The 238,721-nt window shown below is 37.9% G+C and overlaps 4 protein-coding genes and 1 long non-coding RNA gene across 5 annotated transcripts; all 5 read right to left on the bottom strand.

Annotated features, from left to right (window-relative positions):
- Nucleotides 1-4,123: 4,123 nt before the first annotated feature.
- LOC131565693 (lipoxygenase homology domain-containing protein 1-like) lies at nucleotides 4,124-120,709 on the bottom strand. Its single transcript, XM_058816717.1, is given in 36 exon segments — nucleotides 4,124-4,193; nucleotides 6,849-6,924; nucleotides 9,775-9,853; nucleotides 11,316-11,601; nucleotides 11,817-11,895; nucleotides 13,925-14,000; nucleotides 14,190-14,344; nucleotides 17,937-18,159; nucleotides 18,714-18,892; nucleotides 19,195-19,254; nucleotides 20,842-21,049; nucleotides 33,732-33,880; nucleotides 35,486-35,612; nucleotides 38,120-38,361; nucleotides 44,106-44,358; nucleotides 48,769-48,908; nucleotides 51,882-52,014; nucleotides 55,577-55,663; nucleotides 56,198-56,379; nucleotides 56,861-56,992; nucleotides 58,542-58,620; nucleotides 61,346-61,497; nucleotides 66,637-66,847; nucleotides 68,365-68,555; nucleotides 69,853-70,066; nucleotides 71,949-72,103; nucleotides 73,418-73,637; nucleotides 79,895-80,064; nucleotides 86,174-86,229; nucleotides 88,333-88,414; nucleotides 91,818-91,896; nucleotides 92,549-92,703; nucleotides 106,387-106,612; nucleotides 116,291-116,454; nucleotides 120,501-120,553; nucleotides 120,555-120,709. Coding segments are annotated over 36 exon segments (5,298 nt in total).
- Nucleotides 120,710-161,286: 40,577 nt separating this feature from the next.
- Nucleotides 161,287-171,908, bottom strand: RP1 (RP1 axonemal microtubule associated). Its single transcript, XM_058816706.1, has 3 exons — nucleotides 171,270-171,908; nucleotides 169,734-169,905; nucleotides 161,287-166,932 (listed from the first exon to the last, which is right to left on the bottom strand). Exons 1-3 carry the CDS (start codon nucleotides 171,906-171,908, stop codon nucleotides 161,372-161,374), a joined length of 6,372 nt encoding a protein of 2,123 aa, XP_058672689.1. The 3' UTR covers nucleotides 161,287-161,371.
- A 35,026-nt stretch (nucleotides 171,909-206,934) lies between these two features.
- LOC131567962 (uncharacterized) lies at nucleotides 206,935-215,292 on the bottom strand. The gene is made up of 3 exons (XR_009275685.1): nucleotides 215,132-215,292; nucleotides 214,978-215,018; nucleotides 206,935-207,450 (listed from the first exon to the last, which is right to left on the bottom strand). It is a non-coding gene; the product is annotated as an uncharacterized LOC131567962 (long non-coding RNA).
- Nucleotides 215,293-226,168: 10,876 nt separating this feature from the next.
- Nucleotides 226,169-228,042, bottom strand: LOC131564303 (transcription factor SOX-17-like). The gene is made up of 2 exons (XM_058814688.1): nucleotides 227,671-228,042; nucleotides 226,169-227,396 (listed from the first exon to the last, which is right to left on the bottom strand). The coding sequence occupies exons 1-2, from the start codon at nucleotides 227,963-227,965 to the stop codon at nucleotides 226,495-226,497; spliced, it is 1,197 nt and encodes a 398-aa protein (XP_058670671.1). The 5' UTR covers nucleotides 227,966-228,042; the 3' UTR covers nucleotides 226,169-226,494.
- Nucleotides 228,043-235,385: 7,343 nt separating this feature from the next.
- LOC131563842 (transcription factor SOX-17-like) lies at nucleotides 235,386-237,306 on the bottom strand. Its single transcript, XM_058814019.1, has 2 exons — nucleotides 236,935-237,306; nucleotides 235,386-236,660 (listed from the first exon to the last, which is right to left on the bottom strand). The coding sequence occupies exons 1-2, from the start codon at nucleotides 237,227-237,229 to the stop codon at nucleotides 235,762-235,764; spliced, it is 1,194 nt and encodes a 397-aa protein (XP_058670002.1). The 5' UTR covers nucleotides 237,230-237,306; the 3' UTR covers nucleotides 235,386-235,761.
- Nucleotides 237,307-238,721: the final 1,415 nt, after the last annotated feature.

The following is a 238,721-nucleotide window of genomic DNA, read 5'->3' as shown; positions in this document are numbered from 1 at the left end:
CAAATTAACATAAGGAAAAATCAGAAATATATTTGTAAATCATTACACCGTTTAGAAAATTAATAATAAAATACTATATATTTTTAGAAGTATAAACATCAATTGGTTTCTGTCTTTAGCTTTAAATTATTTTTTTTACACACACCACATGAGATCTCAAAGGAAGAGACCCAGTGCTGTGGGGTTCTTAAGTGTGCACTTAAATTAAGGTGGAATTTAAATCAGAGCAGTGGGAATGATTATTATATCCTTATTGTTTAGGCAAACACATTTTAGGTACATACTTAAATTTCATGGTGAATTGTGTAATTTGTTTTATTATCTTTCCAGATGTCTAAACATGAGAAATATATGAATAGATTCAACTGTACACTCCGGATAGATAGATGCATAGATGGATGGATGGGTGGATAGATAGATAGATAGATAGATACATAGATAGATAGATAGATAGATAGTTTGATTGATTCCTGGTTTAAACAGACAGAATAGCCATGCTTTGAAGACAGTATATGGATTTTTAAATTATCTATGGAAGAAGAAATTATTTATTGGGATTTTTTAAAGATTTTACTCAGAATTTCTTAAATTGACATTTATTATTTAGAAATGGATGTCAGTCACTTTTCAAGTTGCTTCATAGCTTGTATTTAAATTTATAATCAAAGATAGACATAAATATATAAGGAATGATAGCAGAAGACAGAGATATAGAAAGATAGTAAGGAAGCAAGCTTGCAATCTTCTACAGTGCTGACAACTCTTTTGCTGCTATTGTGCATGCAAAAAACCACCAAATGCCATGCAAATCACATTTTATGATAAATGGGAAAAGCATTTCTAGAGTGCCTAAGGAAACATTAACATGCCTTCTGACACTGTAAGATGTAAATAAGAATTTTCAAAATTTTGAAAAGAAAAAAGTCCCATTTTCTTTCCCCTTCTTGATTCGCTGTTTAAAATTAATTTCAGTCAAGCAAAAGAAAAGTGTTTAGCCACAGCACAGGAAGTTATGACACTACTTTGCGCTGCTAAGAACAGAGGATTTTATTAACTTTTCCAGTCTACTGCCTTTCTTCATGGAGAAGTGCAAAGAACCATTTCAGGCTGCTTTGTGAGCAGAGGTTGTTTATGTTTGCAAAGACATTTATAAATACTAACAATGAAGGACTAGATGACATTCATCCAAGATGTCTAAAGGAACTCAGAGGAGCACTTGGTACTTCCTTTTTTCTTACTCTCATGCCATTTCCACAACTGACAAACTACAGGATGGATAGATGCAATACAACTGCTCATATGTACTTAAAAGCAAGGAATCCTCTCTTATGTATGATGAGTTTCAGAAAAACAGTACTTGGAGTTGCTGGGAATATTAAATGGTCCAGTGAGCCAGTTAGAACATGATTATATTTTTTTCAAACCCTTATCAGCAGCAAAAGAAACTGAGATACTTAAGGGCTTAAAAGGGCAGAAATGTATCATCGAGATCAACCTAATAATAGACATATAACAGCACACCAGGAGAGGTGGATGAGGAAAAAAGATGGAGTTAACTGGACTCTAATGGACATTTTTTGAGTTGATTTGAGTCTATGATATGGTCTACAGGGTAAATATTTTAGCACCCAACTTCAGGCTTTGTCTGCAGTGCATAATCAAATGTTTAATAATAATAGCAGCAAAATCTTTTAGCCTGCCTTCTTCCACAGATCTTTAGTCAGGTTGCAACACAGAGAGGCAGTAGAAGTCAAACCCTTCTCTCCACTACAGCCTTGCCTGCTCCAGCTGATTGAGTTACCCCACTGCTCCTTCCAAAACTCCTCTGTGTGTCAAATTCCTGGATTACTGGTTGACCCACACAGTCTCTTTTCCATGCTACATCTCTGTTCCCCATGGAAGCATCAGCAGTGTTAGTATCTGCCCAGGCTCTCCATAGGCAGGGCAGGGTGTTGGGAGGAAAAAGCAGGGCAGCACCCTTGCTGTGGAGGAACAGCAGAGTGCACGCAAAGAGGCACCTTTGTAATGTCCCTGCCTTTGGCCAAAAAATCATCCCACTGGCAAGGGACTGAGATTAAGTGACTTCTGTGCCAAACACAGCACACATCATGTGGAAGAAGCACATTTGGGATTTGGCACTGGTCACGAGCTAAATATGCTAACTGGCATGTCTTCCAAGCAAGACCTGAGCTTGTGGGTGTTATATGGTATTTCACATTTTCTTATTAAAGTGTAATGCCCTGGTATTGTGTGCTGCAAGCACCCATGATGCTCTTGAAATGAAACCCTCTGCAGTGCTGGTCCCATTATTGAAAGGGTTAGAGAGTTGTGTACATGGCTCTGGATCCAGGGAAGCAAATCCAAAACCTGATTTGGACACTGTATAGGTAGAGAAAATAATTTTCAAGAATGGAAGGCAGATCACAAGAAGGGTATCCACTCTTAGTAAAGAAAAACAGATTAGGAAGGCATTATTTACACTTGATAAATCAGAAAGGCATCAAAGGGAGCTAGTATTACAAACTATTAATGAAACACATAATAATGAAACAAATCACATAATAGATCACAACGAAGTGATTCAGTGTAATGAATACTGATACCAAGTAAGTGAACTGTGGGCTCTGGGGATACAATTTCAAATCTGTTCCAGTGAGTGTGGTAGGACTGTGAGCAGGAAAAAAAAAGGGAGAAGAGTTTGAGTGTTCCATTGCTCACATTGACCACATCCACACCTTACAATAGTTGTCCTTTTGATGACATAGGTAGATAAAAATTATATTTAAATATATATTACCTACCAAGGCCAAATATAGGCATTTATTATTTCTTCTTGTGTCAAGGTAACAATGGGATCTCATCAGATGTCAGCCAACTGTCCTAATTTCACAGAATAGTGTGAGTAAATAAACATAAAACATATTTAAAAAGACAGCCAGACAATATTTTATCAACACAGCTTACAAAGTCATTTATTTCTTATAATTATAGAAAGCCCATTGCTGCTCAGAACATAGCAACCTTGTCTTGAGGGTGAAACAAGTCTAAAATTCAAATCTTCAGTAAGATTTTGGATTTTGGAGGTACAATAGGTGAAGTCTTTGATTAAGAGAGGGATGCCTTACATAGCTTGTATAAAATATTTGCATTTTGATCACATACATGAAACCTCAGGTGGTGTGCAAGTCCTGATTACATTTCAGACTTGTCGGTATCCTAAATCCTTCCGAAGTCAATTCTGGTGATATCAAAGCCTACCAAATCAAACATTAACTTTTGAATTTACAGCTAAATAATTTTTTTTTTTACTGTGCATTTGCAAAAAAAAAATTTGGTCTTTTTTTTTGTTTGTTTTTCTTTGTCATGAAGGCGTTCGCACATGTGGCACTGGAAAGCTGGTTTGATAGCTAGAGAGGCACTGCAAAAATCATCAAGCTGAGCAGGGAGCTGCCTCAGCCTGCCTCAGCTATTGCAGTGCTGCTGATAACAGCCTCTCTTAAGAGACCCTTCGGATCTAAAGGTTCTCAGCTGAGGTTCTGGCTCAGCTACAGGATTTTACAATCAAATGCCAGCGAGAGGCTTGCCCACACAGGGTGAACTTCTGAATAACAAGATCTTTATTACTCTCTGTTATGGACTTAAGAGAAGCCAAGTAAGGCTTCAGTAAGGCTGAAGAGTTTTGCAGTTTGTTTGGAAAATGATTTTGAAAATATCTAAATTTTAATAAATTATGAAAATGAAAAAATATCATCAAATGAATACATACTGACAGATTTGAAATGAGCTAAATTTAGCTTTCCCACAGATCGCTACTGAAGCACAAATATTTGAGTATGTTACTACATATGTAACTACATACTACAATTATGATTGCTCAGTTCAAGTCCACAGAGCTGTGTTACAGATTTAAGTTTCTGATATCTAAATTTCTGTCATGCAAAGATTTTGAGCATCTATAATAAGATCAGAATTCTGTGTTCACATTAGACATATTTAATTTACTGTGATGTTTCTAATACATTGTTTTGACTTTTCTTCACAATAATTACAATGCCTTCAGAATTATAAAAGACATGTAAATCAAATCAGCATGGATTTGGAGAAGCATCACACTCTGAAAGAATCAGAAATCAAGCAGCTGTGGATAAAGCTGCACTATGGTGAGGCCATCATTTTCATCTTCAGAAAGCCACCTTAAGGGAAAAACAAAAACCTGTCATAGACACAGCATATATAAAACTTAAGAAAGACAATTTGTGAGAGCCTGGTTCTGCACCTTTGATTTTCTAGGATAGTTTTTACATTGGTTTTTAGAGAAGAAAAAGCCAACTTGAAGAAAATAGTGACTTTTAAAATTTTTGTTTTCACATAGCATTCACATATGTGTAATTTTAAAGTGTAATTAACTTTATTAATATATTTATTACATATAAATTAATTTTATTTTTGGCCATATAGGTAACTAGTAAACTGCTCTAAAGAATGACAATAAAATCAGGATAATTCAGAGTAGAGAAACATGTTCTGTGACAGCAAGTTATTCTCCTTGTAATTAATTCTAGAAACTCTGTCTTTTCCATATCTCTTTGTTGCTTCACAAAATACTGAGTTGCATGATGGGCCCAATCCTAGCTCTGTAAGAGCCTATGGAGCTTTTACTGTTGATTATATGAGAAACAGGCCTGAGTCCAAAGTTTGGGTAGACTGATTTTAACTGGAACCAAAAATTAATACAGTGGTATTAATTTCCAAAGAGAGTTAAAAATCTTCTGTACTTTGAAAGGTGTATGACAGTCTGCCTGATTTGATATCTACATGTGTGGGAGAGATTCCCAGACAATAAGTACAGCATCAAAGTAGCTCACATCTGAAGCTGCACCATTCAGCAGCTGGGAGATATGGCTGAAGATAAACAGGTCCAGGCTGATTTAGGCAGCTAAAATTGCATGTGGAAGTCACAGAGCCTGGAAATGTGTGATGTGTAAGCTAGACAACAGGCATTTAATGAGTTAGCAAAGGATTCAGGTTTCTCAGTGATTAATGTCTTTTAGAGATGTTTTTTGCTTTGGAGGAGTCCTTTTTATGTGAGAGAATGAGCCCATTCCCCATTCCCTCCGTAGGCCATGAGATGAGGAGTTCCATGAGGAGCTCCATGTCTCAGCTGGAAGAGGACCATGAACTTAGAGTTCCCTCTATCTGAGAAGCCCTTGGGTCTCTGAGTACCCTGGGGTTAACCTCTAATCTCTTCTACTGAATAACTTCCAGTTTTAGTAGGGTTTATATACTTCAGAGTAGGCACATAGTCCACCAAGCCTCAGTTAAATGTTCTTGTCAGGTGCATGTAGAATCAATCTGTGCCAGTCACTCGCCCACATCAATGATGTGATTCCAGTTCTTGTGCCAGTCTCTTATATACCTTTGCACTTTTACTATAAGATTCTAAATAAAATTGAAAAAAACAAATATCTGGAAAAAAATGTTTGCTGCAGTCTATCTCCTGCAAGAATCTTCCTATGATTGGTGTGGTCTGAAAACTCTTACAAGCAGAAGGGGTGAAGTGGCATGAAATCCCGAAAATCCTGTCATGGATTGTGTTGCACATCTGAATGATATTGTGGGTTAAGAGCTTTGCTTAATGCCCACTAACTTAGATTTAGGTATCTAGTAGATTAGAGAGTGTCTGAGCACGCCTTTGGAGGAAGTTGAAGCAAGGGAAGTTTATTGTTGTTGGAAGAAGTTTGAGGTTGTTGAGGTCAATAACAACCTCACTCTTGTGATTTAGACTGTAGTGACCAACTGAGTATCAAAGAACTTCAAAAGTTACCTTTTTTTGGTACAGGGGCTGGGATTTGGCTTCCATTAATTGTCAAGTTTACAGAAATATTTAAGAAAAGGATAAAATTAAATATTCTTGGCTACCATTTCTGTTTTCAGATTACCAGGTAACATTCTCTTTCTAGATACAGGGAACTTGTAAATTTTTACACTTCTGTGTTCTCCAGATGCATTTAAAAACTAATTTCCACTTGGAAGGACATGAATATGTTTCCATCAGTTATTTATTCTGAAATTCTTCAAGCCATGAATGATATATTGTAGTGAACAGTCACTCTAAATGCACTCCTTCAATTTAATTTCCAGTTTTTGAAACTGTGTAGTTTCAGTTGATGCAGGCTCATGTGCACCCTGTTTTTGTACAACAGTAGCCCTTTACCCAAGCAAGCCAGTACCTAAATACATTTCTAAATTTAGATCATTACACTTCTACATAACATTATATAAAGCTTTTTTTTTATCTTTATCCCATTTGCTGAATGTCTTGGGCCTATACTAAGCAAACATTGAAACAAAAGGATTCTAATGCTTTAATTTTGCCTTTACTTAATAAAATATACTACTTCTTCCACGAGTTTTGAATCTATGTTGCCATGTTCCACTGTCTTCCTTTCTGGTTCCCTTCCATGCCTGTTTGCTTACACCTGATATGTTTGCCAGAGCTATTTATGTGCTAATGCTTGTGTAGTGGTTCACCAGACACCTTCTATCCCTTGAATTCAAAATGTGTCTGAATACTTTCTCTTGGCAAAGGCATTAAATTATGTCTCTCCCTCCTACAATCACCCAGTTTTAATTGAGTGGAAAAATCTAGTGTCTTCCCCTAGCAATTCTCCTGACAATTTAGTTTCAAGTTGGCCAGGGGGTTCAAAAGTCATTGGGGATGGACTGATAAAAACACAACATTGTTAAAAAAAAATCATTACTGTCTTAGAAAACCAGACAGAAGCAACTGAGAGACTTGTGAAAAAGAAAACAGCATGTACAGAGGGATGATGGACTGATCTACTGACCTGTTACAGTTGAAGCAATGCACTGAATTCCTAGCTGCATCTGTGATTTCCACTTTGTCTAGAAACCAGCCACTTGCTGTAGAAGGAAAAAAAAAAAGAAAAGAGCAAATTTAATATAAACAAAACACAAATACAGCATAAGAAAGGTTTCTAATTTCATTTCCCAAACCCCATGTGGTTCAGTACTTCCAAGTATATTCAACATCAATAATAAAACTGAAACACCAATGATTCAAATTACTACCAACTTCTCTCAGTTTTACAGGGAAGATCTTTGATGTTTTTGACAGAAAATGTAATGGGAGATTTTTGTTACGACTTAACTTATTTTTCCAGATTGGATAGAACAGGCAGTAAGACAAATGAAACAGAGTGCATGGTAATATTGAATACACTCTTGAAAACCCATTCTGCCCTTTCAGGTACTTGGAAATACACTCAGAATGCACCCCTAGTGGGCATTCTACTACTCTTTTCTAACTATTTTATTGATATGGATGTCAACTAAGTGATGAAACTGAATGCTTCTCATATCCCTATTTTTCCAGTAGTCATGACTCAGAATAGCAGCTTCATTTAAGCCAACACTTATACTTGTTTCAGCTTTAAGAAGATACTAAATATTCTACTTTAATCCCCTGTTTTGCTGTGTGAAGAAATACCTTCATTGCTGTGATATAGAATTTTATTTCATAGAACATCAAAATATTAATATTTTAAAACCAAAACTTTTATATATATACATAAAAAATATTGTATATGTTTTATATATACAATGTCTGTGCTGATATCTTTAGTTGTCTTTGCCAAGGAAAATACTTAATGAAAACATTTTAAAACTAATTAGTATCATACTGCTAGTACCTGACAACATTTTGATAGTCTTTACATGTCCTAGAGATAAAGAACTAGATCCTATCTAATTACTTTGGTTTTCAAATATTTGCATGAAGTACTAAGTAGGCAAAAACCAGTAAAATATTTTTATTCTAAATGCTAAATTTTAATTGTACATGCTAAAAATGTAATATTAAAATTTTTGCAAATTGTGTCAGTTTGGATAAAATGTAAAGGTACAGCGATGTTTCCTTTTATTCAATGACATTTTCAAAAAAATAGCTGGGTTAAGTAGGCCATGAAGGTGTCTAGGTATTCCACCTTCAATTTGCAAGATCCATTTATTGATATTCTGAAGTACTTTTGAAACTCTTTTAATGAAACCTTGGGAATGGTTTAGTATATCATAGACTCTACTTGGAATAGATGACCTTTCATGAAATCTCTAAATCAGAGTCAAGATGATCAGCAATAAAATTTTACAACCTCTCAAATTTACACGACACTTTACAAAAGAATAGAAAGGCAAGTTTGCTCTCTTGAAAAGATTAAAATCTAACACTTCATCCTTTATTGACAAAACTCCAACAGACCTCACTGAAATCTCCAGGTATGGAGAAATCTAGAGGTAGCCAGGATATGTTAGCAAACAGATGAAACATCCCAAAGAGTTACTGTAACATTTTAGGAAGCTTGTGGGGATAATAGCTGATGCAACAAATGACACTTGGAGGGAATTTCAAAGAAATATTTAGAGGAAGGTTGTCATGTCTAAGATGAGTCAACACATCCCAGCTGTGTTAGAAAGGCACTATTAGCAGCTATGTGATGTTGATCAGAACATAGAGAGGGGAAATAATAATGTTGTTGATAGATCAGGACTCAGGAAATAAAAGTTTAATCTATAATTTCGCCTGTAGACTTCTGTGCAACTCTCAGTACTAAAAGTTGGCCATTGTGGAGTTCCCTTCCCAGATCAGATCTAAGCTGGACTGTGTGCATGCATAGCAGTTATCACAAATAAGATGAAAGTCAGCAGGAAAATCTTGTTTATTATAGATCTTTCAACAGGTTTGGTGTTTTTTCTGTTTTCAACACCGTGAAATAAACAACATGACTGGGTGGTTAGGAAAATAAAAAAGCTGTTCAACTTTCTCCAAATAGGAAATGCTATTTGCAGAATTTTTCTTGGTATATCCTAGAAATTATAAACCTTTAGGCACTTTGTTATGCCTCATAAACTTAGATTAATCAAATTTTATTAAGCCTAAACCTATTTCTTTGAGATGGGTTAAGCAAACTTCACCTGACCAGAGTATCTTAATACAATCAGACCTTTTTGATTCAACTTATACATTCCCGGCATATTCTGTTTATGTGTTTGTATATCTCTATATGTCTGATATCCGCATATCCCTACAGGTTTTCAGCACTATTAAATGTAAGCTCAAAAGATTATATGCCCTAGTCTCCTGTTTTATTTTTCTGTAAAATTCAGAGTCTAGAGGTTACTGTTCACAGAAACTTTTTCCATTATCATGGGTGGCCATGTTCTATAGCCACAACCTAACTTAACATCAGAGGAGGACCTGGTGCACATTGGTGTTCTCAGACTTTCACAAGAGGAGATCTGTGGCTGTGAGAGGGAGCTACAGCATGCTTTGACCAGAGTGCCCAAACTTGCTCAAATCATGGAAAGTTTAGCCTGCAGTTTGAAAATTCAATCATGTCTTGAACTGATTGAATTCAAGACAATCAATTTTCTTATTGACAATCCATTTTCTGATTGTCCACAAGACAATCATTGTCTTATTTAAGACATCTAATCAGGGGTTTGGCTGACCAATGTTTGAAAGATAAAACTATCTGAGGTTTATTTTAACTAGATCACTGCTAGAAAAAGAATCGTAGTATAGTCAAGGGAAATGTGATAGAGAGGGTGAAAACAGGGGCAGCAAGCTGACCTCATTTGTACACAGGTTTGTATTAGCTAGCTGTAGCAGTGGTGTGACTTCAAGCACCTTTCCAAATGTCAGGCAGATCCTTAAGCAGAAGATGTTTGCAAGGCTACTGAACACAGAATACTTACCAAATCCTTTCCCATCGTGGCCAATTTCAATTGAACGTAGGCTGCCTAAGATTTTTGTCTTAATCTTGAAGGTATCAACCTTTAATATTAAAATACAGTTATTAAAAATATGATACTAATGGTTGGAAGCTTACATATTTGTCTAGGTCAGTTCTGAGACCAATTCAAGTATAATAGTAGAAGTTCAGAATAAGTGAACCACCAATGTGGTTTATTTTCCCTACTGATGATGTGTGGCATACGTCCTCTACTATTAGGTCTCAGTTTCAACACAAAATATTCACTTTTCAACTTATAGTATAACAATCCCTACCTCTTTCTTGACTTTCACCTACTGTGAAAACATTTTTGGTCTCATGAATCCTCCACTGCTAGAGTTCTTTAAAATATTTTTAGTATACGATACATAAATAAATGTTCAGGAACATAAAAGTTAAAGGCTTTTGCTACATTAACCATTATTCCTCTCAAATATTATATGATTTAATATAAAATATTACATTATTTCATATTGCAGATTTTTAAAAAGAAATTGTGTTTTCCTAAGACCTTTGACATCACTGGCTACCCATTGACTTAGCTGGATTGCTAACAGGATTTCTACATATCTACTGTTCTTTTTTGAAGGGTAACGACACCTCCTGTGAAGTACCAAGCAAAACTCAAGACACTTTTTTACTTGCTCCTTGCTCATCTAGGTAGCCAGATTTATTATTCTCCTCAGTACGGAAGAAAATTCATGGGTAAATATCTTTATCTCAGAGATAACTTGGCTGAAGAAACTTCGACTAATTCCAGGCAAAAAGATGATTAATATTGCTGGAAATAATGAGGTAGATCTCTTAAGGGATATATTTTCACTAGAGTTCTAGTTATTTAGTCATTACCTTTCAATAACTCCACAAGAGAAAGTTACAGAGAATATATATATTTCTTTTTTACTTAAGGGTAACCATCATTGTAATCCACTGCACAAGTGGTGAGCAAACAGAGCAATGTCTTTGACAGAATAATATGTTTATTAAATTAGGAAAACATCCAGACAAGGCACTAGGACATCATGCAGAGAATCTGCATTCTTATGCAAATATCTGTATCTAAACTAAGGGTCTCTGAAAAATAGCCTAAAGCAGGATGGATCTCAGAATCAGGCTGATGTCTATGGTTCCATTTCACCTGGTTTTAGGCTTATACATCCAGGGATGCTCGCAGCACCAGTTTCCATGTCAAAGTAAAATGATGGGATGTAAGAGACTGCTGTGTTCTCATGCAGGATATTCAAGGTGTGTGCAAGAGCACAGGGTAGTGCACACAAGTGCGCAGGCCACTCATGCTGTACATTTCAGAATGAGGAAATACAGAGCTGGGCACGGAAGGGGAGGCAGTGTGAAGATGTATTTGGGAGTAAGGGCGAGCTGAGACTCATGTAGTGATGTGGAAAACAGAATAAATGCCTCAAGTTTTCTAAAGAACTTGCATAGATTTAATGTTTACTTTTTCAGTACAGAAATGGACACAACCTATAAGGTCTGTGTACTTACCTTTCCTCTTTCAAAGGGGTTTTGATGCTCCAGTGACTGAGAGAGTTGAAATACCTCAGATTTGTCCTCATTCCCAAATAAAATGATATGCACATTGGCATCAGTCCCTGCTCCCCTTTTGTCACCTGTGTACACTTTAATAGTATACTCTGTCAAATTTTTTACTTTGCTTCCTTCTTTATCCAAGTTGTTTTCTATGTCATTCTTTTGTTTCTCTCCTCTAAAAACAAAAGATCTTGGGATTTCTCTCTGTATTTTGGGCTTATTTGCATTCACATAAAATTCTCTGAAAAACAGAACCACATTTGTTTCTTTGTAAGTAAATAATATGTTAAATGAAAAAAATCCTATAATTTATGCGGAACAGTTAAAGATGGGCATATTTTAAAAATATCTATTGAGAGAATCACTCTATGGCATTTACTTTAATTCAGTGTCTGCTCGGTGTTTTCAACTATTATGCTATTAAAAAACATTACTAGCTTTACAAAATATACTCACGCATTCACTTCAAATACATAGATAGGATGCTCCTTTGCAGCTTCTTGCACATGCAATTTTTTAATGTCCAGTTTGCAGTCTGCAAAGAGGGAAAGAACATAGTGAAAATGTTCTATTGCATGACAAGAAATTAGGTAGGATGTTGTTGGTGTAATGATGGCATTCTTACTATATGGAAACTTCATTTTTTTCATTAATTTAGGAATGCCAGCAACTGAGATGAAAGTGCTGTAGCGACTACAAAATTCTTTATTTTGTTCCTGTTTGTGAACCTCAACTTAGAAACTTAGGAGTAAGCATTTTCTTTTTCTTAGTGAAGCAAAGGAGTGTTGTCCTCACTGTCCTTGGATGGGCATGCAGAAAAGCTTCAGCATGACTCAGGCAGGCACATTTGAGAAGGAAGAGCAGAAACACATGTCTGTTGCTTCCTCCTCAGTGACTGCTTGACAAGAGGAATGGAGCTCTATTCCACATGCAGCACAAAGCAGATCTCATTAGGTGGCAGGTGGGAAGTGAGTTCAGCAGCTCCCTGTATCCCCCTGCTGTTTGGGAAACTGCTCTCTGACTTATGCTCCTTGTTGAATTTTCTGCTGGGGGCTTCAGCTGCATGGCCTGAGTGTCTTGCCACTACTCAGTCTACGGCAAAATAAGAGACAATGAAGACTATTCATTTTCCCTTCTATTATTTGTTGCTTCAGTCCTGTTCATTACATCAGTAGGAATCTGGGGAGGAATCCAAGACATTGTGTTACACTCATGGCCTGCCAAGATAAGTGCATAGAGAGAGTCAGAAGATTCAGGAAGGGACCATGAACCCTCTGATCTTAAAAATTTGCTCTCATAAGGAACGAAAGCATAAATGCACTGGAGAACACTGCCCTGACTGATCAGTCCTGCAGGGTACATCTGATTTTGAAGAGATTTTATGGGATTTGGGATTTTTGGTTCAAAGTCTTGGTCCAAAATAGTCTCAGTTTGAACAAGTCTAGTTACAGTATGGACACCCTTACTCATCTGAAGTGTTTTATCATCTAAGTAACTCCTTGGAAGAAATATCTGTTAAGCATCATCTCAATCCTGTCTTCATAACACACACTGAGCCATTGAGCCCAATGTCCCCTCTTTGTGAATTGTGTTTTCAAACCTGAACGGAAAAGTCTCTCCTGTCACGTTCTCCCTGGTGCCCTTTGGCTACACACAGTTGCCACATTCAGTGACTGTCACTCAGACAGATGGCTGCAGTTACCTTCCACAACTGAGGCTGTGGGAAACAAGAGCAGAGAGCTGCAGCATGGCAGGGCTGTCCCTGTGCTTCCCTTCCCCTCTGGAGTAACTGCAGCCCCACACCGTGTCCCCCTGGGGGTGACCTGTGCTGGGCACAGGATGTGTGACCAGCCAAGAGTTTGTGCCCAAATGTCACCTCACATACTTGGTTGAAACTGGGTGCTGTGCCTAAAAGGTTTTTATGAGGAGCCTCCGGATGAGCAAACAAAAAAAAAAAAGATAAAGTGCAAACACAGAACCCTTGCTTCCCAATTACATAGCAATCGGCAATTACATAGCAAATTTCATTAAGGGATTTAAAAAACCTTTATAATTAATTCTTCGAATTAGTAGCATGATAGCCATCCTACAGATAAAGCTGAGAGATGTTGAGATCAAGACAATTTCAAGAAGGTTCAGTGACAAAACTTGCTGACTGCCAAACAGAGGTAAAAATTCCCTCTGATTGTCACAGGGAGAAAACTGAACTGGGGGTGGAAACAGTGAAAATAATTGAATCACAGAAGGAAAATTAAACAATACCAATTTCTTACTTGAATAATAATTATTCTACTAGATAACTTATTAGTAGAGCATGTATTAAGTGCAGAATATAATTATATTCATCATCATTTACTTTCTTGATGCAGTAACGTTATAACCTTTAGATCCCAGGATTTTAATTTGTCAAAATGTAGAATTTTGCTTTATGAAACCCTTCCCTTTAGAAAAAATAGCCAAAAGGATTTAACTAGGATTTAACTCTGGCAGTGACTTTGTTGCCTTTAACAGGATGCTAGCTGTGTGATTTACAGGACTGAGTTTAGAAAGTAAAAGCATTTTACCTGTTTTACTGCTGATCAAAAGAACAATTTTTTCCAGTTCTCCCAAGTCAACAGCATCCACCATAACTGCAAATGACTAAAATAAAATTATTCAGTATTGTATTATAAAACCATGTTTCTTAACTGTAAATGACTAAAATAAAATTATTCAGTATTTTATTATAAAACCATGTTTCTCAACTGTACGGGGAAATTTGAAAATAATATGTAGGAAGTACAAGAATGTATAAAAGGGTAAATTTTAAAATACTTTAAGACAGAGTACCTCATTTTTCTCTTCCTCCTGTACATTCTGCAATGACTGGAGAAGGGATCTGTCTCCTGTGTCACCATGAGTACCATAGATACATGCAGTCATATGCACTAAATTTCTCTCATTCAAAATATTTCTTGAAAATACTGTTAGATGATATGTAACCACTGCAATATCAAGTAAAAAGAGATCTTGTTAAGACTGTGCCACAACCTTGCCCAGCAATTTGACAACATGGCATTCTACAGTCAGATGTAATTAAAATTCAAGCACTTGAAAATAATAGCAAACCCCAAAATTTTTGCATTTTCTTCATAATTGTTTTGCCACCATCTCCCAGATCTGAAATTTGAGAAGGGAGGCTGGACCATCCCAAAACAAAAATGAAAGGATTGCATTTGGGAGGTTTAATTCTTGGATCGCTGTGTCAAAGAGCAGCAAGAGTGGACCGGCCCCACAAGAGCGGACAAGGTAGAAGCTGAGCACAGCCCCAGCTGAGGCATTGCCCTCTCTGACCACGTTCTGCAGCATCTGCATGAGGCAGGCAGAGATGTCCAGAGTCCCAGATGCAGCAAACAGTGAAAAAGACCTGGGATACATCCTGGGATTGAGCTGGGGGCAGAAGGAGAAAGGGCCAGAGAAGGAATGCGAATAAGGCTACAACATAAGTCCAAGGTCTGTACAGGAGAGGGGGGCAGACAGAGAACCAGAGAAAGATGCACATGACATGAGGCTCAGGCATGATCTGACTGGGGCATCTTCTGCCTGTGACGGTGTTCACAGGGGTTCCTGGATGAGGGAAGAGACGAAGGATCTGACTCTATGTTTTAGAAGGCTTGATTTATTATTTTATGATATATATTACATTAAACTATACTAAAAGAATAGAAGAAAAAGTTTCATCAGAAGGCTAGCTAAGAATAGAACAGCAAAGAATGATAACAAAAGCTTCTGTCTCAGACAGAGAGTCCAAGCCATCTGACTCTAATTGGCCATTAATTAGAAACATCTAAGATGGGCCAATCAAAGATCTACTTGTTGCATTCTACAGCAACAGATAATCAATGTTTACATTTTGTTTCTGAAACCTCTCAGCTTCTCAAGAAGAAAAATCTTTAAAAAAGAATTTTTCATAAAGTATGTCTGCGACACTCTGCCCATCATGGCTGGAGGTTCCAGGGGAGTCCAAGGCAAGCCAGGTCTGTGACTCGTGGTGGCCCTGGTGCACTGGAGCCAGGTGGAGAGGCTGCATTCATGAACTTTGGATCAGATCATACAGGGGATAGCGCTGGGAGAGTCCATTGTACAGAGGAGGGCAAGTGAGGGAAATTAATGTAGGCGAGGGTAGGAGGGCTAAAATACTTAAATAATGTCTTTGTTTGGGTAGTGTGACCAGATCACAAGTGTAGCCACCAGCTTTTATCTCTTTAGTGTACTGAATAAATTGGAAAGGGAAAGATTAAAGGAATCTCTGAAAAGAAATTACATACAACAAGGGTAACATATATGAATGTTACAACTCCATTAATTTTATAAAATTCTAATTATTTCATAAGATTGGGATGAATTACAGCTCTCTTGTAAAGTTCTGGGAATAATCAGCTTGAAAATAGCATAATAAGGGGTTTTTTTACCTTTTCAATATTTAACTGTTTTGCCTTAAAAACTACAGTAGTGCAAAATTGACCTTCTGAACAGTCCTGTGTGTGAGAGGAGAGAGACAGCACCATGTCATCCCTGGGGATTCCTGAGGTGTAAGCATCTCAAAGGAAGGTACAGTAAAAGGAAAGTACTTATGTATATACCCAGCTGGAGGCCTCTGCTCATTAATGCACCCAAAGGCACAAGTGTGCACAAGTGCGGATCTCAGGGGTCTGCACTCTATCAACTGCATTTTGATGGCTTCAATTAGCCATTAGCAAATGCTTCATCACAATTCCAAGCAAGCTTTTTTTAAAAAAGGAAAATATAACAGATAAAATACTAAGGCACTCTATAAATGACAGAGCTGTATCTGAAATTTAATATCACATGGCTTCTGGTTATGGTGAGTGTGATTAGCTGCTTTCCATTCCAATTAATACAATACTGGTTTTGCTTTTAGCTGATAAAAGGGAGAAAATAAATTAGGTTTAGAAAGCTGTCAAAAAGCATATCTGGTTTCCACAATAAATTGCAAGTAAATTTGTCTCTAAAGATCACTTTGAACTCCACGTGTACCACCTGCTGTGGAGCTGCTTAAAGCTCTCTTGGACATAAATGGCAAAGATTTGAGGGAATCACTATCCTAGTTTTTTTTTTTTCTTCACTGGTTACAAATCCCTCCTTGAAAATATCTAAAGCATGGGTGGAAAGAAATAAAAACTACAGAAATTAATTATTTCATTTGTTTGTTCTTTTAACTAAACCTATGGATAATATAACACCTATTCGTTGCTTGTGATGGTTTTTGTCTGTTGATTTTAGAATAGTTGCAAAGAACAAAAATATTACCAAAAAAAAAAAAAAAAAGGGAAGAATGAGGAAATTACTTTTTCAACGAAGAGGTCAGTGACAGAGACAGAGCCAAGGTCATGAGGACTCCAGTCTCATCCCCCTTTTATCACCCATGCTGCATCTTTCTCTCCTCATTTCTGTGGACTTGTACCTGTATCCTGAATACTTCTGCATGTGACAGTGATCACTCCTTTGCAAGGGGTGCACTCATGTGCTTTATGTTAATCTGAAGGTCCTCTTTGTTTCAATCTTGTGTGTAGGAGATGAAAACCATTGAGTCCTGTTCTGTACCCATACTGTGTAAGTGGACAAGTGAAAATAACACCTTTAAGCAATAGAAAACTAAAGCCTAGACACAAGTTTTAGATTTTCAATTGCTTCCAAAATATGCAAAATAACCCCAAACTTCAGGCTCTGTTACTTCTACTGAGATTATTCACATACTTATTTTTGGGTGCATTCAGAGACCTCACTGAAACTGGGCCATAAATTGCAATCCAAAGTGTCTTGGGGTAGTTAATTTTACATCTACTTCAGCCCATTTTAGATGACCTGACTTATTTCTTACCCAAATAATTAATTTGTATAAGACTCAGGGACAAATTATTTAAATATTAAGTATCATTATTTGGTCTGTTAATTAAGTTAGTATTTGTTCCATCATATGGTAGCATTCAGTAAGCATCACATTAGGGAATAGGGTGGATTTTAGGTGAAAGGATTTCTTTTATTTTACTTAACCAAGGTGACAAATGTAAGAATTGTTGAGCTAATTTTAGGAGGCATAAATATTTGGAGTATATAAAGGTAATAAAGCTGAAGCTTATATGTAGTTTTGAGCTGTTATTTACTGAGAATATTTGTTTAGAATGTGCAAACAAACAACAAAATCACTTAATAGTAAATGAACTATAAAAAAATCATGTTGGTAATGTCAGCAATATGAGCAGCTGAGGACTAAACAAAAGAGAATAAAAATATTACAATAGTTCAAGAAAAGAATATTTCTTATAAACTGCACTTTATAGCATATTATAATGCTTCTGTGCCATCAAGTGAATATTGTATTTCCCCCTTCATAGTACAGAAATTAAGCTGAGTGGGTAATATTTTCCTTCATACCTTTTAACTTCTTATCCAATCTCTATGAATCGTTAAATAAAGACAATAAAAATTTCTGTTTTGATAAAGGTTTCCACTGTAATACCAGGACACGTTAACCTGCTGAACCACTCTGCTGCTTTGGAGTAGATTTATACCTACCAGAAAGTGCTTCTTTTAATGGCCACTGTATAGGGAATTCAACCCATCTGTCTCCATTAGGAGAAAGAGGAAGTGTTTTATTTATGGTGAGACTAAAGGTATCCAGGGTTGATGTGTTCTGTATTTTAAAGTGATGAAGAGACAACTGGGATATGTTGTTTTCCAAACTCTGGAGACCAAGCCTCACTTTATAAAGCATTCCCAAATCAGATCGCAAACGTATCTAGGAATCAAGAAAACAAGGAGTTAGCATCCAAACAGAGGTGTGCAGATAAATGCATAGGTAGTTTACAGGAAGAGAGGAAGCTGGCTCTAAAGCAGTCAGCACAGTCCTGCACCCATTTGCATCAGGCTTGGTGCTAAAAGTGCCATTCACTTCAAAAGCAGCAGAACCAGGTTGACTGTAGGCACTTAAGGACATTTTAGCTTTATCCTCTAGGGGCACTTGTTGTAATTGTTCTATCAAATTCAAATTACATACACCACTGATTTCTAATGTGAATAAGTAATGTTAATGTCATTTAAAATGATATGCATTATTAACTATGACTGTTTGTTGGGGAAAAAAAGAATGTGCTTGATCATCATGAACTTGAGAAAGCCAGAAATTAAAAATAAAATATGGTATGTGACTGAAAACTTCAGCTCTGATTTTCTTGAATGTTTAAACAATAATACAAACACTAAAAACAATATCTACAGCACTACATTCTTATTTCTCTTTAAAATGAATCTCAAAGGATATTTAAATATAGGCAAATCTATATATTATTTTACATCATATGTTATTTGGTTCTCAGTCTGATGTTCCACTTTGTTTTCCATGGAAACTGGATTTGACTTGCCGTTGCTTCCATAAAAAACCATAACCATCTTGGATATATTTTCTGACAACTTTTCAAATTCTGATTTTGTTTCTTCTTGATGCTTTGTGAAATAAATCCTCCATCTGCCTTCTGAACAAATAAAATAAGGAAAATAAAAAGGAAGAAATATTAAGGACGTTTCTGTTTTCATATATTAACAAAGCTATCTGATATAAAATTTCTAAGACATGCCTTGCTCTACATGGGAAACATTATTTTATAAGCATGTTACCTGGGTATTGAGCAGCTCCCTAAGTTCATTGCCATGTTTTACGAAGGGGTAATTATTGTCAGTACTAGTAAGTATAACGACATATTGTGATGAAAATATTCTCACATTATTATTTCAAAACTGATTAATAAAACAGTCAATGTAACGACAGAAGCTATACCTGAATTCATTTGGTCTCTTTCTAAAGGCCAGGCAGATGTACTCCTCCTCTCCTGAACTTCTAATTAAAAAAAAAGATAAAATTAATACTTTTGTAGAACAGTATCTATATGATAATAAAGGTCTGTATTCATGTCTAGTGAGGCAATTGACTGAGTATTATATCATTTAGATTAAAGATTTAACTAGGAAATGTACAGTGTGATTTTCTATTTAATATCATGCTAAATATCATCCCATTAAATAAACTGTCTCTGGGGCTGGCTTTTTACTAGGAAATGGTAGTAACATGAAGATGCAAGTATTTTTCATTTTAAAGTATTTCCCTTTCATTTGTACAATTTATGCTCTGGATGACTGAGCACTAATTGGATGTCTTTAATGCCCATTCTAGAGGCTGATGTTCCTCCCACAGATATGAGTCTCCACTGATTTCAATGGGATTTGGTATAGATCAAAGCTGCCTGCAAACATTAGGTACTGACCTGTACTGAAAATGAGAAGACTTCTTTTGAGTTCATAACCAAGACTGGATTTTCCAATTATTGTATAAAGAAACTCACATTTATCCAAATCAATGAAGGAACATTTGTCCAAATCAGTGAAGTTTAGTAGAAACAGAACTAAATATTACCTTTTCTTTTTTTTTTTTTTTTGAGATGTCCCAACATACAAACTAAACCAAAGCTGAAATTATTTGTATTTGCACACGAACAGTTTCCTCCTTTTTTTCCTGGTTTCAAATGATCAAAAGTTAGAGATCATACAGCAGAGGAAATCAATTGAACTAGAATCTTCTTCCATCTCAAGAAACTATTGCTGGACAAGTGCCAGCAAATGCCCAAGGAGTTAGGAAGAATAAATCTAGAACACATTTTGCAATCCAAGGACTCATCTATGCTGTCAGTTAGCTTCTCTGAGAGGCAGGAGAATAAATACATCTGTCTTAGAGGTACATTCTGGGTTTTGGTGCCTACTGATCTGGTTGGTGTGTGTTGTGGTTCCTCCCAGCTTGCGCACCAGATTGTGTTGAAATCCACGCTTGGACTGAAGCCATGACACAGGGAGGGAAGGAGGGTGTACATTCCTTTCCTGTCATGACAAAGAGCCACAGGCAGTGGGCTCAAAACTGCTCCTCTGCGGCCTGACTACTCTCATGGTGTCAGTCAAAAGCATCTCCAGATTGTGGCAAAAGTTGTCCAAACATTGTAGCATAAATAATGTAAATTAGTCATCTTGAATACAATGGAGACATTCTCTCCACTGCTTAAACAGCGTTTTCCCTGCTTTTTACCTCGTTTTCACTCTGCCTAGCAGGTAATTGGTATTAGAAGCTTAAAAATAGTTTGCAGGTGTAGAAGTAAGACTTGGAGAGGTAGGAATTTGTAAAAAAGGAATGGGACAAATTTCTTGGCATTTACACCATTGAAAATCTGGAGTAGCAAAGCAGAAATTATCCTCTGGCAAATTGTGGTTATTAAATGGTATTAAAACACAAAGTGTTCAGACACACTAATTCCCTGTATAATGACAATGTTCTACTGGAATATTTTAAATCACAACTTGTTTGTAGAAGCAAATTGTATAGCTGCATTCCTCAGTTTGGATTGAATTTCTTAGCAGATGATAGTTTGAAGGTAGTGTTGACCTGTGACATCCAGAGTTACTGAGGCAGATCTTTTTCCATCACATCTGTCTTTAAGCCACGTTTGAGCCATAAACAGTGTTTCTGTCCCTGAAGATGCTGACTCTTTCACAATAATCTTCTCCAGAAGCCAGTCAGAGCCTCTCCCTTTTTCAACGACCATCCTTTGAAGAATACCAATATCTACTGCCTCCACTTGAAAAATATCCACCTGAAAAATTCAGAATCAGAAGTCATATGGAAACAGAATCATGTAACTAAATTATCAGTGTAGTTTGAACAATGAAAGTGAGAAGAAAATCAGGATTTTTTTATTAACTTTATAAATAGTAACAGAACCAGAAATGACAAGTTTGACTATGCTAAATGCCTGCAGTAAGAAGTATTTCTTCCCTTTGTGGTTCTGCAATTTACAGCTAAACCCCCTCTTTGCCCACACAGATTATCAGCTGCCTATGCTTGCTTAATGAGAAATTTTCCTTCCCAAAATTGATGTTTAATGATCTACAGGGAATATATTTTAAAAATATCTTACTCTCAACAAAATAGACCCCAACGGCTATTTCAGGAATGAAATACTGGGAATGAGAAGGGTAGAAACAAGCATCACAGAAGGAATCTCTAAAGAAAGAATGACAAACTTGGTTCCAGATTTGGATTAGTGTGTAGGATTAGTTTCAATATAAGTAATTGAATGGAAAGAAAAATATTCAAAAAAACTATGTTGAAATAAGTTCTGCTATTCTCTATCAGTTAAAAAACCCACAATAATTTTACAATGTTTAGAACACTGAAGTAAGATTCCTAAAGAGAATTGTGATTTATCAGATATTCAGTACTTCCACAATATCCGATTCTGGCTTTTTGTGAGTGTTACACTTATTTCCTGTTTCCTCAGCTGAAAAACAGACATTAAATTCTTGTCACAGAGACTTTCCACATTTTTTGCTTTATAGATTTATGAATTATCATCTAATTTCTACTGGGGTTGATAACTGTTAAAATCTAGTGTTATCTGTGATAAAATTTCCAGCATGATTTAAAGATGCAAAGATGGTTTTGAAGGGAATAGGTAACAATAATGATGAAAACACTTGAGTCCTGAGAAGTCTTGAAGTCTTCCCAAAGTAATTCACACTGAAGTTGCTTTGCCAGAGCAACCCTTAAAGGTTTATGAGATAGAAAGTAACAGTTCTCTTGCTCCACCTCCATTCTTTCCTGGACAAGTCTTCCAGCTGAATAACTGATGAAAGATTTGTCACAAAGATGAGCCCAATCAGCTTGCAACTTAATGAGACACAGTATAAACTGAAATATTGAACTTAAAATTGCGGATTAGATATGACCATCCACTTTAAAAGAACCCCCAGAAACAGAAAAATTTTAAATTTGTTCAATTTTTTTTTCTCGTTTTTCATCAATATCTATACATGAGATATCTGTAATATATGTATAAATGTGTGTTTGTGAACCACACCTTTAGCAGTGTATTAAAAATAATAATCAACCTGTTACTGATTACTCTAGAACTTGTAGACAGAAAGGTCATGTTGGTCAAAAACTGCTACAATGTACCATCTAATCAACACATCTGCATTATCACTCTTAAGCCATCATGTGAAATGGGAAGATGAGACAATGATACGAAGGAAAAAATCTGAAAGAGGCTTTTGAATAGCTATACTTGCTCATAAGGAATCAACGTTATCAGCGGCTTAGTGAATCTAACAGCAGAGCAAATACATTGGAACAGCTGAAATTCTAGGAGTGCAGAACTGCAGGAAAAGAGGCTCCTCTTCATGTTTTCCTTAGCTAAATCAAAAAGTTAAGGTTTAGTGTCAACACAATAATTTTATTTTATTACCTATTGGACTAATTTGATGATTGAATACCATTAACTTGAACAACTAATTTACATTAATTGTGATATTAATTTGATCACTCTTTTATTCCAGCTTTAATTGGATTGGTAAAGTTACACCATCATGTCTGAATAAAATGAATTTGTTGCACTTATTAAATGAAATGTATTAAAAATACATGCAGTCAGGAGATGACTGAGAAACACAGACTGGAGTAAGAAACATATCCTGTGTCACTCAGTAAAAAAAAAAAAAAAAAAAATTAAGTTCACAAAATGTGAAAATTTATCCTAAAGATGCTGCTAATTCTTGCAAATGATAATGCTTATAATAATATGATTGTATATGCATGATTGTTGAGGTTTAACCCCAGGCAATATCCAAGCCCTACAGAGCTGCTCACTCACCCCCTCACCAGCAAGATCAAGGAGAGAGTCAGAATGGCAAAAGCTAGAAAATTTGTGGGTTGAGATAAAGTTTAATAGAGAAAGCAATAGCCATGCACACAAGCAGAGCAAAACAAGGAATTGATTCAGTGCTTCCCATGGGCAGGCAGGTGTTCAGCCATCTCCAGAAGAGCAGGGCCCCAGAACTTGCAGAGGTTACTTAGGAAGACAAATGCCATCACTCCAACAGTCCCACTTCCTCCTTGTTCCCTGCCTTTCTATGCTGGACATGATGCCCCGTGGTCTGGAATGTCCCTCTGGTCAGCTGGGGTCACCTGTCCTGGCTGTGTCTCCTCCCACCCTCCCAAGCACCCCCAGCCCCCTCACCAGTGTGGCAGCACCAAAAGCAGGAAAGGCCTTGGCTCTGTGCAAGCCCTGCTCAGTGATAACAAAAAACATCTCTGTGTTATCAGCTCTGTGTTCAGCACAAATCCAAAACAGAGCCACGCACCAGCAACTGGGAAGAAAATTATTTCTACCACAGCTGAAACAAGCACAATTATTTTATTGGAAACACATGAGAAAGCTCTTGTCAGATACTTGTTAGAATAATTTCTTTTTAAGAGAAAAGAGTTTTCCAGAGAATGACTAATTTACTGGCATGGTCATCATCATCTCCAAAATATTCTGTTGTCAGTGATCCACTCTCGGAAAGGAGAGTTAGGAATATTGGAAAACTACACACAATAATCTGCTTCTTCTAGTCTTGTGCTGTCCCCAGAATAGTTGGGTCTGACTTGCATCAAGTTTTATGCTTAACAAACTTTTAGTACTTATTAATTTAGTGACTTAATAAATCAGGGAGAGCACGTGCTGTGGGTTATCTATGACCTGGAGGATCCAGCCACAGATAAAAGCAAGTTTAGTTAACACATAAAATGTTTTCTAATTCCTTTTTCCTATGAAAATAAGTACATTTTGATGGAAAAAACATTTGTGAAAAGCTTGGTGTTTGGTTTCTGTTAGACACAGTATCATTTGTCAATGTGCCATTTTAACGAGCTTACTTAAGAGAATGTAAAATTTCAAAACTCCATGGACAAATCTGCAGACTATTCAAACATCTAATAAACTGCAAGTTAAGGAACTATTAAATAGACTGGAAATTGTGTCATCTGGGGTAAACTAACCTCACAGACAAGATAACATTTTCACTTTATGTGTACATTTGAAAATCTACACAGTGTAATGAGCTTTATTTTAGTCAAGAGACCAAAAAAGAACAGAGAAAGAGCAGCAACTATAATTGTTAGAGCTAAAAACAATTGGCTAGAGATAATTTATTTGCTAAATTTAATTCACTTTTCTCCTCTCAAGCTGTCTGCAAACAGAGAGATTATGACATATATTTCATTCTAATTTTATGAAATTCAATTATTATTAATAAATTAGCTAATATTTTTGTATATTCATCTGAGACCATGGATTAGGCATAAAATTTTCTAAATGCTCAAGTTGTTGACAGGTCTTGTACATCACATGATATTCTACCTTTTATTTGACTTACAAATGGGGACCTTTGAAATGACTGGAGGGTTAATTCTTCTGCAGAAAGAGAAAGAGAGAGGAAGAAAACGCACAGAACAGAAGCAAACCTATAGAATATGAAATTTATCTTCATCATGTTCCCCTGGGGAAAAAATGTTAATTGTTTTTTAGTTACTACTAACAAATTAGGTTTGAACTGAAAAGTCACCTTAAATATTGATAATAATACATATTGGCTAATTCAGCAGACCTTATATTGAATTTTCTCAGAACAGCATTAAAGCAATTTGTATGTATGTACAGCCCACTAAATTTTCATAATTAACGTTGCCTGGAGAAAGAAAGATATTTTCCCACTCTGAGCAGCTAGGACTGACAATGGTAGAGCCATACATCCTCTGTGACCCAGAAGAGCTGCCCTGCAAAACCAGAACTGGTACTTTTCATACCTCTTGGCTAAGAAAATAAGGACTAAAAATTCCTTTATAACAATAATTCCAGAAATCCTTTAAGAATATTTAAAGTTTGGGGTTTTTTTTCTTAACTTCCTTTCAGATTTTTCTTCAAATGTTTCTTTTTTTTCCAAAGACTCACATTTTGAGCCTTTTCTTTGAATCTATGACCCAGTTTATTATGACTTTATTCAGTACTCTTCTGTGACAGTGCTGGCAACATATCACTGTCTGCAGCAGCTGCAATAGCTCTTGTAACAGAAGAAGCATTTGAACAGTCACTGTGCAATATTTACCTTTATAAATGCCAATCATTTTACAGGCTTGGTACTGAGACTTGATGGTTGGTTAATGATGATATTCCCAGAAGAACTGAAAATGGCAAGTCAAGACACACCATATGCTTCATTTCATCAACCTGTATGCACAAGTGGTTTCCCATACTGCTAATGTTAGTATCATTTTAATAGGCTTTTATTGGAAAAGGAGTCAGAGTGTCTAGATAAAGGACCTTTTCTATTAAGCTTAGCAAACCTATTGATTTGCTGCCTGATTATTTTGATCTTACTTGTTAATCTGGAGAAACTCCACTGAAAACAAAGCAGTTTTAACACAGGTAAGCAAAATAAAGGCCCCCTGCAACAATGAGCCCAATCAGAAACAGTGTGTAAACGTTCCTGGAAAGGGAGAAAAAAGAGAAAAATTACTTTTGCCCCTTCAGATTGTGGTCCTGTGGGCTCTTCCAGTTGTGCTGAACAGAACCTTGTCACATCACTACCTTCTCTTAGATGGACATTACCACCTTTTTAGTTGGGCTAGGTAACAACAAAATCAGCACCAGCAAAGTTTTATCAAGATAGACCAAGTGAAAAAGCCCAAATCACTAATGATATGAACTGCTTAAACTAAATAAACATTGGACAGTGCAAATGTCACTGTGCCAGCAGACTTCAGAGGTGGAAATATTGGGCGGTAAGTAGCACTGGTAGCAGTACTGCCTTGGCTCAGCTCAGTGGAAGGATGGACAGTGCCTCTGACTGTGCCCTCACCGCCCTGTAGTGTTCTGTATGCTTCTTTAAAAATGCTTATTTAAAAACAGGGATTTTCATGCATCTGAAAAAGCCAACACTGAATTTCCTTCTAGACTCACATTTCTGCAAGCATGATTTTGTATCATGTTAAATTCTCAGCTATAAATTAATTGAAAATTTTTATCTCTGCATGAAAAAATTAACATAGATTATAATGAATGAATCATTTGAGGTTTCTGATAACCCACATTTATCATAGTTTATCAGTCTTCAACAAGATTGGTGAAGAATCAGTGAAAGAATAGGGGTTGTAAAAAAGCCCAAATATATTTGCCCTGCACTGATCTTATGTTCATAATCCTAGTATAGCTGGAAAGAATTTTGAAACAAGATTTCTATGCACAAAACAGCAGCAGGAGTAAGAAAAAATAGGGGCATTTTATATTGATCAGTCGCTATGAACATCCTGCCAACTAGGTAAAGACATTTCAATCAGACTTTAAAATGTATTTAATAAAATGCAAAAGGACTGCTACATAGGTCAGTGTCATCAGCCACATCCAAAGCTGTAATCATAAATTATATCAAACAAAAGAGATTTAAAAATCAAGCAAAACCAGCAACAAAACATAAACAAACATAAGGCAGCCATCACTTTGGACAGATTCAATCCCATCTGATGCAGCTTGATTGTTGGATTGATTGAATAACAGTCTAAGTTTGAGATCTGGTTTAACAGGCAAAGAAAATAGGATGAATGTAATTTCCTTCAACTTCAGAAATGCATATTATTGTATGATATTTTGATTAAGACACTATAATCAAATATTATAATGGGATAATAAAAGTCTAACTTGTATGTCTCCAAGTGTAGCTGTAACAAGAATATTTTCAATCACATCTCAATGCAGTGAAGCCAGTTAATAAGCTTATGCTCTTTAGTATTTCCATGATTCATCTGGAAGAAAACAAGATTTCAGAGATTATGCAAATACAATCCCCAGTTATGACACTTGAAGAAGTAGGGTGCTAAATTGAAGAGTGCTCTGAAAAGATTTGTGAGAGTTAATAAATCACTGGAAACCTTCATTTCAGTGAATCAAGCAGAATAATCTATTGAACTTGTCAAAGGCATACTGATTTTCTTATTGTCATAAATACTGTCAAGGGCTGTAGAAATTTGGTGTAAGAGAGTTGTCCAAACTAGCAGTCAAAAGTGTGACAAAATTCAATTCCAAGTTAAATTTTGACAAATTTAGCCAGAAAACAGTGTGAATCTCTACTATTTAAAAGAAAAAGCAAGTATCCTTAAGCTTTGAAACAGCTTTCCAGCTAGATTTAAACTTCATCACTGGTAGCTATTCATTTGGAGTTAGATATATTTTCTAAACATTTTTACTTGAACTGAATTTAATTTAGTTCTTGCTGCATTGAGGAAAATGATGGAATATTTTATTTCCTGAAAAAAACATACTTGTTTTAAGATTTTTAATAAATCAAGCTAATAAATTTAGCTGCATTTTATTTTAAAATTACCTTGTTTATCAAAACCCTGAAATGAACAGGGCATAAAATTCACTTACCCAACTTGGCCTATCTAAAATAAGTCTATATAATAAGACAATTTCCTTCAAAGAAAACAGCAGGTGCTCTCTGAGGTTAACTAATTTCAATTTAAGATAAATGTCCAAATGAAGAGAGAAGGTAACCATCACTCCCTTTCTGCAGCAGATGCTTAGGCCATCTTGTTAGAACAAATGTGTAGAATACAGGCAAATGAAACTGAGATGCATTTCAGCTTTAGAAATGTCACTTACGTGATTTATTTTTAAGATCTATATAGACAGAATGAAGTACTCCCCTCTTGCAGGTAATTTTAGCATTAATTAATTTTGACCGGTTTTTAATTTTTTTCAACAAAGTTTTACATATTTTTTGCCCTGCAGGAATATATCAGGAAACTGAAATTAATTATTCACTCAGCTCTAAACATCGGCCAGTGCTGTATTGACAAGATGGGTGATTGGAATGGGATGTTCTGACGCTGTACCTTATAAATCTCTCACTGACTGTAACCACTGACTGGAAGTGCCATCCTGGAGGTATCAATGAGAACTGCACTTAACTCAGGTGTTTGCCACTGTCTCCTATGATTTTATAAAGCTTTAAAAATGTTCTTTCTTTCTGCGTTTCTCCTGGCAGTTTCTGACAACCTTCACTGGCTTTTTCTTCACTGTGATGGCATTCCATATTTTCCTAGTTCCCATCTGATTAATCCTTCTGCTCAATGGATTTAAAGATGGTGTAGCAAAGAGTAGCAGTCAAGTGGCCAAGGTGAGCTGCTGTGGTGCTGGCACAATCAGCAGCTGAATGCTGCAGTGTGGTACAGGGGGAATATTCCCAAAAGAACCTCAGGATAGCAGAGAGAGCCCCCCAGGAACCCACAGCCCAAGGCACAGCAGGTGACAGGACACAGGGCCAGAACCAATGGTGGCCAAGCTCCCCCCATGTACAGAAGAAGCCCTGAGGGAGTGCAAGCAACCATGAGTGCCACAAACAGAGCTGGCAAAGACTGAGGGAAAGGTTAAGGTACTTACTGCCATCTTTGCCTCAGTCTCTAATAGTAAGATCAGTTGATCTTCCAGCCCCCTGAGATGTGAAACTGAGACAGGGAGCAGAATGAAGCCCCTACAATCCAAGGGGAAAGGACCAGCAACCTGCTACAGCACAGAGACACACATATGGGGCTGGATGGGATTCACCTAAGGGTACCTAGGGAGCTAGCAGAAGTGCTCCCCAAACCTCTTTCCATCATTTACAGGCAGTCCCAGCTAACTGGACAGGCCCCATTTGACTGGAAATTGGCAAATGTAGCATGAATCTACAAGAAGGGTTGGAAGGAGGATCCAGGGAACTACAGGCCTGACCTATGTGCCAGGGAAGGTCATGGCACAGATCACCTCAAGTACCATCACACAGCATTCACACACTGGCTCAGCCATCATGGCCTTATGAAAGGCAGGTCCTGCCTGACCAACCTGGTCTTCTGTGACAGAGTGACCTCTGTAGTGAATGAAGGAAAGGCTGTCAAATTTGGTAAGCTGGACTTTAAGAAAGCCTTTGATACAATTTCCCACAACACTGTCCTGGAGAAAGTGTCTGCTCATGGCTTCAATGAGTGCAGTCTTCTCTGGGTAAAATCTGACTGGATGGCCAGGCCCAGAGAGTGGTGGTGAATGGAGCTAAATCCAGCAGGTGGCTGGTCACTACTGGTGCTCCCCAGGGCTCAGCACTGGCTCCAGTCCTGTTTAATGTCCTTATTGATAATTTGGAGGAGGGGATCAAGGGCACCCTCAGTCAGTTTGCAGACACCACCAAGTTGGGTGAGGATCTTGATCTGCGGGAGGGCAGAAATCCTCTGCAAAGGGATCTGGACAGGCTGGATCCAAGGGCCAAGGGCAACTGCATGATGTACAGCGAGACCAAGTGCCAGGTCTTGCACTTGGGCCTCAAAACCCCATGCAATGCTACAGGACTGGGCAAGAGTGGCTGGAAAACCACCAAGGACCTAGAGACTCTGGTTGACAGCTGCTGAACACGAGCCAGTGTGTGCCCAGGTGGCCAAGGCAGCCAAAGGTATCCTGGCATGTATCAGAGATAGGGTGGCCTGCAGGACCAGGGCAATGATTGTCCCCCTGTACTCCGCACTGATGAGGCCACACCTTGAATTCTGTGTTCAGTTTTGGGCCCTTCTCTACAAGAAAGACATTGAGGTGCTGGAGTGTGTCCAGAGAATGGCAACGAAACTGGTGAAGGGTCTGGAGCAGAAATCCTAAGAGGAGCAGCTGATAGAACTGGGGGTATTTAGCCTGGAGGAAAGGAGGCTCAGGGAGACCTGATTGCTTTCTGTAACTGCCTTAAAGGAGGGAGGCTTGCGGGGGGGGAATATTGGTTGCAACCAGATTGGGGTTGGTCTCTTCTCCCAGATAACAAATGACAGCATAAGAGGAAATTACTTGGAGTTGCACCAGGGGAGGTTTAGAATGGCTATATGAAAAAATTTCTTCAATGAAATTGTTGTCAAGAATTGGAACAGGCTGCCCAGGGAAACATGTAGCTAGGGACATGGTTCAGTGGTAGACTGAGCAGTGCTGGGTCAATGGCTGGACTTGATCTTAAAGGTCTCTTCCAACCTAAACAATTCTGTGATTCTATGATGACCAGATTGATTTAGTGTTCATTCCTGTATAGCAGTAACTTGGCCAACAGCCTGCCACTGTGATGAATACATTTGGATCAATGACATTTGCCACCTATTTAATCACTATGTCAGGCATGCTTTCCATAAGTGAAGGTTTATCTTCAGTCACAAAATAGCAGCACTGTCAGTGTGGTGGGATGTGGACTTCACTGGCTTCCTACTTGTGACCTCAGGACACTGCCCCACATTCTGACTCTTTGTGTATCCTGACACACATGGACTTTTTGCTGAAGTTTTTTTTTTTTTAATTGTCAGTGCTTAATCTGTGAGTACTGAAACTGAGCACCAACAGTCACCTCTCACTGAAAATTTTTGTATGTGCTGCAGTTACCATGGCACCAACCTGAGCAGTTGATGTCTAAATATAGGGCAGGATAAAGAATATATATTTTCAAATACTAATAGAATGAAGCAAAAATTGTCAGAGAATTTAGTCCTTCTATAAAGTAGAATACTTAACATACTGGCCAATTTCATAAAACCTAGATTAAAATACTTAAATTTCAGTCATAACATATTCAGTGTACTTTACTGGTATTGATGGAACTGATCTGAAAAAAACCCACATTCTCAAAGAGGAAATTTTTGGATAACTCACAGCCATATGACAGAGCATACAGCAAGTCTATCAAAGGCCATATAAAGAAGCATCAAGAATGACATTTGCTGAAAAAACACTGCGTGTCAGAAGCAACATGGAGATACTGAAAGGATTTTATACAACTGGGCCCTGGTTTTCCCAGAATGTCTGAACTGAGTATACTTGGTTCAAGAAAATGCTCATAAGCAGGTAACATCAATCAGGCTTAAACTGACTCATGGATCATGAATAAATACTGTTAGGATTTCAGGAAAGCTGAAGATGTGTGCTGAGATTGCGTTGTCTGTCCTCACAGCTTTTAGGAGAACATCAAACAAGGCATCAATGTCGCAGCAATTTGAAAGACTATGGATCTTGCAGGACAAGTCCTCACACTCATTAGTATGAGCAGATCACCAGAATCTCAGCTCTCTACGGTGACAGCGCTGCCCTCTCAGGGGTGAGCTGCAGGGCCTTACTGGTGAATTAATAATATCATGCACATTACTTTACCTTCAAGTTCTCTGATGGTTTCACAGGTGTAAGGACTTTGGAAAGGCACAAAGAAACTTTTCAGATACAAGATGAGAATTCACTCTTCTACTATCATGTAACTTGGCTCGTGAAAATAAAAAACATGTTAAATGAGAGAAGAATATCTCCAATCCACTGCAAATTTTGCTGAATATTTAAACATTTCTATGTACTTCTGCGTAGCTAAACTGTTGCTTGTAACAGCCCTGACATTCTGGGAGACTAACACCATATTTTGATATGATTTTGAACAGAAACACTATTCCAGTTCACTAGCTGTTACAGTATAGTCAGGGGAAAAATTATTGCAAGGAAAAGCACATTTTAAAATGTCAGAACAACTGTTAAGATTCCGAATGCAAATTCTGCCTGTTATACTCCAAATCCCCTAAACCACCAAGTGCAGAATCTCTGACTGCAGGGGTGCTTGGCTCAATATGTGATTGGGCTGGTGTAGAAAGAGACATTCTACACTTGAGAGTCTTTTTGGAGATTACTTTTAAAGGCAAGAAAACATTGGGAAACTTCCAAAACATATAATGAACAAATACTGCTACATAGGCATGAGCCTTTCTTGCGGAATAATTTTTTACTTTTCAATTAACCAAATACCTTTATTTTCACTGAATAATGAGTGAATCAAGACTTTTATATTTTCTCTATTACTTATCTGAAAGCAATTTCTTCTTAGAGCCCTAAAATCCTCCTGTGCTGATATCTACATTTAGAAATATAAGGCTACTGTGTTATATTCACACACTACTCCTATAAAATGTCAAATAAATAATGAAGAGATGGCTACATGCCAGATCTGCATCTTACTCTGTAAGAGAGAAAAATTCTGAGCTATACTGAAGTAGATGCTAATACTATAAAACTACCCTTCAAGGTTATAAATCTTTGTGGCTCACTTCTGCTTTCTTAGTCAACATTTCTACATGTACATCCCTGGTCCCTCTTCATTAAAAACTACCAGTCTAGAAATCAGACTACTCACTTGTGGGACTATGATTTAAGGAGGAACCTAGTAAAACTTATATTAAACTAACTTTACTTCATGAGGACAAAAAGACTGCAGCTCTAAAATTCAGTTAAATCAGCTTATCAGTAAACCCTGACCAGAACTCCAGCATTAAGGAAGACAAATGTGACTTTATCAAAACTGAGTAGCCTCATCCACAGTATTTAATCCCTTAAATAACGAAGACTTAAACTCTCCAACTTTTCTTATGAATAAGTATTTCAAGTAGCTGAAATCCAGAAATATAATACCCACTTTCAATTGACACTGAATTGAAGAGGCTAGGAGTAGTTAGGAGCTGAGCCCCTCCTAATCACATGTGCCATGTCTGCTTTGGCTATTGGTCTAGGCTGATTTGGAAGCTTGCATCCTTGAAGAAACTCTCATTTTCTTGGCAGCCAACACCAACAGATTAAAATAACTTACTGGTTGCAAGACACCGGTGGATTTTTTCTAAACTTCAACTATTCCAACCCAATTCTTCTGTAATAGATATTTGTTTCAAAATATTTTAAAAATTGCTTCAATCCTCAAATTTGTTTCCAAAAAAGAGCCAGAGTAAGTACAAGCAATTTATTTATTCCATGTTCAAAATATCTTGTGATCTTTTCAGCTGAAAATTTCACTCCCTCTGTCCAGAGTTTCTGACAGGCACAAGGTTTCATGTCAAAACCATGCATTTTTCTGTAAATCTCCCATGTTTCTGCAGCACATTCCCTCCAATTTCTGCTTATACTGACAATGCATCAAGGAAAAGCATCTCCGGCAGCAATATTGGACTTTGACTGGTCTATGTCTATGAGCTACAAGACTCACTCCTGCACAGTGAACGAAGGACCCTCCTGGAACACCAAAAAAAACTATGGACAGTACTGTCTGACAGTCTGGAGAGAGACCAAGAGCCAGACTGAGGAGCAGACAGTAGAAATCAGGGAAGGGTGCCATAGTCTGAAGAGTGGCATGGGCAGAAAAGAGGTACTAAAATTTGGATGTAAAATTGAATATGAAAGCACTTGCTATAGCCACTTTATCAGCTGTCAATGATGCTAGCATCAGCTGCATAAGGATTGGTATTTCCCACATAAGGTTGAGATAAACAAACACTTAATCACAGAGTGTTGTAAACTGAATTTGTAGACTTCCCTATTCCCACTAAATCCACAGTGATTGGACTGGATTCTAAAAGTGAAAAATATCGTGCAGAACTCATAAATATACCTTTCCTTTAGTGAAATTTTCATCTCCTTTTCTAATTAACTTTCTTCTGCCAGTATCTCCCAAGGAGCCTTGCAGCATGATGTACACATCTGCATCTGTTCCTGACCCAGGGATAGCTCCCGTGGTGATGTAGAGAACATAGATTTTCACTGTGGGGAAAAAGAGAGCAAGGGTTTATCAAACCTAAACCAGTTGAAATATATGTTATTTAATCAATTACTTCTATTATGTTTTCATTTTTCATCCTATCTGGAGTGATCAGAGGACCAAAATAGAGTGTAATGCTTGTAAAAGCACATAGATGCATTGTAATTAGAATTTAAGAGCAACTATTATGAAGAATAATAAGCTAAATAATTTGAGTGGGCTGAAACACAGGCAGAAGAGGAAAAAAATAAACACATAACAGGTTGGTATAAAAGCATGTAAATAATACTCTTATCACCTCTTGCATGCATTTAAATACATGACACTCCAATGAAAAAGTTTCTAGGCCATGGATGATACTAAATCACTGAACAAGTGCATCTATGCTCAGAGACTCATGAGTTCAAATGAAGCTGGATTCTGTCAGGAAGAAAGCAATTTTTGTATTTTCTCTGGATCACGGTCCAGTCGCTGGCTGTTCACTCTGCACTGCACCAGTTGGAGTTACTGGCCTCAGGAGAGGAGATGACACGTGAGAGAACACACAGTGTGAACACACAACCCTTCAGCTGAGCACTCCTTGAAAGGCTGCTTATGTGAAATACCTGCTTGCACTCCCAGAGAAATGCATAACACTGTGGTGATGTGGTCCCTAAAACCAGAAAGAGATCACATCCCCAAAACATTCAATTCAAAAGGAGAAAAAAATGTGCGAAGAGGTAAAGAAAAAGTATCTGTCCTCACATTAAATGCTCCTCAGAAAAAGCAGCAGCATTTTTAAAGATTTAAATATCTATGTTCTTCCATAAAGAAATAAATCTAAAAAGTATTTAAAAGTAAAGAATTTGTTCAATGAATTTCCCATCAATACTTTCTCTAATTCACATTTAAGAAGTTTCTGTCTAAGTGCTTTGTTTAATCCTAACTTTAGAAGCACAGCAAAAGAGGCAAGAATATACAGATTACTTCTGTGCTTGATGTAAACCCTTTACTTCTGGAGTAGCCTATGATATTATCATGGTAGAATATTCATTTAGGATAAGAGTTCTTCTATTCTTCTCTAACTTTAGTTATAGAACCTCATTAAAAACACAGAACAAACTAAACATATCCAGTCTTGAGGGGACCAAGGCACAACTCTGATGGAATTGGATGACATACAACTGCTAGGTCACAGTTTGAAAAGAAAGCCTGCAATTCTAGGGACACAAACAACAAGAGATCTGTTTGGGGTGGAGAGGGGCATGGAGCTCCTTCTTGCCTGAAATTACAGCACAAGACTTATCTCTTCTGTACTTCCCTTGCTCACACTGTGAGTGTACCAGATCATATTATTGAGAAAAAGCTAAACTCTGAGTACTGTTCAAAACCATTTTAGGAGTTTCAGTGCCATATGCTTGCTCTTTTATGTGTCACAAACTGATACCAATCAGACTTGAGTGCACAATGCTCAGCTTTAGGGTGTAAGATATTGGTTTTAAACACTGGACTGGACCTAGCCATGGTGGAAATTAAAAGAAAATATCTGCAAAAACCTTTGGACTGCTCTGAAAATTGGACATCATCACTGACCAAATCTTTCCCAGTGTTTCAAATTTGTGACAAACCTGCTGGAAAAGGAGACCCAGCTGTGAGAACTGGAAGCTCAGTCACTCTTCCTCCTTCTTCATCGACAAAGTTATGACAAAATGGGAATTCTAGAACATTTTTAGTTTCTCTGTGTTGAAGCTTTACCTTATCAAAGAAATAAAAAGAAATAGCTTTGACATCTGTTGTGCTCTAATGCAAACTATAGCTAAAGACAAACTATTAAACAGCTATGACACATCATTTTAAAATTTAAAAATAAGAGGAAATAAATTTTTCTTAAATGCTTTTGAAAACAGCCTTTCAAATGAGAAGGAATAAATATCTTTCCCAATTAAAGGTAATTAAAGTGTTGTCAACATTACTGCTGCAGAGACTGCAGTGAAGAAAAAAATATATTTGAAATTGTTCAAAAAGTTTCCTTTATGTAACCTATTCATCCAGCATATAGAAGAAAAAGAAGTGTTGATATGGGCACATTTCAGCTTGTGAGAAATGTCAATATGCCACAATATTTTTCAGTGCAGAATGTTTTCTTATTCTAAGTAACATGAGAAAGAAAAACAAATGTTTCTGGAAAAAACTGAAATACAGAAATTAAGAATGCTTTCTGACATGTATATATATCTATATCTGTACGTACATACCAGTACATATGTATCATTTGAATATATAGAGTTTGATAGTAATTTCAATCTCCATGAAATTCTGTGTATAAACTAAGAAAATGGTGATCCTGAGCTAAGGATCTTATTCTTTTTATAAGAAAGCATGTTTTAATAATGAGATATCTTACAGTATGGTACTACCAGCTACACTGAGATAAATTCCCATTTTCTAAACTATTTAAACCCAGACCAGAGAACATATTTGAAAGTACTTTGTAGGAAGTAACCCTGAGTTAAAAAGGGCACCTATAATTCACTCCTTTCAATCACTGATGTAATTCAGTAAAAAGTCCAAACCTTTAAGCCAGTAAGCAAAACAGCTTTGGTTAGGAATTGTCATTGGGAGATGGTAGCATTGTTTTGTCTTCAAAAGACTTTTAGTATTTTTCATTATGACAGACAAACTGAAAAGAGTTTTTAAAATGCACTGTGAAGAATAATGCTAGCACAATTTTCCTTTCATAATAATATCTCTATTCCTGAACAGTTTATTGAAACTAAGATTTCATTTACTGTGTTTTATTTCTTCAAGAAAGAAGGAAGAATGAAGATATTAGCTATTACATGCTGCAGAAATAAGGCATACCTTAATTAATTTTGTTCTAGGCATTATTTTCTATTTCCATTTCCTCAAAAATCAGGATTATTATTTTGTAGTTATGGCTATAAGAATGAAGTCTGAATCTAAATATGGAATTCAACCTGCATTTACTTTTAATAGAAGGCAGAAATCTCAGACTGTCTGGAGATACAATCTTGTAAAATCAAAACAAAATAGCACAGAAATGACCATGGTGATTCTAACCAGCAGTGTAAATACACTGCTAAGCTATCTTTAATAACAGATATTATCCACAACCTCCTATACCAACCTAGTTATTTTATACAAGGATTCAGCCAGTCCTGCTATAAAAAACTATGGAATAAGAGGAAATGTCTCCCTAAAACCCACATAATTGGCATGTATCCTAAAGCAGGGAAATTTATAATTTCTTTCTCTACCTCTTCCTACCTAAGGTAAGGATGCATCTTTTCCTTATTTATATAAATTTGTTGATTTCTCTTAAACTGAGCTTTCAGTGATTGTTCTGAGCTAATGAAATAAAGCAGACTAATAGATGTCACTGTTTTCAACTCCCAGGTTTCTGTTCTGAAATTTTTGCTGTGATTTACTGTCTCCTACAATACTTCAGAAGCAGTCTTAATTTTGATAAATTTGTTGGATGACTACTTCATCTGGCTATGAAGATGAAATTAACAACCTGCCTACCATTTAAATGTCAGAGAGTTCAGCTCAGTAATACCATGTATTGGAAAGGAAAATTATTTTTTCTCCAATTTTTAATAAGAACAAAATAGAAACATTAATGGACAAAAAGCATGTCTGCAATTTTAAAGAAGATTAATCTTTCCTTTAGAATTGTTTTTATTTTTCCAGCAGAAGAAGATGAAGATATTTTTTTGTATAGAGAAATGCCACTGCAATTTCAGTGTGATGTCAGGTTTTAGCTGGATATCAGAAGAAAGATTGTCACTTTTGCTATTCACTTCTTTTTTTCACATGCCAACTTAAAAGGCAGATAGTTTCATCAAAATGCATTTCTAGTGTCTGATTTAATTATTTGCCATGGATCACTGACTCTACAACATGTAACAGCCAATTTGGCATTATGTAAATACTGCAATGTATGCCAGTGAGTACAGTTCTGAAAAGGCATCACTGATGTGCTAAAGATGATAGCACATCTGTATGTATGGCTGTCCAGAAATCCATCCAGGTTCACAAGATTTTTATTATCCATAGCTATCCTAGTGTTTTGAGCAGTCTCTGAAGATAGCTCTCTACAACGGTTGCAGCTTCTGTAAATTAAAAATTTAGCAATCTCAGACAGGACTGAAAATTGGAAGAAATAACAATAGAATATGGAAAGAAAAAAAAATATAATAGAGACAGAATAAATAATTGCTTTAGGTTTGAGTTTTTACCTCACGACAATGCCAAGTCTCTCCTTCTCCAGCTTCTTCAATTTCTAGGCGAACTTTGAATATAGTATTAAATTTCTTACTTAGTTCAATAGAAGTCTCATAAATCTGCTCTTTTTTAAGGGATCCTTTGGGGAATGTCACTGAAGTACAAGTTCCTTTTTCACCACATACAGTGAGGGACATTTTAGGGTTCATGGAACTAGAAGAAATATCACTTGTTGTGACATGGATATCCCAAGTCCCTGTTGAAATAAAACAGCAGTAAAAAAATCAGATTTGCTGAATATCCAAAATAATACATCAGTTTGTAAGTGGCTGAGTTAGTGAGGGACTAGCAACCCATTCCCACCTTTGTACTGAGCTCAAATACTGGCACATGACAGGTTAACTCCCTATTATTGACTTAGTCAAAAGCAAACTTGGACATCAGTCCTTCCATAGCGGTAGCTGATACTTTAGAGATGGGCCAGTCCAGAGCAACGTGCAGATGAGACTGTGAGTTCCACATTAGAGACTTGGGAAGAGCCATGAAAATCTGTTGATTTCTTCCCCTGCCCCTTATAAATATCTCCTGATGATTTTAAATCACTAGTCACCAGCAGCATATTTTTTACAAGATACTACTGGTTATCAGGTTTGCCTTTGGTCAGGGAATATTTTAATTTTAACTTTTTTGGGATTTACTTAAATGAACATGTTAAAATATGCTCCATACATACTATAAGAATATGAGTGGTGAGATAAACTGGTCCAGTGCTTGAAAAGGAGTATTTTTATCACATCTCACCACAATTATCACAACAGAAAAGTAAAAAACTTTATCCATTTCTTCTGTGAAGAAATAATGTTTGCTGAGAGATTAAAAATAGTCCTATATAGTATCACATAGATTTGTTTTACTTTAGGGACTCAGGAAAGATTCCAGGAGAATTTTTGCTAGGTCTTTTTGAAGCATTTAGTCACTTAAGCACTGGAGATGAATTGACAGATCCCCGAAGGCTCAGAAACACTGCAGTCTGCTGTCAGGTAGGTTCCTAAGTAATTTTGGCAACTTTATATGGAACAGATATTTGGTTAAAATTTCAATCGACAAGACACTTTTGAAGATCAGAAACTTCATCCAAAAAAATCTCACTGATTTAGCTGGCTTTAATATTTTAATTAATGTTAATAGCATATATGGAAAATTCAGGGTTATCAAAGTCATGGTTTCAATTTTAAAAAATTGAAAATCAGAATTTTTGATCACCTAGGCTACTGCAGAATTGAGTAGAATTTTTTTAATAGCATGATTTTGCTCTGTTTATGCAAATTTAGACAAAGTATGTATGTGATAATTTCAAATAGCTATTTTGTAAAACAGGTCGTTTTACTTTGAGTAATGGAATCAGACACTCCTGGAGTTTATGTCCATAAACTCCAGCTTCCTACCTCAGCTTCAGAATGTTCAGTAACCACAACAGGAAAGTCTTTGTCTCCTACTATAACTAATGCAAATAAAGCTTTATTGCTTTAGATCAGGTGAGGATCTGTGCCATAAATCCCACACTTGTTGACATAAAAATTTAGCACTCGCCATCTGTAAAATCATCTAAAATAACTTTAGTTTTATGACTTCATGAATAATCCTAAATCTATTTTCATGCCTATGAACATTAAATGTAAATGAAACCAATGATATCTGTGAAAAAAAGGAAGTCAAATGAAAATTTATCACATCCCACGTGACATAATCTAGGGTATTTTACCCCTTTAGTACTATAATACTTGGCCTTAAACTATCAATATATAGGTAGTTGGAATCTGTACATTCCAGTCCAGGAATGTATAGATTCCAGTCCAGGACTCTGTCAGTTGTATAGTACAGTGCCATAGGGTGCTATAGCATATAAATTAAATTGTATAATTTCTGATAAATTTGTTAAGATTCTATTTAAAAGCAGCTTCCTTCCTTCTCCTTAGTTAAGTATAAAGCAGTGATCTGCATTTGCAGGGCCTCATTTTGGTAGAAGAGGGGATTCAGGGATGGCTTTTGTGAGAAGCCACTGGAAGCTCCCCCTGTGCAGCAGAGCCAATGCCTGCTTGCTCCAAGACAGACCCAGCCCTGGCCAAGGCTGACCCATCAGTGGCGGTGAGAGCACCTCTAGGATAAGGTATTTAAGAAAGTGAGGCAGAAAGACCTGCACAATTGTAACTGGAGAAGAGTAGGAAAATGCAAGAGAAACAATTCTGAAGGTCCTCAGGTCATTGCAGAAAGAGGGTGAGCAGAGATTCCCCTGCAGCCCATGGTGAACACCATTATGAGGCAGCTGTGTCCCTGTGCCCCATGGAAGTCCACAGTGGACCAGAGATCCATCTACAGTCCATGGGGGATCCCATGATGGAGTAGGAGGATGTCCAAAGGAAGATGTGACCTCATGGGAGCCTGCAGTGGAGCAGACTCCCAGCAGGACCTTATGGCCCCGAGGAGAGAGCCTGTGCTGGAGCAGATTTCTCCTCAAGCACTACACCCTATGGAAGGAGCCCATGCTGGAGCAGTTCAGGAAGAGCTGCAGCCCATTGGAAGGCCTCACTTTGGAGATGTTTGGGGAGGACTATCTCTTGTCATCCCGTGCTGGAGTGGAAGAGGAAGGAGCAACAGAGACAACATGATAAATTGACTGCAAGCTTCATTTCCTGTCCTGCTGCACAACTACATGGGAAGAGGTAGAGAAAATTGGGAGTAAAATTTAGCCCAGGAAGAAGCAGGAAAGGTGTTTTTAGATTTGGGTTTAGTTCTCATTATCCTGCTCTAATTTAATTTGTAATATATTAAGGTAATTTCCCCTAGTCAAGTCAACAGCAACTGCTGAGTGATCTCTCCGTGTCCTTATCTTGACTCATGAACCTTTTGTTGTATTTTTTTTCTCACTTGTCCAGCTGAGGAGAGGAAGGATGAGTAGCCTTTGATAGGCACCTAGCATCCAGCCACAGTCAACCCAACACAGAGTGCAGTGCTAAAAATCTAATCTTTCTTTGTTTCTTTCTCAGAAATATTTTCATTCTCTTGTAAAGGCATTAGTGGACTGCTGAAACCCATTTATTTTTATGACAACTTTGTTAGCTTAAATAACTCTCTTCTCTTCTTGATGTGTAAGCCACCATTAATTTGATAGATCACTACTGTGTCCATTTTGAGCATTTCATTAGCTATTCTGAATCTGCCACTTTTTTTCATTACACTTCCACAACAAAGAGTTGCTATTTTCTCAGTCATCATATCTTCTTTACAACTATTCCAGCTTGATCTAGTCCTTCTGGACAGAGGTGGCCACAATTACACACAGCATTGCTGATGAAATATCACCATTTCTCTTTAAAGCCAGTAAGTTACTTTGATTTTCATTAATAATGTCTACATACACTGTGGGGTCACAGTAACCCTATAGCCATGTCACAGTACTGCCTCAAAATTATCCTGTGATCTTGTAACAAACCCAGGTGTTTCTCATAGTCCTCCTGCTGATGAATTTGTGTAGCAGAAATCATTACAAAACATGGCAGTACAGATCAAATACAGTTTTTGGACCCCTAGCTCGTTAGTTCCTAATTCTTAAAAAATCCCAAAACAACTGAAATGAAACCATGTATCAGAATTGAGAGCTCCAAAGCAAGTTGAGTTTGCACCTAATTGCATCCAAGCTGCTTGCCACAGAATTCTGTTCAATTCCTGTCAGTTCTCAAAGCTTATCACACAACCTTTTCATCTCCTGATAGCACTAACAGCTTTGTAGACCCAAAATATTTCATTAACATATTTATTGTCTCTTCTCTAGCTCTTTACAATTCTTCCTTTACTACTACTTTTCACTTTCTTGTGATTACCTAATAATTTCCCATAGAGAAAATAAAATTCAATACAAGAATTTAGATTAAATGACATAATATTTGTCTTACTGCAAAATTCTGTAGCATCATCTTATTTTACAGTCTATCTTTAGTAAAGATGGTGCATTCCTTCTCATTTCTTATTTGCTTCTATTGTCTCAACTATTCATTTCTTCAAAAGTGTGTTATAAAGATTTTCATGTGAACAATTACTAGGTCTGTATTCACCTACATTATGCTTTCTATTCTTTAGATGGAGACATTATGTTTGTTAAGCCTTCATAAAATTGTTCTAAATCCTTGCTATTAGACCTGCCACTGGACTAACAACTACCCTGATTGCCACTCTTTGAGTAAATGGAGCTCAAAGTACTATTTGTGTCTCAGATTTTCTGATTTCCAGTAAGCTCATTCCATTGGTAACTGTGCTTTTTGCTTCCCTGGCCAACATTATGGTTCCTTAATGAGAAGACAGACAAGGTATTCTATTTGTTTAGGGATTACAATCTTCAGTTTGCACTCTATTGCTCCTGAATAGTTACTCATCTTTGAAAGTTCTTTTAATGAATAAAGGGTTGAAGAACCATTACTGTTTCTTTTACTTCTTTTACAAAATCTGATTTAGCTTGAAATTTAGTAGATTCCATTGTATCCATATAGTTTCTGACCCCTAAGGTATATTGCTCTTTGCTGATTTGTCTTTTATTTACCCATTCTTCATAGGCTCTCTTCTTACTTGTCGTATTAATTCTGGATTTACTATACACCCAGACCAAAAATTATTTTCAATAGATACAGCACTCAGAATTAATAACCATAGACATGAAATTATTATCAAATCTGTACTCAGATTTTTGAGGACTATGTCTGTGTGTGGGAAACCAAGGAAGGAAATTGTTTTTACACAGCTATATTCAGACATTAATCAAGGTGCATAACAAGGATGCAAGATTTCTCTCACTCTTCATATTATCAGTGAAGAAATATATGACAGATTTTGACCAATCTTGGGCTTCTTCTCTGAAATTCCCTCAGGAGATACCTGCCTCGCTCTATGGACTATGTAGGACACCTATGGAATCTACTTAATAGAGACTTAGAATACTTGCAGTGGTGAGATACAGCTATTTCTTATTCTGAAATTGTCACTACTCTAGCTGCTCATAATATGCTAATATTTCCATGGTTTTCTGTTCTTCTGTACGATCAGTAACATTATTTCCGTTTTGTTAGATGATACGAGATATTCACAAGTGGACTAACCTTAGATGACTAAATATGAGGATATAATCTATTAGTTTTATCTGCAATAATGTATAGTATAAAATTCTCTGAACATAAAAGGAAATATGCAGGATCACGGAAGTTAATAGAGATTGGTTTACAAAATGGCTGATACAGAATGCAAACTCACACCTTCAGATTAGTTAAACTTTACATAGCTTGGTCTATCAGTTCTGATTCAGTTTTCATAAATGGACTCAAACCAGCATTTTACACCTCTTCAAGAAAGACACATGAGAGAGCTAAAAAATACAGTATCCTGGCAAAGCATGTTTTCAGTGTCTAAGTTGTTTCTGAATTTTGGTAGTTTGTTAATTAAACAATCTGAATAGAATATTGACTTCAGGTCAACTAACTGTTTGCAAGAAGTAGTGCCATTGATATAAGTAAAAAAGAAAACTGCAAATAAAAGCAAATGCTTTCTGCAAATATACGAACATAAGGGAAAATCACATTCTGCTAAAAGAGTTTTTGTATCTCTTGTGATTTCATCACTGTTGCAGGAGCCTTCTGCTCTGCATTGAATGCCATATGGAACAACCTACTTCTTTCTGCTTCAGCTTTTTTTCTTACCTCAACTAAAATCATAGTACCTTCATTGCCTCTGTCACTTAATATCTCCCTTATGCTCTAGTTTTTCTTCCCTGAGCATTGTAATTGCATTTACCATCTCAGGAAAGTGTTTGGAGAGAAAATTGTTGTAGGAGAGGGAGTTCACGTTAAAGCTATACTGTTTCTGTAGTTTGGTTTTAGCCTTAAAAATAACAAAAAAACACTATTATGGATTACAATTAAAACCAAAGCAGGAAGGAGTTTTGAGGATTTTGGACCTTACCATAAATCTTTCCTGTCAACACTCCATTCCTGACTTTTCCAAGAAGTTTCAATGTTCGTTCCATCTGTGCATCACCAACTCCACTGTCTAACCATTGCTGGCAAAGAAATACATATTGTTCTTCAGTCTTGCCTGATTCATGGATGACAACTTGGTCGAGGTACCATCCAGCTCCATAACCCACATTATGGTGCTCAACAAGCACTTTGCTTAACTGTCCAAGGTCTACTGCTCTCATTTCAGAGATACAAACCTGAGAAGATAGAGGCAAAAAGAACAGCAAACTGATTAGACCAATATATATTACCATATATATTAGACCATATATATTTGACCTTATCTTCTATCTTTGAGAAGTTTGCATTAGGAAAGACAAATTCCTTTCAATGCTGAAGTATCTTTTTCTGAGAATAAGGAAAGATGTTATAGGCTGACACTCATATTTGGAGAACTTGTTCAGAAACTATGTGGATCCTTGAATATATACATTTTTTCCTCATCATGATCACTGCAGTTCAGGTTTTATTACAAAACACAATCCCTTGTTTTGGATAGAAACAAACCTCTGATCAAAAAACCAAAAGCTCATGAAAACTGAAGTTCAACTAACCCCTCATAAAGGAAACAAAGGGAGTTCTTCAAGAATCAGGATAGACCTGGTAATTTAAATTTCTGTTTGAATAAGGTATTTTATTTTAAAACATTTTCAAGTATTTTACATTTTAAGACACCCTATTATTCAAATAGGAACTATTGTATTATTCAACTCTGAACAGAAATACTGTTGATGACTATGCAAACAAAGATACTGACATTAGAAACTATAACTAAGGCTGTACACGCATACAGGCAAGAATTGATGTACTCCTCAGATGTAAATAGACATCTGTTTAAATATTGCTACGGCTACCAGTAAACAAAAGCTAAATGGCAGCTGCACTAGTGCATGTTGGGATGAATAAATTATGTGAGTGAGAGAATGAATGTGTTCCGTGCAAGATAATATAAGTGGGTGGGTAGATACATGGGCATGTGTGTGGGTGACATTAAAAAAACCCCAGATGGATAGTAGAAACAGACGCTATAATTTTTATTTGTTGCCAACCAATTTGCCACCAGGCAGGAAAAAGGATGAGGACCAGAAAGCAATGAAGGAAGAGATGATTTTTAGAATGAATTATGTCATCTCCTCCATTCTCCTGTCTGTGACAGACTATTCTCCACAATGTGATCAGAAAAAGAAAACATCCAAGTTATTATTCCTAGCACAGCCTTAGGACTTCCAGCATTCATACCTTGTTATATCCACAATATCCTCAAACAGTTACCATGGCAAGTTATACCCCTGCATGTAAGTAAATGTAGCCCAAAATAAGACCTAGCTGAGGAGGAACATCTTGCAAATAACTTTTCGGGAGCACTCATTGCTTTTTAATTTTATTCTTTGTAGTTCTAAGCCAAATATAATTTTCCTGTCAGTCTACATGACCTTTGACTTAGAGGAAATATCCTGTATTGCTAACATTCGTGTTCCTTCACAGCTAACTCTAATTGAGAAAGGGACCTATCATTAGTTTCATTCTCTGTGATAATAATTAACATTCATTAGACAACAGTGGTCATAATCACCCATTGTTATCAATGAATTCTCATAATAATACATTAAATTGCCTACTCCCTCAGCATTAGTAATAATGTACTTTTGGTTGATGTCATTACATTTCTTTTTCCCTTCAGTATAAAGACATTTGGAACTGTATTAAACACACTACTGGATGTACAATTAATGAAACCCAAAATGATTTTATTTAAACTGTTTTGCAAACTCATTTTAATCTGTTTCCTTATACTTGGTTGAAATTTTCTGTCTTCCTAGCTTTTCCTTATATTCATTATCAGTCAAGAGAGATCCTTTTTTTTTTGTATCTCAAGCTTCCTTAACTTTGTTTTCTTTGCCTGTCCATTCCACATTTTTCAGGGATATTGCTGACATAATCTTGTCTCTCAAGACAGCTTGCCCTTTATATTCCTTCCTTTCACCTTCTAGTCTTAGAAACTCTCACTAAAACCCCATTCCAACTTTTTAATTGAAGTACTTCTATGTAAAAGGAATGAAGACTGGTAGTAGTATTTTAAATTGCAGAACCATCTAGTCCATCACGTATAGTGTTGCCAACAGCTACCACTAACAGATTTCTATGGAAGAGTTGAAAACAGGGCAAATACACAGAGATGCTTCTTGAATATAAAGTCTCTCAGCCTTTTGCAAGTTGTGGTTCAGAGATTGCCTGAGCAGAGATTACGTCTTTGCACTTAACAGCCTCAGCGGAAAGTCGTCTTCCATGACAATGTGCAATGGCTTTTTGCACCAATATGTCTTTACCATCTGCAACATCTTGTGCCAGAAAGTAAAATGTATTAATTACACATTGAGCAAAAAGCCACCTCCTTTTGTTTTGAATCTGCCACCTGCACATTACATTGAATGCTCTTGAGCTCTTGCATTTCACAAAGAAATAGAAATGTTTATTTTCTCTATGCTATTTAATATTTTTTTTCTCCCTCACCCTTCCTCTCATCGTCTCTTTTCCAGAATAAATATACTTGTTTGCTTCACTGTTCTTTTTATAGAAGATATTTCATATCACTTGACATTCTTCTTGCACTTTTTAAGACAAATGAATCAACAAAACACAGCATCTATTATGCATCTGCACTAGTGAATGTCTTTGGAGGTATGACTGTGTTTTCTGCCTTAAGTGGCTGGATTTTTTTGTTTTGTTTTGGGGTTTTTTTAATAGTTTCTAAACATTTTTGTTCTGTTTTCTTTTTGTTTTGCTTCTACTGAGATGATATCCTACTACTTCCATATTTCAGAGCCCATCATTGTGCATGCAAATTTAAAGGATTATTCCTCCTCACAGACACCTCTCTTCATTTAGCTACAAAGAATTTAATCTGCCATTTTATTACCCATTCACTGTGTATGAGGTTCTTCTGCAGTCCCTGCCACCAGCTTCAATATTTATTACCTTAAATAGCTCAGTCAGAACATTTTGCTATCCCACTGCTCAACCCTTTCCCAGGAACCTATCAAACAATGAAGAACATGAACACACAAGATACCTAAAATACCTAAACTGAGGAACACTTTCATTGTCTGCAGCATAAAAACTGCTCCCTGAAAACAAAGAATCTGCTTGGGAAGACACTCAGCCCTTTGCAGCTCAACATAGTGGCCGTGAATTCTTTATAGGTAACAGCTGTATTACTGACCCTGTATTAACGTCCAGTATGAAATGCCATGTGAATTATTTCTTTTTGGACTTCTTTTCCAGATTATGACACTGATTATATGCCTTTACACCTTTGATTAACCCTTCTAGTTGTCCATAAACATTTGCCCTCAAAAACGCTGAGGATTAACCTGTATTTTTAATAATATTATCCGGATAATCAACATCATAAAGCTTTTCCTATATCATTGTAGCACAGTTTGGACTAAGACAGCAGGATTCTGAAAAAAGATGGCATCTTAGAAAAAAGGAAGTATTATTGAAGAGTCAGAACAACATATAGAAAAATCTAAGTAGGAAGATTAAAGACACATTCTTCTTTGCAAAGAACAATGCAGCAATACAAGTGCCCAGAGGGTAGAGGTCTATAAAGCATGGGAGAAGCAAAGAGAAAGTGATGTGGAAGAAAACCTTCACTGTCTTCCAAAGAAAGATGTGGAATGAGATTTAAGTAGCATGTGAAAGTTTAGTTGTACTCAGGTAGAAGGTCAAGTGCAACTAAATTGACACAGGAGACTATGGACACTTATCACATGTCAATAGAAGTATTTATACAAATTCATGGAAAAAAAAGTATCAATGTCAAGAGTATGACTCTGGAGCAAAACGACGTGGCTGGCTTCTAAATTTCTAAGCTCAAAAAGGCATAATAAATCTAGTGATGTAAGTGTAAGGGTAGGAAAGCAGTAGGACAGGTTGCCTAGGAAAGTTATGGTATCTCAGGCATGACAGAGCATAAGAAACAGTGTGAAAACATGCAGAGGATTCTGCTTCATTGTACAGGATGAATTGATCTAGTGCTCTCAGTTCAGGGTATGGGTGAACATGCTGTGCAGATATAATCATTAATATGGTAAAAAGCAAAGGTTAACCAGAAAATCTCTCCTAGGATTTATCTTGAGCAGACAATTATGTCTACAACCAGGTTTGCCTGTTTGCAATTTAACAGATAAATGGATTAATTAACATATAGTAGCTAACATGTTTAAAATCTTTCTTTCAACTCTATCTGGGTGGATTTAAAAAAAAAATTAAAGGAGCAGCCACAGGAAGTAGCCCTGATATTTCTATACTAGCTTCACAAATAGGTGAAAATTAAGCCATGGAATTTCATATATCATTGGATGCAGTTTCAGATTCTAAGAACATTTACCAGGAGTTTGTGGATTTTAGATTTATTTGTATTCAAACTATTCCTAAATTGGAATCTCAATTCAAGTGAAATGCCTGTACTTAGCAAGGAACACAGGTTACCAGAGTGTAGCATCCATGCTGGTATTTCATAATTGGAAAGAAACATGGTATTAGAAAATAATAAAATTAAATACATTAAAAAAAACATGTAAGGAAAATGACTCAGTACTAACCTGCCCTGTTTCAAAATGTGAGTGCCCGAGCCTCCTTTTGCAGGAATCTCCCCATTCTCCAAATACTGTGATAAATACATCTGCATCAGTTCCTGATGCAGGAAGTGTTCCTGTATGGACATTGATGAAGTAAAGGACTTCTGCCATGAAAAATCAGTGACACAAGACATTGCCAAATGAGATTATTTGCAATTTAATTACCAAACATTATAAACCAATACATTTTAGGTACATGATTAATTTCAACACCAAGGAATTAAGTTAAAGGAATTGACATCAATTTTCTGAGTTTCCTATGGATTGCTAGCTATCTCACAGCACACACTACAGCATTAGGGATGAAATGTCTTTTATGAAAAAATGCAAGAATCCATGCTTGCATTACAGAAGGAGAAAATACCCAACTTCTGGATTCTGGAATCACCTGAAAGACTCAGGCTGATTTTATCATGCTTTGTAAAAAAACCCAGGAGTTCTAGTAGGAATTATAGGTCTTGAATTGAGTTAGGATTTACCAACTCTGACATTTTACCAAGGAAAAAACACAGACATAGATTATGAAAGACACTTTTTGTTCTGGATCAACTGAACTCTGTTTAAATCTCATATTTTGAGAATTATGGCCAACATTATTTAATGTGTTCAGCAGAAATGGCTCAGCTATTTATACAAGCATTGTTATTATTCTTCACAACAAAGGATGGCTTGCCATGACTTTTGTCTGATGAGTTATACAGTACATATTCCTTCAGGCAGCATGACAGAGGATTTTTAATGGGTTCTGTGAAGAATTAAATGTTATAACAGACTCTTAAGATATATTTCTATTTGCAGTCTAGCCTCCAGTTAGATATTACATGCAAAAAGGTTTAAATATTTTAACTAAGACTTCTGTTCACAGTGTAATGAATGAGAATTCTTTTCTACATATTTCATAAAATGTAATCTGAACAAAGGAAGATATCATATTTTAAGTACAATGATGAAATGAAATATGGCTTCAGGGGCAGAAATAGGGCTTGAAGAAAACCTAAAAAACCCTGCATTTTCTCTTTGTGATTCATGCCATTACAACTTTCACACGTGCCTTTTTGTAATCTGTGAATTAATCCCTCATTAAGTGAAAATCACTCATTTTCTGGAAACTGCCATGCAAATATACTAACTGGGCTTTGTGCATTTTTCAGACTTTCAAATTGGTACTTATTCTAGTGAAAACAATACATGTCAGTTGTTTTAAAACAGAAGAAAGTGCTTTAACTAGATATCTGTACACAGCACTTACAGGATGGCCACGTTATCAGATCGAGCCAGCATGGGTTTAGGAGGGGTAAGTCGTGTTTGACCAACTTGGTCTCTTTTTATGACCAGGAGACACATCTGGTGGATGCAGGAAAGGCTGTGGATGTTGTTTATTTGGATTTCAGCAAGGCCTTTGACACTGTCTCCCACAGCATCCTCCTGGAAAAGCTGGCAGCTCATGGCTTGGACAGGAGCACTCTGTGCTGGGTTAGGAACTGGCTGCATGGCCGGGCCCAGAGGGTGATGGCGAACAGAGCTGCATCCTGCTGGGGCCTGTCACCAGGGGTGTCCCTCAGGGTCTGTGCTGGGGCCAGTTCTGTTCTATATTTTTATTGACAACATGGATGAGGGGATTGAGTCTTTCATTAGTAAATTTGCAAATGACACTAAGCTGGGAGCATATGCCAATCTCTTGGGGGGTTAGGAGAGCTCTGCAGAGAGACCTGGAATGGTTGGATAGATGGGCAGAGTCTAACAGGATGAAGTTTAACAAGTCCAAGTGCTGACTCCTGCATTTTGGCTACAACAACGCCCTGCAGTGCTACAGGCTGGGGACAGTGTGGCTGGACAGTGCCCAGGCAGAAAGGGACCTGGGGTGCTGGTCAAGAGCTGACTGAACATGAGCCAGCAGTGTGCCCTGGGGGCCAAGAAGGCCAAGGGCATCCTGGCCTGCATCAGGAACAGTGTGGCCAGCAGGAGCAGGGAGGTCATTCTGCCCCTGTACTTGGCACAGGTGAGGCCACACCTTGAGTGCTGTGTCCAGTTCTGGCCCCTCAGTTTGGGAAGGACGTTGAGAGGCTTGAGCACGTCCAGAGGAGGCAACGAGGTGAGGGGCTGGGAACACAAGCCCTGTGAGGAATGACTGAGGGAGCTGGGGGTGTTTAACCTGGAGAAGAGGAGACTCAGAGGTGACCTTGTCACTCTCTACAACTCCCTGAAAGTGGTTGTAGTCAGGTGGGGGTTGGTCTCTTTCTCCAGGCAGCAACTGACAGAACCAGAGGGCACAGCCTTAAGCTGGGTCAAGGGAAATATAGGTTGTATATTAGGAAAAAGATTTTACAGAAAGAGTGATAAAATACTGGAATGGTCTGCCTGGGGACTTGGCGGAGTCATCATCCCTGGATGTGTTTAAAAAAAGGTTGGATGTGACACTTGGTGCCATGTTTAGTTGAGGTGTTATGGCATGGGCTGGACTCAGTGATCTTGAAGGTCTCTTCCAACCTACTGATTCTGTGATTCTGCGATCACACAGTTTATTGAACAAATAGTTAAAAGTAATTTTGAGTGTTTTTTTAATATATATAAAATGCTTTGCAATCTTGTGTCTTGTGTGTCGCAGACATTTTTCACAGAAATCCTTTCTTTCAGATTTCTGCATCTTCTGGGAAGCAAGGGCCCCAGAAAGAGAATGTAAACAATTGTTATCAGCTGCTGTGAAATGCGATAGGATGCACCTGTGATTGGTTCATGTTCCCATGTTTATAATTAAGAGCCAATCACAGGGCAAGCTCTCTGGAACACAGGGACAGAGAATTCTCTTGTTTTTAGATTCTTTTCTATTCTTATTCTTAGCTTAGCTTAGCAAGCCTCTGCAACTTCTCTCTTTATTCCTATTAGTATAGTTATAATGTATTATATATCATATATCAATAAATCCAGCCTTCTGATCAAGAAACAAGATTCTCGTCCTTCTCACCCCAGTGACCTCCTCAGGTCGCTGTAATACTTGTGTTCATCCTATTAGGCAGTTTACAATTCTGTATTTGTGCATGCATTTACTCATGTATTTATTTTTTATTTCAATAGCATACCCCTGAGTGGTGGCTGGTCTGGCCTGACTGCAGCAAGCTCTGTCACGGTCTCAGATCCACCTTCTCCAAACAGACATGAGGCTTCAGTGTGAAAGCTCAACTCTTGTTTAGTGTCCAGGTCTTTCAGCTGAAGCTGTAGGCAGAATCAGAGAAAGAAATTCATTTATTTGAATTATTTAATTTCCCGTTTCCATCCCAAGAGAAACTGCCCTTTTTTCCTTTTTTTCCTCCTGCACACACTTTATAACAGCTATGTGATTCTGCATAACAGTTAGAGCAGCTTCTTAAAGCTGCTAATTCTGCAGCTGGATGTTTATAGGTGTATTCTTCATTGTATATCAACACAAGCATAGGACCCATTTGAAAAGAACCAATGAGAGGTTCAGCTTAAATTGACCTGTATGTGTTTGCAATTTTAGAATGTCAAATGAATGAATACAGTTACATCAATCTTAGTAGCATATGCCCATTTTGCAAAAACATTTGCTTTGCTACTTTTTATTTCTTTAAATGAGTCTTGCTATATCTCAGGTACGATTTTCAAAGTTGGCAGAAATTAGCTGTCCAGTGGCTTTCAGGGCTGCCGGTGGAAATAAGTTATTTGAAGAATGAATTTCAATAGAATGGGCAAGGTTAGGCCCAGCTTCATTCTACTTGGCTTTAAGTATTTATTGGAGAGTGAAGAAATTAGATTCCAAGTGTGTGGACTTAGAACATCCAAACCAGCTGAGGAAGCACAGCCTTAGGAGCTCACATATTTCTGCTGAGAGGGTCAAGGTGTAAATCAGGTTCACGGGAGGTCAACTGAGATCACATACTCTACCCTAGGTCAGGTTATAAAATCTATCAAGTTTATGCAGAAACATTTGCGGTAACTATTACATGCAGTATTGAACTTCAAAAATAGCCAATGACTGCAAGTTTGCGGAAACAGTTTCTTTAGTCTTCAGGATCACTTTGTATAGAATTAGCATATCCAAGAAATTTAAAGCAAAAGGAAACAAAAAGAAACAAAAACTTAATTTCATGACGACAGTAAGTAATTGGAATTCCTAGGTGAAGATTCTCAAAATTATTGTGGTCGCTTCTTTCAAGTACTGACAGCAGTGCAACAGCAAAACTTTGTGTTCATCATACAGAATAAACATACAAGTGCTTGGAAGCCCTGAGTACAGGTTTCCTCACACAGATTTCAACTACAAGCTTTGAGATGTAGAAATATTTATATAATTGAATGAGATAAACTAAATTATTGGGAATTTGACAGTTACGCTCTCATAAATTTCATCAGACTAAGTTGCTCTTGAGTTCTTAGAAAAGCAATGACCTAGCATTTTACATTACTGCTTATTCTTTCTGTCCAGTGATTTACAAGATCAGTCACAAGGCTTCCAGATGAAAATAAACAATAAGCCATAACCATTTCCAGACTTAAACCATTAATTACTTGAATAAAATCTAGATTTATTTAGGTGGCGTTAAATTCCACTAAAATTGCAGCCCATTGTTTACAAAAAATAGGGGTTTTTTTTCACGTGCAATAACAAAATCTTTTATATTAAATGTATAACAACTTCTTATACAAAAATATTTCCCACTAACTTTTATCAATATGTGCAACCCCAAATATCAATACATATCACAAACTCCTATTTGTCATAAAATTGCACTAAGGTTTACCTGCATATGCAGGCAGACAGCCTGCAGAAAGTGGATTCATAAAAATGAGGTGTGTAGATTTATGCAGACTTTGGCCTTAAAATAAAACATACCTGAAAAATTCTTGCCAGTTCTAAGATTACATCTAAGTGCGAACTTAATCTTCAAATCATATAGTGTTTCTATATTCTAAACAAATGTAAAAAATGGGTTTGTATTCTATTTTAGGAAATATCTATTTAGGAAATATCTTGCTCTTTTTGAGCAAGAAATAGCTACTCATTCTGTAGTACATAAATCTTCAGAATTTACAGAAAATACATAAATTTTAGCTAAGGTTATATAATTGACTACATAATTTTGCAGAAAACTGTAGGAGATAACAGGAAAAATTCTGGTACTTAGAATAACTCTGTAAACACGAAAGTAGAGAAGACAGAGTAGCAAAACGAATGTAGGGATTTCATCTCCTTTTTATACTTTCATCTGTGTTTCTGAGAAATTCCTGGAACTCTGAATATTATTTCTTTCACTTAAAAAGAAATCAAAGGAGGTAATTTTATTTTGTTGGGGCTGGGTTTGACCACTGATTCATAGTAAGCTTATGCATCCTGACAGCTGCCTGTAATTTTTCTTTTTCTATACAACATCTCTATTTTTTTCTGGATTGTAAGAATCCTACTAGAGTGAGACCAGCTTGTTACATTTTAGACTATGCTTCCATGAATAACTAATTTATAAATAGACTAATAAATTGGTATTAGATATTACAAGCATATTAATGTCAAAAGCAATAGATATTATTGTGGCTTGTGCTGTGGGTTGCACATGCATCCAAGAAACTACTAAGGTGCATAGCAACCTACTGACTCTTGTAGGTTGTAACAATTTATAGCTACTAATATACCAATTATTAAATAATTGTGAAGTATTTGAAAATACAGACAAAAATCACTTAGCCAGTTGCATAGGGTTGTTTTGGAAAAGAAAGCAGAAAGCAAACTATTACATTTATGAATTTTCTGCCATGTTTTGAGCCACCAGGTCTGGAGGCTGAAGCCTTACATTACAAAATGGACATATTAAATGTAGTGTCAAAATATTTTTGAATGCTTTATCAAATGGCATGGAGATGCATATTTGAAATGAGAAATTAGCTTTGCTTACCTATTCTTTCCATTTTTATAGCCTAAACGGAGAGTAAAATATTAACTGACACAGAACACATTTGGGGAGAAAATGTAAGATAAACATCTCCTCTATCCCCAGAAGAGCTCATAAATTCAGACACAACATTCCTTTGAGTGTCACAAGCCCATTCACATTTTAGTCTGGAATGCAGCTGTCTCTAGAATTTCCCATCAGAACAGTTTCTGGAGTCTTTATGCATTTAAGGAATCACCTTGATCTTTCAAATCCATAGCAGGGTTAAGGGACTCTGTGGCACAGTTCAGGAAATCATTCTTTTACTTCAGAATAATTCAGTGCTAATCCACAATGGGGTTTTTTGCCCTTGCCTATAGGCAGAGCTCATTGGCACAATTTTTCCTTGAATTAACCTTCAAGTTTAAGTATTAAAGATACTTTTAAATTCTAATTCTATTTTAAGATTGGCAGCATTAAGTCCTTTCTCCATTCCCTTTTATGAGAATTCTTAAAGACGTATTAAACTACAATCAGAGGTTTGAGGCCCACTGGTGGCCATATTGCAAAGAACTGATACTGAATATTATCTTGATTGGCTTCCACAGGTAGGTTGGTCTGTGTGGAGACCATCAGTATTTCCATGCAGGAATTAACATTTCCTAACATCAGCAGGATGAACTGTGCATAATGGGTGTGCACACCAGTGAAGAGCTATAGCAATATGCACTTCACCAGGGGCAAACAAGGTTGAGTTACCCACAAAGAGGCCTGCAAGCTGCAGACAGTCATTTGTAGATACCGGGTAACTGAGACCATCTGTGTCTCCACAAAAGTTGTTTTCTGTTATGTTGAAAATTATTGCAAGTTTACATGTATTATATTGGGAATACCTTGTGGAGAGTAATTCCTCTTCTCAAGGATGGACCACATAACAAAAAGGAGACTTTTGTTATATCTCCAATGTCACCAGTGGTCAACTGTTAAAAAATAATAATAATAATTAAATATATGTTGTATGCAACAGTTTGCTCAGCATACTTTAAACCCAAAACAAGATAAATACAACAGGTAATAATATTGGTCAATGAGGTTAGTGTTAGGATGAGGAAGTCCTATTAAGAGTGCAAGTTAATTCAGACTCACATTTGTATTATAAATTATGTCTATTTTTTACTGAGGGAAATGGTTCCAGAGCATAGGCCAACACAACAAAAGGGAGGAAATGTACAACTGAATTCTGTATTTTCAAGGCCAGTTCTTTCCCCCTGACTTAATTCGAGTTAATGAGGTTTTTCACATAATATTTGTCATTTCCTCAAGAGAATTTTCTTAAGTGATATGTTTTGGCCCGCAAGTGAGAAGTTCTCCAAGATGTGTTTATTTAAGACACAGAGGAATAAACATTAACTCTGACAAACAACCAGTACACATAAAGTAATATATATTGGCTACAATTCTTATTTTACTGAAACTATTTGGTAAGACTTGTATGAAGTAGAAAAGAAACCAACCAAAAAGGGAGTATCACTCAGATTTTGAACTTTCTGTGCAGGGGATTTCCCTTTTCTTCCAAATGCAACAACTTGAATGTTAGGAACATCTTCTGGCACTTGTGTGCAGTGCACCCATGTTTGCCATCGCCCTCTACTTTTTGCATCTAAATTTTCCATGGGAAGGGATGTCACAGATGTCTCTGCAGTAAAAGCAAAACTATATTTAGAACAATATCTGTTATAAGGCAGTATAAATCAAAAGATTGTATTGCCTGGTAGTGCCGGATGTAGCACAGGAAATTCAGCAACAAAGCCACAAACCCCTCATTGCTCACGTTAGTCCCGTGGAGGGTTAGAAAACCAGGCCAGTGGCCTCATGGATCCATGTCACACTTACACAGAGGCCATGCCCCTTCTCTTTGTATTGTTCCAAGGAGAGGAAATGTCCTGCCAGAGGAGAATCTTTCAATACTGCCATTTCAAATTTCTCCATCCCAGGCATAATTTCTTCCCCTTTGTTCACAGAAGGCATGATTCACCTTGGTCCAGGCCCAGCCCCTCCCCATTGGGGTACCAGCGCCAATTTCTTCCTACTGTGTGATGTAACCTTATACCAGTTGTGAACTGCTCTGCCATGCAGAAGTGATTCATGGAAATGAAGGACACTTCTGCTTGTATTACCTTTGAGTGGAATTTCAACTTCTGCATAATCTTCCTTAGAGCGTTTATTGATCCATCCATCATGAAAAAAAACATGTGTAGAAAAAGGGTAGAAGACTTCTTTTATAAGAATTTTTTCCAAAAACCACCCATCTGATTGAAAATAAACAGGACATTATTAATTTATACCTTTTAAGCACCAAAATATCCTGTATATGCAGTCATAAGTTTCTACCTTCATCAAATCAATAAAAGGTTTTCTTTTGACAGACTTATTAAGGAAATAAAACTTCTGAAAATATATTGGCTATGTGTCTGTGTTTCTATCTGTTCCACTACACTCCAAAATAGTAAATGTTTTTACAGATCTTGTTAAATTACATGTAAATTAAATTAAATGAGATAGATTTGCTGTAATGATCTATTACATCTCAAAGTATGGAAAGGCTTCTGCATGCAGACTTTAGACACAAGAAAGCCCAATAGGAAATAATATTATCAATGTCCTAATGGAAAAAGGATCATGACTTCTATGACATTTACTATCAGAAAATCCACTCAACCCACAGCTTTCTTTCTGGAGAGATACCATTCTATATAATAAGGAACAAAATTCAGCTAATTTTATCTTGATTTGAGGCCATGATTATATGGAAACAAGGCATTTGTAGAGTTAGATCTCTGAGTCTTGGTACACTTGGTTACACTCCCAGTCTTGTTGAAGTGAATGAAAGTTTGTGTTCATTTTAATGTCACCATCTAGCAAATAGTCTCCCATCCTGTTTTTCTGAGTCCGAGTTTAACATACAGAGTCATTTTGTAATCTTGAGGTTTTTTAGAAAAGAAAGAACAAGAGACTCAGGTTATCATACTCTGGAACAATCGTTTCCATTATCAACATTATCCTGCAGGACTAAAATACCTGTAGAATCTCTATTCTGTTGTCTTTAAAAAACAATGGGCCAAAATTGTAGCCAAAGGATTGAATAAAATACCAATTCATGATACTCCTTGTTGTTGGTATTTATTTTCAAGAAATAAGCAATTTTTTTTTAGCTACAATAGCTGCTTTGGAGTCAGCAGTAGGATGAGAAAAAATGCTGCAGCAATAAAGACTTTTTATCTGCCCGTCAACCTCACATATGCAGGATCCCTTAAAAAATATTTTGCATGGATTCGAAGGAAAGAACCTGTGAGGCCAGAACAGTCTTTCTTCTGTGCTCAGCTTCTCAATCTAGTGAAACAATTTTATGTTCTCATCTTTACACAGAAGCATATAGCCCTAAATTCCTTTTTTTGACTTATCCATCATCTAAAAATGTACAAGAAGAAGAAATTTACAAAAGTTTCAAAAGCATGATGGCATACCACTTCATGAAAAACAAAAAACTTTGTTGACTCTGCTTGTAAAAAGATAGAAACTTCAATGGAGAACAATTCCATATATAATTTTATGATTTTACATTGTCACATTTCCTTGGAATCCCTTGCAGATTTTAGGAAAACCAAGCTGTATCTGGATACTTGACATATATAATGCAAAAGAAGTAATGAACAGCAGAAAATGGAAATCAATTTCATATTTTCTAATCTCTTAAAAAACACTTTTGTGTTAAATTTCAGACATTTCTGAAGCACTAGGGTCACCTAAATCTAATAATCTACATCATTATTATCTTACATTAACCGAAAAATTACCAACCTTTTCTTAGACTTTTAAATCCAACACAAACTTGATTCAACTTGCCAAGGTATACAGATTTGATTTTAAAAATATCCACCTGCAATATGAAAATAATCAAAATTATATTTTTATTTAAACTTAATAGGGGTCTGGCTTTGAGTATTTATCAGTTTAGCCTGGTGTGTTGGATCATTGTTTTGCACCTTGATTGAAGTAAATTTATCTCATCTATGCCATTTAATTGTGTTTGACTTCATAATTAAATATTATGTATTATAGTTAATCTTTTCTTATCCAGTTGATATTATGAATTATGAATTTCAGAATGTCTCTGTATTTAGTAGGAATTATTTTTGGAAAAATCAGATACATGCACTAGCAATAAAATTCTCATTTCTCATACCTTCATGGACTGAAATAAAGAAATCCTAGTGTGTTGAAAGTTACTTTGGTACAGAACCTAACTTGCAATGAAACTGATAAATACTAGATGTCTAATAATTATGAAAATCTGGAGCAATTTCATTTTCCCTAAAATTCGAAGTTAATTTAGTGGGAATTAGGGATGTAAATGGGAAGTAAGTGAACGGTATCTGTGAAGATTTCAACCACTGTGCTTTTGGGATAAGGATGTCTCCTTGAAATCATCTCTATAATAGGCCAAATTTTCTACATACAACAGACTTGAATGATCAATAGACTTCATGGAGTCTTTCCTTTTTTCCATACCTTAAATTTTTATAATTTATTCACCTTCCTGCCTATATATACTCATCTTCTTTGAACAGTCACCTTCATAATCTCTGGGAAAGCTCACATAAGTGTGTGCACTAACACATTGCTTAAAATGCATGTTCATTGGCTTTTTTTAACTGGGCCTGAAGAAATGAGGTTTGGAAACACACTACTTATGAATGGATTCATCTAATCTTTTGAGAAACCAGCTGCAAAACTAATTCTCTACAGCTAAGACTTTTATTTCATGTGACTTCATGAGTTATTCTGTTGAACACAGAAGCAGCTGTCTTGGAAAGCTGGCTTGAAGATGCAAGTTTGAATACAACAGTTGGGTACCAGTTTGTGGGTTTGAAAAAAAAAATAAAACCCTTGCATTGTTCCCACAGTCTCACAGTTCCAGAATTTCAATGTCTGTGAGAGTAACATTGGTCAAAAAACCATCTAGAAAAAAAGAGCAATGACTAAGACCAGAGCATTTGTCATTTGAGAATAAATTGTAGTAAAGAGAACTGCAACAGAGTGAATACCCAAAGAGTTGCTACTCAAAATCTTTACTATAAGAAGAAGATTAAGGTCTTATAGCCCAAGATATAGAAAAGCCCTTTAGAATTTCAGAGGAAGGCTTTAGCAAGTCTGAACAAGCCTGTACAAAAAGTGACACAGAATCTGGATTATACAGAAAAAATCCTTGTGAATTTGCAGATGAGTAGTACTTCCACAGGAATGAGTATTCACAGAAGTCAAGTGCTATTGTTCAGGTTTTTCTCTACAAGCTTTATTCTTGGCAAAAATGTAACACATTCTTATAAAATAAAGTGTTTTCTAAAGGTTGGGACAGTTTGGGCTTTTGAAAGAAAAAGGAATCTGTCCCTCTTCTGTATCTGTAAGGTATCTGTACTGATACCTTATCCATTGTAGCAGGCAGTCTTGCTGTTCAGATTTCTCTGACACTATCCTTAAGACATACTACACAGGACTATTATCTACTATCATCAAAAAGACTAATCTGTACAACTTCCTACGTTACTCCTTCAAACAAGATGAGCTCTACTACCCTGTCACTATTTTCAGATTTAACTTGTGAACTCTGAGCTACCAGTTTGATCATTTCTTGATGAGCATGAATATTGGGCATGCATATTCTCTTCCACAATGGAGAAAGAAAATGCAGAGGACATAATGACTAGGATCTGGGTTTCTTTTCATGCAAAAACCTTGAATCTTCTAGAATCTTTAAAAATAGCAAGAAAAGCAGATAAAATAAACACAGGTATGTGTAAAGAATAAATTAGACATATATCCAGTACATTTCTCTAGCTTTCTGCACCAGAGAAGAAACTGCACTAGGCTCGCTGGCAAGAATGAAATACTCTCTCTCACTCTCCCTAAAAGATTTCCAGGTACTTCATTTAATGATTTCCTTAAAACAAACAAACAAAAATCCTAGATGAAATTCTAAACACTAGGATCTCATAAAGTATCAGCTAGACATGTTCTTCTGATTTAAAAGAGATATTTCCTTTTGATCTGAAGTCTGTTTTAGTTACTTTGTTCTTTTGCCAACTACTCAAGGAATTACTCTTCTAGGAAAAGCTATTTAATCTCAAAATGCAACAATATGTTTACCAAAGAGCAAGAAGTGGATGGAAAAATTTGAAAATGAAAAAAATAAGAGTCGTCTTGGAACATTGACGGTGTTCAGGAGAGATAGCAAGAAATGTTCATAGACTACTTTAGATAGAGGGGCTACAAATGTGAGTTATTCTACAGAAATGTTGTCACTTCTAACAGGCATATTTTAATAAAGCAGTGATGCCACCCTGGCCTTAAAAGTCTGGAATATTAAAACAGAACTCTTAGAGGTAGTTTTGTCCAATTCAGAATTAATTTATCACCTTAATTGTTTTACTGTAGCACGACAGTGATGAAGCTTAAAAACAATATGTTAGCTATGGAGACAATCGTTATATGCAATATAAAACATTAATATTTTTGATATTCTATCCATGAAAGGTTTTCTGAAAATATAAGTTCTAACAAAAAGACACTCACAGATTCAGTTACATTTTTCCTCATTATTTTACCTGCCCTCTAGCAAAAGTGATCAGGCTGTTTTTTGAGTTAAGCCATCGCTTCCCTGAGTCACTTTTTTCTCCTTGTATACGAAGATAAATCTCTCCAGTGGCATCTGCCTTCTTCAAGTCCCCCGTGTGCAAATGGATTTCATACTCCACAACTTCAGAAAAAATAGACAAAATAAACCCAAAAAGTCAGCAGGAGAAAACACTTGTCTTCTTGCCTGACACCCGCATTAAAAACCAATTCTTGTACCACCAAACAAGGTCTCTTCAGTTCTGGTGACATACACATAGCCAAAACACATTCCTGCTGCATAACAGGATGGCAATCTAGAGAATGTAGATTTGCTGTGCTCTAACACCATTCCCAGAAAATAAGTGCTACTGGTTGCTGTTTAGGGCACAGGATCTCTTATGTAATATCCCCTTCCATACAAGGTAGGAAAATCCTTCTTAAGGAAAAAGCCATACTTGCATCCTCTTCAGGAAGTCTAATTTTTTTTCCTATTATTTACTAATATTTCTTTGATTTTCCCTGCCTCTATTTTTATTTATCACTACTTAGACCATAGTACTATCATGATGTTCTTAAGTTAAAATATGTTAATACGAAATAAAAATAATGAATTAAAAATTCTTTCAACATCAGCTTTAACATATAAATAGAAAAGCCTACTGACATTTTGTATCATTCTCCAAGGAACCTGCCATTAATGATATAATGGCCCACAAATCCAGGTCAGATAACTGAATTTTGAGTTTAAGGGAAAGCATTCCTTAGTTTCTCAGCTGTGGTCATAGTACAGAGATTAGAAGAGACACCTATGTCCCTTATATGAAGCTTCTGCTTCTTTGCCTATCTTTGTCACAATACATAGGGAAGTGATGCAGATGAGACCAGACTGAATTCATGACAAAGAAACTTCATGGAAATCTCTTATGTTCACTTTTTAAATGACCTATTTCAGTCCCTGAGTTTCCTATGGAAACAAGGAACAAGGAAACACTTAAACAGAATCAGGTCACAATCTCAATATTCACTGTTACTTACATCATTTTAACAGCAAGGACCCCAGGAAAAAATAAGAAAGGTTTTTGGGGGATAAATTTTATTTTCCTTCTGGTGTTGTGTGCTCTAATTCAGATTATAATAGTAAGTATCATTTGCATAGTGTGTTCATCTGGGCTCATTTGTGTTATGAGCTGGTACTGTCAATTTAGGAATCTAACTTTGGTGGCTATATTAGGACTGAGATTCTTATGCAGCCAGCAGGGGAAGGCAGGTGCTATAGAAAACACCTCTGATGGGTTCCCACACATTCTAGAGATAAACACTAGAACTCAGAGGCTAAATTTAGATGGTCTAAATGTTCCTCTGCTTCCCACCACAGGCATTGCTTCTTCAGCCTAAGAATAAAAGTTAGCAACACGTTTGTAAAACACGACTGTCTAATATTTTTATAAGGACAACATTTTTCTCCACTGTAAAATGCAGAGTCACATTTGGGATGCAGGTGATGGGCAATGCACATGTACCAAGAATTTATCTGAAAATATTTGTTTTATCTCTTGAACTCTTTTTATCACAAACACTAAGACTTTTTTTTTTAAGAACTGAGTAGACTTAAAATCCAGGGTTTTACAAGTCCTGAGCTATGTTTGACTACCAAAAATTATCAGCCCTTTCTCCCACAGCCTTCATCACTGTAGCAGTAAAACACAGACAACATCTAGACTATATGACATTTACATGCTAGAGAAAATCTTCCAGCTTCACTCTGCCTCCTGTCCCTCCCTGGAATTTGGCTGGCTCTACAATATCTGCTTTCCCAGGCAATGCTGGTGTGCAAAGGAGGGGAGTGGTGCTTTAGACAGACATGAAATCAAGCAGAAACAAAGCACTTTCAGTTTCACAGCTGACAGTACAAGCTAGAGAGCACGGAAATGCACATTATTCAAGCCTGAAACATGTATTTCAGTCTAATGTACATCATAGGATACATGAATATCTGAATATACATCCTGGAAATGTCTGATATTCTCAGTATATTTTCCTTCTTCAATCAAATTTTTTCCAAGGTAGAAATGGTCTATTTAAGCAAACTGTACATTCTTTAAAAATATTATAATTATGAGAAAGTTCTAGTAGGTTTAAGAATGATTCAATGAACCCAGAAGCTAAAGCTGTCATTTAGTTTTATGCGTAGGTGATAGGAAAACAAGGAGGGAAAAAAAAGCGTTCTGAGGATATTTATTTTAAGGTTTTCTTACAGCTCCTTTCACAAGTTGGTGCTATTCATGTTGAGTGTTATAATCAAAAGGTCTGAATTCAAATATTGTGACATCTTATATAGCTATTCCTTTCTATTTCTAGAATAAAAAGGTCCCATAACAGGATTAACAGTTTTAAAGAGTGGGTTGGTATAGACTGTAACATTAATATTTAAAAGGATTCATTAAATAACAAAGGCTGCATAAGTCTGCTAATGAAAGAGTGCTAATTTCAATACATTTCTGAAATGTATTTCTTTATCTTTGCCTTTTACTTCATGAGGATGATGTCTGAGAAATTCTGTTTGCTTAAATGTAGCTTTTGTTCACTGCAGCACTATTTGCTTCAGGGATTCCGCCTGGGACTATTTTTTTCTTTTTTTAATAATTTAAACTAAGGACTGGGGAAATTCTTATAATTGATGGTATCACTTCATATTTGATGACAAAAAGTAAACCAAGACTTTTCCCAGCCTGGGGCCCTGACATATCTCATTCCTTTCTTCAAGGGAGTTCAAAATGTGCTGCCAGGTAAAAAAAAAACATAGCTGCATTAAAGTCAGTGCAGCTACACAGACTTGATCTTTCTGGAGTTCCAGATGGTTGAAAATGCATGATCTGTCCAGGTGACACTTTGATTAGCATTTAGCCAATGGCATTTTGCTTTCAGGGGAGTCAGGATGCGAAGTTTCTGCATTGCTCGTTCAGAGTGTTGCCTCCTCTATGTAGCTGGGCCTCGGGAGCAGGTTTGTTGAAGTCAAAAGGCAACTTGTATGAATATGATCAAAATATTTTGTTTGAATAAGATCATGGCTGGCCACTTCCGTGGGGGTAGATGAGAAAGCACAGTGCTCACATTTTTACTGCTTTTGTCCATTAATATTTGAATCATTAATATATAGACCCATGAGCTTAGCTTAGAAATGTATGTGGTGCTTCTGCTGAGTCGGTGCTTTCAGCTGAAACTGCTGAATCTATTGATGCATAATTTAAAGCTCAATGTATTCATAGCAAATATTTACCATTCATTTCCCACTATTTAAGGGAAATAAAAGTATACAAAGTAGCCCCTATGAAAGGAGTCATAACTGAAAGGGGATGCTGGGAAATGGGGTAAAAGTTTTTAGGCTGAGTTTGAGAGCGTTCAGATTGTGTTCCGTATGACCAGCACACCTGAACAACAAAAATCTACTGAGATAAAGTATTCTGTTCAAGCTTTTAATTCTTTGTCTCTTCCCAATCCTATTTATAAAAATTCTCTTTTAGATGTTAGCCAATATATTGCAAAACTGAAAGTAATCACCTAATGTAAATTTACAAAGGAAAAAAAAACCCCGAAAATTAACGATAGGAGACTAAATACATAATTTTTTAATCATTATTTTGTATTAATTTCTTGTGTGTGTGTATATGAATAAAACCAAAATATAACGAAGAAGAAATTTTAGACTGAAGTAGTATTTGGGCCACAAAGAATAAAAGTGATATTACACCTCCAGTTTTAAATCCCTGGACTCCATAAAATGGCTTGTGAGAAACTTTCTAGGTTAGTAGATATTCCCATCTAAAGATTAATTTTTGAGAGAGAGTATACACATAGCTTTTCCCAGAAATTTTCCAAGAAAAACACCCTATATCTCTAATACACCTCAATAATTAATTACTTTACATATCAGAATAATGCTTTCAGACAGTATCTCGAATTGGCTCTTAGCACAATAGAGACTTTAAGAGGTGTATTCTAGAATTTTAACTTTTTAAAATTTTTTGTATTTTTTTATATGCAGTAAAAAATTTAACAAGTTTGAATTCAGAAAATAATTGTTCAATTACAATCTTTCTCATTTTTTCTTAAATAAATTAGGGAAATAGGGCCTTTTAATAAGGTCTGGAATTCCTATATTCTTGATTGTAAATCCAACATATATTACGTCCAACACCCAATGTTTTTTGAATCTGATGGGTTGAAAGTCTAAAATGGTAAGATTTTTCAGTACATGAATGCAAGGTGACAATTTTTTTTAATTATGGAAACCCACACAAAATCAGAAATTTAAAGGGCCTTAGCACTTTCTTTCAAGTTTATACTTTAAGTTAGATTAAATATTTAGGAAACTCTTTAGAGAAGGGCCTGCAAAAGTCCATGTGGTCTATTTTATTTCTTTTTTTGGGCTGCTTCCATCTTTTTCTATTAGTTTCCATTTAAGCAGAACCTCTTTGTACTATAGCCTCTAGCAATAAACCTCTTAACTGGCACTAAAAGCCTCAATATATGATCTTTACTCTCTCCATCAATTCTCTTTATTCTAATAAGCTGAATAAATGGGAAGCTTGTCCTTAAGTACTAGTGATCAAGTTATCAGTATACAATTGGTTGTTCCAGGGGAAGTGGTTGGGGGTGGTGGCCAGAAATCACTTAATTGTATCTCTGGCATCATATCATTCACATATACTACTAACAGCAGAGAAACATACAACTTCGTGCATATTTTTGTAGAATATCCCTTGCTGTGCTATGAATTTCTCATTGACATCAATAAAACACTAGTTTAATTGAAATTCTTGGATATCCCTTAGCCAGCTAACTGTGTGGCATTTTAAAAATTCTGTCTTTGTTGTGCAGGAGGTCTGCAATTCTTTCCTTCTTTACTTTGTTTCTAGATCACATACAATTCTTTGTGAATAGGATGAGACAAATAGTATCACACAGTAGATGATATTTTGTACTCATCTTCAGCTGACATACCATTAATTTGAAGAGATAATAAATAATCAAGAGTCAAAACTGGAACATCATCTAATGTGAAAGAAGCCAAATACTGTGTTTGGTATCATCACTCAGAGCATCTCTCATAATCCTCATAATAATGATTTCCCTTTTGTGGTGAATGCATGTGCCAAACCACCAAATTCCTTAATATCTAATTCTTATGGAGATCTCCACACAGTATTTTTGGCCCCAAAGAGATATACTGTTATTCCAGAGACAGACACTGACCCCAGTAACAAAAAAGGACATAGCTTACCAGGCAAAGGTTCCTGATCTGCATAGAGAGCTGGCAGCTCCACACATTTGTCTTCCTTAGGGTTGAACCAGCAGTCAAAAGCTAAATACATCTCCTCCTTTGTGTCTGTGTGCTTCATATGCAGTAAATCTAAGTGCCATGGCTGTTTTAGCTCACTGTGTGGGCCAGTTACCTGGACTTTGTATATTGAGCCAATACCTGCCAGTTCATCCTGTGTGAGGAGAAAGAGAAGATGAATGGATCTCATTTCAATTGTGCCAGAACAAATGTAGTTGGCAGCTGTATGCAACAGTTGAACAAACTTCAGTAGTTAAAAATTGGGGCAGATTTATAAATAGTACTATTTTCTAATCAATTTTAATAATTTCTAATAAATACAAAATTGATTTAAAAACATGAATGAGGAGATGGAATGATTGAGGTTAGATATTAAGGAGCAAGCAATGGCAGTCGCTGCAGAAATTTGTACACAGAACAAGGCACAATGTTCATAAATATTACACAGATTCAGTAGATTATTTTCAGGCACAGAAGATTTGGACAATTTTATAAACTTTGGACACTATTGGAAATATTTCTTACAACAATAAAAATGATGCAATTAATAATAAATTTGAAAGAAAGCTAATCCAGTTTTGAGGAAACATTCAAGAGATCCTTCATCCTCACTCTTGCTCATAGAATTGTACATTAAAATCTTGCATTCATACTTGAGGAAAAAAACCAATCTAGTTCTACTGGGGATAGTGCACCTTCTCTAGGACATACCATTGCTTGAGTAGGTGAAAGCAGAGGAGGCCTTAGATATTATAATTAGTGGTTTAAAATTAATATTTTTATTTCACTGTAAGGAACAAAAAGAGAAAAAAGACAAGTTGTGTTTTCCTATTCAACCCTTCCTGGATTCTTTCCCCTGCTCTTTGGTTTTAGGTATGCCCAGATAGTAGAAGTCCATGTGGCCCGACTTCAGCCTTTGCTCTGACAGGGCACCTCCATCTTCATGCTACTTTTTTTTTTTTTTTTGTATTTACCAGAGATTCTTGGAAATAGCTTGGAAAAACCCTCTGGGTACTTCTCATTTTGGATCATGTTTGTGGTTAGTCTAGTCTGCTTAGTTCCTCTTTCACTAAAGAAAAGAGGAGCATCAAAATACAACAAATTATTCCTTTAGCACAATTATAAAATTCAATTCATTAGGAGGAAAAAGGAAGAAATGATAAATAACAGGTAGAAAAAAGAAACTGCATTAGAAAAAACAGTTTGGAGAAACTGATGGCAGGGATGAATAAATTACACAAGAGAGAAAAGAGAAAAATTAACCTTCTGTGCATTTAATCTCATTTATGATTCTTCCTTCTCTATCATCAGCCCCTAAGCTCTACAGTATCCCATGGCATATTGTATGCTTACAAATTGCTGATTTTTTGAGATCAACAAAGCCTGTAAATCAGTACCTGCCATGTACTATACACTGTGATGTGCACCAAGGGACCAATCCACTCACTTAAGCATTCTCAGTATGAGACACTGGGAGAATTAGCTCATACAAAAACCATTGTTCATGTGTTGCTACCTACAAACAAAAATCATGATCTGTGCCAAACTACACAGAGGACTTAAAAATCAATTTTGTAGCTTAGTTTAAAGACACAATTTATCTCAGAATTAAGTGGATTATTGGCTATATGATTCGTAGGCTTTTCTTGCAACAGAGAAAGGTTGAAGTACTTTGATCTGAATTGCTTTTCCTGTGACTTGAAGTGGCAACTTTTTGTGACTCAGGTTGCCGTAGAAGATAAAAGAAAGGCAAATTGGCTCCTCTTCAGCACTCAAATCAGATCCAGTGATATCCATTATCCAGAAACCTGATGACTTCATGTTGATTTCAGGCAGTTTAGGACTAAGAGTCGACCTTCTACCTTTAAAAATTATCAAAGAGAAAGGAAAGATGACAGCATGAGAGAATGGCATAATCTAGCAGGACCACAGCCTTTACAGTACACAAACAAAGCTCTTTTTGCAGGTTATGTTGTATCTATAGCAACTGCTCACTAAGAAGAACACATCAATATCTTTATTATATTTTTTGTGAAGAATTTAGCAGCTTAATGTTTTTTCTGTGTTTAAAATTTAGTTTCAATGGCATTTTTTGATGCCAATGTATTTTCCCTGTCATGTTTGGAAGTAATTTGTAAAAGAATATTCAGTCAACTTTTAGAGGTCTAAGTAATTTTCTTTAAAAAGCAATCAGTGTTACTAAAGCAAATTTATCATTTAAGAGCATGTAACCATATGTAGCATGCAGGCACCTAATGCAAAATGAACAATTCTAATGAGCTTTGCTTGTCACCAGATGTTGCCTAGCAAAATAATAGGTGCTTTAATAGTGTGAGACTGGCAGGTAACCTATAATAAACACACAAAGTTATTTGCCAGATGCTCAGATCAATATCACTATCTCCCTCTCTTTTTCTTCATTAATTGTTGTTATTCTTCATTTTAGTTCTGTTTTAACCAGTCTAGGCAGAGTGAAAATTATTTCATGAAGAGGAACAGCTCAGGAAAATGTACTTTCTGCAACTCAGAAAAACCACACAACTGAATCAAGGACATCTTGTGTCTTACTTCTTCTGGACAAAGTTCTGTGGCTCATTTTCTTTGCATTGAATTCTTTTCACTGGATTGAAGGAAGAAATCTTTTACTACTTCTGAATGACTAAAGGTCCTGCTGTAAGTGTTGTTTTGCCAAGTGCATCCAGGTTTAGATTTGTGCAAATCATGGCATAGTAGTAGGTGTGAAATGAGCAGAAACTGCTCATACCAGAACTGCTGTTTTGTGCTGTGGAATACTGTCACAGGTAAAGACCAGGCTCATTTCACTGAAAAAACTGTTCTTTAGATTTCAAATGAGATTCTAGGCCAAAAAATAGTGCATAAAATTTAAGCTATTTATCCCCATGACGTGCACATCCTAAGCTTGGCTGTTTATCTCTCATTGAAATGTGCTGTGTTTAATTTGGAAGGCAGGTGTTCCATATGCAGCATATTGAGAAGACAGAATTATACTAACTTTGACCTTACCAGATGTGGTTCTGCTACAACACTAAGATCAAATTGAAAATTCACGTTTTCAATAAAAGAAGGATACTAGAGACATGTAAATAAGCTGTAGTCAAACGTATATAAAAATGGGCAGGTCAGCTTTGCAGAACTTACCAACTGTTACAATTTCACAAACAGTCTCACACAAACCCAGATGAGTATCAAGCCAGTTCCACAGTGGAAAGACCCATTCTTTGTCTGAATCTTGTGATTCCTTGACTGTTACCATCTTGAGGTACATCCCTGCCCCGTAGCCTTCTCCATCATGACCTATGACCACTTTCTGCAAATGACTCAGAGAAACAGCTTCCACCAAAAATGAATCCACCTGCAAAACAGGGAAATACTTAATAAAACAGAATTTTGACCTGAACTTCAGGGAAAATATAGGCCTGAAGTCATCTGAGAACTCAAAATTTTTAAAGTCTGATTCTTTGTAAAGTTTAACATTGCATCTCCCTGCTGAATCTAAGGAAGCACACACTGATTAGAACTAACATTTATTCCTATATTCATCATTAATGATGCATTTTAATTTCATTTGATGTTTGGTCAAAATGTATCACTACATCAATCATTTCATATTACATTAAAATCTATATACCTCCACTTTCTGACAGTCAGTTATGATAAGATTTTGGTTCTAATAGAATTTCTGTCTTTCAGACATCTAAAGTTTATCATACAAGTCTAGATATATATTAATAGTTCTAAACAAAAGTTAAAGATCTAAAGAGTGTTTTTACTCCAAGATAGCTTTAAAATGATTCTCCAGTAGTCAGAAAACTTGACTTTTTTGCTTTCCTTACAAAATGAAAATAATTTTGGAGCAAACTGAGAAGAGTAAGGGAGGAAGTTAAAATGAAAGCGAAGAGTAAAAGATGAGAGATGGGAAGGGAAGCAGAATGGAGAAGGCAGAGAGACATGAGACAAGTAAACACAAATGGCAACAGATGAGAAAAGGTGTCAGAAAAACAAGATAAGTAAAAATGGGAAATTTAAAGAAAGAAATTGTATACTCCACTAAATTTTTGTAAGAAAGTAAGGTATTCTGCATAAGGCCCAGCCAGGGGCCAGATGGATGTCACAGTAACTGCTAAAGGTTAGAAAGTTATGAACAACTGGAGTTTGAGCAGCAATGTCTAGGAATATAATTAACACCATGATTCAAATAAAAAAATTCAGTAGTAGATAGTAACTAAACTGGAGGTCAAAACAAATAAAAAAACAAGATATTAGCAAGCTGATCTCTAAAAGAACACAGTAGTTGCCAAAGTCCTATGTGTTGTCCTTATTACCTTTTAAATAAAATATTGGAGAAGCATATTTTCTGCTACTAATATTGAAAGTACTTTCATATAACAAAAAGATCTTTTTTTTTCTAATAATAGTCAGAACCCAGCAGCTGATTGTGAACAGAAATCATTAACTTCATTAATTAAGATATTTTAGGAAATAAATCCATGTATGAACATAAATTAAAATAATGACAATACTGTCTTCTGTATATAGGCATTGTTCTGAGAAATACATAGAAATGAAATTTAGATATTCTCTCAGTTTCTTACTGATTCTACTTTTACCTGAACTAGTGCTGTGAGAATTATCTAATAAAATTATTTCACAGAAATCTAAGTGTCTCCTTGACAATGGACACTTTTGCATAAGTTTTTTCAAATATCCTTGATCAGTGAATGAAAGTCTAATTCACAAAAGAATTTTATTTACAGTGATTATCTGGAAACACTGGCTTTATTTGCATTCTTTTTCTAAGTGGAATTTTTGTTTCTTGTCTAAACTTACTGATATTGAGTTGGTATTTCAAAGTGTCATTAAGATTTCAGAAACATCATAGACTGCAAAAGTCTCATGGAAATTTCTTTAATTATTTTTTCACTGATTGTTCAATTTTTTACTCCCTGTTCTGTCTTAAATTTGGAACAGAAGAAGTCAGAAGCATGATCACAGAGGTTCTCTCTACTAATCTGCTCTGTATTGCTCATGTGAAGCCTTTATTCCCATGTGGGCATGTTCTTGTACAGGAAATAAATAACACTGGCATTGGTCTATTGCGAATATCTGGAAGATAAATTCTGTGGATGTTTCCAGATTCTTGCCTATCTAGCCAGAGGTATTCTGAGCAGGCATTCAGCTGTACTTAATGCAGTGCCGACCCCTGCACATGTAAGACTGCAGTATGGTGCCATTACCTTATTTCTTTGAAATTTTCCTCCTTTCATTAGAGATGTATCAAGTTTCCTCACTCCTGTGTCCCCTCTTTTGCCATAGAGAGTGATGTAAACATTTGCAAAAGTCCCTGCTCCCCAGCGGTCACCAATATGCACGGAAACAACATATCTATAGACTGTACAAAAAGAAAAGAAAAAGTTTAATTAAAGCTGATTAAGTACAAGCTGCATGCAAAATAAAACAGCAACTAAGAATATTTAGTAAGAATATTTTTTTTTATTTCTGCAGCTACAAAAAAAAAAAATCTGCTACACAATGAATGAAATAATCAGGTTACTCTTTATGAATCTGATCTCCTCATGCTAAGCTCAGTGAAGACTTTCCATTCACTTTCTTAGAAATTTGAATGAAATTGGACTTGGACAATTTAGACTTATGCATCTAGGCAAATTCTGCTCAACTCTGTTTTATTGAGTAAGAACTCATGTGAGTTAATTCAGGAATTAAACTAAAAACTAATTAAAAACTGAATTATCTTTGAAATAGATAATAATTAACACAGGTCAAAGACTAAGGTTATGCAAATTTAAATAAGAAACATATGCAACATAACATCTGGATGCATGATATGACATACAAGTATAAAAATTTACAAAATGCACTTATTAACTTAAAGAAGGAAACTATAAATTCTTTGCCTTTATATTGATCCTGCATTAATTAATTTCTACAGTCAGATCAGATTTTCTTCTGAGGATGATCATTTAATTGCATATATATTCAGGCTCCTACAAAAAGAATAACCAAAACTTTTCAAATGCATTTTTAATGTACAGTTCTGCAGAATTAACATTTAACTAATGTAACACTATACTTTGTTTTAAGGTCATGAATAGGTTTTAGTATTCAGGGATCTGAACTTTTGGAACTTCCTTTTAGCAAAGCAGTCATGTCTCTAATTACTTTTATCCCATGTAACTGCTAATTTTTCTGAACAAATGCAGGACTTCTGTAAGTCTTCACATTCCAAGGACATCTCTGAGAACTTTGAGTATGGCAAAAAAGTAGTCCTTAGGAAAAAACACCCAACTTTTCTGTGCAATTAGGCTTACTTCTGATACTTACATCAGCAACTAAAGCTTTTGTAAGCTAAAATATGTTCTATAGCCACTCTATAGATTCTATAGCAACTCTAGAACAACTCATTTCCATGGCTTTGAATGTGTTCATTTCCCTAAAAAGTCCAATTTTTTTGTTCATTTTTTCTCATTTAAAATCATGCAGAAGACTTAGCAACCGTAAAATCCAATATGCAACTAAACTGGAAAATTAAAACATAAATTTCATTATTCTTGCAGTGCATGTGGGAAGACAGGTGCAACAGAGACACTGAAGATATCAAATCCAGACAACGCACTATATATATGTGTGTCACTGATTTATTTTCAAGCAGCTAATTTACATGTTCATGCCTTCTTGGTGCTTTTACCTGGTAAAGTTTTCTGGTCCTCAGTGACCGCAGGGAATTCTTTTACCAGCTCCTTATCCCCCTTCTTAAGAGTGAGCCAGCAGTTGCACTCAAAGTTCAGTTCTTGTTTCCTATGCAGCTCTTGTAAGTGAAAAGACTTCAGATGCCAGCCCCGGAAGCCTGGCACATCATCACAGCTGACTCGGATCTTGTAGACATCTCCCAGATCTCCAGTCTCAACCTGCACCAAATAGCATGAGGAAGAGGGTACTGTCAAGGCTGGTTCCTTTAGAAAGATTTTCCCCAACCCCAGTGCAGAATTTCTATACTTAACAGTATATAAAGGAAAAGTTGAGTTTGAGGCTGGGATAAGTGTATGACGGTATCAATTCTTTTTATTTCATGGTATAATCATGGGTGAAATGATCTCCTTTATTACTATTATAAGCACGATACTCTGTAAGCATACATACTGTAAGCATGTTAACTTAGGGGTGAATCACAGTTAAAATTAGTAAGATCTGCGCATTTAGGCTATTTAGACAAAAGGTAACACAGAAAGTTGCGACCCTACTGGAGAAAGAGAGCATTAACTTACAATTAAAGATTTTAATATCAGCAGCCAAGTGAGGTATTAATTTAAAGATGATTACTGTGAGCCTGGAATCGCAGAATTGTTTGGGTTGGAAAAGACCTTTAAGATCATCAAGTCCAACCATTCACACAGCAAGTTGTGAATGTTCAGCATGTTCACAACATTCCAAGTCCACCAGTGAACCATGTCCCTGAGTCCCTGAGTGCCACATCAGCATGTTTGTAAATACCTCCAGGGTGGTTACTCAACCACTGCCCTGGTCAGCCTGTCCCAGTGCTTGGCAACCCTACTGGTGAAGAAGTTTTACTAAATTCTCCTTTGCTATATGGTTTTGTCTAGAACATAAAACTATTTACAGCAAATTCTTCATTAAAGGAAAGGGATATTTCTGAGAAAAATAAATCATTTATGTTACAGAAATAACTGTGTAGGATGACACAGCCCTGTTCCCATACTACATGTGGAAATTCAGTAAATGGTTGCTGATTGTGGATAATGATTTACATGACATTAATAACCACTGCATGATAAGTTCTGTACAACAGGAAGTAATGTGGCAGCCATGCACTGGGCAGCTACAAGAAAGACAGCATTGGAGTGATTTTGAGTGAAACAACTGAGAACTAGTAATTTTTAAAGGCAACAACTTTTTTATTAAGTATCAAAATACTTAATACAAAAAAAATATTGCCAGTGGATTTGTTCTCCTCCCATATTTCTGATTTCCCCACCCCCGCCTATCAGTCACAACATAAGACTCGGTGTCTTTCCAGGGAATAAATCCTTTGTACACCCTATAGCATCACAATAATAAACTGAAATTAGCCTTACACAATCATGCTCTGGCTCTGACAGCACCACCAGCAGATTGGCTCCTAAGACAGAGCACAGACCTAACAGATCAATTTATTTTGCTTCTCAGCAGAGCTCTGAACGTGACAGCCCCTCACTGCTGACCTCGCTCACTTAAAGCTAGATTGTGTGCATTTGCACAGGGAACACAAGCATGTAGGGGAGTATCTGCTACCTCCTTCTAATTAGAGAGGTACTAAAAAATGTGCTTTTGTCATTTTAGGAGAGTTGGACATCATTTTTAGTAACTGTCATGCACATAAAAAATAGTAAAATATCAGACTATGAAGAGGAATAATTAATTGAAAATAAAGCTACCTGCCCAAACCGTTTTACAGGAATTTTATGACCAATTTATGATGCAGAACTTATGAAAAGAGGCCTTTGGTAGGAAGGAATTGCACTTGATGGATTAAAAGATCCCTTCTGGTCTGAATTTCTTGAGGTAAGTGGTTGCCACGCCACTCCTACATAATTTCATGACTCAGGGCATTGTTTAGGGAGCAGGGAAGGGCTCCCTTCCATTGCCTATATAACAGCCCTGGGCTGCTCAGAACCTCTCAGCTCCTGAGCTGTGACTCCACAGTACCCAGAGAGGCACCCAGCAGTAGTTATACACCAGGAGAGAGGGCACCAGGCTTGTCCTCTCTCTAAGCCTAGCCTGCCCTGCCTGTCTCTGTGCCGTCGTGCTGACAGAGATCAAAGGTGTCCCTGACTCAGTCCCCACTCCTGCTCTGGGAAAAGGGAAATGAGTGGGCAGAGTTTTGCATCAAGATTTTTCATTCGTGCTGTGTATGTTGCAAAGGATATAATTAGCTATGTATCATTAGCTGTGGTGGACTAAGTGGATTAATTCCTTGCAAAATATGCATTCCACCTGATTAAACTTAACAGGAATTATTTGGGTTCATTGAGAGGAGAGTGCACAGGTTCTTCACCCATCTAAACTACAGTTCTTTCACAGACAACAAAGTCATTCCTTCTTCTCTTTCAGAACCAGACTACTGACTTTTAAAATTATTTCCTGTAGATTGTTTTTCTCATGCAGGGATTCCATGACTGTATCACACAGCTACTCTAAAAGCTGGGAACAATTTATTCCATAAAGCTCTGTTTGGGAGTTGCAAAAGTACAGAACTTGGTTATTTTTATGTGACAGGGCAAGCTGTAATTCACATTTTACTTTGTCTTCTGCTACCCTAATTTACAATTCACTAGGATTCTAAGTTGTCATAAATACATGGGGTATAATCCTTGTGGGAAATGCACAGAGGAGATTTATAGGAAAATAATTCCAAAATACAGGACAGAGTATTTAGAAACCACAATTGTCCATTCTGTTTCTAGAGTCACAATCTCAATTAATTCCCTGACTGCCATTGAACCAGCAAGTACTAATAATCATACTGTTTATGATCCATGGAATTAAACACCAGCTATTATTAAATGAATGTATTAGATAGTTCCCCTTTTTTCATGGATTTGTGTTTTCACTTACAGCTGTGGCCAGCATTAGCCTTTTTGTTCAGCTCCATCATTGTACCCAGTCCTGCCATTACATCATTCCTGCAATCCTTTTCTGAGCATTTTAGTACAAGCAGTTTTCCTTTGGAATATGATATTCTATCTTGAGCACCAAAATTGTCTGTTCCCAACGTCTATTAATGGATGCAACATGAACTTTGAAGCAGAGGCAGACATATAATCCATCACAAAGCATATATCCAGCAAATGTCCTGGTTTTAAATTTGTCGAATATTTGCAAGAGGATACTTTACCTCATTCATTACTATAATTTTCTAATTAATTTTTTCACACTTATTTCTTCTGAATAGCTTTTTCTGATACTCAGAATTTGAAATCTTAGCTGAGTTGGAGTGATTTGTCACATACTGAAAAACACAGTATGTTTTCCATTACGTGACTGAATCTCTAAGAGTGAAGCTCTTAAAATTAGGAGGAGCCACTGGGCTTCTTAACATCTCAGAGACTGGTAAGTGATACAGATGATTAGAAAATTTGATAACATTTTAAATCCTTTCCTCTTTAACTCACACAGGGCTTCTCAAAGGCATCATGCCTAGGGTAATGAAAGCCTTGTAAATTTTACTGTTTGGATGCATACTTAAATGCAATTCCTTTTCATTCTTTTCTCTGTTAAAACAAAAAAAAAAAAACCCCAAACAAATCACACCCACCCATCCCGCCCATAAATTATTCCAGTTAATAAGGTTTCATCAAACCTACTAAAATTCAATTGGACAGCCATCTGTCATAAACTCCAGAAATCCTTCTGCTTGTTGTTTGGAGCATCATCTCATACTGTGGAATTGGATTATTGTATTATGGATTTGAAACTTTCTGTCACCTTTTTAATCCTTAACACAAAATTAATTCAGAATTTATTGTGTATTTAACAACAGTCCTACTTGAAGAGCACTATTGCTCATTTTGTACTTCCTGTGCCAGTGTGTGGACAACAATTTTGGGCATCCTAATCTCACACTCTGCCCCATGTATTTCAAGATTCTCTGGGGAAGAGAGTGTGCACAATACAGCAGGACCTTCCAAAGAGACACTCGGGCAAAATTACTCTGCTAGCAACCAAGAAAAAAAGATGACTGTGAGAAAGATCTATGTACTTTACAAATCTATTCATTCCGTGTGAGATCAATGATTGACTCCAATCATCACCAGACTACCAAGGAAAAAAATTCCACCTCTTCACTGGTTTCTTGCCATGCTGCCTTCAGTGCTACTAGTCCTGTCAGATTTCATAACATTGATGCATTTTTAATTTTTTTTTTTAAACGTAGGTGTTCTAATTAATTTTTTTTAAGCAGCTCAACTACCATACTGCACATTTCTGAGACTTCTAGAACCCAACTGTACCTAAGAGCATGCTTCTATTTTCTCTCTTTTAATTTATTCTTTATACTTGCTATGTGCAATTAAACTACACCTGTTCTTTCATAGGAGTTGATTGGGCATATTTTGGATGGAATATTCATTCTGAATATGATACACATCTGTGCATATACTTGTGTGAGAACACCTGGAAAATCAGGAATTTACATACCTTTCTGTCCTCAATGTGCAATAAATGTATCTCTAAGATCAAAATTATGAGATACATTCACATAGTTTCAAAACTATGTGAACTGCTTATAGCACATAACCTGTTGTTCTTTTTACTGCACTATATTATTAAGGATGTTTGTCTAGGACCAGGATCTTGCGGGGAGGTTAAAAGTTCATTTATTCGTGCTTTTTGGAAAGCTGAATTCACAGCTTGTCCTCATTGTGATATCATGTTCATGCCTCCAGCCTGCTGCTACAGTGAGAAAACATAAGCAAAGTTTCTGCACTCTTCTGCATAGTCTTAGTAAGAACAAAGAAAGGGAAAGCAAAATGAAACTGGGTTTATTAGCTCAAACATCTGAAGAGGTGTAAGGGTGTTTATGGAGATACCTGTGAATCCCCAAATACCCTTTTATACCAGAGTTGCTATTGTGTAAGCTGCACTGTAAGCAATGCAGCAAAGAGATAAAACGTCATGCACAGTAAATAATGCTCAAATAGAATGAACTTTTTCATACAAAGCAATAAAAACAAGGAGACAAATAGCTGTGGGGAAAATACAGGCACTAACCCAAAGTCTATCCAAAATATGAACAAGCATTCAGAAAGCTGCTGGGGTGGAAGGCTACAACCCATAATGTACTGCATACCAAGGATAGTAGACTATGAGGGACAACCACAACCAACACACAGAAATACAAATTTCTCCTGGTGAGATACCCAATCATTGAAATCAGGCAGCCTTAACAAGGAATACGTGCCACTTGGGAAATTACCAGCATGCTGGATGTAGCAGCATCGCTGCTTTATGCAATGGTGCTTGCCAAAATGCAGTCAGCTGGTGCTCCAGCTCCACAGATAGATTCTGCCTCTGCTGACCTCTTCAGTTTATGCTCATGGCATAGGATAGGAAGCTTGTTTTGTTACTCAGTGTGTTTCCTGTGTGTTTTCTGATAAGCAGCTGCTTCCTTGTTCTTAAGAAATACCATTTATCCTTTCATTTACTCCCCATAAAGTTCCTAAATTGCTTTAGCTTGTTATTCAAAGTAAAAATTCAGCCTGGATCAGGTCATTACAACGAGGCTTTGACATAATTTTCTAAATGTAGTTTTGCCATTGTTTTCAGAATGTTTATTGCAGCCATTGAAAAGTCTTTCTGAGCTGTATAAAACTGCCTCAAATTGCAAGCTATTTCTCCCATCTTGCTGGCTAGAAGCTGTACTTCATGACAATCTACAGAATTTGCAATGACCTAGCCTAGAAGGCCAGGACAGAATTGAAGATTTAAAATATTCTATTCAGATGAATCCTCCCAAATCATCAGCATGTGTGTCAGGTGTATGGGCAGTCAGGACGGTGGTAGGGTTGATTTTAATACTGGCCACCCATAAGCTATTGCTTCAGAGTTCACCACACTTTGATATGCATGAATGCATTCTCCAGTGATTTGTGATTACCCAGAAAAATCCTCTGCCTGCTGACCTGAGAGACAGAACAATCCTGTGGAGAGTGGATACTACTTTACAAAGATGGAAATGAAGGAAAGAAAAGCCCACTTATATCCCCTGGGAGTGCTGCCCAAGCCTTCATCTTCTGCATTCACAAATAATTGTATATTGCCTTTTGTGTGAACTTCAACTCAGGAATCTCCAGGGATTCAGAAAAATGCAAGATGAGCTGGTGAATGCAATAAATTACACAAAAGAGTCCATGGTGCTGGCTGTAGTAGAACAGGACAAGCAGGAGGAGATGACCCAAGACCTATACTTATGTCATTCCAGCTTTGTAAATAATTACATCATTTTTTAGCAGACAAATCAACTTTATATATATATAATGCTAGTTATGCACACACACACACATATATATACATATATCTATATCCATATCCATATCTATATACATATATATATATCCAAGAGGGCAATGTCATGATCAGTTCTATGTAGAACCGTATATTTCTGACTTACAATGAATTCGTCAGTGGCTCTGGGGAGAAAGCACACATATCCTGGGGTTTGTGGAGAAAGCAGAAGCTCATCACTTTTGCCCTTTGAGCCATAAATCACAAGGGTCCTTTTACACTCCTGTGGCTCTGGGGAATCTCCATCTGTTTTAACCTGCACTCTCCACCGTTGTGCTAAAACAGGAAAAACATTTTTAGCATCAATCTACGAATTAAACATTTTTAGGATCAATGGTAGAGAGCAAAGGATGTCTTTGTTACTGTCACAAAGAGGAGTTATAGATTTCCATGAGTTTATGTCCCATTCACTATAATAAAAATTTAAAAATTAATAATAATTAATTTTTTAATATAATTATAGCTCAGACTTGATAAATGTAAGACAATTGTTGAAGTGGGTATGAAAACAGAAATTAATACCTAGGAAGCAGAAAAAAGACACTTTGCTTAAGGGTGTTTTTGCATTCTTTGTATCAAAATAGCTACTTTAATTTCAGTATTAATTTTAATACATTTCAGTTCTTAGAATGTTCTTATGTAACATGAAAAGAATATTAACGTTTTGAAAGACTTGTACATGATACATTGGTAAGAACTGCTGGCTAATACATAACTAGCTAAACAATGAAACTTCAACTTTTTTTCAGATTTTTCTAATTTAATTTGTCATGTTTTGTATGCTCATTTGTCAGATCAGATCACTCATTAGGATTGAATACAAAATTCAGGAAATTTTGAAGAGCTTAATTCTTTGTTTTTGAAGAGATTTATTCTGACCTTATGGCTTTGGCCTTTTAGAGGTTGTATTTTGGTAAGTCACCTGTGCTCATAACAGTGTTAGAAGTCAAGTATGCAACTGGGAAGCTTTTTCAGGTGTGAGAAAAATACAGCGTCTTACATGGATAGTGTAGTATAGGAAGCTACTTAAGTGCTAGAAGGTAAATCATTCTCTACTTTCAAAGGAATCATTTGTTGAAAAGACTCTTGATCCTGCATGGCAAGAGGAACTTTACAGTGGAAGCAAAATAAAAGCTTTTGTTTAGATGTGGCAAATACTGTGATAATAATTTGCTAATGGGACTGATATAAAGAGAACTATTTTGTGATTTTGTGTAAGACCCCAATACAATATAGTGATAAAATGAATTTTAGAATCATTTCATTCAGAAATAAATCAGATGTGTCTTTTTCTTACAGAACTGTGTGCTTTTTTTCTACCTTTTGTTTTCCTCTGCCTGCTTAAAGATGGAGACTAGATGAAAACCTGATCTGGTTGCCTTAATTTATAATTTTCCTCTTTTTTCTTATAGTTTTTTTCAGCTAATCCTGTTTTGGTTTTATTTTCTCTTGTTATAGAACCTGTTTCTGCCTTACATCTGACTGTTCCCTGACTCTTCTGGGCTCAGCTAGAAAACAGCAGGCAAATACTCATCTCACAGCCAGTCTTCTGAGTAACACACTAGCTGAAAGGATCCCTCCATCTGAACTCTTATTTTAAGGTCATTTCCAGCAATGAGTCAGATGTAGTGTGTGGAAAATCCACACTTTGCCTAATGAGGAACTTTTGCTGTTTGATTTATGTGCCAGCTTTGAATTTTATCTCCTTGTGCCAGGTTGGCATGTGGTACTCATCAGGGTGTCACACTTGGTGAAGTCAAGCATTGTTTGAGCTTTTGCTGTTCCTGAGCACTCCAAAGGTTTATGAGGAGCTTCAAATTTTTACAAAGACTCCCAACATAGCCCTGAATCTCTTATCCTGTCCAAGCATGCTCCATTTTGAAGGCTGTCCCAGGAACACAGCAGAGAGGAAATTAAGATAATTTTGCAGTTCTGTATTTCCCAAGTGGAGTTGTTTTTTTTTTTCTCTTTGTAATATCCCTCTGCTCCAGGAGAGAGCAAGCCTTAAGAGAAATAAGAAATACATAACTGGCTGTTCCCTCCTCAAAGAGGCAGCATGTTCAGAGAAGGTATTTCAAGCAAGGTGATTTATTTTAATTAATATCCATGATTGTTTTTTTAATTATTATTTCAGTAGGAAGGCTAAGACACAAGTTGGGAGTATTCCAGGGAATAAATCAATGGTTACAGATTTAAAGCCTCTTAGTGTCTGTGATTCTTTATTCTCCTACACTTACTTTTAATGCTTCTACAGTTTATTAAATGAACTAACACAGACTGACTCCATTTTGTCTCAGTTCAACAAATTCATTTAACCTGCTCATGCCAGAAGAATCAAAAAATCCTTTGTATAATATTCTATTCACTCAGACATCTACTTGGTGAGGATTGCTACATGAGACAGAAGACTGATGCCAAGTATTTACTGTGTTCAGTGATTTCTATACCCCTCCAGGAATGAAGGTGTGGAAGTGAGATAGCTGGGCTTCAATAGGTCATTTTTCTGTGTTTCATCTGTGTGACCACATTAAAAAAGACTTTTCTCCTGACATCACTGACCTGTGTTAACTTCCTTTCAGAGTGATTAGTGTGTTCATGTGTTATTGTAGTTCTGTAGCTTACATGTGAAGCTAGAGCCATTTACTTTGAGACACCAATGTAGGAAGCACTAAAATGAATAGCAGGGGAAAAACCAGAATTCTGTGGGAAAAAGTGTCTCAGAATTCTCTCTTTAATATAATGATATAACCAAGAATCTGATTCACAGTACAGAGATTTATCCAGAGATATCATAGAATTAGGGATCATTTCTTGACTTTCAGAAATTAAATTGTATGAATATAACAATTTCCTGCCATAAATTCCTTTAACCACCAGTCTGGAATCTAAAAGTTCCTTCAATAAAACCACAAAAATCAAACCCACAACAATTTCTGTACAAAGAAATCTGAGCATGGCAAAACCTGAAGTCAACATTTCATCATATAATTCAGAAAGCTGAAAAAGGAAGGTTTATTTTCTGGGGTTTTAAAAACATGAGCCATTTATGTATTTTGTAAGGATTTCCAAAACTGCTTTTACAATACACTGTTTCAGGGGTTTTTTTACTCTGGTGTTTTTTGGTCTTAAGACCTAGAATGACATTCACACTTTGCAAGACATAGGAGTTGGTTGCTTATTTCCTGAAGATTGTAGAACTTTGTGTTTCCTTGAGGCAGAGCAGTCAGTCTGCTTAATTCTTTTTCTTAGGGATTTCTGCCTCCATCTGGCAATGGAAACATGCTGTTGCTGCTTTTTAGAATAGGGTCCATTCCCTTTTAAATTTGGGAATCCTGTGATTATTCTTAGTCCATTATCGACTACTTGCAAGGAAGGAATAATTCCAAAACAAGTCACAGCAGGACTTACTGAATATTTTCTCTTTTGATATGAATTTTCTCTACGCCTTAATACCAAAAACCTTGCCCAACAGAAGAAGAGCCAGCTGAGAAATATCTATTAACTGAACTTTGCTACTGAACCACACTTTATTTACCACCCACAATAACCCACAAAACCTCAGGACACCCTACAGGCATCACATTACAGGAAGCCAGCTCCTTTTAGCTGACTGCAGAGAGGATTTCATTGGAACATACTGTGTCTTGTCTCCTTGCTCTGAGAGAAAATTCTTTCCTATGTGCTATTACAATAGGTCATCTATTTTGAGGCACAGAAGGAAAATAAATAGAGAAAACAGAAGGAAAAAGTAGTAAAATACCCTTACCATGTAGGAAACTTTTAGAGAGTAACAGAAAGTCCCATTCAAATCAACTTCAAATCCCTCAAATCAACTTCATTTGAGAGCTGAGAGCATCTATCTGCTTTCTCCACTAGGAAAATACACTTTCTCTATTTATCTTGCATCAAATATACAAGGAGGAATCAGAGGCATACAAATAAATCTATTCCTATGCCTGATTTGCCAGAGTCTCTCTGTATTGTATAAATGTGCGAAGGTTACTGAGAAAACTTGATATGGGCAGACTGCATTTTGGCAGAATCCACAGCCAGCAGCAGCAGTCACAAGGATCTGGGATTTATGCTTCATTAGAACTGGCATAATGCCAGCCTGGCTGAAAAAGGACAGAGAGCCCTCAAGTAACCTGCTAGCAATGATGACTTCCAAAGTTTCCTCTTTGGCTTGGTGGTTGAACCGGTTACTAGCCTCATCCAAAGTGAACGAGATTTCTGACCTTCAGAGTGACTTATAAAGTAATTTGTTCTGCATCTGGTGCTTTAAACTTGACCTAAGCACATTGATCTTACCCTGAAAATCAGGAAACACTGAATTATACTGACCAGATTTTTATGACTTTCCCTGAAGCCCATTTGCAGAGTGCAGCTCATACAGAATATGGCCACATTAGTGCTTAAAATATTGGCTCCCTAACATCAGACCTTCCACTTGCCTCTTATTCAGTAAATATCTGTTACATGGAAAGTGTTCACCCGCACTCTGAAGGGGACTGTTTATCACTATTCTACCATGTAGAATAGTGATAAACAGGTGCTGGAAGAATCTAAGGGAACTACTTTTTCTCCCAGGACTCGGCATCTCTGGAATGTTCTCTTACCAGCTCCGACATTGGCACTGAGTCACGATAGAGTGACACAGAACTGACTACAGGATATCTTTCCAAACCTCTTGTGATGGTTCCCTCCTACAAAGCTCAATCATGGAACGTCAATGAGATCACTGATATGACAACACAAACTGTGAAAAATCAGTCCCAACCATCATCTTTTTCTCATAAGGCATAAAAGTCCAATCTGTAACCAATCTCCGTTCCTCACTGGAGTGAGCCCATGGGCAAAACTAAAATGGCTGAAGAGCAGCTCAAGCTAAGCTGTCATACAGCTACCTGACAGATAACTTCCTAAAAATGTTCTTCTCTTTTATAACCTCTTTTTTCAGAAGCTCTGATCTCAATGGTCTCTGGGTCCTCCTGGACATCTTGGCAGTGTGACATTTCAAAAGCTAGTTAAGAATAAACCACTCCTTTCTCCTCATAATCAGTATACTGAGTCTGATCACTCTTGACACTCACAGGCAGTGAGCAGCCTGTGCATCTGTGCCCGCTTGCTATAACGTAATGAAGAATGAAACTGTGCTGGGAAAAATTTTGAACTGGTAGTAAAATATAGTTTATTTTCTGAACATAAGGTGAAACAGATATTATGGTTGTTTCCCAGAACTGTGCACTTAGCAGATTGCAGAATCCAATTCCAAGTCACTCGTGAAAATCAACTTTCTCTGTGAAAAAGAAAGTCTTTAGTTACCGGAGTTCATCACTCTCCTTTTGTCAAATTCATGCTTTTGTGGAATAATAAAGGTGTTGGTTAAACAGTTTCATTGAATGCAAATGATTCCATTTTGAAACTGGAACTAGATTGGGAGACTAGGACTCATCCTACAGAAAGCAAGTCACTGTTTTCAGAGACAAATGGAAACATTACTTTTTTTAGTTGAGTTGTTCCCATGAAATTCCTAGAGAGAGTTGCACAGAATAACCATTTACAGTTAAATGTTCATTAAAAATAAGTGTATCAGGTTAGGAAGAAACACAGAGGTGGTAACTAGTGCATTATAGGGATGAGAATGTCCTTGTAGATATAGAAACAGAAAGCTGGGTGGGGAGTGTTTCATCTATGTCTTTTCATTAATTAAGCAGATTTAGGCAACTGAATGCACATAATACATTTAGCTTCACTGGAGCATTTGGAGTTTAAGCTTGCATTATTTCTGGCTACTTTGGAATTTTGACCTGAAAATGTTTCCACTGACACTTCACAACACATTTTTCAACTTGCTGATGTTTGTTAGGGGACCTGTCCCCAAGTATTAAATGACAGTGACATTGGGGTAAACAAAAGAACACTTGAATCTCTTTTCAGAGGAATTCCTGATTGATTTCAGAACAGAAGAGTAGAAGTAGGAAGAAAACCAGAAATGGTTTCTGTGTTTTCTCAATTGCTTATAAAGGTCTAGTCCTTCCTGTAGAGTACTGCCAGCCAATTTGTCATGTTCTTTCACAGCTGATATACAAGAAAACACATACAAATGAGGAAATTTGCTCACATATTTCCTGCAATACTGATTTAAATTCAAACAGCAAAAACTATGGTGTAGAAAGCAATGGTTGGAAAACAACTCTTACCTTTAAGAAATGTCTTCACTGAACTGCCACTCTCTAAAATATGAGCAGGAAAAATAATTGTAAGCTAGCTTTATTATCACTTTTTTCTTAAACTATGTTCTTATCTGGAAAAGTTCTTTAGTAATAACAAGGCATTAAGTATATACCGTAGTGCTATAACAAATTTTCTGTAACAAAATACTTACTATTGGCAGTTAGCTCCCTCTCTGTTTTCCCATCATCTTGATATTCATCTAACCATCTTTCATTGCAAAAACAAAAATAATAAGATTAAGAAAAACTATTAGTATTAGTATAGTATATATCATCTGACCATTACCTTTTGTCTCCAATAGTATTTTTTATACACCTTTGATCAAGCTACACCTTGAAACTACTTCCAAGATCAAATTTTCTTTTATACCTTCAGCACAGTTGGCCTTATTCATATAAGAAGAATTTGGTTCAATTTGCTGCAGGCAAAGAAGAATTTTCATGGTTGCTGTATGAGGTGAGTAGTACAATATGGAGTACATTGTGTGAAATACTAATTATTTATTGGTTCAGAGAATCAGCTGTACATGTGAGACAGTTATAAAACCTGCAGTGGTTAGTTATAGTTATTGTACTTAGAATTATATATAAAATCTTCAGGTCTGGAAGTTTCTAAAACTTTTGCCTATCTGCAGCAACAAACTGAGCTTCTGTTCTTGCTTTATTTTTCTTTTATACTGATGAATTTAAGGAACTTTTCTGCAATAACATTTCACTGCAAACATACATTCATACTCCTTTCAGCTGAACCCCCTTGTTCACATAATATTTCCCAATCTTCAACAACCTCACTTATTTAAAAATAAATAAACACATGCTCACTGTCAGCTTCTATTCTATTGACTCCACGTTGATGTTGTATTTGTTTAAACCCAAGATCCATAAAATATTTCATTTCTTGTATGGAACAAAACTCTATGAATAAATCTCTTATGCATGAAGTCTAAACTCCACTGCATTTCAACTTTTTTGCAATAAACAGCTTGATTAAATTTTGAGACATATCTCCTCATTCCATCCTAAGAAACAAAAGATCACTAGCAGTTTCTAAAAGTAGAAAGCATTTTTTGGACAAAAACTGGACACAGGATTCAAGCTGCAGCCTCACCAGTGCTGAGCGCAGAGGCAATCACAGCCTTGGTGTACATTATTGCAGATCCAAGCCAGGTTGTCACTGGCCATCTTGGCCACCTGGGCACACTGGCTCGTGTTCAGCTTGCTGTTGATCAGCTCTTCCAGATCCTTTTCCACCAGCCAGGTTTCCAGCCCCTCATCCCCAGGTCTGTTGCACTGCATGGGGCTGCTGTGACCCAGTGCATCTCCCTCAGCACCCTTGTGTGGATCCCTTCCAGCCCAGTAGAATTGTCTGTGTCTGAGTGCTGCAGCAGGGCACTGACTCTTTCCACTTGGATTGTGGGGCTCATTCTGCTCCCCACTCCTTCCTTCTAGCTCAGGGGGCTGCCTACAAGGAGAACTGGTATCATTCTTGAAGGCTGAGGGGAAGAAGGCATGAAGTGTCTCAATCTTCCCTTCATCCAGTGGGTATTTTCTCTACTTGGCCACCTCACCATCTGTGTCATGAGGTTCTCTTCCATGGGCTCCAGGAACCTCCTAAACTCCTTCTCCTCTGCTGCACTGTATTTGTAGTCCCTCACAAGAACAACAGCTGGTGATAGTGAGACTTCTTCCAGCTGTTCACATTAAATTTTGTCTGTCTTTTTCTCCTGTCTGTAACAGACCCAGACCCTTCTGCCACAACACTGGCCTTGCTGGCCTTCCCCCTGATTCTTACCCATAAATGCCCAACTCTATCACCAAGCTCTAAAAAATCAAAATAATCCCTAACATACAGGGTTGCTTCACCTCCTCTCCTTCCTTGCCTCTCCCTGCTGAAGGGTTTATAGTCATCCATGGCAGCACTGCAGCTGTACAAGTCACCCCACCACGTTTCCATGATGACAACTATGCCATTTCAGATCTTTACACACAATATTTCTTAAAAGGTTGAGAACTGAAATCTTATTTAATTTCACATGGTTTCTATATAATTTAGATTTTTAAAAAAAGATCAATGCACCTTTCCTCTTATGCAACACTTGATTTGGGACTTCTCTGCATTAGGCTATTACTCCCTCCCATGCCAATATAGGAACTTTTTCCTTGTCTTCAGCTGCAAAATTTTTGCATTTTGTATGTTGAAAAACTCCGGGGCAATGCTCAAACACCTAGTTTGTGTGCACATATCTGCTCTAAAATTTTTTCATTACGTTGCTGGAAGGTAACAAATTCTTTTTCTCCATGAATGACATACCTATTACAAGGAAATACGACCTCATGAGCTTCCTCTCCTTCTTTATGTTTGATGACAATCTTATCCAGGAACCATCCACTGCCTGTGTCGAAATGACAAAAGTTTATAATGTGAAATCATACTATTTTTTAAATAAATTTTAAGAAAAAAAGCCCAGATTATCTTTTTCTAGCAGAAACACAGATCATATTTAGACAGATCTCATCAAAATAAATAAGATATATTAACAGAATTAAAGCTTTATTATTTTTTGTGTCTCCTAAGAGATGCAATTCTTTTCTGCCTTTGCCTGTTTGAATTTTAAGAGGGGTGGGTTTTTTTCTCTTGGAGACAAATACATGCATACATCTCTGAACTGTCAACACCATTCACATCCCTGCCTACATCTTTTGATTATTCCCAGTAATCAAGCACAAGAATGTTGGTACAAATCTGTTTATGCCCATAATCAAGATTTGTGTGAAAGCTGGAAATTTTTTCCCACTGTGAGTGAAATTCTTATTGTAGATATAAAAATATTAATTAACAAATCTTTAAAACTTATGCTGTGGGTCTGCAGCCTTGGAGGGGGTTTTAATGTCTTGGTGCCAGTAACTGGCAAAACTGAGGATCCAAGGATTCAGAGCCAGCAACCAGAAAGACTGACTGCCTAAGGCCAGCTAGTGGAGGCCGTATACATCCATCCTGTACATATTTTTTTGTACTTGACACTGATGGACTGTTGTTCTGCTCAGCTGGAGAGGGTAACAGGGGAAGGCTGCTTGTACTGTTTGTGTTCGTGCTGAGTTCCTGCCAGTGTTGATCTGCATGGCCAGCTATGTGCACACATTTGTGTTTTGGAAATGTGTTTGTGTGCATGTCAGTGGGGAGCACACACTCAGCCTTGCTGCTATGAGAGCAGCAGGTGTGGAGCTGTGCACTCTCACTTCTGCTGGGCTACTGAGATAATCTTTTCCCCAACTGCAGTAAGCATTGGCACATCCATGCTGATTTTTAGATCACCTCCAACGACCATCCTAGTGACTGGTCTGGTTGTCTTGTGATGTCCTTCTCAAATAACCTGTTCTCACTGTACCTGCACCACTCACAACTTGTCTCAGGGCCTCTAGCTGGTCAGAGTTACCCCAAGATACATTAGAAAGTCTCTTTTCCCAGCCCAGCAGTTGAAGAAGGAGTCAGAATTCTTAATTTCTCAGTCTCAAGGTTTTTTATTGTTCCCTATCTATAAAATATTTTCTCCTGTCCAGTTGAGGTCCATTCAGCAAGACAGTCCAGGCACTCTGCCTGCCTCCAGGGTGGTGTTATGTCTTTATACTAAAAATTACGCATACAATGTTTACAATTACTTTCCAATACCTATCACCTATGTTAGACAGTGAGCTTCTACTCCAAACCAATCTAAAAGTGTCAACATCACAGCAGAAGATGGAGGCCAAGAAGAAGAAAGAGAAAGGCTGGACACACCCAGATCCCTCCATCTTGCCCCCTGAATCCCCATTCTAAAAAAACCCCAAAATCTACCTTTTCACCCCATGATAAATTCACTATCATTCTATTTAACTGTCATGGCTTGCAGATCTTCATCTAAGGTTGGTAACTTGCTCCATGGGTCATAATCAAAACCACAGGCATTCTGTGCTCTGTGCCAGGGTCTCTGAGCCCCCTGGCATGGGTCTTGGCTGCTCAGGACAGCCAGAGGGATGTCCTGGGTTCCAGCAACTTGTCCTATTGCTTATGAGGTTTCACCTGATTCACACCATTACCCAGCAGCACCTTGCAGCAAACAGCATGCAGGATGTTTTGGTCAGAAACAACCATCCTATTCATCCTTGTGCTTTGCCTCCTGGCTGTATCTGAGACTGGAAGGCAGCAGTTTCTGTCGCATAGAAAGGGCATCCCCAGGTAGTGCATGGAGCAAATGCTGCTCTCTAGGACAAAAGTCCTTCACTTTCCTCATTCACGGGAGCTGTGGGAGTACACCCGTGCCCCGCAGCCTGGGAGCCCCAAAGAAAACATATATTCTAGGATCCCTTCAAGACAGACTCCAAATCAAGAATTAACCCCCTCCTGCCCTGTCACTCAGGCAAGTGATGAGAAAAAGGGGTACTCCACCTCTGAAGGCATCCTTCTTCTCAAAAGTTTGAGTATTTCTGAGCCATCATCTTTTTCCAGCTCTCAAACCCTCAGCCACCACAGGCTAGGTTTATGTGGGGCTAGTCTTGGATACAGTTCAAAATGTTCCTGTGAGACCTGTCTGTGCTGAGTACAATGAACAGCCTCCTGAATTACCAAGGCACATTTTGTTAGATAGAATTCAATCCATTGTCCTGTTTAGACAGTCCTTCAAACCCACACATTTGAACTCCAATGTCAAAAAACATCTTGAGATAGCTGAACTGGGTTACAGATTTGTAATGCTGATCTTTCTAATCTGTGCTGCCTGTTAAAGGAGATATCAGGGAAGAGAGGATGGCACAGTTCTGTGGGGAATGGAGGGAAGGCGGGCTCCACCACAGTGCCTTTTGTGTTATATCTTGGGTTTCTACAATGTGAAACTTTCAGGTGTACAATCATCCATGTTGCTGAAGACAGCAAACTCTATGGAACTACAGGAAACAAGATTACACACCATTCCAAGGCTGCACTGTCAGGGCTGTTTCTGTAATAGTCACAGGCCTGCTCAGAGCCTTAGGCAGTACAGAGAGCAAGACGGGCGTTGCTTGGGGCAACTTCAGAACACAGTAGGTAAAAGGGATTTTCTAATCTCTTATCAGTGAAGCCCTGAACTGCCTAAAATCCCTCTCTTCACTTAGCCTCTTCCTAGATATTAATCTGAAAGCATATTTGCACTATTTACATCTTTGGTGCTTTTAAATGCTTTCTCTGCATTTGCATCATTCCAGGGAGATGCACATTTCTTTGAGGGCCTGTACCCAAAATTCATCTCATTAACAAATTCTTTCTTCTTTCCCTAAAAACCTACAAGCTGAATGCAGTGTCACTCACTGGAGCAGCTCCCCATTGACTTTCACAGATTAAATGTATATTCAAATCTTCTACAATTGCCCAAAGCAGTGAGGACATTGTGTTATAGCTACTCAGATTTTGTCAGGTATTCAGTTACCAGCTGCTGAATACCTTCAATTCCTTCCTGGATAGTTTTCACTGTTTGTCTAGTGAAAGATTGTATTACCAGTGTGAGCCACACTTTTGAGAGTTTTCTACATGCAAATAAATAGTTCTTTTTTATAAATAACTGTGAAAACAGAGAGTAGAATAACACTACATGACATTAAACTCATGACCATTTTTCTGTCCATTACCACAGTTTTTCATCATCCCATCACAGTGACCAACCGGCAGGAAGACTTTTTATCACTGCAAGACCTTCTGTCACAGTTTCTATGAAGGATGCAGCTTAAACAAGTGCATTGGGTTTAAAAAGGACTTGAAAACAGACTGGTCTCTAGGAAATTAAATCCTACCTGGACCAGCTCCATCATGGCTAATCAGAACTTTCTCCAAGTCTCCAAGTGAGACAGCCTTTATGCAGAAAATATCCATCTGTGGAACCATACAAGGAAAATTATAAAGGTCTTAAACATAGCTATTGCTTTGACTCTAACACTATAGAAAAGTGGGGTTTTTTTTAATTTTTTGTTTGTTTGATTGATTGTTGGTTTTCAAAATGAATATAGTTGTTTTATATTCATCCTGGCCAGTCAGGGAAGATCCTTTAAAATTTTCTAAGGTAAATAACACCTGAAAATGCTTCCCCAAAGACATCACTGATGCCTTTGGCATGGCAAAATGATCAGTTTCAATTACTTGGTTGTGTCTACGTTATATTTTCTAGTTCTATATGCCTCACCAAGTTTGGAAAATATACTTAGGAATACAGATTCAGAACCTGATTCTAAAATCTAAAATGATCTGTTCAGGACAACAAATATGATATTGTTACCTTTTTATTTATATGTGCAATACAAATAACTGAAATACCCAAATTCTAATACCTAAAGCTCTCAGTAAATGGTTGATCAAGCAGATAAAAATTAACCATATGATGCAATTATGTAAGGAATTTTGAATAAGGAAAATGTTCAATGCTTAAATAAACCTTGTAAATAAAAGAATTTTTACATTTCTTGATGAAAGAATTTTCTAGCCATAATTTATTCTTATTTATCAGAAGCAGCATTTGTTTATACTTTACCTGTCCATGTCGAAACTTAACATTATTATTCTTAGATCTATGGAGTTTCCTTTTGCCAGCATCTCCTCTTGTCCCAATGATGTTGATATAAACATTGGAATCTGTTTCAGCACCAAGTTTAGCCCCTGTGTATACATGGACCTCATACACCAACACTACAAGAAGAAAAAAAACTTGAGATTATCCTTTCAGCTTGCACAAGATTCTAAAGTGTCCTCATCAAAATTTTGCCAGAAAACTCTGATTTTTGAGTTTGCAAGTAGCATCAGCTATCCATGAATTTGTCACTTCTAAGTTCAAATATTTTAATTCTCTTCACAAAAATATAAGAACACAAAGCTTAAGAAAACCACATTATTCTGAGCACTGCTACGCATTGCTAGTTCACAAAGTCTTTCTTTGCAATTTATCTGGAGACCACCAAACTATATCAAGTCATCATCTGAAATAAAAGCTACTTTTCACTGGAACCAAAGCATTTTCAACCTCCAGATTTATGCAAAACAATTATCTGGGTTGTTAACCTTCATTTCCTCTTAAAAGAGGAATAACAATCACAAATCTAAAGGGTTTTAGATTTTCACCACATGTACAAAGGTGGGCAAGGAATTAATAGCTCCCACACCTATAAAAAATGAGCCTTGCTTTTGAAGGTTTCTACATCTGTCACTAGTGAATGATAGGACTTCCAAAGACAGTTCTCAGTTAAAATATATTTACAACTTTCTAATGCCTTTCCTTATAGTCTAGACCTAAGTCTTACACACAAAAAATATATACATCTTCAAAGAATTCTGCAATATAATTTAGAATTACTGTATTAAGATGTTCTATGCCCCACTAATATTATTTTTATAACTATCCAGATGCGCAAATTTATTTTTAAAAAATTCTTTGCAGTGATCATATATTATTATGTTTCATTTCAGTTTTTCTCTCTGTGACTTAAAAAAAAAATCCTGTTTACATTTTAATGGCAATTTTTCCATGCAGTGTTTCTATTCTAATCACAGCTGGCCATTTCTCCTGCTATGTAGCAGATCACAGGGAAGATTACTGTTTCATTTGTGTGTAATTTTAACAGTTCTTGGGAGTGAAGAAAGGTAATAGAAGTCCTAAAAAACACAATTAGTTCCTTTTAAGAAGGAACAAAGATGAAAACGAAATATAACATGACATATAAAACAGAATATATATGTATAGATTTTATATATATATACATATATGCACAATACTGTACAAAAACTAGTTAAAATGCTGTTACCCTTAAACCACCAGATAGCTACTAGAATCTTACATTTCCATAGATTTTTTTTTCACTGTCTCCCAAGTCACCTTATAAAACTCAAACATCATGTTGTCCACCATCACTGAAAAACAGCTACTCTGATTCCCAGATAAGAAACTAAACAATTAGTAAAATAAAACTGCAAATACATGATGGAGAAAAAAAGCATCACAAGTATTAAAAGTTAGGAGAAATGTTATGGATAGGCTCTATGCTTAATCAAATGAGTGCATTTCTTTTAAACTGTGTAAAATTATCTGAAAACACTGTGTCTCCAACACTTTATCACTATTACAACTATAACTCTAAATAAAACTGGTGTTCTTTGACCAATTTTATTATTTTTGGTAATTCCAAGCTCTCTTGCAGCTCTCACATCTATGCATTAATGTACCAAGACTGCTTGGGAAATATAAATGATCTCAATAATACACACATATCTTCAAAAATTTGAAGAATCTTGTAAAAACTAGTTTCAAGGTTTTTAACAATAAAAAATCATGATAAAACAAATTCTAGATATGAACAGCAAGTAGCAAAGATAAATTAACCTGATAATTAGCATAATTGAGCTATCTGTCTTAATTACATTTTATATCGTAACTGTTAATATAATCATAACTGGCCAAAGGGCAGAGGATAAAGGGTGGCAGCAAACTATGACAGAAAACGTGCGGGAAAGCAAAGAGCCATGCTGATAATGAAGGGGGAAAATATTTAGGAGTGAGAAAGGACAGAGGTTACATTTCCAAAAAAAAAGCTTAAAATTATAATAATCTGTGACCAGAAATTTTAATAACAGGGATGCACTACCCACAAAGCAAGACACTGCAGGTAGTAAAAAAAGGGATATATTGATTTGAAATCTCCTCCGCATTTTTTACACTCTTACTTTCTTAGTTTTGAAAATGCAAACTATCTGTGGGAGGAAAGAAAAGGGTATAGAGTGTTTATGTTATGACTGTTTACATAGAAAGACTAGTATTACTTACAACTACAAGTAATTTCCATGATCAAAAATAAAAAAACTAAGTAACTATAAGCACAATTTTAAAGCATATTCAATGGGGTTTTCTAAAGAAACCGTTTAACAATAAATGTTTACAAAAACAAAATACCAACAAGTCTTTTCATGGAAGGAGAAGAGAACAAGAGGTAATTATAACACAACACAAAGATATTAACAGATAAATAAATTATACTGCATTTTGTAGCACTGTACATCTCTGTGGTAACCAGAGAGATGATAACGATCTAATCATTAAATAGAGTTTTCCTTTGCTACCAGCCTAAATAAATCAGTCTGACATAGACAACATGCACATCTTGAAATGTAAAAAACTGGGAAATATTTTCCATAGTTTCTTGTGTCTGTACATCCCTCACCATCTGTAAAATGTTGTCTGACATTTATTTAAGCTACACAATCTGCATTATTTATACAGGAACCTTCTTACAAAAAATGCCAGTTTGTGCTCTAAATTTTTCTACAAATATAGGCTACTACAATGCAGGCTATTATATTAGGATAATAAAAGGAAGGTTTATACCCCTTAACTTGAGTATATGTTACAATGCATTTCATAGGAATCACACAAAAATGAAGCAAGGAAAATATTTTCCAATACACACATGCCTAATTAGAACATGGTGAACATGGCCACTATGGTGAAACACCTGCATATTCAAGTAAACATGCACTAAATAGATTGTGGACATTAAGCCTTTTCTGCGCAAATGGAAGCGTAGGCACAGACCAGCCTGAGAGGATTCAAATTGTTCAAGTTTTATCAAGCAGTTTGTTTAGATTGCAGAGCAGCTACAAAAGGTGCTAGTGCTAATGGCTCCTGAGCTAAAGATTGCTTAAAGAAGAGAAAAAGAGTGATGGTGCCACTCTGTAACAGATAAAACAAGGTACACCAATTGTTTGATGGGACAATACAACCAAATCTGGAGAACAAACCTACCCATTTAATATACTGCTGAGACAAAAAGACTCACCATATGTGATTATTTTTCCATTTGCAGTTTCTGTATATTGTTCACAAAACACAGTTTGTTGTGTAGAGAGTAAAGTGAAATAATCCTAGATAATGTGTTCAGCCTCTAAGACAGTGCTTTCATTTCTTTTGAGTATCCAACCTATTCTAAGGCCCTCACTGCAGGCCCATCTGCTATGGAGACCTCCTTCACTGCAGGAAGAAAAAGCCATCCCAAAACTCTGAAAAATAGAAATGTGTGGCCTGGTCCCCTATTCTGTAGTAGTAATTTCATTTTACTATATGCTGATTCAGTGAAACTACACCAGCTGTAAACTGGGGTGACAAAACAGAGAGAGGTAAACCCATGGGCAAGAAAAGAAAGGCAAAAATTTTAAAAATATTTCATAAAACCAGCCATTCAACAGAAGTCAGGAAACAGTGTTTCAGCATTGAGAGGGACCTGTGAGACTCACATCTAGGCATCTATCCAATGTGGAGCACATCAAAGTAATAGAAGAAATGTCTTGGAAAACACAGTAACTTTGATAAAGGATATAAGAGGATTAATTAATACAGAATAGCAGGGGGAAAAAAAATCTCAGCTAGCACTCAATAAAAAAGAAAATGACCTTTCAGAAAATAAGTGATTGAAATCTTCGAATTGCTCACAGGGTAACGTTAGATAAGCTCTAGAAACCAAACAGAAAAATCTGCAACATGGATGCATGAATGAAACAAATGAAAAAGGGAAGGAAAGTGTTTTCAGACAGAGGTGAGGAGTTTTTAAAAGGCAGACTTTGAAGCAGTATAACAACTGTGCTAAAAAATGACAGAAGCAAATATATAAAAAGTACTGTAGAGTCATATGAGCAGTCAAGTGTACTAGTACCAAATTTCTTGTTGCTCAGCCTATAAAAATGCTATTTCTTGAGATACTATCATGAGGCTTCAGGAGTTTTTTAAATCCCAACTCCAGCTTCTGGCATCTATTGATAACATAAGGAGTGAAGTACTTTGGACAAAACAGAAGGAGAAAGGAAGTTTTCCTGGTTGTGAAGAGGTAACCTAAGGGCATACTAAGGGCAATAGAACATGAGTTAGAGAACCCTTTTTTCCAGATTTCTCATTCTGGGCACCTGAATCAGGGTTTCCAATACAGAAAATTGATATATACCTGAGCCTTCACCAATGACAAGAGATAGTTTGGTCCCAGTTTGCAGGCACAGTATGTAATTACCAATTCCTTTGGAAGAAGTAATGTACGGAACTCAATGATGTATGATACTTGCCCTTGGAAAATATAAACAGTAAACAAATACCTCCACTAAAGACTAAGTTAATATGTTGATATGTTCTGGGAGAAGAAAACAATCTTAATAGAATTAAGGAAGAATTTATTGTTGAGAATCTGAAAATGAAAGTTTTCATAGCAGAAATACTGGTCTCTTTCTTTTGGTACAAACTGCTGTCCTAGCGTCAGCTTTTTTGAAAATAATTCCACTAAAAGCAATTATTTGAGAATTCTGGCTAAGAGCAAATGAATTGAAGATCCACAGCTGTCTGTGCCTAATGACACTGGTTTGCTTATCACACTGCTGAATCCCCTGGCTGGCTCTACTTCCCTCTTTCTGGTGTGCAGCATGGACTGGTTTTAGAGCAAAGAACTAGGTCCTTTTTGGATGAAACTACACCAGCTAATACATTCCAGGAACACATTGACAACAATCTTGACACAAACTGGCAGTCAGTCTTGGGGAACAGACTAGAACAAGCCTGAAGTAACTTCCCTCTAGACTCCCATAAAGAGCACATAGGGCACTTAACTAAGTGGGATTTTAGCACTGAGTGCTTCACTGAGCAAATTCACTCCCACCAGGCTGCCAGTGTAAACAGACAAACTGGCCAAAGAGCACAAAACCTGGAGAGATGTTAAATGACACACAACATTAAAATTGTCCAACTGCTTCTCTTCAGTCCTCTCTTTATGCTGGCATACCAAGGTCCCAGAACAGTTTTGCACAGTATTGCTCCAGGTTCTGCCTTTTTTCCATATGACATGCCCACTTGAATGAAATGGTCATTTTAGCTCAATCTGTCAAACAGCAAGGTTGAATCTCTGTTTTTGTCACCACCTGGCTTTCATAAAGAGTGTTTGGAATTTTGCAATGACAGAAGGGCAAAGATACAGGTTAGTGAAGCATTAAGGCTAAAAGAGAACAAATTCTTAATGGCTGATACTGGTTAAGAGGGACTATCTTCCTCAGAAGTGGTGCATATATTAATTTAAAGGACACAAATACAAAAACAATATCAGGTTAGGACATTTCAGTTAGAATTATAGTTCTCACTCTAATCTCCACTAACTGCTCTCTAATCTCCACTAGTAATATTTGGAGCAATAGTCTAAAAATATATATATTCTTCAAGACATGCAAGAAAATTACCAGCTTTGAAAAACACACTTGCTAATGAATTGTACAATAAAGAAACTTGACTATTTACTTATGTAGTTGGTGCTTCCTGAGTGATAAAACAGGGATAAAATTTTTGTAGAGATAACACTTGTGTTATTACTATTTGCTTTGGTCATCTTTTGCACTATTTCAGTCAGAGGCCACCTTCTGACCTTTCTGTATTTACATGCACACTTCTCCAAGTGGAAAAGAATGCCAAATCTTCGGAGCTGGAATTTTTCCCACCTCAGTCTCAGTATTTGTCTTTTATCTCATTTCAGTACAGTTATACCCTTGAGTATGTGAACAAGAACAGGACATGTTTCCCCACTTATATTCATTTGACATTTATGTTCACATAACCATAGCAGTAAGAGAATTCAAAACCTCTTGCATCAGGTACCCCTTTGGAACAAAAGTTCAGCCATATCTGAAGACAACCTTGTGTTAGGATCTGTGATAAAAGTCTGCACATGTACAGAGGAATACAGACAGGGGACAGTCCAGGTAACACTCTCCTCTGGCTTCTCCCAAACCCATCACAAGGACCATCAGCCCATCTTCACAAGCACAGGTGCACAAGGGCGGGTGAGAACCCCTAGAGACTTAGGGAAAGGGAACACTCTGCCAACCCCTGCAGGGCTATCCCAGGAGTCTCAGCCTGGGCACAAAACCCACCATGAAAAGACAATTTGGAGTATCTCTCATACTTAAGGGGTTTGATGCCCCAAGTGTGTCAGATGCAACATAGGGCAGAAGAGAAGGAGAAGCTCAGTCCCTTTGGTGGTGGAAGATAAAGATGGAAGAAATAGGAAAATTCGTATCATTAACAAGTGGCTTAAGGGTTGGTGTCATCGACATAATTTTGGATTTTATGACCATGGCGAAACTTTTACAGCATCTTCTCTGCTGGAATCAGATGGAGTACACCTCTCCATTAAGGGCAAAAGGATTTTAGCTCATGAACTGGCAGACCTCATTGAGCGAGCTTTAAACTAAGCTTGAAGGGGGAATGGGAACCAGCTGAGCTAACTGGAAGCAGCCCCAAGAATTGTAAATGTAAGATAGGGGTGAACTCAGTTGCCCAGATGAAGTGCATGTATACAAATGCACGCAGTTTGGGCAATAAACAAGAAGAGCTGGAGGCCATGGTACAACTGCAAAGTTATGATGTAGTTGCCATCATGGAAACGTGGTGGGATGACTCATATAACTGGAATACTACATTGGCTGGATACAGACTCTTCAGGAGAGATAGAAAAGGAAGAAGAGGAGGTGGCGTAGCTCTTTATGTTAAGCAAACCTTCGATGCCATTGAAATTGAAACAAAGGAAGAAGAGGTCGAATGTTTATGGATAAGAATCAAGGGGAAGGCCAACTACGCCGACATCATATTGGGAGTCTGTTATCGTCCACCTGATCAAGAAGAAGAAGTAGACGATTTACTCTATAAGCAGTTGTGCAACTTTTCAAGAGCATCAACCCTTGTTCTTGTTGGTGACTTTAATCTACCAGATATCTGCTGGGAATTTAACACAGCAGTAAAGAGGCAATCAAGAAAATTCTTAGAAACTATGGAAGATAACTTCTTGTTACAGCTGGTAGATCAACCCACCAGGGAAGGGACTACATTAGATTTGTTATTTACAAACAGGGATGGGCTGGTGGGGGATGTGATGGTTGGAGGTCGTTTAGGGCAGAGTGATCATGAAATAATAGAGTTTTCAATATTTGGCGATATTAGGAGGAGCACGAGTAAAACTCGTACATTGGACTTCCAGAGGGCGGACTTTGGCCTGTTTAAGAGATTCATTCAGAGTGTCCCTTGGGAAGCCGCCCTTAAAAATAAAGGAGTTCAGGAAGGGTGGGCTTACTTCAAGGCAGAGATCTTGAAGGCGCAGGAACAAACCATTCCTGTATCCCGAAAGATCAGTCAACGGGGCAAACGTCCAGCCTGGCTGGGTAAGGAGATCTTGGAAGAGCTTAGGAATAAAAAGAGGACGTATCAGAGTTGGAAAAAGGGTCAGGTCTCCAAGGATGTATTCAAGAGGGCTGCTAGAGTATGCAGGAAAAAAATTAGGGAGGCCAAAGCCCAGTTTGAACTCAGGATAGCGACTGCTGTTAAGGACAACAAAAAACGTTTTTATAAATATATTAATAGTAGGAAAAAAGGTAAGACCAGCCTTTGTTCCTTAATGGACACAGGTGGTAATTTAGTATTTACAGACGAGGAGAAGGCAGAAGTGTTCAATGGCTATTTTACCTCGGTTTTTAATGAGAAGATAACTTGCCCTCAAGACTCCCGTCCGTCTGGACTGGTAGATGGTTTTAGGGAACAGAATGGTCCCCACATTATCCAGGAAGAGGCAGTTATAGAACTATTGAAATGCCTGGACATTCACAAATCTGTGGGACCAGACGGGATCCACCCCAGGGTGATGAGAGAGTTGGCGAGTGAGATTGCAAAGCCACTCTCTATCATTTACCAACAGTCGTGGATTACTGGTGAGATTCCGGATGACTGGAAGCTGGCCAATGTGATACCTATTCACAAAAAGGGCGCAAAGGATGATCCTGGCAATTATAGACCAGTCAGTCTGACATCTATACCTGGCAAAATAATGGAACAGTTCATATTACATGCCATCATGCAAGACTTGCAGGATGGCCAGGGTATCAGACCTAGCCAGCACGGATTTAGGAGGGGTAGATCATGTCTAACTAACCTGATCACTTTTTATGATCAGGTAACCCGGCTAGTGGATGCAGGGAAGGCTGTAGATGTTATTTTTCTGGATTTCAGAAAGGCCTTCGACACTGTTTCCCATAGCATACTCCTACACAAGCTAGCTGGCCGTGGTCTGGATAGGAATACCCTTTGCTGGGTTCAAAACTGGCTGGATGGCCGGGCCCAAAGAGTGCTGGTGAATGGTGTCACATCCAGCTGGCGACCAGTCACCAGTGGTGTCCCTCAGGGTTCTGTGTTGGGACCAGTTTTGTTCAATATTTTTATTGACGATATGGATGAGGGCTTAGAGTCTTTTATTAGTAGTTTCGCTGATGATACCAAATTGGGTATGAGTGTAGATCAACTAGAGGGGTGTAGGGCTCTGCAGAGAGACTTGGAACGGCTGGACAAATGGACAGAATCAAATGGGATGAACTTCAATAAGTCCAAGTGCCGAGTATTGCACTTCGGCCATAACAATCCCCTGTACCGATACAAGCTGGGGATGGAGTGGCTGGATAGTGCCCAGGTGGAAAGGGACCTGGGGGTGCTGGTTGACAGTCGATTGAATATGAGCCAGCAGTGTGCCCAGGTAGCCAAGAGGGCCAATGCCATCCTGGCCAGTATCAGAAATGGTATGGCCAGCAGGAACAGAGAGGTCATTCTTCCCCTGTACTCGGCACTGGTGAGGCCTCACTTGGAGTACTGTATCCAGTTCTGGGCCCCTCACTTTAAGAGGGACGTTGAGTTACTTGAGCGTGTCCAGAGGAGAGCAACGAAACTAATAAGGGGCTTGGAACACAAGCCATATGAAGAGCGACTGAGGGAGCTGGGGTTGTTCAGCCTGGAGAAAAGGAGACTAAGGGGTGACCTCATCACTCTCTACAACTTCCTGAAGGGTGGCTGTAGTGAGCTGGGGGCCGACCTCTTTCTCCGGGTGACAACGGATAGAACAAGAGGACACAGTCTCAAGTTGCGTCAAGCTAGATGTAAGTTAGAAGTAAGAAGGAAATACTTCACAGAAAGAGTGGTCAGAAACTGGAATCATTTACCCAGTGAGGTGGTAGAGGCATCATCCCTTGAAGAATTTAAAAAAAGACTGGATGTGGCACTTGCTGCCATGATCTAGTTGAACAGTTAGAACATCGGCTGGACTAGATGATCTTATAGGTCTCTTCCAGTCTTGAAAATTCTGTGATTCTGTGATTCTGTGATTCTGTGATATTGTCATTGCAGAAGACTTATAAGACATTTAGGAGAGGAATTAAAGTCAAGGAAATAGATGGATTTAGGTGACCTGGGGAGGAAGTGGTGTTAGAAAATAGATCACATCTGTTCTCTGTGTGTGTGCACGTGTGGGTAGGGAGTACAAGTACCAACAACTGGACTTGGAGTCGTGCATGGCAGCAACTGGAGAGATTGAAGGGAATAAAACTGCCAGTGAGTGGAGTGGAATCAGGGGTCAGAGCCCATGTCCCTGAGAGCAAGACTGTGGTGGTGTTTGCAGGGGTCCCAGGACGAGGGAAGAGATGAGAATCTTGACTCCATGTTTCAGAAAGCTGCTTTATTATTTTATGATATATATTATATTGAAAGGAAATGATATATTAAAACTATAATAAAAGAATAGAAGAAAGGATTTCATCAGAAGGCTTGAAAGGAATAGAAAGGAAATGGAGTGATAATAAAATCTTGTGACTGACCAGAGAGTCCGAGACAGCTGGACTGTGATTGGCCATTAATGTAAAACAACCACATGAGACAAATCAAAGATGCACCTGGTGCATTCCACAGCAGCAGATAATTATTGTTTGCATTGTTTACATTTCATTTCTGAGACCTCTCAGCATCTCAGGAGAAAAAATCCCAGCAAAAGGACTTTTTATAAAATATGTCTGTGGCAAAAGACCACATGAGCAGCTGAGTGTTGGAGGGACCAGGTGAGTCCTGCTCAGCTGCCAGAGACACCCTGGGGTGTGGGTATCTGCAGGGATGAAACCTGCTGGGCTGGGCGTGAGGGAAATGGCCTGTACCAGAGGCTGGAGCAGGGCTGCAGCCTCAGGGGCTCATATGTCCATTTGCCAGCAACTGAAGAGACTGGGATCCAGGAGCAACTGGGGATTAGACAGAGTGTGTGAGCCCAGCTGTTTGATCTACCTTGTACACATCTATACTCATACACAGTCCCACTGTTGGACGTCTGTCCTGCTCAGCCAGAGAGGAGGGCAGGATGGAGTTGCTGGTGCTGTGTTTGTGCAGCTGCTCTGTGCCTGGGTGACCTGTGCAGCTGCCTTGATGTGTGGTACACACCTGTGCTCTCTGGGGTGCTGGCTGGGAGTGTGCTGAGCCTGGCTGCTGTTGGACCTGGGGCCATGCAGCTGTGGCAGCGTCACTGAGCTGCCACCTCTGGTCTGATTCCCCTAATATTCCTGTGCTATAAAGCTAAGTCAAAAACATTCAAAGTCTTCTATCTTATTGTCATTGAGTGATATATTTTAAGATTTACCCAGCTCAGGGCATGATTACTAATTTCCAATGGCTATCACTTAGAAAATATTTGAATAACTTTTATTTTGTGCATCACAGTGTAACAAGGGAATAAAACCATATCTAAAGAGCAACAGTTAAAAAATCCGATACTTGTAAAATTTGGGCAACTGGAACTGCTAGAAAGGAAAAAAAAAGGCACCAACTGCATAGAAGAATCAGAGGAAAAAAACCCAAGAACCCAAAAAACCAAAGCAGGTCGGAGGAAACCTCCAGGAATCACACAGTACAACAGAATGCTAAATTCAGAGACAATTTCAAAGACAGATCTGGTGCTTTCTAGATCCCAGTGCCGGAAAAGCAAAAGGGAAGATGTAATAGGAAGAGAAAAAGTAGCCATGGACCCAGAAGCTTTGGCAATGTGGAAAAAATAAGAAAAGCAGAGAGAAAGCCAGACCTGCATTGGAGGGACAAGAAATCTGAGTTAAGAAAGTAAGTTGAGACTGGTGTGATGGAGAGATTGACAAAGAACTGAAATCAATACTTGGAGTAGGAGACCAGATTAGTGTCAGTTTTTTTAAGTGGCTGAGGAGCAGTGAGAAAGATTAAGAAAGGCTGCCAAGATCAGAAATCTGAATGGAAAAGAAGCAAGTTCGGAGAGGGAGGTAAAGAAAAGCTAACAGATCCAGGAAATAAATTCAGATCTTAAGAAAAGATGCTAGGAAAAAAAAGAAAGCCAAGGAGTCAAAAAATTGTTCCAAGGATTTGGGTCCATATTGGTTGCATAGAAAACTTCAGCTGGGGAAAGGGAGAAAAAAACCAAGGAGAAATTACCATTTCTTCTGAGAGAGAAGCTGAGCAATGAGGAAAGTGTTTAAGAACAGCAATTACCAGACCAATGCCTTCTGTGCTTAGTTTACATTTGTTTGCTTTGTTTAAAGCACATGACTTTTATACTTAAGCAAATCTGTTATCACTAGAAGATCACAGATTAAATTGAAAGTACAGAATACAAACTCCTAAATCATATCAAATCCTCATTAAGTAATTACCAGCATGTAATTTCTTCTGCTGGAGAAAGTGACTAGATGTGGTTTGCTCAGTGCTTGTAAGCAATTAGCTTTTAAATGGGAAATGAAAATGGATAGTGTTTCATTTTCTTGTTCTTGAGAAAATAAATAGGAAATCCTTTGGCCTCCTTGCTGAGTTTGTATTGATGTTCAATTTAAATGTTCCTAAAATCAATAACTAATTAGTAAAACTTAAATTTTCGAGAAATTTCCAAGTTCTTTTGGAAATGTATCTTTTCTTACACACTTGAAACATATATTTTAATAATTTTCCTGCAAATACAAGGAAATATGCAGTAATACAATGATTAAAGACAATATAAATGGGCTGTTTTAAAGCTATTTCTAGCATTTGATAGAAATTATTTGATTTTTCATATATAAATATATAAATATAGAGTGTACTGACTAGAATATTAGTGCCTTTCTATAAATATGTTTTTCAAACTGCATAATGCAGATTTGAACTATTAATGCTGAAATTATTGTTTGTACAAATTAATTGGCTTCTGCATTGTTTTTTTATTACACCAGTAAATGACATATATGTTACTGTGAGTGGCATATGGTACTGTGGTACATGTCAATGATCATAAAACTTGGCTCATCCTGATCAGTCCCACTTTTTGAAATCTCTTATTGAAGTTAATAACTACTCTGAAGAAAAGAAAAAAAAGCAAAAAAGAGCAAAGTAGAAATGTGAGTTGGTTCATACATGTTTTTCAACATATTCTGTCCTCTGCAATAAAACATTCACATATCATATTCTTCAAATTTTTTTTCAGAGAACTATATTCTTTTGACTTAAGGGTTTTCACTTCTGTGGTATTTTCTTATGAAATGATTTGATTGTCATTAAATGCATGACAATTTCTTTTATGTTGAATCCCAGACACCTTGCAAAATTCACTGCATCAGCTTGAACCCAATTACTAAATGGTATCACCTATCTATGTAAGACTTATCACTGTCAGACATTATTGGCCATCAGCTGCATTGTTGTCATTCTATTAATGTCAAGAGAATCTATTTAAAAAAACCACACATAGTGATTATACTGAATCCATATTCTTCTCTAAAGGCCCAGGACTTTTTAAATAATAACTTTATATGATGGGCTGTTTCCCACTTCACTTAAATGGAACAAAGTGCATCAAAGCTGTCATAAACTTTGAAGTTCCAAAGTGTCACCCTGCAGCTAACAATTTCTGTGTGAATGGCTGTGGCTCAAATCTGATTTGAAAAACATGTGTGTGATGATTCCAACCATGGATTTCTTGTAAAGTGTGTTTCATGCAGGACAAGAAAGGATGATCTCAGAGTTGCTAAAAGGAGCTGGATATCACATGACATTACATACCTTGATTTCAGATCATGGATTCAGATGATGATTCAGATAATGGATTTCTTGTAAAGTATGTTTCATGCAGGACAAGAAAGGATGATCTCAAACTTGCTAAAAGGAGCTGGATATCACATGACATTACATACCTTGATTTCCTGCCAGATGTCTTTCTCTAAAGAGCAGTACTTACCAGTGATGTATGAAATCAAATACTGTATGAAATCAAACACTCTGAGAAATCAAATATTTTATGGGGTAAGATGCCCTGGCCATCAGCTATTATTCTGATTTTGAGAAGGAAAGGCGTGGGGTTAAAGGATCACTTCCCTCTTCTGGAGCTAGAATGTGTCTGGAAGAGATTGTTTCATGGTTACACTGGCTTTTGGGCAGGAGGGCTTTTGTTGCTCTGGAGGAAACACAAAAATCTGTCATATACTCACAGGATATGGTCAGTGAACACATGAGCTAAAATACTGAGCACGTACATGGCAAAAGCTCCTCTGCAGGGTTTCTTATTGCCACTTCTTTCCACGTGTCACCTTCACCCTTGTCTTCAGAAAGCCAGCTCTGTATGGGGAGACAAATCTCTTCAGCAGACACAGGGACTGCTCTTTCAAGCCTGACTTCCTCCAGGTACCAGCTGGGATCATTTCCAGAGTTGTCGTGGCCAATGCGGATTTTATACAGCTGCCCAAGACCTCTGAGATTAATCTGTAAAAAAAAAAAAGTTAAAAAAAGAATCCAGATTTTAATATCAAGTTATACTGTTGTCTTTAGCCATCCTTCTTATACTGGGCATGCAAGCTAAATGTGCAGCTAACATAGTCAAGAGTAATGAGTTTTGTTAGAAAACTAAGCCTTAATATACAATGAATGCCAGAGACAGAGAGAAAATGTGTGGAGTAGTCTGCAAGTGTAATTTTATTGACTTCAGTACTGCATTATTTAAAGTGAGCAAAGGGCTCAGAGAATCCAGTCTGTTTCTAGACCTCTTCAAGGAATCCATTTTCTAGTATTACAATGTAAATCTCTCTTGCTAGACAAATCCTTTAACAAGCAGAACTAAGTTCAGTCATTGCTACACCAAATCATACAAGTCCATACAGTTACCATCAGCAGAGCCCTATTATCTATTCCTACTGCTTATCAGTCTGCTACTTTTCTCATTGACTCCTGTTTTTTTGTGCTCTGGTGCCAGGGTTAACTGTTTCTGTAAGTGCTGATGCCACACTGCAGCAAATTTAAACAATAAAACATGGCTATGTCTCATTGAATACTGCAGCCTTGAAATAAGAGCCGCTGTGTTTTGGGTTGCAGAAGTATTTTGGGCAATTCTGATGGCAGGAATCAAAGCACAAAAGCAGGGTTAACCATTTCAACCTTTTTTTTTTTAACTTTTTTTTTTTATCAGTGTTGTGTTTGAAAGGTCATGGTAATTGGGAAAAACATCACCAAGTAAAAAAGAACAAAAAAGAGCTGTTTCCTTTACTATTATAGCAATTTTGTACTATTTCACATCAAAACAAAAAGGAAAAAAGGAAACAAACCTCCCTGAGGCAAGCCTGGCACAACTAAGTCTCACAGGCTGAGGGCATGACATGTATGCTAGTAGTAAAAAGTCTGAATAGAGTCATACTTATGACCATTATAGTAGGTTCTGCTATATTAAAACAGTATGTTAAAGGAAGATGTGCCAGCTGAAGATACAATTATAGCATTAATACAATAAAACTATGTACCTCAAAGATATACCCTTATTAGTCACAGTGAAATTACAACAGATAAAAAAAGCACTCTGACACTTGCCAAAAAATGTAGCCAGGACATGGGCTAAGTTGCCCTAACAAATGCCACCCAGATGCAAAACAGAGACTTCTGCAGTGGGCAAGGGACTGCTAAGGTTACCTTGAAAATAAATATAAAATTATATTAGAACTCTCAATCTTTATTGCAAACTGAGTAGAGTATGGCATTGGTGGACAACAAGGCAGTGCTCTCCTGAGATCCAGGCACTGGCTGCTATTTGTGGTGCAGAAGTGTTAAAGGGAAATTTTCTGAATAAAACACTGATACCTTGTGATCTTATGTCCATGATTAAATTCTGGCTTAATCCCTGTTGAAAGAGAAGCTTCACAGCCATCACAGATTATGGTATACAATAATCATTACCATGATTCTTGGTCAGGACCAGGAAACTCTATTAAAGAGCCCCTTTCAATTTCTGAAGCAGCTAATCAGTCATTTGGCTATGAAGCAAACTGAAACATTGATAAAGCAAATCTTGCATCTCTATTATAAATATATATATGAGTTATAGTATGCATTATAGGAGTTGTATCAAAAGTGAAGCTCAAACTTTTAAAATTATAGTGAATTATATATATTGACTAATTATGCTGAAGTGGATTTTTTTGTTGTTGTTCCAGGAGAAGATCTAAGATGTGAGATATGTTTCCGGGTGAATTCCCATGCAAAGACCATGAACATGTCCTTCTGGTCCTTCTCCTCCTGCTGTGCTCCAGCAGATCCATTTCCTTCTTGTGCTGAGGCCCTAGAGCTGGGGTGCCACAAGAGCAGAATAGAGGGACAGAATCACCTCCCTTACCCTGCCAGCTGCATAGTAGATGATTTTTGGCAGACCACTGATGCAACCAGAGAAAATATCACCAAAAAAAGCACATGTAGGGGAAATGACCAAAAAAATGGTGGGGAGAAAGGAAAGAAAAAGAAAAAAATTTGCAATTTGAAAAAAGAGAGGGAAATTATGAAGGCCATTCATCACCATATCAGCATGCAGGGGCTTCCTGCTACTGGATAAGCAAGAGAGCAATCCATCAAACCTAATCAAATGAAGTTTCAAGGTAGAGAACAGAAAGTTCTGTCGGACCTTTAGGTTTCTCCAGGAGATTTATCTAGTTGCAACTAGTTCAATTAGATTTGTTGAATTCCTGTTCAGCATCTGTAAATATGTATGTCCTTGTGTCTTTTTATATTTCCTAGCCCTCCCTAATATTCACACTCTAAAAGCAGTTAAGACATAACCAAAGTAAGAAAGTTATGACCACATGCTAAAGGGGAATTTTCCCAAAGTTTCAAGTCAAATACATTTCCTTGCTTTCAGCTAAAGGGAGAAACAGCATCAAGCATACTTGACTTACAAAATAAAAGGTTTTTGTATGGTAAACTATGCTGGACTTACAGGTAATGGCATATTTCTGAGCCTGAAAAGTCTCAAAAATCAAAACACAGAACACTGCCCATTTGATAACAGGCTTAGCAATATGCTTATAATTTTTGCATAATATTATTTTTCTGAATAATTGTTTATTAGTGACCTCGGGGGAAAACAGTCATGTTTATTCTTAGGTGGAAATTAGGCAATGGCAGAGGGGAAATCAATTGTATATGATGTTCTGGAAGACATATAATACAATTAGAAATTTACTTTCCGTACCAATTGCATATTTGGTGCTTGGAACAATTCATCTTGATGTCAGCTCAGATACCACATTGGTTTCTCAGTGGTATTGACTTGCTAACATGTTATTTTTTGTCAATTAGAATCCCATCAAATGTATGTCAGAATTTGCTCTTGCAGTGAAATGCAGAGGAAAATATTCTCATAACACAGCAGAGCTAACGATATTCTTTTGACAACATAAACAGTGTCTTGAGCTTGCTTCTTCCTTCTCTGTGTTGAATGAATTGCCTTGAACTTCTGCATGACTTGAACACAACCTGGCATTTAGAAATCTACTTTCACAGCCAGAATGTTCCGTAAAAAGTTGTAGGACAAAGTTGACTTTGTAGCCCTTGTTAACAATGTGCTTACAAAAGCTGCAGTCTAGCTGCTCAATGATGTTCCAGCACTAAAACTGCAAAAGTAACATTCCTTTTTATATGGAAACAGCCATTCTGATAGGCCTGCAATAAATGTCCAAAGGGGAAAGGATGAGTTCCTGGACTAAAGCATCGCTCTGAAAATCAGGCAGCTATTTTATTCCTGGATTTGCTTTAGGCTTCCTGAGAAATTACAAAATTCACAAACCCATTTTGCTCCACTTTCTTAACTATACAAGGACAACATTTACATGTCTTTTACAGGGACATAGCAAATCTCTCTTCATAAATTTTGAGATCCTCAGAAAAAGGCACAACTCTGAAATTCTATATTTTTTTCTAAAATGTTAAGTTCATTTTGTGTTAGTTGCTACGTCTCTAAAATTCAATTGAGATGTCAAAAATTATGAATTGTAATGGTGCAATAGTTAGGACATGGAGTTGTTGGAGAATTTTGCTCAGAAATGGCTTATAGAGTTTTGTTCAGACATGCCATAATCATATACAGCTGATGGAAAAGTAAAAGGCAGCTGTGAGAAGCAAATTCTCACAGCCTGTTTCTGTAAACAACAAAAGTTCTCAGGCACGTTTATGTAAACAGCAGAAGTTCTCAGGTTGTTTTTAATAACAAGTAAATATCTTGTCCTTGGATAAGTTTTGGGAAAGCAAAACTTGACAAACATGGAGGCCTTGAGAACTTTCATAACAGGGTGAGAAAATAAATCTTGGTTTCAATAAACAAACCACAGGTATTGAAAACAAAAGGAGGGGTTGGTGTTTGATCTGTGGCCTATGGTGAGCTCGGGTTTTGCAATATATATGAGCTTAATTAACATGGTTATAAAAACCTGCATTTTGGATCAATAAATCGGAGTTTGATGCTGATCAAAGGATGGGTCGTCTCCTTTCGCTTTCTACATGGAGTGAAATTCAAATTCCATTATGATGTGGCTTACAGCAGCCACCTATAGAACATAAAATCTAAACTGCAGAGGTGACAAACAAGGACATGGAAACACAGATCGAGGTAAAGGGATCTAGACACCACAAACATCAGGTATGGTGATCTTCTTAGGGATGTTAGATAAATCTTCTACAAATACTAGCCTCTTCCCAGGAAAAGATTTTGCAAAACACCTGAGTCATCATCTACAGTTAACTTGTTGGTTGATTGTGGAACTCCTGCTGCATTAACCAGTTTAAGTCCTGTAATAAATACTCAAGGGGACAGGCCTCATACAGACCTTGCTTATGTGACAGACTGCCAGCACCTAATAGGTTTAAAAATATCATTGTGACTACAATGATAGTGGTCATTCTATTGTCTTTGTAGCATTTTTCTTCACTGTTACAGGCAATAATACCAATGCATCATATTTCATGGCACAAGTACCAGTACAAATTATTGAAAAATCTGTCCACCTCTTTCAAAAGGGTCATGTTTTCACACACAGCATCTTTGATTTAGTCATATTCTAAATTTTTGCAAGCACTTAACTAGACTGACCTGCTAAACAATACACCTATATACTTTGCTCATTGCTACTATTTATAGGACTAAGTAATCTTCTTACCATAGGCAATGGGAACATTTTCATTAAATCATGTGTTAGACAACTTGGTCTTACTTTTTGAAATTGAAGCTTAACAAAGTTCATCTTTTACCATTTGTCTCTAAGCATAATTGAAATCCAGGTTTATCAGCAAGAAGTTCTATCTAAAGAGAATGCAAGGACTAAATTTTAATTCCATTTCTAAATGAGCTATGCAAATACACTTTTTGGTCCCTTGCATACCTGTGATATTTTGAATGGAGTTGGTATGACCTATCTTCATGTACTTAAGATGTTTAACTAAGTGAAAAGTGAAGTTCCTTGTATGAACAAGAAAAGGTTCAGTGGAAGGATACTTCAATAAGAGGATGGAAAACATATCTGTGATTACTCGTCTTCTCTTTTATTTACTAGAATAAGCAAAATAATATCACTGCTTTCCTGTTGTGCAGAGAGTATCCTGCAGTCTCTTTGAGATAAACTCAGGCTAGCATGAAAATCATTTGGATAAATCAACACTTCAGAGGCAGCTGCACCAAAATCCTAATGTCTAACACACCCACCAGAGAATGTGCTTGACAGACAATTATTAATTTCATGTAAGGCCACTTCATTAACAGAATTTCAGAGAAGTCATGTACAGCAGTTGGATTCCCAAAAGAAAGAAAAATCATTGATTGCATTAGTTTAACTTCTACAGCATCAGAATGTAATAGAGAAATCTGTGGAAGTAGATGATATTTTTTAATTGTGAACATGCAGCTAATAATTGTTGCCAAAAATGCAATGACTATTATACCAGTACAGTACAAAGGGTCCACCCATGCTGATTGCTTTTTCCAGATGTCTGAATTCAACCACTTTGTTAATTGTGCCCAGAAAACTTGGCACAGTTACACACTAACTCAAAAATTAGAATATGTCACAGGTGCTCACACAGAAATTTAACAGTGCCACGAAAAAGGGTGGATATAGACAAATAAGGAATAGGATTAAAGGCCACACAAAGACCAGCATTATTTTTTCCTACTTCATACTTGCTTTGGTCATAAAAATACATTGCTTAAACAAATACTGCTCATTGCACAGTGACTGTTAAAATGCTTTCTTTTCCAGTTCACTCAAGCTCTGGAAGAACTTCATTTTTACTGTGGGTTAATCAAATTATGCCAACAGCAAGTACAAATATTCATATATTTATGTATATACACAGACTTGGTACTGCTGTACATACTGCCTAATTACTGAACAAGTAACACCACATTCCCCACTTCCAATTCTTAAAGATGAGATGAGCCGTATTTTTCTCCAAGATTTTTTGTGAGCTCTTTACAATCCTGTGTTGTTTCTTGGAACAAGCTAAATTTTGTTTAATGCACAGCCTGTAGCTGATGAAGATAATTTTACATACTTCTCCCCTTTATCTCAGTAAGGGATGAGGTCCATCTTGTTATCCTGTGCATTTCACAGACAGTGACAGTTTCAAGTGGAGTAACAGCCATGGGTATGAAAGTTTTATGCTGCCTTAAGCAGATCTGACTAAAGCCTGGGCTTCTCTAAGTTTCATTCAACTGTTTCTGGACTTAAATGGTCGTTATGGAAAGCAGGGACAGCTGGAAAATAGTAGGACACAAGCAATGTCCAGCTTTCAGGCATTGTCAGTCCCATGGTTAAGAGTGTGGATAACTATATCAGCGGTTATGTTCTCTCTTGCAATCTTCCCACTCTGGAAGCATTCTAACTGAGCTCATTTCAGGCTCTTTTATTTGAACATCATGAGCAAAAGCATGAAAATGGATTTGTTTCAACCTATTTTTGCAACATTTAGTTTTCTTCTCACTGCTTCTCATTTTACTTTGGAGATCTCAGTTTTGACTGAAGAAAGAATGACTATGGGTCCAGAGTACAGGAACGAACAAGTCAGTGAAACACAACAGATTCTTAGAGTCTGTAGTGCTGATTCTAAAGAAAGGACTTTTAATTATTCATGTATAGGTTATTTTAAATGACTGATAATTTTATTTAAACGGGAGGAAACCAAAATGAAAAATAACAGATCTAGTTCTAAGTGTAGCATGTTCTTGAGATGCAGTACAGCATGAAGACATATCTGATGAACACAACTCTTAACAAAAGAAGTAAAGTGGAAGGAAAATGGCTGTATTTAACACTTTAAAAGTCTCATCATAGGAGCACTATTTATTAAGTTTTATGGTATTAAGTATCTCTTCAATTATTATATGAGCCCTGCTTTTCATCTCCCTATATTATTTTCTGGTATTTGCCCTAGACCATAGAATGTATAAAGGATTGTTTATGTGGATGAACAAACTCTAAATCATGTAAATGGATGTGGCACCAGCTTTAAAAGTTAGAAAAATGAGCTCATGCAGCAAAAATCACACCAGGGCTGGATTTCAGTTTTCAATGCTCCTAAAATATCATGCATACTTCATGTTCTGTACTTGCAAACATGGAACAGCTACCTTCCTTACAAAGACAGCCACCAACCCCAAAATATACTCTAAGGTTAAACTCAAGATTTTGAAGATTTCATAGGAAAAATTCCAGCACTTCTAGTAGTTTAATTCAGTGAGTTTTGGGGTTTTTTTAATTGACAATGTGTTGAGATTCTTAAGACCAACACCACCCTAAAGAGATGGAAGAGATGATTATGAAGCAAATTCACAAAACAAATAATGGAAAAAGTCTTGTTAGGGAAACGCTAGGTGCTGCCACTATCACCAAGGTAAGCAATATTTTGAAAGCAGATCTACTGAACCAGTCAGTGTTTTTACTGACTTCATTATTACTAGAACAGCAGAACTTGTACCCAAAGGTATGGAATTATTATTATGTATGGAAGTAATAAAAATTGAGAGATTGCAGCTGGTTTTTACAGAAGATAATAGGCTTACAGTCTTATGCTTAGTTCTCTTTGACACAGAAGGGAATATTTAGCATGACCAAACATTAAAAGAATATTTTTAAAAGAATTTCTTTATCAAACAGTGTGTACAGTCATAAGAGATAATTCGGCATGTTTCAAAGAACGATGATGCAGAATACTGGGCTCCAGAGAATACAATTTACAAGACAATTAAAGCTCCAGTGTCTTGAGCAACCCAGCATTCTGCCAAAATCAGTATTTTTGAAATACTGAGAAATACTCAGGGACTGTGATGACACCAGAGGAAGATGCAGGAAACAGATCAGAGTTGTGATGAAAGCTGTAACTTATGGTAGATTGATATTCCTCTACTGGAGAAGGAATGACTCTCAACAGAAAAATGATGCCCTAAAAACTCTGCCTGAATAGTAACAGAAGCAGAAATCCACAGCTCAGAAGTATTTTCTTTGAACACACAGGGACAGTTCAGAGCAGAAAAGGAAATCCATCAGATTTAATTCTGTTTTTTCCCTGCTCCCATATTGTTTATCCTTGACATACCCATCTGGTGGGAAAAATTGCTAAGCCACAAGAGAAATGCTGTGCAGAGTACATATGACTGTCTTGAGGAAACCTAGAACCCAGGACTCCAGTCAGAAACAAGAATAGTCCCCATCACACAACTGTAAATTACCTTCAATGAATTCCATGTACTGCCATCATATGGAAATCTCTGAGGGTAATAGCCTTGTTATATTATACCTGCATTACAATGGACTATGGCCAGGCTTTAATTTCATTTACACAAACCTTAATCAGAGATAGCTCAGGTTAATGAAGTTACACTTGCTTTATAAAGCAATAGAAGCAACACTAAAATTAAGTTCTAGAATGAAATCTCAGGAGGGTATAAAGGAGCACCAGCTGATTTACTCAAGTTTTATTAACTTTCTTTTTCCATTATTTTTAACTTTACTGAATATTCATTGTATACTTTTAGGTATCCAACTAACTAAACAGTTAACCGGGTTTTCTATCAGACTACTATTCTTGGTTTTTTATTAAGACAAGCCAGTATAGTTTGGTCTCATTCTTTTTTTGTGGGCCATTTCTTTGTGATTTCTTATGGTTGTAAGTGTGCCTACAGGGATTTTGAAGTGTGCCTACACGGATTTTGAAACTGTATGATATTTCGATTGTTTTTGTGAGGCATGACTGTGTTTTATTTGTTTCCATTATATTATGCTGATCTCTTCCAGCACCCTTTATCAGTAAACTCTTCCTTTTTAAAAACTATGCTAGAAAGTTTCTGTCTGGTTGATTTTAGTATTAAAAGATGCTTTCTGTCCCATCTGTCACTGATTCCCCATCATGTGCTTATTATGCATAAATTATTTAAACCTAAGTGACATATCACTTCAGATTTAACTACTGCAACAGTTGCAGTCCTGACCAAGTAACTGCATGAAGTAGAGAAAATGGCAGGAATTACAGGATCTTGCAGAAGTCCTGAGAAATGTCATCTTTCTGAAGCACATCTCAGAGACTTTTTGTCAGCAGAGAGAAATATCTCCATTTGCTTGGAGGAACAGGACAACGCTAGTTTAAATCACATGAGTAAACTTGGTCTGTGTGATTTACCTCTAGTTTCTGGCCACCCTTCTCCCCCTTTCCTTCTTACTTTCTCCAATGAAAAGTTCACACAAGAGTGGGCTCCAGTGGAAGTCTGAGGAAGTTTGTGGAAGAATTTACAGTGGACCCTTCCAAAGATGGATGTGCAACACAAACCATAACCAAGACTACCGTACTACATAAATGCCAAAAAGTTCTTTTACTTCTTCAAACAAACATCTACTCTAATCTAGCACATCAAGAAGATGCAAGTATGAAGCAGATTCTGAGAGGCATGTTTGTCCCAGGCAGTTGTGAACACATTTCCTGATTCAAAACTCAGAGCCATAAAAGTCAGCTGCTCCCTCAGAAATACTTAATCATCCTTATATATTCCTTTGAGTCTTTTTTATTACCTCTATTATCTAGTTTTGAGAAAAGCTACTTTGCATTTGTTTTGAATTCTCCAGCGTTTATGTAACAGCCATACTGTACCTTAAATGTATCTTTACTGTTGGGATTAAACAGCTGCTCTTTCCCAGATTCCAAAATAATTGGACCAGAAGCTTTGTTTTCTCCATAAGCATAAAGGAATACTGTTGCTGTTGTGCCAGCTGTTTCAAAATCCCCAGTGACTACTGTTATCTTCCAGTCTCCTTCTGTAAAGTAAAAAAAAAAATTAATGCTTTTAAAAATGTTACTTATACGAAGCAGTTTACTTGAAAGATGTAAAAGAAAGAATAGTTTGGCCCAAGCACTGTGACTACACTGCACCTAAAAGGTAATGATGTCAGGAGAGGCAACAGAGGATTGGCCAAGTACTACATCATTGCACTTCATCTTAAGCAAGTTATGGACCAAGGGTTGAGGATGTTTACACTGCACAAAAGCCAGAAATATGAACACAAAGCTAAGTGAGATTTCTAGTGACAACCCTGAGGGTCAACACAGAAGCAGACCACCATCCAGAATTTGGATTATGACAACAGTATAATCAAGAAATGCAACAGGAAAAATGCTGAAGCATCCCAATAAGCAACAATTTCCCCTCATTTTAGGGTGATGTGATAAATCAACAAAATTCCATTTGCCTGGATGGGGGCATGATACTGAAATCAGCATTAAAAAAAAAGGTTTTGTAGAAAAGTCTAAACTAGATTAGGACTCATTAGAAAATCATTTTATATAAAGCTCCCTGACACTAAAATATCATCTCTGCTCCCATAAAATGTACACGTTATTTAAATATTCAAAAGCAGCTTAATATAATTCTTATTTTAAAAAAGGAACAATTCATAATTGTAAAATGCACTTCTACATCTGAAAAGATGGGATTGCACGCTTCTCCACCCCTCATTGATTGCAGCTTTTGTCTGTGTGAAACAAGTTCCACACAGCAACCTAAATTCATTCTGTTCAAGGCAAACAATAAATGAAATACCAGCCCCCAGTCATCTTATTAATAAATGCCATAGCATACATTACAGTTTTCTTAGTAGAAAGCTGTCTGGTAATGCCTGCATGATTTAAATCTGTAGCCTGAGAGAGGTATTTATCTTGGGCCAGCCTCATTATCACTCAGCAATTTGCCCCACAAAAATTGAAGTGGAGCAGGAATTTTGATTTCCTGTTTTCCAAGTCTTTAGAGGTCTGGCTGATGTCTGGTTTGGGAAGGTGATAGAATTTTAAATATACATAAATATACAGCTGGGAATTCAGAAAGCAACAATAGCTCATTTGTTCTGTCCAATCAAACCTGGCCCACAGACTGAGGGAAGGAATTGTCCCCTGTACTCTGCTCTGATGAGACCCCACCTGCAGTACTACATCCAGCTCTGGGTTCCCCAACAAAATAAGGATGTGGACCTGTTGAAACAGGCACAGAGAAGGGCCATGAAAATAGTTAGGGGCTGGAGCTCCTCTCCTGTCACAAAAGGTTGTTGGTCAGCTTGGAGCAGAGAAGGTTCTGGACAGGTAGACCTTATTGACAGCCTTTCAATATATTAAGGGACATAAAAGAAAATCAAAGAATTTTTACAAGGATATGTAGTGATATGCCAAGGGGGAATGGTTTTAAAGTGAAGAAGGGTAGATTTAGAAAAGACATGAAGAATATATTTTTTTTAATAAGGATTATAAGACACTGGAACAGGTTGCCCAAAGAAGTTGTGGATGTCTCGTCTCTGAAAGTGTTTGAAGCCAGGCTGGATGGGGCTTTGAGAAACCTGGTCTAGTGGAAGATGTCCCTATCCATGTCAGGGGCTGTACTAGTTATCTTTAAAGATTTCTTCCAACTCCAATTATTCTACAATTCCATAAAGGAAGTGAAGCATCCAATTTTCACTAAGAGTTGTCAGACTCCAGCTTGTAAGAAACTATTTGTGCCTTTGAAAATCCTCATCTTCACAGCTTTCTCTATAGACTCACTTTCTTGATTAAAAAAAAACCAAAAAACATAGCACCAGAAAACAAAAAGACAAACACCAATTAGAAGAGTGAAAAGCCTCTATACACTGATGGTGGAAACAAAGAGCATTAGGCAAGGGCTCCCTATCCCATAGAAAAAGAGCTTGTTTGCGAAAAATTCAGCCTTTTCCATTTTCAAACAATAAAATGTTAATTTCTTAAAGACAAAGTTCCTTTGAACCATTTGACTGGAAAATAAGGGCAATTCCATTTACATAGGTTTATGAAGAATGGTGCAGACAAGGGGTAAAATATGACCCACTACTCCTCCTAAAATGTCAAACATCATTCAGAAACAAATACTCACTTTAAAGGAGATTAAATGTATTTCCTTTGACATGTTCAGTGATTAATTGTGCCTCAAATGGTTGTGATGGCCCTTTCTATCATATTATTTTCACAAAGTCTCTTTTGTTAAGCAAGGGGGTTCTGAAGTGATGCAGTTGTTACTATTGATGCTGTATTTTCTAGCTAATTCAGCTCCAACCTCCCAAGTTTAGTATCTATAAACTATTTTGCACACAACTACCCCTCTGAAGGTAAAGTAGGGGATCAAACTTCCCCAAAAACACAATTTAAAAGAGTTTTGGTTTGAACTCCTCCATACTGACTTTGAGGCTTGTTCCTTTTTTTCTGGAAGTAGAAAGGACTTGTGTTGGAAAGACCATGGGGGTATAGGAAAAGAGTCCTTACATTTCTAATCTCTCTGATGCCAGAAGTCCTCATTGCAGTGCATTGCATGCTTCCAAACAAAAAAGGGAAACAGTAAGTATTACAAAACCATAATTCTTGTTGGCATAAGAAGCTGGGTTGTTCTGATGAGGTAGAGTACCAATAGCTCCTTAATGACTGAAGAGGAGCACACTTTGAGGGGAAAAGAATACAGATAAAGGTGTTATGACATCACTTTAATTCAGCATATGTAGAGGAAAGGTACAACCTATCACCTGGGGTTCTGGGGACAGCAGAAAGTTGTAACTTGCCACAGATGATTGTCTAGATGTGTATTTTGGTTTGGGGATTTTTTTCAATTTTCTATATTATTAGAAACAGGACAATACACTAGAAAGTTCTACTTCCTATGAAAATTGTGGTGTTTTCAAGAAGCGATACAGGAAGAAAATGCAATGTATTTAAAAGCTCATGGGGAAAAAAAGGTAAATGAACAAACTCTCAGATCAACCACTAAGCCAGGAATTGGAGCAGCCCATCTAGGTATAGGATACAGAATTTCAAGTCTCTTTCCCACTGAGCCATGTTTTACCAAGTGTCCCAAACAAGAGGTTATTTGTTTCACTCACTTTTGGCTGCCTTGCTCCGATTGAGACTTTAGCACAGCTTAAATGACACAGACCCAGCTGTAGGTGCATAATTTGAATTATGGAAGGGAAGATCTCTCAGGACAGGCCATGCAAAAGTGAGGTGTGTGGAACAGATAAAGCACAAAGAGTGATGAACAAAGAGCAAATTACTGCCTGCTGGAAAAAGCACAGAAAGCAGGAAGGACAAAAATACGTGTGACCCAAAAGAAAGTCTATAACAGGGCAGGATTTTAATGTATTTTCTAAAATAACTGGGCAAAAATTTTATCATTACCACTTGCCATAGGAACAAGGTTTAGGATGAGATATTTGGGTCTTCATGGATATTTTGATATAACAAATTTATATTTACAAACAAATATATAAAATTTGATATAACAAATTTTGAATAAACATTTTCCAACTTTCTCACAACTCCTCTAGATCACTGTTCTTCCTACAGCATAGCTGCGAAATTCTAATGTGTTATTAAGAAATTAAATTTAATCTGCTCTTGTTGCCAGGACAGAGAAGTCAACCTGAACAAATATGAAATCACAAGTAAAACAGTAAATGAAAAACTATTGATCAAAAAAAACCAAATTTAGTCCAAGAGAAAAAATCATGTTTTAAAATGTTAACTACAAAAAAAACTGAAATTAAGATAGATCACCAGTAAGTCCTAGAAGAATAGGAATTTTTCAAAGAAGCAGAAGGAAAAATAACATTATGGAAAGAAAAATGACAGAATATAAATAAAGTATAAGCAAAGTTATTTATTAAATTAAAATGTGAAGTTCAGAGTTTACTGAAATGTTCAAATAGTATGCTATAATTAATATTTTAAAATAAATACAAATGGCAACAAATGTGTAAAGCAATTAGTTCTGAAACAGAAACAGTCTTCATTAAAATCAGAAAACAAAAACAGTATTTACCATTTGCTTCTTGCATTTTCAGCTGCTGATTTTTTTTAAAGCCTGCAAAAAAATCCATTAATAAAGGACCTTTCCTTTAATACTACAGAAAAGGTTTGAAAGCAGAGATCAAAAAGACATTCAGTTTTTCCAGCCAATACAAGAAGACTCTTTCTCATTTGTTCCCTCATTACTTTCTCATTATCACCTAAACCAATTATATAAATCATATTCTCTCAGAAATATAGCAAGCTGCAAAATCAGTTAACTCTGATATTTACAGTGTAAAATCTGTCCAGATTTTTTTCAGAGGAAAAGGATTACTAATTCTTGTTCTTACTTCCATAAGGTAACAATAAATATTACCTTGAGGGTACAGCTCAATTTCTGAATGGATTATACCTTGAGACATAAATGGAAGCCACCTAAGAATGATAAAGAAAATAAGAAAGCAGGTAGGAATCAATTTTTATTTACATTACCATATAACAATGGCCCATATCATATTTTCATACTGTGTACATCTAACAGCAAAGGGTCTCTACTCCTAAAATTTTAGTATTACAGTAGAAATTATTTGACTCAACAAAGAAACTTCTTTTGTGCAAAAGTAAGGGCTATGTAGGTAAAAAATAGACTTGTATCAGATTAAGAGACTCATATGGCATTACTTTACTTGTTTCTATAGCTAAACAGAAGAATATGGCACTGAACATTTTTTCAGTACTATGGATTGAGAGGTAAGTATAATTTGTATGTATCTATTGCAGTATTTCTTAAAACTACAGTTCAGTGTTAAAACAAAAATGGAACCAAATACTTCTCTTTCTTATTCCTCCTGTAAACTGAGGACAGGTAAATGAATCTTAAAAAAGGACAAATCAAAGAAAATTTTCTTTAGGTTTCCTATTCATGTTACCCTAGGCTATGTATAATTTTGAAAATTTTCCTTGAGAACATGAATTACCAACAGCTTTTATTTCCTCTTGTTTGGTAGAAAATCAGCTTTTTTACCAGAAAAGAAATGCAACAATCTTCTGGGCTGTCGTTTTTTATTTTCTCAGTCCAATTCCATGGACTCTCCAGGAATGACCTAAATCATTCAGTCTCCTATGAAGCCTGTTGGGATTCCAGTACAAGCTGGGCAAGAAAAGTCCAGAGCAACTTATAAAGTTTCCAAATTTTTTGTCTTGAAAACAGTACTTGGCCAATTCATCTAAGAGCTACTCCTTAAGAAATAAATTTTCTCTTATTAAACTACTCATTTCTATTACTTCTGCTAAAAACTGATGGCACAGATATCTTCTGAAATCCCAGATGCTAAAAGGTATCAGTAACTAGTAAATACTGTATAATTGAAATCGAGCAGAAGGTGTTAGATGTTGAGAAACTAATAGCAGGTTTTAAGACAGATAAAATGCTTATGTTCCTTTGGTTAAATGAGAACAAAGACAGAACTTTTTCCATGTCCTGGATCAGAAAATAGCTCTGTAAAATAAAACAAATGTGAGGCTGAAGATTACTGAATTAGATTTCTGAAGAGAAAAACTTTCTCCCTCCTTGAAGAGAGCACAAGTACATTTTGGCAAACATGGAAGTTACACCTGATCCCTACCACTGACTTATTTTAATCCCTTTTCAGTGGAAGGGTTTCCTTCTAGAGAAGTTAGACATTAAAAAAGAAACACTTTTTCCTTTTTTGCACTCTCTACCACAGAATAATAAACATCTGGTGTTAATTATCACAGAATTAACACAGCAAAGTGCCCTGCCATTTATCATTCCTAAGCCATATTGCTCACTAGAAATAGCTATGACACAAAGAAAATTTCACCTACATTTTTTTTAGAAAGGTAGCAACTCCAGCTAGCAACAACAGCTGGTCTGCATCCAAATCTGCTCAGAGAAATCCTCAGTCTTATACTACTATTTATAAGCATCTTACAGGTTGAAGAAAAATCTCAGATTTAGAGAGTTAATCAAGGTGAGAAAACATCTTTATTCCTGTTTTTGAGGATGCGACACCAAGAATTGCAAGAAACTGTTCAAGGTTATGTAACATGTTCATTAAAATCCAGACAAAATACCTAGGCAATGTGCATTTATTAAACATTATTAATTAAATGTTATTTGTTCTGGTGCCTTGTCACATAGGCATATTGTTCCTCTTCACTTTCTTTATTTCACTCAAGTCATGCATATTCCCACAAGAGAAACTGTAAACTGGAAACTCCAAAAGTGGGATTACCATATTTTTCTAAAAATGCAAAATGAAGTATTTTTCAATTGACTTTTAAGATGTTCATTTAATAACTTAAATGGAACATCTACAAAATAATTCCAGGCATCATATTTGTCTCTCTGGCCATGCTGTAAAGAGAGTGAATGCTAGTCTTGGATGGAAAACCTTGTTTCTTTCCCATTTAGAAATACACTTAATTTAGAACACTTCAGGTGCTTTATCTTTCCTTCCTGAAAGGCAAAATCACACTTACAGCACTGATCCTGTAAGATAAGGCTGTACTCTTAATTCTAGTAACACAGACTCAATATAAGTGTTTAACCTTTGCTACAGATCATACAGAACATTAATTCAAGCAATCTGTTCTGCAATAACACATTTTGTGGATTTTATGAAACTGTGAAATAATCAAAAAATGTCTTTGCCTGAAAAACTCACATTTAGTACATCAATTGACACAATACTTGTAGCAATCCATATTGATGAATATTTAAACATATTGCTGTAAAAACTACCTTTCGCAATTGAAAACATATTCTGAGTTGCTCCCAGCTTCTCTGACGATGACTTTATGACAGTACCAGCGCTGGGCCTGGGTGCTGGCCTCGCAGCGCAAGAGCACCTTCTGCAGCTTCCCGAGGGATACAGCCTCCACTGCAAATCCGCTCACCTGGGAGACACAGGGGACAGCGCTCTGCAATTTGCCACCAGTGAGGCGCTCCAAAAGCTGAAGTGTGCTAAAAGCCGGGTCAATTCCCACAATGTACAAAGATTCCAACTGGTTTTAATGACAGGTGGACTGTATTCAAAGAGTTTGGATCGGAAGAGTTAAAAGTCTTTTTATGAAGTGTCACAGTAAATAAGAAAGCACAGCCAAAACCAGGATGCAGTAATAATCCCCCAAAATATTGGGCTTTTACAGCCATCATCCAAAATGCTGAACACAATCCTTTAGTATTGTTTCAATGCCTTGGCATTCACATTACTCTTCCCTAGGTACGAAACACTCAAAAGCTATTATTTCTTTTGTTGATATTACTTTAAATCAGACCTTCACATCATTTTCTCCTTCTGGCTTCACCTCCTCTACTTACATTATATTCTACTGAAATAAACTGAAATCTGACATGCCATTTTCCCCTTGTTATTCATGTAGGCTTGTGCTTATAGTTGGAAAAGATTGTTTTCATAGAAGCATGAAGCTGATCAGGTTCAGGTTGATAATTTTCTGTCCCAGTAAAAACCACACAGCTTTCTGTCTCTAAATATAATGGTCCAGATCATTCTTCTCAGTACAAAGAAAATAAAGGAAAGAAATACACTGGAAAATTCATATCTGTAAAGTTCTCAGTACTCAGCAAATGACAGAATTGAGACTGCCTGTGCAAGATTGCTTATCCCTTGTGTATAGATAATATATGATCACAAGCTAGTCTCTCTGAAAGATTCCTGCCTCAAAGTGTGCTCAGGAGGACGACAGATTTTTCAGTATCTCCTTTTGTCTTCATTATCTTTATGTCTCTATGCATTATTTACTGCAACCACCCAAAGAGCTCAGTGAAATAGAAACTGATTTCCCCAGTGACCTCACCTTCGCACTTCTCCCATAGCACCCTGGTTTTCTGCAACTGCTTAATCTCTTTTTTAAAAGGCCTTCTGCATATTTTTTCAATTTACCTACATAGTTAAAGCCCAGAGTTTGCTGCCAAAAGCTGTCAAGGATGCAAAGTGGTGTGGGTGCTCAACTGAGAAAAAGAGGGGTTAATTTACTGAAATATTTAGCATTTCAAAGAGCTTACTAGGTGTGCAGAGCAGAATTCTATTTGGACTCAGTTACAGCTATGGTTGTTCAGAGAAGTTAAACTGGTTATGCAGCAATACATAAGCATGAAAAATGTGGTCGCTCAGGAAGGTTTTATTTTAAGCAATTTGCCCAATATAAGGCGGAATATCTGCGGCAGGGATGAAATCAAGTTGTTCAAGTCAGCATTCTACTACCTCTGCCAAAAATGATATATCCCAGTCCCTGCTCTGCTGCTCCAAACAATCCCCTGTCTTATTCACCCATTTCCATAACAAAGTACCCTTTGAACCAGTCCCCTCAGCCCCTGTGTAAATAACAGGCTGAACTGACTATAAGTCTGGCTTCAATAATGCCTCCAGAAAATTCCACTTCAATTCTGCATTTTAATTTGAATTGAACTTTATCTCTCAAACATTACTAACAACATAAAATATCTATTTTAAAATAGTATAGATACATTTAAACGTTCCCAGTGGGTTATGGTTGTTTTTGGCACTTTAGGTACTGCTTTTCATTTGGTAATTAAGTGTTCCACTAACAGCTTGATACCACTGGTTATACATACAAGTGTTAATCCTCAACAGACCACAAAGGAAGAAACAGGCTCAATAGAAGGTCACAAGAAGGCTAGTGGCAGAGTTAACATTAAATTCAGTAGCTGCTGAAATTTAACCATACTGCAGAAAATCAGGATGATGTATATTTTACCTTTGAAAGAGCTAGGAGGTAATAAATTGAAAGAAAAATTACTTTAAGTTGGTCTTGTATTAATTACAATACTTTACTATTATACATTAAAGGAAATACATAACAAACAGACCTACTAAGATCTGAAATCATGGGACAATTTCTGTACACTCCTTTGGAACCATCTGTAACTCATCGTACTTTGAATGGATATGTTTTAAATTCATAGGTAGTCTTCTCACCATCTCACGGTGAGGCCCTCAAACAATTTTTCTTTCCCTTTTCCTGACTGTGTTTTCACTCATCCTATTAAATCCTGAGTCAGTAGAAAAATATTTTCCTTACTTCTTAAAAGTTATTTAGCTAAACTTATGTTGTTTGCTTTGTTACTATTATTAGGAACCTGTATAACTTGTATACAATTACTTAACTATATTCACGAGGCTAGGCAAATTTTTTTTCAGACTTACCATTCCTCTCTGAAATGGCACTGGTGCACCAGTTTTATGCAGAAGTCTTAGACCAGAATCTCCTCTTTTTCCATAGATACACAAATAAACTGCACAGTCTGTACCAGCTTGCTCCAAGTCACCAGTGTGGACATAAACACGGTATAAAACAACTTCCAGAAATAACCAAAAGAAGAAAATTCAAGTTATATGTAATCACAACTAATTTTAGCTTAATGTTAACAATGACAGTATGTCTGACCTGCAATTAGTTTTCTGGAAGATACTCTCCAGAAATCAGTCAGACTATTTGCTTTTAAGATTGCTAGGACCACAATTTGTTTGGCATTAACACTGAAAAAGAGGTAGTCAATATATAAATAACTCTACACACATACTTGGATAGATTGGTTTTCCAGCTTCGACTACTGGAAGTTCACACAGAAGTTCTCTATTATCACGATTCTTTGATAGCCACGTGTTTGCTGGAAAATTCAGTGTTTTCTTGCTCCTTAGATGTTGCAGGATCACCTGAAGAAGAAGCAATTCCAAATATAACTCTGTTACAGTGCTTTGTTTCTCAACAGCAAAAGATAATTTTGTATACATTTTTTTTTCTATCTCAGAAAAAAGTAACACAATCAGTAAATATGGCATATAAAATTGCGGTATGAAAATACTTTTGTTTTGGCCACTAGAATGCAACAAACAAATCTGTAGTTGTAATTTGTGGGTTTGCCATTTGCAGTGTCCCCAGGTCTGGTTTCAGTGAGTAAACCAGCTCTATGTAACACTGCCTGGAGGACTGAAGACTGAAAACCTTCTGGTAGCTGCTGTTGCATCACACTGACCTTTTGGAAGATGTAGAAAGATGGACACAGATTTTTTTATTTTAGAATGAAAATAGGATGAAACTCATCAACTGCATCCTTCTGAACTTTGACAAGTAGAGGATACATTGGATTATTAAATCCATTTGTGTTATCTTTGGCTCTTCTACAGCAAAACAAAAAATAACCTGGGTATCATCACCATCTGTATATTCTTAAGATGATTAGAATTCAAATTTCTAGAGTTATTTGCTGCTGTACAGTAAGATAGCTGCCTTACTTGTTTCCTATAATTACAGCACTCTTTATAATCTTTTATGAAAGTAGTTTTCTTGGTCTTGAATTACAATACTTAATACAGGGGTTTTCCAGAGGTCTTGACTAGCAAAAGAAAATCAAAAATTGTCTTTCTGCAGTTGTGTTTCTGAGTGTGCATATAATATGCATAAGCCTTGCAAACAAAATTATGGAAGCAAGTACTCACATCCAAATTCTAACACTTAGAAAATCAGAGCAATACATGTTTTTATCTCTCTTTTCCAATAAAATATTATTTAAAGTAAAATGAACACTGCTTTCAACACCAAAGCATGTATTTATTCTAATGTGAAATACTTTGGCAGCACTGATTCCTAATCTCTAATATTTACTGGCAGTGCCCTCCTGCTGATTCATAACAATTGCATATATTAACTCATTTTTCAGAAAAACACAGCTTTCAACATGATTTATTTCTTGTTCCTGGCTTACCCTATGAAATCCCTGGCTTACCCTATGAAATTTGGAGCAAAATATTAAAGACATATTTAGTAACTAGCAGGCTGGAAAGTGGAATATTTATGCTCACATTCTGTTTTATACAGTCTCAGTTAAGACCTTTGGATTAATGAAAAAATCTTCTATTATTGCCTAATTCTGTTTGTCTAAATCAAGCTTTTTAAGATTATTCTTTTTTTATTTGAATAAACTTGTTTCCTTTACAAATTCAACACAAGAAACAGACAAAAAATTCTTATCCCAGTTCTAAAATATGTTTTACATGAGTGTCAGCCTTAGGAAGCATTTAGAACAAATTTTGTTTGGTGAACATCCCTAAATATCAAGAGAAAAATAGAAATAAAACAAAATAAAGAAGAATTTGTTCACCAAATCGAAAAAAAAAAAAAACCCAGAGTTTTTTTTCCCCTGAAAATATTCATAATTATAAGAAATGGGGGGGCCTGTTATAACTTACTTTGTTTACCATTCAGCAAACTTTGTTCATTTCTACCAAGTTGTTGTCATGGAATGATTGATGTTCTATCATTTTCAATTTTTCAGAGCTGGAATTTAAAGCTAGAATCTCCCTAACACACTGAAGAGTACAGAAACACTAAGGAGTATGGCAAATTTTCATTAAGCAGAATTTGGTCAAACACATCAATACAATAAAATTGCTCTCTGCAGGAATTAGGAATAATTGCAAAATAATCCTGTATATTTCTCTCCCTTAGGAGGTGAACTGTATCAATGTTTTTGTCATCTCTACAGCAATCTAAGAACACAATTCAGTGACAACTTATCCCAATCAGCATTTATTTTGTCATAAACCTATGTCTTTGTGAAAAGATGGGCCCTTATTTACATAAATTTAATAAAATGGAAACAAAATCACTGTAAAAGTCTCACCCTTTGTAAATTCCACTCGGGTTGTTCATCTGGTAATCCATCAAGTTCAATTCTTATCTTATAGATATTCCCAATGCTGTTTATTTTAACCTGAATAAAGTCAGAACAGTACAGTATAAAACTATATAGAATTACATCTTTATCTTTGCAATTGATTCTAGATTTATCTGAACTATTGTAGTATCTGAGTGCTCAGGAACAATGCATAATATTTGATTGGCAGGTCTGAGGTTATAGGATTCAGAAAACACATTTCTTCTGTTTTGACTAAGCAGATTACTGTGTGAGCCCCAGTTTGACCAGATCACAGCCAAATGGAATCACAATGCTTGCCAGGAAAATGATTTGGCAGGTATTTGAACTATTCAAAGTTTCAAGAGTAAAAATGTTGGTGATGGTTTTTCATGAGAGAAATGAGCAATACAAAATTACATCCTCTGACTACAAGTCACAAAACTTTCATATTTCTGCACAGACGACCATAAACCCTAATATGTCAATGTGAAGGATACAAAATTTTAGAGACCTCAAAGAATAATTCCCAAGGGTTGGCAGAACTTCTGCAAAACTTCAGAAGTCACTGATGCTATATTTGTTTTCTAACTATGATTTGCATTCATTTGCCCTTTCAAGCATTAAGTGTGTTCTTACTTATAAAAACTATTCCATGCAACCCTATATTCAAAACTTTAAATGAACGTTCACCTGTCTAGGGTTCATTTGAAGTTTAATCACTATTTAAAGCAACCATAAATAATTTTAGATAATTTATAATGTACCTTTAGGAAAGGAAGAGCATGTTATTATGCTATTTCTCAAATAATTCTATTCATAAAAGATCGGTAAAAGCCTATTTCTTTCCACAATTTACATCCAAAAAGCTATTTGCATTGGACTAAAATTGCCTTCATTGTCTTAAAAACACGAGTATATTATCCACTCATTCTATACTTTCATTTTTAAAAAGCACTCTTCTCATTTTAGAGGTCAGAATTACCTCTTCTCCTGTATCAGCTTTTGGCTCTTTGTGCTTTTATGTAAGAAAATTTTATGTTATAGTCACAGCATTGTCATGCTTTAGTCAAAGACTTCTAAAAGAAAAAAAACTGCCACTCTGGATTTCCTGAACATTAAATACACATTGAAATTTCCAAATTGTTGTTTGAGACAGAATCTGCGGGTTTCACACGTGTAGTTTGTATTGATATACTTGTTACATCAACCTGAATTCCATTAACCAAGTAAATGTGAACACCAGGATTGAAACACTGAGGTGACAATAGTTTCCTTCTTTTCCATTGGCTAAAGAAAATAGCTTTGCTTTGCTCTGCCAAGTCATATACTTGCTTATGCTGCATAATATTCCCCTCCAAAAGTAGTCTTATTGGAGTAACCTGGAGACATTGGGATTAAAGCAGCAGTAAATTATGGGCATATATTCAGCTTTAATGCAAAACCCCCCCCTACATGTATTGTCTTTCCCCCATTTCACAAACTGACCTACTTCTCAAGTAATATGAGATATTGTCTTCTCAGTCACAGAGCTGGTGCTGTGAATAAGAATGACTGCATATACAAGGCTGTCATGTCATTTGTTTATTCTAATAAATCCCTCTTCAGACTTTTAGTAAATAAAGAAAAAAGGTTGCATCTAATTTCATGTATCAACACAACCCAAAACAAAATGTAGCAGACTAAGTCAGAATGCAAGAGTGCTTTCTTCCTAAAACAAGTATAGGTCTTCCAGATGTAGCACTCTGGTAGTCTTGATTTTTCTCATGCACTGTCTTAGGAATGATTAAGCAGGCAAAGAAAACTCACATGGGTAAGGTAAAATAAGAAAGAGAAGGCCACATATTGAATGGTTTTCAGTTCTTAGGTTAGTTCTACTCAAACTTTTCATAGTTGCACATGTTGCTGATAAATGTAAAGTTAAAAACTTTAAACTGATTCCTAATTGCTGGATTATTTTAGCCTTTCAGAAGCTGCTTCCTTCCTAGAACTCCTGGCCAGAGCTATGATTAAGTTGATTACTTTAAAAATAAAATTTGGTATCATCTGTTCTAGAATATATCAGTAAAAACATAAAAGTTGAAAGGCAGAAGTGGTAAGAAGAAGATGTAACTTTTTTTATGTCTTACACTCCTATCTTCATTTCAAGACCTGTTCTGTTAAACAAGTACAGGATAAAGTTTAAGGGGAAAAAGAGAAGAAAAAGCTCTTACTCAGAGGCTTTTTCTTTGTGGATTTATCCACTGCAGACTAAAGAGTGAAAAGCACTTCAGTGACATTTGCTGTTTCATGCCTGAAAGCTATAGTGTCAATGTGATGTAAAAAAACCCTAGGAGTAGCCCCAGGTGCTGAGAGAAAGATCCTGCTCTCTCACAAGATCAATATCTGCAGCACACAGCCATAATGGACCACATCCATTTTAAAGAAGAAAAATTGGTCCATCTCTTTTGAACATATGGATTAACTTTGCAAACATGCCATTATCCCACATTGCTTATAAATTATTTACTAATTAGGAGAGCAGGATTCCCTGTGGATCATAATCTATAGCCTATATGCTTAGAAAATGAACATTATGGTAGGTTGCCTCCCTGCCTATGCCCTATTCATAGAGAGAATTATTATTATTATTATTATTATTGTTATTATTATTATTATTATTATTATTATTATTATTATTATTATTATTATTATTATTATTTACAGTAGCAATCTTGGATTGTATGAAGATTGTATTACAAGAGTTGATGAGTCCAGAAAAAAAAAAACATGAAATATGGAACTTCTGCTTTAGCTGCTGAACACAGCAATGTTACATGCATCTCAGGCAGAGATTTAAGCAAAACAGAAATTTTAGCTCCTTTGGTAATTTCCTCTCAGCCTACCTAGACATAATTTCCTTATTAAAATAGAGGTGGGGTTATCCTTAAATAAAAGCAGAAACCTTGTGTTTCGACAGCATGGTAACATAGAGATTTCATTGGACTTTTAGTTATTCCACAGGTAAACTTTTCTGGCATTTTAATCACTTACAGCATGGCAGCTCTAAAATGGCTTTCCTTATTTAATTGAGCAAGTTCCACAGCAAACATTTTATAGTATGCTTTGAAAACTATATGCCTGAAAATTTAATTACTAAAGATCCCTAAACAATATTCAAGTCTCATATCAGGCATGTTTTTTTTCAAAATGAATAGTTTTTTAAGGTAGTTTCAAATCAATTGCCTTAAAGGAATCAATTTACTTCTCAGTTGTCCCATTTGATCTTCTATATGTGGGAAGGGGTTAAAAGAAAAATAATTTCTGTTATTATGTGTAACAAGCTGATTTAACACAGAATTCATGGAGATTAGATACAGATTTATTTCATGGAGTAAATATAGGAGCAAAACAGGTTTTGTTTTCTATGACAGGATAATCCTTGGAAAGGTACCTATTAAATAATGTTCTTAGCCTTCATTAGCTACCTGAAATTCATCTTCCTGCCTGGGAAAAAACAGCTGCTTCCCGTTGTCCTTGCCAAGAGTGATGGGTCCAGTTAATCCTCTGTCTCCATATATCCAAAGAGCAACACTTGCTTCAGTTCCTGCAGTTCCTGTCAGTATTGACACTTTCCATTCATCATCCGAAGGAAGGGGACTCTCACCACCTTGGGGATTTCTCATTTCCTCTGTGAAATACAGAACGTTAGTGGGAGATGAAAATTGACATGGAACTGCCAGTTGCTGTTGTAACTTCAGCACATAAGGAGGCCATAACAGCAGAGGGGTTGTATTTTTTTCATGGCAAGTGAGATAGCCTGAAAAGATTGATTTATGTTTCTTGTCTAGACCAAAATGTACTGATTAGTTGAGCTACAAGAATCAGCTGGAAAAGAACAAGTTATCTCTCACATATGCCATCATCATGTTCTTTGTACATATTCTGGAGCAGAGCAAGGATGCTATGGTGCAGAACTGTGACCATTAAATTGATATTTCTGGTTTCTTAGTCTGATATTTAGAAACAAGTAGAATTTCTCCTCTGATGCCTTGTGTTGGGACATCATTAGCAGAGTCACATTTCTGACAATATAAACAATTTTCATTTCAAATTAAAAAAAAAAATCAGGAAATTAGCTTTCTTCAAGGTAAATATCAACTAAATACTGTAAAAAAAAAAAAAACAAAAAAACAAAAAATACCTCAATATAGCCTTGCTTAACCATATTTATGCAGTGCCATCATTTGGATTAAGGCATTCTCTGCATAAATGAGACAACAGCAGCATAGTAGCACTTTATGAATAAATTTCACAGCTCTAATGGCTAAGCAAATATAATTTTGTAAAATATAGGCTTCACTAGAACAACACCTAGTGGTCTTCCATCTGCCCTGAAGAGAAACACACATACATGCAGAGACATCAAAAGACACCTCTGCACAGGAGATATGGAAAAACCAGACTCCATTAAGGGAAAGGAATTTAGTTTTGAGTAATTTAATCAAAGTGGAATTTACAAACATCAGATGTCTGGAACACTGCTTTTTAATAATGGGACCACTGACCTTGGAGCCCTCTCCAAAAAGAGGGAATCCTTGTTGCCAGGAACTTGTAGTGTGGTCTGACACAAGGGGCAGTTATAAGCCCCACATTTGAAAAGATGAACCTACACATTGCCAATATACTGTGTCCTCCAGGGCTTTCCAAATTGCTCACATGAGCACTTTCCATGTGACTGCAAAAAGAATTTTTAATATGCCACCAATATGAATTTGTTAAAGAATTCCCAGTGCATCACTGGGGATGTTTCTGCTGCATTGCATAAGTTATGTCATGATATTAGTGTCCTTTCCTTTTTTATTTGCTCAATTAAAATACCGTACTGGGTTTCTCTGGATGGAGTTTTTCCCTTCACTTATTTCACCACCCTTACATCAAAGGGAAAAAAACAAACACCCAACCAGACAAAATCAAACCAAAACCAGACAGAATTGATGCAAAACCTATCACTCACCACCAACAGCCCTTTTTTCTTATAAGTTTTACTCAAAAGGAATTATACAGTTGGTTGGATCATCAGAATGTCCTATATTTAATTCAACATGGTAACCAAAGTACCAAAACTGAATTATGATCGACTAGCATTAATATCTTAACTGATGTGAAATATTTGCACAAGGAAATGCTAAGGAATTAGGATCTATACAAAGCTTTGCAATAAATAAGGACTGACTTCTGGAATCACAGGAAATTTAGCACTGGAAAATATTATAATATTTGGTTAATCAATTTTTAAGAAATTCAGAACTGTAGTATCATTACTTTTACAGCAGTGCCTCTAACAGTAGAATTATGACTTTGGAATGGCCATAGTAATTTAGACTAGGCATTGCTGGCTGGTTTTATTGATTCTTCATCATGACTGAGAGCAAGTTATTCTGACAGAAAAAAGAAAATTAATACCCCAAAAATAAAGCAAGAGGCAAACATCTAGAGTTTACCTGAATAATAACTTAATTACACTTGTCTTTCAGTGCCTGAAAGAACAGAACAATAACAAATTGCTTTGGTGTGATAAATATTTCTGAGAACTTGACTATGAGATTTTCTGTAACTGTAGTTACCTAGCTTCTCACCTGTAACTCTGAAAGATGGAGCTCCTTGCAGCTATCCAAAACCACAACTTTCTTACAGCAGAGATTAAAATGTTCATAAATACAAAGGTATTCAAGAAACATAAGGAATCCCATGCTGCCTCTTATGCTTAGGACAAGAACTCCAGACTTGGCCAGCTGCTACCCAAAACAGTTATTGCAACCTCAAACTACCACCTCTTGGAGCAATTATAATGTACAAACAATTCACAGGCTTGGAATGCTTTCTGCCTCATAAATTACTGGCTCTTCTTACAAATGGAAATCGGTAGCATTGATTTGCTACAGGCTAAAAATATTCCAGTCTGAAAAGAGGATTTGGTGGTTGCCCTGCATTACTCATGGGATTTTACACACTTCATGACACCATGCTGTAAATCTATTGTGACAAAAATTAATTCTAATAGGCCCGCATGAGAATGTTGAAGTCACAACCCTTTCCACAACTTCACAGAAATAACTTTTTTTAAATTTGCATACTTATCCTAAATGTAACACAAAAGGAAAATTATCTTGTCTGAGAAAATCATATGATTGAGTGACACTTTTAAAATGAACCATCAGAAGTTTGGGCAATAAAGTGGATGTATTTTTTATTACACCTTTGTGTACCATCATTTCCAATGTTAACTGAGGTGGAAATGAGATCAGATTTTATTTTTACCTTCTAAGTAAAATATATTAAAAAATTAATAGCAACTGATAATGCCAGACATACAGGAAAAGAATGTGGAGGATATAGAGAGCATTTCTCAGAGCTACACTTGGTTAGTACCAAACCACAGAGGTGTCCTCAGGGTCACAGACTGCATTTGTCTCATGGAAGCTAATGACATCTGAGCTATTAAGTGGAAGCTGGGACCTGACATCATCTCTGCGCAATGAAAGAAGTTTCTTGAGGAACACTGACCTCACACTGCAATGGGAGAAATCTCAAATGCTGTAGCAAGGTTTTCAGTTTAATGGATCCTAAATCAATTATTATTTGTGAAAACAGAAATCAAAATTCACCTACAAGTTAGCAGACACAGATATAAAGAGGAGGGTCTGATGAGCCTAAGAGTTAATCTGCTCTGGGTTTGCCTGCTAAGCCCACTGCTGGATTGTAAACTCAGTTCAAGCATCACCTTTTCCAAATATTAACTGTGAGTGAAAAATAGAAAATAACAATTTAATGAATATCAGTTTAAAACTCAAGGCTCACCTGTACATGTCAAAAGACATATGTTGAGTGAAAATTATCTTACTAAAAAATTATCATTTTATTTGAAAGACAGGGTAACTTTGATATTTCTATTCATTTTCCATAAGCAGAATCTATATTTATGAATGCCAGAAAAACTACTTACGAAGTGCTATAGACTCTCTGTAACCAATTTCACGGCAGATATTGCTTCTATAAAAAGATCCTTTGTATCCAACCCTAAAAACATCCAGCTTCTTTGAAAACAGGTTTGATGGCTTGTGTATTGTTGTCATGGGTTTCAGACACAGCATATCTGCTGACAACCCACCACACTTCAGGAAGGCTCTGTGATACAGTGATACAACATGAAGCCTGAGAGATTAGAAATGGGGTGTTTTGAGCTAAAAATGGAAAAAATATTTCCAAAAAGAATTAAGTATTTATAGTGATTCCCAACTATGCTTGAATTTAACCAGAACAGTTTGATTGAACTGAATTTAATTAAAATCCTGCTTGATACCTCCCATTTTACCCTATGAACAAGGATACCAGATGTGATGTCTTGTTCACATGGCCAGACTTTTCATGTACACCTTGAAACAATCTGAGGATCAAGTTTGAAACCAAATCAGCAACCCACCTGAATTATTTGCTACATAAATGCCTTTGAGACCACCTGTAACTGAGTAAGCAGTTGTCTCCCATAGTATGCCCCATAAGCACACCTCCCATACTGGAAGCTGCAATATAATCTTGTCTTTAAAGCTCTTTCAAAGTAACAGCTATTTTTCCACCAAGTGAATGTGCTACCATGTGCTGTTTGCAGCTCTGCAGTTTCCATTTACCCCACCTGCTTTTTGTGGTGATATGACACGATTCACACTGTCAGGGTCTTTGGGCACATTGAAATAAGAGATGCAGGAAGCAAACATGATCAACCCCACTCTTTAAGAGATGTATCAGTCTCTGTTTTGCTTAGTTGTTTAATTCCTTAGTTTGGTTACTAGGATGCTGATTATTCCAAAAATTCTTGTCTTAGACCGTTTGTCCAACGTCTTTAGCTCAGAGGAAGCATTTTATTCTAGAAAAACACATCTACTAGACCATGACTCCAGAGGCATGATCAGAACAATGTTTATTTAACTCCTACCTGCAAAATCATAGGTATGAATCTAGCATGCAATGCATCAAAACCTTCCTCTTTCCTCCAGTGAACCATAAAGAAGGAAACATGAGTATGACAGCATAAATGAGAAATATTCCATTCTTTCAGTGAGCTTTAGATAGGATTCTGCACCATATCAACCTCTTAATTTCCACAGAAATATTCAATCAATGAATTACTAATTAATTTTTTTAAATGAAGTTATTTAACAAGTTACTCAACCTGCTGGTTGTCGCTTTATCAATAAACCACATTCCAATGCTCTTTTCAGAAAAAGAGTAACTGGAAATCTCTTTTATGTAGTGTGTTTGTGCTCACAATTCAGAAAATCTAGGAAAAAAATCTAGAAAAGCCATTTATTGTCCTTCCTGAGCTAAGTCTCTGCAAACACACACAGAGGACAAGCATAAAACATGTACCACAGCTGGTTTGGGAATTGTCACTTACTTGAGGGTGGGGGAGTTGAAGGCCTTTGAGGTACTGGCTCCTGGGCTTTTGCTGGTTGGATTTGAGATGCTCTGAAGTCGTTCTTTTCTTGTTTGGGTGCTGCAGATGTTCCCATAGGCTTTTCCCGGCCAACTAAAACAATGAAATGTAAAATCTGTCACTAGCTAGAAGCCATTTGCTTTTTCTTTCTCAGAAGCTAACAACAGATCTCACAGTTGTTCCACACAATAGACATCAAAATCGTTTTTCTGTTGTTCACAGAATGCTACAAAAACTGGGAACAGAACTGACATACCAATTAAAGTCCATTCAATGTTTTAAAAATCTAAGCAAAAATTTAACATTGATGTAGGAATAAAATGACTTGTTAACATGTGGCTTTCCCCAAAATAAACTTCTCTACCCCCAAAAAGTTTTTTTTATTAAGAATGGAAGTGCTGAAATGAAAATTGCTAGAGGCCATTTGAATAATAAAAATTAAATTGATATTGTTAATATGAACGCGTCAGACAGACAATATTTATTGCTTGCATAGAAAATATTAGCTCCTTTTAATACTCTTTTTAGTGAGCAACACAGATTCAGGAGGTTTGAAGCCTGTGAAAAAGTAACATTTATCTTTATTTAATGACACAAGTAAGCACTGACTTGTTGAGAATTTCTATTGAAAACACTGCTCTTCCAAAAGATAATAAAGGAAAATAATTTCCTCATTTCTACAAGGACATAGTGATTAAAATATTCCTATCACCCTGCAGCAAACAGGCAAACAGGGACAGAACAGTAGGGATGTGCTTACAGTCACCCTCATAATGCTTCAATCACAGTATACATGCAACAATTCGTATGAGTGGTTGCAGGTTTTGAGACTCTCTTTTTGCTAAGTTTGTTCTCCTTGTGTTTGAAAAAAATCTGAGCAACTTCTCAATTGCAAACTGATGTCCATTTAGCCTTTTCATGAGTTGTTTCATTTCCTGATGTCTGGACTTGTCAAGTCCACCAGATAAGAGTACATTTCCTGCAGAATGGTGTTTCCTGCAGTTATAATCTAAGTCAGCTGGCTACCTTTAGTAGCCAGTTTTTCACTAAATTAAAAACTTTGTTCTCCTGAAGGGGAAAAGACAAGCAGACCACCCAAAGACAGTGATCCAGAGGGTGCTGAGACCCAGTTTCTGAGTCATGGATAGTTGATTAGGTCAACTCTCTACTGAAGAAATATTTTGACTGCAACAACAGTCAAATCTGACCATGGGACAGAGGAATAACATAATGAATATTTTATGTGGGGAGTGCAATGTATTTCATATCACTGAAAAAGAAACTGAACACTGCCAAGTAGGCCTTCTTAAATGTCTACTAATATCCCTATAAAATCAGGAAAAACTGTAGTAAAGTTGTTAGCAAGACAATGTCTCCCAGCCTTCCAAAATCTGTGGCCAGAATGAGGAATACAACCAGGAAACCAGTGCCACTTTTATCTTGTCCCCTGTTTCAATTCTCATTCTCAAAAGCTTGATAGAAAAACAATTGACATCTAGTGTATCTTTAGTATTATTAAAAGAAAGGAATGGAGCTAACTGAATATGTAGGAGAAATTAAGTGTGCATACAATAATTTTTCACTTTTAAAACTGCTGAAACACAAGGGAAATTGTGTCAATGTATCTTTTACACTTCTGCTTTGAATTTTGTCCATTAGAAACACTAGTTACTAAATAAAACCATACACTATTGAGAAATCACATACATTTGATGACCTGTGGGTAGAAAAAGATATTTCTCTCTCCAGTGTTAACAACTGGCTTAGTTTGGCCATCTGGCAGAAGACCAACATATATCCCTTTATTTCGCACTGATTCCAGGCTCACAGATCCCATTTCCAAATTCTTCTCAATTTTAAAATGACAGTATTCATCACCCGTGCCCTAAGAAATTGATAACAGAAACATGAATCCAACAATGAATTAATGTAGCTAGAAGACTCTTTAAAAGTCTTAATTATTACTACTTTCCAGCAATATTTCAGATTAACTTTACACTCTTCACAACATGATACATTACTACACACACAGAGACATACCTGCACCCAATCCCTGTTTATTCCTTTATGACAACAAAGACTAATCAAGTAAGTTAGGCAGGTGAAAGACCAAGTGAAAGCATTCTGATTTATGTTAGGATTTAGACAAAGGCTAGGATATATTCAAAGGAGTTTCCCACTTAAACAATTTCCAAAGGATTAAGGAATGTGAAAGTATCTATATCAGAACACATAGGATATTTCTACACAAATTTTATGCATAGCCCAGATTTGCTAATGCTACATAATATAACATGTATTAAATAGATGCAATTCATTTTTTTCCTCAATTTCAGAGCATTTACAAGTTTAATTTCAAAACCTTTAGCCAGTGTCACTTTTTATCCGGATATCCTGATCCATTGGTGAGAGGACTGCAGAAAAATAAAATATTCACAAAGCCTATATTCAAAATATGGATCAAATATTTTAATCCCTGAAACCGTACTGGAGGCAATAAAAAACTCTCAAGGACGTTATACCTGAGAACTTACACAGCTCAATTTCATATTCAGTTGTCTTAAACTCCCAAATAAAAATTATGCAAAAATATTTCTTACATTTATTAACTTAGATGAACAGAAAAACACTTTAAAAGTTAGTGAAGTATACAGTTACTTACATCTTAGCTATTCTTTATTGGATTTTATCTGTATCATCTATCTAGCAGTACATAAGTTTTAGCTACATCCACATTCTCAATAGTTCAGTAATATAATCAGATATTTACTGAGTCCATCAACTGCCACAAATCCATCAATTGACACAAAACCTTCGCTTGCTATATTTTTCTGCTTTTGCTTTGGCAAATGAAGGAAAATATTTGAAACATTTTTAATATGAACAAAGTTTTATGTTAAGCAAATAAAAAAGATTCTCTCCTATCACTGACAATTCACTCAAATGGAAATACAAACAATAACTGCTTACTGTTCCATCACACTGGTCATCTTGGATCTTCAGATACATTCTTGGTTTTTTTACACTTTCAAACATGCAGAGTCCAGAGCTGATTTTATGCACTTTCCAGTAGGATTCCTGCTGCTGCTGACCTGCTCCACTGCAGCTCCCATCAGGTCTAAGGGACAGAGCCTGGCAGAGACTTGTGTTGAGCAGAATGATGGCACCATGATGAAACACACCCTTTAGATCAGAAACAAAAAGTCCTCTGTGAACAGCAGAGCTTTTCTCCATATTAAATTTGGATACTGATACTGCTCCTACCATTTAATTGTAAGCACTTATGCATGTCCTTGTATAAAAGATAAAAGAGTCAGTCTCAAGTAATTTAAGTACACCTCCAGTTTTTGAATACATGCTGCTTTCTGTGCAGGCACCAACCAGAGCAGTGGAAATCCTTCCCTACTCTGCAGCATCCCTGCTTTTTCTTGCTCAGCAGCACGGCACAACATCCGGAGAACAAGGAGAGTGGCAAATTAAGGAACTTATCTCTTTTCAACAGCAGCTCTGTGCTACTTTTTGACGGTCTGCTAGGAAGTTGAGGGTCTCATCTTTCCTGTGTTACTGCTCACTCTGTCTGCGTGTTCCAGCTGCTGTATCCCGGAGCAGCAAAGGGAGCCCCCTCAATGCCGCCTACCTGTTACACTGGAGTTGGGCTCCACCTCGTGGAGGAGGATCCCTCCTTTACCTCGCCAACCTCTGAAACTCCGTAAGGAACAAGATGCTTTATAACAGCAAATTTTAGAAGGGTCTTCCTAATTTTTCCCTGCCCACCTTACCTTGACATGCACGACAAATTCTCTGGAAAGCCCAGCATATCCTGCTGCTTCATCAGCCACTTTGCCCTGGACGTTGAAAGCCACAGTGTGACCTGGGTAGCTGGCTGACTCAAGAATGGCACAGCTGTTTGCTTGAAGGTGGACACGAAGCTCACAGCAGGCCTTGTCTTTGCTCTAACACAGCCAGAGAAGGAATAATAAATTATATGAACTATATGGCAAAATCCAAACAACAGAGAGAGTATTACAACAGACTTTCTGTGTTGTTGAAGTTCTTGCAATACTAGCAGTCTAGTACAAAAATCAGATGTGCAATTGTGAAATTGTGGGCTCTGTGGAATTTGACAGAAACAGTTCAATGTACAATGGCACAGATCTGGCCATAACATGAAAGATGCATGGGTGCCTCACTTGGAGAGTGTGCCACAGCCTATAAATATAGCAAAGTATAAAGCTGACACAAGCAGGAAATGAGCGGTGGTAACTCTTGGCCACCAGCCCACCTTCTCTTGCTTTTGTGTTTGTTCTCATTCATTTATACTGTTCTCTCAGAAAACACTCAGAGAAGCAGAAGTTTTACATGAAAGAGTAAAACAACATGCTTTACTCCATGATTGCCTGTTCAGCTTGGCAGGCTTTATGATCCCTTTGTATGAAATAAATAACTTAATATTTTATCAAACAATTTCTCAATACGTAATAATACATATTTAAATATTTTATCAACTCATTATCTCATATTTATATAAATTCTCATATTTAAATAAAACTAGAATTTTAATCCATGTAAAATGCTAACAATCCCTCTAATAATTGATAATACTTCTAATTTACATCATCTTGGAATTTTCAAGAGTACAAAGAAGCAATATTTCTAGGAAAATTTTTTGTTTTCAAGGCACTGCCTTCTGAAGAAAAAGCCAAAAGAACTGTCTATCAGATTCAATATACCTATAAAAGTAAAGAAAAATTGTATAGATTTCAGAAGTAGTTGTGAAACAAGTGAGTAAGCATGTCCTCAAAGCACAATTAAGTATGTGTTATAAGGCAAATTGCCATTTTATGTTGCCTTTTTGTTCCTCCAGTGCCTGAGAGACAGGTCTCATGTCTTACAGGTGCCATGAAACATCAAAGACTATCTAAGCACCCTCAGACTCATTTTTGAGGCCTTTTACCAGAGGACTGAAAGCTCCCCTGTGTAAGGGGAGGTACCTGGGCATTCCCACCTACACTCCTCATTCAAACCCTGCGCATATATTTACACACATGGATCATCCAGGGCCATTTCCCTCCAATCAGCCCCAAGGAGTCCCTTTACAAGAACCTGGATTACCCCCATTTCCTGGGCTAGGTCATAACAGTTGGATATCGGGAAGAGGACCTTCACAAAGAGAGTGCCTGGGCACTGGAACAGGTTCTCCCTGGTCGCAGCACCAAGCCTGACACAGCTCAAGAAGTGTTTGAACAACACTCTGAGACACATGGTGTGACTCTTGTTGCTGTCCTGTGAAGGGACAGGAGTCAGATTTCCATGATCCTTGTGGGTCCCTTCCCACTCAGGACATTCGCTGATTCTAGGATCAGAAGGAACTGAATTCTACAACTCCATTTATCTACTTGTATACTGCAAGTGCTGAGGAAGAAAGGTCATCGTAAGACTTTGAAGCTGGGCTGGAACAAATCAAAATGCATCAAAACAAACCCTGGATTATACCAGCTGTATTATGACTGGTATTTTACTTGAAAAAAATAGAAAAAACACAAAGGAAAAAGGGGCATTCATTTAAAATCAAGCCAGAGACTTTTCCCTTATTGAAAAAGAGGAGATATTAGAGCATTCCAGGCAGCTTGTCAGCAAACAAATATAAATGACATCTTGGAATGGCCTGGTATTTCTGAATTAAAGAAAATAAATTTACCAAAAAATAAAAAGTAAAGTGTGAGAAAACAAAGCCCTATCTCTAAATTCACCTATTTATCAGCAATTTCCTGGGTTCAGTTCTGTAATTCTTCACTCATTATCTGATTGGAAGTACAATTATTTATTAGACAGATTATAAAAACTTTTTTTTTTAATCAGAAAATGACATGTCTTTATGAAGTAACAGCATTTCCTACCTTTCCAGTTACACGGCCACTGACAAGAGCAAGAGCAAGAGATGGCATTTGATGACTGCTGAATATACATATATTTCTCCTTTTGACATTTACATCAAAAAGACCTAAGAGTTAAATGAGAAAAAAAAAAGAAATATGAAAGTCTAATAATTCATATTTGCATTTAATTACAATAGATGGTTTATCATTTTCAAGGAAAAAGAATTAATTATGTGTTTAACTCAACAGTTTGACCTTTCTGATCAATAAATTCTCTCATTCATTCAGGAAAGGGCATCTAGGGACTACTAGTCTCTTTTGCTGCCTTGAGGAGAAAAGCCCTGAAAGGTAATGATAAGGAACAAATTTCTTTTTATCAGCACATATGTTAAAAAAAAATCCATAAAAAGGAGCTGAGAACTCCAGCATAATGATCTGGGCTCTAGCACTGAATTTAGATGATAAATAACAGATGATGTAGGGAACATAAAGCTATCAGGTAAAAAAAGAGACTTAATTTTCTCTATACTCATATTAGAATTTGTAAAGCAAATCCTGCAGCATAACTCATGGCTTCTCAAATTTTAAATCTGGCAAATTTTCCAAACAATTAACTGTTATAGCTACAAAATACTGATGAAAGGCAAATTCTTGCCATTTTTTATTGTTCCCAGGGACAACAGTGATTTATTTTTTTTTAAGCAACTGTTCTACCAATCCATTATGTTGCAGTTTTGTAAAATGCAGCTGTCTCTGGAGGAGTCCTGTGGTGACCTGAAAGATTCTATCACTTCAGAAAAGGTCTGTGTAAGGTCCCTGTGTAAAGTCCCCGGTGAGATGTCAGAAAGACTGAACAGTTCCATCAGTTCCAAGGGAATAAAATACATGTGCCTAATATGATATGTATTAGAGTTAAGTGTTACTAATGCAGGAGGAGGAAAGTCTATAAAAGGTGGAACCGGTAGACTACCATTAACATCAATTACAAAAATGGAATAAAATGAATTTATGCATACACACACACACACACACATATAAAGTATATATATGTACACAAACACACACACACATATATATACTCCTTATTAATTAACTCCACCTAAATTTGAGCTTGTTATCTTAGATGGATCTAATTTCAAAAGACTCTAGCTGTCCTTGCCATGTGAGTTCTGTGGGAGAACCAAACTGGAGATGACAAGAAGTTTTTCTATTTGGTAAAGGAAAGCCAGTGACAAGACACCATATGAGAATTTGTGTGTGTCTGTGTAAACTAAGCATATATTTTCTGAGTCCTTATAGTCATTAACACATATGTATTTTAAGCAAGGAAAATGTTTAGTATGATTATATACTCTTATCCATTTTAGGAATCTCAATATTAAAGTCTTTCTTTGTATCTCTTATGCACACATCCACATGGGAAATACTTTACCATATTTGTTTTTTTGGTCACCAAGAGCATCAACTCTGCTATCTGGGTAGAGGCAAACAAAGCCACGAGTGACCCTGTTGTAAAATTGAAGTGTTATGCCTTTCCGAAATTTCCACTTTTCTGCAGCCCACTAGTTTTGTACAAAACAAACAGAAAAGACTTATGAGAAGATGATACACAGGAATTTGTCATACAAAGCATTCAACTGACCTGATTTCACTCAAAGCATCATTTCAGGGGTTTAAATTAAAATGAAAAGGTATACTCTTACAGTTTTTCCTCTCTTGAGTTCCAGCTCTTGTCCTGTGTGGTTAAAAACAGTGTAATTAATTTACAGAAATTCTTCATTCCCTTTGAGACAGTTTTCTTCCCCACCAATTCTCACTTACTTCCCGGAAGCATTCTGGCATCTGTCACAGGCAGTTCTCGAGAAATATTGCCATCATCCTGTCCCTGGTCCAGCCACCTAAGAACCAGAACCTCTTTCAGTAATAACCTTGATTGGCAACTTCCAAAGTATGCATGACACTTGTATACAATACTTGCTGTCCTATGCATTAAAGTCTCAAGGCTGACAAACAGCAATACAAAAATCCAGCTTTAGTAAAAAGAGATTAACATTGGCAAAAATTTATTTTTCTTTCTTGTTCTTGGTGAAACATAAATAAATGCTTTCCTGGACTGAGGTAAAAGGACCTGACCCAATTGTTACATGTCAGAGAACTCGGATTCATCCCAGATCAATCATGAATTGTGCAATGATCACAATGTTTGTTCTTCCTGTCTGCAAGAAGGCGACAGCAAGGTGCAAATTGTTCCATGCCCTGAAAATCCCTATAGGAGGAGGCAAATCAAACAGTGGCAACACTTTCACCATGTCTGAACTGTACTTTCACATTGCTTTTGTACACAACTACTTATGTAAGTTAAGTCTAACTCCATTTGAGTCAAAAGCATGCCCACACAGAGCAAGAGAGCAAGCACGGCATCAAGCTCTAACAATAACTAGCACATACCCTGTATTTTTCTGCCTGAAATGGATTTGAACTCTCCCTAAATTATGTATGAAGCCAGCATTATAGATCTCTTCATAGCAGTTCATCCCATCTCGAATACAGACTCAAAATTAGGTCAGGCAAGGATGAGGTGCTGTATCTGATAGGCAGAAAGCCCTTACTCACACATAAATCAGTTCCAGCGTGCACATCGCTCACTCTGGGCTGTCTCAGGCAGTTATTTATTCACTCACAGAAGTGAGAGGAGGAAATAGAATTGGAGTGCCACTGGCAAGCTGCAGCTAGACTCTTACGTGACTGGACTTTACTGTTCCTAATATTTGCACTGATATTTATTGATTAAGATTTTTCCACAAGGTGTTGAGGACTAATCAGGCATAGATAAAGCTGTAAATGAGTTATAGAACAGAAGAATCAGAGCAGCAGCACCTGCAGGGGAAAAGGCAGGGAAGTTAGGATCGCTTCAAGTTACATTGCAGCTGAGTGACAGGCTGCAAAGCAAATGAGTAAAGGGGACGTGGTCAGGCAGCTGTATTTGTGATTGTCATTTCACAGGATCTTAAAGGCTGATCCTGAGCTCACTGAACCCCAAGGTAATCTCCATGCTAACTTCAGTAAATCAGGAGATTTGCTCGAGAGCCAGCAAGCCATTCTACTGAAAAGTCTTGCATTGCATGACATGGAAGAATGGATGAACCTACTGGGGTCAGATACAAGGTGTTGGATACAGAAAATGTGCAACAAAAGCCTATCTTAAATAGTTCAAAAGGTGCAAGAATGGAAAGTTCCCACACTGAACTTTTTATTGCTTTTTCCTTAGTTCAAAGACCAGATGTTTGACCAGATACAATTCTTAGAGCTGTAAGAAGACCACCAGACCATCTCAACTCTCTTCTTAGGAAGTACATATTTCTGCTTACAGGATATTTCAGGAGAAAAACTAAGGGTAGTCACAAATTTATTAAACATCTAACACAAATCAAATATAACCAACCTGTGACAAAGAAAAGTATAATCCAAATCTGTTATAGGATCCTTGATTACAACTTTGTCCAGAAACCATCCATTTCCTTAGAAGAAATACAGTGAAAAACAAAACATTGTTCATTAAAGAAAAATTGATGCGTTTCATTCCGTCAGACTTCCTATAGTTTTCTCTCTTCTACTGGAACTACAAAATCTGCAGCTCCACTGGCAGGTTGAAAGAGTGACAGCTACCCTTACAGCTAGAGAGAGGACAGTACCTGCTCTGGGTACTCTGGAGCTTCCTTATAAGCCTGAAAGCTGCTGGGTCTGTCCCTGCCTACATCCCTCCCTCCTTTAACATTGCCATCACATAAGTCTTATTAGTTTTGCCCATCAAAATAACAACAAAATTATATAGCAGCTTATGATGGCTCAAAATAAGTTGCTGTGTTTACATTATTTAGTTTCAAGAGTTTGAAAAATAGGACTTTTGATAGCAAACATTTTAAGTTTTACCATTAATTGGAAGTCTAATGACAAGATAGGGTTACAAAAATCTTCAATTGCATCTTTACAGTGTAACTGATAATGCTAATCCATCTAAAATTATAATAGCTCATTTTCACTTTAATACAAGACACAAGCAATGTTTAACATGAAAACATTCCCCCTCCTCACAGTTTTCAACAGGGATTAGTAAAAAATTACTATCAGATGCTGTCCTTTACATAATGGTTGAGAGTAGAGCACAGGTGAGATTTCTGACCTGATCCAAGCCCATTGTGTCCTATAACAATCTTGTACAAACATCCAAGGTGCACAGCTTCAAAAGCAAAGATGTCAGTCTGTAATCAACCAACAAAATTTCAGAAAAATCTAAAATGCACAGCATTCTTCAGCCACGAATTTCTGAAGACCCAAAACCCCTTATAGCTCTTTAGTCAAGATCATAATTTGAAATATTAGCTGATTATAAAGTGAGAGCAAAACAGGAAGATGAGGTTTCCCGAAACAGAAGCAGAAGCCTGATCACTTTGCTAATGGGAGTAGTGCCATTCAAATGAATGGGATCAGAGTCAGAAAAGAGAAACCCGTTGAAAGCCTCAATGGCTAAACCATTACAAATTACAGCAGATTTCAACATTAGAAATGTGGATATAAAATTAAATTTAATTTCCTCTTTGCTTATTAAATAAAATTTTTAGAAGAATGAAAACCAAAAGTACACAGTTTGCCTATTTTTAAATGAAAATTCTCACTTGCAAAAGCACTGGTATAACTTTAGAAAGTATTTGGAACTTAATTAGGGAATTTTTGGAAGCCATTGGAATGTAGTAATTATCTCTTTTTCTAACTGCAACCTTCTTGGAATCACCACCCACCAAAGAGAGAAAAGCCAGACAAGAATATCAAAAAATGCCCTTTCACTTACTTGTCCTTTTAAAAATTTCTTGGGTTTCTGTGACCTGAGCAGCTGTCTTGATCCTGTATCACCTCTTTCTCCATAGACAGAAATGTAGACATCAGCCTCAGTTCCAGCGTTCCACAGGTCTCCTGTTGTCACATGCACTTTGTAGACAGTCACTGACAATAAAAGATGACAACTTTTCACATCACAAGCACTATTATATAGTTACAATAACATCTAGCTGGCTGTAGAGTCCAAAGATATCTGTGTAAAGGACAGGGTATAAAACTTTAAAAGTCCTATTCAATAAAATTAAATATAAAGTTGATTTATGTTTTCTGTGGTTGTTACATTTATTGTTGTGTCCCAGACTGTCACTTGTGGAGAATGCAAACAGAAGTTAATTTTAAGTGCCCAGCAGCATATCTTGGAGCAGCATCATTTGAAATCATCATAAACTGAAAAGCAAATAATGTAAATCCAAGATTAGAGTCACCATAAGTGGTGAGATCAAAACTATAAAAAGCAATGGGAGCCATTAACATTTTGAACACACTGGTTAACCAAACAGGCTAAAATCTAGCACCATAATTTTAGTTTTCTGGGACCTCAAAACTCAGAACACTGCATTGTGTTGTTATTTTAGCAATTAATGCTACAGGATAGAATCATAGAATGGTTTGGTTTGGAAGACACCTTTAAAGACCATCTAGCCCTTGCCATGATCATGGACATCCTCAGTTACATCAGGTCACTCAGACCTATGTCCAACCTGACTTTGATTGCTTCCAGGGATAATTAACCTCTCTATATTCCATGTGGAAATTCTTTAAAGCATATAAATTTAGGGCAGAACAACAAATACTTAAATTCAATAAATCATTTAATTAACAAGAATGGATATTGCAAGTAAAACTAAATGTAAGTTAAAATATGATGAAACTAAAGACTATGTTACATAAAAATATCTACCAATATAAAACTGTGGTACTTAAAATGCAGATGTAGGAACTCCATAAAATCCAGAAGTAAGATAAAACAAGCAGTCATAATCTTCAGTATTAACATGGGAAAGGCAAAATTTATGCCAATATACACTGACAATATTTTGTTAGACCAGATGAGGTACTAAGAGAATGAAAGGGGAAGAGAAAACCTCATTTTCTGGCACACAAGCTCTTCTTGCAAGGGTAGGTGAGCGTGCGCTTCTCTGTCTTGCAAGCAGAAAAAGTTTCTGAACCACTGAGTCCGAAACAACATCAATGTTATAATCATTCGATTGTCAGTTTCTATTTGAAACATGTTATGAAGCTTGGCTGTAATTCTCTGAATGAGACTGTTTCCAGATCTCACTCTTCTGATGGCCAAACACCTTCCTTTAATAAGCACTGAAGATTTATTCACATCAGTGCATATCTGCAATTATGCTAGGTGACTGGTCAGTGTTGCAATTTTTCCATTCATCCTTATTTTTTCATTATTATCTCTCATTTAATTATATAGGGGTTTTGTGCTTGTTACTAATCAACCTTTAAAGAATTCAATTTGGATAATGGTAATAATTCAGCAAAAACACTAAACAGCCTGCACAGGTTTAATGTTCCCACCCAGAACACTAGTGGTAGTTTCCTTCTGGCATGAGAGCTAACTCATTTTGAGATCAGAGCCTCTGAGCTCCTCTGAAGTATGTGGCAAAGGCCAGCCACATTTAACACACAGAGGCTTTTGACACTCTTGACTTAGCACCATAACCAGGCACTATCTTTCCCAGTGTATGCCTGTCTCAATACTCAAGATAGTTTTCATTTAGCAACTGTTAACTCATACTGCACTTTACCCATATAACCTCCCATGTCACCACCTGATCTTGCCCAATTTTTTCTTTGCAGCACCCTCCACGAACATATGTCCCATGAACAGACCACTGCAGAGGGTGAGAATTAATTTCTCTAGACCAACAATTCCACACATAGTACCACAATAATGCTCTATTGCAACAATTTCCTCCTTCAATAACTACCTGCTTTCCAATTCCTGTAAGAAGAAAAGCAAAGGTACACCATCTAGCAACACTGTGTGTCCCTGATTTATTCTCAGGATATAATTAATGATTGTGTCATAAACCATGAGCAGACAGGGACAAAAAGTAGAATGATACAGGATAAAACGTCAAATGAATGCTGCTCAGTCCTCCAGCATTATAGCAACAAAGTCTCTATGTAACACTTCTTAACAGTTTAATTCCCATGTTTTTCCTTTGAATAAAAAAGAATGTTAAATCAGAGAGTGCTTCAGCCTCTTTTTATTCAGAAATTGGTTTTAAAGTGCCTCTCATCATCTCTCTTTCACATTGAATCCAGACCCCTTCACTGTTCTATTATCAAACTATCTTCTCTGAAGTTAAAAGCTGTGTTCCCTTTACACTGTCTCATGCAGAAATATAACACTTGTAAAGAGACACAGGGGCTGTCTTTCAATTACTAAATCAGAGATGAAACTGCCTTCTCCAAAGCCTTCTGCATGACCCCTTTTACACTGAAGCTGGTAGAAATGCACAGAAGCTCTTTTTTTCCTCCCTTGTGTGAGAGAGAAATTGTTAACTACAAAATGCAGATTGAGAGGTTGGTTATAAGTGGGTCTTTGTGCTTTTCATGCATGAAGATTACTCAATAATAAAAATCTTTCATTGCATCTTCACTTCAGAAACAAGGAAAGCTGCTACTCAGAAAGAACCCAAAAATTAGGATGTTCAGAGAATCACAGAATATTCTGTGCTGGAAGGGACCCACAGGGATCATTGACTACAATCTTAAGTGAACAGCCCATATAGGGATTGGATCCACAACCTTGGCATTATTAGCACCGTGTGCTAACCAACTGAGGTTGTTGAGGTCTGCATCTCAGGATATTTAAACAGAAGGACATTTGGGGAAGAAAATATACTGCAAATAGGGTAATAGAGCATATTTAATACAATATGTCAATTATCATTAATTAGCATTTATTCAAAGGGGTGAGGAGGCACTTGACTTGTATACCAGTGTGTTTGTATGTCCCCATATAAAAACAGTATTGGTCTCCTGACCAAAGAGACCAAACCTGTGAGGAAGCAGGCTGAGCGCCTCTGAGGCTTCTCTTGTCATGAAGATGACAGAGAAGACCAAAAATCATTGTGGTTAATGTGGATGGGCCTCTCTCTCTCTCTCTAGAGCATCTTGTGAGCCACTGACATCTGCTAAGTACCGGGGGAAATCTCCCCAGTTATTCTTTTTCTCTTAAAACAATTTTGAAGCACAAACCTGTTTTTTTCTCTGATCTTCTTAAGAAGGTTCTTAGTGTCAGAGCTCAGTCGTCACAGAGAAGCATAAATATAACTCCAGGACACCCATCTCTTTATCACAAGAGTAACTCTCCCAAGGTATGTTTTCCCACATTTTCTAGACTTCTGCCCCTCAATTTTATCTTTATATATCCTCTTCCTCTAGCCTGCATCCACAATATCTGTTACCACTGAAATACCGGTTACTATTTCAACTTTGCAAGATCAACACAAAGGACCATAGCCACACCATAAAGCACTGATAAATTGTTAAACATTCTGAAAAAGGTGTTTCAAAGTTTTTAGAGAACTTAAAATGGAATTTTCTCTCATCCCATTAATTTTGTCCTCTGCAGCTGATATGATTTTTGTGGGGAACAGAAGAGGATGTGTGCCAGGTGAACCTTACTCTAGTGAAATCCTAGCACAATACCAGTGGTGTTATGGCTCTTCCCCCTCTAGTATCACACCCCAATAGGATGGCAATCTGCCACAGTATTCTCGCTCCCTCACCCACATCTCTCCCAGGACACAAGCCCTTGTAATTTTCTTAGAAATTTTCCAGAAAAGTACAATGCCAATTGGATAGAAGGGATGAACAAGCACAGACTTTCCACCCCTTTGCACTGATCAAGCAGAGGGATCATTAGGAACATCAGGGACTGGTGTGGTAGAGCAGAACACTAAAACAGCACAACAACAGCAACACACAATAATTTTCATATCCTTTGGAATAATTTACCTTTAGAATTACTATACAATCTCTCTGTGAATAATGGAGATTTTAACACTTACAGCCTCCTGAAATATTTATTCTGAAAGATTTATTCCACGCCCAAAAATTAAAAGTATTCTGGAAGTCTGAGCCACTTACCAGAAAGAGACTGAAACAGGAGCTGCAGTGGTAACACTGGAGCTATAATCCTCAGTTACTGAAAACAGAGTTTGTGATCTGGCTCATATGCTGCCTTCATGATGGTTACATGTCTGACATGTCTTTACTATTGCCTTTGTCTTAAACCAAACATAAGCACAGAAAATCTTACCAAAAAAGGAATCCGCTTAAAGAATGTGTGAAATTCAAAGCACTAAAAACTTTCTCATTTCTTTTCCAGTGCTTTTTAACTTTTCACCTGACTGTGCACAGTAACAACAGGAAAGCAAAGCAGAAAAAATGTTGTGGCAGCCAAAAAGTAATAGAGGGCCTGATGAAAAATAATGAATTCCCCTCTATCGACGTCAGTCTGGGCTCTGACTTTGCTGATGTGGTATTGTGCTTACCTGGAAGAATAGGCTGACCCTGCTGGAAAACAGGAAGCTCCACAGATATTTCCCCATCAGCCTGGTCCTTGGCCAGCCATCGATGTGCAGGGAAAGAGAACTGCTCCCCTGAGAAAAGGTTCAGCAACTGCACCTAAATAGCACCAAGAATTCCAATTTAACTTGCTGATCTCAGAGCAGATGGAACAGAACATGAAACATGTGGGATGCTGTTGAAATCTGTGCAGGTGGAGCTTTGAGGATAACCACAAAACCATGGGTTTGGAGCATTTCTGCTCCCTGGATCCAAATGCCCAAATCTGATTTTTGGCTGAGTCATATTTGAAAGCTCAGGGCAACTGAGTAACTCAAGTGCAACTGAGAAATGGGTTTTTGTCAGCTCAGGAGCACTCCCACAAGCTGCAGCTGTTGCTCCAGCTGGTACAGCCATGGGGGCTGGCACTAGGTGGCATGGCTTACCACAGACAGGACTTCTCACCAGGAAGCTTGTATCTGTACTCATCAGTGCTTGTATCTGTACTCCTTTAACTTTTATCAGAACAGGAATTAAAGGGACAGGTTTCAATGTGACATAAATAAACCATGAAAGTGCCCCAACACCAACTGAGACCTACACAATGCCCTACATTATTTTCTTCCATGCCCAGCTTCAAGCATGTAGCAGCAAAAGGACCATATGCAAACCAGCTTAAGGAGGAAAAGAGGTTATTTTGTACTTCAAAGTATTCCTTAGTAAGCACTTCAGAGGCTGCTGTATATTTTAACAGTCCCTGATTATGCTAATTTATACCCATATCTACAGTAGATTTTGGATTGGCAGAGAGAAGGGAAGACACTCCTACTTGTAGTTTCACTCTGTGCTTTGCAGAATCTAATCTCCTTAATTTGAATATTGAACAAACTCAGATTTACTGGAAACATTTTTATCTCTCTTGCTGCTTGAATATTAAAATTTAAAGACAAAGATTCATCTTGTCTGACAAACCTGGCTCACCTTAGCCTGTCAGCATCTGCTGATGAAGCCTGAAAGGGAAATTGGGATTAGCAAAGCAGCACCTCCATGGACATTTCCTGGTCTGGTATCATCTCAGTACAGATACAGACACAGAAACCATGGGAAACTGATGGAGAACTAATGTAACTAACTACCAGAAAAGCTCTGTAGTTGTATAAAATACTCTTTTCGTTTTAGTTCTTCCTGAAAATAAATGTAGGTTTCCCAAGAAAGAGCGATGCTAAGTGTCTGCAGGTTGTTCCTCTTATATGAAGTCTAGAAATCAATGACTGTATTCCTTTGTCTCTGAACCATAAAAACACTATCTGTAAGGTTTGGATGTATTTCCTTTTTTTTTTTTTTTCTTTTCTTTGACTTTCTGCACACAGTTGCAAAGAGGGAACGACCTGGTGCTGGCTGATGAACCACTCCCTAAAAGCTGTATCTGATTGACTGAGATTCCATAAAGAGACAATTAAAACTTATAAGTAAATAACTAAAGTGTTAATTACACAGCAGTGTTGGGTTTTTTTAAATTTTACTGTTGATTTCAATTAATATATCCTAGGTGGAAAGAAGGTTAATAATAACTTTTCATTTTTTTCTCTTTCCTTTTATTTTTTGTCAGACTTCCTGAGTCTCTCCTTTTTAAATGTCTGTCTCCAAAACTCAGTAAAGCTGGAAAATAGCTAAAGCTATTTTAGCTATATAGCTATTTTAGCTATTATAAAACCTAATAGCTAGGTTTTACAATCAGGCAGTCTTCACTTAAATTGAAAGAGATATAATCCCTATCATTCTATTCGGAAATCTCTTAAAGTGATAATAGTTTACTCTTAGATAGATAATATTTCAGTGTAGACATGAACTGGCTAGAGGTATGAGCTCACAGGATCTTGCCTAAACTTCAGTTAACACTTCCCAGATCTCTTCCTTCTGAGTCACAGGCCCAGGTAAAGACAAGCATCAAATAGCCACAGATTTTGAGCACTGATCAATGAATATTTGACTTCAGTGGGCACTTTGCATTTGATAGATCTGGATATATCATGAAATACAATTTAAACATTGAGTTTACCAGCAGCTGCTAAAGCTCTTCATAAACTGCAGTCTCTTAACTGAAAGATAAGAAGCTCTGGCACAAAGATGGAAAGGTTTCAGGCATGCATAGGACATAATTGGCACACATGGTATCACACTAGATATTAAGATAAAAGTTAGATCCTTTAGTTTCCAGCGCAGAAACTTCTATATTATGCTTCCCAACCAAATCTTGAAATGCAACCATCTCATTCTCTTTGCTTCATTATATTTGCTTAGCCTGCATCAAGATATTTTTACATAAGGAGAGAAAAGGACCTCTTCTTGTCTTTTTCTTGTCACAGACACAGAACTAGAAATATTTGCAATGTACCTTTGGTGCTGTGCACAGGGACCCATAGGCATCAGGGACAGATTTGGGGAGGACTTGGCTAGGCTGGGTTCAGTGACTTTATGGGTTTAAGCAAACTCCAGACACTACTCTTTGTAGCATACAAAGACTGTAGAATATCCAGACTATGGCAGCTAAGTCAAGCAGTCTTCCCTGCTGCCCAGCCACACATTTTTAAAGAAACATAATGCATTAAATTGAAAACAGCCAACCCAGACATCATAAGCTGCTTTAATTCCACACAAAACCATTCCTTCATAAGTAATCCCTTAAATGAAGGTGAAAGCATTTGGTGAGGCTAATATAATCCCAGGGATTTTTTTTCTTACTCATATTTTGAATCCAGTGTCATAGTGACTGCTTTTGGACAGATAAAATTATTTTACACTGCTTTTACCTCTTTGCAGTGCCAGGCAGGGGAGTTTCCTGCATTTGTGTGTCCTAAACGTATTTTGTAGAGATGTCCTATGTTCCTAGTATTGACCTGCAAAAGAAATACAACTAAGGAAACACAGAACGTTTGTTAAAAGAAAAGATACACAACAGAAATTCATTTAGAAACTGTAAGGTGACAGTTTTGGTTTAAGGAATTAAATATTCTGACATTTAAACAAGCCCTTCCAATATATTTTACTTCAGATAATCCTTAGACATTTGGGTCCTCTAAAAGACAGCCCTCAAAAATCCTATTGGCCTGGCAATTCCATTTAAATATCTTCAGGAAGTTGCTGTAGTAATTCCTGGCTGAATATTTGCCTCAGTGGGAGGTGAATAGAGACCATATGTATGACAAAAAGCAAAAGTGTCTTGACCATAAAACCTGTCTCAGTTTAGCATACATACTAGTGACCTGCTCCAAAATTATTTTTCCTCCCATATACCTCTGAGTTTCTCCCTACCCTTCCAGGATTTTATGCCTTACAATTTTTTGGAAACAATTGTACTCAGCTTTGATGATTCTTTTTACAAAAAATTTCAATTAAATCAAGTTAAAAAGCTGTATTTGAAAGATTAGCTTTTGGGCAGGCTGGATGAATATGTCCAGTACAGATAACAGGGCACTGAGGGAATAACTTTGTGTGAAGGTTATTCAAACAACCTTACTATGAACTTAAGTGTAGAAATAGAAAGCTTATCTTCAAGGAACTGGAAGTACACCATCAGTCTTCCTTCCTCACTGTATAATTTGTTTTGTTATAATGTAGGCTTGATTTTCTCTCCTGTTGTTTTCCGTGGAATTAATTTTTGTGTTTTCATTGACATTGTATAGAAGGGTATGAACTGAGTTACCTGTATCATGAATTTCCCTGAACTCAGTGTTATAAAATAAAAAGAGGCAGAGCAGCAAGAATAGGCCACAGTTATGTGCAAATACAGTGCACTCAGAGAGCCTTTTCTCTTTCTATACATTTCAGAGTAGGTTCTCCTTAGTTGTATTAGTGCTGTGGCTATTGCCTAACAGAGGAATCCTGGACCTCAAACAATGGGACTTTCCTCCACATTTTGCATTTAAAAGTCATCATTACTTTTAAATGGTGAAATTAATTTCAGTAATGGCAACAGGAAACAGCCAACAACATGTATTGTGAAGAGGGTCTTTTAATCTGTCAGGACCTGCTTGCTTGTTTTATCCACTCCTTTCAAACTGGTTTTGATATCACGGATGGAGAATGACATTCTGTATCAGGGGTGCTGGGTTCTCCTGAGAAAAGGGAGAACTGCACTTCCTGCATCTCAAACATCTATGGGGCGACTGTGGCAAAGGTGAGCTCTGTGTCAGTGCTGGCATCAAACACCTTTTCTCAGAAGGGGAGAGGCTACACTGGATACTATTGATGGAAGCACCTCTTTGTGATATGGCCCTGTAGCAGACACCTGTAGACAACCCCTGACAGTCGTCTATACACACACAAGCTATGAAGATTGTGATAAAGGACCTAGTCTGGCTCACCTAAATCACCACCATGTAAGACTAATTGAGGAAGAATTTGTTTGTGTAACTGGAAGTAGAAGTAGTTTCAGATAGTTTTATTACAGGTATAAAATTTGCCAGTATTTCAATAAAACAGCAGGTGTTTAACAAGGTTAAAATTTTACTCCATATCCTAATTCTTCACTTCCTCATTTAATTTTTAATATTTTAGCCCTGTTTCAAATTTGCAAACTAAACAATTAGCTATTGTTGTATGTTTCTTGGTATTTTCTTGAGCACAATGCAAATAAAACAGAAGTTCTTCAACAGACAATAAACATGTTGAATCTAATGAGCTTTGGATAAGTGATTGGAAAAGGATACTAAATTTAGCTCTACATTTAAGTCTTGTTTCTCATTTCTAGATATGTGCAACATACAAAAAGCTGCCTTTTTATCACATAGAGTTTGAAATGTCATGCGATCTGGCAGGAAGCAAGAGGGCAACAAAATGAATATATATTACTTACTGTGAAGATGTCTTCATTGCCTCTCTGAAATAATTTTCCCTTCTCTCCATCAAGAAAAATAGGACCTGAACTGCCACAATCCCCATACAATGCAATATAAACCTTTGAGCTTGTTCCTGCAGATGGCACATCACTGGTGAGGACTGACACATTCCATTTCCTAGCTATCAAAAGATAAAAAGACCTCCTGAATTACTTAAACCCACGATTCTTAAATAAAATGCATTTTGGTAATCAAAATTCTAAGTAATAGCATGTCAATGAATACAGAAATATGTATTTCACAAAATTACAGCAGGCAAATATTGAGTTTGCTATGTTTGGCATGACAAGAAACGTCAGGTTGCATTCATGTCTTTTATTCTAAATGTCCTCTCTGACCTAATTTGAATGAATGTAGATCACCTTTCAAACACAGTTTTGAAATATTGTATTAAATATGGGGTTCTCCTTACTTTGGAAATATCAGCTCAACTCAATGCAGTTCTGTGTAATGACAGCCTTGACACCCATCACTTTAAACATTAGGAACCCTGAAAGCAAATTAGCTCTGCTGAAAAGGAACTGTTTAAGAAAGGATCTGTATCTCTGCAAAGGTGTGATCAGCTACACAGATGTAGCAGCTTCTTTGGAACACACTGAAGCTTTACCAGCACAGGAAGGACTTTGATCTGTTGGAGAAAATCCAGAGGGGGCCAGCAAGCTGATCAGAGGCATGAAGAACCTCTGCCAGGAGGAAAGCCTGACAGAATCAGGTTTAAAGAGAAAGCTTCAGGGTGGCCTTCCAGTAACTGAAGGGAGCCTACAGGAAAGATGGAGAGGGACTATTTACAAGAGCATGTAGTAAAAGGAAGAGGGGCAATGGCTCCAAGCTGAACGAGAACGGTTTTAAATTAGATATTAGGGAAAATTCTTCACCGTGAGGGTGGTGGGGCACTAGAATATTTTGACCAGAGAAGCTGCAGATGCCTCATCTCTGGAAGTGCTCAAGACCAGGTTGGATGGAGTGGAAGGTGTCCCTGGCCACGGCAGTGGGGGTGGAACTAGATAGGTCTTAAGGCCCCTTGCAAACCAAACCATTCATCCAGCTGAAATTAGCTGAATTGAATTCCTTGTTTTGCTTTGCTTGTGTGTGCACCTTTTTCTTTACCTATTAATCTATATCTCAACCCATGAGTCTTCTCTCTTTCACTCTCTCCAATCCTGCTGGTGGGGAAGTAAGCAAGCAGCTGAGTGGGGCTTAGTTCTGGCTGGGGCTAATCTGTGACACAAGGTGAGAAAATTGTATTAACTATTCCCCATAACTCTTACAGTGGATCAACATTGCAATTAGATTAATGATGTTTTATATCATTAGTTCTATAAAAGTCAAGGTACTTTTTTAATAATAATAATACATTGAACAATTAAATGGTCTTCTTTTCCTCTTACATCCTTATAATTAAGAGAAATATGCCTTATACATTTCAGATGATTAGAAGAAACAGATAAAATATTTCTATAAGAGAAAAACTTGAGAAAATATCTGATTTTGTTGATGAATACCAAAGAGGAAAAAGACTTTAAGCAAATTACAGTGGTGGTTTTGGGACACGTATATAGACTAACCATGAGTAGGCTGAGGTTGGAAACTAGAAAACATTCATGACAGACATCAAAAGCAGGACTCAAGCTCTAGAACATCTCTCTAGTGGAAGCTGTGATGACTACAGAGAAAAACATTTAAAATGAGATTTAGTAATTACATGGAATTACTTACCTAATTGTGTCATTTCCCTCTAGCAAGCAGCTAAACTAGATAAACTGAGAGCCCCTGGGACTGTGATCTATATGTTATGTTGGCTGTTTCTTCTTAAATTATGGCAAGATAAAAACTGAATTCCTTCCAGTTGTATGGCATACTCCCTATAAATCCCAGAATGTTCGCTGAATACTTTTCTATCCTATTAAAGTAGCTCATATTACTTCTCATGGTGTTCTTGCCTCTCTCAATCAGTATGTTCCTCTAGCATTGTGAGGTTCTCTCTTTAGCCTTCTCCAGTCTTAACTATGAAAGCAATTTTGTTTTATCTGTGCATCTCAGATACCTGATATTCTCTATTTTTGCTTCAAGTTGCACCAGGGAGGGTTTAGATTGGATTTCAGATTGGATAGGAAAAATCACTTCACTGAAAATGCTGTCAAGCACTGGAGGCTGTCCAGGGAAGATGTTGAGTCACCAACCCTGAAAGTATTTAGTATTTAGGTCTGTATATATGGCACCTGGGGACATGGCTTAATGGCGGACTTTGTAATTCTGGGTTAATGGTTGGACTCAGAGATCTTTTCTAACCTAAATAATTTCACAATTCTCTGATCTTCCCTGTACCACTAATGAATATATAAACCCTGTGACAGAATGGTACAGCTCACTGTCAACCTTTTGTCCTGCTCTGAGGTGACCATTTTATTCCTTCTCTTTCAGTTAACAGAAATAAAAACCAAGTTTTTCTGTTAATATTCATTTCACCTCTTGCTGTGGTCTCTGCTAATTGTATCCTGAGGGAGTACTTCACATGTCATGTTTCGAGTGCTAGTTTGCTCAGTAACCCTCAGTAACTCAGTAATAAGGATGTGATTAAAGGCTTCTGAACCTTGATCTGGAAACACTGAGGTGTTGTGAGTGTAGCACAGAGTTCTGTGAATCCAGCAGAAAGACTGTGAGTGATGGAGACATATATAGCTGTTAACTCACCTATAATTTAGACATTATTTACAGCACAGAGTGTTTTATGACATTCAGATGGATTCTAGCAATTTCGAGTTGCATTTTTCAAACAAAGGTTTTATTTCTGTATCAACATGTAAAAGGATGAAAAAAATACCATTGAGACTCGTCACTTGGAGCAGTTCTAAAACAAGTGAAGGAGGACACCAAAAGAAGTGGAGATGGACAGAAGAATGTGAGAAACAAGGGCAGTATAGGAAATAACACACAGATATCTGGTGTGAAATACATTAGACAATACATCTTGCTTTAGAGTTATAACATTAGTTTATTACATAGTATACACAGCTTCAAACAGAAATATAACATTCATTTAAGGGAAAAACTTCTAAAAAAACTGAGTGCTAGGTTTCCTACCTGTGCTGAACCCCTTTTGCTTCACATCCAACTTCTACTTCCCTTCCATGTGCCTTCAGTCCCACACAGACACAATCAAAGCCTCTGGGCCAAGAGGAATTTACGTCAGCCTTTTATTATGTCCCCAATCTGGATAACCAAAGGATCATGACCCAGGGCTTATGTACATGCTAGTTATTCTAGACAGAGTCTTCAAGAGTACAGAATGGCCAAATTCTCATTCTCTACCTGAAAAGCAGCACCTTCTTTTTTCAGGTATACCTCTGACTTCCTTAACAATGAAGAGGGGTACTGCGCAGTATTAGGAATTAAAACCTAACCAAAAAACTGAAACATTCTCCCTAATCACAATACACATTAAATATTTTCCAATTTTGTGTGTTACATCATTTACTGAAAATTGTAAACCATATATAGGTGCTTGCTACATACATGCAGTATTAAAAATGCTGTAAACAGGTATCCAAAATAACTCTAACAATGGATTGAAAGGTCCTGGAACATATTGCATATGCCCTTGGATTCTCAAAATACAACATATTTACAAAAAATAAATCAAACAAACAAAAGGAAAAAACCCAAAACAAAACCACAAATATAAGCTCTAAAGTACAGACAGGTTAAGTTAGAACACACAACTAAAACTTTCAGCGTATGTAGAACAACTTAAAGAGTAAGTGGTGCTGTCTCAGAAGGAAATATGGCAACAGCAGTCAGGAAGTCCATTGCAAACAGTCTCTGCTCTCAGTTCCTAAATATGCCCCATTTCAAGTGTCCTCTGAGTTAAATAGGCCTCCTTATTTAGTGTCTGGATGATCCTACATGGAAAAATCTATTTACTTACATACATATTCTGCAGCTGGCCTTTAAAATCTCAAACAGCAATTTTATAATGTATATGTATATAAAATTAACATGACTTCTGTTTCCTACTCGTTAGTGTATTACAGCATTTGAATAGTATTTCCTACTTTTCATTTAAAATTAAACGTATCTGTTGATTTTCTTCTGGGAAAAGCATTTCCACTGAAAGGCAGTTTTCAAACTCCTTCTCAAATGTCCTGGAATATAAAAACCTTAAATCTTGGGCAGGTATTTCAAATTTCAGTTCTCGGTTGAAAAAAAGCAGCCAACATTTCTCTAAAATTAGATTATTGGTACACCACTACCTCTTGAAAGATAATATTTCACAGAAAAACTATTTCCTAACCAAGAAATCATTGCCTTGGAAGTACAACTTTTCTTCATATAGTGGTTCCCATAAAAAATTAATTAATGTTTGTATGTCAGCCCTGATATACAATTGTGACTTATTTTTATCTAGTTATTCACACTGAGAGTTTTATTGGTTGTGCCGTACAGCAGTTTATTATGTGATTTTTTTTTTTCTGAAGATGCTTTCACTAATCTAATGTAATGGAAATTCCAAGATCTTTATTACAAGTCTTTCTCATCTTTACTGTTTCCACTGTTCAGTGTAGAAGAGCAAACTACTTCTTCTTTGTCTTCTTCTGTAGGAAGGGCATTTTTGTTTTTCAGATTTTCAGAGGCTTTATGTTCAGTGCTATTTAAGGAAGGGTCACACTTCAGAAATGTTTCAGAGTGACAGGTTTCTGCTGAATCTGCCAACATGGGAGAACATTTTTCTTCAACAATATAAATTAAATTTATTCTTAAAGTTTGACTTTTTTTTGTCTTTCCATTGGGTAGCTCAGTATTTGTGCCTGTGACAAGATCACTGGGTATGTGTTTGGATACACTATTTTGACAATTTCTGGCTTCTATGGGGTTTGCATTCATATCCTCTCTAATATGTAACTCCCTTAAAACATTCGTGTCTTTCAAAGTTGAGGATGCAAGTATCCCAAAGTTACTAAAAAAATCTAAGGTGTTATCAGCATAAAACCTATTAAAGATATTATTGACAATCTTATTGATAGAGTTATTCTCCAAAGTCACATAATTATTTTTGTCTGTCAGGTCTTGACCTGACCACTCTAAATGTTTGCTCTTTTTCGCCAACAGATATGGACCCAGCTGGTTCTCAATATCAGAAGCCTTTTGGTAGGCATACCCTCTCTGTTCCTCATTAATTGGTGTTACTGTTACCATAAGTATTGGGCAATGTTGGCCACATATTGCATGGAGTCTATCCAGAGAATCTTCTTCACGAAGAGCACTTCTCTCAACATTACTAACACTAGTTGGCTGAGACTGTATGGGTGCAGCATTTGAAGGATTTTCCAAAGGATGCACCTTGTTATCGGGCAGTCTAAATTCTACAGATGAAAAGGCTGGAAAATTGGTGTCAGCCTGTGTGGAAGTAGAACCTACCATGGTTGATGGATTGGTCTTGTCTTTGTTTGGTGCAGGAAGGACCTTGCCATTGCGACTAGGTTTGCCTTTTGTATTTGACTCATCCTGAAAGGGATCTGAATCACTATTATGAGGCATATTGAAGTAGCTGCAAAAATTTTCAGGGGGTTTTACCATGTCTTCAAGTTCTGAAGAAGGGATCTCATCAAGGGCGGGGTACTGATCCAGGTTGCCAAAGTGAGAGTATGGGACTTCATCACTTTCAATTGATGTTGTGTCCAAATTACCATACATTCCAATCCGTTCAGGTGGTGACCTTCTTATCAAATGATTTTCTTTCAGAAGCCATTTGCCTTTATCTATCAATACTCCTTCATCTTCACTAGCCTGAATGCTAGGTTGACAGTGTTGGTTTGGAGATTCCCCTAAGCACTCATTAGTATAACTTGTCTCTTCTCTGTTAAGAGCAGATTGTGGTGTTGGTAAAGGAGTATTTTCTCTTCTTGATATACTGTCATCTTTGTTTACTTTTACTGGATATTCTTGTGATGGTAGTGAAGAATGTGAAAATCTCTGTGCAGAACAAGACATAGATTCTTGAGAAAAATAAATTATTTTTTCCCCCACTGCAGAGTGGAATCCTTCAGTATCCGCTTGAAATACCTTTGACATATAAGGAAATCCTTTGTGAAAGTCGGGCTTAAATGAAGCTTCTGTCTTGCCATAGAGCCTTTCGATAGTTCTCTTGACATATCCAGTATTATAATGTTTTTCAAGTGCTTCCTCCCCACTTTCATTGGTCAAGTCACTGGATGCTCTAAAGTTATTATCACTCTCTTCAGTATCTGGTCTGTAATCTGACCAGTCTGAAGTAGCAGGACTTTTTAAGCATTTTTTTAATTGAGAGCTGTCAGAACACATTTTATTCTCCAGTTCTTCTACTTGCAATTTCTGTTCTCCTTCAGTCATGTCACATTCTGTAACTTGCTTTGATTCATAACGAAATGATAATGGAGAGACTGTAGATAACCTCTCAGAGGTTTCCTCAGATATTTCTGCATCTTCTTTGTCTCCCTGTACAGAATAGTCCTCATTATTATATTCTAGAGAAGTTTCAGCATCTAGTGTAGATTGGTTTTTAGGGGTTTTGTCAATATCTGATGACTTTGGATCAACATCCTCATCTTCACTTTTATCAGTACTAACAGGTGCAACATCTTTTTCTCCTTCTAACTCAGAAGTATCCTGATCTAAAATACAATTGTTATCATTAGAAGTTACACTATGAACTGTGGAGTTAGGTTCTACTGAAGATTCTGACTCTTCATTAGTGAATGATATATCTTGAGTTTTTTCGTATAGGTTACCAGGCATTTCTTTGTTTCTTTCTGGTGTCTCTATAGCTGATGGAAGGCTGCAGGTATTTGAATTAGTATTGGCAAATAGACCATCTAGTGTTTCAGGAGCAGTCATGTCTAAAGCCTCTGTTTCTTTACAAAGATCCTTCTCTATATCAAAACAGCTTTCTGATTCCCCAGTTAATTTTAGAGCTTCTTCAGAATTGACACTGTCCATCACAGTACAAGGTTCAACTAATTCTTCATGTTCATGCAAATGTGTATTATTAGGAATGTCAGATGTGGGCACATTCTCATGCATGGAGCCCTGCTTTTCAAGTTCCTTCCTGAAGTGTACTAAGTTATTTTCTGATGATTGTTGGAGATGTGAGAAGACAGCCTTCAGCTCATCAGCTTGTTCTATAGTTGCAGTTTGTTTCAGACATTTTAACTGCATAAATATTTCAGAACAGCTACAGGCATTTTTTTGCATATCATCTGTGATTGTGCCAATCAAACTCTCTCTCAGATTCAGTAAAAGTAGCCAAGCTAAGAGGGCATTGGAGGAAGAACCAAAAGCTGCAGGAGAAAGATCCAAAAAGCTGCAAGATTTTCCAATGCATCCACTATGCCCTTTCTGCAGACCAAGCAAGGCTGACTGAAGTTCATGCAGCAACATGCTAGACATGCAATTATTCTGAACTTCAATTCCAATTTTTTCACTTACTATTGTGCAATCAGCTTGAACAGCAACCTCAGATCTTTTTCTTTGACATAGGTTGGTAACTTGAATGTCAACTTCTGCCATCTTTTTATCATTCTCATGTGCTTCATGAAACAAATGCAGCTTACTATCCTGACGAAATTCCGACTTCAGTAAATAGTTGGCTTCTTCTAGTATAGATGTACTAGAATGAATCAAAGAGTCAGTTTGTCTTTCATCTGAATCTTTGGCTGTGTCTTCTGAAATTTGCAATTTACCAATAGGCTTTAAAGGTTTTTTTGTTAGATTATCTTCAAGTAGATGTGTTTTTCCAGTTACATGCACATTATTTGTGATAAATGTATCTTCTTCTTCTATAGAAGTATCACTATTTTCTTTAGGAATAGAACAGGCATTGCTACTCTCTACAGTCCCTTCTTTTTTCTTTATAGGGGGCAAGACAGAATTTGAGAAAGAATTTTTCAGCCAAGTTTGGACATAGTTTTCACGCGAATGCTCAGCAACCTTCTCTTGAAAATCCTGCTGGTTTAGAGCCTCTAGTGTAATGACACTCTCTAACATATTTTTCTTATTTACACCTTTACCTAGATTTTTCTTCATCATCTTTTGCTTTTTCTCTTTCTTTGATAGCAAATGTTCCAAATTATTCTTCTCCTTTTCTTTTTCAAAAATAAGATGCTTTGGCACTTCTGACAATGGCTTTGAAGTCACTGATGAGTCAGGTGTCTGCTTGAAAGAACTGGTCATAAGATGTGGGCCTTCTTTCTCAATACTAAATGTACCCTGACTGTGTTCAGATTCGTTGTTTGAATCAGCTGTCTTTAGACCATCTTCACTCTTTGCAGATGAAATGATACTGCTTTTTTTGCCTGACTTCAATTTTACTTTGGCTAACTTCTTGTTACTACTTCCTTTTTTTTTATTAGATGATGATGATCCATTTTGCTCCACTGAGTCCTGATGATCAAAATCATCTTCAGGATTTATGGTTTTGTCTGAATTGGCAGATCCTTCATTGTTTCTTACAAAATATTCAGATCCTTTTTTATGAGGCATTTCAGAATATTTATCCATAGCCTCTACTGTGGAATCCTGTGAGATATGCAGTCCCTTGCTGCTAGTTATCCCTGAAATTTCTTGATGCTTTTGACTTTCATATGTATCTTGCTCTAGAAAGCTCGATGATTTTCTTTTCTTCTTTTTCTTTTTGGTGAAGGATGATGCAGACTCATTGTTCTCAATAGGTGTTGTCCTCATACATTCAGTCGTGGCACTGGTTTGATTCTCACTTTCAGTAACAGTAGGAAAGAATCCAGTTGTTTGATTTACTTTCTCAGAAGGACTCTTACTGCATGGAGGTGCCATCATTTTCATCTGGCTATGTCCAGCACAGGCTGAATGCACTGACTCTTGAGAAGTACCTACTAAATCAGCAACTTGGCATTTTATTTCTTCTTTTGACTGACACAATCCTGAGTATGTAATGAAAGAACTCACTGATCTTTTTATTTGTTTAATATCACATGACTTATGGATGTGATCTGCTGTACCTGGCCTAGCTGTCTGGTAAGTTTTTGATGATGACATGAAACCACTGATGCCAGCTTTGGAGGTTGATACTAAACTACTGTATGTACCTTGTTCCACAACTGATTTCTCCAATATATTCTGTACCAATTCATCCTCATTAGACACGTCTAATGTCTTCCTGTTTGTTGTTTCTATTAGCTCACTACTTTTGTGGCTTACTTTAAAAAGCATTTCTTCCTTTACATTTTCTGAAGACAGCTTTAATAAACCATTGTCACCCATCTCATTAAACTTTGGACTACTGACACTTGATTTTTTTCTGCTTGAATGAGATACCATGCAATACTCAGATGTTTTTTCTCCATTCTGTACTTCCTCACTGTAGGAAAACTGTCCTATTGTCTTTTCTTGAATCTCTTTCTCAGATACCAAGGTGACACTTTCAACCACTGCTTTCTTCTGTCTAACACGCCTTGGCCCAGGGGTGGGAGGCCTATAAAAGCGAGGCTTGATATTTCCCTCGGGCACATTGCTTACATCTAAATCTGCAGAATTGTTCTTCTCAGAGACATTACAATCAGCAGTTTTCAAATCAGATTCTGATTCTTTTTCTGACATTTCTTCATTGGATTGCTGTAACGAGTCTTCCTCTCCTTTATTGCAGCTCTTCAAATATGGAGCATCTTTTGGATTTATACAGTCTGACGTATTTACTTTGGATGAGCAGTCTCCCACATGCATTGCAGAAGAATTGCAGATGGAGACATTTTTGTCATCAGAAAGGCCAGCACGACTTACAGTGGTTGTCCACTTAATGGTTTCTTCCTCTTTAATTTTGAATCGAACTTTCATTTCCACTGTGATACTGCCATCTTGGTTAACATGAACAGACTTCTCAATGTCATCCTGATACTGTGCCACAGATAATTCTTCACCAATAACTGACCGATTTCCTCCTATCCCATTATGGCTGTCAAGAACACAGGAAGAATCTGAGTTGTTATCATTTGAGTTGTTATCATTGCTGGATCCTTTATAGGAAGAAACTGAGAATATCTGAGATCTTGAACTAGAGTCCATTTCAGCTCTCACTACCCATAATCACATTGAAAGAATACAGATTCGTTCAGTAGACAGAAAGTAGAGCAGGCAAGTACCACGGATAAGGATCCAGGTGATGAGACAGTGAGTGGACAGGCAACAAAGGAAAAGAAGAAAGGAGAAAAATTAGTATTAAAGATGCTAATGAAGCATGTTATTTTACATACTTTCTTTTTTATTTATTTTGCATTAGAAAGTACAGGAAAAAAAACATGGGTAATCTTGATATTCATCTATGAAGTTTTCTAAGAAATATGAGAAAGTCTTAATAAAGAATTAAGCATTTAAATACTTGTCTACTTATTTTTTCTTTTACAATAAGTTCTTTCTAATGCCAGAACTACAGTCTTATTTGAAGCTCCAAACCTAAAAAAAGTACTAGATGATCTCATTTTGTACTTAGTTGAGAGCTGAGGTTGCCTTGAGCTTTTGAAAGGATTCATAGGTACTCACTCGTTCAGGTTTTGAACGACCAGCTTTACTTCCTCCTCATGTTTTAGTGATCATTATATCACTTCCTACTAGTTCTTACAGTTATCACTAAAATGTGTCAGTAAAGATCAATATATATGTTCTTGGGCTTAATTTAACAATCTACAGTGCATTAGTAACTACTCTTTGTAGTGTCACTGACACGTGACTAAAGGGTTCATATCCAATCCTCTGACCTTCTGTAAAGAAGGAAACACTGAAGTTCTTTAACTCCTTGTAAAATCTGACCTTAAATCATGACATTTTGGAACACATTTATGTATCTGTACTGTAGACAATGTGCAAAACTCAGCAAAGCCTAAAAGAATACTTCTAGACTTCAGTCATTTTTGAATGTGGCCCAAAATGTGTTAGCATACACAGTATATTTTCCCACAATATGTTTTAATTACTCTGCAATAACTTGGGTCTTTTAAAAATTTTATCTCATCTCTCCCACATAGTTGTCACTGAAGAGTTGAGAGCTAAAAGAACATGAGATAAGAATAAAGTTTTTCTGTCTTCCAAGGTCTTCCACACATGCAAGGGAAACAGTGCAGGTATGCCCACACAAAGGTATGAACAACTGCTATGATATTGAAATATATATATATATATATATATATATATATATGATCCACCATTAAATATATAGGTTTGACTTGCAAAAAGCATTTTAACACACGTAATATTAACTTATCTACATTTCTTGAATTTAAGTTTGTTTGTTTTCTTAAGTGATTTCACATCAATACTTTTACAGTAATATATTACCATTATAGAAACATGTCTATAACTTCAGGCAAAAGGCCTTGCAAGCTTCTTGAGCAGATGCTTTACCATGAACTGAATAAGAAACAAAGGTTTGTACTCATTCTTCTAAAACAGACCAGAACTTATGCTTCACAAAGTAAAAATCTCACCTTCCCTGTCTCAGGAAATGGAATTGGAACAAAGATGCTGAAATTTCATTTTCCATGCTTTCATTTCATCAGTGATATCTCCTACACCCGATATTTTTTAAATTCTCAGGTTAAAGACAAAAAGAGGGTTGCTTCTTCCTCCCTCCTTCTGTGATTGCTGTTGACTAAGAATTAGAAGCAGGAGATAATCATATTCAATAACTCAGGTTTTCTACAATTGCAAGGCTCTGTCTCAAAGCAGAATCTAGGTAGGATTTTTGTTTCTGCAGAACTTTCATTCTCAAAATGTTCTTATTCATTCTCTCTTGACTCATTAGTTATGCTCTGCAAACAGGTCTCAAGCTGTGCAAGTCAAAGTACGTGAAGGCTGAAAAAAACTTAAATTAATAGCCTGGTGGGGAGATAATAAACTGCAAGGAATGTGAATGGAACTCCCTCAAGCAAATGGAAATCAAATGTCATATATTAACGTGCTCCATGACACTGTCAGGGTTACTGTGGAAAGTCCCAGTACAGTAACAATTACAGTGTTCCCTGGGTTCTCCAGTACAGCATGAAGCTGTAGCAAGAGTAGACAGTACTCTGGATTAAGGAAGTACCTCAGCCCTACAGGATGCTCCAATGTCAGGAATTCCCATAGGATTTAAAGATGTGGTACTGCAGGATTTCGTTTCCCTTAGGCTATTCATCTAGCCTGACTTCTCTCCAAGAGCTCCTCACTTTCCTGCTCATCCACTGGCCACACTCTTCCTGATCTTATCAGTGGAGCAACTCGGTGTGTGACCAAAGAGAAAGTACATATTTGTGAATCTTTTCCCAAACTTATTTAAAAGTATATATAACAGCCATGAGGATATAGGAATGGACAACACTCTGTTTAGGCAAAAGCAGCTTCAAAGACATGATGAAGTTGTGAGTGGATGGATGCTATACTAGTTTTCCTATTTATGCGACAAGAGAAGAAGAGTAAGTCATGACAAGCCAAACCTCCACTTAAGTTCTGAAAACTGAAGTTTTGCCCAAGCAATTCAATGAGACCCTGAAGTAGCCTGAGGTTTTACTTTTACCACTGTTGTTATTAATTCTGACACCAAAAAATTAATAACAATGGCAATCAAGTGTATTAAAGTGAAATATACTCATAAATTTTCATCCATGTTCTAAGTCTATCAGAAACAAAATATGCATAGTAGCTGAATACTTAGCAGAAACTTGCATTTTAAAAAGAAAATTAACACTTTGATCTTTTGTAAGCTATAGAGGAGTCACAGCAGATATAAACAGTTTCAACTGGCCTTTCTGAATATCCTTGATCCTAGTAAGATTGTCACTGTTTGTGTCTTATGCTGAGAGAGATAAACAAATTATTAAAATACAAATTAATTCAAAGAACTTACTCTTTTCACTTTCTGACTTGGCATTTGCTTTTGGGTACACACGATTTCCAATTCCAAGCAATTTAGCAGGTCGCAAATACCCAAGGGATTCATAATTGCTTGGTTTAAAAGGCTCTCTCCCCGCTGCGACTACAGCTCCAGAGCACAATATCAGGGCCTGAAGATTAGGAACCTGGAAAAAGAAGTAACATTAAATTCTCTGCATTAGTAACCACCAAAAAATAATGTAAGAGGTTCATCTCTTTCAAGCTTTAATATCTTCACTCCTTAGTCTCCACATTCATTTGCAGTAGACTATTAAATATGCATCACAGCATGGAATTAATTTTTAAATTCCTATAAGGCAGTTCCTATTTCTGTGAGGATGTATCTAGTTATATGAATATAGCAGATAATTACTTCAAGAAGTAACTTGATCTTAAACACTTCAAAATTTTCTTAAAATTTAAGTGTTTAGACATGTAATTTTTTTTCATTGTTGCACAGTGACTGCTCATAGTCATGAAATATGAATATGCATTTGGAGGTAGGCATATGTATGAAGACATGGAGGAAAAATTCAGAATGCAGCACAAGCAGTTGATTAATACTTTCACAAAGGAACAGGAGACCACCATAGAGCATCATACTTTGGAAAAAACCTCTGGAGGTCATGTAGTCTAACCCTCTACTCAAAGCAGATCTGACTGGATCAAAATGCTCAGAGCCTTGTCTGACAGTTTTAAATGTAGGTTCCAAAATATATTGCAAATTAAGGCTTACAAACTGTACTTCACTAACTTGAAGGTAATATGGATGGTTTCCCAACCTAATATACAATTTCAACATGTGAAGGGCAAGCAGGAGATTTCTTTTGAACTCTTAGAGTTCTGCACAGATTTCTCTTTCTAGATGCCTGCTAAGTGCAACCATAAGTGCTTTCCTGTGGTAAAACAACAGACAGAAAAAACACTGAGATGAAATTATACAGACAGCACATGAAACTAAAATCTGAATTATTAGTGCTGCACCATCTGAGTTTAGAGGTACAGAACCTGGTCTATGGTTTGAAACTATGATAGGCAATCAGGTGTCAGAGTTCCAAGTCATTGATGGCAAGGCACTCTGCATTTGTGCAATGATAAAAATACATGTGGACATTAGATACCACTTACCGTATTCTAAAACATTAAAAATCCCAGATAAATATCATTAAGACTAAAGGAAGCTCTTGCATAAATGGATAAAAGTACAGAATTGGCAGCATGCCTTAAAGAGGTCTGAGTAAGAGAGAAAAAAATTGTTAATTTTTCTCTTTTGCTTAAAATGAAATGTGTCCTCACTAACTTCTCTCTGTTCACAAGATTCCAGTGTATTTCCTCCAAGCCAGTAGCCCTTCTGAAGGGGAAAAAAGCATAGAAGGTAAACAGTTGAAATCTAGCACATCAGATCATACATCAGGACTAGGTTTCAATCATGGATACAAATTCTTTTTTATTTAAAATATACTAGAAGAAATCACCAAAAAAAAATGTCAGTATTCATCCTTTCTCTCACCTTTCTGCCATCAGTGGTATAGAGCTTTGTGACTGGATATTGCATTAACTCACTCATATAGTCCAGAAAGGCCTCAAATGTTTGTGTATTTTTCTTTCCCAAAACTACAGTGCGCCTTAGTCTTACATCCCCGTTTTTGAAAACAAGCATCTTTTTGGGAGTTGTTATTCTGCTTTCTCGATGGCCAAACCCATCTTCATTCTGCCGTGCTAATTGCACAGCTCGCCGACGAGCACTGACAGGCCTGCTGATCTGCCAGGGCAGTGGCTTTTTGCTGGCCTGTTCCAGGTTGATGGGCTTCATTTTCCTCTGATGGGAACAAATATAGGATTTTCCATCTTCCAGATCCTCCAAATTGGTGATGCTGTGCCTCCCTCTTGGTGTACTAATATTCCTTACTCCAAAAGGTAACGGGACCCGTTTGGACAAACTATCCAGCAAGGCATCAAATGTCTTGTAAGACCTGCTATTAACAACCATTTTGATCCCATTAAACTGGGGATCTCCACTTTTATAGAAACAAATCCGTTTTGCCACAACAGGTTCGGTAACGTTGAAATGGCGCGCGGATAAACTCTGCTCACTCTCCGAGGAGTTTGGATGATTCGCCGAGTAACTGCTGGAAGGTGTTTCACTCATTTTGCCAGCAATCTGGAAGAAAGAGGAGATGGATGTAAAACTTCCTCTGTGACTGGTAAAAATATGATCTACATTTTGAAAGGTGCAGGAAGAGGATTTATGAGAAACCAACAGCAGCATGTTGTGCCAAAAATCATTGGATTTAAATGGATTCAAGCTGTTATCACTAAATTCCACAAAGGCTCCAATACTGTCAGATTAAGTTAGCATAGCTCTACTTGCAAGTATTCCCAAAACTCTCCAATGTAATTTCAATTCTCTTATCATTTTGGTACAAGAGACCTTTTCTTAGAAGGAGGTGGTTTTGTCAGTCCATCCTTTCTTGAGCATGAAGCTGATGATATTTCACATTTAAGATATTTAAGAAAAGTCCTTTCTAGGAGGGAGCAATTTCTGCTACAGTACATGCCTTTTTTAGTCTAAAATAGCTAAACTGAAAGAAATTGCAATTCAGTCTGATCTTATATACTAGTTTCATACCAAGGCAAAACCATGAAAGTCAAAGAAAAGTCTCCTGATTTATGGAACTGTAATCTACACAATAATAAGGCCTGAAACATATGTTAGAGTGAAATTTTATCATAAACTGGCATATTATTTACTTTTCTATTACAAGTTTTATGTCTCACAATACATATCTACTACAACAGTCATATACTGAGACAAAAAACTACTGACAAAATAAGGCATTTTTAGTGAAAGAAAAGCCTTTAAGTTCCTCAAAAAGACAAAAAAACTTCAGGTATTCTTCAGGAGAAGTAGCCTTGAAATTAAAACATTTAAATACTGGTCTTATAAATAACAAATTATTTCTGACAACCATATTGATAGTCTTCATGCTGGTAAATAGAGCACCAATCTTTCCATTTTAATCCAATCTAAATATAGATGCTGTAATGACAACCCTTTCAGTGACTAAAATAACTATTTTAATGATTGGCTTGTTTTCACTGAAACACGGGGTAAAATTTTTCAACTAATTAGACTCAAGGAAACAGTTTTAGTAGACTTTTACTGAAAAGCTACATTGCAGCCTTGGGGAACACTTGTCATCAAAATAAATTAAATTCTTTGATGATATAACCTTACTATAGCTGCCATATTGAGTAATGGAACAATCTCCAGCTACCATATATTTTTAATGAAGCTATAGAAAAAAGTATTTTGATTATTTTAATCCTGCATATATCCATTCTGAAATTAATAAAAAGATGTTATGTTTCAAGACAATTAAGGTTCAAATAAAGTCAGATTTTATAAGATTTTATCTTACTGTGTTCTTACAGCCTTTCCAATAATGCTTCAGGTGAAATGCAATAATGCACTGCTTTAACTCATGTGTTTTGCCTTCACTAGGAGTTAATTATTTTGAACACTGATCAGAACACAGGAAGAAATGTCTCCTTATAAGACATAATTTATGATGCAAAATATAATTCTCTAAGTGCTAAAATTGAAAAATAGCCCAACAGGACTGCACTAGAATGGTGTACTCTAAGATTGATTTGCATAATCACAATTCCATTTAAAATAAATAAATAATTTTTAAAAGCCTAAAACATGAAAACTAAAAAAAACATTTAATTAAGGAATAAGCAAGAAGAAGTTTTCAAGGTTGGCTGCAGCGACTTATACAATCCAGCTACTGAAATGGCTTACTCTCTGTAGGAGGGAGGAGCTCCACTTCAGCTGAAGCCACTGAGAGCTACAGTTGTTCATCTTTTTTGGCAGATCTACTCATTAGCTGAGTAAATTTTCACTATACTTCTATACTGAGAGGTTGATTGGTGAGTTTAGACTAGGGGCACAATTTGAACCAGACATTTTTTGTTTTAAATTTTATGCTGCATGCCTCATTCTGCTTAGCTGGATGTTCCTAGTGGAAATCCATAAGGACATATTTGTTGCTAGCTGCAACACAAACTTTCCTACTCTCTTAGCAGAACAAATGTTCTACTTGAGTAAAAGCAGCAATGACAGAAGTTCTTGAGTGAACTGAATGTCATGTTTCTCCATTTCAGCTGGTCAAGAGTGGAGTTTGAGAGACCAGTCCAGGATCTCTGGGGGAAAAGCACTGTTGTCAACAATGGCCAAAGAGAGGAAAGAACAGACACAGCTCCTCAGATACTCTCTACTGTACTTCTAACACTTCATGAAAATAGAGTGGAAATTCATCTACCTGTGTGATTTGATTATTCACTCTTACAAGAATAAAATGGGTGGATTTTCTCATGAGACCACTGACATTAATCACTTTAGAATTAGATCTCAGAAGCTGTTCTAGATATTTGTGCTTGCGCGAAACAGTCAGTTACATAAGCATCAACATTTGAAAGAGAAATGCAACAGATTTTACCTAAAGCTAATAATTATACTTAGTCTTGGCACTGTGGAAGTACTGAAATCCAAGACAAAGAGGCAATATATGTATCAATAAAGAAAATAGACAATTTTCAGTATAAACATGAAATTAAATATACAAAACTAACTAAGAAAAATAAGTTTATCTTAGGAAAATGGATGATAGATCTTTATTTGGCATACCACATTTCTAAAATTAATTTTAATAGAAAAAAGTTCTTCTGCATCTTTTAGATACCTTATAATTATTTTTTACAAATAGAAAACATTTCAACAATGAATTATCAACTTATCATGGAGGTTATTTTTTCCTACTACAGGCCACCACAAAATACCTTAATTTAATCATAAACATACTATCAATTTCATACTTAAACAATACTATTCTAAAATTGAGAAATAGCTGATATTACATGGAATAGGACATCTATTAAAATACTTTGGCAACTAAAATGTTGAGAAATTAGCCAATAAAATCAAACAGAAATCCGAATTTAATCCTTTCCCTGTGTTCTATAAACAAACCACCACAACATTTATGCACAAAGCTAAATTCTATAAAGACACTAAGTGGAACACTTTGTTCTAAATACATAAGAATACCTTCAATGCCATAGAGCTGTAAGCATTGCATATAATTTTATCATACTCACCCACAGTCCTATGTAAATAAAAAAGAGTATAGCTTGTTTTCAGAGATTTATAAATTGTACCACATCTATACTGCATGAAACAACATCCTTAGTCTTATTCCAAATATGCTCAGCCAGGAAAAACATCATAATCCACTTGCTTAATCTCAGCTAATGTGAATCACCAGACCAGGTTCACCACAGGCATCTACTGCTCAGAGCAGAATGTCTAACATCTCATCCAGCAAGTCCTCTCATATGATGTTGAAACAAAATTTACCTATTTAATATTTTGTTTGTATAATTTTCTATTTACTTAGGTTGCTCAAGATAGTCACATAACCACATAAAATAAAAATGTGTGTGGGGAACATGAGTTATCTAATCTACCTTCTTGTCAGAGTAGGCTTATCTTCCAAACTGAATTCTTTATTGATAAAAAATTTTAATATGTTAAAAATGGAGCTTCTATCACTCACCTTCTGAGACTATTTATTAACTATCTCTAATTATTATCTACCCTTAATTCTTGCTTTTGTTCATTCACTTCCTCAAGTTGATTCTCTTTGTGCTGAAGGTTCTCCCATATTTTTCTCTATTCAGATAACACAGTGAAAATAGTTCCACAGTTTCTCCAACACTAGTCACTGAAACATGACAGTCTGAAGGAGTTTTGTAGTCCATGAGGCATTTTCATTTCTACATGTTGGAAAAAAGGCCATGACTATTAATATGTGTGAATATAGTTCAGGAAGAGATAGGAGGATTATGTTTAACTGTATTTTAGTTATGCTATGGAATGTGGATTTTTTTTCTTTTTCCAGTGGAAATACTATGTTCCCAGGTGGTGACTGTTCCATCTAATTGTCACCAGATGTATAATCAGATTTAGAGCTTCTTTGCTTAATCAGGATTACAGCAAGCTCTCAAAACTAGCTGTGTAGAACAGTAACAAAAACACTGCTCAGTAAACACTACCATTACATGCTGTAATGAATTTTTAACCAGTCCCCTTAGTAGAGAATTAAACAATTTTGGTGGTTGCAAAATACCACTTCAGTTTGACTTTCATGAGATACAGAGGTACAAAGATTAAATTATAATGTTGTGCAGATATTTTGCTGTAAATATTGCTTTTTAAAATAATATATTAGTTTAATCATTTTGGTCCTTATTCTATTTTAGCTAATGTACTTTTATTCTAGTCAGTGTTTACACTTGTTCAGAAGATGGACAAGTGCAAATTCTATTCTGATGTCTTAAAACTAAACTGTTTATAACAGGAATTTCTATTGGGTTGGATATCCCTACAGTGTAGGATTTAAAACATCATTGCTACCCTCATTAACTTTCCAGTGCATGCAAAGTCACTTTCAATAAACAGCTAATCCATCAGTGACTTTCATGTATCACCAGGACTGGGGACTCAAGAGATCATACTGCTGGGACCTGCTGAAGATGACAATCAAGTGTCACCATTTGACGGTGTAAATGCCTCTTATTTCTCTAAGACTTCAAAAGGCTTGCAAAGCTTCTGTCCAGACATATATAGCTTAAAGGCCCACTGCATTCACTCTTGTACTACAAACACTTCATATATTCTGAAAAGATATAAGAAATCATCAACTTTGCAGTAAAAATAGCATCAATAGAACTATGCTTTACTCAGGCTTAAAGCTAACAAGCTACAAAAAAAATTATCACTGTCCTAAAGCAATCTATATTGACATAGAAACACCTTTCATCCACTCATTTGGGTGGCTTGGCTGACATCCATGGAATTATTAAAATTTTTCAATAAGAATTTAGCTTTAATATCTGGAGAACAGTTGTTCTTTATATATAAATCTTTCAGAAAGAAAAATTGGGGAATACAAAATCGGCCAAGAAAATTGAAGCACACAAAATCAGGCCACATGAGAAAACATGTCACTGATTAAAAGTGTAATGCCAAGCACGCTTACAATTTTTCTGAGTTGGTGTCATTCTCACTTTTAAGCTACAAGCCTGTTTATCCCCAAAACATCTTTAGTTCTAGGTTCTCATGCTAAATATTGCACTTAACCTGTACTGCATATCCCTCTTGGTCCTATTTTTTTAAGGGCTATTGACTGGGCAATAACTGAAATTATGACCATATCACTGTGAGACTGTCACTGAGTTTCAGTAAAAGGTCTCGTCTCTCAATGAAAAGAAGCAAAAGGAACAAAGCTCATGTTTGGCTCTTTGTGAATGTAGTGCCAGGTAAGTACAAAGGATCTACTCTCATGACTGCAGGCATCAGTGGAAATTTTCCCTTTTTTTTGCCAAATGTTGTCCTCTAGGAAGGCAGTGGAAGAGACACAGTTGGTTTAAGGTCCAGTGCCTGCAGTTAGCCTGCAACACAATTCTGTGAGGCCAAAAGGCCCAGGTTCTGCACCCTAAGCAAACACATGACCTGCTGAGTTCAGCCCAACCTGGGCTGAACCAAAGCTCCAGTGGAAGTTTTCAAAGTCCAAGGTTTCTAACTGACACCAAAATTCTTTGTATGAGACCAGAAAAATACACCATCAAAATAATTGTAACAAATATTTTTATCACTACTCTTCCTGAGTTTTGACCAATTACTTCTCCTTTTCTACAGACTTTGCTTCAGTAACTGAACTGATTAAATGCTATGAGTACCTAAATACAACCTACACTTTCCACCTCCTTCTATGAGTCCTCAGTGTTCCCCAAGACCGTTATCATACCTGGGAAAATGATGCTTGAGAAAGAAAAGGTGTGTTAGCAATTACATGTACAGCATGCTTGCTGATAAATTCTTTTTTCATTAGCAGATAATCAGCATCCCAGGTTGAGAAATATCAGCAGCCTTTTCTGCAGAATTACCCTGAGTGGGAGCAGGGTCAGGGCCCTGTGGGCAATGAGGACTTCCCTGCCTGGCAATCCTATGGCCCTTGAAGGAGATCCTTTGTTTAAGCCAGAGCCATATGGAGCAGCAGTGAACACTTGAGTATTTTTATCATTCAAGAGTGAGTCACTTTTTCAGAAAGGGCAATTGCTACACCAGTTAAACTATTACTGTTGATCTCATGCCCCAAGAAAATGCTGATAACATGCCTTATATTTCCAAGTCCCTGCAACCTCTTATATTTCTAGTTTTGTTTTGGTTTTTTTTACTGGACTGCTCAGTAAGGTATGGAACTAGGAAACTGCTATCAAGCTAATAAGGAAATTATCACATTAGGAGCAGGGGCCTGGGTTAAGTTCCCCTCAGTGTTCCCAGTCTCTTTACATCCTTTCCAGCAAAGCTTTCCAAAAAATGTGGCACTAATAATTTCTTACTACTGATAAGATTTTGAACCATCACATTAAAACAGCATTTTACTGTTTGATATCCATGAACTTCTTATCAAGTTAATCCTCACACACTTTTATTCATTAAGTTCTCCAACAGGGATTTGATAACCAACAGCTGAGGATGCAGAATGAGGAAAAAAGTATGCCTCTGGGGAGGAAAACAAAATAAAACCAGAGCTCTGCTTTTAAGAGAACTCTGCCTGAATGGTTAGCTGAACTGAAAAACTCCTGTTTGAGTTGTTCTGGTTTTTGACCACCAGTACATTTAACTCAAACCTGAATACCCATTTGTGTTCAGTAGACAGATTCCTCTGGGAAATGTTTGGCCTTCCAGAAGTACAAATTAGCCCATCAGCTTTAAGTGAGCTAGAATTTAATTCTGTAATGTATAGCCTACCTCAGATTTAAATGCATAACAATTCTCAGATTAGTTTTCCTTATTTTCTTGCCTCAGATGTACTGAACCATCTACATTCACCTCCTGCTCTGTAGTATATTCTAACTGAATGGAAGGGTCAACCATCTTCTCATTTTTTTCTGTGTTACCATCTGAAAAAATCATCCTAGACTGCATTTTATTTGTTTACAGTACATTTACACAAGTCACTGCACTGATATGTGAATGCCTATAGAGCTTCTCAAATTCTTTAAACAGGACAAAAGGGAACTAAAAATTTTTCCATATCCCTAGATTTCATCTTTTACAACATTTAAAAAGTCTCTCTTCTTCCTTAAATATTTGCTTTCATGACCCTCACAGCCCTTTCACCAAACTAAAAATGCAGGTGTCTCTGTACCATCCTTAACACACCATGATTTGTAAAAAAGTCGTGTTACAACTAACTGCAAACCTAACCAGTGCTGTCAACTTATTAAATATTGATTTCTTACTCTATTGGTCATAAAATCTTAATGTTTTACTGAAAATTTTACTTAAGACAGCTAGGGTTGTCATACAATCTTTTTGGTTTTTTATTTTTACCTTCTTTGTATTTCTTAACAATCTGTTGATTTATAACTATTATTCTTTGCATCTCCCAAAGAGCGTGGCCAAAGAAAAAAATTAAGCAGGCAGCACATGAGTTCCTTGATCAACTTGTTTTCATCTTACCTTGTCATTTGCCTCAGTTTGTCTGCCTGAAATTCTGTGCAATGGCCTTGCCAACTTTCCCATTTTGTGAAGCATAAACTAAAGTGACTATGAGGGAACCTTTTGGTTCCTTCTGAGGAGATCATAAAACCTTTTGCTGGAATCTGGTCTTATTTCTTTCATGGCTTATATATTTTACAGCTTTGCCTCCTACAAAATCAAAATAAAAGTTTTAAAGTAAAAAATTCCATCTTCAAACATCTGCTGCCTACTCCTGTAGGTGCCCATGCTCCTGAGGCTCCCAAATTGCTAACAGTACAACTTTGCTGCTGGGCACATGTACAACTATTCCAGGTCTGACACCTCTAAGCTGCTTAATGTCTTATCTTTGGTGCAATGCAGAGCTCATCACTGCTTTGCCAATCTTGCCTGGAGAAACCTGACCATCCCCTCTCCCAGCCCAGGCAGCCAGCTGTTGCTGTCCTCTATTCCTCTGGCTAGCAGTTAAAGGGATCTTTCCACCCCAGAGATCCAGTTCTGTTCCTGATTTAGAGCAAGGGTTTAAGTCCCTAAATCTAAGCCTGTGAGTCAGCTCAGTGCTCCTCCTCCTGTCCAGGCTGTGTACAGGAACACACTGATGGGTGCACAACATCCAATTCCACAACAGACCTCACAGGTACAAATGCCCTGTGGCAAGACACACCTAATTTTAAGCCTTGGTTTTGATACCCATTTCTTTGACAGACAAAAATGGTGTCAAATACAGACCCCCCCACCTAAAGGCTCTGTATCTGCCCAGGATTCAGAAGCCAAAATGTCCAACTCAAATCTGAGCATGCCTGGATGAAGCAACCCAACACCTGCAGCCACTGTATCGCTGTGCCTGAATCCCCAGTACAAGTCTAGCTCAGTTGTGTTAACTGCAGGCACAAGCAAGAAGATCTGAGAAAATACAAGCACCACTGACTTTCATTTGGGTGCCATACTTGCAGCATTAGATGTAAAAATTGGAACCAAATATATGCTCCTAGTATCAGCCCAGGATTCCCACTCTGAGATTCAAAGCAGAAGTCAGTCACCACTTCTGTTACTGCAGCTCTCCAAGAAACTTGGTTTTGCCATTTCTGAATTTCTCTCACTTACATACAAACATTTTAAGTAGACATTTCTGCATATGCATGTTCATGTCTAAGTAGGTGTGTGTAGATACACAAACACACACCTACACCCAAAGTGAAGCTCTACTCAAATATCTTCAGTTATTTTTAAATCTTTTAGATTAAATAGTTGTTTTCTGGTGTCTTCCTTGTAAATTCCCAGACCTGTTGTTTCCTTTTCATTTTATTTTGGTTTGGAAGTACATTCCCCTAAACTCCCTCATATGCTGAACTGGTGTTTTACCCAATTAGTCCTTCTATACATATATAGAAATATGAGCCAATTAGATCCATGTGAGTTTTTTGTAATGAAGATTTCCAGCCTCTATTTCTGCATTGTAATTTTGTCATAGTGCTAGTTTCTAATTTCAAATAAAGCTAAAAATTACAGTAGATTGATAAAGATTTTTTATATATACTCAATAAAAAATAGAAATGCAATGTCCACGTCCTTCAAAAATAATCAAATTGTTTTACATTATATTATAACATCAATCAAGTTGGTGTTATCGCCACCAATTCTCCATGTATCAACGTTTCTTCCCTTGTCTAAATCAAGCCCCATATATTTTTCAATAAAATTCTTCTACACACAGTAATATTGACTAATATTTACTAAAAATTATACATAAAAACTTACTACTTCATTTTAATAAATGTTCATTAGCAAAATTATGTATTTCTAATTAATAGCATATCTCTGTATTGAAGTTGTTAATTTTTAATCAAGTTACAATTAAATTACGAAAAGCCATAAAAATATTTGCTAGTAGGAAGTCTGTGAGATGAATACATGACCACAGAGTGGTAAGAAGTATCATTGATGATTCCAAGTTCTTTCAGTAAAATATAAGAAAGACTACTCAAAGTTTCATCATGTGAGACACTGATATTAGACAAGATAAAATATTTTAAAATTTAATTTTTTTTAAAGAGCTTGCATTGGCCAACTTAAAGAATAGGTGACCCACTATATTTTTTTTTCCTATCTCTTAACCAAATTTAGTCAAATCATGTACTCAGTGTTGGACACAGATAAAATCCAGTACATATCATTTTTAATTGAAAGGATCTGTTCATTAGATTGAGTCTCAGACTGATCCTTGTGGTGTTTCTCCAGTAATAAAATATCACAAAGCCAAGAAAAAGGAGATGAGTTAACTTAGAAGACAATGTATCACCTATCATTAAACACTGAGGAGTGGTCAGTGATGGAAAGGCCTGGCTGTCAATACAGGTTCATAACATTTCTGCTTCTGCTGCTCCATTGCTACAGAAAGTTGACATGTTTTTAAGCTTCCTTCCCCTTACTATTATTATTCTTCTCTTAAACAAAAAAAATCCTTCTTTCTCCCATCACCTGTTAGTGCTCTTCTCAGCGGTGCCAACCAATAGAACAGGAAGAAACAGGCAGAAACTGAGGCATGGGAAATTCCACCTGTATATAAGAAAGAACAGAAGAAAGAACTTCTGCTCTGTGTAGGTGACCATGAAGTGGAACAGATTGTCCAGAGAGGTTGTAACAGGAGGTAAGGACTCTCCCTTACCCGGGTGTTCAAGAACTATCTGGATGCAATCCTGTGCCATGTGCTCTAGGAGCAGGGAGGTTGGAACTGATGACCCACTGTGGTCCCTTCCAACCTGACCCATTCTGTAATTCCATGAATGTGACTGCAGCTGCAAAGGAGGCGTGTTCAGATGCTCCACTCCCCTTCAGGATACAGCTACATTATAATATGCTACTCTGTGAAATGTATACATGCTGTTATCTTCACTCTACTGAATATTGAGCAGAATCTATTTTCAAATTATTTTCCAAATTAAAAATTATACATTTTAATTATTTTTGTTATTGTCCTTTAATTTCTTGACAATTTCAAACACTAATTAAGAAAAAATGCTCAGATTTTCAGATTATACTGAAGGAAAAGAGTATTCATATATAGATCTAATACTGTCTAAAGGGATGCTGAAGGGGAGAAATATATTCAGGTCAATTCTTGAAACCTTTTGGTAATCATGACTTGTTGCCAGCTTATTGCAGGGGTTCCAAACTGTTGTCTCCTTATCACAAGAGTTTCATAACTTCTTGGTGTTTCTCATAGGTATCTCCTCAGAACACTGACTCCTTCTTCACAAAGTAGCCACTTGACTCCAGTTCCCTTCTCAACCAGCCAACCAACTCTTTTATAGCACTCTTCTTCTCACTGGTTACAGCTGTGGCCTTTTAAAGTCAGGCCTGCTCCTAATCTTTGATAATTGGCCCAACTGCAACTCCTTAGGGGTAACATCACTTTCTGCACTATCTTCATTTTCTTATATTCTATTCCCCTACAATTCCCCCTTTTTCTTTTAATTACAGAGTTGCAGCATTTCTAAAGGACATGTTCAAATAAATAAACATTATGACACATTTATATATTTCATTTAGAATTAATAGTTATACTAATGCTCAAACAACATATTACAGTACGAATATATCTCTATTGCTAAGTATTGGTTCAGTTTTGCAGCTTTTCTCAGTTAACAAAGCACTTATCTTTTATACTCATATTTAACAGACATTAATATCTGCAATTGATATGCTCCACTAATCAATAAACAATTGTACTAAATAATAGAACTATTCTTTTTCCAGCTCTTACAGTTGCTTTAGTAAATTCTCCCCTTATTCTTTCAGTTTTGTTGCTTTTCTTCATGCTGTTCTCTGCCCAGATCACCATGGGATCACGTTGCTTAATGTTTAAGTCTTCTTTCCTGAGCGACCACGGGATCACATTGGTTGATACTTAAGTCCTTTTTCCCGAATCCACTGGGTCATAAAGTTTAGTATTTGAGTCTTTTTTCCTGAATCACATCAGGGTCTCCAACTTTTGCCATCTTATTGCAGGGGTTCCATACTGTTGTCTCCTTATCACAAGAGTTTCACACCTTCTTGGTGTTTCTCGTGGGTATCTCCTCAGAGCACTGACTCTTTCTTCTTCACAAAGGAGCAAACTGACTCCAGTTCCCTTCTCAACCAGCCACCCCACTCTTTTATAGCACTCTTCTTCTCACTGGTTACAGCTGTGGCCTGTTAAAGTCAGGCCTGCTCCTAATCTTTGATAATTGGCCCAGCAGCAACTCCTTAGGGGTAAGATTACTTTCTACACTATCTTTGTTTTCTTATATTCTATTCCCCTACAATGACTTATCACAGTGACAAAGAAAGTATGTTTTATAGTAAAATATAGGTCATGCTTCCATAGGATACATTTATGCAGTTACACTTTTCTTCAGAGGAGCAGCAGCTGACACTTGCTTTTTGCAGGCATGGCCATTTCTGTCTTCAAAGAATCAGAAGACAGCACAAGGCCTTAGAGAATGGAAAAAATAGAAAACTCCTCAGAAACACAAAACCCCCTCTGGAGCAATCTCTGCTTAGAATCCCAATCGTCGTGTCTACCACTTGAAACACGCCAAGAAAAGAAACCTACTTGCAGCAAATTCTTTGAATGTTACTGAAACAAACCAGTAAATTTTTTGCAAAATCACCTCTGATAAGGTCACCAGGCAAGGTCAACCCTCGGCAGTCTCTGCAGCGCCGTGACAGAACAATGGGCCCTCTGCTCAGAGCGAGCGGCAGGCGCGGGGTCTGCAGCTCTATCTGGGCAGATAAACACCCCCGTGACTACAGATAAACCACAGCCAGCGGAAAGAGCCGTGTCGGGCAGGTCTCCCCTTGTGTTTTTCTTAGCAGAGTGCCACAGGGAAATACTCAGCTGCTGAAGGATGTCTGTTTGCTTAGAAGAGGCTGATCTAAAAAGAAGTGACATACTATAATCTGGTCACGCGAACTGTCTCTTAGCAATTAGACTGTCTTAGTGGTTTAGTGTTATTTTAGGCTTAATTTTTGCTTTTGGAAAGAAAACTTGCTGCTTGAAAAACACAGTACATGTTACACCACATCATCCATGTACTTTGATGATATCAGAGGCTATTAAAGTCATTGCATCATTTTTATAAGATGTATAACCTCAAGCTGAACTGAGTTACTCCTTTGCCTTTTTGAACTACAGAGAAAAAGAAATGTGGTATTCTTTGGTCAGAGTGTTTTCTGGATACTAGTCCTTAACTTTTATCTCCTTTGAGAAACTAAGGAGAATGGAGGTGAAAAATAATTTTTGTAAAACCCCACTACAGGGGTAGAAAAAAAAATTTAAGTTAGATACTTCTTTCTTTTTATTACCACTTAAATTGCAGACCTTCCTAGGATTGTCTCAGACTAAAAATAAATATAAATTGAGAGATAGTTCCTAACATATGTTATTTTGTTTATACTGCAATAAATAACAAACTTCTTTGAAACTCAAAAAACAAAATTCCCTGTCAAGGTGTAACCTGAAATAGCTGCAGAAGCAAGAAGATAAGATGAGAGGGCACTACGTAATAGCAACATGCCTATTCACTACAAAAGGAGCCAATTGAAATTAGATTCATTTTTATTTGTGAGAACCATTTCTACCACCTTGGCAAACAAATATGCTAAACAAGAGCCATACCCAAAGTCCCCTCCACACAGGCACATACCATCAGGCCCTTAATTCCCATTATTGTGCTTCAATTTTACAACTGTTACTTGCCCTTCTCCAATGCAGTTGTGCATTCTCCTAATTTTAAATACTTCAGAGCTTTGTTGAAATGATACATTTTGCTTTATCTTTCATCAATAATTCAGATTCATTCTATATTGCATGTGCTCCCCATCACATTATATACACTACACAAATATGCAAGACATATTTGTTTCTGTTATCAATTCAAGTGGGAACAGAAGTGTAAATCTCAAAGTTGGAGAACAGAATCATGGAAGGAATAATAATGACTCATAATCGATCTGCTTTCAAAAAGCATATTTAATACCTAGTAGTAACAGTCCTTTTAAAATGACCAAATTGTTTATATACAAGCACTCAGAATAAGATAGACAGACAAACTGTTATCAGATATTGCAAGGGCTTTTTTATTCTGTCGAGTTGAAAGTTTTGTTACTTCTGCTACTGTCTTAGACTGCATTAATTTTATGTCATATAGCAAAGAAGTTTTATTTTTAAAAGAACTATTGGCAGGGTTGCAGACAAATACGCTCATGCATTGGTTGTCCATGCAAAGTTTTTGGTAGCAGGGGGATAAATGGAGGAAGGGGAGGAGGCTGAGGCTGTGCTGCGCTGGACACAGCTGATTCCTGTCAGCTCCAACAGACCTAACACAGGACACAGATGAACCCATCATGTTCACACATCTGTGATAACATATTTAAGAAAAGAAAAAAATGCTGGACAGATAGAGGAGGAAGAAAAAAAAGGGAGTGAGAAACAGCAGTGTAAGCACCAATGCAAGAGAAAAAGAGAAGGCGCTACAGATGCTGGAGCAGAAACTCCCCTGCAGCCCCTTGAACAACCTACACTGAAGCTGAGATCTGATTGAGGGCTGGCAAGACCTCATGCCAGAGCAGTTTTTGCCCTGTAGGACTGCAGTGCATGGAAGGACCCTCATCAGAGCAGAGGAAAGGTGTCAGATGGAAGGAGAGACTGAGAGGATCTGCTAAGGACTGACTGTGGCCATCCCTATGCCTCACTGTACTGATTGTGGGGTGGGGTCAGGATCTGGGAGAAGGGAAGTTGAGCTTGGAAGAGGGAGAGAAAAGATGCTGCTCAGTTTTATTGCTTGCCTTTGTTTCTCACCACCTGAATCTATTTTCATTGGCAATACATTAAATTCATTTTCCCCAAGTCAGGGTTTTTTTACTCACAACAGTAATTGGCATGCAGTTTCTCTAACTTTACCTCAACCCACCAGTTTCCTTATCCTATTTTCTTCCCCTGCCCCCTGAGGAGGAGTGGGTGAGCAGCTGGGTGGGTGTTTGGCTCTCAGCAGTGGCTAACACACTGCAGCTCCCCAGGAGAAACACAGATCCCTGAATTCAGGAACTGCATCTCCGGGCTTGTGCAGCTCATCTAGATGAAAATCAAGGTGTTTCATGAGAATTGCTGCCTCATAAATATTCCTTTTCTAAACACAATGCCTGCCAGCAGCAGATGTAGATAAGGAACAAATGAGGCTGAAAATACTTTTTTGCTTTAGTTATCTTCAAAGGACTCAGAGCTAAACTCTTATAATAGGAAGTCTTTAGTCAGAGCAATATTTGCCTTGGTACTGGTCGATTTCAGACAACCTGTCCACAAATGGACACAAACTGTGTCCTTTGCCCAAGTAATCCCATTCAAGTAAATGCAACTTGTACTGAGACCAAGGGTTTTGAACTCAAAGTTGTCTAAATTCAAACTATTCAGAGGAAATTTGGTTCAATGCATTCCAATGCTTAACATGCTCAAAAAAAAAAAAAAATTGAGCTCACAAAAAACTTATTCTGCTATTTTCTAAATGAAATCTCTTCTTTGCTTAGAAGACACCTTTATTTTAGAAACTTACCATATGTTCAAAATGGTAAAATGAGAAAAGATCACAATCAAAATAACATATCAAACCATTTAAATGAAATATTTTTAGCTGATGAGAGCTTTTTTTTCTTGGTTGGTGCCCAATTTTGTTCCCTCTCTTCTGAGACTAACTCTGGATTCACAGAAAATGAGAAAAAAAAAAACCCAACTGAAATCTCAAAAATGCTTGCTTGATGGGAAAAGGCCACGATTAGAATTTAACAGGACAATCAGCATTATGATCACATCTTAAAAAGCAAATTCTGCTTTTTCTAACATTTAAAACAAGAACATAAAAACTGCATAACTGGGAGCTTGCCACATGGCAGCTGACATAAGTTGGCCTTACTCTCCTAAAACCCCAGGGACTTGCAGCAAATTACAACAACAGAAGATCAAGGGGATCTTTCTGTGATATTATGAGCATGCTGTTCCACAAACATCTACAGGCAACTCAGTACTACTAAAGCGTGAAAAAGTAAAACGTTACTTTGGGAGAGCATAGGTGCAGTAACAGAGATGCTCAAAATAAAGCCAACAAACATTGTTCAGTACTAAAAGTACTTCTTTGAAATTATTAGTGCACGTTGTCAAAAGAAGGATTAATATCTTAATGCTGGTAAAGAGTAATGTCTCTTTTAAAGTTTGTGTCAAATCACTGCTTGAATCTTTTCCTCCTCACAGCAATGTCCATAATTAGCCAATATATTTCAATTTTAAAAGGCAACTTTTTCTATTTGAAGAAAATTGAGAAAATTGAAGTCACTGCATAACAAAAGTGTACCCATCTAAGAATCAAATTTAGCCACTGCATGCTGCTCAGTTCAGAATCCTAATGTGAAGTTAATGGACAAATACAGAGGGAAAAAAAAAATCTTTTTCCCAAAGTTTATGAAGCAGTAGCATTGCATTACCTCGGCTTTTGTCCTTAGTGTCCTAAAGTAGGAACTCCTATAACAAAGTTAAATATTCACAAAGAGAGGGTTATATCAAAACCAGGTGTCTCACAGGGATAGAAAAAAAACCCTGTGAGATCTGTGACACGAGGGACCAACTCTGTCCATTCTAGGCAGGCAAAGCTAAAGTGAGTTAATTTTAACAAACAGAAATACTGATGCAAAAATCTGTCTAAGGGAAACAATCCTATTTGACTTCTGCAGAATCCTGCTGCTTCTTTCTAAAAAGCAGAGATTTGGGTAAAACAAACTATACCAGCAGTGATTTTGAGCTAGTGGTTTGAAGAGGTCTCTGTTAACATCTAAGAATGAGACTGACTTTTTAAACCATAAAGTCTGCAATATTTCTGGAATACACCCTATTGCAAAATGCTCTAGATTGTACAATGCTCAGGAAATTTTCTGCGTCAGCCCCAACCTCTGGCAAAGACAACATATAAATCTGAAAATTGTAATTTCAGTCATGTGCCATTCTGTATTTCCTCATATTTTAATATCAGACTGAGAAAACAGCTAAAAAGGGGTACTTTTGAAATGTCATAAAAATTTATTCATATCACTTAGCTTCATCAAGATATTTATAACAGATGATAAAATTTGCTCTTGTGCTGGAAATGACAAATACTGTCCACACCCATAAGCCTTTTGCGGCGCCTCTTTTCAGTTTGTCTTTGATGCCAGAGCCTTATCTGTGAAACAAACCCATCAATTTCCAGACAAAAACTGGAAAGAGATTAGCTCCCTCCCTGCTGAGATAAATCACTTCCCTGTGTACTCATTTGCAAACTTCAACATTTTTCATATGGTTTTCACTCTGGCTTGCTTGGACTGCAAAGGAATGTTAGCTTGAAGAGAATTTATACTTCTGTGACACAAACACAGAACTGCAGGCTTAATTTTCAGAATTGATTGATAGCATTTTTCTTTAACTACCTAAAATGCAAACAGTTATTTACTTGTTTAACTTGAATAATCATACTGGGTTTCAAGCCAGGCAAGAAAGAAAGGAAAATATTCTTTTTGCATCTGTTCAGATTAAGTTGATAGTTAAACTTTAGAGGATGACTTTAAGAACTCATGTTGCACAACTACAAATATATTTTTGATTCTACATGTGAACAGCATAACACAAACCCAGGTCTTATAAGCTTCTGGAAATATTCCAGCTTTTTAACACCCAAGATTCCAGTGCAGGCCATTTCTTGAATATTATGAATGTTGTGCAAACTCCTGCTTTATAAAAACAGTTCTAGCCTATAATTACTCTAAAATAGATGCAAAATTAAGCTACAGCATACAGTCAAATGCATTGACTTACATATACAGAACAAGCAAGTACCAGTTAGTCCTTTAATATCCAGACTAAATCTCCTGTAGATCAAAAATTCATTTTTTTATTACAATTGCCTCTTAAGACACATAACAGACAGATATTGGTGTCCGTTCAGATCAGTATAAACAGACCATTAAGACAGTTTGTAAAGGTATTGACTTGGAATCACAGAGCAGCTGATGCTGGAACGTGCCTCTGGAGGTCACCTAATCTAACCCACAGCTCAGAGCAGAGTCAGCCACAGCAGGTTGCCTGGAACCATGTCTAGGCTTTTGAATATTTACAAGGATAAGACACCACTGTCTCTGAGCAACCTGTGCCGATGTTTCATCATCTTCACATTAAAAAAAAAAATTTTTTATGTTTCAGTGAAATTTCCTATGCTTCACTTTGTGCTTTTTTCCTAGATACCACTGAAGAACAGTTTGGCTTCGTCTTCTTTACTCTCTGCCCATCAGCTATTTATATACATTAACAGCCACCCCCTGACTTTTCTCAAGGCTAAACAAACCCAGCTCTCTCAGCCTCTATTTAAATATTAGATGCTCCACCAATCCCTTAATCATCTTAGTGACCCTTTGCTGGACTCAAGCCAGAACGTCCATGTCTTTCTTGTACTGAGAATTGGTTTCTCTTTTACTTTTCCTTCAATCTGTAGATTTGAAGACATATCTTTCACATACTAAATACGTACTAACACCAAGTAAACTCTGGACTTTCCAGGATTTTTATCCCTTTTAACTACAGAAAACCAGTGAGTACAATTTCAATGCAAAAAGTAATGCAATTACTCCTACCTGAGAGGAGAAAAAAAATTAAGTAATCTCACCAGCACAGCAGAGCCTTCTGCTTTAAGGCATTACTTGTTCATCAACATCCAGACAATAGTTAGAGGCAAAATAATATTTTCATATATCCTTTTCTGTTGTAAATGTGGTGGATGACGGTCAAGGTGCCAGGGCCACAGAAACAGCCAAAAGGAAACAGCAAGAGCTGTCTCTAGGAAAGGCAGGAGGAGAGATTATTCCTCTCCATTGCTGCTGGAGTAACCTATCACCATGCTTCCACAGGGTAACACTGGACAGAGGACTGGAATGCAAAGATTTCTAAACAGGCATTGGCATATAAGAGAAAACAACTTATCTATTGGCTAGCCCATTTCCAGAAATCCAAATAATCCTCTCAAAAATTTATTGTAATCTCTAAATCACACAGCAAGTAAACTAAGGTGCAAATGGCAGCACGATTTGTTATGTGCTGTTGCCTGGGGGTTTTAGCACACAAAATAATGAATTAAGGACATTAGATATCTAGTGCATGCTCACTCACAGTTTTTAATTCTGAAAAAGAAAGATGAGGATAGGCTTTGTCATGGGATATAAGTTTGTAAAACAGCTGTTGGAATTTGAGGACCACAGAGCTCAGTCTGAAAACAGCACAAAAGCTGTTTATTCAGAATCTGAATAAATTAGCTAATTTGTTTTTCTCTACCCTTGTTGTTATTTTGAAGCCATCATTAAATAATCTGCAGGCAACTCTCACAACACTATGAATCTCATTTTTCACTGAAATAACCGCAGTTCCAGCCTTTAAAGACTGATGTCTGAGCAGCTCAAACAGCAAGGTTAATGAACATTCAAATCCTGGATCTTTTAGTTTTGCAAAGACTAATTGGAAAGCAGAGAATATGCATCATCTAAGCTGCTATGTGCTGTGCTGCTTCAAAAAAAGAATTTTATCTGAACACAAGTAAGCCATCTGTCCTAGTGGGCACTCTTCCTTGTTATGAAATGGTCACAGCCTTATTTCTTTTCATTTTGCCATGGTAGAAAGGCCAGTAGTTTAATGTCACAAGCTAAAGCACAAACTATATTTTGATTTGGCTTAAGTTCACCTATAAATTGATAAAATGTATTTCAAGCAAAATATCTGCCTAAAAGTGTAGCTGGAAATACACTTTGAATTTCTCATTCATTAAGAGAAGTGTATAATAAAGTAAATGTAATGTCCTGGGATTTTGACAAAAGTGCAACAGTGACAATCATTTTAGGTACAAAAGAATTACACAGAAAAAACCTTTCCATTAAGTTTCCACTTGGTTACTACAAAAACTGGAATTTTTTTTTTCTGAATAAGATAGTCAAGACTCATCCAAATCCCTTAAGTTTCCATTAGCCAAAATGTAATTTTTATGTGCGTATTTGTCCATTATATCAAAGGTATGAAATCATACTTGTCAAGACAGTGTATGTATATTCCCTAATAATGTAATGAATACTTTGATTTTCCTGTGTCACATGTTGTTTTCTTCTTCCCAAAAGAAGAAGTGTGTATGATATAGGCTCTTGGTTTAATGACAGGTTTTAAATTGGGTTTTTGTTTTACACTCAACACTACAAATGGTTAATAAATGGTCAACTGGAACAATAAACTTTTTGTCCTTTCTACTGAAATTTGTCCTCAAAAGATGAAAAGTCAGAAAGGTGGAAACTTTTCTATTAGCATATTTGAGCTAAGTCTAAAAATGTTATTTCCACCACAATCCAAGCCATTTTGGGAGAGCTCCTTGTTCCACATGAAAGATGTTACTGCTTTAATCTGTATTTAAGACTATCTGTGACCAGGCCATCAAATGCCTTTTGGGTGACCTGAGTGAGAATTCTGTGGGAAGGCAGCAGAAGGCAAGCTGGCATGTTCACAAGAAGTGGTGCTGCTGGGGAGATCTTGGGCCACTTTCCCAAGCAGCGATGTCTACATTTATCACTTGCCTACAGACAGAACAACATTCAGGCCACTGTCTAACAAGTCCCAAGAAATTTAGAATCAGCTGGGAATACAGAAGGAATTCTCAACTAGAAAACTAAAGGGAAGGTTATGAATGTGCATCTTTCACATGAAGACAACTGCATAAAGGGCAAGTGCTTTTCAGTATTTCCTGTTCACCAGTATCCTTTTTGCCCTGCTTCAGTTACCTGGGATTTTACTCACCAACTAATACTACTCAATGTCCTGGAGCAACATGATAATAAATGTAGAGCCATAAATGATCCAAACACATAGAACCAGCACAGCCCAGTGTTGATCTAAGAGCTCCTACTATCTGAATGGTTCAGCTTCTATGATAACACCTTGCAGATTGATCCGACAGGAAGCCCCAGTGGATTAAAGCACGTAAGTGAATTTACGTTTATAGCCTGGCCTAGCGGAAGTCAAAATTAAAGGGAGGAAAACTCCTGAGTGATTAACAAGATCAAAGCCTAAGGTTAAGTCAGGCAGATCATGTGCAACGTTTAACACCTTCAACTACTACCAAACAGCATGAACTGTCTCATGTAGCAGCTTTCAACAACATTCTTTGTCTCTTGCTCAAACTTTTCGAGATGTAGCTCCATTCAGGCTTCCAATAAAACGTTTATCTGTTTATCTATAGCAGGGTTTGAATGTTTTCTAATTACAGAAAAATTTCAAAAGTAATTTTTTTCAAGAAATGAAATTCTACACCACTTCTGTCCTAACTATTTTCATAAAAATGCCAAAATGGAAATTCATAAACATTCTCAAAATTCAAAATCAAGATTACATAAATGGCAACTAACCAGAGTTAATATTATGCAGAAACAGAAAACTGATGAGTAATAGCTACATTCCTGATCTGACTAGTTACATAAAACAAACTAAGCAAATTTCTTAAACTGGACAAGTGTAGTTGTTAAATAGGAGAAAATTGTAGAGTTGTTAGACAGCATATTCTATTTATTAAAATAGCACACAAAGTGGTGCTCTAGAAGTACAGTATCTTAATGCAAAAACCATAAAATGGTTTTATCTATAATTTTACAATGCACTAGAGAACCCTCTCTTCAGGTGATTCTGAGATGCTGACAAAACTGTTCTTTAGAAAATAATTGTAATTTAGGCTGATGACAATTAGAAAATTAAGAAATTTTTAAAGCTTTTTAAATAGAGGTTTGAGTTCTCAGCTCTTGCTTTGACCCATTATTCCTGTAAATTTTGAGATTTAAAAGGAATTTGGATACCTGATTCTAACAGTGAAGTATATTGTTAGAATAAAGGCCTCAGCACCCTCCTGCAGAGAACCAAGGTCAAAATATATTTGGAACAAACTGCAAATATAATGTTGAACATATTACACCATCTGTCCTACTAGAACAAAACACAATTATGGTCTGAATTTGTCAGAAAGTACCATCTAAATTTGGGGACCTAAATCACTACATAACAATAGGACCTTTGCTGACTAAAGAGACTAACAAAAGATGCACAGTAGATATTCACTTAGAAGGAGACCAAAGCACCCTCACAGTGAGGAGAAGACTGCTTTGTAACAGAGCTGTCAAAGGAACAAAAAGACAAACTCAAAGCTGAATTATTTTTAAGATGAGTGGGCCTGCATATTCAAATGGTTGGAGAAAGTACAACATTTTCACTGCTTGGCAAATGCAAATCACTGGGAAAAAGATCTGTATCACAGGCATGCTGTTGGAAACTGCAGTAGTTTTGGGATGTATTTTCTGGTGTTGTTGCATTGTCTTTGGTCTTCTCAGTTCAATTGTTTCCTATCAATTTGTTATTCCTGATGACTGAGTTCTTTTTGAGACACAGAAAAAATGAATGAAATCTTTGTGGCATTTAAAAAGCTAAGGCCTAGCACTGAGTCACCTACAATCTCGTAAAGGAATATATCATAAGGAGCAATGCTGGCATGAAACACAGCAGAGTGTGCAGTGGCTAAGGGGCAGAGAAGGCATTTCTGTACAGAACAGAAACTATGTGGAACATGTTGCTTCAGAGGAATATTACTCTGAAGGTTCCTGCTAATGAGTTATGTTTCAAAGAGTTCATCCTAACCATTTGTGGGTGAAGGTGGCTCTTAGACAGCTCCACTCTGACACGTAGTCTTCAGAAATCCTTCAGCAGCTGACACGTTTGGTACACAGCAGAATAAAACAGAGTCATGTATCAACCACAAAACCTGGGGGTGGAGGAAGGAGTGTTAGCTTTAAGTCATTGTGCTAAAATGCCATGACTTATTTGGACCTTCACAGCAACAATACCCAGTTTACATGCTACTGTCCTCATGTGTCAGGATGGCAAAAGCAAAGTTTTCATCTTGGTGAAGAAAAAAGAAATCTTTAAACATGTCTTTGGGGCTAAGTCAGATCAAAAAGCAGCTTAGAAGAATCTCTGACCATCAGAATCCTAGGGAGAAAGGCCACAAATATAGCATCTATTACAGATATTTTCCTTGGCCCATCCAACTTGCCAAGTTCCAAATTATGGGAAGCATCCTAAGAGATTGCTTACAGATCAGAGTGTTCAACAGTTGTTGATGAATATATTCTCCATTAGCTTTTCCTTATTCCTTCCTTTATCTATTTATACTTTTGAGCATCCATGACAGGTATGATAAAGGTTTTCAAGTTTTGTGGGGAAAAAACCCAACCTTTCAACATTTTCCTTTCAAATTCGCTACCTGAAAGCTACATTGGCCTAGATGTGAGAAGCAGTAATTAATTCTCAGTATCATTCCTGTTTGAATTTATATTAGTTTACTTTTCTTGCTCATTGCTTTAGGCTGTTCCTTTTACTCAACTAACCCAGCACAGATTGACATATTTAAGATCTGAACAGATCAGTTTCCAGTACAGTGAAGGATGCATCACTGTTGTGGTTTAATCTCTGCCACCAACCAAGCACCAACCAAACCACTTGCCCACTCTCCCACCTGCAAGATCAGGGAGAGATTAAATGGACCAGAAAAGAATTCCTGAAATATGCCACTGAATGGAGAAGCTTTCATGAAATATAGAGGATTATGGCCAGCATAACAGCAGAGCAGGACAGACACAGAAAAGGAATTATGAGGACTAAAATGGTTTTAAAAATTATGCTCTAATGTGTCTACAATAAAGAATGCAGTGCACACTTTCTTGGGAAATAAATTCTCTTTTATTAACTGTTTTTAAACCACCAGCAGGTACTTCTCCTATGTGTCCTCAAGTTTAGCCTTGTTTTGCATTATCTATTTGAACTGTCCATACAAGTGCATGTTAGATAGAAAATGAAACTTTACAATTATTTGTTCTTTTGAAGTATTTCATAAGGAAAGCATAAGGAAAACAAGAAAAACAGAGGTCAGGTTAATATCTTACAGCTCTATCATCTATTTTCAGTCCTATTTCTATTTTAAAACAATCTGTTCCTTGCACAGCAACAAATACTTTTTCTATGCTGTCGTTTGGGTCAAATCTCATGGGTAGCAACACGTATCACTGAATAGTGTACAACTCTGACTTGACAAGCCATTCCCAGGTGATCTCTATCACATAGCAGAGCACAAAATGCAATCACACAAGCTCTATGGTGTTCCCATGTTTTGTTTACAGTCTCCAAGGATGCTGGTTATTTTCCAGGTGGTGCTGACACAACTGATGCCAAGGCAGAACACATTCCAAGAAACTGAAAGCATGTGTTGCCATGGCACAAAGAGTGAATGCATTGAACATTCACTTCAGCAAGGAAGGAGCTCCTTAAAGCATTTTAAAGGCTTATAACTGGACAAACAAGCCACTTCCTTTTTGATGTGTAAATAAAATTGTTTATATCATAGCAAAGCAGATATTTAATATCTGAGAGTGTGTATTTTGCTACCATAAGGTTAGTTAAGACAACTTCAGTACTATAAACATGAATATGGCTGTGTCATTTCATTTAGTGTTAGCAATCATCCCTAAGCACAATCTAAAGAACTAGAATATATTTTCCTTTTAAGCAAATCAATAACACTTAAATCCACCCAACCATTGTGTCTGCAGTCCCAAGACAGGGATCTAGGAACATCAGAGGAGAATTCTGTGTCTCCAGAACTGTTTATCTAGAAAGGCAAATACAAACTTTCTGTGTTTATATACTCAGCTTTGAGATGTATGTCAGCTCCAAATCTATCTCTGCATAGCATAGCAGGAGCAAAATCAAAATTAAATTGTACTGCTGAATTCAATTCTGCAATAAGGCAGATCCATACCATCCCAATACCAGTAAAAAGCATTTACTGCTTCTTATCCTGGAGTGATTCATGGCTTTTCTTGCTGTTTCTTGTCCTACTTGGCAAAAATATTTTCATATTTTCTAAACACAAAATTGAGTGCGACTTTCAAAAATCTCAATTCAGGTCTCTATCATTGGAAAGCAATATAAAAAGCTCAGATCATTATTGTACTGGTTTCCATTTTAATTTACTGAGTCCAAAAGTGAGATCAGTGATAGCATCATCCAAACATGCTCTTTCATCTTTGCTCTTTGGCAAAGGGGGTAACAAAATACGTCTCCTTACAAGTGTAAGGAAAGGCACCATTTTCCCAGCCTGGCACTTTGAAGGCTTCAATCAAACATGTCTTTTATCTCCTGAAACCACTCTATGCACTAGCCATAAATTGATACCTTATTATTTTTGAGTAAACTGGCTTCATACACTAAAAAAACAAAAATAAAGCACCTGACTGAAGAGATTCCACTTATCCAATTAGATGATCTTTTCAAACCTTTAAAGTCTGCTTTACAACCTTAAATACTTCTGCTTCTTCATGGCTCAATATTTCTAAGCCATGTAACTTGGGCTAAAAAATAGGATCTAGAGGGTATGGCAGGTAAAAAGCTTCTATCCCTTCATCACACTTTGCCTCTCCATACTTAGCCTGTGAGTACTGAGACAGAAATCATGTTCAACAAGTTCTTCAAACAATGCCTAACACAGTGAGATGAGACCCTGATTTCATACTGATAGGTAGGCTTTGCTCTACAGTTGCAGTTGCATTTTATTGTTTATACTGTTCATATTGTTTATACTGTTTATATTGTTCTCTTTTCAGAACAGAACACTTCAAACAGATAGCTGGAAATTCATAGTAAAGCCCAACTAATACAGCAAGCACACCATGACGTCTGAATAAAGAAGGTTCTAAAGCAAGTATCTGGCCTCTCAGGAGGTTTTTCAAAATTTTTCCTCCAATAATCATACAGAACCACAGCTTGTGTGTTTTGTCATCCTGCTCCTAAAGGAGGTACACAGCCATAGATGCAAACTCCCAGAATAAGAGCTTGGGACACACAAAGATGGATCACTTTGCTGCAAATCTTTCAGACAGGTCTAAAGAGAAAGAAGAGGCTTTATTGTCTGTTTTTCTCTAATGCTGAAAGCAATATTTTTAAGATGTATCTGGCCACTCAGCAATGTCATTCTCATGGATTTTGGATGGAATACTCTTAATATATTTTTGCCAGGCTAGAAAAATCCATGAACTTGAATTTATAATACTATATAACAGCACTGACAAATAGCTACCATTCCTTGATAATGTAAATCCCATATTCAGCCAAGAGGCAGTAACACTATGTGACAGAAAAAAATAGAGGACAAAACAGACAATTACTGTGCTCAGGATCACTACTGGCACCCCTGAGTATAAGACATTACTTTTTTCATGAGCTAAGTAAAATATGGGAGAGAATTTTCCACCTAACCTAGTAAGCCTGTGGTTGCAGTTTGTCTATATCCCAATATCATTTATAGGAGCCTTCAAAAATTTTAAGTCAAAGTTTCTGCAAATTAAACTCTTTTCATTTCATCTGAGATGTTCAAGTGGTGAAATTGCTAACAACTCTGAAAAAATTAGTTTTCAACAAAGCAAAGTACTGCATCTTGACTAAAAATGCAAAGTTAGAATGGGTAAAAATGGAGTTGACAGTTACAAAGCATAATATGCACTGTTCTTTCTCATGATCTAGCAGCATGTGCTAACCTATCATTTTTAAGTGGTATCTCGTAGTCTGATCTGTTTTGAAAGTGTATTCATAGTCACTAACATAAAATTTTTCAAATATAGGCACCTAAGGTTAAGCATTTAAATAAAAATAACCTCTTTCTGAAGAAAAAAAGAGGCTGTGACTGCAGAGAAAGTTGCCAGGCCTCTGATCCTGTGGATATGGAATTAAAGAGTAAGAAAACTATACATGAAGTAATGGGATTAACTTTCCCAGTCAAATTTAACAGTATTGGTATACATCTTTCCTAGACTGACAGAGAAACTATCAGATAGAAAAATGTATGCATTAAAAAAAATAACATTTTTCAAATGTTAAAAACATATTTTGACACAATCTCTTAAAAAAAAAAAGCCAAACAACCACAAATATAATATGCTGCAGTGTAATCAGAATATAAATTCATATATTATTGATATATTATATTATAGAATAATAATTGGGAAACAAGTGAAAGAGGTATTACCTGGTACTCTGGAAAGAAGTTGCTAGCAACCACGATCCTCGAAGTGCTATAATAGGTGAGAGAAAAGCCAAAGTCAGACAGTCAGTGTGTAAATGATGGATACTACTTCTTTCTGCTCACACATATTCCAGCCACAGAGTGTTCCAAATGCTATTGCCCTACCTGAAAACAAATGCTGATGTTAGTTCAATATCATTTTCTACACCACCTATAGCAACAGCAAACACATATTGAATACTTCAGCCAACAGCCCGATGATTCCATTGTCAGAGTTTCAGTTGGCAATCTTTGAGTGTTGTGCAAATGACACCCTGAAACCTGTGTCTTCTGTACTGTGCACTTGGCCTTGTGCAAATGTCTCCTTTCGCAATATAGTCCAACACTATAGAGAAAAATTTTATTTAAGCTTTTGAAAACATTGTTTATTTAAGATCTTATTCTACACCTCCAATAGCCTTGTAATAGCTTGTGGGTATCGTGCAAAACATTGCACAAACCTTAGTTAATGAACCTTTATAAGATTTTCATGCAAAACTGTGTTAGATGTATTAAATGTGGGAAAAAGGCAAAGATTAGGGCACCAGAGAGACAAATTTTTTGAGGGTACAGTAACTGAGAGAAATGCCATATTCCTCTGACCACAGTGGTACAGATTTATTTGCTGAAGTTAGATATCAGGTAAAGGGCTTTGCTGTTTCAAGAACACATGACTTGCTGAGGCTCAGGAACTGTGGAAATCCAAGATCATATTTAGGAGAGCTTAAGAGCAGTCCTAAATCCTACAGTCAGCCCTAACAACCTATGCAAATTATGAAATTATGTAACAAAAGGCTATATTGCTCATTTGGAAATACATTACAGGTATGATAATGTATTACTGATATTATTACAGAAAAGCACTGTAGTTTGGAATTTTGTTCCATTTAAATTGTTGCAGTTACACGAAAAGAGAGGAATACTCTGGTGGATCAGGGTATAGTATAATGCCTAAAATACACCACACAACATATTCACATTTCAGTGTGTAGATGAACAACTTCTTGTCGGAAATAGAAACAGGTTTTAAAGAACAAGATATCAAAGCATATATCCTGGCCAAGTCCTGAGGTATTTTTTCTTCTTTTTTCAGTATTCCTTCCAGATTTTCTTTCCAGCACCAAAAGAAAAGGAAAAATTCAAAAAAGCATAAAGTAAGTTATATCTGCATGAATTCTTTTAAGAGTTACACAATTCACAGTGATCTACCATTAAAATAAATAAACACTCAGCTCATAAGATTTTATTTTAAAGTGGAGCAATAATTACTCCTTCCCCCTCTGTGTGTCTGATGTTCTTCAGACCTCCTCCCACATCCCACCTCCTCCTTCCACCAACAGAAGAGTGACAGACTGTTTCAAATTGAGGAACAAAGTAGCCTCTTCCCAATCCAAGTAAATGACTGCAGAATCTAGGGAACATCATAGCTCTGCATCTGCCCTAAACTTTTCTCTCATTTAAAGAGAGAACATGCTGTTGAGATGGGATTATGGAAGCCAAGGTGTAAAAGGTGACAATATCTGTACAGCTTGTGTCTAGGAACGGCAACCAGTGGTCTCAGTGCTTTTATGGTTTTCATAGCCCGTGTTATCTTTCTTAAAATACCAGGAAAAGTGAGATTCTCAGCTTTCATTGAGAATAACTGCATCTCCACTTATTGTAGTCATATGGGCAGCTCTGACGAGACTAACCCAGCAGTGCCCCGACAACTTGCAAGCCAGATACAAATAAAATGAAAACCTGAAATTCTTTTTAATATCTTTCTTTCAGATAGTCAATTATGACTTCTAAGAAGCTTGGAGATGGAACTCTTGACTTTCCCTGACAATGGAAGGGTATAATATTTGATCTGTGTAAGAGCATATATCACAGTATTTGTCTGGAACAGGTAGATGATCAGAATGGTATTTCCTGGTGTGATTCCACCTTGATCATTTATCAGCAGGTGAGCATAACTTCATATAAACAGTGCATGTAAAAACTGTACTAAAACCTTTATCAAGGAACACACAGAAAAATAATCAGAATACTAATAATATGTGTTCAGACAAACAGGAATCTGAAATTGTCATATATGGAAAATGGGGGGAAAGTGACAAAACCCTTGAGCTCCCTCTGTGTCTGTGGTTTGTGATCAGAAGCTTGCCTCACTTACCAGGTTTTCTGTTGTGCATGATGATGCCAGCTGCTCTAGTTGTGAAACATGCCATGGACAGTTTCTACAGAGATCTTTAAAGCAAACAGAAGCATTTTTAAGCAGTGCCACCCGGAGGTGAAAGAGAGCTTCTCATCCCCAAGGACATCAGGGCTCATTTTTTACAACAGCTATAAAGATATCATAAATGCAAAAATCTCTTAATGGTCTGAGAACCCTATAATGGAAATGGTCCTCAGAGAGGTGACCAGTGGGTGAGGGGAAAAGTGCAACCTGCACTGAGCTTCTACCCTGAATTTAAGGTGTGGTTTCACACACTTGAGTCCCACTCCTACGCCAAGGGCAGAACCTCATGGTTAATTTTGTTGCCCAGGGAAATAAGGCTCTTTGCTCTGTCAGAGGGCTTTGTGTTTCTCCTGTGCCATAGGAAAATCAGTGTTGAGACCTTTCCTCCCTAAACACACTGTCCCAATGAAGTCACACGAATCAGGCTCCCCAGCTGCATCAGTGGCCCCTCATGAGCACACCCCAATTTATTGCTGTCTTGTTTGGAACTGAGATCCTAAAACGACATCGTATTCTAGCTGCAAGCTGGACAGACTCTGCCAGGAGTGATTCTCCTTCTGCAGTGAGGAAGCTGCAGAACCCTGAAGGTCCTGCTCCATCTGCTGACACAGACCAATGCACAGTGTAATGTCCATGCCCTAACGAAAGGGAAGTCTGGAAAGCTCTACCTCTTTGTGTCCAGAACCTAGAACAAGGTCCTGTCACTGACCACTCCATCAAAGTCTATTTTCAATAAGATCTCAGAGAAGCAGCAATTTTGTAATGCCACCTGTGCCTAACAGCACCCTGTGGTGGCACAATTTGCTTCTAGAAATATCCCTTGTAGCCTCCCTATATGGATTAACCATGTAGCAAGCATAAAGTAATCCATATGAAAAGTCATAAGAACACAAAATAGAAATAGAACATAAATAACTGAAATGAAAAAAGGAAAGAAATATTCTATACTGTCAGAAAACAAATTACTCCTTGCCATTATCTTTACTGTTGATGTAAATGCTAACTGAATGTGAAGAATAAACAGGAATGAAAACAAAATAAAGAAAGAATGAAAATATAACATTTGGTATTAAGGTAAAAGAGGAGTTATTTGACAGTCTACTGATGCAACAAATCAATACTCTTTGCCAAGAGACAAGTGCTTAGTCACAGAAGAAACAAGAACTGTTCAGTGCAAATTTCACTTTAATTACAGTGGGCATAGTGTGTTCAAACACCAAGTACTCTGCTGGCATGAAGAACTGAGTTCAAAATCTGTAAAACTATTTTGGCAAGAATAAATGTATATATGGACATTCTGCTGAAATTCCCTTATTGTAGAGAATGTTTCTGTTTCAATAATCCAAATTAACAAAAATATCCTTTCAGCTATCTTTCTGTGAATTTCTAGTTACACCTTGTAAAAGGTGTTCTTAAAGTATGAATGCCTGCTGCCTCAAGTTAGAGTCAGCTGATATTAGAAAAAAATACCCTGGATTTGTATTCATTAATTTCAACTGAAGAGAAGATTTTTCAAGCACAATTGCACCAGTTTAACTGTTAAAAATTCAAGGATGTACAAAAATCAAGATTCTCATCCCCTTGCTAGACTTCAGCCCCCAAGCACTTCCCACTTTGCAGCTAATGTAGAAAACATCCTGCTTATACCCTGAATTCTAGTAAATTGTGTATGACATCATAGCTGTTTGCAGGAGTGAACTATAAAATGGCAGAAGATAAAAAATTCAATGGCACTTTTAACACCTTTCAAATTATCTCTTGCCATCAGGATGCCAGTCTCATACAGCAGCTTTCTTTCCTCCAGAAGAAACCTGTGCCAAAAGTGTAGTGAACTTCTCTGTGTTTTTCCATATTCCAAAACCGCCAGACGGTTTTGAATTCTTCCCATGCCTTTTTAACAGGGTCTCTTCTGGAAACAACCACAGCATGAAACTCAGAAAGTATAAAGGATCAAGTGCTGCGAAGCCATTCGGTGCTGGGGCTTTGATGCACTAAGAGAGCTCCCTGGCCCCAACCCTTCACCCAGGACCCACACTCTGCCCAGGTCTCAGCACCCACATCAGACCCTGCCCCAGCAGGGCTGGAGAGGGCTGGTCTGCATGCCCAGGGAGTGCCTGACCCCCAGGGCTGCCCTGCTGTCCCCAGCGACTGCCCCACTCCTTGCCTGGGGACACCGTGCAGCTCCAGAGGGCAGGGCCTCAGGAAGCCACCTGCCTGTGTCACACCCTGACATTCATAAGTAACTAAACAGATAATCTGTTCAATCTCTTGAGACAGCTACAGCACTGTCTTGCTGCAGAAAATCAATGAATGGCATAATAGCCTCAGCTGTGCAACTCCTGTAAGGGCCAACGCTGAAGTACACAAGCACAGTGATGCTATTGCCTGACAGACACTACACCTCAGATCTTTGCCACGTCAAGTATTTCAAGTGGGAGAAAGATGAAGGCAGATGAACATGAGCAGAAAGGCTATTTGATTACAATTATGGTTAATCTTAACATATACCCTGTTAAACTGTGCAGCTGTTTTTTTGTTTATTTAAAAGGTTTTCTGGCTCAGTCACCAGTGTAGGCAGCTATACAGGACAGACTGTTTCTACAGTCCTGGAAAAGTACTCTACCAAAAATAAATGTGTTGATTATGCTGCAAAGGTTCTGCTACACCACAATGAAAGTAGAAAGAAGATAAAAATTAAGACAGGCCCATACGGTACAAAGTTCTAGAATAGGGAAGAAAATCTGTTTCTAAGAGAGAATAACATCCAAACCAAAAATACTCAGATTCATGACTTCAAGTTGTATAAAACCAGGCATGTTTTATACATCTTTAGAACAAAGTTACATACAGATTTATAAAGGCTTTAAAATTAATATTAGCATTGCCCCTATGATATGCTGTGTTTCTGTGCACTAAGTAGTAAAGATCCTACACATCACCTTCTTTTTTGAGTAAGCAGTGGGATCAATAAGATGCCATACAAACTTCCAGTTACAGGCATAGGTCCAGCAGCAAAACAAGCATAAGCCACACACATTGAAACAATGAATCCAAAATGTTCCTCCTCCTTATTATTGACATATTCATGATATAAGCAGCAGAATGTACTGGAGTAGTTGAAGAACAACTAAGAGAGAAGGCAGAATCCTGAACTCACACAAATATGCTGTCAAACACTCTGCTGCTCCCTAAATTAGGGCTTTCGTATCCTCTCACATCAATTTTTAAAACAAGTCAAATAGTCTGGAAGACACTGAACTCCATCAGGGTACTTGGCTTGGCGCCACAGTGAAACACAGGACTTAAAACAACACAGAATTCCTGTGTCGGTGCCACTCTTCAGGCACAGAGAAAACATCTGACTTAATTATTGGGGAAACAAGGGGCTGCTGTATTACCAGTGTATTAAGAGAGGACATCCCTGTTGTCAGAATAACTGCCTCTACTTCATACCTTTTTGCTTCAGAAGAAACAAGTAGCTGGACAAAAATTCTGATCTGAATGCTTTATTCTTCCTCCTTTGCTGAAATCTGTACCACAGCTATCAATGACACATCCTTAAAGCTTTGTGCCAAGGCAAGCAAAGGAAAAAAATATGTTCTGACTCTAGAATCTTACCAAGTGATTTCCCTGAGTCTGGTACAGGACTAGGCTTATTCATCTAAGAAAGGGCAGAGCTGGGATCCCAGCTCACTGTCACTGAACAGAAACATTTTCCCTAAAACACAGATCATCTTTCATGGTTTTAGGTAAGTCCACAGAATTTCCAGAAACAAATAGTAGAAAGGCTTTAGGGTTTTCCTGAACAGTGTTTCTCACCTTACAGATAAGTTCATCTCTGATAAGTTAAATAAAATGGCTGAGTTTCACAATATTTTGTAATTAAAAGAAAAGCAACATATCATTTCACTACAATTATCTGCAATGGTTGCGCACTTCTCTATAAGCAAACATTATAAATCATGAATCACACACTTGAACTGCTTCAATGAGACATAGGAAGCAGAAAGTTTAATCCCCTAATGTCTTTCATTAAGCCTTAAATTCTCATTCTTAGCAACAAAACTAGCAGAGGCACTACTCTCATCCCTTGTGAGCCATCTAGCCTTCTTGTGAGACCCAAGTTGCAGAGGGGCTGCCCAGGCACAACATCTTGCTCACCTATAGAATATCACATTGTAAACAGAGACTAACAAAGAATTACATTTTCAAGTCAAACAGATCTTAAAATATGCAATGATTCACCGGAAGAAAGAACATTCTGTAGCTATCACAGCATTTACATCATGAATTGTAATAAGTGTTAGGAGTATCTCTCTAGTAGTCTACTGTTAATATGCTTCCTTTCCTGTTACACACACACTTGCAGCATTTTTGCAACCCCAGGACACTGAATTCTAAATAACGAAAATATTACATTTTTGGTAAGAAAACGGTAGCATAAAAGTGGTAATAGTTTTATATAGAAAACCACTGAAGAGCTAGATCACCATTTGTACAACTAGAAAACAGTATATGAAAAAAACTGCCTTGCAGCTATGACATTCACCAGGGTAACTCATTCTTCTTCTACCTGAATTTTCTTAGGAGTAAGGGCTGAATACCTTTGATAAAAACAGTCATGCTTGCAAAAAAGTACATTTATTTCTTTGAGTCATGACCAAATTTCACACCCTACCCTTTGCCAGATTTCTACAATTTCAGCCAATCTCATCAGTCTAACAGAAACACATCATCTTTGTCCCTCCCTTTCTCTAACAGGGCCTCTCAAAACACTCAACATGTTGTTGTTACACCAAATCCTGTTCTTCTGTAGCATTTGTTCATCCACTTGAAATCAGCACAACCATCCTCATCTCCCAAATAACTGCACTCTGTCAGATGAAAACAATGTTGCTGCCTCTAGTTATTAATTCTAAGCCACCGAGTCATTGAAATACTGGAAATCATTGAGATCTGAAACCCAAGATCACAACTTCAAGCATATTCCAGGTACTCAAAAGTATATCTGTATTATTAGGTCTGTGAAATCCATTGATTTTTGGTTCTTATTCCAGCTCTCTGTGCAACACCAAGACCTTACCTTATCCATAAAACTTTTCAATTTTTCCTTTAGTTCACACTAATCACATAAAGATGTTTAATAGCATCATAGCAAAAAAAAAGTCACCATAGATTTTGTTTCATCTCTTCATAAATTCCTTCATTTTAATATGTACAAGCTATAATACATATTATGGAAATTAACCCTTATCTACTTTATACAAATAAATTTCTTCACACAGCTAATTACTTCTTAAAAGCTACTTTAAACATCTCTTTCTGCCTGTATCAGATATCTCTAGGCACATTCTAGAGCATCTCTAAGAAGATCAACACAACAGATTGGGTGGTATTCACAGGTTCAGAGACAATATCTTGTCTGCTCACTTGCACACCAGTCACAGCAAGTCCTGTGGCCTCCCCTACATTCCCTGGACAGAGATATCTCCAATGTTTTCAAATGTATTTTTTCCCTGATCAGAAAATATGATAAATATTAATGGTACTTTCCCACTGAACTTCAAGAAAGTCTTTCTAAATCTGCCAACTGCAAGTGCTTATGGGAAGTGTATTCCATGAACTCGAGAAGAGTTACATTCTACAGCTGTGATGACACAATGAATATAGAACAAAACCCAGCAGCCTCTCACAGCCAATTATAGACCTGGGATTTACCCCAGTGGCATCTCCTGGATTCAGCTACTGAATTCAGGTTTTCAAATTTTGGTGCAGAGATTGCCTTTCTTAGCATTCTGTCTCCTTCATTAACACAGTGGTTAAAAAAAAAATACATTAATTGAAAACCATCTATTCAATAGCATCTCCTTGCCCCAACGGCTTAAACCTCCCGTATCCCCTTTCAAATGTTTATATATAGCCCGACAGCGGAGCTACACACCGTGCAGCAAGTCTTCCACCTGCTGGACAAAAGGCAGCACGAAGCTTCCTTAACAGGAAACAGATGCAACAAATATCTGAGAGCGACACAATGACAGAAGAAAAAAAAAAACCGAAACCAAACACAAAAAGGCGGCATCAGGGTGCCCTTGTTCTTGTCTAAGTGCAGTAAGTAAATAGAGGTGAAAATGCAGCCATCCAAATAAAGGGATACAGAGGTCAAGCACCTGAGGCCAAGGAGGAGCTGCTCTGCTTTCCCAGTATTCCTCGTTTTACAGACTGTTTCTACAGGGTCTCTTTATTTGTGCTTTTACAAAGGAGCTGGGTTACTTGAAATGGAAATACTGCAGACCTGCTGCCTTTTGGGCTGTTCTGGGTTGGTAACTGCTCTAATCAAGCAAGCAAAGAAATTTCCCTCTTAGTGTTCTCTGCCTACCCCAGGTGGCTGAATCAGAGCACCGTGTACTCTGTCATGCTAAAGCAGCTGGGCAAGCGCAGATTCCCATGCCCTGGAGCAGATTCAGACGGGATGCCAGGCTAGGCGCTGAGGTTTTCACTCCTGGATCCGGGCAGAGGGAGGGTTGAAGAGCCACGGTGCTGTGCCCCCGGCTGGGGAAGGGGCAGATGCTGCTTCCTGCGCATCCTGCATCTCAGTCAGGCATGGAAAGGCATTCAGCAGCGGGCAGCTCTGTATCAAACCACAGGCTGTTATCTACTCATTCAAAAAAACTGGAACATGGTTTTAACTAAAGTTCACTCAGATCTGTCAAAGCTCAAATAATTTTTTATTATGTAGCTTGGTTTGAGACCCCCAGCAGCGTTTTTCCCTAAGGTATTGCCTGAACCTTGAGCCAATCAAGGATGCAAAGGGAGAGGCTGCAGGTCTCCCCTGGTGTTATCCACTCTCCTCTAAAAGGTACACATCATCAAGAGGAAGGACAGTTGTGAAATTGCAACCAAAGTCAGGGAAAAATGGGTTACAGAGCTTTGTGGGACCATTCAGAAATCTTAAATGGGATTAGCAGACATTACCAATAATGAAAGCTGAGCCAATAAGATGAGCTTTATAATTTCTAGATCTTGATAACCAGAGTTTTACCAGGTTTTTTGGTGGGTTTTTTTTTTTTTTTCTTTGTTTGGTTGGTTGGTTGGGGTTTTTTGTGGGGTTCTTTTGCATAGAAAATTATACTCATTGCACTGTGCTTAATGGTCACAGACATAAACAGGTCTCAGTGCTTAAAAATTCATCTTCAGAAATTAAGGACCAAACAACAGGTGCAGAAGAAGCATGTCAGAGGCTTCACAATTGGTGTTGCCTAAAACACCACAAAAGAGCCCTCCCCATGTATCTGTACACAGGTGCACACAAAAGCACATAGAGACTCATATCTGTATCAGCTATTTTAAAGGGTCAGTGTCACAAAGTTAAACATAGTTTAGTGATAATAGCTGCAAGAAAATATTTTTAAAGCATAGTAACTTGTAAATGAGGCAGTTCCTCAAGAAGCCACCATCTGAGAGAAAAATCATTGCAAAAGTAAATAAACTTACATAGAATAAAACTAACTGCAATCATTAAAAAAATCATTAAAACCATAAAAGAGTCATAAAAGAAATGCAGTGTAAAAAGATTGACAATTATTTTTAAGCAAACCAAGAATAAAGAGAATGCAATGGTATTATCATAAATTTTCTGTGATGATTTGGGCAAAAAAGAAATGCACAATGAATAGCTCACTAGCCTGTTTTGTGCATGATAAATCAGATGCTGTCATACCATAAGGCTGATGAAATTCTATTTTTTCAGAAATATTTAAGAAAGTGTCTATATAAATTTAAATTTAAATCTATATTTAAATTATATTTATATATTTAAATCTATATTTAAATTTGGTTATTATTTGTTCAATCAGGTTGGGACCATGTGTTAGAAAAGAAAGTGGCAGAGGAATGCTTCACAATTTTTGGGTCAGAGGATGCCACAAAATACTCGGACTTAAGGAAAGTCAGTATTATTAGCAGCAAATATAACTAAGATATTTTCAATGCTATAGATCCTGCCGACATTTAAAAAATCCTGGATAAAATAAAACAGTGCCAGCAGCAGTATAAGTGAATAAGAAAGCTAAGAACAGTAATTACATGCTGATTTATCTATGTTTACATCACATCATAGGAACTGGTTTGACAGATTTTTTTGATGTCATTACAAGTCCAGCTGACAGTAACAAGCAGTGTCAGTGCAGCGTGTTCAGATGCCCAAATTAAAGCAGTTTCATGCTTGCTCCACCCAATGCTCTCCTCACTCTCGCTGAGATGGCAGCCAGAGCCAGACTTTGCCTTACAAGCAGGGTATGCTCAGCACTGGACTGACATAACCACAGGGTATCAGGGAATAAACTGTGTTTTTAACGGGAGTCTATAGGATCAGTTCTCATCACCTCCAACTTAACACTTCTGGAAGAAATAAACCCCACTAGGGAAGATGTGAAGACTGGGAAAAGGCAAGTAACAGGAGGGGTAGAGTTCACTGATACAGGGCAATCAAGATCACAGGGTAACATGGACACAAGCAACCCCAACTCGTTCTAAGATAAGCAAATGAACGTCATGCATAGGAACAAAGACAATGGCTTCTGCTCTAGTGATCAGAAACAGTGAAAAGAGTCAAATTAACATGGAGTTCCACTGAATTCTGTGTCCAGAGGGGCCACTGTGGTTCTAAAATATTTCAAATGAAAACTACAAAGCAGCAGCAGAAAGCAGTAGTTCCTTTAACACAGTAGTTCTTAGGACAGTAGTTCCTTCAACTCTGTGTTTGGCAGTGTTGCATCCTTCTTTTGTGTTTGTTTTTTTTTTTTAGCATAACCTGTTTTCAAGCTAATATGTTAAAAAGAACATTGATCAACTACAATTACATCCAAAAAATGTGTACAGGGATGATTTAGAGGTTTGATGGTGCAGGATTTAGAGATTCAATCTTTTCAGCTTAACAGAGAAGAGCTGAAGCAATGATTTGATCATTTTCTTTAAGAACCAGGATGGCCAACAGTGGCACTGCAATGTTTTTCAGGCTAGTAACAAAGATGCAGTAAGACCCAAAGGCTGAAAGTTGAAGCCAAATATTGAGTAGATAAATGTTAACAATGACAGTAGTTATGTGTTGATTAAATCATTTTTCCCCAATATTGAAGAAAAATATCTAAAACTCTAAGACTATTCTGAATATTGAAGTCATATGCTTTTTTTTAATTGATGCACTTACATAATATATTGTATCATGTATTATTCAATTACATATTACTGTCATTTTCACTGCAGGACAGTTTTTAAATAGCAGATAAACGATCAGATTGTATGAGAACTAATTATGAATTACAGAAGGATGTCTTATTTTATTAAAACAGACAAATGGTAATAACGTTGTAAAGATAAATGTATTCAAGATGCAAATGCCCAGATAAGCTCTATGTCAAGGTACAGTTCAATTTTTGGCCAAATACTGCTAACAATGTAAGACAATTGATTGTTTTTGCATAGACTTCCAAAAAAAATCATCCTCAAGTATAGATGAGATCTGGAAAGTAATATTTCCAAGGGATAAATCTTAACAACAGAAGGTGGGGGGGGGGGGGGGGAAAGAGTCCTTGGAATAAAATTCTTAGAAAAGCTTAGACAAAGGTTTTGCAGTACAACTCAGGGAAAGAAAATATACTGGGAAGATAACAAGTGGAGTAATCAAATTAATATCCTGATTTACACACTACAGGCATCTAAAACCCCCAATATTTCATTTGCAAAAAGAAAATGAAATATTTAAAATATTTTCATATCCCTTCATGTACAAACATGTGTGCATTGAATACATTAAAATGCTATTTACTGGCAATGGCTCGCATCACTTTGTAAATTCTAAATTAAAGCCAAAAGGAAAAAAAAGGTTAAAATTAAAATATCATTCCTGTTCTCAAAGATCAATTGTTTGGCCTTTTTTAAACTTCCTGTTTTGCTCTGTAGGAACTCCTCTTTATCACACTTGATTCACAGAACGTGCTATTATTGTTTTGCTTTGCTTTACTCCCCATCAGCAAAAAAACTACTGCACCTGAACAAGACTCTAAATCCCTTTTCCATGCACGTTTTCTCACAGAATTAACTGACATCAGTAGATTGTTTGCTTTTAACCCTGACATCCCCCCTCCAACCTATTTTTGAAACAAATTTTATTTTAGGATGTCCTGACTGATACTAAATTGGAAACCCTGGTGTGAATTTTATAGAACACTATTTCCTTTTATAGAGGATGTTCACAGCTAATCTGTCATCTGAAGGGCAGACAGAGGCCAGAAGGTTAGGAAACCAAGACAGGTGGCCCAGCAGCAGCCTGAAATCCAAACTTTTTTGGCATTGTGTGTTTAATTATATTGCAAGGAATCTGATTTTTTTCTCACTGTTCCATGTTTTATTAACACTAAAAACACCTCAGCTCTGGAAGAGAATGGGCAAACACTGAGCAGAAGGATTTTCTTGCAGAACCATTCTTCCACCTGGGTAAAGAAGAACAGCAAATTCCCTGATTCCCACAGATCTTTTCCCAAGAAGTTATGCCAGGAAATGAAGAATCTGGGTTTGTTCAGGCTTCCCCTCAGCCCTGCAAACACACACTTGTGTTTCTGTGTTTACAACTTGCTTTTAAAAAGCATATTTACCTCATCAGCAAGTGATGCCAATCCCCCCTCATTCTATTATTATTAATGATGCAACTAAATTAAATTATTCTTCTATTCAATACCACTTTTCAATCACTAAAAATTTCTAGTTTTGTACTTGCCATCTAAGCCAGTGTAAACTCACAGCAGGGCCAGATTATTACCAAAGCAGCCACAAACTGAGGGTCTTTGACTCCTCCCTTTCCGTAGCCCATCAGCAGTCTCCAGGAGGCCCACGTGTGTTTTTCCATGGTTCTTACATCCTGGTGAGACCAAGTGATTCTGCAGACAAAGCACAGTTTGTCCTTGTGCAGACAGGACAGGTTGGAGAAACAGGATTCTGTAGAAAATCCTGCAGAATTGATCTGGCATCGAGGACAGCAGCAGAGAGGAATGGGTTACATGGGATCACATGGAGCTGCTGTGCCAAGGTTGCACTCAACTCCATGAGCTGGGGCATTTAGGCAGCAAGGAACAAACTGGATTTCCACCGTGCCACACATGTACATCGTAATTATCATCAAAATTAGGCAGTAAAAATATCCTCTTGCTCCCAAAAAAAGATGTGGATCAGTAGCAAGTCCTACTTTGGACTTAAAATGCTATATGAGCTATTCAGCTCAACACTTTCAAATCTGCATCACCCCTGGCATCAAACACCAGCCCAACTAGAAGGCAGGGTTTCCCCATAACCCATCTAACCAGTATGGAACACCCAAATATGCTGCAACAGCACTTTTGCTTTCACATCTCTTTCACATCAGTCTTCCATTATGTTGAGTGTTTTTATTTGGGCACACAATCTGACTTTGCAGGCCTCAGTTAGCAAGTCTTCAGAAAAATTCCTCCTGAAGGCCAAGCTTTGCAGAAAAGCAGCAAGTTCCAACTTGCTTAGCAACTGTGCTAAACTCAAATGCAGAGATCCTGCTAAAGACACAACCCAGAGTAGTTAACCACCTGAAAAAGTTCCCCATTTTGAACACAAGTGACTCTGTTTTATACCATTATCATGTTAGGGGCAGACACCAATCTAGTATTTGGGGAAGGCGCTTGCAAAACAGAGAAAGAAAATAGAAATGTCTGTGTTTATGTGTATGTCTGCAAATGGGTTGGAAGTACCTGTGTTAGTTAAAATAATTGCCATGACACAAAATAACTGCTCATCTGTGTTACATTGTTTCCATTTATTATCTACCACGTATAAACTATTTTACCTAAAAGGATACACACTGCAGACAAAGCACAGAAACTCAAGATAGGATGTACATTTTGAGAAAACTCCTGACGTTCTGTTCCCTACAATTTCTCTGTCTTCCCAGACATGTAAAATAAACATAGCTAGACTGACTTCAGCATTTTATGGGTTATAGCCCTCAGCCTCAAAATCTACATGCACAGAGATAAGACATCAAGAATTAAAGAAAAAAATTTGTTTTCCCCTCTGCGTTTTTCTACACTATCCCACCTGTTAACAGTTTCTCACAGAAGTACATTTTAAATGTAGAAGTATTCTTTCTACTTCTGCAAGTAACACCAAATGAAATAATTTGTGCACCTATCAACAAAAGCTGCAGCTTTCTAAAGAGTATTGTCTTAATAGTTTTTCAACACCTCTGATTTTAACTTGGGAGGTCTTTGAATACAAGAATAGGATGTCAGACAAATGGAAGACAAATTTTATGAATTTGAGAACCATGATACTTGACCCATAAATGCCAAACTAATAGGCTTCTTGATTCTCTCTCTTCCCAATGGCCCTATGCTCATTTTCTGCACAAAATTCACCATCTCTTTTTTAAGGTTGAAGAAACAGTTCTACTAATTAAAATGCTCTGCAAATTAAAAGGTTCTACAGTGATTATAATTTTTTCTATTTGCTGAATTGAGGGCATGCTATTTTATCTTATCTTGAAACATGTTTTTACACCAGTTAAATATGATTTGTCAGCAATTACCCTTATTTTGGTTTAGCATGTCCTTTGTTAATTAGAGCAGTCCCTAATGCAATCCTGCCAAGTATTTTAGCTCTGGAGTTTGCAAGCCCCTAAGCTATCATTAATTTCACAAGTTTCTTAATTTACACCTGCTGAGATAGGATCAGCAGACTTGGGTTTGTTTAAATGAAATTTCTGTTTGGATTACAGAGGGAGGCTGCCTACCCACGGGCATACACACTGGGATAAACAGCCACCATAGGTGGCCACTCTGCGAGTGAAAAACATTACAGAAAGTTGGGTGTACAGATAAAAGAAAATAAATGAAGGTACACTACAAGACAAGCATTTGCATTCACTGTATTTTAAACAATACAACACTGATTTTGTCAAACCCAGCATTACACTTCCATAAGCATTATAAAGGTCTTTAAAGACAGGGTACTGCAGTGATGTGTATGAGAGAACAGTTACAGACCAAAGCTTTCAAAACTGACCAGCAGTTGTTAGCCTATTTGTGTCAATTTAATGTCTTATTTTCAAGAGTCCAAGTGTTCAGGTTTTGAGACACGCAAACAGAACCATTTTCACATATCTATATAGCACAAATGCATGTTAGAGTATTTTTAAATTATTAGGAACTTTATTTTCAAGTTTCTTATTAATAATCTTTACCCCAGAGGTTGATTTTCAGTGAATCTTTTTAATAGGAAGAATCAAGAACTGTTATTAAGTAGTTATGAAAAAAAATTAAAACACTTTAATGGTGCTTCTAAAGAAAGAATAAAACAATCAAAAAAAATTAGAATATAGTTTTGTTTTGTAAATAAAAGATGCAGTAAAGTATTATAAAGTCAAATTTGCAATAAAAAAAAAATCTCCATTAAGTAAAACTTTACATAATATTATCACCTTTTCTGCAAATGCATTTATGATGAAGATAACTAATTCAATCCAGTTTAAAATGTTTGGATTAATCTAAAGAAAGTGTACTCCTAATTTACATTGCCTGAAGGCTAAAATACTTCATCGTGACTGGCTATGTTAGATGCTTGTTTATATTGTTGGGGATTTTTTTTCTAATATGATTCAACTACCATGTTTGATTTAGAGATTTGTTCCCTACTGCAATGCATTTAAATAAATTTGGCAACTAGGAGCATAACATGATAACCTGGCCCTGTAAAAGTTTAAGTCAACAATTACAAAGCTTTTAGTTGCGAAAACAACCAGTAAATCCTGAGGCAAGCCAATAACATTTTCTTCTATTTTCTCACCAATTAAGTGAGATCCTGTTTCCTAGTCTGAGGTGCATGTAGGTTATCAGGTGCATGTGTGCCTTTAGGATTAGTCATGTTCATGGCAATAAAATTAGCATGAGGAGCTGGGAAGAGTTTACACAGTCCAAGTCCAGCTTTTCCATGCTCCATCTCTCATGTCAAAATACTACACAGTCATTTCATTTCCACTGATTGCTGCCTGGACATCCACTACAGGAATAATTATGAATCAAGTGTAGAGAGACAAGGTCATTGTCTTTGGCTCTAATAGATATTAAATTAAATTACTTACCATAAGTCATCTCTGTTTCTCAATCTCTTCAGAAGGCATGACTGTAGAAAAATTCACAGATGCATGGGGATTGAAAACATCAACAATGAGCAGGCTTTATCAGCAGTGGAAAACAGCTCTAGGGCTACGATATTTTTCCCTGAAATTCACTTACCATTTTTCTCTAAAAAGAACTGCTGCAGCAGTGATCTTGTACTCAGCAGCATCTCAAATCCTGTGGTTTTGGGCTGCTCACTACTACAAAGACATTGAGGTGCTGAAATGTGTCCAGAGAAGGGCAGCAGAGCTGGTAGAGGGCCTGGAGCATGAGCCTTATGAGGAGCAGCTGAGGGAACTGGGGTTGTCTCATCTGGAGAAAAGGAGACTCAGGTGAGTCCTTATCACTCTACAACCACCTGAAAGGAGATTGTGGAGTGGTGGGGTTTATTCTCTTCTCCCAACTTGCCAGTGATAGAATGAAAGGAAATGGCCTCAAATTGTGCCAGGGGAAGTTTAGATTGGATATTGAGAAAAATTTCTTCATAGAAGGCATTGCCAAGCATTGGAACCAGGGCAGTGGTGGGTTCACCACCCCTGGAGAGGTTTAAAAGACCTGCAGAAGTGGCACTCAGGGACATGATTTAGTGTGGGCTTGGCAGTGCTGGGTAAGCAGTTGCCTTGATAAAAAAGTCTTTTCCAACCCAAATGTGTCTGTGAATCTGAGGACGTGTCCTTCTGTGCTCAACAGCTAGCACCATGCCATTGAGGAACTCTACAGGAGACTGTCAGCAAGCAGAGGTATCAAATACTTTATTTAATAGGCACCAAATTGTTAAAAATACTTATCCATTCATTTTTTTCAAGATAAGCTGCAGTGGGGGAAAAAATGAAAGATAATAATTTTTTATATTTTTATGCACATATATACACATTTCTTTCCACTGTAATGCATGCAGAAAATTGAATATAGCTTTCTTTTTTAAATTAAAGAAGCAGTCAAGTATTATAAAGTTAAATTTGCAACTAAAGAAATCTGCATTAAAACTTTACATAATATTATCTAAACTTTACATTATATTACCTATTATCCTGTGATACTTAGTTTTGCTCCCTATATGCTTCCAAAAATCATACCTTCTCTCAAATAAGAATGAACTGAGTGTTATTCTTCCTTTACTGAAATCTCTGGCTTTTATCATGGCTGGTCTCTTAGTTGCAATCTCTTTTTGAGTTGGGGGGCTTTTTGTACTTAATTGTACAATATCTACTGTGGGACTCTTTTCTGGTTATCCACTATATGTAGATAATCTTAGAACAATATCTTGTTATATGAGTAACAATATAAGATTGAAGCCAATTTTGTACTGACAATTTCCTACTTGCTCTATGAGATCAAATATAAATTCCAAGTCTGATCTTTGCTTTAGAAAAAGTTTCACTTTAAATTTGCAGAAACAGCCATGCAGTGGATGACTTTAACTTTCTGACCACACATTACAGAGATTAGTACACTCTAAGCATAAGATGTGCCCCTGCATGCACGACTCTTCATGTTAATGAAGATATTAATATAAAAATATTCATGCAAATTATAAAATGAAGTCACACAGAGCATATATTGCAGGAACTGATTATTGACATTCAGCAGCATGTGGTGCTCCCTGTGAAATACTATGTAAAACATTTAATAAACTAATTTCTGTAAAATGACATATAATCTCATGAACAGCACAGTATACTACCTACCAGTGCCAAGAGGAGGTGCCTGCTCCTGTACAGGTGCTCCCAAGATGGGGAAGAGTGTGTGAGGTTACTGATGGTGAGATGGGGAAGAGTCTGAGGAGCTGAGTATCTGGGATCAATCTAGAGGAGCAAGTGAAAAGGGAGCTGGTGGAGTCCTTTACTGTACAGCTGGGGGAGGGGGATGCCCTGAGGAGCCACCAGACAGGAATTCCCTGTGGTATTTAGCCGTACCTAGCTCAGCTCTTTTGCCTACAGTCTGTTGCACACCATTCCCTCACTGCTGGGGTCCCACTCAAGAAACAAGAGAGCAGCCCTACTGTCTTACCCTGTTTAGAAGAACTGTCTTACCCATTTGAAGAACTTCAGGTTGTTTTGTAAAAGCAAAAAAGCAAAACACCAAAAGCATGTATTGACAATCTCTGAAATAATAATTGGTCACACCATATTTTTATATTGTGAAAGCAATTTCTTAAATCTAGAACAATTCCATTTGCATTGAAAACACTAATGCTACTTTATTTATGTGAGGGGGTAAATAAGTTTAGAAAAATAATTTTGCCCTGTTCCCAAAGAGAACTAATGGTCACCAACATTTGGTACACAGAAATTGAGCCTTCAGTCTCTACTCACAAATGATGTCTTCAAAGTTCTGCCCCCACCCTTAGGTTATCTTTTCCTTCAAGTGTGGTGTGCAAACATAGATGCAGCACTCACCTGAGGTCTCTTATAGTGAAATAATTAACTCCTGGGTGTCACACGTGTTCTTCTTCATGCTTGCCAAGATGACCTCTGCCTTTTTTATTCACAGCAGCTTTGTTGACTCAGATCATTAGGAATGTGATGGGAAAAAGAGAGAGATGAAGGTAGTGTATTTTATTTTACACTGCAGGGGACTGGGAATGTAGCTGTAGTCAGTTACTGTGACTCAGATGAGGTGCAGTAATTCCCCACCAAGAAACAGCAACTACTCAAACTCTTCCGACTGGACTCTTCATAACTCACAGTATTCTGCTGAATAAATGGCTTGATTCTTATTTAACTGTTGCCCTAAGATTCTCCCTCCTTCTCTTTTGCAACAGCATTCACAAAGTCAGTTATTCTTTTATTTATTTGTGCATTTATTCTCTCTGCGTTCCTTAACTGAAATTCTTCTTGCTGATATCAAGCTATTTCTCCAAATTACCAGGATAACTTTAGCTTCTAATTTTATGATTTACAATGTTTTCAGCCCTACCCAAGCTAGCAAAATCCAGAAATTTTGTTAAGTATAGTCTCTGCTCCTGACTCATTATTAAAAGCAAAAAGTAAAGAAATTGACCTGTATAATGATTCCATCTGAAAGAACTTTTATAGGTAACAGCACAGAAAACTGTGATTATCTGTGATTTAATCCAGTCCACGTCTCCCCAGTTTAGGGGCAGTAACATATAACAACCCTGAAACTTCTACTGTCAGCAAGCTACATATATTGTTTATCCCTTAAACACTCAAGCACTTAACTATCACAGGAAATCATGCTGGATAGATAAAATTTCTTCTTGAAAAATCCGTTTGGTTTTGTTTTGTTTCTTTATCCTCTCACTACTTGTAATGTTGATTGTTTGGCTTAATATCTTTCTGATTATCAGCATTAGACCAAAGGACTTGCAAATGTCAGGCTTTCCTTAAGAAAAATATTATGCCCCTTTTTTATTTCAGGGAATCTTCTCTGGGGTTGTGAAACAGAATGTTGTGACTATTCTCACTAAGTTACCTCATATATTTAGATTTTCCACAATCAGTTTCTGCCAGTGTCAACATCATTATTTTTAGAAAACTATAATTTTTGAACATTTTAACAGCTAGAAGCATAGAACTAGTGATCTGAAGGCCTAATATAGACAAATCTGATTGCCTAGTTGCCTTCCCACTTGGATAATTTTTCTTGTTGTCTCTTGACTACTGTTATATTTTCCATTAGTTTTCCTTCCTCAGTACTTTGTCTTTAAGATGTTCTAAATACAGTGCAATGCTTCAGAGGATGATCTCCTTGCTCCTTCTGTAAAAGGAGGAAAAACTTGTTTGACAAATGAGCCTTCCATGCTGAGACACTCATGGTTAAAACTGACACTGTTTGCCTTCCTGTCATCAAGGATAACAGAGATAAACTCTGGAAATCAGTTCGTTTCTCTTGCTTTAAAGTAAGCCATGAGAACTCCTGGAGGTTACAGATACTGGAAAATATCTGTAATTCCTGGATATTACTGTGGTTCTAATTTAGGAAGTATGAAGAGTGGAGTTAATGTGGTTTGTTTATATGGGACGTCACAACACTGTTATTGTTATTCATCACTTGGCACAAAGGGGAACTTGGAGCATCTCCAGGCAATCTGCAAACTGGAGTAATTTCACAAAACACTTGAGACAGCTGAAGAGGGAACATCAGAAATGGAGTTTTATCTAGCTCAGACACCAGGATTCACTCCCAGGTTTTAACTTAGGGAGGCCTCAGATCTGTGATAAATTTAGCTCCAAAAGGAACTACTTATGCTGCAGGAGCAATTGCATACTCCAGTCAGGATGCTCCCCACAAGGATGCACATCTTCAACATGTCCTATGTGATGTCTGCCAGCTCTGTGTTATTATCTTGAATACCCCTAGGACATCTCAGATTGTGTCAGGCTCTCAAGTTTAGAAAAGTATGGCATTATCTGGAAGGTACTTGAGTCACAAACCCCAGCAATTAAACATATATTGTAAACATTGAGAGAGTATTTCCCCACAATGATCACAGACTTTTCCAAAACTCAAGAATATGCTGCAGTCTTACTGCTGATGTAAATTCAACAACAAAATTAAAGACAATCTTACTGTCAGCCAGCTATACAGTGTTTAAAAATTCTGCTCCTTATTTGGAGCTTTACAGTTATTTTATCCCTAGCAAAGGTAAGGATTGTCTAAACCATGAATAAAAATTAATAGAAAGTCTGAAAAAGTATCTGAAAAGATTAGTACATACCACAATAAATATTTGCCTATGAAGACCATTTGGTAATATTTTCCCTATAAGAATACAATTTTACGTGAGATAGGATATCATAGTGCCTGCAGTGGCAGGTGCTTTTGGACTGTAAAGCTTTTAAGCTGTGCTCTGGATAACAGATCATTATCTGATCATCTGTGATATTTGACAGTTGCAGGTGGAGATGTTCCTGAAGCAGGTCAGTAAAGCTGAGGAGGAAGACACATCCCAGACAGGCTCCCCTCAGGGTAAAGCAGGGGCATTGTCTGTGAGCAGCAGCGACTCAGAGGGTCAGGAGGGCATTGCTGCCACACGCAGAGTGACCCAATGGATGCTGAAATCCAGGAGCCAACATCTTCTTCAATGTGCTTGTATGTTCTCAAGAAGCAGAGAGGCTTGCTTGTATTTATAGATAATTATTTATTTTTAGCAGAATTTTTTTAAATTTGACGTCATGGTTACCTGAAACCTCTTAGGGGTAAGTTGGACATGAATACTCTTGATTTTCTAGCAACCTTAATACTTCTGCCAGTCAGGATGAGGTATCTAGATTGACCTGGAATGCATGAAGTCCTTCAGAGTGACTACTTATTGCTATCAAAATATATGATCTGTAAATAATTCAGTCAATAAGAACTTACTGCTGTGGGGAAGCCACCTACAGCAGTAACGCAACAAAACATGCTCAGACTTGTTCTGCTGCCTGACAACCTTGACATAATTGTGCTATTTCCTCTATTTGTCTAACATTCCCTGGCTACAACACACATCCTTGGGCAAGACTTTTCATTTCACTGTTCCCAAATGGCCTTCATGAAATTTGCTGTGCACGAGTGCAGTATTGCAGAAATAACTACACAAATCCTCAGCATCAGCAGGATTGTCAGCTGCCCTTCACCATCCACAACCCATTTGTTTGTTGCACTTTAGTTTGTGTCTGTGTAATGCCATAGTTTTTCACTTTACACTGCTAAGAATTTATTTCACATAGGAGAAATATTGGCTGCTGGTATTCTCCTTCAGTTGTGATCTGCTAATGGCAAGTGTGACTGAAGTGTACACAAGACTAGAATTTTACCTGAAGTGAAATAATAGGTGATTCCTTCTGCAGTGTAACCTACACTGTTCCCCAGCTCTGCCACCTGGAAACCAAGCGGTCCCCTCTTCCTCGGGGAAATATTGGTTTTCTTCACTGCTGTGTTTCCTGTATTAGTCACTTTTCCATTCAGAACCTCCAGAACACGTTTGCACTTGGTGGTGACAACAACTCCCCCTTCCTTTTGGTTTGCAGCCGTGACAACAAGGCTGCCACTCATGTCTGTAACAGTGGTGCTGCCATTACTGACACCCCTTTGTGGGTTAGAGCCTGGAACCCTGTGGAGGACCTCTAACCATAATACATACGTTTCACAAGGTTATTAGGAAACCTTTTTGATATTCCAGATCTTTTTCTCTCAATATGAATGTTTTTGTATTTTATTGAGGTTAGAGATCTGAAAGAAAACCCAACAGACTCGTCCTATGATACAGAGTCTCTGTGATGCTGCACTTGCTGGGAAGTCAGTAATGCAGGCTTTAAGGGCTGTAATTGGAAATCAGACTCATGAATTAAACACACCTGTCTGTCTGAGATTCCTTGCAGGACACTGGGAACTGGTTGAAGATGATCTCTTGCAGTTATTTCAATATGCAGCAACAAAATAACAGCCTTGTTATTTTTCCCATCTCCTGTGGGGCTTTCCAGACTATATATGAGTAGGTACAAACCAGTGGGTTATTCCCTGAGACATTACTTTGACTTATTCAGGAATAACAAAATAGATCTTTTCTTTTTTCTTTTTTTTTTTTTTTTTTTTTTTGTTTGTTTTTTCTTCAGGTTTGGCCTTCTCTAATATTCTGCTCTGCATGCAGTAGTATTTGTGGGGAAATAACTTAGGTAATTCTGTCTGAGAACAACTGTTGTATTTCAGAATTACAAACACTGTTGTTTGTATCTTGACAAATTCTAGCAAGTTTTCCACACATTAAATAGCTCCCTATAGGTTTAACCTCAAATTCCAATTCAGTGGTGAATTGACTCCATTCTTTTTAAAGCAAACTCAGGACATTGTGATTCAAGATTCTTGCATCAGTACTAGAGAGTGGTTTTGCAGTGTTACATTTTCAGTCATCATACCCAATTCAAAGATATGAGAAATTTATACAAATTGCACTCTTCTGAGGGCAAATCTGCTTCACCTTGCTCAGAGAAACCAGTTTTCACAGTCGATTTTGTACAGGCAAAATTGTCATAGGTTGACATACAGAAAGACTGTGTGTAAATCAGGGAAACACCTGTAGTCTACCTCTCAAAACCTTGTAGGAGTGATACCTTTCACTAACACAATAAAAGCATGAAATAAAAAAATAATAATTTAAAAAAAAATCAAGAGTACATAAACTGACTCTACCTTAACTATTCCCCAGTAATACTAATCTGTGCTTTTGAAACCAGAATTTATACGGTATCAAACCATTCAGCTCCATGAACTCACAAATATTGGTTCATCACACCAGTTAATTTGAAAACAACCTTTACCCAGAAAAACATTCTAATATTCTTTATCTTTGTTCAACAGGGGACAAATTTTTATTTTAAACAGGATGTGTGCAGGATAGATTTTGTTTCTACATGGCAATAACAAGAAGCTTTAAAGTAAATCAGACACCATAAAGTAATTCCACAATGCCTTGGAAAGAGCCCAAGACTTGCTGGTACCTAAATATATTCTCTGTGGGTAAGTGTAGAGGCCACCCTCAATGTGAACAATAACTATATTCCCCTGATAACTCTCTGGAATACTCCATGAAATGAGATCTCTCTGATAAGGAAAAAGATGGAAATTTACTTTCTCTGAACTATTGCTTATTAAAATGCTGAAGATGCTGGTATCCTTCTTTAAACAAGGTAAAAATTTGTTTTGATGAATAACTCTGTTTATAAAATCTTACTTCAACATTTTTCAATGTCAGGTACCTGGAATTAATTTGTATTACAATACAGCTAGGATAAAAAATTAATTATTTAAAAAGGATAGAACAGAGCCATAATAAAAGAGCCTCAGTAGCTCAAATATTTTTACTTTGCTTGTTACTGCTCCACTGTAGGTGAAAAACACTCCTAAAACAAGTGTTCTGAGAGAATCTGAAAGCAGCTGGAAACAAATTTGCAATTTATTTAATTATGAAATTTCTGGAGATTGCATCAAGTCTGTGATATTTGCTGATATCTCAAAGGGCATTTCTAGATTTGCTTTGAAATGTTCTGTATTTTTCTCCTTATGCTCTTTGAGATTCTTTTTACTGAAGGACTCATGACATCATGAGTAGTGTTTCACTTTTACCTCTGTCAGGTGACATATACCATAATGTTTGGGTCTTTCAGTTTCTTTACCTCAAAATGCAAAACTTGTACCATTAATATATTTTAAGAGCCATGGCAATTTCAATTTGTAGTGATACATAAGGTATATTCATGCTTGAATTAAATCTAAGAGAGACACCTTAGAACTAAAATTAATCTCAAACTATACAAAATGCAACATACTTGGACATTAAGACACCTCGTGAGAAATTCCTTGTCTCCACCTGACCATGTGCCTATTTAATTAAATGCATTTTTAAATCATTGGGGTAAGACAAAATGCTTAGTTGTAATTTCCCTGACAAGAAGTGTAAATTAGGCATTAAGACTATGTTGCCATGGTTAAATTTTTATGCTCCTGTGACTAGGATAGTCTTCTCCATTTTATACTGCAATCTATATAACACAAAATTTAAAATCTATATATCAATTTGTATTAATGTAGTAATCATTGCATATGCAGCCATAAATGTAGTGGTTGCTAGAAGATGAATATATTAAGTATTTCATGCCCATATTCATTTAAGTAAAACTAAGAATTTTAATAAACCATGAGGAGAATTAAACCATGAAATGAGAAGCAGGAAGACAGGAAAAAGAGCTTATGGAGATGAAGCTACCTCATAGGAAGTTGCAAGGAGGTAGAAAAAAGGGCACAGTTGGGACTGAAACAACCAGGAGACACTGAAGAGCAGAGGTAATGACAAAGACAGTGGGCAACTAGAAACATGAAAAAGATAGAGGTTAAAAAAAGGCAAGCCACCAAGGAAAGGGAGAGGATACAGGTAGATTTCAAAGGGGAAAAGCTTGGTATTTTGAGAAGAGAAAGAATAGACAAACCAGGTGGGAGTGGTTAGCCTACTACAGAAAAGGAAAAAGGCTTATGCGAGTAATGAAAGGAGCAAACTAGGCAGAGTGCAGGAGAAGGAGACTATAGCAAAGGGCAGGTACAGAAAAGATAGAGGCAAAGTAGCAGATGTCATTCTCAGAATGAGAATAAAAACAATTATTCCACAGCCCCAGCATCACTTTGTTGTCCTACACTATTATCCCAAAGACACACTGACAATATTTGTTCCCTAACTTTGCAGCAGGTTAAAAAACAGGCTTACCTAGCGGATTAGATGCTGTTATTTGGTGAGGGATTCCTCATGTGCTGCTTCATTTCATGCAGATAATGGACAAAGTTCTACGTAGAAATCAGTATTAGATGGTCAACTGCAAGGCAAAGGGAATTTGACTCGGGAATTCGATGTTGGGAAGGAAAAAGTGCTGCAATTGCTATAATTAGGGAGAATTTTGGTTTCCAACTTCATGTATGACTTCTGTTTAAAATAGTGATTAACTACATCAGAGGTCCATACAAAATGCATGTATCATTTACAATTAATGTTGATATTATAATGGTATTCACTAGAGGTTAATTAGAGCTGAACTGGTAACCTTAATCCTGTAATTTATTTTACATTATTTTGGAACTTGTTTAATTAAGCTTACTTCCCTTCCTTAATTTTCTTTTACTGGCGGTTTTTAAAATTTTATTTTATAACAGAATTCAGCTATTTACTGAGGCTATACTACAGTAATAAAAAAAAAAAAAAAGGTGTCTTAGGATTTATGTAGTGAATAAATCTACAAAAAGCAATAAAAAAATATTTTTTATACCTAAACATCTATTCAAAATACTAAATTTGTCTGTGCTCTTATTCTGAGGGGGTTTAGAATATTTCTACAATAGTATGAGAAAGAATCCCTGCTACAGTTTTAGCAGACCATAACTGTAGGAGTATGATTACCATGATGGTGACCAGCAGGGCTGGTCATCTAGGAGACAACTGGAACAATCCAATTGTTCAACCAGAGTTTTCACTGTCCTTAGCCCTTGTTATTAGCCCTCTCCTAGCCTATAATTATAGCATATAAAATACTTCTATCTGGACAAAAAATATTATATTGAAGTGACTATGCGTTTAAAACACTGGCAAATAAAATCACATTTTTGGAATTAATAAATAAAACATTATCTGATCCCATGTTATGACTAGATTTGTTCGAAAACGGGTTTCAAAATGGTTACTAATAAAATTTTTATAAGAATTTGTGCAATTTATAAGCATAAATTGCACAAATGGAATTTCTGCAAGATTTTTCCACCCACAACTAAGTCTAATAAATATGTAGAACAATAAATTAAGTAGGATAAAGTACACTTATCCAAAAATCTTTGTTATTGCCTATCACTTTTGAACTGTCATTGCCAAACTAAAACATCTCAAGATTTCCACCACAATTATTGTGAGCTGACTCCAGCCAGCATCTTCCAAACATCAGAAGAGTGAGGATGCAGTTGGACTCTTGCAGTGGCAGAAATGTCACAACAGAGCACAGGTGAAAATGCTAAAAAACCCATTTTAACAGTCAGTTGATACTTGACAGTAGCCAAGTGAGCACTTGAGCTACACTTTTTTCTCCTCACTGGTATAAGCTGAGCATGAACACCATGGCACTAAATGGCATGAACAGACTTAAAGATAGGTGGCAGAAAGTAATGTAATTTCTACAAGAAGCTTCCATCCTGTCTGTGAACCCTCTGATTCAAACAAAAATCACTACGTACAGCAAAGTTGCCTTTTCATCTGCAACTTTCCAAACCCAATGTATTTCCAGGCACACTTGAAAATTAGTGTCTCAAATTTACCTAGCTTCCTTTGTGGTAGACTGGAGGTTTTTTCCAGTGCATTAATGCAAAATCAGTTGGCAAATCAGAAGGAAAAAACCTATAAAACGCATGCAAGTCAAATCACAGGTTCTGTACTCAAAGAGACAGACCAGCAGCAGAGATCTGACCATCTGTGGCTGTGTGATAAGAATACAGCCACACCTGGAAAAAAACATCTTAGCTCCTGGAGGTTGTTTTAGAGCCATTGTCATGGTGAAAGAATCACATGGTACCTGCCTTTGGAAAGCATCGCCTTAGGGCATTAGAGATTTAACTTAAACTTACTATCAATAAAGGGCCAAATAACCAAGAAGAACGACAGAAACAACTGTACATTCATTTATTTCCCGGAAATGCTAAAACACAGATATAGTTTAAAAAAACTATTAGACACATGTTCTGGGCAAACATGCAAGACTGCTGATTTTGCAAAAACATCGATGATCACGCGCATTAACAAAAGGGGGGGAAAAAGATGTAAACATTCCATTAACACCAGCCGAAAAGCAGTTCGAACGAGGTCAGTAGCCTACAGAATAATCGGGATAGCAGCACAAGTCCGCCCAGAGAAAGTTCGCGGAACTGTCCCAAGGAGATTCAAATAAATTACATAAATAGGAGCGGGGCCGGGCGCCTCCGTGCAGTGTCCGTGCCGGGCCCCGGCGAGCCCCTCACAAGTCGGGGTAGCCGCAGTAGTAGACGGCGCTGCTGGCGTCCGACACGGCCGACGAGACGGGAGCCGCGGCCTCGGGCTCGTGGCCGCCGTAGGGCAGCCCCAGCTCGGGCTTGCAGGCGAAGCGCAGGTACTGCTCGAACTCCGTGCGGTCCACCTCGCCCAGCAGCTCCTCGGGCCGCAGCTGCTCCAGCTGCTCCCGGCACGGCGCCGACTCCGGCGGCGGCGACGGCTGCCCCACGGCCCCCGGCGGGCCGCGCCCCGCTCCCGGCGGCTGGCACTGCCCGTAGTAGGCGTGCAGCGGCGCCGGGCAGCCCAGCAGCCCCTGCAGCGACCCGCCCGCGCCCAGCGCCTCCCCGGGCGCCAGGTGCCGCCGCAGCGACGCCCCCGACGGGCTCTCGGACGCCGCCGCCGCCGGGTACTCGGCGGCCGCCGGGTGCGGGCCGTAGCCGTAGGGCACCAGCGCGCACTCCTCCTGCAGCCCCGCCGCGAAGAAGGACGCCTCGCTCCCCGCCGCGTCCAGCGGCGACGGGTCCGGGGTCGGCAGGCCGTAGCCGTCGAACGCGGCGCCCAGCGGCGCACAGTCCCGGTAGTGGCCCGCGCCCGCCGCCGCCGCGTAGCCCTGCTCGCCGTACGCCAGTCCCAGGCCCTCCACGCACATCCTGCCGCCGCCGCCGCCGCCGGACACCTCGCTGCCCAGCCCGGGCCCCGCCGCCGCCGCCTCGGCCAGGCCGTGCTGCAGGAAGCCGCTCTCCACCCGCTTCAGGCGCTTCACCTGCTTCCGCCGCCGCGGCCGGTACTTGTAGTTCGGGTGGTCCTGCATGTGCTGCACCCGCAGCCGCTCCGCCTCCTCCACGAACGGACGCTTCTCCGACAGCGACAGCGCCTTCCACGATTTACCTGCGCCCAGCGACACCGTCAGACCGCCCGCTCACCGGTGCGGCGGCGCCCACGCCCGCTCCCGCCGCACCGACACCGCCCCCGCAGCCCCAGCCCCGGCCGTGCCCGATCCCCGCTCGCCCTCGGACGCGACCGCCACGCCGGGACCCCGGCCCGACCGCCCACGGATCTCCCCGCTCGCCGCCCACAGCCCCGACCCGGAGCTTCCCCGCGCTCCCCGCTCTCCCGGAGCCGCCCCGCGGCTCCCCGCGCCCGCCCGCGCTCGCTCGCTCACCCAGCATCTTGCTGAGCTCGGCGTTGTGCAGGTCCGGGTTCTGCTGCGCCAGCCGCTTGCGCTCGTCCTTCGCCCACACCATGAAGGCGTTCATGGGACGCCGGATCCGCGCCTCGCCCTTGCTCCGGCCGCCCGACGGCCCCGACGCCGCCGCGCCGCCCTTCGCCTTCGCCTCGCCCGGCGGGCTCAGCGCCTCTGCCGCCCAGGGGCACATGGCCGGCATCATGATGGGCAGCGAGCACCGCCCCTGCACCTGGTCGTCGCTGCTGGCGTAGCCCGCATCGGGGCTGCTCATCTCGCACCGGCACCGGACGGGACGCGCTGCCGAGCGCCGCCAAAGCCGGCAGCCGCGGCCAAAGCCCTCGGGACACGCTCGGCACTCGGAGCCCGCTCGCTGCTGCCGGAGCCCGGCCCGGCCCGGCCCTATTTGAGCCGCGACGCGGCCAATGGGGCGGCGGGGGCGGGCGCGCAGCCGGACGCGGCCGCGGCTCCCGCGGCGCTGCCCCGCGGGGCGGCCCCCGAGGCTCCTCCCGGCCCGGCCCGGCCCGGCCCGGCACCTGAGCGCATCGCGGGCCCCGCCGCGGCCAGCACTGCCCCCGCCCCGCGGGGGAACCCTGCCGGCTGTGCCTCGGGGCACCGACAGCGCCGCAAGGGCAGCGCAGAGCGGCCCCGGGGCCGGGCGCTAAGGGACATCCCTGAGCGGGGCTGGTACGAAAGCGGGGAAAGGGACAGAGTGCTTACAGTAGTGCCGAGATACCCTGTAACACTCTGAGAGGCACAAGCGGCTTCTTCTGCAGGCAGATTTGGGATGTAGTTTGGGACAATAAGTCAGATCATCTGTGCATCACGCTTCAGCTTCTTACCCTGTAGCGCTACCTGAGCAGGTCCGAGCCGCCCCGGCTGCTCCTGCTCTGCCCCCTTTCCCCGTAACCAACTGCTCCGAGGGAGCGGCGCGGCAATGCTCCGGTGCATCCGCGCTTTCAGCTATGGCGAGACAGTTCCGCGAACAGAGACAGATTTCTTCCCGTCTGGCTGTCCCTGTCACTGCCTCGCAGCATCCCCTCGCCGTCTGCTCTATGTGTTTTGCCTCCTTGGCAAGTTGGTTTCATTAAATGACGACGTATTCAAAATTATCATTTTATCGGAATATATAGGGAAGTTGTAAAGACAATACTGTTGGTTTTTCCTAAGAATAGATGATGGATTCGAGGCGGTTTAAATTGTTTTTACTGCTCTCCTACTGCCGCCGTATTGAGAGCAGTCCTATAAATGAGACGTTCTCATAAAGTGTAATAACTCTTCCTATTTCGGTTTTCTAATATTCGATCGTATTTTCGATAGTACCAACAACCCTATTTTTCAAAGCGTACTTCGGAAGATGTGTTGGCAGTGCCCTATGTCATACAGTATGAATGCAGAGAAAGTTTGCCCATAAACGAGCAGTCGAGCGACTTGCAAACCTTGGCACGACCTGAGATGTGTTTCTTGGCTAACGGATAGTTTCGGGATAACTGGACAAGATGAAGGGCACATCTGTGCCTTGATGCGTGAGATCGCGTCTTATCTGAATAGAAAAGGTGTGAAGTTACAGGCGATTAAAAAAACGTTGAATAAATCCTGCCCTCATTAATGAAGTTTGCCGGTCATTAACGCCCTTTTTCCCCCCTCCAACAAGGCGCGCTTTTCCATGACACCTATTTCCACCAGGTATGTGGGCGACCAGGCACTGCGGTAAATCCCGGGTGGGGAGCGGGAGCAGGAGCACCCTCGACAGATTCCTGCCGTCGGGGAACCCCAGTCTTCTCTCCAGCGATGGACATAGGAATTATTTAAATCATCGTACAATTTCTTTCATGGTACCCCTGTGTTCCTGTTTTGCTTGAAGTCGAGAGTATATAATTCTCGGTTAGTTCTTCACCAAGAGACACACTAACACAAGTTACTTAGAGTCCTTTATCTTCCACATAAGTCTGGAACCGGTAAAAGGGAATTTAATGCCTGCTGGCTAGGAAAGGTTCGGGGCAGAATACCTATCTGGGAAACAATCCACTGGTAATGGTAATGATGTCAGACCAAGTTTGAAATAATTGCTTTTGGACAGGAGATTGCTGAATATATTTTTATATAAACCCTTTAAAATGCAGGAAGTAATCATAGACTAGTTTGGGTTGGAAGGGACTTTAAAAATCCTCTAATTCCAGCCCCCTCCCATGGGCGGGAGCACCTTCCACTAGACCAGGTTGCTCAGAGCCCCATCCAACCCGGCCCTGAACGCTTCCAAAGATGGGATGTCCACCACCTCTCTGGGCAATCTGTTCCAGTGTTTTACCACCCTCGTTGTAGCCTTGTTTCCTCCCTTCTAGTATATCTAAAAGGATCCTCTTCTAGTGTAAAACTATTTTCCTCTGTCCTATCCCAACACAGAATAGCTTCCCTGCTCTGTTTTTTAACACGCACACATACACACAATATGAAAGAGGAACACTTGTGTTCCTTGGGCTCATACTTTAAATTTTCCTACGCTAAAAAATAGGCAGCTAGTTAACTTGGAGTAGGGGTTTTTTTGAGGAAATAGGGACAAGGGACAGGGACAGGGACAACTGGACCTGTCTTACAAGTCTGCATTGCTTTTAGCGGGCTGTCTTTGAGCCTGGAGCCGCTCTGCTGTCCCAGTCCCCCCGTTTCTCCCCAGTGCGCCCCACTGCACTGTGCAGCGCCACAGAGGGGCCACCGCGCACTTTCCCACCCCCGAGGCTGCCGGGGAGGGCTCAGGGCGGTGGGTTGGGTGCTCCACCCGGGGCTGAGCCTCCCGTACCAGCCCGGGCAGCCGGGGAACTGCTGCCCGCTGTCTCTGCTCGGTGCGCGCTGGGGACGAGCGCCGAATATTGGGGCAGGGGACACCCGACCTCCCAAGTTTGCCGTGGGTTTTCTTCAGCAGACACGAAATGGGGCAATTCGCAGCTGAGCGGGTCAAGCGGGTCACAGCTGACCGGACCGCGAGCGGGATCACGCGGTGACAAGGATTGCACCCCGCAATTCCTTCAGTCACACCACGTTACAACTTGATGGCATGAGCTCGTCGGGCTTGTCCCCTAAAGCAGCTCTACCGATCCATCACCATCAGCAGCTCCCCTGAGCACGAGTGACTTCCGAGCAGCGAAAACAGAGATTCAGTAGGAGGGAAAAAAGAAAAAAAAAAGAAAGAAAGAAAAAAAGACGCTTTGAAACGAGTTCCAGAATACAATATAATACAATATGTACAATATAATATATATAATAATAAATACAAGCATGTAATGCCACCTGATCTTCAGCCTTGGGGCGTCACAAGCACCTATGGGACCCTGTAATCCAGAACAGGGACAGATTGTGGGTTAGTGTTAACAGCAGCTACGTCCAGGTAACTTTGCAACCCTCGACTCGAAGCAGGGAAGGGAAACAAATAATCTACCCTTTCTCTGCAAATGCGTTCATAACCTGTCATTTTACAGTGTAGAAAGTGCAATAATTTTCTTTCTTTTGTTCAGAAGTTGTGGACTTTGAGGGTATTCTCCGAGCGCAACGGGCAAAGCCTAGGATAGGTTTTGCAGCATCCAAAGCAGAGAGAAGTCAGATGTCATCAGGAGCTAAGGGATTTATTTAGCATTTCGTCTGAGACAAGATTCATATCTTAGGTGAAGTCTCTTTATGTATGTGACAGACCTTCTCAGTAAATAATTCAGGGTAGTAAAATAATAAAATACTAAAATATAGCAGTCTGCGAGAAGCCTTGGCTGATTGGCACACTCTCTTAGACGCACAGACAGCTACTGTATTTAAAAGCCTCTGCCCAAACACAGAGAAGGCGAAAGAAATCCCCATTTTTGTAGACGGAAATCTGAAGAGGGCGACTGAACTCTGATCTCGGGAGCATTTAATTAGTCAACACATTACTTGACTGTTTAACGTTAAGCAAATGTGGGTGTGTAATTACTGGGTTTCGCAGTTCCCGCTCGTCCCTCGGCGCAGCGATAAGTGCAGTCAGCCACCCGAGGCACGCTAATGTCCCTTGTCACAAGGCTGCGAATGGCCTGTCCCTGCCGCCCGCCCAGCTGTGCCCGGTATTGGCCCCTCATCCCGTGCTGGCATCCCAACATTGCCAGGGGCTTCTGCCGTCCTTCTCAGGAGCGGCTGGGACAGGATTTACTGCAACACAGGAATGGGGTTGTCACACAAGTAAACTAAATTTGTGTAAAAGGAGAAATTCATCAGCAGCATTGCTGCTAATGTCTTCTAGTGATTATCTTCTTTGTAGCTGGAAAAACACACAGCTACAGAAATGGGCAAAAATCTGCGTGTTAATATGGAAGATGGTTTTTTGTGGTTTGTTGTTTTGGTTTTGGGGTTTTTTGTGTTTTGGTTTTTTGAGGATTTTTGTGGGGTGGTTTTTTTTGTTTGTTTTTTTGTTTGGTTGGGTTTTTTTTTAAGACCACAAAACCTCTGCTTCTTGACATTTCCAGCTCCTCTGCTTTAATAAGTGTGTTGTTATTTTGACCTCCTGGCTTTCCTGCCACCTGCCCTGCATGGACGAACCTTGAGCTGACTTTAATTTAGTACCTTGGCCTGAAGTCTCCTTTTTTGCACACTAGGCCCACTTGCTTTTCTATCCATATACTTCAGCAAGACAGAAAGCACACATAGACACACACACACGCACACACACAAAAACCATCAAAATAAAAAGTAAAAAATAAACACACAAAAAACCCCAGCCAACCAAAACAAACAAATACCACCAAATGCTAGGTACATTTGAAAACACACAACCCCACACAAACAAACCAGCCCACAGAGATATAAAACAACAAACCAAACCCTTCCAGCTGCAATGTGACACCAACATAAGGGATTTGACTGTTAAGAAAAATGAACCGTTACTAGGGATTTATTGCGAATTAATGAGAGAGGCACATAAAACCCCCAAAATCAAACAAAAGACAAAGAGCTGAATACCTTTGGGGCATAAGTGATCTCTGTGAACTTCAGAGAGCACTCGCCATTGCTGTAGGAAGGGGCTGGAAGGCGCTGCCCAGGTAATTCCCTTGTTTAACTGGAGAAAGAGTTTGGGTAAGGTCAGAGAGGCTTTGCAGATGCCGCCCTGTCCTTGCGGTTTACTTTCGTGGAGCGAACCAGCAGCGCGGTTTCCAGGGAGCGAATTGCCCTGTGTGCCTTGCCGGGATCGGCGCTGTGGCAGTGACAGACCCCGACCCTGCCTGGAGAGCGCGGCCAGGAGCCACCTCGGTCTCTGTCACTCACTTGAAGCCTTCTCCACGGTCCCCGGGGCACACAGCAACTGCTTTCACCGCCTGACAGCGAGAACCTTGATGCAGAAAGCACTCGCGAAAAAAATATTAATCACTTCGGGGTTTTTCTTTTAATGTGCCTATTATCTTAGGCATTCATCGCTCGTAGGGCGTGAGGAAGGTTTAATGCTTTCAAAAGGGCTACAGGACAGATTTGAGTGTCTGTCATTTAGAATCAGAAAATCAAGATGCTTTGAGGAAAATTGGGCTTGGGTGGAGATTCAGAATATTTTGCTTCATGCATATTGGCAGTGCATAAATCTGCCACGTTTCAGATATTTTAAAGAAGTTTCAGATCGTTCTTCTCCTAAGGAAGGGCTAAGAAAAGAGCTACACATCTGGCTACATACAGGAAAATAATGCTTCTTAGATCTGAGTCTGCAAAAGCTCTGTAAAAAGGGTTGCTGGAAGATCTGCCACGTCTTCACTGCACACAGTTCGACACACTCCTGTGGTGTGTTGGACTGTTGTGTAGGCCAACATTATTACCAAAACTGGTGTGTTTATTTCAATTTACTGTCATTCCTTTCCAATAAAGAAAAGAAAAGAAAGAAAAGAAAAGAAAAGAAAAAAAAAGAAAAGAAAAGAAAAGAAAAGAAAAGAAAAGAAAAGAAAAGAAAAGAAAAGAAAAGAAAAGAAAAGAAAGAAAAAAAAAGAGTTTTCAAACTTCATTATGAGCTACTTACAGTTTCAAGTCTGCTTCAGGCTTCAGCTGACTGACAAGTTGGGGTGAAGGACAGAAGAGGGGAGCAAAACTTGCATCTAAAGGAAAAATTAAAAGAAATGGTGACTAAAGTTATGAAAAGCTTCTTGTGATTTATTTCTCAAACCAGCCAAAGTGTTTTTCCCGCAGAAAGCTGTGAATGTGTGTGAAAAGGACAAAATTATTTTAATCCTGTAGGTTTAAATACCATAATAAAAGGGAAACTCCACAAGAAACCATCTCTCATGCACATTTGTTTCCTGGGTTTGCATATCTATGTTTTAAACATGTAATTTCTTCTTTCAAATTAAAGCATCAAGAAAACATATTATGTCCTTGTTCTGAAGTATCACCTATTTCAGAATTACATCATTTTTCTCACGTACAGTTGGGAGAGGAGTGAAGAGATTGACAGGATGGATATTTTAGGTATATTTCTTAGAACTGAAGACTTTGAAAAGCAAAATGGGAAGTTTTAGAAACTAGAGAGTAGATTATTTTACTAAATATTAAGAGTCTGGATGCCTTTTGATTCAAGACTCAGTGCACAATTACTAAGTCGATTTTTGCCGAGGAGGCTGCTCTTAAATCTCATTGATTGAGGCAGTTTGCATCCATTTTATCTTTCACGGGCACAAACATTAGTCTCTTTAATTGCAATTTGAAAAGGACCCAATTTAATTTCCCGTCCCCGTGGAAGACAGGCTGATCAGTGGGCAAGTCTGCCACTTCGGCCCCACGCCCTCCTCCCCATGCTCAGCTCCACAGCTTTATCTTAGGAAGCAAACGACCCAGATGACTGTTGCCTCCTCCCCCCGATTTAAGCAATAAACATAATTATTTTATCAGTCCCAGCCCAGAGCCCCACTCTGTACTACCATCTAAATGAAAATATCTCTTTTTTTCACCCAAGTTAAATTACAGGGCGCCCATTTCTCAAGCGCGGAGATATTTCTACTTCTAGACGCGATGACAATGGACCAAGGGATTTCTCTAGGCGAGGTTCTGGGAGGTAGGGATGACGGTGCCGCTGTGGCAGGGTGCCGAGTGGGCTGCTCCCGGCCGGGCTCCCCGTTTGGAGGCTCGTGTCGTAATCTTTCACTTACTTTGGATCCTGATTTACAGCTCTTGATCTGCGCAGCGGAGATGGGATACACCGCCACCCCCAGCCCCCGCAGCAAGGCAGCTACGGGGACACAAAAGACAGTCTGTCCCTCTGTTCCAGGAGGTGCTTCAACCAGCTCTTATCCACCCGTCCCATCAATGAATCCCTGCTTCCATTAAAAATGGAGCAAACCCTAACCTACTACAGCAGGTACATCCATAGATATGTTTAACTCTTCAAAATTGCTCTTTTTTTTCTAATTCAGCCATAGTAACCAGCTCTATAAGAAAACACCAAGGAAGTGAAAAAAAAAAAAAAAAAAAAAAAAACCAAAAAACCAACCAACCAAAAAACAACAACAAAAAAAAACCTCAACAGAAAAACCCCAAGAGCTTGGAATAGGTAGTTACAGAAGGCTTAAAATTTCTGTCTGTAACTGAAGCAGGAGAAACATAGGAAGACTGTCTATAGAAAGTGTGATAGGACCTAATGCTTACTGCACGGGACACTCACAAAACTAGTTTGGAAGGCAGTAACAATCAATTACAAAGGACGATAAGACCTCTTGGAAGAGTCAAAGACCAGTTTTATTACTTCCCCTTTATTGAAAAAGTGCAAAATCATTCTGTACAAAACCATCATATAAAACACACCACTCTGCAAAACATACAAAAACATAAGGATCTCTAACAAGATCACAGAAATTATATTCTCCTTGTGCCCCCAGTATCATCACTCCACCGCAGCAACAGTGTCAGATGTCACTGTCGGACAGTGATGGTAAAACCCGCACCACCAGGCCAGCGAGATGGCACATCACCTTTTAAACCTCGAGTAGGTCACAGATACCCTGTCAGTTCTCAAGATTCAAATAAATTACATAAATAGGAGCGGGGCCGGGCGCCTCAGTGCAGTGTCCGTGCCGGGCCCCGGCGAGCCCCTCACAAGTCGGGGTAGCCGCAGTAGTAGACGGCGCTGCTGGCGTCCGACACGGCCGACGAGACGGAAGCCGCGGCCTCGGGCTCGTGGCCGCCGTAGGGCAGCCCCAGCTCGGGCTTGCAGGCGAAGCGCAGGTACTGCTCGAACTCCGTGCGGTCCACCTCGCCCAGCAGCTCCTCGGGCCGCAGCTGCTCCAGCTGCTCCCGGCACGGCGCCAACTCCGGCGGCGGCGACGGCTGCCCCACGGCCCCCGGCGGGCCGCGCCCCGCTCCCGGCGGCTGGCACTGCCCGTAGTAGGCGTGCAGCGGCGCCGGGCAGCCCTGCAGCCCCTGCAGCGACCCGCCCGCGCCCAGCGCCTCCCCGGGCGCCAGGTGCCGCCGCAGCGACGCCCCCGACGGGCTCTCGGACGCCGCCGCCGCCGGGTACTCGGCGGCCGCCGGGTGCGGGCCGTAGCCGTAGGGCACCAGCGCGCACTCCTCCTGCAGCCCCGCCGCGAAGAAGGACGCCTCGCTCCCCGCCGCGTCCAGCGGCGACGGGTCCGGGGTCGGCAGGCCGTAGCCGTCGAACGCGGCGCCCAGCGGCGCACAGTCCCGGTAGTGGCCCGCGCCCGCCGCCGCCGCGTAGCCCTGCTCGCCGTACGCCAGTCCCAGGCCCTCCACGCACATCCTGCCGCCGCCGCCGCCGGACACCTCGCTGCCCAGCCCGGGCCCCGCCGCCGCCGCCTCGGCCAGGCCGTGCTGCAGGAAGCCGCTCTCCACCCGCTTCAGGCGCTTCACCTGCTTCCGCCGCCGCGGCCGGTACTTGTAGTTCGGGTGGTCCTGCATGTGCTGCACCCGCAGCCGCTCCGCCTCCTCCACGAACGGACGCTTCTCCGACAGCGACAGCGCCTTCCACGATTTACCTGCGCCCAGCGACACCGTCAGACCGCCCGCTCACCGGTGCGGCGGCGCCCACGCCCGCTCCCGCCGCACCGACACCGCCCCCGCAGCCCCAGCCCCGGCCGTGCCCGATCCCCGCTCGCCCTCGGACGCGACCGCCACGCCGGGACCCCGGCCCGACCGCCCACGGATCTCCCCGCTCGCCGCCCACAGCCCCGACCCGGAGCTTCCCCGCGCTCCCCGCTCTCCCGGAGCCGCCCCGCGGCTCCCCGCGCCCGCCCGCGCTCGCTCGCTCACCCAGCATCTTGCTGAGCTCGGCGTTGTGCAGGTCCGGGTTCTGCTGCGCCAGCCGCTTGCGCTCGTCCTTCGCCCACACCATGAAGGCGTTCATGGGACGCCGGATCCGCGCCTCGCCCTTGCTCCGGCCGCCCGACGGCCCCGACGCCGCCGCGCCGCCCTTCGCCTTCGCCTCGCCCGGCGGGCTCAGCGCCTCTGCCGCCCAGGGGCACATGGCCGGCATCATGATGGGCAGCGAGCACCGCCCCTGCACCTGGTCGTCGCTGCTGGCGTAGCCCGCATCGGGGCTGCTCATCTCGCACCGGCACCGGACGGGACGCGCTGCCGAGCGCCGCCAAAGCCGGCAGCCGCGGCCAAAGCCCTCGGGACACGCTCGGCACTCGGAGCCCGCTCGCTGCTGCCGGAGCCCGGCCCGGCCCTATTTGAGCCGCGGCGCGGCCAATGGGGCGGCGGGGGCGGGCGCGCAGCCGGACGGCGGCCGCGGCTCCCGCGGCGCTGCCCCGCGGGGCGGCCCCCGAGGCTCCTCCCGGCCCGGCCCGGCCCGGCCCGGCCCGGCCCGGCCCGGCACGGCACGGCACGGCACGGCACCTGAGCGCATCGCGGGCCCCGCCGCGGCCAGCACTGCCCCCGCCCCGCGGGGGACCCTGCCGGCTGTGCCTCGGGGCACCGACAGCGCCGCAAGGGCAGCGCAGAGCGGCCACGGGGCCGGGCGCTAAGGGACATCCCTGAGCGGGGCTGGTACGAAAGAGGAGACGTATTTACAGTAGTGCCGAGATACCCGGTAACACTTTGAGAGCCGCTTCCCCTGCAGGCAAATTTGAGATGTAGCTTGATAATGGGAAGACAAGCGATCGTCTGTGCTTCACACTTTAGCTTCTTACCCTCTAGCGCTCCCTGAGCATCTTTCCCCTCGTAAACCCATGAAAGATCTCAGCTCCCTGGTTAGCAGGATGCTGAACGCAGAGTAAACCCGATGATACATATCCCCTCCCAATTCTTCATACTTCCTAATACAGTTATGGTGTCTGTCAAAAGCATAAATATTCCTTGTACTTATCATTAATACGTTGAAATTTGCAGTACTTATTGCATGTAACATTACATTATCCGGATTTCTCTGATTTGCCCAAATAAATAAACTGTAATTACAAACTGATGTTTAAAAAATGTCCATCACTTCAGAATAAACCGAATTTTATCTCAGCACCATTTATGTTCTTCTTTGGCGTACAGACTAATGTAGAATACAGAGTTTTCATGGGCGCTTTGGTTAATATTTGCATTGTTATGTGGTGCTATTAAATGCATCAATGCTTATTTGAGAAACTGCTCAGCTTTAAACTGAAGATCAAAGGGGTTTGTTTTGTTAAGGACACCTTTGTTTGGGTAGCCACCTTGATCAAATAAACCAATATTGTAAGAATTCTCGCTGAAATTAAATGAATGAAGTCAGAATAACCATTAACGTATTCTAACATTGAATTTCCTGTTTTACGCAACGTAAAGCGTGCTCCTTTACACTTGACGGACAGATGCTTTAAAAAGAAGAGATCGCAGTAGCGGAGCTGCCAGGGACTAACCCAGGTGAAGAAAATTTCCCAGACATTTTTATATTTAGCTTTCTGCTTCCCACTGCTTTTTAGAGATTATGAACCAGCTATATATTTCCAGCATAATAGTATGGCATATTTGCAAGGAGTCGAAACTATTATCAAAAGACTGATATCTGCCTAAACCAAACCAAAAAGTTTTAATTTACTTTTCCTTCATTCAAACACTCGTGCTAG

This window comes from Ammospiza caudacuta, chromosome 1 (genome assembly GCF_027887145.1).
Source record: "Ammospiza caudacuta isolate bAmmCau1 chromosome 1, bAmmCau1.pri, whole genome shotgun sequence".
NCBI lineage: Eukaryota > Metazoa > Chordata > Aves > Passeriformes > Passerellidae > Ammospiza > Ammospiza caudacuta.
This window is presented reverse-complemented; position numbering and strand designations above follow the sequence as displayed.

What these genes read in the sequence shown, in the direction of transcription:
- RP1 (XM_058816706.1), bottom strand. Translation starts at nt 171,908, where the DNA reads ATGAGTGAAACACCTTCCAGCAGTTACTCGGCGAATCATCCAAACTCC. An exon ending in ATACCACTGATGGCAGAAAG is followed by an intron (nt 169,906 to 171,269) that starts GTGAGAGAAAGG and finishes TTCTTTTTCCAG; the next exon opens with GTTCCTAATCTTCAGGCCCT. An exon ending in CAAGTCAGAAAGTGAAAAGA is followed by an intron (nt 166,933 to 169,733) that starts GTAAGTTCTTTG and finishes GATTATGGGTAG; the next exon opens with TGAGAGCTGAAATGGACTCT.
- LOC131564303 (XM_058814688.1), bottom strand. Translation starts at nt 227,965, where the DNA reads ATGAGCAGCCCCGATGCGGGCTACGCCAGCAGCGACGACCAGGTGCAG. An exon ending in CGAGCTCAGCAAGATGCTGG is followed by an intron (nt 227,397 to 227,670) that starts GTGAGCGAGCGA and finishes CGCTGGGCGCAG; the next exon opens with GTAAATCGTGGAAGGCGCTG.
- LOC131563842 (XM_058814019.1), bottom strand. Translation starts at nt 237,229, where the DNA reads ATGAGCAGCCCCGATGCGGGCTACGCCAGCAGCGACGACCAGGTGCAG. An exon ending in CGAGCTCAGCAAGATGCTGG is followed by an intron (nt 236,661 to 236,934) that starts GTGAGCGAGCGA and finishes CGCTGGGCGCAG; the next exon opens with GTAAATCGTGGAAGGCGCTG.